This window comes from Squalius cephalus (assembly GCF_949319135.1).
Source record: "Squalius cephalus genome assembly, chromosome: 7".
Classification (NCBI taxonomy): Eukaryota; Metazoa; Chordata; class Actinopteri; order Cypriniformes; family Leuciscidae; genus Squalius; species Squalius cephalus.
The window spans coordinates 30,402,604-30,690,961 of record NC_137128.1 but is presented as its reverse complement, the minus strand read 5'-3'; the positions used below and the strand labels follow the sequence as shown (position 1 = coordinate 30,690,961).

The following is a 288,358-nucleotide window of genomic DNA, read 5'->3' as shown; positions in this document are numbered from 1 at the left end:
GTCACAATTCTGACTTGATATATCGCAATTGTGAGAAAAAAAGTCAGAATTGTGAAATAAAAGGTCGCAATTATTATTGTTTATTTATTATTCAGTGGCGGAAACAAGCTTCCATAGCAGGGACCCTTGATACATAGTGTATAAAAATCTATTAACCCTTGTATGGTGTTCGGGTCTGTTGGACCCGTTTTCATTTGTTATTAAAAGAAAAATGATACAATTAATTATTTTTTCAAACTGAGACTCATTGGCCTTGGCTCATTTTCTGTGAGGAATATATATCAGAACACATTTTTAATGAAAACACACTGTACACCCCCCCTACACATTTATATTACACACAGGATGTTCGGGTCTACTGGACCCGGGGCTAATAAAAGTGTGGAAATTGTAGGTCCTGTGTACCTTTACTCTGTCCTCCTCCTGTCAGGGCCTGCTGTTAGTGTGTGTATGTTCTTGTATATGGTTTATGAGGACACAAATGTGTATAATGACATGGGTATTACAACGTAAACATGGTTTATGACGACTGTGTCCTCATACTAAAACATACTAAATGGTGTTTTTTGAAATTCAAAAAATGCCAAAAGTTTTCTGTGATTGGTAGGTTTAGTGGTAGGGTTAGTGTAGGGGGATAGATTATACAGTTTGTACATTAGAAAAACCATTATGCCTATGGAGAGTGACCGTACACCACATATCCAAGTGAGTGTGTGTGTGTGCATGTGTATGTGTGTGTGTGTGTGTGTGTGTGTGGGTGTGTGTTTTGTGTGTCTGTGTGTGTGTTGTGGGTGTGTGTATGTGTCTGCATGAGTGTGTGTGTGCGTGCGTGTGAGAGAGAGATTGTGTGTAAGTGTGAAAGAGTGCAAGAGTGAGTTTTGTGCTTCTGCTCCTGCCATTCCCACACAAGGTTGCAATTCTTAAATGTGATCTAACAAAGGTAAAGAGAAAATATTGACCATATATGCTGTTTATGTAATTGGGATGAAGTAAACATCTGTTGAGTATTTTAACATAACATTTTTGATTGTGTTGAATTAAAAACCCAAAAATGCAGCGGGTCCACCAGACCCACGAACACTGGCTGAGTAACAAAAATATGAACACCACACAAGGGTTAATACATATTGATATTATTATACATATTGTTTAATAATAATAATTATTCATATTTTTTTAAATTATGTTAGATTTATATGGATGAATATCACACTTTTTATATATTTAAAGGGACAACTTAGCTTCTTAAATTTAGATTTGGATTCAAGTTAATGTGCTTAACGCACAAACATTTGTTATCCAAAAATACTTAGTTTACCCCTTTCTGAAGACTCCCGCTTAAGCTTTTACAACCATTATATCTTACCAATAATTCACATCTTTTGAGAGCAGTATGTGACATTCAGTATTTAACATCTCGGGTGACATCACTGCTATGATTTGAGTTCGGTTGATGCCAGCGTGACTCAATGACGTCAGCAGGATGGTGTTCCCAGGTAAGAGCCTCGTGTGTCCTTCCTAATACTGCCTAACCGTGCTTCATTTTCCGTCCAGTCCTCTGCAGGTCAGGCAGTCCAGCTCTTATCGCACATGATGGCCTTTTCACCGTATTCCTCACTGGCAGGGAGAGCGACTGATACGTCGTCTGGATTCCAGAAAATAAGTAATCGTGTGTGTGTATGACCTGAAAGTACAACGTGACCTGTAAACACGATTGAGTTGTATTCCCTAATGCCAGTATTCCCTAATACTAAATCATGTAATTTAGCAATGATGGATGACCAGCCGCACTTTATATGATTACTGTCAGACAGCAGAAAAAAATATCAGACAGCTTTAAAGAAAATGCATAAATATAATCCAAATTAGGGTAAAGGCTGGTGTAAATGATCTTTTAATCTTTAAATTGTAATGTCACATATATTTACAGTACATGCTTAAAGAGGATATACCTGACAATATGGAAAAAGGGACAATAAGATGGAAACATTCAGGGTTGTTTAAAGCTGATTTCATTCATTCATTTAGCAGATGAGAGAAATTCAATTAAGAAGATGGAGTTCTCTGGCTTAAGGCCAACAGATGGAATTATCACAACCATTACAATACGCTTTATTGAGACGCTCTCTGCTTGTTTAACAACATCACAAAAGGGCACATCACAACTAATGAAGGAATTCTAACATATGTACAAACAATCGGAGAAAACCACTCACATTAGTCTCATTCATGAATACAACAAATCAGACCATTTAATGCCATTGTTCTGACATCTGTGACCACAGCTGTCAGCAAAGCTTCTGAACATGCAGAATAGTTGAAATGTTTGGCAAAAGAAGATCTCAGCCAGTCTGAACACCTTTATAATTTAGATTCCGCAAATACTGTCCTCATCTGCAATACAGTCTGTTCTATTTAAAAGGAGAGAAGCAGCAGAAAGAGAAGTGGAAAGAGAAGCAACTGGAGGAATAAACATTCTCCTGAAGAGGAGAGTGCGCTCAGTATTTAAGGTTTTTCCTAGAGATATTTTTCCTACAACTCAACTCTGTCATTTGAAAGAATGTCCAGAAAGTCCAATCGACCGCAGCGTCTGGTTAGCTGAGTCTGTGTTAAAAAAAAAGACAGCAACTGATCCTGATCGTCTGTTTATTTTCATTTCGGCCTTGAAACATTACTCCACGTTTGTGCGCTAATCACAGCCCCGACCTGAAATGCTCCACCACCACAGAATATTTTATAGTACATTACGGCACAGCTGTAGTGCAGACACTGTTGCTCAAGTTTCACAGTAAGCAAGAGATTTCCCTACAGAAGACTTCAGATACTCAGCTTCAGCGTCCTTTAGACTCGTGCTCTCAGTTGAATTACGTCAGAGGGGGGGATTCACATGGATTCAGCAGCTTAAAAACTGTAGCCTATATAGTTATGGATCACTACATCTCAGACACTGCAGTAATTTATCTTTATTATTGAATTAAGGCCTTCAACTTCAGCCAAATCAACTAAGATTTTGAGCTGGAAAATATATCAGGCTCCATAAAAATCCCTCAAATGTTCATGGTGCACAATAGATCGTCTTACATCATTAAAACTCACATAATTCACAACCACACACGCTGTTGTTATCGCTTCCATAAGCGATTTTTGGTTGTTCCCATAACAACAATCCACAATGGGTGGAAAGCTGTGACAGGAACGAGTTAGCGAGGGAGGTGCGATCCAAAAATTTCTCTCTTTCTACTCCCTTATTCTCCCACCATGTGCTTCTCTTTCTTTTACTCTGTTTTTTTCTGCCTTTTCAGTTTTTCCAAAGTCTGTGCTGACAAGCGCTTCATAAATGTTAACAATTTTGTGGCTTATGTCATTTTTTTAAACATTCTTTCAGACAAGCAAGGTCATTGTGACTGTCAAGGAAAGTACTAGACCTTCTTAGAATTCCAACAAAACAGGAATTTCATTTATTAGTGATAAGTGAATTATGAGTTATTACATAACTCTGTTGCTCCTATGCAGCAGAAACCACAACTCGTAGAGCCATGTCCGTCGCAAGAGTGATTTCCCACAGCGAGCAAATAACAACAGAGGACTGACCACATCCAAACCCCGGCACCCAAACACATCCTCCTATCATAATATTGACTTCCCCTCTCAGTTGTTTCCAATGGACACTGTGAGAGCAGAGGTGGTTTCTACTAAAGATGGAATCCATGTTTAGTCTTCTTAAGCAGGCATGTCATCGCAGAACATTACAGTAAAAGTTGATGTGAAAGTGGTCACACTTTTAGTGAATTAAAAGGACTGTATTTTCTTTATTCTGCGAAAAATAAAAGTTGATGTTTGGCAGAACATCACGATAATTATAAAGATAACTATAACGATAACTATTACAATGATAATTATATTAGCATAGCATCCACACCAACTGACGATAATGTTCTGCTTATTATAAGCACGCAGCAGTTATGGTGTCTGCCGCATTAAATACTCAAGCTGTTTAAAGTCAGGTGGATTCTGATTGTCTGTTTTTATCATTCATCCTTTGTGTTGGTCTCATTGTAGCTGTGGTGAGTGTGGTGACTATTTTACACACCTATTTGCATAGATTTAAGAATGATTATTAAAAGTGAACGGGCCATAATTCACCATGCCAAAAATAAAAGCAGCTTGCATATTCTGCTTAACATCTCATTTCATGTTTCATGGTAAAACAAAACTTTCCTTTGTCAAAAAAGGCTGTGGAACAACGACTGATAAATACTCCTCCTGTTTCCATTAATCTTGATTAAAATACGTTGAATGGAAAGTTTCAGAATCAACCTTTGATTCCAGGAATGGTGTATGGTGTACAGTAGTATAACTTTTTCAATGTCCAATTTGTTGTTTTCAATTTCCAGCCCTTATTTATAATACTGTACACTGCTTCTTATTCCCCCTACACTGTTGATGCTGTGTCTAAACTTGAGAAGGAATGTGACCTTGTCTTTTGTCCTTGGTTGTGCAGAGGACAGGTCCACTAAGCTCAATTTGTCCTTCCCAGTCATCTATGGAGCAGATGAACATCAACAAAACTGGCAGAAAATCAGGCAGGCAGAATGACTGATGACCCTTATAGGTCAAATAACAGTTTAACACAGTGATCATGTGGGAATGGAAGTGGGAAGCGTACAAGATCTCAATGCCAAAATAATTTCACTAGGTACACAAAGCAATGTTCAAGAACTTTTAAAATGATTGATACCTTTATTGACAGTGTCACATCACTTTAGTAATTAAGTACAATAGAGCATGAGGATCCGTCTTGTTCAACAAGGACGCCATTTATACGCAAATAATCCAACTCTCAAAAACACATCATCTCTCTAAGCCTCGACAAAGTAGGGACTTTTAGTTGTTTCTTAACATCAGCCCGTTATTTCCCAACAGATTCCTGCATGAGCCGAGTGATAACAAGTGTGTTTTCTGGTATTTGGGTTTGTCTATGCAGAAGGAGCACTGAGATTGGCTTCTCAGGAAAGAGTCATGGCTGTATACCCAGTGGCTCAGTCAGACTGAGATTACTACAGACCGGTCAGCTTTATCAGAAAGGGAAGTGCTTTCTGTTGGCGAGATAACTCCAACACCAATCCGTACAAAACTCTTCGGTCTCACCTATCTCTGCCGCTCATTACTGTTCATATCTGGGTGGGGAGCAGTGTTTTTATCTTCCAACGAAGCACAAACCATCCACTGTTCTGTTCTGTCACACTATGGATGGGTCAGAAGGGTCGATTAGTCAGTTAATGGGGTCTATAAGGTTATATTTATTTTAACTTTAATATTTTGCATGACTGTTAGCACACGGAAACTCAGAGAATTTTGTTTCTAAATTTGTCCCCTTTTAAGCAAAGGGCAAGTGGTATTATTATCCGTAACAAAAAACATTTTCGTTAACTGAAATAAAAATGGATGTTCGGTAAGTTCACTCGCGAAATATACGTCATAAAAGCTGAACAGTCAGGTTGTGAACATATCCCTGTGCCTTTAGGTTCGGTATCTTTAGGTTCAGTGTTAAAAATGCCAATGTGAACGCTAAGCAGACCAGGACGAACCAAGTGAACTGAACTACACGTGTGAACGCACCCTAAAATAGATTTATGACTCCAAAAAGAAACAAACAACTAAATATTTTGATACATATTTTATTAAAAAACTTAAAATCTTTACAATTTGCATAAACATAAAAATGCCATTAGATAGCTATAACAATAGACTGTTAAACATTTTTTACAATGATACCAGCATTAACTTTATACTTCTTTTAAATATACTTATTCGTCTTTTGTTCACCTCTGGCTTGCATAGTCGCATGGCTACGCAGACGCGACAAAAAAAAATTCTGTATTATAAATTTTTAAGGCCAGACAAGTAGTTTCTTGAGGGTTGATTTGTACACGCCTGCGCACATATATATATTCAAACGTGCATACCTTTGGACTGATCACGTAATGTGCATGTGGGCGACATCTGCGTTTTCGCGGGTTTGCGTTTTTGAGGCGGATGGGCGGCCGGAGCGTGTTAAGGGTTTTCCTGTTAGAACGGTGTTGTGTTAGCGGCCCCTAAGTTAATAACTAATGATCTTCGCAACGGAAGTGAATCAATCAATCAAAACTAACTTTAGCTGGACAATAACTTTATCCTAGAGCTGTTGTAAAGCCTAAACAATCTGTTACAGTAATTTCCTATTATCACTGTAAAGCTGCTTTGAAACAATCCATATTGTTAAAAGCGCTATATAAATGAAGGTGACTTGACTTGACTTAATTTTCAGCAATATTACTGATTTGACTGCACTGAGAGTATTGGATAAGAACTCAACTTTACTGTCTTCTGTTGAACTGCATTGTAGCTGAATTGAACTCATTTCATAATTGATGTACTTTACCCAGTTATTGAGCCAAAATGCCGAAATTTAACTGAATAATGACTGTTTACGATTAGCTTTTTAGAGTTGCTCTACAGCAGAACTGAATTCTTTTTGCATCGAATCGTTATTTTTATCACAACAATCTGTATTGTATAAAGCGCTATATAAATAAAGGTCAGTTGCATGTGACATATTTAGCATCTTTTGTGGTCTTTCAGCATCTCACACCACGTGCATTGTATTTTATAATGACGTGTCAATTTAAAATTAAAGTTAAAAGTAACCAAAAAATAAAAATGTAAGACCCCTGCATTCGGTTACATTGTTATGCTTCCTGTCAGGTTGTTTTTGAACACAACAATGCATCCTGCGTGAACACACCCTACGAAAGTGCCTGATCAGATTATGGTGGACATGACCCTAAATCATTACCCTAAGTCTAATTAAATAGGGCTTACTTAAGACCAGCTAGATGTGGACTTTTATGACGCTTTCAGTATTCTAATTAGCACTGTGTTAGAACTCAATAAGGAAACCCCTAGGCGTTCTTTTGGTGTCAGAGGGGTTAATTCCTTATAAAGAGAATGTGATGACAATTCTCAGAATTGCTCTTGTGCTGAGGTTTTAGATGTGTGAAGGAGAGCACAGGAAACGCTGGGTATTTTTGAAGAACTAGGCCCCAGCGAGTCCACCGTTCATCTATGCTGCCTCACACTTTCACTCTGTTTCTTAACTCTCTGCCAAGGGACCTGGGTTTTCTTGTAACTGAACACTCAACAGAGAATAACTTTCTATGACGAGATGTCCATTTTTTCCTCAAACAAAAATAGTGTAGGTTCATGACAGCACTACTGTGTAGGGTGATTTACCTCAGACTCAAACTTGTTCAGGAAAAAAAACAAGCTCCATTTTGAAGATGAAGATGACTCTTTGTGGGTCTACATTCTCAATATTTTTCTCTCATCCTACAAAGAAAAAAAAACAAAAAACATGAATTATTTATTGTCATAAGCAGATTTCATTTAGTTGTTCTCACAGGGTTCTGCTCATGTAACTTAAGAAAAATTAAGAGATAAAGTTGAGTTGTTATTCCGTCATTTCACCACTGTTTTATAAGGGGCTGGAAATAGGCTCTGAAATCATTGATCTCAAAGAGTGGGCAGATGTTGCACAGTGATCTTACACAGGAAATACAACCTGTCAACTACTAGCGTAGTTTCTAATCTGCCATTTAAAGACCCACAGCAGTTTCATTTCACTTTCTTCATCTCAATTTTAATAGCAAAAACCTGGTTTTGAGAGGTCTCTCAAGATTCAAGCTTTAGTAGTAAGATTTAAAAAAGAAGAAGAAAATTATAATTAAAATCTACACAATATTTTGTGTGATTTTGCCAGAATCTATTTACTAGTCTACACTTCTTCTAAATCTGCTTTGTGATCAGGTTTACAGTATCTGGATCTACTTTCAATAAAAAAAATAAAAAAAAAATGCTATGCACTTAATGGTTAATGTTGATGCCCTATACTAAAGGTCAAGTTAAAGGTTAAATTAACCTTGATAACAAATACTAAACACACTTTCATAGATGATAACCTCATTCATTAAAGAAGTACATGATGATAAATAAAGAAAAGCCACTACCATACTTTTATTGTAGAGTGGAAAGATAAGCACTTTCAGTAAATAATATCACATATGCTAGCTTTTGTCCCTTTCCATGACAGACAATACACAATATACCTGAAAAGAAACATATAAAATGACAAATAACTCCATTTTGGGTAATTTGAAAAAGGAGAGAAAGATACTGAAAAGCACAGTGAAAATATTATATATAATATAATATAATATTACATATTTTTTAAAGTATCCAGTCACCAAATTACATTATGATTTACCCAAACCACAGTTTATATGCACCATGACCATAAGTACCATGACAGATAACATTTGGAATGGCAGTTTACATCCAAGGTGTGACTAGCAGTCAAACAGTGTAATATTTAACAATTATTGCCAGTTTCAAAGCTGTTTGTGTACACAGATTAGATTTCCTCTCGTCCATATATAGGCTATACAGCATCACAATACAGACAGAGGAAGAGCAAGTGACGCAGAGTCTTATGTGATTAATAGTATATTCTGAGTGCTTGACTTAAGTCTAAAAGTCAAGGCCAGGAAAACAAATACAAGTCACACATTAATGAATATAATAATCCAGCAAACCTTGCGATCTATTCAAGACAATTCCACCAAAATATAATTGTCAGGCTTGCGTGATCTGTGCATTAAAATCATCAAATAAAATATGGAATCTCAGCAGATTGTTTCACAGCAAGAGCAGAGGAGATAGCATTGGATGCTGCTTCAGAGAGTTTTGGTGTTATATGCATGTACTGTGTGCAATGAACTCAAATGAACTTGCAGATAAACATACACGCATTCACATACACACAAAACATACAGGTAGCTGACTAGTAGGGCAGGCAAAAATAAACACTAAGTCCTGTGAGAACAAGGAATCAGAGCCAGACTAGAATACTAGCAACCTTCTGGGAACCAGACACACACAGCCAAGTATGCCTGGCAAGGCCAACTCGCCTATATCCTGCCAAAGAGGTCTGGCTCATGCCAGCACCAAAGCAACTCTCACTTAGAGCGAGTATTGAGTATGGGGCAGGCAAGGGTGTCAGCCGAGCAGGAAAGATCACAGGCAAGTAGAAGACGCCCACTGCAGCCTCAGCTCAGAGTATGAAGAGAGCCCTAGAGAGGAGCAGATGAGTCAGTATGACAGAGGTGCTATTCAACTGCACGCTGGGCTTTTTCACGTGGGCGCAGACGAGAAATTACCCCTAATGAAATCAGAGTGGATTACCCACCTCTGAGGATAACCATTGAAAGTACATACGGTTAATTGGACATATTCTAAAAAAAAATTGTGGCGTTCACCCATGTAAAATTCACCACTATGCTGTGCTTAGAAAAAAAAAAAAAAAGTTTGGGGGGAGGGGGCAAAAAAAGGGCACTGTATGTTTAAATGTCAGATTAATATCATAACTATCATAACTCAATTTATGTCAAATAAAAAGTACCAACAACAATATGGTATTATTTATATCTGTAGCACAAACAGCTTGCTCAATAACAAAAAGACACTGTCATTATATTTTCAAAACAGCATTACTTCACTCTCTGTAAAAGTGCAGCAATGAGAAAAAGCAAAACAGTACAACCATAAAGTTTTACTGGTGTTATTAAAAAGGATTCTGCAGTTCACTTATTGAGCGCTTAGGTTTCTTAATAAAAGAGCTGTAGCTAAACAGCGCCGTGGGTTTGGAAACTATACCAGGGGAACCAGATTTTATTAGCAACATTCAGCCATGTTTGATCAAATCGGATCTCACACAAACACGAAAAACCATCAGCCAACACATTGGTTGATCTTATCGAATGACAGGAGGCTGTCAGCAGGTTTGTGTTAGATTAAAGCAAATTTACTCATCTCTTCATGGATGGCACACCATTATTTATAATTCTAGGTCAATTCCAAGATATAACAAGCAAAAACACAGCAAATGCATAGTGGTTTTCACCAAACACACATAGGCCTATGTTATCTAATATCTAATCAGAATGATTCACTGACAACACATACTACAATAAAACCCAAGTGAGTGGTGTTCAATTTTATTACTGTGTGCATCCTTTCTTGTTGAGCTTTGAACCTATAATTCTTTCTTGACTAGAGCATTTTGTCAGAGCACGACCAACACAATAGGGCATTACTCTGCTGGGATCCAAATTCCCAATAGCATTAGTACAAACCCTCCAGAGAAAGACATGCTACATATGGTTAAAACCACCCATTTTATACAGGCTCCAAAAAGTTGCTAATGTATCATGGCCATTACATTCAGGCAATGCCACAAAAGTGGCTGGGTATGAGTTACTAGGACAGCAGTGCTCGTGCACTGAAGACTCCTAGTTTGTAACACAATGAGCCTGGTTGGTTCCCATCACATCCATAATGCCTCCATGGTGAAAGTCTGGCACGTTATGTTAACTTGTGTGTGAGTGAGCGGGCGAGCGTAATCTCAACACTGCTGTTTGAAGATACATATTGACAATTGTGCTTCAATGCTGGCTTTCAGGGTGTGTTTACAAACCTCCCAGAGTTCCTGTCCATGTTGTGTTCTGCCGGCATCCTTTGAGGACAATCCATCAGTACAGGGCATGTTCAGCCTATTATCAGTGCACTGATAAGATAATCAAACATGTCACTCTCTACACAAAATGTTAGTTTCTGTCTTTCAAACAAATGCACCAACATACTAGGAAGAAATCAAAGAACTGGTACAGGTCTCTATTAACTTACAAAACAACATACAGAGAGGTCAAGAGGTCTGTTTATTTCCAGATTTAAATTAGATTTCAAATGCCAGTTTACTCCACTAAGTCTCTTATGTTCATCAAAGCTGCTTTTATTTAATCAAAAATACAGTGAAAGTAATATTGTGAAACATTATTTTAAAATAATTTTCTATTTTAATATATTTTATTATATATATATATATTATTATTATTATTATTATATAATATATATATTATTCCTGGCATGGCAAAGCTGAATTTTCAGCAGTCATTACTCCATTCTTCAGTGTCACATGCATGATCCTTCGGAAATCATTCTAATAAACTGATTTGATGACATTTCTTATAGGCCTAATTATCAATGTTGAAAACAGTTGTGATAGAAAGTTTAAACAGCATTTATTTGAAATGGATATATTTTATAACAATATAAATGACCTTACTGTGATTTTTGATCAATTTAATGCAGACTTGCTGAATACAAGAAGTATTCACATACATACACACACACACACACACACACACACACACACACACACACACACACACACACACACACACACACACACACACACACACACACACAAAAGTTTGGGGTCAGTAAGATTTTTAATGTTTTTAAAAGAAGTATCTTCAAGGCTGCATTTATTTGATAAAAAAAAAAAACGTAATATTGTGAAATATTATGACAATTTAAAATGACTGTTTTCTATTTTAATATATTTTAAACTGTAATTTATTCCTGTGATCAAAGCTGAATTTTCAGCATCATTACTCCAGTCTTCAGTGTCACAAGATCCTTCAGAAATCACTCTAATATGCTGATTTGATGCTCAAGAAACATTCATTATTATCAATGTTGAAAACAGTTTTTTTCAAAATTCTTTGATGAATAGAAAGTTCAAAAGAACAGCATTTATTTAAAATAGAATATTTTCTAACATTATAAATGTCTTTACTGTAACTTTTGATCAGTTTAACTCATCCTTCCTTGATGAATAAAAGTATTGACTTATTTTATTTCACAATGAATTGTGATTTGCCTGAAAACAATCGTGATATGTTATTTTTGCCATATCACCCACCCCTCTACTTGTGCTACAACTGTTATATATATATATATATACATATACAGGGCTGTACGTTAACTTTTATATACACTCACCTAAAGGATTATTAAGAACACCATACTAATACTGTGTTTGACCCCCTTTCACCTTCAGAACTGCCTTAATTCTACGTGGCATTGATTCAACAAGGTGCTGAAAGCATTCTTTAGAAATGTTGGCCCATATTGATAGGATAGCATCTTGCAGTTGATGGAGATTTGTGGGATGCACATCCAGGGTACGAAGCTCCCGTTCCACCACATCCCAAAGATGCTCTATTGGGTTGAGATCTGGTGACTGTGGGGGCCATTTTAGTACAGTGAACTCATTGTCATGTTCAATAAACCAATTTGAAATGATTCGAGCTTTGTGACATGGTGCATTATCCTGCTGGAAGTAGCCATCAGAGGATGGGTACATGGTGGTCATAAAGGGATGGACATGGTCAGAAACAATGTTCAGGTAGGCCGTGGCATTTAAACGATGCCCAATTGGCACTAAGGGGCCTGAAATGTGCCAAGAAAACATCCCCCACATCATTACACCACCACCACCAGCCTGCACAGTGGTAACAAGGCATGATGGATCCATGTTCTCATTCTGTTTACGCCAAATTCTGACTCTACCATCTGAATGTCTCAACAGAAATCGAGACTCATCAGACCAGGCAACATTTTTCCAGTCTTCAACTGTCCAATTTTGGTGAGCTCGTGCAAGTTGTAGCCTCTTTTTCCTATTTGTAGTGGAGATGAGTGGTACCCGGTGGGGTCTTCTGCTGTTGTAGCCCATCCGCCTCAAGGTTGTGCGTGTTGTGGCTTCACAAATGCTTTGCTGCATACCTCGGTTGTAACGAGTGGTTATTTCAGTCAAAGTTGCTCTTCTATCAGCTTGAATCAGTTGGCCCATTCTCCTCTGACCTCTAGCATCAACAAGGCATTTTCGCCCACAGGACTGCCGCATACTGGATGTTTTTCCCTTTTCACACCATTCTTTGTAAACCCTAGAAGTGGTTGTGCGGGAAAATCCCAGTAACTGAGCAGATTGTGAAATACTCAGACCGGCCCGTCTGGCACCAACAACCATGCCACGCTCAAAATTGCTTAAATCACCTTTCTTTCCCATTCTGACATTCAGTTTGGAGTTCAGGAGATTGCCTTGACTAGGACCACACCCCTAAATGTGTATGTGTCTGTGTGTGTGTCTGTGTGTCTGTGTGTGTGTGTGTGTGTGTGTGTCTGTGTGTGTGTGTGTCTGTGTGTGTGTGTGTCTGTGTGTGTGTGTGTCTGTGTGTCTGTGTGTCTGTCTGTGTGTGTGTCTGTGTGTGTGTCTGTGTGTGTGTCTGTGTGTGTGTGTGTGTGTGTGTCTGTGTGTGTGTCTGTGTGTGTGTCTGTGTGTGTGTCTGTGTCTGTGTCTGTGTCTGTGTCTGTGTCTGTGTCTGTGTCTGTGTCTGTGTCTGTGTCTGTGTCTGTGTCTGTGTCTGTGTCTGTGTCTGTGTCTGTGTCTGTGTCTGTGTCTGTGTCTGTGTCTGTGTCTGTGTCTGTGTCTGTGTCTGTGTCTGTGTCTGTGTCTGTGTGTGTATATGTGTATGTGTATTTATTTATTTATTTTTATATATATACATATACATATACACATACATACATATACACACACATACATACATATACATACACACATATATATATATATATATATATACTGAGTTTGGGATAAGATTACCAAATAAGATAGTGGATAAAATAAGATAGTGAAAGACCAAACCAACCAATGAGCACTCTCAAGATAATACTGATAAACTTACACAGAATATTAATTAACAGAAAGTGGGACATTTAATTATTCTGATCACAGAAAAGTCTTTACATACATCCTGGTTACTACGGTAGATGCGAAAACAAACCAGATGAGGACCAAAATATTTGTGACTCGTGAGAGTTTACTGTCAGTCTGTACTGATCTCAAGGAATTTGTTGCAGCGCTGCCGAGAGTCAAACATCTCTTTCATCCTTTAACTGGGGTCAAATCAACAAAGTTCAGGCCTGCAGGCAACAAACAAAGTCTGGAGAAAACAGTTAACCCTTTTACAACTGTAACTATGAACTGCCAACAAGACGTTCTACAAGACTCTTTCAAGAGCCTGAAGCGTAAAAAGTAAAGACACCCTGCTAAACATGAAAATGCTCATGTGACAAACAGTTTATTCTGAGCAAATAGAACATACAGAGGACTTACTGTTCCTCAACACACACATAGATGATTTGGTCTGGCAGTTATTCTTCAGTTAAATGTCAGTCAGTCTTCAGGCAATTGCTGTCAACAATACCGCCACACAGGTCAGGTGACTGCAGCTACACGTGACGCATGTGAAGCTGGCATCGACCCACCAGCTGTTGAATAACAGCATGAAATCGGAGAATGTCACACTCATCCTCACAAAGCAATGAAAATCCTGTCTTCACGGATTCACTGCTTAGGGTACGTGTTGTTTTCTAGTAAGGGGTCATTGACAAATAGGTCAGCTGTTTCATCTGGCTCAGGGGGGCAATTGGGGATTGGAGAGAAGGATCCGATTTGAATATTTAAATTCACAGCATTTGTGTTTACCAGAATTGCTGTCCTTTTGATTACCAATGTAAATGCCTCCCTTTGGGATCTAAAACATTGTAATTGCTCCATTTGTGAGCTTGTTTAAAAGGTAATTACCCTGCGATCTTAAGATTTATGAATCCTCCTCCTGCAGAATTTATCATGGTGAGGGATTTGAAGAGATAGTAATTTAAACCTTGTCAAGACTTGCGAACCACATGCTGAGGATTTTGTCAATAAACATTGTTATGCAGGCAGTTTGAAGAGGCAAGCCATTACAATTATGTGATCTCATAACATTTGTAGCAATTAAGCGGTGTTTACGAAACACTTTGACATCAACATTGGCAATAAGCAAGACTTTACAAGACTTTATTAAAAATCAGGTTATTCCATTCCCCCATAGTGACGTCAAAACCTAATCAGTAGTGTATATTCCATTTGTTATGCGAGATGTGTTGTTATATAAATAAGCAGTACCTTAACTGTATCACAGAGTTTGCGATATATTTCTTACCCCCCTACCGCAAAACGCTAACTCTGTCTGGATATGCTTAAATCTGCAGTAAAGACACTTTCATTGGAGAAAACTCATTAATCACACACACACACACCAAAACTGTTCAAAACTTTTGCTTCAGAACTTTTTTTGGAAATAAATCAATATTTTTATTCAGCAAAGACACATTAAACTAAAAGTGACAGTAAAAATAACTTTTTACATTGTTACAATTGTTTTAACCTCGATTAAAAATAAAAATAAATAAATCCACATTGACAATAATACTAAGAAATGTTTCTTGAGCACCAAATCTATTGTGATTTCTGAAGGATCATGTGGCTCTGAAGCTGAAGTAATGATGCTGAAAATTCAGCTTTGCATCACAGGAATAAATTATATTTTAAAATATTATTTTAAACTGTAATGATATTTTACAACATTACTGTTTTTTGCTAATAAAGTAAATGCAGCATTGGCGAGCATAAGAGACTTCTTTAAAAAACAAAAAAGTCATAGCAACCCCAAACTTTATGGTATATATATACCCTCAACATAAAATAAAAGCCCCAGTGCGCCCAAACTGAATTTCATTCAACCATGAATGATAATTGCGGATTTGGCATTTTTCAGAATGATTGTACACACAGAATCCAAACCAGCAAAGTGGCCCGAGCAGCTTTGGAGGTGTGCCAGGCCAAGTCTACTGTATGTGGGTGAGGTAAAACAAGAGAAAGTTCTCCAATGTATGAACAAGAGAACTTGCTTACCCTGAGTGAGAACACAGACACGCATACTGATTATGCAGATGCTGCACTGCAAACAAAGATCACTATCAGCTGCTGATGGTGGAAGTTTTACTGCGGCACAGCTGCACGCACAGCCGGGGGAAAACGCTCAGAGGCCCCTCAGAGTGACAGGCCAGGAACAGCCTCTCTAGGACACAAGGGAAAGTGGCACACTGTTGAGAAGAAAAATGTGTACCTCAGAAACAGAATAAAACGTCAAAAAGCATTCAGGAACTAGCTGCACAAAATGATCAAATATTTCTTTTCAGAATCATACAATAAGAGAAAATACTGTGAAGCAGAAAGGATTCTGGGAAGAATAAAGAAACATACTATGAATAGCTCAGGGTTTAGGGTGAATTCGGTGGGGAGTCTTGCGCTACGGAAGAACAGCATGTAAAGAGGAGGTTGCTGGTGGCAATGAGAGAAACAGGAGGAATGGGTCAGATTGATGAGGAAGACCTTCAAGCTGTTTCAAAGCTTCAGTGACGCCCACTGGAGACACAAAAACCCAGGAAGACCTGCTATGGCAGAAAGGAAGTGCTCTTAGAAACTAATAAAACAACCGTTTTTATTCAAAATTCCAGCTGTGAGAAAGACCTGAGGACACTGTAGGATCTCATGAAATTTTTTTCCAGCAACAGATAAAGCAGCAAACAGAGCTGAAACAACAATGCCACACCGCTCTACACCAATTATTTGCTCATTAAACATACTTGTTATAGCACTGACAGATTTGATCTGGATGATAGATTCCATGACACAATGAAGACTGAATGCAAAATGCTGATTGGACAAGCATATGCCTACAGTTTCTTATGGCAAGATCAGCAGCAAATACACTCCATGTATTGTAAACAGATGACTTGTTTGCTTTGACTAACCATTACTTTGGTTTAGTGTAACAGTGACCTAATGTTTAAAAATGGTGTTTGTTCACACAGGTCAAAAACCACAAGGCAACAATGATTATTTAACTGGGATTATACAAGATAAATCCATCGAGACCAATATATGGAAGTCCTCGTGAAACGAACAATAGACCAGCGCTGTCTTTTTTTTTCAAGTGAAAGTCAATAAAGCTGAACACAGTGACACATGAGACCGCGCTCACCTGGACTGGCCTCAGGCACACAGGTTTTCCTGTAACACTTTCACATGCTGTCAGATCACACTATACCATTCCTATCCCAGATAAAGCAAACTGTCTGTTCATTGATAAATCATCACAATAGTGAGAGCAACTGAAGTTTGCGATCACATTCCTATTTAACCATGCAGTCTCTTAAATCAACATGAGGTCATGAAAGTACCATGTACCACATTGTTATATTAATATATTTACTATGATCAAAATAAGAATATTGTTTAATATTATAATTTTTATTATTACCACAATTATTTTTACTATTGATGATATTAATAATAACAACAATAGTTATATTAATGTTATATTTAACACAAGAATATTTATTGTTATAGTTGATATTCTTATAATTATCAATTATCATCATCAAATGAATAAAACTATATTAATATTTAAAATACATTTGAAATATACTGCACTAAAATGGCAAAACACAGTTAACATCACTGCAATTGATAAAAAAATTCCAAAAATTTTGAACTTTAACAACTTTCACTCTGTTTTCTAGGAATTGAAGCATAATTGAGCCAAATCTGTCTGCCACAGCACAGACATACTTTAGAAAACCCTATTTGAGTCATGTCTTGAGTCAATCTTTGTAGGGCAGTACAGCATAAACATACAGGAAGCAAGTGATGTGTACAACTTTGTGAAAGATGGGCAGTCAAATTCTGCAAAACAATTCTGAGCTTTCTACAAGCATGGTCATAACATCTTGAGCTATATAAGGACACAACTAAGGCCAGATGAAGCTCGTCACAATCCAAAGCCTGGTGACCTGATCCTTGCAGGAGGCTACAGCATAACAGCACTTTCACGTGTGGCTTTTTTCCTCCCACGTTGAGCGCCACGTTGGGAGGAACACCTGCTGTGTCATGTCCAGCGTAGCATTCAGCTGACATAATTCCATTTTGGGACAGGATGGAAATCTGTAGCCGGCTTCCAGTGATGACGTACCCGAAAAGCACAGTAACTGCACGTCACACACATTAGCACACAACGCTCGCATGACGTCCCGTGTCCGTCAGCTGGAATCACAGTCAGCTTCCAAATGAGGCCTGGCAAAGCGGCTGATAACCACAGAATTGAATCTGTGTCATCTGATCAAAACCATGAAGGCAGCACCCCTACTCATTTCCATCTGCGGTTGTCTTTTATTCTGCAGCAAGATCCAGAAACTGATTACGTACTATTAAACAATATGAATGCGATTCAGTGAATGAATAATCACACTTCAATAATCATGTTACTGTAAATAAGCAGACTAATAGTAAACAGTTACACCAGGTCTGAAAAGCAACCAAACCACTTTTGTAGTCTCAAAACCCCAGCTAAACGCCTATGTACAGCAGCTCTAATATTTGCTGTAGTAAAATATTGATTACAATGTTTTCATTCAAAACAAATGGGTGAGATCCAAACCATTCTTAGAATAGACGCATTACCTGAGTCTCACGAATTAAGTTAGTGTCCTAGCTCAATGTTTCACACCTAAAGTGAGGAAAATGGAAAGAATAGGTGGGCTGATGATCGAAATGGGGGGGGAATGATTGTCTGTTTTTTTTCTTTTCCATCTATTTTTGTGTAGTAGTAAGGTCTGGTTTCTCTTTCCGCTGAGATAGTTCAGATCAGGTGTCTTGCTCCCTGCGGTGAGAGAGATGCATGTGTGGTTGGAAATTACTTTGCTGTATTCAAATGCAGAAGAGGTGTGTATTACATTCTTGGCCGTGGCCCACTGGAGGGGAGGGTCCCCACACATTTTCAGGAAGGAGTGAGTAATACACTGCTATCCTCAGCACAAACCCCACTGATATGGTCACTCTAGTGAAGAAAAACAACAGAAAAATATGACTGACAAACCATAAATCCTGCACTTTATGCACTTTATCACCTGCTTGTAACCTATTAACATCACTACCTACCCAAGGTTTACATTTGCATACCACAGGTTTGCATGTACTGTAGTCAATTATTTTACTAGAGTTGCCAAAGCAGCATTAATAAAAATAATAATAAAAAAACTTGTATTCCTTGTTTGTTAGTAGATAGATTAAATATAGCAGAGTCATTTACCTCAGTTACTGTTGAGTTAGTGCCTAGGAACACCAAATTAATTTTTTTAAATAATAATGACTACTTCTGAACAAGTTTCACAAACTAACTCCACTGGTTAAGCCATAAAATGACTGCTCAAATAAAGTGTAATGTTACTGAAGTGCCAGTGTTTACACTTTTGAGAAGTCAATGGGTCTCATTCAATAATAACTATGTGGATTATTCATATATTTGGAGCATTTTAAATGCGGGACTGTGTCATTTGCATAAAACGACCAACCATGCCTATACAAATGTTAGTATGAAAGTTATTCAAAGAGAATTATGATTTGTTTGTGAAAATGTTTGTATGCAAATTGTATGCACACAAATTTGTGTGTATACATGGTCAATGAAAGATACCCATTGTCTTTTAGTTGTCTCTATATATGAACCTACAGCTTAGGAGAAAAGTAGTTTAACACTGAAATTTACGTCAACTCAAATTCAGATCGATTATCAACTGCTGCTGGAGGAACATAGGCCTCAGTGGAACCTCCAGAAGAAACTTTCGCTTACGTTCCATTAGATATGCACACTTGCTTTCTGTTCATGCGTTAACCGCTGACGTCTCCTTTGATGTTGACACACATTTAAAGGTAAGAGTCCCACTACATTTAAAGGAGCAGAAACCAGAAAAGAGGAACCAGACAAAAGCCAAATTCCCCTAATGTGTCAAACACGTGGATAGGAACATTGAGACGCTGTACGCATTTGCCTATGCTGTTGCCGATACAGAAAATTTCTGTTGCCTATGCAACAGCCATTCCGTTTCCTAGTTAAATTCTAGAAAATTCTGGAACTAATCTAAAATTCACTCTTGAATTCAGGTTGGTGGGGTTGTTAGTAATCAGATGTGATTCTCCAACCACATCACATACTAACTACTTAAACTTATCCAATGTTTCCAACAGAGTTTAAAATGAGGAACAAACCAAATGATGGGTCACAGTCTCCCTGAAATATTTTAAATGACTAACTAGGATTTTATGAATAATGTTTAATCACTACAGAGGCCAGACAGAAGAAGGGAAGACTGTAAATGAAAAGAGGATGTCCCCATAATTATACACTCAACCCCTCAAATATATCTCAGGTTCTCTCTGGTTGTCGTCAATATTAAAACAGTTAGTTCCAGTCCTAGAAAATAGAAATCAAGCAGAGTTTCAAGATTTAGTATAACAGAAATGTAACCTTTCACTGATAAAAGTCTCTTTTGTTCACAAAGGCTGCATTTATTTGATCAAAAATACAGTAAAAGATTATTATATACAATTAAAATTGAAATATTATTACAATTTAATATAACTGTTTTCTATTTTGATCAATTTTACATTGTAATGTATTCCTGTGATGACAAAGCTGATTACTCCCGCAGCTATTCCTCCAGTCAAAAACAGTTATACTGCTTATATTTTTGTGGAAACCGTGATTGTTTTTTCCAGGATTCTTTGATGCATAAAGCTAAAAAGAACAGCATTTATTTGAAATAACTTTTTTTTTACATTACAAATGTCTTTACAGCAAGTTATGGTCAATTTCATGCATCCTTGCTGAATAAAAGTATTCATTTCTTTAAAAATAAAATAAATACATTTTACTGACCCTAAACTTCAGAATGGTAGTGAATGAATGAGCCAACATGCCAAATTTTGCAATACAGTAGTATTGAATGAAGCATTCATTTTTAAACATGCAGTAAAGTAAATATCAGGTATGTACATCTTACTCATTGTACTCGCTTACAATCCCAAAGAGACTACCAGACTCGCATCGCCACAGGTTTACTGATGAGGATAATAATACTAGTCTTTTATTCACACAATATATCCCAATGCCTATAATAAATAGTCACTGTCACCATCTTGGAAGAAAAATGTCCTGTTTTATATGCATTTACATATGAAAGGCACACACAATCCTTTCTATTCTAAGATTCAATTCTTTACAACAACACATTACTTTCCGGGCCTCATCACATCAGACAATGGGATGTAACAGCAAAAGGATAGAAAAGGAAGTATCAAACAGCCAAAACAAGTGAATCAGAGGAAATCCGCAATGCCAACCGCATTGAGCACACGTGAGTCAGGGTGAGGAGTCCTCTTCAGGAAAATATGAACGCGGTACATTGTTATGAGAGAATTATGAAATCCTATCCACATCAGGCGGGCGGTCAAGCGGTGGTGGTAGAGGACTGTGTGAAATCTGAACGTTTTGTTTTTTTATAAGCCATAAGTTGTGTGTCTGGAGTTGTCTGGTTAATATTTTCCCAAGGCATTACAAGCCAGTAAAACATGTGTTTGCCATTAGCATCTTATTTGTAGTTCTCACTACCACTTGTGATACGTCAAAGATAGTGATTCATTGATAAAGACTGTTTATAACACGGATGTTAACGGATGTGAGCAATGAGAAAGAATTGGAGAACAGGTCATTCATTGTACTTTAGTGATCAGGTTCACTTCTATGCTGTACACAAGAGGACACAAAAGGAAACCGCAAACTGTTTTTGATGAACCTGTAAACTTGAAACGGTTGATATGAAAACTAGTAGTAGACATCAAAATGAGAAGTCAGAAAAGAGGAGATTTGCATTGCAAATGTTAACGGCAAATGTGTCCGATTATTAAACTATGATATCTATGACCTGCAGAGGCTTGAACGTCTGTATTTCCAGGCTTTCTGGATTCATTTTAATACTACAACTGATACACTCATGAAGCATAATCATTGGCAGGAGGTCAAGGATTAACAGCAACTAAAGTGTATTACAAGCTCCACAGACCTAGTTTTTCAGTCTGGCTAATCATATTCATAAAGAAAGAAACTCAAGAGCATAAAATGAATGTTAGCTCTTAGATGAGAGTAAAAGGTAAATGTAACATAAAATTAGTCATACAATAAATATTATTAACAGCTTATATTTTTGTTGTTGCAATTTTAAACATTTTTTTACCCACATCACATTTATATGCAAATACAAAAACCTTTTGTTAAATGAATAAAAACTATGTCTCTGTCAAAAGATGTTGTTCAAATTTGCTTAACACTAAACCTCAGCACATATAAAGTCCAGTAAAGAAAAGCCCATAATCTAGTTAGCAAGAATACCCTATAATGACTGCACCTAAATGAACTGTACTTTTATAGTATTTATTAATATTTTGATTTGGGTTTTATTTTAAGTTTTCATTTTAATTTCAGTAATTTTATTAAGTGCATTTGTCATTTTATTCGATTTTTTATATTTCTATTTAGCTTTATTTTTATTTTAGTAATTTTAGTACTTCAACTAAAACATTTCAGTTAAGTGTCATTTCTAATTTTCATTTAATCTAATATTATTAATAGTTTATTTTATATCAGTTTCATTTTAAAATAACAATATTTAATAGTTTTAGTTAACAATAACAACACTGTTGTCTGGAACATTTACTACTTGCTAAACACTGCAAATCCGTCAAATTTTTGCAAATTACTCTGAGGAAATCTACACGAACACCTGAAGGAAGAATCATGGCTCTAAAGAGTATTTCCTTTGCGAGTATTTCCTTTGCGCTACAGGGTTTGAGAGAGTGAGAGATCTGCGGTGTGATGATGACTCAGTTTGAACTCAATGCACCTTCTCAAACTCATTTAGGAAAAAAAGACCATCACTCTTTAATGGTCCCGCCCCTTCTAACTCTCCGCTCCTCCCCCTCCTCCCTCTCTCTCTCTGCACTCAGCTGACTCTGCTGTCTGTAATGGAGATGAATGTGACATCTTCCTGTCTGTGTGTACTCAGCTAACTCTCTCAGCTGGGCAGCACCTCTAGCTAATGGAAACAAATCTCTAAGAGCAACAAAGCTATACAAAAACCGACTTTGCTATCAGATCCACAGCTATTCCCATGGGCCTCAATCCCAGGAAAAGACATTTAAATGGTGGTACACAGATTGGTAGGGATACAAAAGTAATGCCGCAGGGTAAAATCCCCAGCTTCTAACATGGGTCCGTGGGTCAATAGGAATTCGGCCACGTTCAGTGACATCATAACAAAATAGTGCTGGTCTATACACCCGGGAGTTCGGGACCCCATAAAGCAAAAGCATGCTGGTGTTATGATGATACAGTGAGCTCCTGATCCTCAAGCTTCCTGTGTTATCAGGCCATCAAGTCTAATGTCATATATGCGAGGTCCTTCTAGGTCAACAAGCAAATGGTGCACAGGAACATGATGAAAACAGACCTCTGGACTCCTGACCCAAACAATGATTAAAAGTGGTGATAAAGATGCACAACACATTGATGACCGTATCGGCCATAATTAATCTTTTATTATTATCATCCTCGTCGTCATAATATTGGCCCATTTTCTTAGTTTCCTATATATCGGTTATAATTTTTTCCATAATTCATTCAAATGTACTGACGCCTGATTAAAGCATGCAGTAACACTTAGCATGAGCAGTATATGTATAAAAACCATGCAAAACAGCAGTCGGTCAATACATTATTGTATTGCCCAAAATGTCTATATCAAAAGTAAAGCCAAACTAGAGATTAAAACATTGTGCCACATAGATGAAAGTTTTTGCTGTGGACAACAACCAAAAACAACCTACTGCAACACAAGCTATTGTTTCAATTGTCTGATTCTTGACAATACATTGTCAGTGCTCATGTAAATGTTTACCATACTCCAAAAGCCCTATCACTTCCTCAAGTCTGATAAAGAAAAACATTAATAATATGGCCCCTACAATGTCTCACGACAAATACAATAACCCTATATGATTCTCTAGCAAATATTTAAGCATGCTTTCCTCCAGTAAGTGATTCTATAGTGTCCCGGGCAAGGCAGGCTGGCGCCGATGTGGAGAGGAAAGGTCTGATCTGACAGAACTCCACTGACATATCACTGCAGCTGAGCTATAGGGCCCTACAACCGGCCCGCTGGCCTTTCACTCATGAAACCTAATACGTGCAGGCCACTAAATCCACACGTGCGCATACACACACACACACATTTTTTAAATAAAAATGTAATTAAATCAATAAATAATTCCAAATAGAATTTAAGTAAAAAAATATAACAACAATAATAGTATATATTTATTTGTCAAATAATGTCTACACTTTAAAATTATAAAAATTGTAAAAATAAAACAATAACAATAAAAATAATCTATTATATTTTATATAATGTCTACTTGATATAAATGCATACAAATGCCTAATATAATTCTGAATGGTACTGATATCTGCCGCAATTGTAAAAAAAAAAATGCGCGCGCGCCATAAGTGTGAGAGAGATCGTATAAATAGCGTCTGTGTGTGTGTGTATGTGTGAGGGCTTGTATGAATAGACTCTGTGTGTGAGTTAGCGAGAGAACAGAGAAAGAACAGAAGGACAACAGAGAGTTTATATAAACAGACTGGATGTGTGTTGGCTCCTGGACACTAATATTCGTCTTAGCTTGCACTAGCAGAGAAAGGACGCTCGAACCTTCCTCTGTACAATCACATCTCTGTTTCACCATGTCTCACAAATCCACACAGACGTCTTTTCAAGAAAGGAAAGAGAAAAAAAAGCACCCTATAAAAGGCGCTGAGTGGAAGGAAACTCAATTACCCATACTTCCGTCGCAAAATCTTTCCTCTGTTTGCTGGTTTTATGTTAAATCGTCAAGTGCAGTATATCTATGGGGATCACGCTGAAGAAATCGAACCTGGGTGAATTTAGTTTTAGTCCATTTATTCAATATTTTTTCAAACTCAACACGTTTTGCCATCTTGAAATATGCATAATTCCTACCAAAATCAGTGCAGGAAATGCTCATAACTTTAGTTTAGCACATAGTAGTGGTTGAATTATTTTGATCATGTGGAGAGCAACCTCATGTAAAGCAAATGATATTAACTTCCACACAAATCATCAAAATTAACTGGGAGAGGGGTTATGAGCAAATTAAATGTCAACATGGCCTGATATCTTCTAATGTTGCATTACAAGGAATATAAGTAACATAAGACTAGAAATATAAGTAATGTGACAGAACTCAGGCGAGCCATGAACTCCTTTTACTCTGTGATAGCAACCCAGCAGAGGTCAACACAAGTCGCTACAGCTGTGCTTCATAAATTAAGACCTCGATGGACTGCCGGCAAAACACGCGCCCTCTCGGCCTAAGGGGTGTTGGGACAGAGCTCTTCACTTTGGTCTTGGTTACTTCACATGCTGAGCTACAAACAACAAAATTAGCCCTTAAGCAATTGAGCTCCTCTTCTATTGGATGAAGCAGATGGGATGGTACATCCTTTAGTGTCATGATCTTTTCAGTCTGTCAGACCTCTGTGACCCCCTGTTGGATAGTCACCATTTACTGATGCCTCTCCCTTTATCATTGGGGTGAAGTCAAAAACAGATGCCAAAATGTGTACTATATTTGTGGATAGGGATGATCGTAGTTGATACGTACGGACCAGGACCCACGGTTCGAAACACATGTGATTCTCAGATTAATTGCAAACTTTAACCATCACAGAGTGAAAGTTTATCATTTGCACATATTTGAGGTCCTGTCAGTTTAAACAATAAAGGGGTCATCGAATGCAAAATTCACTTTTATATGGTGTTTGCATATAAATGTGTCTTTGCAGTGTGTAGACACAACCACCACCGAAACGGGTAGCTGTGAACAGAGCTGTTTTTGAGTAGGTAAAAAGGGTGTTGTTTTACAGAACCATTGAGGAATTTTAACCAAAGGATGTTACAAACTTTACATGAAGACCGTAAAGAATTATACCAACTTGTGGAAAATGGGCATCAGATGACTCCTTTAAAGAAATTTTTAAACCATTTGAGCGCACAAAGACGAGAAATAGCACTCCATTTGGTACTGTACTTGCGCAGTTTTCAAAATGCATCGTCTCGCGAGTGCCCTCCTAAACAGTCGCGTATGGCTACGAGAAAGAAAACAGATGCATATCATTATACTGGATCCGTACAATCATTCTTAAAGTGACAGCTGCCTAATATTCCTGCTGCTGTCTCCAGAGAAGACTATGCAGTGTTCTTTGACATATGACTAATCAATTTCTGTACCTGAATATTGTTAGACTTACCTGAAAAACATAGGCTAAAGGCTATTTATTTAATTTGCATCTTTGTTCTATTGTATTTATCTATGCTTGTCACAGGTGGTTGCAGGAAGGCAGACAAAGATGATGAATAAAGTTCCAATATGAAGTTTAATGAGGGTAATACAAATGACACATAGACAGGCTGGGAAACACACACTAAGTGTAACATAGACGGAACAGAGAATGAATGTGAGGGATGAACTTATAAAGCAAACACAAACGAGGATAATTAATAGAACACAGCTGACACGGATGAACTAATAATTACTGTAACCAACCAAGAAAACAGATAAGTGGCGGGAATCTGAACAAAGACACATGACAAATGACAACAAACTAAAAGTCCATGAAAACAAAACTTAACTAAACATAATGGTGACAATGCTTATAATTTGTTTATTATTTTTTATGCAGATTCACTCCCTACAAAATCACCCCAATCATTCTACAATGAATAATTCTTTCCAAATAGAGCTATTCCTCTGGTGAAACTGTTTTCATATCGCAATATATATAGCAGAAAACAAAATATCGTAATGTCAGTTTTTTGTGCAATCTTGTGCAGCCCTAATCCATACTGTTGAATTATTGAAAAATAATGCACACCTGAAGGTATTAATACCTTTGCTTTGGTATATACTAGTACGCATATGCAAAATGAATGGATCAAGTATGCATTCATTTTTCAAATTTAAGCGCTGTCACATCGCTCTCAGCTATCTTAAAACCTATTTTACCATGTTAAAACACCACTAAAATCAGCGCAGAAAATACGAAAGTGTTATTTTAGAACTAGTAAACAGAGGCTTGGTAGTTTATATGCAGAGAGAAAGGTGACCGGACATGATATTACCTCTGTCTGCCTCATCTCTCAGCAATGTTAGACAGTAGTGTCTCTGCAAACAGCAAAGCAACTACATCAAAATAGTGATGTCGCCACATTGTTGAGAAATGCAATGTACCTTTTCACCAGTGAAACTGTATTTTATTAGTATAAGTAATGCAGTAATACTGACAACATGGTTCTTGGTACGTGTGTGTGAAAGCAAGACAGCACAAAAGAGATTTCCATACATATTTAAAGTAATTTCTGATAGATAAATAAATAATAAATAAATAGAGCTTCCCATAGATATTAAGTAATTTCTGAATATAAAAGTAATTTCAGATAAATAAAGAGCTTTCCGTAAACATTGAAAGTAATTTATAATAATAAAAAATAAAAATAAAGGAGACCTTTCTTCTGATATTCAAAGTCATTTCTAATATTTGCTTAGTCAAGGTCTATTTTTCCTGGTTCATTTGCTGTAGCAGGCTGTAAGGCTCTTTGAAATAATAGCAATATGATATGAGATATGGAAGGGATAACGTACATCCAGCCGGTTGTTATTGCAGAATAAACCCCGACAGGGTGATCAGGTCTTGAATCAGCCTGAAGGGGTTTTTCCGATCAGAATCAAGTATTACACAGAGCTGTGTAATAAGACCTGGAACTGCTAGATGCACAGTCACAGAAAAACATGCCTGTGCGTTATCACTCCTACACTGACTGGACACAGCAGAACAGAGAGTCTTTGACATACCTTGCAGAACCCAGTACTATGATTCAGTCCAGTTGACCTCACTAACCACCACACAAGAATCCTACATCTACACTAAACCATCCTTCAGAGGCCACTGGGTTTCAAAAGGTGAATTTTACCCAAGTTATTCCATAATTGCTCAGCTGTAAAGCCAATCGTGCTATTACACAATCCCGAGCCTCGCTTCTGAAGTGGGTTTGGTCATAAACACAGGGTTACGGTTTTGGCAGCCAAGTCAGTGCATTGTTCACACAGACGCCAGGATTCCAGTCTGTTTACGGTAAACGTGCGTTAAGCCGTACTGGCACGAGGCCTTCTGGGTTGGGACCTGGCATAGTTGGGAATTTTTTCACATAGTCTAGGAATCTTCAAAGTCCTTGATTGTTGAGGGGTCTTATTTAGTGGAGACACACAATATCTATTTATAAACTATGAAGGTTTTCACTTTTCTCTACGCATAGCTTCATTCCTCGCTCTCTTTGACGTCTCCAGTGTGCACTAGGAAATGGGCCAAGAATAAAGATCTAAATTGTTTAAAGAGACAGAATGAACTAAAAGACTAAAGAAAGAAAGGGAAGGGGAGAAACTAATAGTTTGCTCTTCATCGTCTCATTTTTAAGGAATCGTACTGACCAGAAACACCAAGATAATCTCTGGTCACTGAACAGCAGAGCCGATTCTTGGACAGTATTTTAAGAGATCTGGCAGCTTAAGGGTGTACATTAGACTGCAGATCTAAAATAGGAACGCTAGCCTCTCAACTCTGTCCTAGTTTGGTCTTTTTGGTTTTTGCTACATGCTAAGTGGAGTATGCACAGCTAACCACACCGTTTGTCCTGCTTTAGATCATCTACTTGTAATATAACTGCAGCAAGTCACTTCACGAGGTGTAAGCGAATCCCGTTATACCGCTCCGGTCTCTAACTGCAGTTCTTTAAATACACACTGTGACTCAGCAAAAGAGAGGGAACACAAGAGGGTAGATCAGTAAATCACTGTGTCATGGAGGAAAAGACAAACTGAGAGAGGATGAAAGAATTACAGCTAATTCATAATCAACAGAAAGAAAGCGAACGCCGCCCAAGAAGACTTTGCAGACTATGAATTGGCATTTGTGAGAAATGCAGATCTGCTCTTCACCATTTGAAAAGACCCTCTCAAGAGAGTTGTTACTAGAGAAAAGGGCAGTGCCATAAAACTATTGAAAGTCTCGTATTTTTCTCTGGTTGTAGGGTGTTTCTGTTTCTTTGGCCTGTGGCTATTTTTAAGCACTAACTGGTTACAATTAGATTATATAACATAGCAAGACTGGCGGTGTAAGACATACAAGCCTTTTGAACAACCCAATCTTGACAGAGATGGTGCTGTGGCTTTAGTGATGACTATGATGGGCAAATTATGTAGAACACACTATGCACAATACCTCTTGACTTTATTTTCTGTTATTTAGCGAAGATATACAAAAGTCATTGCTCTGTTATGTTTTGTGTGGCCGTTTGTCACAGACATAAAGACCCTCTAAACATGCAGAGTTTACTGGAAGCTCAGTGGAGTCAGGCCAAACTGTAAGATCATTCTCTTTCCTAACAATGAGCCAATATTGTGTGAGGGCTGATGATCAGGCTTTCCACCCACAAAACAACCAATGTAAAGGAAAAGACATGTAACATGGGGAGAGCAGCCAATTATTCCCACCTAAAACTAAGTAGTAAAAATTAACTAAAACATGTCATGACATGGACCCAAATATGATGATCGAACACTTTGAGGGACTTTGTTAAATTAATATAAATAATTTTCTCTGAAATTTTACACAGACACTCTAGCAACTCTTTACAGCCCATTTAAACCCCTCTAGCTGACACCAAAATGTAAATAATGCATAACACAAACCAGAAGTTTCACAGAATATAAGCACAATTTTTAGACCTTTGTTTCAATTTAATCTGCAAATCAGTAAAACTACATGAACTTTCACTGCCTGTTCTCAACGACTTCTAAGACGACTTACAGTGGAGCTGGAATTATAGCAAGGGATTCATAGCTTGAAAGATCAGTAAATAAAGGACAGATTTCATCATTTGTTGTCTAGAAGATATTTTCAAGAGCCCTGGTGTTTGATCGTAATAATTAAGCAAATAGCTGTAACATAACAATGCTTTTCTGTAAAACATTTAAGGAAATTTTCTGTAAAAGGTTTTTGCACTTTATTTAAATTAGGATATTTTACTTTTATTTTATGTTTTTTGTTTGGCAGCCGTAGCTGACAGTCATTGACCGGTTTTTAAGATTTAATTTTTTACAGTGTAGGAAGAGTACAGTCTCCACAGACTCTCATTCTGTTTAAATGCAGAAATATCTCGCTCAACTTTGCCTTAATGTTGATAGCTAGGCGATGATCAACACACAGCAATATCAGTTGTAAGGATGATTGTGCGGAATATTCCATGAGGACATGTGGGTCTGTGGCACGTTGCTGAAGCAAGACTCCCAAAAGCATATCTAAGAATAAAAAAAAATTATTCCAAGAAGTCTCATGGAAGAAATCCTCAAGTCTTGATTCCAAGAAAAGTCTGTATGGGTCAGCTGAGGCAGTCGGCCCTGTGAAACTGGACGTGAGCTCTACAAATCATCAATCACATAAAACAAAAGCCACACCTGGAATAGATGACCCAGATGAGTTTTCTTCATTGGGGAAGTCGAAGTCAGCTCAGCTGTTTGATAATGACGTCTTCTGGATTCAAATCACAACATATGCGAGATGATCACTTTGTGAAGCACTTCAGGACATCCCATTCACTTTGATTCATCTGCAGACTAATTGAGAGCGAGAGAGCGAGAGAGAGAGAGAGAGAGAGAGAGAGAGAGGGGTTCAGGCTGAGTCAGTCCTCAAGGCACTGGTTATGAACAGAGACCTAGTTCCTCCTGTTCAAGCCTCAAAATTAAATAAAGTCATTATGGATGAAGCTCTGGCAGAAACAGAATTCATAATATCCACATTTACTGAAGACATCAAACACTGTTTATATTCAATTAAGGGTCTCATATGAATGTGATTCAACAAAGGAGGAAAAAAAAATCCACCGTTAAATTTGCTTTCAAAGACTTGAAGGAAAAATCCACCTTTTAACTTTAATAGCCTATGATAATCCGACTTTACCGCTTAGATACTACCTACTTACAGAACTGTTACATTCATAATTATGTTTACATGTTATGTATTAATCACTAAATGCTGACAATAAGTTTTTGATAATCTTTTGTGTTTTAAAACAAGAAGTTTTGCATCATTTTGCAAGCTTAATTAGGTATATACATACAAATATAAGGATGCACAATATCAGTTATCAGACAATACAGGCATTTTTTTTAAATGTATAGGTATAGGATGATATTGGATATTTAAATTATTTCTGTCCATTTTAAGACTAGCACATAAAAGTATTGCGATAGAAGTTGAAATGTAACGGAATTAGCGAAAGACAATTTTATCCGACACATCTAAGTCATCATCGGAAAAAAACTGTAGTGTAGGCACCTCAGTTGTTGATTGGATGGAGGCAGATCTGAATGCAAACTTGCAGTCGTTTGTAAAAAAGGCGCAGGTTTTAAGCAGACAAAATAATTGGATATCACCATGTTCCAGCATATGTCACCAGATATATGTCTGTCGTTTCACTGGAAGATTGAGTTATGACATTTTTATTAAAAATTACAAGGTCAAAAAATGAAACTTAAAATGAAACCTATATGCATGGATGAACTGTTCACAATAAAGTAAATAACTTGCATTTAGAAAATAGATAGATATCCCACTTTAATAAGCCTGTAAGAGTACATCTTATAAAGAGTAATTTCTCGAGAACAATTAGAACAAACTAACGTTACTTTGAAATAAGCAGAAATCTGTTTCAGACAACAAACACCCAACTGTCTTGTAATGCCCAACCAATCATTCAAATCCACTGATTATAACTCTCTATTCTGAGTTTTTCACAACTATTGAAGCAGCATCCCAGAGGTCACTCCTCCTATATTCTGAATTATTATTTCAAACTTGTACACTTTATTTATATTGCAGATTTCAAAGGGCACATTTATTGTTTATACATAGCTTACATTAAAACAGCTTTTAACTGTGCAGCTTCTATGCTAGCTGGATCTCTTTACCATACTCAACATGATGGCGCTGCATCATTCAAAATTAAATATCATACTAATATTCTTAAGCAGCATCACATTTATCTAACCTTGAAAGCATTAGCTTCAGAGCATAATATCTATCAGGAACTATTACTAGACATTTCCTCCTGAGCCGGATAAGGGGAAGTAGAGGAAACTGTTTGGCCAGCTGTCCTCTAACAGCCTTAACTGTTGTTTTGTATTGCCCTATAGTTTATTGTTTTAACACCCTCATGGTGTTGCTTTTGTGTCACAAGGAAGAAAAGACTGACTAATTACCATGTAACCAATGCAAGAGAAATACATTTTAAATAAGACCCCCTACGTATACTTACGACATCCTTAGATTCTCCAGATAAATTCTAGGGTAAATGTATTACTCAGTCAAGCATCCACTCATGTCACAGTGAGCTCTTGACCTTTGGCAGCGGAGAACACACTTCATGTTTTTTTCTAACATCAAGATCTGTGCAGGCATCTGCTAAGCACCATTACATCATAAGATTCAAGAGGGCATTAAAACCATCATAGTAGAACATGTCATCTCCAACTACTGTCCCATCTGTTCTGGAAAGCTCCATGCCAGTTAAACTAACACCTTTCAAACTCTCTCGCCCTCCACCACAGGACATCTAGGTAAATCAAGTCAAGAGACAATCATTCTGAATTTGACACACTCACTTCTGTTCACCATTTGAATGTAAATGTAAAAAACCTTCAAGCTCAATGCCAAAACAATTAGGATTTCAAAATATATTCGTACTGTAGAAGTTGTTGGCCGTTATTTGAATTTCAATATTAAATGATATTGGATAGTTAATTGTATTATTCATTACCTTTGTCGCTCGCGATGTTGTTATAATTCAAAACATTTTCGACAAAATAAAACTGAAATAAAATGCAATAGAAATGTTAGAAAAAAGTGCTGCCTTGGCAACTAACTGAAATAAAATAAGTTTATGTTAAAATTTTACAACTTTTTTGCCATCTAACATTTAATTTAATTTATTCTTTAAATACACTGAGAATTTATAATTTTCGATTGTAGCATTTAAATTTACGGATTTTAGTTTTTAGTGTTTTATTTTATTTTATTTAGAAAAAAATAGGATAGAATTTTATTTTCAGCCATTGATCTGAAAATATTTCAAGACAAGTTGCTTAATATTGACAGCAAAACCTTATTTCCTCTGTATCATTTACTGGTTCCTCTAATTTCGCCAGATGTTATATGAGAACAAAGAGTGAGCTTGTATATAAAAATTGATTTTTTTCAATATGAAGTTTCATATTTCTTGTGTGGCTTCTATTTGCCTTGTCCAGTCAGCACACAGTATGAGCCCGTTTGAATAATTCATTGTGATATGTCTATACATCCTTCTGTGTGTGTGCAGAACATGATACTCCTAACAAACACAGGCACACCACAACACATACATGCACAGTGACATACATACAACCCACAAAGGACACATTACTGAGCTCTCTCATTGCACGTTTGAGCATGGTTTATAATAGCCAGGTATAATCAAACAAAAGAAAACAAGACAACGTAAAATATATGACAGCTGAAGACTAACGTGCCATAAAACGTGTCAAGGCCAAGGGAGATGTGCTGGTGGGGGGATGATGGGCCACTTTAAATGGCAGGAACCAGTGGTGATCGTATCGTATTCTCCAGATGGCTGGCTATCTCCTCTCCTTTACGCAGGGGCCGGCCGGAGCAATTCAAGCCTCCCTGGGGACACACAGGGCTTGCACGGAAGAGTCATTGAGTCCTAAGTCACTACTCGTCCCATAACATGAAAGGGAAGGCCACTCACTTTTCCGCAGCTACTACTTTAGTCAGCCATGATGAATGAACCTGGACTCTAGGAATTGCTCTCTGATCAATAAAATGCTCGTAAAACGCTGAGATATAAAATATGTGCCATCTGATCATTTCCTTCCTTCAAGGAATGATTCGGCATTAACATCAAGAGATCATTTGAGTTTTATTTATTAATTTATTTTTTTATTAAGCAAACAGAGCAATACATATAAATACACACACACACACACATTTCCAATTTGATGCCATTTTTGAATGGCCATTGACTGGTTTGATCGATTTCCTTCTGTATATGCATGTGTTTTGGAATGTGGAAATGCACATTCCCACTAGATGTCTTGGAAGGGCCCGCCAAAACACCTTGGCAGGACCTTCCAGATCATCGGTGCTGCATTACCCGTTGCGTCTATGCCTTTGGTGCTTGGATATTATTAAGAGCGACCCACCAGCTGTGGTCATAAGGTATGTGCTTTAAGCCGGGTATCATACCTCATTCAGTCCATTCCTGGTCCATTCGTTGGCAATGTGATCCTGTAATGACCTCTCTCTTTTCCAAAAGGAAAGGGGGAGCGGGGTAGAGAAGACTGCGGAGGAGTGAGAAGGGGGGGGGGCAGAAGACAGAGGAGGGGTTAAACAATACCTGTTGTTTAATTGAATATTGAATATTTTGTATTAGTGTATAATTTGACTAGTATTTTTTTAGAGTTGCTGATTATTATTATTTTTTCTCAATAAGAAGCGAAGTTTTAGGAAGAAGTTTGCCAATCTTAGTTCTAAGAGCACAATTAATTTGTATGTAATAAAATACTGATCTTTATCTAAATTATATTTTTGTATCAATTCTGAAAGATTTATTAAATTGTTATCCAACAACAGATGATGTGATGTGATGACAGAAATGTGTGATGCCAGCAATTTTCCATTTTTCATTAATAAGTGGAGATTTATTAATAGTGAAATCCAGGTTATGCCATATAGGAGAGAATTAGGAGTTATTTTATGGATTTTCCACCAGACTAATAATGTTGTACGAATTGTCATGTTGTTGTATATATTATGAACTTTAATTACATCAGTAATGTAATGGTCAGATAATGGAATCTTTTTACATTCAGCTTGTTCTAAATCCAACCATGGGTTATGGAGATTATTACCGTTTATCCATTTGCAGAGAAATTGTAATTGTGCAACTAGATAATAATAGTGATTGGGTGCCCCTAATCCTCCCATGTCTTTGTTTTTCTGTAATGTGTTGATGCTTATTCTAGGATTTTTATTATTCCAGTAAAAATTATTTATCTTGTTATTTAATGTGCCGAACCATTTCTTAGTGGGTTGGATATGAATCATTGTAAATATGTAGTTAATTTTTGGTAATATTGACATTTTTATTGTAGCGATTCTTCCAATAAGAGATCATGTCAAATTCATCAAACGTTTTTTAGTTATATTCTATAGATTTAAGTAGTGGAGTGAAATTAAGATTAAATAAATCTGATAGATTGGGAGAGATGCGTATTCCTAGGTATGTGATATTTCCTGTAAATAGGATATTCTGATGTTCTATACACTGTAATGTTTTATTTATTGGTAGAGTTGTAGACTTTGACAAGTTTATTGTATCCTCTGATATTTTAGAAACACTTACAGAAAATCAAATGCTATAATCCTTTTTATTATACCATTCAGAATATACTCTTTGCATTTTTATATAAATACAGGTACTCAGAATAAGTTAGCCACATTCTATTTTGAATATTGCGTTGATTTTTCCCTGCCATCCATGACCCCAGAAGAGATCTGTGATCCATATTTGGTTGAGAATCACAGAACTAGGTGATGGGTTAGCAAGAGCAATAGGATAGGACAACTCAGCACTTGGACATCTTTTACAAACCATGTAACACAACACATAACAGCTGAGCACTTGTCTAAATATCAGAGCCTCTTATGGAAGCTGCTACTGAAGATTAAGTTTCATATCAATCCCTAAAGAGCCACTGCATGCTGCAGTATCACAGACAGAGAGAGAAAGAGAAAAAGCTTCTTCTCTCAGTATTTGGGAAGCTGCCAGTGCCCCTGATGACCTCCATGTGTGAGAAGGACAGGATGAGACTCAGTGACATTAGCACCATGTCAGCCTCACACTCATCGTTTAAACAATCAGTGCTAAGAGCCAAAACTGGACCAACTGCAACAGGCAATTACAACAGTCACTCCAGGGGCACACAGAGTTTAAATAAAGATTTCTCTGGGCTTTGTTATTGAGACAAACACACAGTGTCAGGTTATGTAAATGAAAGAGAGAACATGAGTTCCGGTCATGGTTGAGTGACCTTAACCACAGCCTGACTTTCATGACTGACGAACATCATAATGTTTCAATTATGATGTCACAATAGACGTCTGTCTGATAAAATGTCAGGTTCTTTTTAATGAGTCAGTCAAAAACAAAAAGATTCACAAAACACTCATGAAGTAGCAGTGAATCATCCATAACCGAATTCTCTCAACTGACTCCCTCACTGAACCATGATTTTTTTTTGTTTTTTTGTGATTCTAAATAAATCTGGAACTGTTACTTATAATTAAAGATACATATTTAAAACTGTTTTGAATTTGCTGCAATAAAATTGTGATCTAAATAAAAATATTCATTAAAAATAACCAATAATTAAAAATGTAATTACAATAGCCAATTATTGGCTATTGTTTTGCAAAATTATTGCAAAAAATATATTAAAAGTGATATGGCACAACTACAATCAGGATCACTACAGTGACAGCATCAAATCTTGCAACCATCTTTACTAAATAATACTGTAATTTATCATCTAATTAAGTCATTTATTTTAATCATTTTACCCAATAGCTTCCTAGTCATTTCTTTTAATCGGGAGCCATGCAGTTCTGGTCATTTCAAGAGGTTTTGGCTTATGCAAACCTCTACATAACAATAACCTCCATTTAACTGCTGAAAACCCATATATGAGGCTATATCAGATAAAAATGTGATGCCCTTAACCAAACAGTAAACTTGTGTTCCCAAATGGGAGAACAACCAGCCAGCTTGGTTTCTGGATCATTAACTTCAACAAAGTGCCATCCAGCACATTCAGTTCAACATTCGCGCTCATCTAATCAAAACTAATTCAGCCATATTGCTGCAGCAATCATTTCTGTATGCTCCACCAGCTGCTACATCTCCCTAGGTGCATCTGAATCCATGCTTCATGACCAATAAATAATGAAGTCAGCAGTATAGTTTATATGAGAGACAAATGATGTGTCTGTCAACAGTCTTGAGGGTGCTGCGTCATTTAGACCTTCCCTGTAAATATGGTCATCCACTAGACTTCAGGTCAACAGCTGACCTGAGGTAGGCTACCAAACCATCCAACAGACATCACCCTAAACTGAAAATTTCAGTTGCATTGAAAAGGAGGTCCATGCATAAAGCACTCAATCATAGTGGCCATTCAACCGCAACGTAACAGACTGAAATCTAAGCCATCTGATTGAGTCAGGTCTGCTCTCAGGGGACATGTTAAAGGTATGGAACAGCTTTGCACAGGCAAGCACAGTTCTTTTAATTTACAGATCTGCACAATGTTCCTGCATTTGTTAAAGAGTGCAATGCACGTTTGGAAGTGTCAGCAGACCTACAAGAGCCATCCTTTAAAAGGGATAGTTGACATAAAAATGAAAATTCTGCCATTTACATTTAATGTACATTTACATAATGGAACAACTTGCCTTTTGAGGTTAGATCGTCCCATACGCGAAGTACCTTCAAGTGCCGCTTAAAGTCATACCTGTTCTCTCTTGCGTTTTAACTTTTTAATGGATATTTGATTGTTTGTTTTTGTTCTTATTTATTTTATTATTGCTTTATTCACTCATTCTTTATTCACTGTACATTCAAGTGTAATGTACAGCACTTTGGCGACTTATATGACTTACTTTCTTCATCAGAAAACAAAAGAAACTTTCGTTCATGTAAAGAAATTCAATGGGGTCCTAAACAACACTGGACCATATATTGACTTTCATTGCATGGACATCAAACATCATGTTCCCCAGAAGAAATAACTACATACAGGTTTGGAATGACAATTCTAAAGTCGCTGTTTGTAAAGAATTATAAGTTCTCTAGGGCTGCAACTAACGATTATTTCTTCCATTCATATTTCTACAGTCGGCAGTCTGTGGTAGGACCATCATGGTAGAGGGAACCTCCACTTCATGACCATCCACCACCTGCGTCCAGATCGTAAATCTCTTACAAGGTAGTCCTAAATCCAGTGATAGACTGAGCGCCTCAGTCTCTCATTCAGAAAATAATTTATGAACTCTGTCAACACACTGTACTGAGGGAAGACGGGCACTGCTTACACAGTGACAAGACCAGAAAATTAAGAATAAATAAATCTGCAAAGCTAACTAAAATTTGTGTGGCCCTATTCTGGTAAAGTCATTTAATAGTAAATTGCATTTATCATACCATAAAATTATCAATGGACCTGCTTGCATTTAAAAATATGGTCATTTATAGAATATGCACAAAACACATGGAAGAAAATCTTCCATTTTGGCAACACTGTAACCTTTTAGCAAATTATGTTTATTTTTACAAAAACATGAGAGTGCGCACTGTAGTACAGTAGCTTTCATAACCAGTTCAAGAAGACAGATAACCTCACACAAATTCTATATAAAATCTATAAAGCTGTCATCAACTGAATATTTTCAATAGGTAACATCAAAACTGTATCAAAAACGGTCGCATTAATGCTATGTTAACATGCTGAAAGTCATTTGTAAACTGCAATGTCAACATGTTGCATTAAATCAAGAGGCTCTGACAAATCAGAATAAATCACTGCTCGTTCACATGCAAAGTTAACTGCCCTAAATTAATGTATAATAATAAAAATGGTACTAATAATAAAAAAATAAGGGTTTTTAATAAATTGTTATAAATTCAAACCTGTATTGATTACTGTATAGCACCTGTGGCACAAAACATAAACACATTTCGTTGCGCTAAAGCTACGTTTTTGTTTCACGACTGCTGGATGCATCTTAACCGCAACAATGGAGAAGAATCTTACCATTCTGGACGCCTTAGGCAAGTCAGTTCGCTTTCCAGATCTGAAATGTACTTCATTTCCAAATATTTTGCGCTCCACGGCTGGCTACATTAGCCAGGCTGCTAAGTGTGCGTCCTCTCTCTCTCCTCCATGTGCTCACAGCAGCACGCGCATCGTGGCCGCTTTGCATAGAGTCAGATCAGGGCTTGACGTCACCGCGCGAAAACTTCAATACTACACCAAACAATTACGAAGTTAATATAACTATATTGTTTATTTGGCTGCATTATCATCCTAATATTGATCGTGAATTCCAAAGTATTTGACATGTGTTTGATCCTATGTCTCTATCTGTCTCAGACAAGACACTGTCAGATTTCTTCTGCATATTTCTTGTTTTTTCCTCCACATGGATCCAGGGTGGATAATAGAGCTCTTATCTACCGTAAAGAATGCAACGCTCATTGCTGGAAATGATTGTGAAACAGAATGACAATGCAGACCATCAAATCACATGACAGTGTTTACCTCTGAATGTTTGTGCTCCAAGAGGTTCATTAGAGGATGCTTGACAAACTGAAGCATGTTTTTATTTTTATGAATTTGGTTATATCATGCACCATTAGAGTACTTTGATAAGAGTGAGCAGATAAGGTGTTTTGGCATGTGTGCGAGAGAGAAAAAGACATCCAGAATGGTTTCCTTAAAAGTTCCAACATCCAGGTTGCAGGAAGATAAAATTATATTAGAGAAAATAAAGAAAAGTTGAATATGTGTATGTAAAGGATAATGTATGCCAGGGATTGGCAACATCGGTCCTGGAGTGCCGCTGTCCTGCAGAGACTATCTCCAAGTAATCATGATAATATTTTTTTTAAATAAACTCACCTGCCTATAGCCTTAGTAATCCTCAAGACATTGATTAGCTTGTTCAATTGTTTGATTAGGGTTGGCACTAAACCATGCACTCCATGACTGACATTGCCCATCCCTAATGTATACTATCTACCAAACACTTTTAAGAAAAATGGCACTTGTGAGTTGAAGGGGAGGGCAAAACTAAGCTAGTTTTCCTATAAGATTCCCTATACCAACATGGTCTTCACAACTGCTCCACTAAAGGGAAGGCTGCATCTTCTTTTGCAGCAGGCGCATCAAAGCTCTTCTTAGAAAGTTAAATCTCTAAACATTTTACATTAATATAAAAAAAAAAAAAAAATCTGCTTTGTAGTAAAATGTATAGAGGGAGATTATACACATCTTTATTTTCTTGTGGAATAAAATGTGATTACTTAAAGCCAAACCACTGTAAACTTCTTGTATTAGAGCCAGTGTAGCCAAGAGCATGAACAGTAGATAACTAAATCAATATGTAGACATGTGATTCAACCTATGTGGCTTTACACAAGGCACTGGCTTTGATGAGTTTAAATAGTGAATGTAATTCTGACACAATCATTAGTCATCCTAAACTTACAAACAGATGATGGATTTTCCAAAGTAAATGATGTGCAAAACAAGAGTCATGTACACTGGAAGCAGGCCAAATCAATTAAACATTGGATCGGTGCATGACTGAATCATCTTAATGGATTACCTAATGAAGGCTTTGAAGTGGGTCATCATGAGACTGGTAAAGGCAAAAGCAATGAGTCCACATTGAAGACATGATTAGCCAAAAAACTTTTATAGAGAAATGCATTTTAGTATTCAGAAATCAACAGCATAATGAATACATATGTGCAATATGTACAAAACTTACAAAAACAAAACATTAAGTTAAGGCCAACAGTAAATGAAACCGCAGACCATTTTATTACTAAAAAATAAAATTAAATACAAATAAATCCAACCTCCGTTATTTCCAAATTGAGGCAGTGTACTTGTATAAATCAATGTCAGATTGCTTGCTTACTACTTGCCACACCCTCAAGACCTTGTATTGACTTAGGGCATAACCATACAAGGATGCTTAAAACAAGTCCAGTCCCTAAATTAAGTCCAAGCAATTTAAGAATTGCTTAACTGCTCAAGTCTCTGTTTCAAATGTTCACATTTTCTCCTTAATTGCTCTTTAAGTGAGATCAGTTTTTGTTCATCTTCTTGCATGCTATCTATGCACTCAGTCGCCTTCTTGAGTATCACCACTTTGGCAGCTTTCTCGTTGTTCGCCACGTCAGGAATGACGTCTCTCAGCGCGAAGAAACTCATCTTGAGCTCATTCCGCCGTTGCCGCTCGAGCACGTTATGAGTCCTCCTTTTATCGTTATCCTCAGAGTCCGACGTCCTGGGACTCGCACATTTTCGGCTGTGGCTAATTTGTTTAAACACCCGGATGTGGCTCTCGAATTTAATCCGTTTGACTGCAGGCTGCTCGTTCCGCGTGGATGGCTGGGCGGCGTAATTGTGTTGGTGAATATTAACGTGACACCGCTTGAGGACGACGGGGCTTTGATGCGTTGCGTTCGCGTCAGACTTCTTCACAGACTTTCTCTTTTCCACCGTGACGACGTCGATTTCCTCCTCCTCTTCGTCATCTATTCGGATTAAAATGTAAAAAAAACAAAAAACATGTCAATTTGCAGCTCTGCATGCTTATTCATACTAGACAACCTAGCGTAGGTGGGAGCGTCTCCTTACGTAATTGACGCTACAACCCATGATTAACGCTTTAACCACCATAATATCGTACTCTTAAAAGCCATTAATAAGCAACAAATGACAGCTCAAAATAATGAATAAAATTGTCACAGTGTAAGCTGACCCGTCAAGTTAGTACAATAAGTAAGAAGCGTCAAAACCACTAGCAGCTACTCACCGGAATCGCTGTCACTGCTGCTGCTAATCCCACTGCTTGGTGGAGTATCCAGGAGCAGTGTTGTGGACGTCGGTGTGGACGACGGCTTGCACGGCTTTGAGCTGTCAGTCAATGGAAAGGGAAACACTACAGACGGGTCAATGCACTGCGAGGTAGGGGTGCTCATGTCCTGAAGGTAGCTGACGTTGGGGCTGGACCGACAGCCGTCCGTTGAGTCGCTCCGGGAAGACTCTCTCCTCGCCGCCTGCAACGACGCCAGTCTCTCCGACACCGCCTTCTCCAGCTTAGCCGCGGCGGAGAACCCGCTCCACATACAGTCCTGAATGATTATTGATTTCAGAAAAGACTGGGAGTAGTCCGCATCGCAAATAATACTGTGGTTGACCACGTCGTCCCCCAGAAACTCCGAAACCATCTCCAGCTGGTCGGCAGTGGAGGGGAAGGGGTCTGACAGAGAGGGACGCCGGCTCGGGGAGAGGGGCGGAGTGGGGAGCAGTTCAAATTTCTTCCATATATCCTCACTGGGGGCCGGTGGTTGTCCGTGTTGGTGGTTATAGAAATCCTCCTCTTCGTTGTCGAAATAGAAATAGGGCTGGTATGAATCGTAGTCGTAATCATAATTTTTACTCGCCATACTTGAACTCAGCGGCATGGTGAGTGCCTGTGAAGAAGAAAGCGTGATTAAGATCTTGCCCTTTAAATATACATAGTGATTCATCTTATTATTAAAACCTTCAGAAGTACTGTTGTCTTATCTCATCAACTTACTGAACGTGTTAAGAAATGATTAAGCAGAAGACAAGTCATATAAACATATTAAAATGTCTAAATTCTCAGATTATTTGTTATGCTCCAAAAAAGATGAATGACCAAATTCGCCAAAAAGGAAATAGAAATAAATGAAAACAGTCTATAAATGGTAATTCAGAAGGACTTACCGTAGCTGTAGTGAAACTGAATGAAAACGGTCAGTATGGTCAGATGTCAGTGAGTGTGAAGTATCAAGTTAAAGTAAGTCCAAAGTGGGAGTGGGTCGAGCCGCTCACCCTGCGCACTTCTGCGAATGTAGCACCCGAGCCGAGCGGCTGCTTGTCATTTACTGCAAGATTTCGAACAGCTGCTCCTCCCGCGGGTTTTAATACTACGGATTGTTTTTTTTTTTTCACCTCCCTTAAATCCTTGCGCCGTTCGCGCCAAATTTGCCTGACGTAGAAAGATGAAGAGATCACAAACGTCTCTTCTTAGTTATTCTGCTAACAGATGACTGAATGACAATTTATACAGCAATGAAAAAAATCATCAAAATGCGACCTTATTTAATGAAAACGAGTTATATATGGAACTACTTGTCGTAGCGGACTTATTATGGGGGGCGGAGCTTTGATGAAAACACTGCACATTGAGTTGTGCATGAGGATAATTCCGAGAACTAACACCCAAATTATTTACACATTTTACAAGTTCCCCTCCACTGATATTTGTCTGTGGTGGGTGTTGGAAGGGGTTATTTTATAGGCTATACAACCTGAAAATAAACAAAAATGTAACTGTTGAGTAAAATAAATCCACATAAGTCTTTATCATCCTAATTAAAAATTCCTAATAATTAAATTAAAACAATCTGACGATTATTTTTTGAGAATGAAAATTATTCCCTTTTATTGTACTGTTTGTTATTTACTGTTTAATTCAGTTATTTTTGCATTATAGTAATGCTGTCATTCATTTGCCTACTTATGTATAATATGATCATCATGATAACCGTTATTATAAAACAAATCAAGTCAGTATTATCAAAGATTATCAAAAAAAAGAATGATATAGTATTTTTGATATAGTATATCTTGACCTGATGGATGAAGGAGCAAACATGTCTCGATTTATCCTCCCAGAAGTGAGTGTTTCCCTCTGGTGGCCATCTATAATAAATGCTACATGATTAACAGCCAATTGAGTGAGATTTATTATGATCGCTCTGAGATGATTAAATGATTGTTATATTGAAAAGGAATTCAATATTTACTTTAAACCGTTTGAAGAGGACTTTAAACTGGCCTTATACTAGTTGTGTCCTGGGAACTGTTTCTAATCTTTTTAGGATTGTTGAATGAATGTTTGGTGTATTGTTTTAATAATCACATTCTTATAATCCTTAATAATCCTTTACAGTATTGTGTTTAGAACGTGTCAGAATGTATTGTACGCACAATATATATACTTTTCATAGGGTCGGCAAGATTTTTTTATGTTTTTGATATTTTTGAATTTATTTTTTATCAAAAATACAGTAATATTGTGAAATATTATTACAATTTAAAAAAAACTGTTTTCTATTGTACTATATTTTAAAATGTAAATTATTTCTGTGATGGCAAAGCTGAATTTTCAGCATCATTACGCCAGTCTTAAGTGTCACGTGATCCTTCAGAAATCATTCTAATGAGATGATTTGGTGAAAAGGAAATATTCCTTATTATCAATGTTGAAAACTGTTGTGCTGCTGTGTGGAAACTGTGTTTTTCAGGAAAGAATAGAAAGAAACAATTTTGTAAGCAAAGTCACTTTTGACCAATTTAACCACATTCCAAAAGAACAAGAGCCCATATTATAGCCCATCAATTCGTGATAAAATAGTCCATAAGACTATATTCCAAGTCTTCTGAAGCCATATTAGTAACTTTATGTGAGAAACAGAATTTTGTTATTTACAAAAATTGTGCCTTGCTTGACATCTGTGGTCCCCATTCATTCACTTTCATTCACTTGGACATTCTGCTATAAATAAATATTTTTGTGTTCCACTGAAGAAAGAAAGTCATATAGGTTTTTTAACATGGTGTCGAAGCAAGGCTCTGTTTATGGATTGATACTTTTCAAGACTTACTCAACATGGCATATAATGACGCAAGATATATGGCTGAGCACAGATTCATTAGACCCGACCCTCTCGCACAGTTGGTCTACAGGTCTACTACCAGACATGCAGCTTGATCCGTCTTTTCCTAATTTGCAGAATGCCAAAGGCCCATGTTTAGTCATGAGAGAGGGCCCTGGGTGTGACAGAGTGCTGAGGGCAGTGGGGATGGGAGGGCTTTTACATTGGGGTTACTATTAAAGGTTTTTATCTCAGAGCCAAGTGTGCACAAGGGAAAGCCTGACCCCACGGGAATGCACTGTACCGCGTTAAGACCTTCAGCACTTCAACATGGGAGAAGACCAAGAGTTTCTGTTTAATCACAGCTATACACATCAGATGTCTGCCAGGTAACACGTCAAAATATAGCTCAAACAGTATAGGGAAAATGGCTGATTAATGAAAAAGGATGACTTTGATGGAACACTGCATTTACAATCAAAGTTTGTTGACACCAGAACAACTGGAAACACCAAAATTCAAAAATGAAAATTCTGTCATAATTTTACTCACCCTCATGTCTTTCCAAAACTGTGACTTTCTTTCTTCTGACTGTGAAACACAAAATTTCAAAATATATATTTAGAAAAAGTGTCCCATGCTGTTTTGGACCCCATTGACTTTGATTAGCTTATATGGACAAAAGCAGTGGAAGCATTCTTCAAAATATCTTATTTTGTGTTTTGCAAGAAAGTAAGTCATAGTTTTGGAAGTAAATGATGACAGAATTTTTATTTCTAGCTGAACTATAGCCTATAACTTTAACGCACTAGGCATCATGAAATTACTATATTCTTATTACTAGTTGAATGATAATGTTAACATATTCATGTTAACAATTGTGATGTTTGTTCATAATAAATCAACTATAATGTTAATTTATACAACTAGAAAATATATTAAATGCAGTAAAAATGACACTTAACGCATTAATTAGTGCTAACGAAATTAAAATTATTGTAAAAAAAAAAAAAAAAAAAGACTGGCGGGGTGTGATCATCTAGACACGGCTCTAAAATTACACTCACCCTCCTTTTTCAGATGTCATTGCAGTGTCAAAGTTGCACGATAAGGGGCGTCATTTCACCGCTATGAAATCAATGTATTTGCTCCCATTTTTACGAGTCACAATGCAAATTAGATTTGATCTAATTTAGTTTACTTTTACAATTTTCTCGATATATGTGACATCTATAGAATCATTTTCCATTTTCTGTGTAGCAGACTTCTCATCAGCTGCAGTAAAAGTGACAAACACACCCACTTTTCTACATTTTAATAGAAGACAGAACATAAGTACCTCATCATAGACCACTTTAAATCACATTTTCAATGTTTAATAAGAGGACCAAAGACTTTTTTGAAATTGTAATAAATATTTCTGTCATTACTTTGTATTGTCCAGGAAATCTCTAATACAAGCTAAGCCAGACTTCACTTACTATAATCTAAATTAACAAACACCGGCTTAAGACAGCTGTGTATCATTGTCCAACGGAGAACCTGAAAAACAGCTCACGGGGAGGGATCATTAATCAGACTTTAAAGTACTTTAATATTTTCCATCACGAATATCCTGAGATACAAAATAAATACTTCAAACAAAACAAAAAATACTTCCAATAGACTTCATTATGAAAACACAGTCCAATTCGTTCTTTTCATACAATATACAGAGTTCACAACATCACCCATACAAAATGTATCATATTTTATACACCTACAACATATGGTATGTATATTTAAAAAAATAGGTCCTCTAGATGACCCATAAACTCCAACCATTTGTCACTCTGAAACTGTTGTTTTCTAAGATGCCCATCAAATTCATTCTCAATTCCAATATAAAATATGTACATATATATATATATTTATATATATGTATATATAACCTCTGTTGACATTTGAGTTGGTCCTTGAAACTGTGCAGTAACACAGGTCACTGCCCCTGAACCTCAAAAATCTTATCAAGTCTGTCCTTTCTGTGAAATAGTAGAGGTAAAGAAGAAGAAGGAACAGGAAATACATTCCAAGCGAATGATGTAACTCCATTTAGCATAGTCTTTCCTTTGAAATGTGTAGGACGGCAGCACATTAAAGATCAGCATACAGAAAAAATAAGTAAATGCACAACACTGCTTTGGTACAAATTAATATCTTCACTGTCCTGCATCAGAAGAAAAAAAATCTCCTGACGGCAGCTGGAAGACGCATGTACGCATTTGTATGTCTGCGTGTGTACTGTAACAAAGATATGCTGCAGCGGACACCTGAAGTCTTCATAACTGATATCTAAATCTCCCTCTGTGTTTATTTAAACTGTGCACATTTAAAAGTGAGCTGCGCTCTCGCTTCGGCAGGAGGGAAAGGGCGGCAGCAGGGGACAGTAAGCAATAGGTACACTGCCCGAGAAAGCAAGAAGGCCCTGATTCCCACAATGCATCCTGCTCAGCATAGAATCCACAGCTCAGTCTTCTTCCAGCTCTTCCTCATCCTCTTCTCTTAACTCCACGATGTCGTCCATGCGGCCCCCGGCCCTGACCTCGTTCATGGGGGCAGAGTCCTCCCCGTCAATGGTCATGTCTTCATCCGAGTCTTTCTTTTTCTTCTGTGTGGGCAGAAAGTCATTTTACACCAACGCACTGGGTTTCATTGATTAAAAACAAGCAGAACCTATTTATGTTTAAAGCATTCATAAGCCATCCTTACATAATTTGTCATATCAAACTGAATGTGACATTTTATGATAGAATGGTTTACAAAGGTTTTACAATGAAATATGTGATGCAGAGTTTGTCAAAGGTAACACTTTGCAATAAGGTCTCATTTGTTAACATTAGTTAATGCATTAACTAACATGAGCTAACAATAAGCAATATATTGTATACAGCATTTATTAACCTTTGTTAATGCTACTTAATAAAAATGTTCATGTTCGTTCACAGTGCATTAACTAATGTTAACTTTTGATCTTAAAAATGTATTAGTAAATGTTGAGATTAACATTAGCTAAGATTAATAAATGCTGTAGAAGTATCTTTCATTGTTATTTCATGTAATTAGCTAAAAAAAACTTATTGTGAAGTGTTACAATTTAATTTACAAAACAAGAATGGAGCATTTTGTGCCACTATATGGGGTATGTTGGGAAATAGAGATGAGAAACCACACAGGATTTTTTAAAATAGGAGTTTTCTTTCATGAGATAATAAAAATGTAAAGAGTAATGTACAATACTGTTCAAAACTATGGGGTCGGAAAGATCTGTTTACTCTCTTTACTTGCCAAGGCTAGTTTATATGATACAGTAAAAACATTAATATTGTGAAAAATAACTGTTTTCCATTTAAATTTATTTGAAAATGTAATTTATTTCTATGATGGCAAAGCTGGATTTGAAGCACATGATCCTTCAGAAATTATTCTAATATGCTTATTTTCTGCTCAAGAAATGTTTCTTATAATCAATATTGAAAACAGCTGCTTGATATTTTTGAAGAAACTGATATATTTTTCAGGATTATTTGCTGAATAAAAGTAATAAAATAAACAATAAAAATAACAGAATTTACTTAAACCTGAAAACTTTTGCAACATGTTAAATGACAAACTGATATTTATGGGGGAACATCCTTGTTCTTAAACCTACCTTCATGATATAGTTGACCCTTGTCTTATACATCAGTGTGGTTTTATTGTGTTTACTTGTTCAGCCAAAAGTTCTTGAATTTTGAAATGAGCATACAAAATCAGTGCTAGAGAAAACACATTTATGTAACTGGACTTTATTTATTGAAATAACTACCCTCAGTCTCCTGTGTGTGTGTGCTTATAATCCACAATACAGTATTGGAATGAACATGTCTGGAGATTCATGGCCATTGTGTTATCGCAGAACTGAATATTTATTGCTCTTTTACTGTATTAACTATTCAAATAGAAAGCAACTTTAATCATCAGAAAAACCTACAGGCTTCAGTGTTATTGTACCTGTTTTCGGTAGACATAGCATGCTGCGATTGCAACCATAGTAGACTCCCCAAGGAAACCAGCCAGCAGAGATCCAACACCAAGTGTGGCCCCATGTACCCTGCACAATTTGAGCATAAAAAGCTTTCTAACAAAGTCTAATACATTTTAATATACAATTTACAAGTCTGATGCACTAAAGTACAACAATTAGTAATATGTATGTTTCAGGTTTCTACTTGGTACTGGTGTAGAATCAAGCACAACACACTTACCCCATGTAAGGCAGCACTATGAGACTGGTGATGAGGACAATGATGCGGAGGACAGAGCTGGGTGCCAGGACAAAGGTTTTCTTCAGGGTCATGAGCCAACCAGTCAGGTGAGCACGAATCGTCACTGATGATAAAAAACAAAAGAGAATTCAGTTCATGCAAATTCGGTCTCAAGCAATCATGTGAACATGTTTTACACGCCAGTGATTGCTTGGCTATCAGTATTGTTATATCATAAAAGTCAAGTGCAATAAAATTCGAAGGTACTTTGAGCTCTCATTGTGATTCTTTCTCTCTCAGTTTCTGTAAGCCTGGAGCATTGTAACTGAAGCATGACCTTTGCCTTTTCAAATGGACATTTTTTTAAAGAGCAACTGGTCCCCCTAAGACCATCTGTCCATTTGATGATGCACTGCACATCAGACCCTAGATCAACCATTTTTGTTTTGTCATGAGAAGGCCCCTGGAGAATTTGCAGCTACAAGACTTTACAGAAAGTTCTGCAGATTTAAACAGAATTTGAACATGGGTCATTCACAAAGTTCAATATACACTACTGTTCAAATGTTGGGGTCAGTACCATTTTTCCAAGAAATTAATACTTTTATTCAGCAAGCATGCATTAATTTGATCAAAAGTGACAAAGGCATTTAGGCCTGGTTTCACAGACAGGGCTTAGATTAAACCAGGATTAGGCCTTAGTACAATTAGGGCATTTAAGTAGCTTTTATAAACGTGCCTTAGAAAGAAACATCACTGGTGTGCATCTTGAGACACAACAATGGCACTGACATACTTTAAGATATTTCAGTACAAGTTGCTTTCAGTTAAAACAGCGCAAACATGCATTTTAGTCTGGGAATAGCTTACGCCTTGTCTGTGAAACCAAGGATTAGAATGTTATAGAAGATTTTTATTTCAGAGAAATGCTGTTCTTTTGAACTCTCAATTTATCAGATACGGTATATCCTGAAAAAATCCCTTTAGATCGTAAATCGCTTTGGATAAAAGTGTCTGCTAAATGATTCAATGAAAATGTAAAATGTATCATGGTTTCTCAATTGTGTCAAATGTTTTTGTCTTTATGGAAATTTACTAAAAGTGTAATACCTGGAATGGGAAAGAAGGAGAAAATCCGTAATGGGGCGATACACAGCTCAGCAAAGGCTTGATCTACTCCTATAATATCCACCAGGATCCTCTCAGAAATGTGTGGCGCCCAGAACACCACAAAACAGAGCTGCACAGAGAAAGACAGACTACCTGAATGGGACTATATAGAAAATCTCACACATAACATAACATAACATAACATAACATAACATAACATAACATAACATAACATAACATAGGACAAAGTCAATAAATAAAATAAAAATAAAAATAAAATATAATATTCACTCACAAACCATCAATCAAACATCTATAGTAAAATATAAAGCAGTCGACAAGGGCAAAAAAAAAAAAAATTATTCCTGGTTATTTCTGTGAAATGGCACCCTGATGGTACTGTTATCTAGCGGAATGTAATATAGTAGTAGGCATGTTAATTTTAGAGTCAGCACACATCTGGAAGCTGGTATATTATACTTACCCTGTTGACACAGCTATCAAAACACTATCATTTACACTCATAAGTGTTTATATCTATCTGGGTGGAGAAGAGCCTTTGAAATGTGGGTAACAGCACTGGAATTAGAAGCGTATGCACAGATACAGTGCTATGCATAAGTTTAGACACCCATGCTAAAGTTGACTAAAAAGAGGAATAAAAAATCATCTTTTGGAAATTGAACTTAATGCCTTAATTAAAAAAATTAGGAAAAATCCAACCTTTAAGGACACCAATTTTCTTTGTGAATGAATAATGTATCATAAATAAATAAATGTTCTTCCTTAAAATACAGGGTGCATAAGTTTGGACACCCCTATGTTAAATTCCCATAGAGGCAGGCAGATTTTTATTTTTAAAGACCAGTTACTTCATGGATCCAGGATACTATGCATCCTGATAAAGTTCCCTCGGCCTTTGGAATTAAAATAGCCCCACATCATCACATAGCCTTCACCATACCTAGAGATTGGCATGGTTTTATTTCAGTTAGCCTAATAGCTGGTTTGATTTGCATTGAGAGATGATCTTATGGAAAGTACTCCATGCCAATCTCTAGGTATGGTGAAGGCTATGTGATGATGTGGGGCTATTTTAATTCCAAAGGCCGAGGGAACTTTATCAGGATGCATAGTATCCTGGATCCATGAAGTAACTGGCCTTTAAAAATAAAAATCTGCCTGGCTCTATGGGAATTTAACATAGGGGTGTCCAAACTTATGCACCCTGTATTTTAAGGAAGAACATTTATTTATTTACGATACATTATTCATTCACAAAGAAAATTGGTGTCCTTAAAGGTTGGATTTTTCCAAAATGTTTTAATTAAGGCATTAAGTTCAATTTCCAAAAGATGATTTTTTATTCCTCTTTTTAGTCAACTTTAGCATGGGTGTCTAAACTTATGCATAGCACTGTATGTATGGCCAGACATGTTGGCACAAGGAGCTGAGAGCAGATCTCAACACTTGCTACAACTCCTTAAAATCAACAACACAAGCCAATCATCAATGATATTTAATTAACAATAAAGTCCAAAGGGGAAATTTCTAAGCAAAATGTTGATATAAAATCTAGATGCCTTTGAGTTAAAATGTAAAGAAACCATAGTATTCATCCATAGTGGTGCATTCATGCAACATTAAAGTGAAGAAGCCATGTGGACAAAACAATATAGCGCTTACATAAGAGATTAAACAGAAGCCTTGCTGTACTAATGACAGACTCATACTCATTCAATTATGATTCTCCCTCCACATCACTGACAGAGAAGTGAAATTATGGAATAAAAATGATCACTGTAGTGAAATACTAAGCAGGCTTTTATCTAGGCCAGGGAGGGAAGATATGACCCGGTTACAGAAGCAGACAGCATCAATTAATCATTTAGCTTGACTCTAAAAGTACTCACAATAACAAAACACACTATCCCTAATGCACTCCTTACGGCTTTACAACTATGTGTTTAGTAGATGAATAAGAAGCCTTTGGATTTTTGTCTATTGCATTTTAAATTCAGGGGACAAATGGAAGAATAAAATATATATATAAAATATATATAAAATATATTTTTTACTGATTACGCTATGTGGGTTTATATATTATACATGTAAAAAAAAGGCAGCAAAGTAAAAAAAAAAAAAACACCAACTAAGTGCGCTGTAGCCAGATTTAACTACTGATTTAACTACATGACCCTATTTAGGGTGACCAGACGTCCCGTTTTCAGCTCTATTTTTAGTGTCCTGGCTTAGGAAAAAATCTTGTTTTGTCCCGTATTACTTCTTTCCTAAATGGTCTTTGCTAGGTGATCATAAACGGGTGTAGTAGTCTTCTGTCAAACGAGAATGGCTAATCAAATGTACTCATCATAGTATATTTTGGAGAACACGATTACCATCCAATCACAGTTCGTTATCGAGTAAACTTGCAGTAAGTGAAGGCGGGATATTAGAGATCGCGGAGGAGATCAAGTCAGATGTGAAGATGTCAAAGAAGTGCGTGTTTACATTTAATGAGGATCTTCAAAAAGAGTTTAACAAGTTATTATGCGCAGTAAGTTGTGAAAAAAAATTGGGCTGAATGACACACACCAGATGCGCTCTTTCAGACAGAGCTCTTTCAAACTCTGCCTGAATTCAGTTCTCTTTGTGCCTGAATGGTCAGATACAGACACAGTTGTCAAAATGCCCATCATGTGGAGTATCTCACTTAAATACAGTCAGTTACAGCTTAAGTGAAGTGAACTAACTCTATCTACCATGTTTAATTTTCGTGCTTTCCATATATGGGCTGTTTTGATTGACAGAAAGAAAGCTCCTCCTGATTGGCTAAACAAAAAATATGACTGCAGCCCACGGTCACAATAAACTCCCACAGCACCTTTAAAGTCCCTGAACTTCAGCAAACTGCAGTTACCAAAATATGAAACAAGCGTTATTAAAGCCAGACGGAGAACGAAGATTGAGAAAGTGGATAAACTTACTGTTATAGAAAGAGCCAAACAAACAAAAGTGAAGCGCTTGATGTCGGATTTTGTCACAACTGCACTGCTGCTGGCCAACTTGTTGCTCGGGTTATTCTAGAAAATGAGAAGAGAACAAAGACAAACAGCAGACGTGAGGAAAGCAGTTCATTTCTTCTTTATAATGTACAATGTTTTGAGCATTTATAATGTACACTATCATTCAAAAGTTTGGGGTCAGTAAGATTTTTGTTTTAGAGAAATTAATACTTTTATTCAGCAAGGATGCATTTAATTGATCAAAAGTCACAGTAAAGATATTTATTATATGAAAAAATGTATCACTGTTTCCACAAAAATATTAAGCAGCACATCTGTTTTCTACAGTGACACATTGCTGCCACATACATATTATTTTTTTCCCTCAATTATGTCGTAATAACGAGATCTTATGTCGTTAAAACGACATCTTTTCTCGTAATAAGGAGATCTTATATTGTTAAAACGACATCTTTTCTCGCAATAACGAGATCTTATGTCGTTAAAACGGCCTCTTTTTCTCGTAATAACGAGATCTTATGTCATTAAAACGACATATTTTCTAGGCCTTATAAGGACATGTGTAGTCATGTACAAAAAATGCCTTTATCCACATAAAATTGATAGCCAATCATGTCTTTATCAGACTTCTACGTTCAAAAAGCTTAGCAGCAGCCCCCAATCAGGAAAAATTAATTTTTTAATTTACATTTTTTTATATATATATTTTATATAGGCCTATACGTTTTTTTAATATAATATATCATATATAAGATTTATTTTTGTTAATAGGCTAAATCTTCATTACCTAGAGATATAATTAAACAAAAAGTAGTCAAAACACATCTAACAGAACATAGCCTAAGTTGTTTATTTTTTACAACATTGTGTTCTTATTTTGTTTAATGTCAATTAAATGTCAATCTTCATCTTTATAACAGAATATACAATACAATACAAAAATCTTCAAGATACAGCCTACAATCTTCACATATATAATGGATTGTCACCTTATAAACAGTCCTTTGTGTGGTGGAATAAGCAATATAGAATGTTTAGTATCTTAATTTAAACTTTATTTTATTATTTTATTAGTTCATTAACTATGCTAATTCAACTAATTTAATGTAAAGAGCTGGATACTAATTACTAATTAAATAATGTAAAATATTAAATGTATATTGATTAGAGTTGCCATATGATTTTTCTAGACTAGTAGTCATTCATTTAAGCAATTATGACTAATCGTACGTTTATATTCAATCCTGGGTGCATGTATAGGCTATAGCCTATATTACGCGCTCAAGCGCATACATAATAACTTGGCGCAAAGCACCGGCAAAAGTAGGCTAATGATAATAAATGTGTCTGAAAAAAATAACGAAGCATTTTAATTGTTTATTAATAAACTAGTCTTTTCTAAATCAGTGTAGGCTGCCTGCAAACATATCTCCATACATCTCCGCTGTAATAGCCTAGATGTGCCTTTCATACGGACAGGATTACATAATCAGATGGTAGGCTACCGTACGTATTTGCTTTCAATTGGATTTTTTTCGTTGGTAGACATTTTTTTATAAGCTTTATATAGATAGCTATATGTCTCATGTCTGTGAGACTTGTCTATACACTGTTTTTCAGTAAATTTTTGAGACGCGCTCCAATTCACAGAGATCATGAAAGCGCGCCCTGTTCGTTTTATTTTATTTTACAAAAGCACAACGTTTTCTTGTTGTTGTGAGTTTACACAAATAAAAGTAGTTGCGACTGATGTATTATTCTTTTCTGTATGACCAGAAATGATGGAGTATTTTAAGTTGTTTCCACTGTTGATAGGAAAATGCGAGTGATGGCACCGGCGCCTCCACGTCATGCAGTGCGCGCTCCACACTCCGCACAAACACTTGGATATGCGCTTACTGTAATAATAGCAAACATTTATGTAGGTAAACGTTAGAGCGAACGGCCATGCCAGACGGATAAGTCCTCTTCATGTTTAACAAATCAAATTATGTTGCATTTTCTTGCGCCAGTTTGAAAAGGGCGGCTGAAACACTTAGCCTATACAGATAAACGCCCAACGCTGGTGTTTTTCTTTAAATAAATTCGTTTAGGCTTTAAAATAATATTGTTTGTGGGCTAATTAATGCCACAATAATTTGTTTATTTTATTGGCTACTTATATTTTTCATTTTTGTTTTGCATTGAATACCATTTAAAGGATTTGCTGTGCAGAAAGAGCCACCTTTAATTTCTTTATAATAAAGGGTTTCTATGGAAGGAAAACGCTTAACGTGTAATTAAATGCGTTGCGTTCATATTCTGGGCTCATCTGCTTTTCTGTAGGATAGTATGGTTTATTAATAAGGTGTGTGCAGCATTTGATCTTTATCACTGAAGTATCCTATTAAGCCACATTAAGCTTTTTCTTTATTATAAGGTTTTCTATGGGAGGAAAACGCTTAGCCTAATGTGCAATTAAACGCAATGTTCGTATTCTGGGCTCATCTGCTAATCTGTAGGCTACACATGCTTTATTAATAAGGTGTGTACTGAATTTGATCTTTTAACATGAATGTCCATTGGAGGCTGCTATTTCTTCAGCTTTTTGAACGTAGATGTATGATAAAGACATGATTGGCTATCAATTTTATGTGGATAAAGGCATATTTTGTACATGACTACACATGTCCTTATAAGGCCAAGACAATATGTTGTTTTAATGACATAGCATCTCATTATTACGAGAAAAAGATGACGTTTTAACGACTTAAGATCTCGTTATTACGAGAAAAGATGTCGTTGAAACGACATAAGATCTCGTTGATATGAGAAAATATGTCGTTTTAACGGCATAACATCTCGTTATTACGACATAAGATCTCGTTATTACGAGAAAAATATGTTGTTTTAACGACATAAGATCTCGTTATTATGAGAAAATATGTCGTTTTAACGACATAAGATCTCGCTATTACGAGAAAATATGTAGTTTTAACGACATAAGATCTTGTTATTACGACATAATTGAGTGGAAAAAATAATGTATGTGGCAGCAATGCGTCACCGTAGTTTTCAACATTGATAATACTAAGAAATGTTTCTTTTGAACAAGAGCTGCTGAAAACTCAGCTTTGCCATCACATGATTAAATTACATTAATTACAGTTATTTTGAATTGTACTAATATTTCACAGTATTACTTTTTTTTACTGTATTTTTGATCAAATAAATGTAGCCTTGGTGAGCATAAGTGACCTTACTGAAAAACATTTCTTTTTCAAATCTTAAAGACCTCTATCTTTTAAACAGTAATGTACACTCACCTAAAGGATTATTAGGAACACCATACTAATACTGTGTTTGACCCCCTTTCGCCTTCAGAACTGCCTTAATTCTACGTGGCATTGATTCAACAAGGTGCTGAAAGCATTCTTTAGAAATGTTGGCCCATATTGATAGGATAGCATCTTGCAGTTGATGGAGATTTGTAGGATGCACATCCAGGGCACGAAGCTCCCGTTCCACCACATCCCAAAGATGCTCTATTGGGTTGAGATCTGGTGACTGTGGGGGCCATTTTAGTACAGTGAACTCATTGTCATGTTCAAGAAACCAATTTGAAATGATTCGAGCTTTGTGACATGGTGCATTATCCTGCTGGAAGTAGCCATCAGAGGATGGGTACATGGTGGTCATAAAGGGATGGACATGGTCAGAAACAATGCTCAGGTAGGCCGTGGCATTTAAACGATGCCCAATTGGCACTAAGGGGCCTAAAGTGTGCCAAGAAAACATCCCCCACACCATTATACCACCACCACCAGCCTGCACAGTGGTAACAAGGCATGATGGATCCATGTTCTCATTCTCTTTACGCCAAATTCTGACGAGTGGTTATTTCAGTCAAAGTTGCTCTTCTATCAGCTTGAATCAGTCGGCCCATTCTCCTCTGACCTCTAGCATCAACAAGGCATTTTTGCCCACAGGACTGCCGCATACTGGATGTTTTTCCCTTTTCACACCATTCTTTGTAAACCCTAGAAATGGTTGTGCGTGAAAATCCCAGTAACTGAGCAGATTGTGAAATACTCAGACCGGCCCGTCTGGCACCAACAACCATGCCACGCTCAAAATTGCTTAAATCACCTTTCTTTCCCATTCTGACATTCAGTTTGGAGTTCAGGAGATTGTCTTGACCAGGACCACACCCCTAAATGCATTGAAGCAACTGCCATGTGATTGGTTGATGAGATAATTGCATTAATGAGAAATTGAACAGGTGTTCCTAATAATCCTTTAGGTGAGTGTAGATCATCTTTATCCATTAAAAAATGATCTACGGTTGGCCAGCCTCCTGCAGCCAGAGAACGTCAACCCATTTCCTGTGGACTTCCTAATTGTGGATCCTGAGTCCTTTTTCTTTGGGAAAATATCCATAAATAACACCACACCACTGTGCGCCTTTTTAATTACAGTCTTTGGGACTCTAGCTGCAGGTCTGTCTCCATGAACCCACTCTGTTTACCCAAAAAATAATTGCTTTGTCATAAAGTAGAACAAGATAATAGACATACTGCAGTATTAGCATGAAAGGTGGAAGATATAAACTAATTTTGTCATCCCTTGAGACAAAGTTAGACAGTGTGGTATAAATTAAAAAAGTGCACACTGATTCCTTTTACTGATCGTTCAGGAAGAATACTGGGAGGAGATGATGAACTTAAGTATACATGCAGAGGATGATCAGCATTAAGCATTCTGAGTAGTGTATGTTTAAGGATTAAAAAAAATGTTAGTTGAAATAACAACAAACACTTACCTTGTCAAATGCAGGGTAAACAGCTCTGAGTTCAGTGAGCCAGCCATATGGCATGTGACCCACTGGATATGTTGCTGTGAGAACTGCAACAGCCTGGAAAACAACGGAAAGATGATGGTAACATTAAACACCCACAATCTAATCTGTTTATAATGAATGATTCTATAGCCGAGTGACGTAAAATATTTCTGACATCCAGGCACCAAACAACTAAAGCGACATTGAAACTTGTTTTGTCATTACCGTAATTGTTTAAACCTAGCTTTAAAAATAAAGCAGGGGAAAAAATTGTAAAGTTGGTCCATAAATGCAGCACTCAGGATGCAAAGACCCAGTTATCCCACTCTATGATGAAATGAGCACTATGAGATTAAATGATTTTTATTATTATGTTATTTTAGTATTTATTTGCTATTACTGTATTTCTGTCATGACAACTCTCTGAGAGATTGGCATGGTAATGGATATGGAAATGTTCATGTATTTGGTCTTGGCGGAATAGATCTGCTACGCTGCTGATGCAGCAGAGCAAGTAGAAAGACTTGCTACTGCCAATACATTCACAGACATTGCTCAGAGCATGTAGGACATGCTGCTGCTGCACATGTAACATACATTAAATAACCCCTGTAGCAGATCTATAAAGGTGGAGCTGGGGAAGGTGGAGGGTTTCTGAAGCGCGCTACAGACTGCAAACAGCAACACTACTGGTATTTGTTTAAATGTTGCACTGCAGCTCAATGGCCGCTGATGCAACAGCAACCAATCAGTTGCACTATGTAGATGCTGCTGCGAATGCTACCAAGTGAGTTAAGGACCTATCAGCCTGTGTTATCTAGAGTTTCATGTCAGAACTAGGTAGTATTAATATTTTGAATTTTTTTTTATTTTAATTTTAGAGTAATTTTATTAGTTTTTAAAAAATATATATATATTTAGCTTTAATTAATTTTTATTTCAGTTTTAGTTTTATTCATTTTAGTACTTAAACTTATTTTAGTACAAGTTTTTCATTTAATATTTATATTTTATTTTAGCTTTCAAATACCGAAAACAATTTGTAATAGTTTTAGTTAACAACAAAATCAAGTCCAACTCTGTTTACATCTGACAGCACTGCTTAAAGTAAAAATAGATTGCAAATTGGTCATTTAGAAGAACTAAAACATTTCCTCCATCCCTTCTCAGCATATTTTCATAGCAAAAAAATATGCAGAGCTGCTGAAGCCTTTCACTATGTATAGCTAAGTTTAAATGTTAGCTACATATTCTCACATATGCTGTATCTAAATGACTGAAAATAACGATTATGACTACAAGTTGATATTTAAATACTGTAAAGGCATCAGTGCTTTTGCCAGACTAACCTCTGTGGCAGCTGTGCTTCCTTTCAGATCCCGTGACACAAACAGGTTGACGATGGGTCTGCTAATCCGCTGCGTAGCCAGGATAAGAGCCAACGGCCACCAAAAGCCTAGCATCTTTTTAATAGTGGCATCACCCTATTACACAGAGTGATTGTCAGTATATAGCACACATTTGAAGGGGCAGAGCAAGGAGAAATTAGTATTGAAAACCAATAAACTGACCAATGTAGCTTTGATACTAAACTGAGAAGGACAATAGCAACACATTTACACAATAAAATGCCAGTTGGGTGAATTGGTGTAAAGAGAGTCAATGGACGTACCCCAACCTCTGGCCCACTGGAATCAGGGATGTTGTCATGAACGGTCCTGTAGTACCCCAAACCAACGATAGTGAAGCGTACCAAAGCTCCCATATACAGAGAGAGGATTGGGATCAACAAGGGCTCCACACACTCCAGGTGACTGTGGAGCAAAATAGCCACAAATACAACCTAGAGAGAGAGAGAGAGAGAGAGAGAGAGAGAGAGAGAGAGAGAGAGAGAGAGAGAGAGAGAGAGAGAGAGAGAGAGAGAGAGAGAGAGAGACCCTGATTATAATGACAGTGGTAAATAATATAGCCATTCTCATGACACATAGACTATTATTAATTCAAACCCAAATACATGATAAATAACAACAACTTAAACCACGGCTATGAAAAGCATTGACATTATATATAACCCATTATATCACATTATCTCACCTTCAATTATCCTTTATACACAACCATATTCACATTCACAAAACATTGAAAATATAAATAACACTTACATATCAATACAGATTGTAAATATGCATCTGAAATCAAAGAATAAAATGCTGATTCAATGAATCTGAAACTTACCTGTGCAACGACATCAGAAATAGAGGCACATCCCACCAGGAGACTGTGCTTGTGCTTCAGAAGGATTCCAGCATGGGTCCAGGCCTGAAACCAGAGACAAGAACTAATATCAACTGACACTAATCCAATCCACTTTTTTTTTCTGATGAGCCTACTGCGTTTTAGATTATAGGAGGCACTTCCAGTTTGGGAATGTTGCACTCAAAAAGACTGAGACAAACCAATTTGAATCATACGGTTGCACTACAAAAAAAACATGTACACTACAAAACATTACACAAAAACATGCGCTACAAATAATCCTTATCCGTCAGTGACTAAATAAGCTGCAAGATTTCTTTCATGTTCTATTTTCAGACGTCAGCTTGATATTTTTAATGTGAAATTGTCAGGGTTTTGTCATTTCTGTCTAGTGTATTTCTTGGTTCTGTGACAGAGCTCTGACACTCCTGTTTTGTCATGTCTCTCTTGTCTGTATGCCTTGTTACATGTGCGCGGCGTGCACTTAACTATATTTTCCTTTTGAAGTGATTCCAATCATATTTTAAGCAATTCAAAACCATCACGGTGAACAGTGTGCATCTGATGTGTCAGCTGAAGGAAATAATCCATTATTTATCAGCTTTAATATATTGGCCCAATTTTTTCATTGGGATGATAACAATAACATTAAAAATGGAAATATATCAGCCGATACCGATATGGTGGCCCAAATATTGTGCATCCCTAATACAGTGCATTTGTTGTCTGTTCTATTCTCCCAATATAATTTACGATATATCCCATGAATTATTCACTGGAATGTACTAAGAATCTCTCGTTTTTCTCCCCAAATCCTCATGTCTCCTTCCAGGTTTGTTTTCACAAGGCCTTTTCACTTCAGGTCTGTTAGTTTTCACTTCTAATCTTCACTTCTTTTACACTTTTAAATTTCTATTTAATGTGTGATGGTTAGAGGGTAAGTAGGATAATGTCATCTCATTGTACCAGTTTTTTAAAATGCTTATTATTGCATCCATAGAGTGAACCTTTAACTGATTGTTTACAGTTTAACAGAAGATACTCCCATAATTTGCACAAAGCATTATGGTGTGTAGGAAAAAGCTGGATACAATTCGTTAATCCAGGCCAAGGACCCTTTAGTAGATAGATAGATGGAGCTGTTACATATTATATTAAATTGTAGGGTGTATTTTACTCATATAGTATGCATTTGCTTGCATACTATATATATTTATGATAACATTGCAAAGCCATTAAAATAAACATTATTATTCATGACTCATGTAGTTTTATATTAAAGTATCCACTACCATTCAAAATTCTTGGGTCTGATTTTTAATGCATTTATCTGATCAAAATATTCAAATTAAGGAGCTTGATGGTTTTCCAGATCTGAATGCCTGGCTGTACCACACGATTAAACACACATACTCTCTGCCCATCTGTGCCAGGCAGACGAGCCAGATCTGACGGTCAGAGCAAGAACTTATTATGACATTACTACCGAATATCTCCAGGGATGGTATGTCACTCACCATGGCGTCAAGTAAAGGAAAAGCAGCCAGATAGAAAAACGCCTTCCGGGTCTTACTCCCCACCGACTCATCCACATGATGCAGTTGGTTAATGATGTAATAGCCAAGATCTGTGTAGGCTAAACAAGGAAAAGTGATAAGATTAATTTGTATATTTATCAATAATGTACACAAACGACATGCAAGGACACAGAAGTTCTAATATTATAATATATTACTCTGGGATAGGCATCCCTGTGACCCTACATAGAATAAGTTGTGAAGAATGGATGGATAATATAATATAATTTTAAAAATAACATGCAAAGACAGAAGTTCTCATGTCTCCCATGTCTTTTCCCTTTTTCTCAGTAATGTGTGCAGTGACGTGATCCACAGATGGATGACAGCTCTACAAAACTCAGTGACTGTGCAAATGGGAATAACTATGTCTGAGACCGCACGCAAGATGATGGAGAGTGACCATGTTATGTTAACAGACTATAAGTTCTTCATTTAAAAGCACATCATTAAGTGCGGCAGACAGGTTTTGGCATAGTGGTTAAAAATTCATGCCCTCCTCCAAGAGGGTGGTGGTTTGTATCCTATATCCCTCGAGGTTACCCTGGTAACATTCTTTCTTTTTTTGCTTTGTGTTTAAATGACTATTTGTGTAAATGCAAATGAATTTGGAGAAGATAAACTGACGTATCCAAGGTGAATATCCTTCATTCTTCTAGTAAAATGACAACTTACACTGTAAATTTAGACTGTTTAAAGACGATTGGACCATTTTTAACCACAACCCACAAACTTAAGTATTTGTAATTTGGTAAATATGGGTGGCAGAACTTATTTCCTGCTGAGTAGGAGTGCAGTATTTTGCCCAATTTGTTTAATGACAATATAATAATAGAGGACGAACGAAGATCCGAAAATAAATGGCAATCTACTACCCCCGTGAGTTTGGATAGTTTGTTTGAGAGAGGCCTCTCCATTCACAGGGAGTACACTGGACAGGCATGTAGTAACCTGGCAAAAAAGCCTTTCCGTCAACACAGCGCATGAACCGTGTTTGGAATATAATGTTCCTTTGTGCAATGACTTTTCCAGAGAATAGTTACATCTGCCTTCTATGAGTAGAGTCTGCATGATTAAGACCATTTGAGGTCCTTCTGCAGTCATAACACCGCTCACTAAGTCTACCATCATGACATATTTGTTTAGAAAAGTGCAAAACAAAACGGTGTGCCCTGTACATTTAGTACAAACTCATGCAAGAGGTGGAGTGAGGAAATGATAGACTGGCAGACTGACCAATAAGAGAATGGAAAATGATAGCCACGGTTCCTGCAGCGACCATACAGAGGACCGCCTTGGTTCTGTCCCGTTTGCTGTTGACAAACACCAGCCCAACGTTCTTGAAATCACTCATAGGGCCAGTGAAGAACTTCATGAGGGAGTAGGCCAGACCATAGCTGGCCAGCATTTCCACAGCATCCTCTTTGACTGCTGCTATTCCCCTGTTTAAAGCCTGTTTAGGAAGAGAGAGAAATTATACAAATTTATCAGAAACACATTTTTTCCCAGCATTATAGAAAAAACAGGCTAGTAGAGTGATTAAAAGAATCCAGATTTAGTCGCATTATCGATTTTCTAAAGTGAAGGGATGAATTGAAATGGTGATAAACTATCACTCCTCATGGGATTCTTCAACACAAAGAGGGTTTTATACCCAAGATATACAGCACTACCCCTGAATCAACTGACTAAATGCCTTTCATGCCATGTCCCCCAGAAAAGGATCTAAATGTGAGGACTGGTATTTGCTACGCTGGATAAGTTTGTGTTACACAGGACCGCTGGCTTCTCTCTCTCTCTTTTAAGCTGAATATGTGTAAAAAAAAACAAAAAAAACTTTAGTGTGACAATGCACCATGTGCTGCTAAATATCACAGTATAAAAGTCTGTACACTGTCCATCAAGGAACATTTCTAAGCAGAAAAAAGGAAGAATTTATTCATGGGCTTTTATTGAGATAAACACCTGAAAAGTGTGATCAGAATCCACAGTCAATGTAGTCTCAAACCTCTCAAAGAAAGTGGAGATGGAGTAACTCTAAAGTGCCTCAATGATAACCGACTTTATTGTGACAATAAAGCTGTAAAATATATCCAGAATATATCCCCGTCACATGAGAAGGTGATTTGTAAATGTGTCAGATGTTAAACTTGTTGGTAAATGCTGAGGTGTACATAAGTTCTACTTGCTCTTCAAGTTGTATTACTGCACAATTAAATAACTTTTGCTGTCCCGTCCTCGACTCTAACCTGGTGGCACCATTCTGTAATATTTACTGTTTAAGGAGAACATTGCTTATGTACAATAAGAGATAAAGTCAAAAGGACACATGAATGTACGCTTTTTTTCCTCCTTATCTGCTGCCTTCTTCTGACTCTTTATCTGCCACTTCATCTCCAACGTCTTACAACAATGTGCAGAGAGATAATGGATGTCTGTTAATGTGGGCAGACGGGCTCTTAGAGTTCCTGCTCACATTTCTTCTTTTTGCTATAAGTGATTCTGAAAAATTTATTTTGTATCTAACAAAAACTAAAGTCAATATTTCATTCCAGTTTTCCCAAAGTCAAATGAATTCTTCAGCGTAGTGACTTGCATCCATCAAATTCATTCTAATTTCAAAATGTTCTTATTTTTATGATCTTTACTTACCAAAAAAATACTTTGTCATCATGACAACTGAGGGATTGCATCAACACTCAACATTTCTTCATCAACTGTCAATTGCAACATCTGGATCAACCGATATGGCCAATATGTTTCTAATAACTGATATTTAAAGCCAGTTTATAGATTTATCTCTGCTTTTTAATACAATAACTTTTCATTATACGACAACGCTAAAACATTATAAATATAATAAAAACATTTAATAATTATTATTATGTAATTGTTAAGCTACTGAATTGAATAACATTTATTTATAACATTTTATAACATTTGAATAACATTTATCTCCAGTGTGAAATGTGTAGCTTAATAATTACATAATTATTACATTTTATTTAATTTCCATTTATTTTCCAGTGAAAAGTGTAAAAATCCAAACAATTATGAAATAATGCTATTCGATTATTTTAAAACCCAATATCAAAACACCAATTATCGGCCTGTCTATAATTCCATCAAACATTCAATAAAAAAAGTGATTGTGCACAAATATTTGAGTTTAACATCACCTTAAACATTTTAAATAGCGTGAACAATTTTTTTTTAATCTTTGTAACTCATGATAATGAGAAAGACTTTCCAATGTGTAGAAATGATTTAGTATAACCTCGGGAAGAAACATAAGAGCATCAAAATGAGATGTGAATTACATGAATAAAATATTTGATCAGCCAAGGGTCCCATTTAAACATACAGAGACTGCGATAAAATAAATAAATACTGTAAGCCGCAGTACGTTTGTTAATGGTTGACAAAAACAAGGCCAGTTCACGCAGAGGTGAAAACAAAAATCAGCCCATCCAAAAGTGCACATTCATCTGTGACAGATTGCTTTTGCATTGTTCGGTGTGACACACGTTATTGGATGCGCTGTATGGCCAGCTGTTGACGAACACAGCTGATCGGCTCATGTTGTTTGTGATGATGCCCTGTTAACGAAGGGCCGCTGTTTGCCCGTTTCCTTACGAAATAAAAGCACATAACCTACGTTAACATACTAAAACGTTACATGCGCGAGCCAGATAAACAGACCTCTTGAGGAATGCCATTGCTGCAGTGCTCAGCTCCAAGGATACACAACCAATCTTACGTCACGAAGTGCTGTTTTTAACGGACAATTCATTCACACTTGCCTGTTCGCCGAGGTCGATGGCTATGTTGGTAATGGCCAGCGGCACCAGGAATCGGATGAGAGGCAAGTAGTGCGTGAGCGCTGGGAATTTCACCATGTTCGCCGGGAAGATAGCGGCAGCACTGCCAACATCAGCTGCTCGGTTCTGGAAGGATGAGAGGCCGGTCACCGCCTGTCGCGTTCTGAGTGTTTTCTAGCAGAAATCCACCGAGATCAGGTCCGTCCCTGCCCTCCTACACAACAACAGCATCATAAACAATGTTCTGGTGCATGGGAAAATAGGAGGGTCACCAGAAATTTCTGCTGACGGCTTCTCCATTGTTCACCCATCAGTGGAGAGGAAAAAGATGCATATAATCGGCCGCGGCGATTAAGTGCGGCACAAGCCATATACATGGAGTCGCTCGGCCAGCCGCTATTCTGCTGTAGATGGCCACTCTGTTTACTGTACTTAAATCATCATCCTTCCTTAACAACACGTGGGAGACGGTCGCTGCATGAAGGCCACTCCTCTTCTAAACGTCACCTGCTGCGTGCAGGGACACATACACTGCTGAACAACACACACGGATGTCCAAAATTGAGTTCATTCTCAGATAACGGCTTAATACCAGAGAGGTCTGGGCACTGCACAACAAGGGGATGAAATGGCCGTCCTCGTCTTTATATCTTACCTGGCTGGGCATGCTACACGTTAATTTGACCTGAAATGTTAGCGCAATAAATAAATATCGAACTGAGACGAAGACATTTTAAAAACAAAAATTTAGTGACGCTTAAGAATCTCAGTGAAACACGAACATCTTATTTGTCGGCCAGCAGGTGGGGCTGCGGAGCAGGCAAGTCTTGTGAGAAGCACTGCTGTCGGTCAAACTGGCAATTAAAGGGACCGTTCACCCACAAATCACAGTTATGCATACATATCATATCTTTATGACCGTCCGTGACCGACATCTCCTTTTGTGCTCCATGTGTTTACTCCTACTCCTGTAGAGAGAGAAATGATCACATCTGCGCAGCCCAAAATAGAATTTTGTTATCTAAATGCAACTAGCAAAAATATAATTTTCGTTCAAATTAACGAATAGCTCAATAATTTCTCAACCATGGGGGCTGGGGCCCACTAAGGGCCTTAGCAAACCTCCAAGGGGGCTAAAGGACGACTTAAAAATATTTAAACTAATAAATTATTATTAATATAGACCAGTCCTGTCCCTGTATACCTGCCAGCAGTTCAGATCCAAATACATGTCTGTAAATATCAAGTGCTCCCAAGTATAGGTCTCTGCAGGACAGTAATAGCAGTTACCAGATCAGTGGGCGAGGCCATAAACTGAGGGGCATTTTCAGTGCTCCTGAAGATTTTAATTAACATATTACATTTGCAGGGAGGTAGATCTCCAGGAACAGGATTGGAAACCCCTGATATAGACCATATTAGGCTACTTCTGCATTGCATTGGTTCCCATTCATTACAGGACTTATTTTTTCAAGCGCAGATTGACTTGGCCAGTCAGAAACATACTGTATGAAGGTGCTTGCAAAACATGCTCCGAAATATTTAATAGATTTTCTAATGATCATTTTTTGACACAATAAAATGTAAACCATACAAGATCAAGAGATGCTGCGTTTAGCCATTATGCTCACAAAATCTGAAACCATTGACAAATTAAAATCAGAAAAGATTCCTGCATTCACAAATGTCTAAATCACCTCTTGGCATTTCTTTACTCTTTCATCATGACATTTCATTAAAAAGATTCAGTGAACAATTAATTTGAGATGGAGGCAGCCTGTTGTAATGCTGCATGCATGCTTCATCAGATGCTTGTAAATTATTGAGCTGTGGCCATTTCTCCTTTCCTGCCCACGCTGTGAGTACATTGCTCTTCAAAGTAATAAATGGTCAGACCGCTACGATGACGTCATCTGAAGAAGGCAGTACAAGAAGATATAGAAACCAGTGGAAGAACACAGAGATCTTAAAACGAATGGGACACTAAACTAGCTTAAAGCAAAAGAACAAGTCTATATGTATGGTTACATTTTTATTGTAATTAAGCAAAGAAATAATTAACCTTTTTTAATTCATTTAAAAAATAATCTCCCATCCCAGCTGGATGTGCAGCTATGTCTCATATAACCACTGCAAATATTTATTTAGAAATGCATCCTTTTATCCAAAATTACATTGGTAGCAGAATAAGGATAACAAATCTTTAAATTTATCAAAATTAAAACAAGAAAGGAAAAATTATCCCAAAACATAGATGCAAGAATTGCAATGTGGAAAGCACAAAGGATTGTACAGTAACTCCTGAGTTCTGTAGATTGTGTGTGATTGCCGTATACTCTTTAAAGACGTGTAGTTATGTTTGATTGTCCATCTGAGGGTTGATTCCACTTTGGCCTACCGCGTTCATCAAATTTGGAAGACTTTTTGGGTACGAGTGCATTGTAGTGTCTGTCATCTTCTGTAAGCAAGCATAGAAGAGGCCAGTCTTCCCTGTGGTCATTTGGGTAGTATGTGATAAACTCTTCTGTGTCACACTTATACAGCCGAACGACCCGGATCGTCTGTTGAAGGGAATGACCCAGGAGGCACATCTCCACCTAAACAACATTACATCAGAAAAATACGATCACTTCAACCATTTAAACAATGGCATGAATTAAAGGTAGGGTAGGCAATATTAAAACATCTACATATATCTTCTGTGAAAGTCTCAGGACCAAAAAATGTTCATCCAATTGCATAAGCTGTCCTTCCTGCCTGTCAACATCTGCATTTCCATACCACAGCACACCCTGCTCGCGCAGACATCACACATCATCAGTGCGTTTCATGCTATGCAGAGCTGTAGACAGCCTTTTACAGTTCCTCCTGTTTATATGTTTCTATGTCAACACTATCAATGGCAAAATTAATCTGCAGCAGTCAGGTGGTACAAGTAAGAGCACTATAAGTTGTTTACGTTCACTATTATTGTAATGTTATGTGCTTGGAGACATGATCTCATGCTTTCAAAGCTAGCTTGCTACTGCCTCTCTGTAATTGACATCCCTACCTTTAAATGACAGTAGTATAATAACAGTCTCTAGTAGTTATTCATTTATGACTGGTCCAGAATTAAATAAAGTGAAAAGTTATTTTGTAAACAATTTTTTGCTCACCTGTTCCAGCCCACCACTGAATCCTACATGTCTGAGATGGTTGGTGAGGAAGGTCTTGGGGCCTTTGGACGAGTCACGAGCAAAGAGGAGCCAGCAGAACTCTGGTACGTCAGAGCCCTTCTCCATATCTGAGTGCAACTGAATGGCAGTCCTCAGCATCAAGAACTTCAGCGCTTCCAGAAGCTCATACTCCTCATCATGACCTCTGAACACCTGCTGGCACATGCGCTCCCTCTCTTCAAGAGTTTTACACTCAACAGCCTCTTGCCACTAAAGACAACGCAATAAAATATTATTAGATTACATTTATCGTGTTACTAATTATTTAAATTTCAAATGCTGTTCTTTTGAAATTTACAGGTGCTGGTCATAAAATTAGAATATCATCAAAAAGTTTATTTATTTCAAGAATTCAACTTAACAGGTGAAACTAATATATTATATAGACTCATTACATGCAAAGTGAGATATTTCAAGCCTTTATTTGTTATAATTTTGATGATTATGGCTTACAGCTTATGAAACCCACGAAATCAAAATCCCAGAAAACTTGAATATTACATGAAATCACACAGTAATTACACAGTAATCCCATGGTCATTGAACCAGGTTTTGGTTATTTTGGCAGTGTGGACAGGTGCAAATCCTGCTGGAAAATGAAGTCAGCATCTCCATAAAGCTTGTCTGCTGAAGGAAGCATGAAGTGCTCTGGAAATGTCCTGGTAGACGGCTGCGTTGAGTGGACAGCACAGTGGACCAACACCAGCCGATGACATGGCTCCCCAAACCAACACAGACTGTGGAAACTTCACACTGGACTTCAATTATCTTGGATTGTGTGCCTCCCCATTCTTCCTCCAGACTCTGGGACCTTGGTTTCCAAATGAGATGCAAAATTTGCTCTCATCAGAAAAGAGGACTTTGGTCCACTGTGCTTTATTAAATCCAGAGTCAACGCAGCCGTCTACCAGGACATTTCCAGAGCACTTCATGCTTCCTTCATTTTCCAGCAGGATTTGCACCTGCCCACACTGCCAAAATAACCAAAACCTGGTTCAATGACCATGGTATTACTGTGTAATTTCTGTGTGATTTCATGTAATCTAATTTTCTGGGGTTTTGATTTTGTGGGTTTCATAAGCTATAAGCCATAATCATCAAAATTATAACAAATAAAGGCTTGAAATATCTCACTTTGCATGTAATGAGTCTTTACAATATATTAGTTTCACCTGTTAAGTTGAATTCTTGAAATAAATCAACTTTTTGATGATATTCAAATTTTATGACCAGCACCTGTATATATTTATCAAAGGATCCTGAAAAAACATGTATTGCGGTTTCCACAAAATATTAAGCATTAATAACAATAAGAAATGTTTCTTAAGCACCAAAATCAGCATATTAGAATGATTTCTGAAGGATCATGTGACACTGAAGACTGGAGTAATGATGCTGAAAAAACAGCTTTGCCATCACAGGAATATAAATATATGTTTTTTTTAAAATATATTAAAATAGAAAACAGGTACATTTAAGTGTAATAGTATTTTACAATATTACTATTTGTTTCTGCATTTTTGATCAAATAAAAAATACAGCATTTGTGAGCATAAGAGACTTAAATATTCATACATAAGCAATGAAGAAAAATAACAAAAGTAACCTTTTTCTTCAGTAATTCCAGACATTGTTCAAGATGCTGTACTGTGCTCGTCTTGCTTTCAAATGGAAACTGCCACTCCTTAATAAAATCCTTATCAGAATGCATTTCTTTTGGCCACTATAACAAGACATTCATAATGCACCAAATTAATTTAACACATAATAACATTCTATATTAATATGCAGCGTTGTGCAAGTCCTGAATTAGTAGGGATGTAATAAGGATGCCTAATGTCTAAACACAATAAGGCTAAATTACCTTAATGACGTCAGAGTCCTGTAACCAGGCAGGAACCTGTTTGGATTGGCTGAGCACCTGGAAGAGTGTCGCCCTCAGGGCACAATAGTTATCACCTCTTACTATGCATAGATTGAATTCACTGGCTATTGCTTCATAACCCTGAAAAAGATGCGGATGAGAGCAGGCTACTTTAATAAACACAGAAATGTGTGAGAGAAGAAGACTCACCTTTCGGATAAGCTGACTTTTAGTGGTATTGCCTTTCCATTCTCTCTCGCTGTAGGTTTGAAGATCCTCGGCAGCTGACACACTGCTCTGGGCCTCACCAACAGCCACTGATGGGAGAATAAAGACACCTCTAGCTCAGACAAAAACAACCTCACAGACATATCTCCAACATTTTAATACAGATTGAATATTCAAAACTGGCCACTACCTGACTTTGACTGGTGCTTCTCCAGCAGTTCTTGTTCTATTTCCTCTTCTCCTCTGTACAGGTCCAGCTCACTAAGAAACAATAAGACTCTTGACAAACTAACTTTTGTCACTTCCTAAATCTAATAAACGGCGCATGATATTTGTCACGTAACCATATATTTTATGGTTATACATCTCTCCTGCATGTGATTGAGTGATGCGGAGAAAAGCGATTAAACACTGTTCTTGCGTGTCAAGTTACATTTTCTACATAGCAAGTAAAAATAATTTTATGTCAAAGCAAACTTAACCTGGTCTAAAAATCTATATTATACATATTAGTGAATTTTCATTGTATAAAACCATGTAAATTATTTGACCAAAGATTAGTTATTAATTATTAAAATAAGCATTTTACCAAAACTTGAAATCCAAATGTAAAATTTGAAATGTAAATTAAATGTAAATGTATTCCCAAATGATTTGTCTTTCTCATTGACATGACAAAGCTAGTTTAACCTCAATTTCACATGACAGTAGACATCCAGAATTATCTTTAGGAGTATTCATTGTATCTTCTGTAATTTATCTTTGATTTGAGGAGTACTTTACACAGCCATACTGCACTGAATCAGCTGAATTGCCAGGAAGAATTACCCTTTTTCAGCTTCAGCAGACCTTGACGTCTTCATCAGATGTTGCTGGGATGAATTACTGTCACTATGAGTAGGTGTGGCCTCCTCCTGAGCACGTTTTTGCATACTGTGGGTAGATTCAGAGCTTCTCTCAGGTCCAGGAGAATAAGCATCCTTTCCAGCAGCCCGGCCCTTCACTTCTGCTTTCTGACCTTGAGTGCTCAGTGTTGATCTAAGAGAGGAGGACCAGCTATGTCCAACATGAAATAACATATGCTTAGATATAACATGTTTACAATCGACAAATATTATAATAACTTTAAACTTGCAATAAAAATAAATCAGGGCTATGGCATACCAATGAATCTTTTTGGATTTTTTACTCTGACTCTTTTGGCCAGAATCAAACTTTGTTTTTTTGTTCATGGTTTTGACTTGGTCAGTTTGGCGATTCTGCACATCCTTCGTACCTGAATCATAATGCCACATGTGCAGGGAGGTCCAACCTGCATGTCTGCATGGTGGGCTGATGCATATGGGAAATACAAATAAATACTTAATATCAAACGTGAGGCTTGAAGGTGACTACCTTACTTTTGCGCACTTCTACACATCACAATGCAAACAAACATACACACTTCCGCATTCAATTAGATTCCACAATATAATCAGTGACATTACCATTCCGAATAGCAAAGAATAATTATTATTGCAACGATTTACTAACCACACTCAGACAAAACTGCCAAAAAAGGGCTTGTATTTAACTTACCTGCCTTTACTGTCCTCCCGAACGGGGACTATTAAAGAGTCTACAAATACTTCCGGTGAAAGGGGGATTAAGGGAAATGTAGTTTTCCGGAAATTCCGGCGCGCAGCCGCTTTGTGTTGGCTTGTTTGTTTATTAAGTTTTTGTGCCTGCTTTACGGCATAATGTGGCATGTTTGGTCTTGTTAGTGTTCGGTCACCATAGCTCAATAAAATATGACCGTTTTATCGGCATTTAGTGGAAAATATCTCAGAATGGTGTTTTTCTGGTAACACTGTTTAAACATTTGCTGTAATATTTATTTATTTATTTAATTAATTAATTTTTTATACGTTATACATAAATAAGCCAATATACTATTGAAGAAATTTAACACTACCCAGAAACACCAAAACAAGTTGCCTGTTTTTCAGATCAGGTATCTTAGAGCCGTTAAATAATCCACTACTTTTTTCATCCACTAGATGGCAGCATTTAGTTTATTCAGAATTGTTGTAGGGCAGGCTATACAATTTCTAATAGTAATGAATAAAAATAGGGGATCCTTTATATTATATAGCATAGCTACTGCATAAAGATAAATGAAATATTAGAAATAAAAAAGGGAACAGAAAAATGCCATTTATTAACATTTCTTTAAAAAAAATCGGCTGGTGAATGTGACCACACTGCGCCTGTTTTGCCTTCGCCATCAAGGGGGCATCAAAAGTATGCAACAGGGAGGGATTGGAGCTTAAAGCGTGAGCAAAAGAGTGTAAGATACACGCAACCACAAGAGATGCAGTAGAGCACATTACTTGCGACGAAAAAATAACGATGCATTTGTCAAACATATTTAATATCCACCATCTTAATATTGACGAATAGTTGGTGAGGCGCGCGCTGTGGCTTTAAATGTCGCTCCTCCCCCTTCGCTCTCCTCTGCTCTGGAGGTGCTGAAACGTCGCCTTTCTCGTCTCAGAGCACTAGCAGCCATGGCTGAAATTAAGACGGGCATATTTGCCAAAAACGTCCAAAAGAGGCTCAGTCGGGCACAGGAAAAGGTATGGGTCTAATAATGTTCTTATTTGTGATGGATCAAAAAACGACTTGATTCTTAGAGGACGTTTGATAAAGCAAAAGGCAGCATTTTGTCTTCGTGGAGCTTGTCCAGCAGATGCTCCGGGTAGGGGGAAGGAGATTCAGGTGTGCGATTGAACCTGAAATATTTTAGGTTAGAGGAAAATGCGTTTTCATTTGTCCTTTCTCACATGCATAGTTTACATTTTCAGTGCATCAGAACTTCAACATCATTGCTGGCGTCAGAAATGCGCAGACTGCAATCTTAGCCAACACTGCCATTTAAAAGCGACTGTGAGAAGCTCTCCATGACTGAAATCCCACTTAAACCTTCGAGGAATTATCATACTTCTTGTTGGAGAAATGAAAACCTTGTATGACTATAGATTATAATGTGTCACTGATACAGTGACACGTATTATTGTAGCCCATGGCATTCATTCTTATTTTGGCAAGGTGTTTTACTCTATCGATTTTCCTGGCATTTCTGACGATGTAATCCATTATTACCCAAGATGTTGGTGGAAGCTGTCATTTCCCTGCAAGGTCAGGAGAAGGGGAGGTGGGGGATGCCCTCTTCTATGCGGTATGAATACTAGCAGGGGGAGATTTCCTAGTGGCCACGAGATCGTGAAGGCCGCTCGTGAGGGTGCTTGTAGAGAGACACGCTGCAGTCTCGCTCTGTTTTAAACGAGAAATAGTCCAAAGAGACAAGGAGCTGTATGTGTCTTTGACAATGGTATTCGGTTGCAGAATGGGATTTGGTCATGGGGTTGTACGGATTTTTCCCTGCGCAATATTTTGCAGTCGGAAGCGAAGTGAAAATGAAATATCTGTCAGCTAGTAAACTGAAGGCGTCTGGTAAACAGAGCAGTAGTGGTTTTCCCAGCCCGAGCCGAGCTGCAGTAAGAGGATTGCTTTTCTTTTAATACCCAGGGTTCACTCACAGACCCGAGGGCCAGCTGTAGTGAGACAGCGAAAGTGAAGATTCCCTTGAAATCCGTGGTTCATGTTTTCATGTTTGCATGTATGGGTGTCACACATTGCGGTGGTGGTTTTCAGGGTGAACTGTGCAAAAGTCGGACAGTTTTTGGTAGATGCGTGATGGAGACTTAGTAAGCTTTACATCCTCTGCCTGCCTTTGGAGTTGCTAAAACCCTCCTAAATGTAAATAGATCAAAGCAATTTAAATATTTTCTTCATTTAAATCATGTCACGTGTCTATTTAAAGTGGCCAAGCTGGCTTTTGGAACATTAGTTGCTTTAGTTGATTTGTTACTGGTGCTAGACTTGACCAGCTTGACTAAGGTCTATTATGTTATGTGGGTCATGTTAGCTCTTAGTAGTATAATTATTAGTGGTCATTATCCATCAGAACAATTTAAAAATGTCCCATTATAGATGAAAGCTACTGCACAAATACATTTTAAGATACAGCAAAACCATTGCAACAATGTTTTTTGTAACTGACCATTCAACTATCATTAAAAATTTAGCCATCAAAACCACAACCACTACAGTGACATCAGGAAAATGAAAACATTTTCATAATGAGGATCCTCGTGGCAGTTATTAATGACTGTTATATTTGATTGCCTTGTGGTATTTAAGAAACAATCAATCATGACACTTATTTTCCCCACTTTACCTGATGACTCATTATAAATTGTTATAATGAAAAGCAGAGCTTTGGTATGTTGCCAACAGAGAATAATATTTCCCTCATTTAAATTATATTACGTTTTTGTCATATTCTTGTATCATTTCTAGTTTTTCTAGGTCCTATTACCATTTGATGATGCATTTTTGAAGCCACGCAGACAAATATCAAATCTGATCTGATTTCATAAGAGCATCATGAAGCCACACAGTTCAGCCTCACTGTTCACAATCTCTATCAATGTAACATGATTCCCTTTAGAGAGTTAAGACCACATTTAAGAGCAGGTATACAATTTACTGCCTCTGGAACAGAATATCCTGGCCAGGGTAGATAACATGATAAGAGGTGTAAGAGATCCTTTAATCTGAGTTCTGGTGGGGACAGAATACCTCATATCAACAGGGATCATAATCCTGTTGCATGTCAGAGGAACATTGCAGCATTGTGACAGTGTAATTGTGAACTGGATGCAGCATTGATTGTACTAAGTGCTGTGACTTAAGGTTTTACAAATATTTTCAATGCATTTGTAAAGCAGAATGATGGTGAAAACGCATGTACATTGATTTGTCATTTGCTCTTGTGTATCGCAGGATAAATATTAGCATCCACATCTTGGGAAATCATGTATAATTGTTTGAATGGGACTATAAAAGGGGGGGTTTGCTATAAAAAGGGGGGTTGGTAAACATTATAAAACACTTTTTGAAAGATCATTTGTCGACATAAAATAGAGGACGTTACTCGCCTGAATGGATGAGGCAGGGTGGAGTGTCTGTTTTTTAGGCCTAAGCTGTGTTAATATTTCATAGGCTGGCTGCTTCTGTTGTATAGTGTTTCCATGCTTCCAAGCACTGAGTCTTAGGTCAGTACCATTTGCGTTCTGGAGAGTTCAGTGTTGATTCTCAGACTCTAGATGTGAGGTTTAGGACATTTTTAAGAATTGAAATACAGATGAGCACACACCAGAGTGATGGTCTCTACTTTTTATAGTGTGATACAGTGCTATATTTAAAGTAATGTTACATTTGGTACTTTTATTATTAACAGCAGTATAATATTCTGATCTCTTTATTTTTCATCGATTTAAAAAAAATATTTGTGTGCATTATTAAAGAATTGAGCCTGATTAGAGAGCATGCATGAAAGTTACTATACTGTATCTTTGTGATGCATATTCCCTGATGTCATTTACAGTATATGTATCATGGGATGTTGGTGTCACAACACACTACCTATTGATCCATATCAAAGCCTCTACTAACATGTGTGAGTGTGTTACAAAGAAAAGACACAGATGGCACGTTCTTTCCACCCAGGAGTAATGTGGAGCTTTTGTATGTGACATTATTCATGTTCCCAGGGGGCCGTTCCTGTGGTGTACTGACTGAACCCTGTGCCATATACTCTCACTTTTACACATGATGGGAGCTATTGTCTTTATTGTACTGTACATTTTACTGTAGTGTATTAAACACGTCAATTATTTTTGTATAATTGTAACAATTACTTAAATATACCACTTTACCTCTTTCAGCAAGTGTCTTAATTGCCCTCTCTAACATCGTTTTAACACCTTCAGTTTGTTTGTAAATGCAAACCGCCTCTTCAACCAATAAATTCATAAGTTGTTCAGCAAAATATAAATTAGCAATACAATACATGTGAATTTGTCAATTTTATCAGTTGTTTTTTCTTATGGTTTTATATTATGCTATATACTATACTATACTACTAACTATGGGCCAGATTTACCAAACAAGGGAAAATAACATGAGAGCGCAATTCCATAAAACCGCTGATGATAGTGGAAAATTCTGTGCGTGATCTACAGACAACACTCAAATAAAAGAACACAGACGCATCTGGATCATTTCCATAATGACCAACGCCATCTACCAGTCAGTCTGCTTTTTTTTAGGCGGTAATTAATGCCGCAAACACCAGTAAAATGATGAGCGCAAACCTTACTAAATATCCTTGCATGATTCAGTTTTTCCTCAGTTAAAAAAAAAAATTCAAATCTAAATGCATGTCTCAGTTACACATCAAGCGTAGCGTCAGTTCTGAGAGGTCACGTTAGTCAAGCTCGCATCAGCTGACTCTCAGCTGATCCACGCCTACCTATAGGAATACGACGCCTATCACTGTATACATAAGCTCCTTCAGTATTACCAGCAGCTATCGCGTTTCTCAGGAGCTAATTACCCTCCTCCATCCCCAGCTCCTCCTCTCGTCAGTCAGGATTTGGCATTCTGATTCCCCTTGAATCAGAATAAAATTCTCTAATTATGTTGTACATTAAAATGAACTAATGATATCTGCAATACATTCATGTTGGTTCTGTTCTGTTTACCCTATAGGGGGTTATTGCTGCTCTCCCTGCTCTTATCAATGCTAGGCTGCATGGATGCACAGGGAGTTGTCGCCTAGAATGGAACCATACCGCCAATCCTAACTGTATGCTTATTGTCAATCGTATTTGACGATAGTGGTCCTGACAGAATTGATGTCACATTTTCCTGGTTAAATAAACATTACACTATCAAAAAAAAGAGAAGAAACAACCAAGAGGTGGGATTTATCGCGTGAATCAATCATATCCAATCATAACCAATCATAGCACGATGGAGGCATTGCCTCCTTTCACTTGACTTTCCCCCATTCATTCTTAATTACCCCCAACTAAACCCTCTGCATGCTTTAGAGTGTCTTTTAAAAGTCAATGAGGCAAGAGAGACGCAAACTCACGCTGTAACTTTACCCGCTGGTGTCGCTGCTGGGCGGTGTTACTCTAGAAAACCGAGTGATCTATCCAAATTTTAATGTCATATTTTGTAATATTTGCGTTGTTTTATTTTTGTACTATACATTATTTTCTCATCCAATTTTTTTGAGGAGGCACAGCCTCCCTGGAGGAAACGCCATATATATATCTGCAATCTGCTGCTTACAACAAAGGTATTTTTATATAAACACTGATCAGCAATATTGCTCAAAATTAACTTGCTTGTTCAGACAACTCTTTTAGGCTAGTTGGAACAACTTTCAGGGAATATTGTTGAGCTAAAATATGATGTAAAAAAAATCCTAGATACAATGTAATTTATTTTTCAAAACTTTTGAATCTCACTGAATCATACATTTTAAGGACATACCATCTTGTTTGTCTGTACAGGTTGGACAGGTTGGCACTATGTGTGTGTTTGCCAAAGCAAAACATCCATTTCCTTTGTAATAGACTATAAAGACTTCAATTGTATATTGTTTGCACACAACCTGCTCACATTATGTCCATTGGTTGTATTGTCATTGTATGCGTATTGTATGACTTGAGCAGTCAAACTATGTAAATATTCAACAGTTTAAACCTTACATAAAAAGGACATATCAAAAAGTAGGTATAGCTTCTTTTGTACCCTCTTCTCAGCAAATGCAGTGTGTGAGTAGCAGTTGACTGCCATTTTCATGTGTTAGTCACTATGGTAGGCAGTGAGGTCATGTGACAGAAGTCCTCTTTTTGGCAGAAAGACTTGACAGACTAGGAAGTGAAATATATGCCCGGTCTTCCTCCCCCGCTCCTGCTCAGCCCTTTCTTTTTGTGCATGTCATATTGTCCACAGGGTGTTCAGACACTGTTAGAAGATTCCCTCATGGGAATTCAATCATGGCTCAGCTGAATCAATAAGAAATGCTGTGTGAATCGGATGCTATGCTTCTTCTGTTCATGCTGGCCTTTTTCTTTCATCTTTATTGAAATGCAAACATTTATATGGATGATGTTTGGAAAAATTAATTGATTTTTACTTGGTCTCATCATCAACACTAAAGTATTTTGTCAGATAACTAAAAAACTGTTACATCTTGTCCAAAATATTTTGAATGAGTAAACCTGATTTGCTCTGAATCCTTGTGTTCTCTTCTTTCAGGTTCTGCAGAAGTTGGGAAAGGCAGATGAGACGAAAGATGAACAGTTTGAGCAGTGTGTGCAGAACTTCAAAAGACAGGAGGTAAGATGAGTGTGAATAGAGCGATGCAGTTTTCAGGTGCTTTAATGGGTCTATCAATCCAGCAAATCAACCAGCCAAAGAGTATGGAAGTAAAATAATGACAACATATTTGTATATTTACACTGTGAATATTTCAAATGAAAAAAATTCATTCATTATTAAAAACTTGAATGTTAAAATAAAATTGATTTTTTTAATCAATTGACACCACTAATTCAAATTCAAGCACTGTTAATGCAATGCATTTTTTTCAATTCGTGCAATTTGTGTTTCAACAATATTAGTCATTATTTTACTTCCATACCACTCTTTGGCTGGTTGCTTTGCTGGATTGATTTTCCCACCACAGCCACATTGTGCTTAACCAGCAGAATTTTCTATTGTCTTTCATTCTGTGTTTATATATCACTTTTAAACGAGAGGGGACAATATTAATGGGAAAATGTCCATCTATATTCTTTATCTTATAATAGTTTTCTGCTCTAAAAGGATAAAGACTTCAAAGGTGTAGTCACATTTTCTATTTCGTCTGAAAAGACTTTGCAGTCTAAATGATTCTCATTATTGCTGTCATTACAACACTTTAATGCCACAATAAAGGCACTGTCACATATACAATTCTCTCAATTCTTTCTTTCTTAAGAAATCTCTGGGCTAATAGTGCTCTCTGCATTAGCTGTTCAATATCTCAATGTAACATATTAATATCTTTTGGCTATTATATATAAGTATTTAAAAGGATGTTTTTTTGTTTTTGTTTTAATCAGAGGAACTGTTGTTTCATCTAAATAGCCACTGTAGCCATTTAAATTTAAAGTACAAGTAAAAAAAAAAGTTTTTTTACAAAGCAACAAAAGGAAAACGCTAAATTTAAATAGATTTTTTAACTACATGGAGTATGCAGTATTTTTACTAAAATAATTAAAATATAATTTTATAATATTATTTTGTAATATAGTTTAATATGAAAATTGTCATGCAAGATCTCGCACTAACATTTTTGAGTGATGTTGCAAAATGAATCTTTGAGTCAGTCTTTTAATTGATTCACTAAAAGGAAAAGTTTAAACTAACTTTGCTTTCAAAGTTTAAATCAGAGATGCCATTAAATATCCCTGTCTTAATGCTCTCACCGCACACTATTTAACTGGCATTTAACAGCTCCATTTTTAATAGCAACTCATTTTGTCTGAAATTTGATTTGTTTGATGATGAAAAGCTATGCTATTAAATATGGAGTTGAAGTGAAGTGTCTGTGAGGGACGTGTTAGTTCTAGAAGAAGTGTGTGTTTGCTGAAGAAAAAGAAGCAGTCTAATCCCACCCTCTCCACCTGTCCTCACTAATCCTGATTAGACTGCTTTATGCTCCAGTGTGCCAGTGCTTCCAGAAACACTGCTCACCTCCAAACTTTAACCCCTTCCTCCCCAGTCTTTTGGGCTACATCAATGACTCTCTGCTCTGTACTTTCTGTAGTCACCCTGTGATGGATGGTTTGTGCAGAGAGATGTACATGAAGAATTAATTGGTCCAATATTACATTTGCTTAGTCAGAGTCAATCACAGCTGGAGGATACCAGTCACTGGCAAAACTGTACCCACATACCATATGCTGCCAGTCTGGCTCATAAAACACCCGTTGGAGCAGATACATGGAACCATAAACTGTACTGAGATATTGTGCACATCAATTATCTGCATCAGGGCCCGTGAAATACTGTAAATCTGACAATGGCTGATTGCAAGTCCTACACCAGATTCTGTGGATGTTTCTTCAGTCAAGCTAAAATAACCACACACACACACACACACGCACACAAAAAAACTCTAGCACCTTTGCTGAAATGTTTTAATATATGAGACACACACGATATCTCTCATCTAAAATGTTTCTTTTATGCTTAATGCTGACGAAAGGTTCATTATTTAACCATGTTGTGCAGAGGAAGGTTATCAGAGCTGATAGAGGTTGCCATTTGGGCTTTTCATTTCAAGTCTCCTTGCAGCCTTTTGCTGCATCTCAGGATGCAGAGAATGAAATGACTTCAATCTGCTGCATTGAGAAAGTTTTTTGTAGACTGCCTGCGTTTTTTTTTTTTTTTTTTTTATGTGATGCTGTGGTTTCAGCATCATGGACAGCTATTCTTCTGCACCACTTGAAACTGTTTTTATATACTAGTTATAAACTAGTTATTATGTGTTCCCGTGTGAAGAGAAATGTCCTGTGATTAGATTCAGCTATGAGATTAAAACTGCTCAGAAACTACATTAATGAACTTTTTCATTCATCAAAGATTCCTGGAAAAAAATGATCATGGTTTCCTCAAAAAATATTAAGCAGCGCAACTGTTTTCAACATTGCTAATAATTATAAGAAATGTTTCTTGAGCCGCAAATCTGCATATTTAGAATGATTTCTGAAGGATCATGTGACACATGTAATGATGCTGAAAATTCAGCTTTGCATCACAGGAATAAATTACAAATATATATAAAATAGAATACAGTTATTTTAAATTGTAATAATATTTAACAATATTACAGATTATACTGTATTTTTGATCAAATAAAGGCACCCTTGCTGATCATAAGATACTTCTTTTAAAAATGCTATTCACTGACAGATCTGAAAAAAATAAAACCTCACTATATGAAAGTCGATGTAATGTTGTCAATATCTCCCTGTGGTTTAATATCTGATGTGATGAGCCTCTTTTGTGTTTTGATCCATAGTTCGAGGGCTCTAGGCTACAGAGGGAGATGAAGGCCTACATAGCAGCTGTGAAAGGTGAACCATTGCAAAATACGCACATACAAGTACATACACAATGCTCAATACTGAACCTGTTTCTCATTTTGTTATGATTGCAGGGATGCAGCAAGCGTCTATGAACCTGACAGAGTCACTACATGAAGTATATGAGCCTGATTGGCACGGCAAGGATGATGTCATGACCATTGCAAAGGTAGCCAGAATTATAGTTGTGACTGTGCAAGTGTTAGTACAATGTAAAACAATGACATTATACAGCTGTTGAAACAGAGCAAGAATATTTTCTAAGAAAAATATTAAAGAGAAAAATAAATATTAGATATTAGTGGTGACAAACAGATGAGAGCCATCAGACAAATGGCCTGTGGAATTGCATATGTAACATTTCATCAAAAGAGCTGCTAAAGATTTTAAGGATAGGTGTTGATTTCTATTCACAGTTTTATATGCTCAAGTGTTGTGAAAGTGGGTGCAAATGAAATACCTGGCCTCTGGTAACCTGAGCATTATGTTCAATTGAAGATAATTCTCACCAACTCTAGAACATTCTTATCTGTTCTGGTGAGATCTGGGGTTTAAGAACAGAAAAGAGGTTTTGGCAGTCTCTCGCACGAGCTGAGGGATTTGGTCTCAGTACCTGAGCCAAAGCTAAAATGCTGCACCTTTTAGGGAAAATGGGGTCAAGTCACTGAGCCGTTAAGGTCTATTATGCAGCCTATGCACATCCATTTCACAGACAATTTATAAGATAGATTCAGAAGGGGTCATGTCTACTAGTCATGTTAATCCTTGGGCTGTTTAAATTTCCATACAGCAAATTTAATAGCTGGCATTCATTCATGTATAACTTATTCAGAGAAAAGAAATGAGTGCAATGGTCTTTTTGCTATTAGAGAAATTGTTTTATAGAATATGTTATATTTTTATGTTATTTTTTTTTTTTTGAAAACTGCATGAGTGTGAACTCATGATGATTTTTTATGTATAATATTTTGAATATTAATTCACTTAAAAAAAATAAGCCTTTTTTTTTACGATTTACACAATTTAATTAATAGTAAAATTCCATCAAATTTAATTGAATAACCCTGATGTATTTTAATTGAAATACGTAAGGATTATTCAATTCAATTTGATGGAATTTTACTATTAATGAAATTGTGTAAATCATAAAAAAAGGCTTAAAATTTTGTTTTTGAGTGTAATGATAATTTATTGTAATTGTTTATTTCTAATGTTACATTTCTGATTTTATTTTATTGTATTTTAGGATTATGTACATTTATTGTAAAAAAATTTTTTGAGGAAACAGAATGAATGTGAATTCATACTGATGTACTATGTTTTATATATAATATTCATTATGATTATTAGTAACAATATTAATTTATTATTTTTTTATTTTTTTATTATGTACATTTATTGTAAAATAATTGTTTTGAGGAAAATTCATACTGATATGATATGATGTTTTATATATAACATTTTTTATTATCATAATTAATAAAAAAAACATATTATTTTTAATTATTTTATTAGAATCACACAAGCAATAATGCGTATTTTCCACATATCAGGGCTGCATATTGTTTTTATTAACACCTTTTACACAAGCAGCAGAGAATGTTTCTCATGTTGACAACATTTTACACTGACTTCTTGGATAGAAAACAAGTTCATGTGACAAACTAATGGCTTCATATTCATAAAACTAGAAAAAATCAAACCATACCATCTGTCCTGCTGCACACAGATGATGTGGTTTGAGGGAGGGAGTTATTAATAGTGGGTAATGGCATATGTCATTTCTAGTATGGAGTGGGGCAGTGACTCAACACTGTCCTCAGAGAATTTCAATTTAATTTACCCAAGGACGCTCATTTTTGTTTACTCACACCTCACCGAGGGGGAGCACAATGAATTCAGCTTTCTGAATCTGATTTGCATCCTCTGTGAGTGAGTAAGAGCTTAATTAGATTTTAATTTCCCTGCTGCTGAATCATAAATCCAACACCTAAACTCATCTGTTTATGTTACAGGAGCTGCTGAATAACATTTAAAGAGGGCTATACAGTAGATTCTCTGTGAAATCTCCCATGCTTGTCAAATGCTCTCAGTTAATCTTGCTAATGGTTGTCCTGTCTCCTCTGCAGAACTGTGATGTTCTGTGGGAGGACTTCCATCAGAAGCTGGTCGACTCCACCATCAACACACTGGAAACATATCTGACTCAGTTCCCAGATCTCAAGGTGCCGATGTCATTTTACTCATGCTGAATTGGTTTTAAATAATGTATCATTCATATTTTCATGAGAAGTACTGTCTAAGCTGACGCATGTGCCAGCACTGTGCTGTAAATAAATGCGAAAACACATTCAGCTGAAGGGTAACCATAGTAACCACAAGTGTTTCCCTTCCCTCCAGATGCGTGTCGCAAAGAGAAGCAGGAAGTTAATTGATTATGACAGTGCAAGACACCATCTTGAGACCCTGCAGACTTCAGCCATGAGGAATGAGAAGAAGATATCAAAAGTATGTCAGTCTTTATGGCCTTTGAAACGTTCTGAATACAATTTGTAATTGCTGAAAAAAATGGTAAATATGGTATGCTGTGATCTGAGCTATTGCTTCAACTTTTGTGCCATATTTGTGTGTGTGTAGGCAGAAGACGACTTGAAAAAGGCCCAAAGGGTTTTTGATGATCTCAACGTTGGCCTTCAGGATGAGCTGCCCACACTCTGGGATAGGTGAGACATTTTAAGACTGACTGCTACTACAATCTGAGTTTAATTGTTGTACTTTTTTATATGAAGAGCATGTACATGAAGAGCATTCATAAAGAGTATTCCTGATTTTTTTTCTTGCTAGTTTATTGTTTTAATTCTATTAAAGGGATATAAAAAGAAATAAATTCTGTCATCATTAACTCACCCTCGTGTTGTTCCAAACTCGTTAGACGTTCGTTCATCTTCGGAACACAAATGAAGATCTTTTTGATGAAATCTGAAAGATTTCTGTTCCTCCATAGACAACTACACAACTACCACTTTGATGCTTCAAAAAGTTCATAAAGAGATCGTAAAACTAATCCGTATGAATCGAGCGGTTTAGTCCAAATTTTCTGAAGAGACACGATCACTTTATTGCGATGGATGGATGGATTCTGATTGGCTGTCAATGTTTTTTCATTTATCAGCTGGATAAAATTGTTCTGAAAGTGATTGCAACGATATTGTTTCTCTTTGCCTTTATTGTTACAGCTGTGGTGTGAACTCTGCTATTCTTTAATATTGAGAACTATTTTTAGAACTATATCTTTAGTTATAATTCTTGGTGTGAACAGGCCTTTTGAGAGCCAAAATTCTCATTGTTCTCATTGTCCTAGTTGGACGTCCTATGGTCACGTTTTGACCCTTTGTTCACATTCAGCACTAACTGGTGTACAACATTATTTGCAAGACTAGCTCAATAATTAGCATCAATATCTTATATAACTAAAGCCTTGCTGTATCATGCCCAGTATATATTATTGTACTCTCAGAGGGGTGGCAGTTATATTTACAGCCTGGTGCCCTGACAATACAAGGCTCTGGCCGATAATATTGATTTAATTTGACCAAAGGCCTCCCTGGAATGCACATTTACATCCCAGTTTTCTAAATTTATCCATTAGTTGCACAGCATGCGAGCTGTACAGTACTCCGCAGCGGTTACATACAATAGAAGAGGTAAGGTCACTTTTAAAGGGAATGGAATATGCAGAAGAAATTGGGGCAAATTTGTAAAATGCAATGCATGTAGATCGAATACTACTTGTCTTGTTTTTAAAAAAAATGCTTTTGTGCTATGGAGCAATAGATCGGCTGGCTGGAGCTAATCTGGATGTTTAAAGGAACTCTGTGGACGGAAGTGCATTTTTGCAATGTTGATTGAATGCGTTGGATATGAATGACAATCATTTCGATGATAATTGCAGGATTGATAATGATAGATGTGGTAACCTGCCATAAATAGCTGGTTTACACTACAGGAGTCATCTGCTTTGTCACAAAGATGAGAATGTCTAGAATGTGTCATCAGTTTATTTAGAGCACAAATGGATTTTTGTTGTAACTGTATATGCATGATTTACTCTTATGTATGACTGAAACAAAAAATATTTGTAGCTATGCTGTGCTAAGCAATATGCGGTGTGTTATAGTAATACGTGTTGGGGATAGTTCACCCAAAATTATTATTTTTTTAATATAGTTTACTCACCCTCATATTATTCCAAACCTGTATGATTTTCCATATAATGAAAGTATTTCTTTCTACTGTGGAACAAGAAGATATTTTGAAAATTGTTATTTATTTATTTATTTATTTATGTTATTTCGTTATATGGACAAAATCAGTTGAGTAAATGATGACAGCATTTTCATTTTGAACCCTTTAACTAATGTAGTTAGTATTTTGAGTGTTGTTGTAGACAGTATTTTAATTATAATACAAGTAATAAAACAAAGTAAATAATACGAGTAAAGTAATGTGTATGTATCTTGTGGTCATCTGTATGTTGTGGTGAATATGCTCTGGTAAGCAGTATTCTGTTTTGAGCTGAGAGGCTCTGTCTGCTCACTGAAGCAACAGCCTGGTTACATAATCCATCCAATCAGCAGCTTCCTCTCTGCACCAGGCCCTCCAGCCACGCTCATTTCAGCACGGGCCAGAAAGAAAGATGCCCGAGATACATTTATAACTGTTGCAGACATAAAAAAATGGCCGATTTACATTTGATTTGTTTTATTTAGAGTTTTAGGGTTCTTACTGATGTATTGAACAAGCATGGACTGATGCATTTTAGCTTATAGGAGTGACTTGCATTGCATATATGATTTCCTCATTCTTTGTTTAATAAGGATTAAAGGGTTAGTTCACTCCAGAATTAAAATTTCCTAAAAATTAAGGACATTTACTCCCCCCCTAATCATTATTCTTCTCCTTTCCTCTTTGCAGTCGGGTGGGGTTCTATGTGAGCACCTTCAAGAACGTCTCCGGCCTGGAAGCTCGATTCCACAGGGAGATCTCTTTTGTGAGTTGGTTTAATTTCTAAAGCTCTAGTCTAGAAGCTGTTAAAACATGACGTTTCTCCTAAATGTCACAAACAATAAAAACTGGGTGCTTAGGAAACACAAAGCAAATGTTTCTTTTGAGTCATACTTGTTTCTAGTCACATATGAGTAACCCGTGATTGTCGTGCTGGGAACATTTCTTGCTACATGAGGGTTTTAAAGCAGTCACAGGCTTCTGTGTTTTCAAGAATGGCTTATGACAAAATTCACAATTTTACATAGTAAGATTAGGAGCTTTGTTTCTGATCCATGCAGTCAGTCAAAGAAAAGCTCTTCATGCTTCATCTGAATCTGCTGGTTGCGCTGCAGCTATAACTCATGAAGACAAATATCTTTGTGTGTGTATCTGTTTTCTATATCCCAGAAGAGACACTGATGAACCATTGAGGGATATTTATAGGGCTATTTAACTCTTTAACAATGCAGTGGTGCATCTGCTGGAAAACACAACAGAATGTGTAAATGTGGGAAAAGCACTGCCTGCCCTATAAACTAACAAAATACCCCACCCTTTAGACACACATAGGAATATTGATATTATATAATGCTGATAATATTTTCATGCTCAATAAGACTGGACAAGTTTAAACTGAATGTTTTATACAGGTTATTATGTTAATATGACAACAGTAATAGAGTATGGCAGTTAATATGACAGAATTTATTTAACTAAGGTCATTTTGGAATGCTAGTCTTCATCTAGTGTTAGAGACATTACTGAGTGCTGATTTTTGCCTCTTTAGATCCACACAATCACTGGACAATTTATCTGTCATTCTGGGTTCACACTGTTTTAGTAGGGAACTCTGCCTGGTATTGTGTTTATTATTAGACACAGCATGTGGCCGTCAGTGGGCATTGTTAAAGACTTTTATCGCCTGAAGGGGTATACAGTGCAGCTCGGCACAGAAGCTACTGCAAAGGTCTGCTATGTTTGTGTCAGTGTTATCAGCACATATAGGTCAATGCATCTCTCTACTGACACATGCTCTATTTGTACTTTTATTTAAGGAGTGAGAAGCATTTGTTGCCCTTCATTTCACATTAAGAAAACCTTTATGAAATCTTTTGAGCATTAAGTGTTTATGATGGTGATTATGAATTATTATTAGAATTATTATAATTTTTTTCTATTTTTATATTAACAACATTGAGATTATGTACAAGTTTATGCACAATAAAAATGCATGAATAGCTCAATAGCCTATTCAGTAGCACCAAAGTTCCTGAACGGAGAGATAAATGGCTGCCAAGGGCAAGTCATTTTGTGTGAGTTCTTCTCATAATTAATTGTTTCCATTTATTTATATCTCTGTGTTTTGGATCTAGCTCTGTCATAAGCTGTATGAAGTGATGAATAAGCTCGCTGAGCAGCATTCCGACAAAATGTTCACGATTCAAGGAGCACCCAGGTAAGGAATAGGTTTTAACCTCCATTAACCTCCCTGCACAGAATGTACTTATTCAATGATGGAACTGATGGTTCCAACTGATGGAACTGATGGTACATAAGAGCCAAAGGTTGAAGAGTCTTGATGTCATAATGTTTTATTTTTGTTACCACCTTTAAAAAAAGGACAAGAAAACATAACATCATATTGACTTTAATACTTGTAATCAAACATTTATACGGTTTGGCTCTGTTTGTGTTTTTGCTATTACAGAGTGAAACGGTAAGTGGAATAGTATAGACTGTTGTGTAGGCATTGGATATTTACTTCCTCTAAAGTTTTCTTAATTTAGTAAGGAAAATAACTGCTTTAGTGAAAGAACACTTTTGAGTAAGTAAATGTCCTGAGCTCAAAATAGATTTGTAGTGCAGAGGAACCCCATAGTTCACCAGCACTGTGCTTGAGGCAAATGATGATTGTGTTTAGTTTAGTAAATCTGGTAGGTGATGGGTGGTGTCAGGAACTTTGAGGGGCAATTATGCTAAAACATGTTCTTCTTAAAAATATCCACTAAGGGCTGTGATCTTCTTAAAAAAAAATATTTAAATGACATAAGATGGTGTTCTTAGTGGTCATGTAGTTTGTGTGTGTGTTGACAGTGACTCGGGGCCCCTGCGATTAGCCAGGACTCCAACCCCACCTGACGATGAGAGCCCAGACAGCAGCCCAGCTGCCAGCCCTAACCACACACTAAGGCCCATTTCTCCCGGCCCACCTCGACCCAAATCACCTTCACAGGTAGGGCCTGAAACACCTCCAAGACACAATGCTTATCAGGATTTTCCTGGTTTTCCGCTACATTTATAATGAATATGCAACTAGAAAGTTTGCAGTTCATTCATGATGTGCAGCACAATTATTCTCCTTGACCAGCATTTGTGAGGTTATGATTTGCGAAGTTCAAAGGCACATATGGTATATCTTCATCTCAGCTCAAGATGGGACCTCCAAAACCACCTCCTCCAAAAGCTACTCCAACCAAGGAGCTCCAACAAGAGCAGATAATCGACCTGTTCGATGGAGGCTTTCCAGAAATCAGTGTTACATCACCACAGGTGAGTGAACATTCTGGAGCCTTACTTTACTAGTAGTAGTAAGTAAAAAGAGAAGAGACATTAGGAGTAAACCAGTGTCATTGAGCAGCATGTTACCTTATTTAATAGTAAGTCCATTTTATTTTTATGTCCTTATTTTAGCTAAATGAGAAACCAGGAGAATCTCTCCTGGACTTGGATTTTGATCCGTTCAAGCCTGATGCCAGTACACCTATCGGGCAGACCCAATCACCCATATCTCAGGTTCTTCTTCATTCTGCTTTATAGTATTACAATTGGGAGACAGTGAGATGTCAAATAAACTGTTTTTATGATCATGGAATATTAATCAATCAGTAAGAAAATAGATCTTAAATGCATACAATATTTTTTTTCTTCTCACAGACACTACCTTGGGATCTTTGGACGGTGAGCCTGCTTCCTTTGCTTGTGCTTTTTGATCTATGTGTACTGATCTTGGAAATCTTGGTGCTATTAGTAACTTGGTGACAGAATCCTGTCTCTTGTCCTGATGTCAAGATGTCAAGGCCTAGATTTGTATTCTTTTGAAACAATAAATTTGCACTGGCATGAAATGTGAAGATGTTGCTGTATTTTCATGAAAAGCTTACAATCGCTCCTGTTGAGCATGAATTTGACAGCAAATACCTTTGATATCTTTGTTTATTTCTAGGAAAATGCTGCACAGCCTGCAGAGCCTGTAAGTAATGACTGACGAGAGTGTCTCAGTAGAAAGCAATTAAATGATTTCAGTTACAGAAATATGTCCACCATTTCTCCAGAGTGACATTACATCACAATTTACACAAATTCATGTACTCTGGTTCAAAATGTTCATGCTTAGTTTCTTTAATCCATGTCTGTGACAAATCTGTGTCTGTCAGTGACAAGTCTTCTTTTGCCCCTCCTCTGTTGGAGGCTTTTTTTTTGGCCCTTAACCACTTGTTACCTTTTTTTCCCTGGCCAGGCTGCAGATGCTGGATTCACTGCCAACTGGGCAGCTGACTTTGGTTCTTCTGCCAATACGGTTACGGAGGAATCTGAAAATGCTCAACCTGCATTGGATGGGCAGGGCTGGCCACCTTCCGAGGGTTGGCCTACAGAGGCAGCATCAGAGCCGCAGGAAGAGGTGGCCACAGATGAGGTTAGAGCCTGGGATACAGAAAACTATCCTGAGGCAAACCCAGACTGTGATCCCTGTGCTGTGGGGGGTGGCGAGGCCAAGCAACAGCATCCAGGAGAGGGGCAGGAGGGTGTAGAGGAAGGTCAGACAGACTGGGCTACAAATCAAGTGGAATGGGCAGAAGAAAAGGCAGGTTGCGGATCAGAGGAGACAGGGGCAGAGGGGACAGTGGGCTTGCAACCAATGCCTGGAATCATATTAACCGATGAGTTTGGTCAGGTGGTTCAGGATGCCACGGAGGGAGTAGGGGGAGATAGTTCCAGATGGGGCCTGTCTAGCCAGGTGGATTTAGATGGATCCGGGTCAGAGTACGAGACTGCTGAAGAATGGGGTGATGTCCCGGGACAGACCGGTGGGTGGGTCAGTGCAGACGATGAACTTGAATCTGCCGAGAATGAGAATCCAGTTGTGGCACCAGAACAAGGCACTGTGGCCCAAGAGTGCTTTGCAGACTGGGACACGGCTGACAGTTTCCCCAAGCAGATTACCCCTGCTGACTCTTTATTTGGTGGTGATGCATTTGCAGCCAACTGCAATCAGCCTGAAGCAGAACCATGTGTCTCAGAGCTTGAAAATGAAAGCTCGGATGAGCCGCATTCCGACCCAGCCAAAGCAGGAGCAAATATGCCTCAAAATGTTCTTGATTTTACTCCGAGTTCAGACCCATTTGGCACTGAAGGTCATGATCCATTTGGTGCAGGGAATGATCCTTTTGCCGCTTCAGGGGACGACCCATTTGGCACTGGAACCGATCCATTTGCCACCTCAGACCAAGACCAAGATCCCAGTGGCTTTTCTGGAAGTGATCCTTTTTCTACAACAGGCAGTGATCTTTTCGGTACTGAAGGATTACCAACAGAGAGTCCGAAAAGTGGGTTTGATTCTGATCAAGTTCCAGAGACCCAGTCAAGAGGCGAAGGACAGTGGGCAGCAGAACCCTTTGCCGCTGAATTCCCATCAGATCCTTTTGCCACTGGGGGCAATCAGGACCCATTTGCTAATGAGATAACATCTGATCCTTTTGCCAGTGAAAGCAGCGGGGATCCATTTACCAATGAAAACTACCAGGGGTGGGCAGGGAGTTGGGAATCTACTGGGACAAAGGAGACCATTCATGAAGGAAAAGACTCTGAAGTCTTTGATGACAAAACTGGACATGGCAATGAGTTTGCCCAGTGGGCAGCCTTTCCTGCGCCAGCTGCAGACTCTGAGAACTCCAGTAAGGGCTCCTGGCAAGAGGTGAGCGATAGCAGTGGCTTCTTCTCTTCTGATGGCCAAGGAAACTTCACAGCAGGCTGGCCAGGTGAGGCTGTTCCACCCCAAGACCCCTTTGCCTCCTTCCCTGGACCACAAAACACCTCTAATCCTAAAGGTCCCATTGCAGCGGACCAGCTCGGTCATAAAGAGCCAGAGAACTCAGACCTGTCTGAAGATGAAGTTGCAAACCGGAGATACGGAAAGTTATACCAAGAAATAGATACAGAGCTGGAAGAGGTACCTGACTTCCTTCCACTCTGCTTAGCTTAGCGTAGAGTAGACTACAGCAAGAATACTCCCCTCCTTTCCTGCCTGCAGATGAAGTACTATTTTCCTGCTACAAAACCCTTCGGACCCTGGAACCCCTCCCACAGCCCACAGCCCCAGGACCTGTTCTCCTCTCTCTCCTTTGCTTGCTTTAATTGTTTGTTGGTTTTGCTAAGTTCCAGTAGAATTTACAGTTTTTCAAGTGTGTGCAATTAAAATACATGTCTTTGGTGGTTTACATGCTAATTACTCATTTAATTCGGTTTAGGTGTCCAACAAGGCTTTTAATGGATTCTCTAAGGTAAATCAGAGTTTAGAAAGTTTGCTTTTCAATAGATTAAAAGAGAATTCATAACATTATGAATTACTGTCAATGTGGCCAAACACAAAAGCTACATTGGCCAAAGTGATTGTGCTTGTATTTTAGCAGTGCTTATAGTTTGCTTTTTCAGGTGCTGAAAAAGTATACTGATTTCCACATAATCTGTTTTTCAGGAACAAGTGTTACTTTCATTTTGAGTATAGTATTCTCAATAGTATATTTTGAGTATAGATTATAGTGTTCATAGTGTTGTTTTGTAAAAATGTTATCCTTAGTTTTAGTCTTAGTTTAAGAAATAGGCCTATTTTAGGAAAAAAGAGATTAAATTATGGATCTCATCATTTGAAACAAATGATGACACTAATTGGTCCATTTAAATTAATATTTTTATTATCAAAAATAAATTAATTTTCACAAATGATGACACTAATTGGTCCATTTAAATAATTGTGGCCCTGCTTTAATGTACCTAATCCTGTTTTATATCTAATGCTGTGGTGAACCCTACTAATTCCTGTTCCCTGAAAGATCCATTAAAATATTTCTCACTGGAATTTTGAACAAAATAATCTCCAGTCTATTCTAGCTGGTTATATGTTTCAGATTTATACAATTAAATTTGCTTACCTCAATCCATTTATTCTCTCTTTAGGATGCAACAGTCCCAACATTTGTGGCCGAATTTGAAAAGATGGTGAGTTGACAGTCTTTTGATAGTGAAGATTTTGACTGTAATGCTTTGTACTATCCCAGAAATAACTTATCATACTCAGTGGGCGTAAATAGGTATGTTCCATACATGTTTTTGGTAAAAAAAAAATGTCCCCCTTTTGTAGGAAAAAAATTTCATATGTATTTTGTTCAATCATTTTGTTGTTATGCTCCCCCATGGTTGTAGTGCCTCGAAGTCTGATTGCACTACATGAATACATCTGTCATTGCTTGTTGCAAATTCTAGATAACTGATGGAACTTTGAAAGTGACTGTTGTTTTAAACTTATGGGTTTTGATACTGGTCCAGTGGTGAAGGTGTCATTGGGCAGTGTTTCTTATTGTCTCCTTGTAAATGTATATAAAGTCTGAAGCCCCAGAGGGTGATGTAGCTGAAGGAGAAGGTGAAGCACCCCCAGCCTCAGTACCTGAGGGTGGAGAGGGTCCCGTCACCACTCCCCCTACAGATACACAACCAGCTGAGATTACTGCTTCAAGCCCCCCTGCAGAGACAGCCACAGTGAGTGACAAAGCGTCAAACTCTAAACGTCATCAGAAATAATGTCATCGCCATCATCATCAACACCATTGTCATCATTTTTGTCATTTAAATCAATGCTTTTTTTTTCTTACTATTATCACCCTCATCATGATCATCGTCATCAATATATTGATGCTATTTTCATAATTTTCATCTCAACATCAGTCTTGTTAGCATCTTCATCATCAACATCTTCCATCATTGCATAAAAGTTATTATTGCCATTGATGTCATGATACAATCCTCATGTTACGTTTTTGGCTACATATACAAGTAATAATACTAATAATCAGAAATGAGCTGTAGCCATTGATTGTGTACTGTTGTTTATAAAGAGCACTGTGGAGTCTCCAGTATCTGCTGAGACTGAGGCAGCTGAGCAGGCTGAGGTATGTGCCTTAAACCTCTCAAAATAATTCAAAACACAGTGCCTGCATATTGACCATCTTACCTTTTCTATTTTAAAACACTGTATGTTTTGGAAAAGAAACTGTCTTCATTTTTCTGGGGTTCTGTAACTCAAACATATTTGATTCATATTATATTTATTTTTATGCTATTGACAATTGTAAATATAGATGTTTTATTATATTGTATATATGAACATATTTTATACAATACCAGTGCAAGCTCGGACTGTGACTTTTCTTTTTCTTATATAGTAGCCAATTATGTTTTTTATGTTCTTTTTATGGTGGTGAATTTTGAATTTTGTTTTTATTTTTATTTTGTACCAATCCATTTTTTTTTTTTATGTACACATGCTTTGGGATCAGTTTGCAGTATATATATATCTATATTTTATTATTTTGCACATGAACCAGAGTAGGATGTCAGAAGCACAGTCATGGAGTGAATCTTAAAAAAACAAAACTGTTTAATTTACATTATTGCCATAGTTTTTACAAAGACTTTGGTTGAGCTTGAGATTTTAAATGTTGATGAAAAAGTCTCAACCATTCTTTAGCTCGCAGTTGAGGACATAGAAAAGGAGCAACCCAGTGAAGAAGCCCCGGTAACTATAAGAAAAACTTATAACTTATGTATAATGAATAGCATAAGAGAAACTCAAGTCATATGCAGCACTGTCGCATATGTGCTTGGTTTCGTACTGTATCTTAAGCAAATCCTCGTTTTCTGTACAGAAACAGCCTTTTGGCATTTGCAGTGTGTCCAAATGAATTATGTATGAGATACAAGATATGAAAGAAAAACAGGTGGTGTTATTTGGAAGTATAACAGAAATTGGAGATAGCATGAATGTTTTTTATTTGCATGTAGGAATCTGCTCCAGTCCAAGAAACAGAGAAGGAGTCACCTACAGAGGCGGCTCTGGTAATTTCACTTCTATAATCATTGCCTTCTGAATATGAAATCAGTACTACTTTCCATTATTAGTGAAGACCTTCCGTTATTAAATTCCACATTCCTACTTCTAAACATGTTTTTAGGTTCAGCAATAATTCACAGAGATGATTATAAGCATCCAGACTCTGATACAGATGATATTAACGGTTGCGAAGGAAAGCCAGATACTCGCATGACCAGATACAGATTTGTTGACTCATCACTGCAGTATGTCTTTCATTTGAATAAATGAATGTGTAATGATGCTGATAACCACGTTTCTTTGTGTGTAGGCTACCATTGAAGATAAAGAGTCTCCCATTGACGAGACTCCGGTAACTATTTGTCTTAATAGATCAAAAATCAAAAAGTCTTAATAGATAAAGATTTTTGGTTTACTTTATTATTTAAACATTGCTATGTACATATTTACTGTTTTTTTGTTTTGTTTTGTTTGTTTTTAAATTGTTGTCTCATGAAGCCATATGCAAATACATTTAATTATTTTATTTATTCAATCACTGTTATTGTCAGATCATTTCTGACAAATTTTTAGTGCATGCTATAGAATACCTTGTAACAGTATAATTATTCAAATATTATAAAGAGTCTTAGTCTGATATTAAATCATCATCTGGCTTCATATTCAACTTCTTGTGGTTACCAAACTGATGGCTGGGGAAAAAAATGGAACAGGATGGTACCCACATAAGTCATTATTTAATATTGCAGAATGCTTTTTTAATAGTATGTGTTGATGGATGGAAACTTCTAACATGCGCTGTGGCATTTATCAAAACCTTTAACCCATCTTTTTTGTATATTTGTATGGTTTATGTTAAGTTTTTCGGGGTACAATCAGCTGTTGCAACATCTGGCAGCACAATAACAAACACCGTCCAGCTCATAAATGATTCTTCTTGTTCCAAGCACAAAGCTTTATTTTTAGATCCAGAGATCATTAGAAGGCTAACACTGCCACTGTTTCTGCCATTTCTGATTGTACCTTTATTGTTTAATTTTCATTTCATGTTTTTTTCCCCTGGTATTTTATGTTACAATAGCTTTGAAACACATAAGGTTGCACACACTAAAGGCAATTTAACAGAGATGATGTTATAACCCGACATTTCCCCTGCTTACTGAACCTTTAAATAGTGGCTTAACAGATGACTATTATTATCCCTCTAATCACCATTTTCGGTTTCTATGGTGACTCCATTCTTACATCACCGTAACAGGCAGTAATTTTGGGCAAACATTTTCAGGTGTCAATATAATCTTAGCATCTATGTTTTGTTGAATCTAAATTCAGCAGTTTTGAATGAAAAGGGGTTCTGGAATTTATGACAAAAAAAGGGGGGTTCCATTTTACAGTTATTCTGGAGTTAGGCTGAACTTTTTGGTTACTTCGTCATATGTATATTGAGATCATATTGTCACTATGATCTGAGGAATGTTCATCCATGCTACTTCATTCAGTAGGCAGTGGTTATCCACTATGAATCATGACCCCCTATCCTTCATGCCGTCTATTGAACATTTCCCCTAGCCAAAGTACTTGACTGTTGGTGAAACTCAAGTCAGTTTTTTTGAGAACTGACTTGCCATTCCACATCAGGGACAGTTTTAACTTCTGAAGTTAAACTGGTCCCTGCACCCCTCATTGTGACACTCTTGAGTGCTCCCCTCTGTGGTACTGTACACCGATCCATCCACATGAGTGGCTTGTGTTAAGTGTTCAAACACTGGCTCTCACTCCTGGGCACCTCTTCTAGACTATAGATGCCAAACCAGAGGAAGAGGCCAGTTCACTAGAAGCCAAACCAGGAGATGAACCAGATAATGTTGGGCCCAAACCAACAGATGAACCAGATAAGGTTGAGACCCAATCAACAGATGAACCAGATAAGGTTGAGACCCAACCAACAGATGAACCAGATAAGGTTGAGACCCAACCAGATGTTCCTGATAATATTGAGCCCAAACCAGGAGATGCTCCTGATAATGTTGAGCCCCAACCAGGGGATGAAACCAGTAAGGAGGGTGCTGCAAACAATGGGAAAGAGGAGGTAGATATTCACCTGTGTTTCTGCACTTTGGTATGCAGACCATTGACAAGACCCTGGTTTATTTATGTAACCCTTCTGGACTGCACTTTAAAACTCACTGATACTTAGAATTATAATCAAAATGCTTTAAAAACAAATATGTTCTACTGAAATGTCAATTATTTTTCAGTAAGGTCTTAATAAGTTAATGCATTAGTTAGCATAAACTAACATGAACAATGTATTTTTACATAATTTATCAATCTTTGTTAATGTTAATCAAAAATACAACTGTGCATTGTTAGTTCACAGTGCATTAACTAGCATCAATGTTAAAGTGAAGATTAATAAACGCTGTAGAAGTATTGTTCGCAGTTAGTTCATGTTAACATCTGTAGTTAACTAATGTTAACAAATGAGACCTTAATGTTAAGCGTTACCTATTGTTCTTTTATCCAGTTGTTTTCAATTTATTACATTTCATACATTACAAGTATTATGTATATAAAGTATGTGTGATCTGTATCATGTTGTCGGTCAAAATATACTTAAAAATCCTACCTTAAGGTTTGTCACTTGAGTGATGCTGTTTGTTTGCCTCACCTCAGGAGAAGATGCCTATCCCTTCTGTTGTTATTGAGCCTGCCTCTAGTAATGAGGGTGATGATGACCGTGATGGGGATCTCACATCTCCAATCGCATCCATTGACAATGGGGTGATCGCAGAATGCCAGACAACCAATGACATCTCCTCTGGAATGCCTACTGGATACATGTTCAAGGTGAATATAAAGCGAACACCATTGAAGTAAGGGATAGTGGACAGTCGTATATTTATTTTGCAATAATGACCAAGTGACCGTACGTTATCCTGTTAATCACAGGGCTACTCGCCAAATAAGTAAACACGTGGTCAGGAAATATGGTGAACCTGATCTCACCAAGTACAGCATGTTCCTGGATTAATGTCTTTGTTGATCCTGAAACAACATTCCAATCAACCAATCAGATTTTAGGGACAAGTTTACAGTTTATGTTAAGTTTAGGCTAACCACCAAGGTTAGGTGCTTCTACATTAGTTTTATTTAGCTATCATCTCCCTCTGATTTTAGGGGAAAGTTATGGGTATGGTTAGGTTAGGGGTGGGGATAGGGTTAAGATTACATTTTCAGACAGGATATGTTGATCCAGGAACATTTCTTACTTGGCAAAATCACAGTGACCCAGAAAATATTGCTTTTGCCCATATCCACCTTACCTTTAATGTGCAAGACTGGCGATTCATTAGCCACTATAAATAAAAGAATAACAATGTGCAGTAAAAAATAAAACTATTTGTGCTACAAATCAGTGTGTTCATGATTACGATAATATATTAAAATAATATGATAATAAATATCAGTTTGCAATATCAAGCAGCTGGTTTTGTACAACTGGAAGCGGCTGACACCTAGAAGCCTTGCACAATCAAGTTAAAAATGACCAATCCCGCTCTTACCTTAAAAAAAAGGTAGATATAACCTTATATACATAAGAAATATATAAGGACTAAGAAATATATATATATATATATATATGAAGAGTTCAGATGCAAAAGCCTCTAAGTGCCATCTGAAATTTCCCTCTAGAATGATCATTTTTATCAAGCTCGTATATTTAAGTTCAGTAATTTCACTTAAATGACAATTAATAGGTCATTTTCTTTGCCATTTAAGTGAATTTACTGAACTTAAATATACGAGCTTGATAAAAATGATCATTCTAGAAGAAAATTTCAGATGGCACTTAGAGGCTTTTGCATCTGAACTCTTCATATATATATATATATATATATATATATATATATATAGTCCATTACAGTTTACAAAACATTTGGCCTAACAACAAAGCAGACACTGTATCAATATTACAGTAATATTAATTACTGAAGATTACCTAATGATATTTTTACTACAATCGATAACTGAGACAAAAGATGCCGCCAGTTGCATTTATGAAACAAGAGAAACGTGAAAGTTTGCATGTTTTAGTTACGCAGCCTAATCATAGGAAACATGTGACTGCTAGATAGCGCTACCACGATTGTCTTTTCTTCCCTATTGTGACGTACATCCGAATGAAACGGCTTCTCGAACAAGAAAAAATGTAGGGTAGCCAGTAAACACGTCATCAGAGAAGAGATGTCGCTGCAACAGGGATACGCACAACAACGATGTGCACGGATTAATCAGTTATAATAATTACTGAAATATTCCATAAAAAAATACAAATTGTCAATTTTGATTTTATGGTGACTTTAAGATGAACACGCTGAAAATGAACAGAGCTTTTAATGAATCTTGTTCTTCTGCTGTCTCGTAGGTTGAAACGTTGCATGATTTTGAAGCAGCGAACCCAGACGAACTGGAGCTGAAGAAAGGAGACATTGTTTTGGTGGTCCCTACAGAGCTATCTGAAGACCAGGTACGATTAGCTTGAATGTTTAACTTTTGTTTTGTTTTATCATCTTTTCTTGTTTTGACATTATGATCATCAGAACCTGATTTGAGTGCTCATTTGATTCTCTCTTCAGGATGCTGGTTGGCTCACTGGCATCAGAGAGAGCGACTGGCAACAGCGCGGAAGCTCAGCTAAGAAAGGACTGTTCCCTGAAAACTTTACGCAGCGCCTGGAGTAAATGACCTCAGCGTGTGGACCTGGACGTTTGCAGACAGAGCCATCCACCGTGAAGTCTGATGTACTGATGACAGCTGTCAATCAGAGCAGGCAAAAACCATACAAGAGGAAATAACACAAGCGACTAAACGAAGCAAGCGGAGACACAAATACCTACTCAGAGCATACAGAAAATAACCAAGCATGACGTGATAGTATGGTCAACCTTTTCTCGCAAAACCAAGATAAAGTCCCTGTTTTTTGTTCGTTTACCTGTGAGCAGCAACGAATTGATGTGTGCTTTGTTGGAACTCTGGTGACCTCCACATGTAATCCCTGTCTGTTTAAAGAAGAACTAAAGTGAGAGTTTCCCCTCTAAAGACAAAAAAACGTTACCTTATCCTCTCTGCACCAAGTGTATTGTATTGACTTTGTTGCTCTGCAGCGAATTTTATCAGAATTTGTAGTGATATGACCTATTTAACCATTCTAAGTGTTACACAAAACTTAGGTGTTTTCTTTGAGATATTTCTGATATAAATGTGACATTGCATCATCGTTAGTGTTCTCTGTAGTTTCACGGCTGGCCGTGCGCGGCTATATGGTGGTGGTATTTGGCATATATTTGATATCGGCATAGTTTATGGCCGAGACTTTCAGTGTTTATGCCAAATTAGTCGAAGTCCTCTTGATGAATATGGATATGTGTTGAGTTTACAGCATGAGAAATGTTGTGAGAAGAAATCTGAAACATTGCACCTGGCTCATACAGCTTGGCAAAACACAACATGTAGCTCCCTATAATTACAGATATTATGTGTATTATATTCACAAAAATGCAGAACTTAACCTTGAATGGACGTGGAAACATTAATTTGTGAATGATGTTTTATGTTTGGAGAAATTGTATTTATTCAACTCTATATTTTTTAAGCCAATGACGAGTGGGAAAGTTTGGGGTGGGAAATCAAAAAAATATGCAATATATGTAATTGGTTGATAGAGTAATCACTGTCTTTGTTTGGTTCTGAAAAAAAAAACAGCATCACTCTTGTGTTCGTATTGTTAGCCTCACTGTAGAGCATTTCTGTGATGGACATATCTGTGCTAATTTAACTGTAAAGTGAATAAAGAATAGTTCATATGAGTTTTGGTTCATCTTCACAAATGGAAACAACATCAGTATAAATGTCATGTTTACATCGCTGTATTAGCTTCACAAATCAAATATCACTTATTTTATAATCACTGGTCATTGTGGAGCATTTGAAAGCACTGTTAATAGTGCAGTTTAGTAGTAGGCTACAATTTTTTATTTTGTTTGTAATGACAACCGTATAACGCAAGGGGGAGACATTTGTCTTTTCTGTTGCGTTAGCAGTGTATATAAACAAATTACTTTTTTTTTTAATAAGTCTGGTCTGCATACCATAGCACTTTAAAAATACAGAAAAAACAGCAATATTATGAAATATTATTGCAATTTAAAATAATTGTTTTCTATTTTAATACATTTAAAAATGTGATATATTCCTGTTGTGGCAAAGCTGAATTTTCAGCATCATTACTTCAGTCTTCAGTGTCACATGATCCTTCAGAAATCATTCTAATATGATGATCTGGTGCTCAAGAAACATTTATCATTAGTATCATTATTATTTTCATTATTATCAGTTGAAAACAGTTTTTGATGCTTAACATTTTTGTGGAAACTATGATAAAATTCAAACATTTGTGGTAAGATTAAAAAAAGAGAAAAATTAATACTTTTATTCATCAATGATTCAAATTGATCAAAAGTAACAGTGAAGATATTTAAAGATTTTTATTTAATAAATGCAAATAAATGCTGTTCATTGAACTTTCTATTCATCAAAGATTTCTGATAAAAAAGAAAATCTGTTTCCACAAAAATAATAAGCAACTGTTGTTTTCAACATTGATAATAATAATAATAATAATTATGAATGTTCTTGAGCAGCAAATCAGCATATTACAATTATTTCTGAAGGATCATGTGACACTGAAGAATAGAGTATGATACTGAAAATTCAGCAGCAGTTATTTTTGACAAGCTTTTGACTGGTAATATCAATGTCTGAGTGTTAGCATATATGTTTTTACAGGGAGTATTTTATAAAATAACTAAAATTGTTCTAAATGCTAAAACAGACACTGTTAATGAAGAAAAAAAAACTTTTTTTTTGTACACTATCCGCATGACTACACTGAATCGTCTAAACTTAATACTGGCCTGTACATAACATCATTTTTTATCAATATGTTCCATAATATATATATATATATTAATTCAGCTGTCTTGTTTTTCTAAACAGTTATATCAACCTTACTAGTTTAATTAATTAAAATAACCTTAAGCATTGATTCTCATAATCATATATATATATACTTTTTTTTTAAATCAATATGTGGGGATAATTTAATGTAACTTGAAAATCAGTTAGCATAAAAGGCTCATGTAAAATGTCTTTTAAAATGGTTTCTACGGTAACTCCATTTCAGGAAATGACATCAGCACCCTATTTTTGAAACTCATACAAAAGCAGTGTGAAAACCTGAAAGACAGCTTTACACAGGTATATTTTTCACCAGATTAATGATGTTTTTATACATTTATATTGTCCTCCTCTTAAAGATGCCAGGTAAGTGACATTTATAAATAATAAAGCAATACAAAATTAAAAACTGATTTAAATGTATTGAATTTGGTTTTGTCAAAACAGCATTTCTAGGAATGAGTTTGGAGCCAGGTCCAAAGGCTTTGGCTAAACGTGAGCTTAGAATTATAAGGTTCTATCTCCACTTTTGGTCGAAATTGAGTTTTTGACATAATCTGATCCATTAGGTGTTTATTAATGCCTGTGTGGTGTTATTTTTGTAAAAAAATATTTTGTTAGTAGTTATTAATAAAATAAAAAGGTTCCATCTCAGTTGTGCCAGCTGGGATGTAAAAACTTTGACGCTCAATATCTCGGAACTACCCTAAACGGAGATAGAACCTTATAATTCTAAGCTCACGTAAAGCAGAGGGCAAAACCGTGTATCTGCCCTGCAAAGCGAAGAATGTGGGCTCTTCAGATTACATCCATTGGTACCAAATAAAAGACGGTGGAGCCCCATCGAGACTACTCTATATCACTAAAGATGGTGCTATGACTCGTGATACCAGCAATCCCCAAGCAAATGACTTCACTGTGGACAAAACAAAGCTTTATGATCTAAAACTGAGTGACACTAAGAAGAGTCACGCAGCCGTTTACTTCTGTGCCTACTGGGTCTGGGACACAAGCGACCACAGTGAGAACATTTACTCACATCCTGTACATGAACTATACTGGTAATGTAATTAATGAATACAATATGTATATACTTTAATATTTATACTTGTCATTTTCTGTTTAAGTTCTTAATTTGAATTAAGCTTTATAGGATGACTGGATGTTGGTACAGTATTTTGATCTGTTTATCTCTTTATTGCCCTGCTGTTCATGGATACATTATGTATGTATGTATGTATAAAGTTATTTTACACACTGTATTATTATGATTTTAGAATATGTCAGGTGTATCTCATATTTGTTATATGTTGTGAAGATATAAATAAGTATTTATCATTGTCACATAAGTAGAATTATTATACAATTATTTTTCGTATTTATGGCCATTTACAGGTTTGTAGTTTTCAGTTGCTCAAAAATAACACTTGTCCTAAATTCACCAGTGTGCCGACTTAGCGTTCTTTTCACATGTATTTCAATTCATTTCTGTATCAAATTATATGAAAGGCACTGCAGAAGTTAAAGAAGCTGACAGACGTAACAAATATACTGGATTAACCAAACTTGAACAAATGCATGAATATAATACAGGCTATAATATAAAATAGATTTAACCATTTATTTTACAAATAAAAGCACAGAAAAGAGTGACTCTTTTTTTCTTTCTCTCAAGTGTATCTCTGTGACCAATTTGTAATAGCACTTTTTAAACATAGTGAATTTCACAACCAATTAATTCCAAATTGTAATGTATCTATAAAATGTATCTAATTAGCATATTATGAAAATGTGTTTTTGGGGCAACATGTAATGAAACCAATTTAATAATAGTAGTACTATTTTTAGTACAAAATTTTCAAAATAATATCTAATATTTCATAGGAATAGTGATTTTTTTTTTCTTTTTTTTTTCTATTCACTTGCTATGTCTCCCAAAATACAACATTATTTAAGTCCTGGGCCGGTTGCATAAAATTATTAGACTAGTCTTACAAGTTAGTCATCTAATTTTTTTTCTTTAAGTCTTGCCATAACTTTTTTAAGTCAGTTACATGAAAAAGTAGACTGGTCAAATTTGAGTCTGAAGTGTAAGAGTGATTAGCCCTAACTAACTGCTAGTTGGTCAGACTAGTTCTCCTCAGTCTTAACTTGGCAGTTTATGCAACTGGCCACTGGTGTCCACAGAGGTCATGTATGAAATCAATGCCCTGTAGAAAGTCATATTTTGATCAGAAACCCCATAATATTTTCCTGAGATGTTGATTTATGACAAACAATTTGAAAAGTAGTCTGATTTAAATGATAATAATTATCATATTTCCATAAGAGTGCTAAATTTGATCACTAAATTAATGTCAGTCATTGTGAAACCTCCAAACATTTGGTATCTCTGAGAATCCCTGAATATATGACATCCAAACTTGTGACATGCATGCTGTCAAAGAAATTCACTCAAATATAATGTCCACTACAAAAGTCTATTCCTGGGTCCCATACTGTCATCATCATAGTGCCATTTCAGAATGTTTTTAAACATCTTGTCTGCCAACACAGCCAACCTGGGAAACATCTTCACCTGTTCACCAACTATTTAAATCCATAAGCCACCTTATAGCAAAACCGAGTAGCCTACCACTGAGGAAGAGCCGCTCATCTGCTCTGGAGGGAGTTTTAATAAACCAGGGTTAAATTACATGTTTAATACTGCCTAACCCATGAGTGGTTTAGCTTGTGTGAGAAACCTTCTTACGATAGTGATGATGATGAGATATTCGTAAAGAGGAAACCACAAGGCCATTATCATTAGCCTACCTTCTGATTGGCAGATGTAGTTCATAATTCTTCAAACTCGTGAATGACAGATGTAGACATGGCAGTGTCTGGAATGATAACATTTGGGTTGTTAATAGTCTTAATAGGTGAGATTTTAGTAGCCTGGAATATTTATTAACATTTCTCAGTTAAGATTATTCAGTGATTTTCTACTTTTAAAACGGAATTTCCGTCAGTAATATTGTTGCAATATTTTGAGGTTCGTCTCGCACAGGCTTAATTTGACAGCTAACATTTAAACACAATGTTTTAAACAAAACACTATTTTTGTTTGTAGGCTACGTGCCTTTATGATAGGTAAATATGTCATAAATAATGACAATATTAATGTTTTATCGATGTAATGTCCAATAGGCCTACGGATTATAACAGAAAACACCGAGTTTTAATTTTACCGCGTTCTGACTAACTCGTAGTTGATTGACGTTTAAAAAGTCATTGAAGCCTATAGGCTAGCTATGATCAAATACAAATGCTTTAATTAGGATTTCAGATACACTCAACGCTTTTTAATTTTCTGTTTTTAGATTGTTTAAATGGACAAAATGTCCCTGCGCATCCTCTTCCTGTGACCATTAAGGCAAAGGAAAGATCTGCTGTAATCACATGCAATGTGGATTCATCGACACTTCAATCCAACGCTATCCACTGGTACAGAGCTCAACCAGGAGGAGCTTTCCAACGATTAATGTATTTCGAAGCTAAATCGACAAAAGCTACAAATGATCAGGATACCCCCCGTAGATTTTCTGGAACGGTGAGAAATCAGCAAGTGTCACTAACTCTCTCGAAAGTGCAGTTGGACGATGCAGGATCATATTACTGCGCGCTCTGGACTGATAACACACAGTGCTGACTGTAAGAGGAAATCGTTACAAAAACCTGCTTTCATATCAATGCGGTTTTACTAGGAACAACAGTAGAAGAAGGGGGAGACATTCAGAATATTTAATTGTGACGTTGCTTTTTTGTTGTCAATATTAGGCTACATTAAAAAAACAAATTGAAATGTTCAAAAAGTGTCTCAGAACCCTACACAGACTGTTACCACTAGGCTACAATAAAAATGTTTCTTCAGCTGTAGGCTAGTCATCTTTATAGCCTACCCCATTGGTTGATTTTTATTAAAATGAAAATCATTTTCTTTTTGTAATATGAATAAGGTAACATTTAAAAATGACTTGCAAACGTTAAATCATGTCTTAATGTTTAGGCTACTTTTCTAAAATGTAGCCTAGGCCTATAGAATCTTAAACTCAGATCTCAATCTTAATTTAATTTAAAACATTTCACATTTACGCTTAAAAAACTTTAAAAAGCACACTGGTAATATTCCAAATTTATACATTATTTTAAAGTGTATGTTTTTGAAAAATAATGTGTAAAAAGTGTGAAAACAGGTAATGGAATGTACTCAAGTTTAGATCAACTTCAGGGTCTAATGTGATGACTAAAACTTGATGACTGAAATGAAATAGGAAAGAAATGTCATGTGCTGAAAACAATCAGGAAATGACATCAGCAAACTGTATTTGAATGGCATACAAGGCTGGGTACAATACTAAAAAAAAAGAGCATTACTCTCCAAACAGTTTTTTCAACTAGATGAATGATGTTTGCATACATTTATATTGTCCTTCTCTCAGAGATCCCAGGTAGGTGTCATTTAAAAGTAAGCCTTTAATTTGTGAAAGGTTTTCTGACATTTGTTTTGTTCAATCGAAGCAGATGTTCTGGGAGTGACTTTGGAACAAGGTCAACCAACGTTGGTCAAAGCAGTGGGCAAAACTTCATATCTCCCCTGCAAAGTGACCGATTTACAATCTTGGAATTACATCCATTGGTACCAAAAGAGAGAGGGTGAAGCCCCATCAAGACTACTCTATATCAATGCAGGCGGTAGCTTTACTCATGATACCAGCAATCCCCAAGCAAATGACTTCACTGTGGACAGAACACAGCTCTTTAATCTAAAACTGAGCAACACAAAGCCGATTCATGCAGCAGTTTACTACTGCGCCTATTGGGACACAAGCGACCACAGTGAGAACATTTACTCACATACTGTACATGAACTCATGGATATTATCATTAGATAGTAGATTTGAGACGTTTGAATAGAAATATGAGCTAATGTTTCATGTGCATATGAACCCAAATTTCACCCTCCACTATTAAAAGTCCCTGAAGTTCAATGCAACCGGTGTGATTTATTTTTCTTTCTTCAAGCCCTTTCAAATATTTTCCTATATTTTTAATATTTGTATACAGTTGTTTGTTTGAGATGCGGGTCTTCAACAGTGGATGGTGCTATTGAGCTGCAAAAGAGGATTGTTTTCAGCTTTAAGGCTCTGTGAAAGTTACTAAATTACTTCTAACAAATTGCATTTTACTAAATTACTTCTGATAAATTCAAGAGAATCCCAATGAAATATCTAATTTATCAATCAAATGAGGTAGAAATGTATCAGCTTTTGAAATATTTTATTCTGATTGCTGTACAACTACAAATCACATCCCATTTTGTCAGAGCTCCACCTCAGGAAATGACGTCACTGAACAATTTTCTGCATGGATTTTTTTGCAAAATAGTGTAAAGAAGTGTTCAGGGAACTTTATGAACCATATATCGCCTGACATAACCAAATGAACGATGCTCATAAACGTGTGCACTGTTGTTCTCATAATGATCCATGGTAAGTAAACTTTAAAAGGGGGTTAAATAGGTAATTGGTCAAATAAAATAGGTTAATATGATAATAAAACATAAATATGAAAACTTATTTTAAAAAATTGATTTTCATTTTATTTCATCGCAGGTGTGGAAGGTTTGAGTTTAAATCAAAATCAGAAGTTTTTGGTGAAGCTAAAGGGTAAAACTGTGTCATTCAGATGTGAGGTAACCGGCTTGGACTCTGATAATTTTGTCCACTGGTACCATAAGAAAGATGGTGAAACGTTTAAAAGACTACTCTACATCACCGCATCTGGGACTGCTACAACTGAAGCAAAAGACTTTGTCTCTGAAAAAAGTGGAGATTCATATGGCATAAAACTCAAAGAAACAAAGGAGGAACATGCTGGCATGTATTACTGTGCATGCTGGGATGGCAGCCACAGTGAGAGAAAGCTTTGACATCCTTGACATAAACCATGAGAAACTGTTATTCCACAACATGAACAATGTCAAAATCTAACAGTTACAAACCACTTTTACTACAGTATTGAATCATCTGACAGATACTGTTTGAGGAGAACCACAAAATAGTGCGGTTTGTGTAGCAAATGTGCTTGCAGATAAAAACAACAGCACAGAGGATGATAGTTATTTAATGTAGTGGAAACGACATGAGCTGGCCTTCTCAGTGTTAACATAGTAAGAGATGCAGTACAAATTCATTGAACGTCAACACATTAAACACAATAACATATGGGCCACTGATACGCAGTAATGTCAGCAGTGCAGTCAGTATTTTTTGAAGACTTTGATTATTTTATTGCTTTGACTGGGTTTTAAGAAAAAAGACAAAGTATATGGAAATAAATGAGCAAAAAAATCCCCCTAAGACTAAAGTGTATAGTGGAGAAAGAAGGAGAAACCTCGAAGAGGATCCTTCCTGTATGCTGACAAAAATGATAGATCTGCAAGAAATTATGTTGTTTTTGAGCCCATGAAAATCAGAAAAGAAAACATCAAATAATTTTGCTTTGAAAATCACAAAGCTGAAAAAGAGCATTCAGCGATGTCTTACTGTGCTTGCTGGAGCTCAGACAGAACAGTGTGTATAAAAACTGAAGCCCTGCACAAAAAAAAAACACAACCCTTTCTCCAAAGTTGATATAAAAACTATCATGACAATCAAAGAATTTGCTTCTAAAGAACGCTCCAGTTACTAACACAACCTCTGTTCCCTGAGATAACGGGAACGAGCATTCCGTACGAGCATTCCGACTGCAGCTGTATATAGCACAGCAAGGGTACGTAATGCTCGTTCACGTTATCTCAGGGAACCGAGGTTACGTTAGTAACCGGAGCGTTCGCTTTCGAATCGGTCTCTCACATTGCGTGAAACACACTTTGGAGAACGATATACCATAGCGCCGTGCTATAAGCGTAGAACAGAAGCTGTCCTATGAGCTCGTGGCTAGGCAACATAGGCTAACTTAGTGAGGCTCAGGCTACGGGGCTGGAGCCTCAGCAAATACAGTCCGGACCACTTTTTAGGGGTGCAGGACAATCAAGCGGACAAGATCCATGCCTGGAGGGCAGGGACGTCCAGGTAATAAAACCTAGTGAAGGAAGACGGCGAAGACCAGCCAGCTGCCGCTCAAAAATCTCCAATGGAGACTCTGCTGGACCAAGCCCAGGAGGAGGCCATTCCCCTAGTGGAGTGGGCCCTCACTCCAATGGGGCATTCAAAGCCCACTGAAGCATAAGCCAGGGCTATAGCATCAACTATCCAGCGGGATAATCTGCTTCGTAACTAGAAGCCCTTTAGAGCAGCCTCGAGGCACACAAAGAGCTGTGCTCTGAGCAGAGCTCTGATTGCCGATACTGGCTAGAGCGCTCTACATAAGTTCTGAGGGTAAGCCACCCCATCGAACGCAAATCTCAAGAACAGTCTGTGATGAGGGGCTATCTGGACATGAAAGTAAGCATCTTTCAGATCCACTGATAAGAACCAGTCCCCTGGGCAAATTTGCACGAGGATCTGCTCCAAAGTCAAAATTCTGAATGGCCGCTTCATTAATGCGCAATTCAGGAGCCTGAGGTTGAGGATGGGCCAGAGCCCCCCATCTTTTTGGTGGGACCGGCTAGGCGGCACCCTTCACCAAAAGACACTGCACTTTGGAGTGAAGAACATCAGCATCATTGTCCTGAACCAAAGTTTAAACCACACCCCTGAAACAGGGGGCCCTGCTAGTGAATTGAAGCGAGTAGCCTCATTTTATAGTCTGCATAACCCAGCCTGACACGCCCGGGATGACTTCCCACTCCTGAAGTCGGGCTGCAAGGGGCCTGAGTTTTTCCTGCAGCAGTTCGCTGCATGGGGGCTAGGAACTGATGGCCACAGAAGAACTCGCCTGCTTCAGTAGGAAGTGGTGCATAGCCTGCGACACCTTCCATGCCGCTGTGAAAAGCTCAGCAAAGCCATTCAGAACCGAATAAGCCAAAGGGAAAGACAAGGGGAGACAGGGCTGTCTTGTCGGCGTCCTTGATCTCCAAGATTAACCATAGGTGGGGCTTTGAACTACTACTAAACAGACCATCATACAGGCCATCAAATAAATCTGGAAGGCACTGCAGAAGTTAAAGAAGCTGACAGACATAACAAATAAACTGGATTAACCAAACTAGTCTTGAACAAATGCATGAATATAATATAGTACAGGCTTTAATATAAAATAGATTTAACCATTTATTTTACAAATTAAAGCACAAAAAAGAGTGACTCTTTTTTCTCTCTCAATTTTATCTTTGTGACCAATTTGCAATAGTACTTTTTAAACTACACTGTGAATTTCACAACCCATTCCGAATTATATCATAGTGTCAGTACCGAATGTTTTTTAAACTAAATTTTTGCCTACTCAAAGCATCTTGCCAACACAGCCAACCTGGGAAACATCTTCACCTGTTCACCATCTATTTAAATCCATAAGCCACCTTATAGCAAAACCGAGTACCACTGAGGAAGAGCCGCTCATCTGCTCTGGAGGAAGTTTTAATAAACCAGGGTTAAATTACATGACACTGCCTATAACCCATGAGTGGTTTAGCTTGTGTAAGAAACCTTCTTGCGGTAGTGATGATGATGAGATATTCGTAAAGAGGAAACCACAAGGCCATTATCATTAGCCTACCTTCTGATTGGCAGATGTAGTTCATAATTCTTCAAACTCGTGGATGACAGTAGACATGGCAGTGTCTGGAATGATAACATTTGGGTTGTTAATAGTCTTAATAGGTAAAATTTTAGTTTTCTGTTATAATTAGCCTATTAACATTTCTCAGTTAAGATTATTCAGTGATTTTCAACTTTTAAAAATACATTTTCGTCGGTAATTTTAGGTAGTCTACTTTGCCTACAAATAGGCTTGCAGGTCTATTCCTAAATAAGAGCTTTAATTAGGATATTCGATAATTGTTGTGTTTACACACTTTTACTTGTTTAGCACATTTTAATTGTTTCTCTTATGGTTTTAGATTGTTTAAATGGACAAAATATTCCTATGCATGAGCCTATGATCATTAAGGTAATTGGTAGAGTTGCTAGAATCACATGCAATGTGGGTTCATCGACGCTTCAATCCAGCGTTCTCCACTGGTACACAGCTCAACCAGGAGGAGCTTTCCAGCGATTAATATATTTCGAAGCAGGATCGACAACAGCCAAAATCGATCCGGCGATGGTCGGCAGTGGATTTGCTGGAACGGTGAAAAGTCAGCAAGTGTCACTAACTATCTCGAAAGTGCAGTTGGACGATGCAGGATCATATTACTGCGCGCTCTGGACTGATAACACACAGTGCTGACTGTAAGAGGAAATCGTTACAAAAACCTGCTTTCATAATCAATGCGGTTTTACTAGGAACAACAGTAGAAGAAGGGGGATACATTCAGAATATTTTAATTGGGACTTTGCTTTTTGTTGTCAATATTACATTAAAAACAACTGTAAATGTTCAAAAAGTGTCTCAGAACCCTAAAATCTGAACCGTGACTGTTAACACTAGGCTACAATAAAACTGTTTCTTCAACTTTAGGCTTGTCATCTTTATAGCCTACCCCATTGGTTGATTTTTATTAAAATGAAAATCATTTTCTTTTTGTTATATGAATAAGGTAACATTTAAAAATTACTTGCAAACGTTTTATCATGTCTTGATTTTTACTTTTCTAAGATGTAGCCTAGGCCCATAGATTTTCATTTTATTTTACATTTGTCTTACACTTAGATCTCAGTCTTAAATTATTGTAAAAACATTTCACATTTACATTTATTATACCACTGGGGATTATAACAATCTTAGTTAAACAATCATTTGACCATGTTTGTTTGAAATTCGTTTTTAAATACATTATGAATATCTATACATTCAAAATACAACTGTCCCACAGCTTTGGCATCACTTCCTCCACAATCAAACATTTTGCCTATAATAAAGTTAGAGACAAAAGAGTCAATGAAGAACATGTTTTAAAATAAATATGAGACATGGTGTGTGAAGAACATAAATACATGGTAAAGCACTTGATTGAACAGAATATTTTTTATTCAAATTCCAAACGATTAGTTTTATTAAAAGGCAAATACAATTAATCTTAGCCAGACAAATGAGTCAGCCATTTTAGTCAAGTTTATTGAAATAAAGTAAAAAAAAAAAAATCATCTCAGAATGCTACATAACCTACATCATTTTAAATGTGATGGAAATAATACTGGAATGAAAGAATTAATGATTTTCAGAAAACATGACAGGACTATGCTGCATTCCTTTCCTTATAATACCCTGTTTGAAGAGTTCAGATGCAAAAGCCTCTAAGTGCCATCTGAAATTTTCCTCTAGAATGATCATTTTTATCAAGCTCGTATATTTAAGTTCAATAATTTCACTTAAATGACAATGAATAGGTCATTTTCTTTTCCATTTAAGTGAATTTACTGAACTTAAATATACGAGCTTGATAAAAATTATCATTCTAGAAGAAAATTTCAGATGGCACTTAGAGGCTTTTGCATCTGAACTCTTCATATATATATATATATATATATATATAGTCCATTACAGTTTACAAAACATTTGGCCTAACAACAAAGCAGACACTGTATCAATATTACAGTAATATTAATCACTGAAGTCCTCTATTGATATTTTTACTACAATCGATAACTGAGACAAAAGATGCCGCCAGTTGCATTTATGAAACAAGAGAAACAGGAAAGTTTGCATGTTTTAGTTACGCAGCCTAATCATAGGAAACATGTGACTGCTAGATAGCGCTACCACGATTGTCTTTTCTTCCCTATTGTGATGTACATCCGAATGAAACGGCTTCTCGAACAAGAAAAAATGTAGGGTAGCCAGTAAACACGTCATCAGAGAAGAGATGTCGCTGCAACAGGGATACGCACAACAACGATGTGCACGGATTAATCAGTTATAATAATTACTGAAATATTCCATAAAAAAAATACAAATTGTCAATTTTGATTTTATGGTGACTTTAAGATGAACACGCTGAAAATGAACAGAGCTTTTAATGAATCTTGTTCTTCTGCTGTCTCGTAGGTTGAAACGTTGCATGATTTTGAAGCAGCGAACCCAGACGAACTGGAGCTGAAGAAAGGAGACATTGTTTTGGTGGTCCCTACAGAGCTAGCTGAAGACCAGGTACGATTTGCTTGAATGTTTAACTTTTGTTTTGTTTTATCATCTTTTCTTGTTTTGACATTATGATAATCAGAACCTGGTTTGAACGCTCATTTGATTCTCTCTTCAGGATGCTGGTTGGCTCACTGGCATCAGAGAGAGCGACTGGCAACAGCGCGGAAGCTCAGCTAACGCCCGTTTCACACATACTCCGTTTGCAGTGCGTATGCGGTGCGTATTTTTTTCCGTACCCATGTTAACAGGTTAGAGCTTTCACACTGCACGCGGTTGCAGTCCGTCGATCCGTCCCAGTTGCGGTGCGTATACAGCAGTGCAGAGATCGTTTCCGCACCGAGTCTATTTTTGCTGTGCTGCACGCGCTGAATTAAAGTGACAGCGCATTTTTTGTGGTCAAAATGAACACAGATTGAACTGAAAATGTAGCAATTTCACCATAAATGCGATTAATTAAATAAAATGTAGTAATCTCAACATAAATGTATTTAAATACTTTTTTTTTTTTCACTTTAAGACCGGGGTAAAGCAAGAAAAGCTACAATTTACCTCAACAAGGTGACATAATGAACAACACTTGTCTCATTCGTGGAGGTGGAAAAACAAGTTATTTGAGATATGCAAGATTTATTGTAAAATTTAAATGAAAAAGAAAAGGCATGAGAGAGTCGGTTGTTTTTGTCAATTTTAAGTTTTAATTTTAAATGTTTGCGATTTAATATAAGTAGGCTACATGGTTAAATATTTGCCCACTTGCTTGAGCAACTTAATATAAGTAGAAGTAATGCATTGAATAATAGGCTGACGTCGTTTAAATTGTGTTTGAACGTGCATACGTCTGTTAAAGAGTGTATATGTGTACAAAGAGAATCGCAATGCTGAGACGTTAAGACCGGGGTAAATCAAGGGAAAATACTATTTACTTCAACAAGACAACATAATGAACAACACTCGTCTCATTCGTGGAGGTGGAAAAACAAGTTCTTTGTGACATGCAAGATTTATTGTATAAAGATTTAAATTATGCAAAAGAAAGGCAAGTTTATGAGTCTGCTGTTTTTGTCAATTTTAAGTTTTAATTTAAAATGTAGGCTATGCGATTTTAATATAGACTAAGTAGCCTACATGGTAAAATATTTTTACCACTTGCTTGAGCAACTTAATATTATATAATTATATAGAAGTAATGCATTTAATAATATGTTGTTTAAATTGTGTTTAACCGTGAATACGTCTATTAAACAGTGTATGTGTACAAAGAGAATCGCAATGCTGACAAAAAATTTTTTAAATAAAAGTTGCTGTTAACTTCTGTATTTGAAATACAAATAGTGAGTATGTATTTGTGGTATAGCCTACAACAGCGGATCAGTTACGCACTGCAAACGCAGCATATGTGAAAGCACTATTGCGCGGGCTGATCCTGCACTGCATACGCACTGCAACACGCACCGCATATGCACTGCACACGGAGTATGTGTGAAGCGGGCGTTAGAAAGGACTGTTCCCTGAAAACTTTACGCAGCGCCTGGAGTAAATGACCTCAGCGTGTGGACCTGGACGTTTGCAGACAGAGCCATCCACCGTGAAGTCTGATGTACTGATGACAGCTGTCAATCAGAGCAGGCAAAAACCATACAAGAGGAAATAACACAAGCGACTAAACGAAGCAAGCGGAGACACAAATACCTACTCAGAGCATACAGAAAATAACCAAGCATGACGTGATAGTATGGTCAACCTTTTCTCGCAAAACCAAGATAAAGTCCCTGTTTTTTGTTCGTTTACCTGTGAGCAGCAACGAATTGATGTGTGCTTTGTTGGAACTCTGGTGACCTCCACATGTAATCCCTGTCTGTTTAAAGAAGAACTAAAGTGAGAGTTTCCCCTCTAAAGACAAAAAACGTTACCTTATCCTCTCTGCACCAAGTGTATTGTATTGACTTTGTTGCTCTGCAGCGAATTTTATCAGAATTTGTAGTGATATGACCTATTTAACCATTCTAAGTGTTACACAAAACTTAGGTGTTTTCTTTGAGATATTTCTGATATAAATGTGACATTGCATCATCGTTAGTGTTCTCTGTAGTTTCACGGCTGGCCGTGCGCGGCTATATGGTGGTGGTATTTGGCATATATTTGATATCGGCATAGTTTATGGCCGAGACTTTCAGTGTTTAGGGGAGAGTGGGGTGAGTTGTGCCAGTTTTTACTCAAAGTGACTTTAAAGTGAGGCCATGGCAGTAATGCCTTCAACTTAAGGATGTACATATATTTCAGGATGTGGTGCATCCCTGAGAACAATAACTTTGGATCTGAAATAAATTGTTTCAGAAATATAGCTCTTGGAAAAAAAGTGGTCTCATGGCACAACTTGCCCCTGGTGCGGGGGAAGTTGTGCCTTTGGGGGAATACATTGGGGGTAAATTGTGCCAGTGATTTCTGAAGTAAAACATAACATTTTAATGTTATGAACCATAATGCTATATGAAAGCAAGATAAATTCAATACAAAATGACTAATTTAAGGTTTATTTAGATATTGTCACCCTGGAATACCATAGCATGCGTTTTTCCTACTATGGTCAATTGCATAGGGATTTTGTGTTGAACATAACTCTGGATCACAGTGTCATAGAGACAAGGGGGCGGGCTCATTTTACTCAGACGACCAATCAGTCTCTCAGGATCATTGTGAAGCTATCAAGCTACGCCCTAGCAACCATTTAGAGCACCATAGCAACACAATATATGATATTTGTGAATCATTTCAGGCAAAAAGGCTTTGGCAATAGATGCCTGTTGACATAGCGCTGTCTGTCAATTATGTAACATATAAGAATAAAGTGACTAGGCTAATTTCTAAACATCCTATTGTGACATAGGCCACTTAAAAACTGAATAAAACTTCTCTTTAATAACATAGTGCAAACTCAAAATTGAAATCAGTGTTAGCTAAATTAAACAAATAGCAGGCAGGCCTAAGTCAAACAATGATGAGGCATGCCCATCTCCTCACTTCTCAAGATTATCCCCTGTGAGTATGTAGGTCTAGGTGGTCTGGATCTGGCACAACTTAACCCAGGCCCTTTGGCACAAATCACCCCGGACCCACAAGTTTGAAAAACTAGCATGATCCAGCAGTTAAGAGCTAACATCATGCTAACTGTATAGACTCATTGTGTAGCCTACTAAAGCACTAAAACATGTGTGAAATGTTTTCAAACTTGTCTATAATTTTTCAGACACTACAATCAAAAAACCTTAATCATAGAAATTTTACTTTGAAAGGGAAAAAACAGTTTTTTGCACTAAAATATGCTTAACTCTCATGCCATGTGTCTCCCTTCTTTGGAGGACGAGTAAAAGTGATTGCTTTTCAAAATGATGTGGTCATATGACCAATTTCTTCTACGGTTTTCCAGAAACAAGGGTGGAACTACTTCCCCCCTGGCACAAATCACCCCACTCTCCCCTATGCCAAATTAGTCGAAGTCCTCTTGATGAATATGGATACAGTGCCTTGCGAAAGTATTTGGCCCCCTTGAACTTTTCGACCTTTTGCCACATTTCAGGCTACAAACATAAAGATATAAAACTGTAATTTTTTGTGAAGAATCAACAACAAGTGGGACACAATCATGAAGTGGAACGAAATTTATTGGATATTTCAAACTTTTTTAACAAATAAAAAACTGAAAAATTGGGCGTGCAAAATTATTCGGCCCCTTTACTTTCAGTGCAGCAAACTCTCTCCAGAAGTTCAGTGAGGATCTCTGAATGATCCAATGTTGACCTAAATGACTAATGATGATAAATAGAATCCACCTGTGTGTAATCAAGTCTCTGTATAAATGCACCTGCTCTGTGATAGTCTCAGAGGTCCGTTTAAAGCACAGAGAGCATCATGAAGAACAAGGAACACACCAGGCAGGTCCGAGATACTGTTGTGGAGAAGTTTAAAGCCGGATTTGGATACAGAAAGATTTCCCAAGCTTTATACATCCCAAGGAGCACTGTGCAAGCGATAATATTGAAATGGAAGGAGTATCAGACCACTGCAAATCTACCAAGACCCGGCCGTCCCTCTAAACTTTCAGCTCATACAAGGAGAAGACTGATCAGAGATGCAGCCAAGAGGCCCATGATCACTCTGGATGAACTGCAGAGATCTACAGCTGAGGTGGGAGACTCTGTCCATAGGACAACAATCAGTCGTATACTGCACAAATCTGGCCTTTATGGAAGAGTGGCAAGAAGAAAGCCATTTCTTAAAGATATCCATAAAAAGTGTCGTTTAAAGTTTGCCACAAGCCACCTGGGAGACACACCAAACATGTGGAAGAAGGTGCTCTGGTCAGATGAAACCAAAATCGAACTTTTTGGCAACAATGCAAAACGTTATGTTTGGCGTAAAAGCAACACAGCTCATCACCCTGAACACACCATCCCCACTGTCAAACATGGTGGTGGCAGCATCATGGTTTGGGCCTGCTTTTCTTCAGCAGGGACAGGGAAGATGGTTAAAATTGATGGGAAGATGGATGGAGCCAAATACAGGACCATTCTGGAAGAAAACCTGATGGAGTCTGCAAAAGACCTGAGACTGGGACGGAGATTTGTCTTCCAACAAGACAATGATCCAAAACATAAAGCAAAATCTACAATGGAATGGTTCACAAATAAACATATCCAGGTGTTAGAATGGCCAAGTCAAAGTCCAGACCTGAATCCAATCGAGAATCTGTGGAAAGAACTGAAAACTGCTGTTCACAAACGCTCTCCATCCAACCTCACTGAGCTCGAGCTGTTTTGCAAGGAGGAATGGGCAAAAATTTCAGTCTCTCGATGTGCAAAACTGATAGAGACATTGTCACGGTTGTTGAATGCATTGTTTCCTTTTCGTCTCGTGTCTGTGTTTGTTTATGTGTGAGTGGGCGTTGTCCCGCTCACGTGTCTGTCAGCGCTCCAGCTGATAATCATTATCATCACCATCACTGTTCACAGCTGCAATTCATTCCCGTTCCCTTCATATACTCACACCATTCTCTGTTCCAGTGTCGGATTGTTTGTTTGAGGTCCCGTGGAGTTGCCGTCTCAGTGTTCGTCTTGCCGTGTCTTCCTGCCGTTCGTGTTTTCCGTCACTGAGTTTTCACCGCACTCCAGCACCGGGAATTGGACTCTCACTTCACCGCACCAGCGCACCACAGACCATCTAGTCCCTGCACGAGCCTGAGTCGCCGCCCACCAGAGAATCTGTGACTGTGTTTGCTTCATCTGAGTTTAATAAACAAAGTAACCTGCACTTGCTTCCAGTCTTGTTTCTACCATGACAGAACAATCCGACCCGACCATGGAAGCAGCAGGTGGCGCCGCGGCAACAATGGAGGACTTTGTTCGCGCAAGTATTCAGAGGATGGATGCACAGGACCGTCAACAAGGGGAAGCGGCGCGCGCGATTCAGGCTCTCGTCACGCAGGTGTCCGAGCTGACCCAGCGATTTCAACAGCTGCAACCTCCCGCTGCGCCAGCCGCACCGCCCGTCCCCCCCACACCACCGATGCCCGCCTCTCAGTCCGAGCCCCGCCTTCCGACTCCTGAGCCATACTCCGGTGAGCCTAACTTTTGCCGGCCGTTTTTGACTCGATGCGGTATGCATTTCGCACTCCAGCCCCGGACCTTCGAAAGAGAGGAGACTTAAGTGGCGTTTGTATTAACCTTACTGACCGGGAAAGCGGCACTGTGGGGGACGGCGGTGTGGGAAAACCAAGAGCCATGCTGTTCCTCGTTCCAGGACCTCTCTACAGAGATGAGACGGGTCTTCGACCGCGCGGTCGCGGGAAGAGAGGCTGCCAGGGTCTTGTCAGAATTACGCCAGGGGGAGCGTTCGGTTTCTGACTATGCCATCGAGTTCAAGACCCTGGCGGCCGAGTGTCGCTGGAACGAGGAAGCGCAGTGGGATAGGTTCCTGCATGGGCTGGCCGACCGCGTCCAGAGGGAGATCTACGCCCTGGACCTGCCCCCTTCACTGAACGGACTTATAGACCTGGCTCTGAGGGTGGACGCTCGACTAGCCCGGGTCGGACCACGCGCTCTACCCAGCCTGCCTCGTGGAGGGGTGGAACACCAGCGGTCCAGTGGCATGGACGCGGCCGGTCCCTCCGATCCCGAGCCCATGCAGGTGGGTCGAGCTCGGCTTTCCCGGGAGGAGAGGGAGAGGCGGAGGTCCCAAGGCCTTTGCTTGTACTGCGGGGGAGCAGGACATTTTGCAGTTAACTGTCCGGTAAAAGGTCAAGCCCGATAGTAAGCATGAGGCTACTATCGGGTGGGATCTCCGCCGAAAAGTCCTCATCTACATCCACCATCCTCCCGGTAAGACTTAGATGGTCTGTCCACGATCACCACTGCACCGCACTTGTGGACTCCGGGGCAGAAGGTAATTTTATGGATCGCACCTTTGCACTACAGTTTCAAGTCCCACTCAGAACACTTCCCCAAAGAATCACTGTACATGCACTCAATGGACAGTCACTACCAGCGATCTCCCAGACCACCGAGAACATCACGCTCATCACCTCAGGGAATCATGCAGAAATCATATCATTCTACATCATGGACTCCCATCACACCCCCATTGTCTTGGGCCACCCCTGGCTCAACCAACACAACCCCCGCATTGACTGGAAACGTAGAACTATATCAGCCTGGAGCACTGAATGTCATAGTTCGTGTCTTGTGTCTGCCTGTTCTGTTGTCTCTGTTTCTGTGTTGCAGGAGGAAGCAGTGGATTTATCAAACGTGCCCGCAGAGTACCGTGACCTGAGGGAAGTGTTCAGTAAGTCAAGGGCTGCTTCTCTCCCTCCGCACCGTCCCTACGACTGTGCTATAGATTTACTGCCAGGTAAGTCTCCGCCTAAAGGCAAGATTTATTCACTCTCGGTTCCGGAGAGGGAGGCTATGGAGAAATATATTTCTGATTCTCTAGCATCCGGGTTCATCCAACCTTCCTCATCTCCAGCGGGGGCGGGGTTCTTTTTTGTGGGGAAGAAGGACGGGTCGCTGCGACCTTGTATTGATTACCGGGGGTTGAACAACATCACGGTAAAGAATACTTATCCTTTGCCGTTGATGTCTTCAGCCTTCGAGAGGTTGCAGGGAGTGTCCATCTTCACAAAACTGGACTTACGTAATGCTTATCATTTGGTCCGTATCAGGAAGGGGGATGAATGGAAGACTGCTTTCAACACCCCTAGGGGGCACTTTGAATACTTGGTCATGCCTTTCGGTTTGTCCAACAGTCCCGCAGTCTTCCAAGCACTCGTTAATGACGTGCTGCGAGACATGATCGATCAGTTTATTTATGTTTACCTGGATGACATTCTGATTTTTTCCTCGTCTCTCCAGGAACACGTGCAGCACGTCCGACGAGTACTCCAAAGGTTGCTAGAGAATGGGCTTTTTGTCAAGGCGGAGAAATGCGCTTTTCATGCACAGTCGGTCCCTTTCTTAGGACACATCGTGTCGGCTGAGGGTATGCGTATGGATCCTGACAAAGTTAAGGCTGTGGTAGAGTGGCCAAACCCAGATTCCCGTAAGGCCCTACAGAGGTTTCTGGGGTTCGCCAACTTCTACCGGCGTTTTATTCGCAACTTTAGCCAACTAGCCGCACCTCTGACTGCCTTGACCTCCCCCAGAACTGCGTTCAGGTGGTCGGAAGCAGCCGAGACTGCTTTTTCCAACCTCAAGAGCCGCTTCGTTTCGGCTCCCATCTTAATCGCCCCTGATCCGTCACGCCAGTTTGTGGTGGAGGTCGACGCATCAGAGGTGGGGGTAGGCGCAGTTCTTTCACAACGCTCTCCTTCAGACGACAAGATGCATCCATGCGCGTTTTTATCTCATCGCTTATCACCCGCTGAACGAAATTACGACATTGGCAACAGGGAGTTGTTGGCGGTCAAGTTAGCCTTGGAAGAGTGGCGCCACTGGTTAGAAGGGTCTGGGGTACCCTTTATCGTCTGGACCGATCATAAAAATCTGGAATACATTAGATCCGCCAAAAGGTTGAACTCTAGGCAGGCTCGGTGGGCACTTTTTTTCGGCCGTTTTGATTTTACCCTCTCATATCGTCCGGGTTCCAAAAACGTCAAACCCGATTCTTTGTCGCGTATTTTTGATCGATCCGAACACGCACCTACTCCCGAGCGTATTTTTTCAGAGACCCTAATTATCTCTACGCTCACATGGGAGGTCGAATTGAGAGTCAAGAAGGCTCTAGAAGGGGTAACGCCTCCGATCCGGTGCCCACCGAACCGCTTATTTGTGCCGGAGGAACTACGTCCAGACGTTATTCGGTGGGGTCATTGTTCTAGTCTAGCCTGTCATCCAGGAGTTAGTCGCACCCTCTATTTGGTCAAACAACGATTCTGGTGGCCGCTTATGGCTCGCGATGTTCACAATTTTGTTTTGGCTTGCTCAGTTTGCGCCATTGGCAAGTCGTCCAATCGACCCCCAGATGGGTTACTCCAACCGCTGTCGGTGCCTTCGAGACCCTGGTCCCATATCGCACTAGATTTTGTTACCGCCCTCCCACCCTCCCAGGGTAACACGGTAGTTTTAACCGTGGTGGACCGATTCTCGAAGGCAGCCCACTTTGTTCCCTTGCCCAAATTACCCTCAGCCAAGGAGACAGCGGTTGCAGTCGTTAATCACGTCTTTCGGTTACATGGCCTCCCGACAGACGTGGTGTCCGACAGGGGTCCCCAATTTGTGTCCAAATTTTGGCGAGAGTTTTGTAAGTTGCTGGGGGCGACGGTCAGCCTGTCTTCCGGGTTTCACCCCCAGAGCAATGGTCAAACTGAGAGAGCCAACCAAGACTTGGAGAGAACCTTGCGATGTACGGCTGCCAGGAATCCTTCCTCCTGGAGTCAACAACTGCCTATGGTGGAGTACGCCCACAATTCGTTGCCAGTGTCAGCTACGGGCCTATCTCCTTTTGAGTGTAGTATAGGATACCAGCCACCGGTTTTTCCTAGTCTGGAATCCGAAGTCGCGGTCCCCTCCGCTCACGCCTTCGTCCAGAGGTGTCACCACACATGGACGAGAGCCCGTGAGACTCTCCTCCGTGTGCGGGCGCGCACCAAGGCCAAAGCCGATCGCCACCGGTCTAGGCCTCCCGTATACGTCGTCGGTTCCAAAGTGTGGCTTTCTACCAAGAACATTCCGCTCCGCTCCGTATCTAATAAATTGGCTCCTAAATTCATTGGCCCGTTTTCTGTCACCAAGATTGTTAGTCCGGTGGCAGTCCGTCTCAACCTCCCTCCAGTGTACAGGAGAATTCATCCGGTATTCCACGTGTCCAAAATTAAGCCCGTTTTTTTTTCCCGTATTAATCCGCCTGCCCCGGTTCCCCCACCGCCGCGCCTCGTAGATGGGGAACCATCCTATTCGGTCCGTCGCATTCTGGACTCTAGGCGGAGGGGACGCGGATTCCAGTACCTGGTGGACTGGGAAGGTTACGGTCCGGAGGAGAGAAGTTGGGTTCCGGCTCGTGACATCCTGGATCACTCTCTTATCGATGATTACAATCGACAGGTAAGGGAGTCTGGGAACGCCAGGAGGCGTTCCTAGAGGAGGGGGTACTGTCACGGTTGTTGAATGCATTGTTTCCTTTTCGTCTCGTGTCTGTGTTTGTTTATGTGTGAGTGGGCGTTGTCCCGCTCACGTGTCTGTCAGTGCTCCAGCTGATAATCATTATCATCACCATCACTGTTCACAGCTGCAATTCATTCCCGTTCCCTTCATATACTCACACCATTCTCTGTTCCAGTGTCGGATTGTTTGTTTGAGGTCCCGTGGAGTTGCCGTCTCAGTGTTCGTCCTGCCGTGTCTTCCTGCCGTTCGTGTTTTCCGTCACTGAGTTTTCACCGCACTCCAGCACCGGGAATTGGACTCTCACTTCACCGCACCAGCGCACCACAGACCATCTAGTCCCTGCACGAGCCTGAGTCGCCGCCCACCAGAGAATCTGTGACTGTGTTTGATTCATCTGAGTTTAATAAACAAAGTAACCTGCACTTGCTTCCAGTCTTGTTTCTACCATGACAGACATACCCCAAGCGACTTACAGCTGTAATCACAGCAAAAGGTGGCACTACAAAGTATTAACTTAAGGGGGCCGAATAATTTTGCACGCCCAATTTTTCAGTTTTTTATTTGTTAAAAAAGTTTGAAATATCCAATAAATTTCATTCCACTTCATGATTGTGTCCCACTTGTTGTTGATTCTTCACAAAAAATTACAGTTTTATATCTTTATGTTTGAAGCCTGAAATGTGGCAAAAGGTCGAAAAGTTCAAGGGGGCCGAATACTTTCGCAAGGCACTGTATGTGTTGAGTTTACAGCATGAGAAATGTTGTGAGAAGAAATCTGAAACATTGCACCTGGCTCATACAGCTTGGCAAAACACAACATGTAGCTCCCTATAATTACAGATATTATGTGTATTATATTCACAAAAATGCAGAACTTAACCTTGAATGGACGTGGAAACATTAATTTGTGAATGATATTTTATGTTTGGAGAAATTGTATTTATTCAACTCTATATTTTTTAAGCCAATGACGAGTGGGAAAGTTTGGGGTGGGAAATCAAAAGAATATGCAATATATGTAATTGGTTGATAGAGTAATCACTGTCTTTGTTTGGTTCTGAAAAAAAAAACAGCATCACTCTTGTGTTCGTATTGTTAGCCTCACTGTAGAGCATTTCTGTGATGGACATATCTGTGCTAATTTAACTGTAAAGTGAATAAAGAATAGTTCATATGAGTTTTGGTTCATCTTCACAAATGGAAACAACATCAGTATAAATGTCATGTTTACATCGCTGTATTAGCTTCACAAATCAAATATCACTTATTTTATAATCACTGGTCATTGTGGAGCATTTGAAAGCACTGTTAATAGTGCAGTTTAGTAGTAGGCTACAATTTTTTTTATTTTGTTTGTAATGACAACCGTATAACGCAAGGGGGAGACATTTGTCTTTTCTGTTGCGTTAGTGTATATAAACAAATTACTTTTTTTTTTTTTTTTTAATAAGTCTGGTCTGCTCACCATAATTATATAATATAAAATATATAATAATAAAATAATTGTTTTCTATTTTAATACATTTAAAAATGTGATCTATTCCTGTTGTGGCAAAGCTGAATTTTCAGCATCATTACTCCAGGCTTCAGTGTCACATGATCCTTCAGAAATCATTCTAATATGCTGATCTGGTGCTCAAGAAACATTTATCATTAGTATTATTATTATTATCATTACTGAAAACAGTTTTTGATGCTTAACATTTTTGTGGAAACTATGATAAAATTCAAACATTTGTGGTAAGATTAAAAAAAGAGAAAAATTAATACTTTTATTCATCAATGATGCATTCAATTGATCAAAAGTAACAGTGAAGATATTTAAAGATTTTTATTTAATAAATGCTTTAATAAATGCAAATAAATGCTGTTCATTGAACTTTCTATTCATCAAAGATTTCTGATAAAGAGAAAATCTGTTTCCACAAAAATAATAAGCAACTGTTGTTTTCAACATTGATAATAAAAATAATAATAATTATGAATGTTCTTGAGCAGCAAATCAGCATATTACAATTATTTCTGAAGGATCATGTGACACTGAAGAATGGAGTATGATACTGAAAATTCAGCAGCAGTTATTTTTGACAAGCTTTTGACTGGTAATATCAATGTCTGAGTGTTAGCATGTATTTTTTTACAGGGAGTATTTTATAAAATAACTAAAATTGTTCTAAATGCTAAAACAGACACTGTTAATGAAGAAAAAAAAAACATGTGTACACTATCCGCATGACTACACTGAATCGTCTAAACTTAATACTGGCCTGTACATAACATCATTTTTTATCAATATGTTCCATAATATATATATATATATATATATATATATATTAATTCAGCTGTCTTCTTTTTCCAAACAGTTATATCCACCCTACTAGTTTAATGAATTAAAATAACCCCTTATCATTAACCCCGTTAACCGTTAAGCATTGATTCTCATAATTATATATTTAAAAAAAAAAAAAAATCAATATGTGGGGATAATTTAATGTAACTTGAAAATCAGTTAGCGCAAAAGGCTCATGTAAAATGTCTTTTAAAATGGTTTCTACGGTAACTCCATTTCAGGAAATGACATCAGCACCCTATTTTTGAAACTCATACAAAAGCAGTGTGAAAACCTGAAAGACAGCTTTACACAGGTGTATTTTTCACCAGATTAATTATGTTTTTATACATTTATATTGTCCTCCTCTTAAAGATGCCAGGTAAGTGACATTTATAAATAATAAAGCAATACAAAATTAAAAACTGATTTAAATGTATTGAATTCGGTTTTGTCAAAACAGCATTTCTAGGAATAAGTTTGGAGCCAGGTCCAAAGGCTTTGGCTAAAGCAGAGGGCAAAACCGTGTATCTGCCCTGCAAAGCGAACGGTCTGAGCTCTTCAGATTACATCCATTGGTACCAAATAAAAGACGGTGGAGCCCCATCGAGACTACTCTATATCACTAAAGATGGTGCTATGACTCGTGATACCAGCAATCCCCAAGCAAATGACTTCACTGTGGACAAAACAAAGCTTTATGATCTAAAACTGAGTGACACTAAGAAGAGTCACGCTGCCGTTTACTTCTGTGCCTACTGGGACACAAGCGACCACAGTGAGAACATTTACTCACATCCTGTACATGAACTACTGGTAAATGTAATTAATGAATACAATATTTATATACTGTTTAAGTTCTTAATTTGAATTGAGCTTTATAGGATGACTGGATGTTGGTACAGTATTTTGATCTGTTTATCTCTTTATTGCCCTGCTGTTCATGGATACATTATGTATGTATGTATGTATAAAGTTATTTTACACACTATATTATTATGATTTTAGAATATGTCATGCGTATCTCATATTTGTTATATGTTGTGAAGATATAAATAAGTATTTATCATTGTCACATAAGTAGAATTATTATACAATTATGTTTCATATTTATGGGCATTTACAGGTTTGTAATTTTCAGTTGCTCAAAAATAACACTTGTCCTAAATTCACCAGTGTGCCGACTTAACGTTCTTTTCACATGTATTTCAATTCATTTCTGTATCAAATAATTTGAAAGGCACTGCAGAAGTTAAAGAAGCTGACAGACATAACAAATATACTGGATTAACCAAACTTGAACAAATGCATGAATATATAATACAGTACAGGCTATAATATAAAATAGATTTAACCATTTATTTTACAAATAAAAGCACAGAAAAGAGTGACTCTTTTTTTCTTTCTCTCAAATGTATCTCTGTGACCAATTTGTAATAGCACTTTTTAAACATTGAGAATTTCACAACCAATTAATTCCGAATTATATCCTCCTGGGAACCCGGGGAAAAAAAGTATTTTATATTTGGTATTTTTTCATGTCATTACATTGTTTAGAGCATAAGAAACAAATGAGGGGAAAAACATTTTTGACAAAAGATATTTTATTCATGTTATGCTATGTCCACAAAAAAAAAAAAAAAAAAAAAAAAAAAAAGAACATGAAATGCATGTATAGGCAAAAACAATGGGATTTTTTTTTTCATTCACCAATTAATTTTTAGGTTTCAGGTTTTTTTTAAACAAACTTTGTATAAAGATGATTCTCAACTATGTCATGAAAGATTTATAGAAATTATTTGATAAACCATTTTACTTTATATGCAATATGTGTGTAAATTACCATAGTCCCATTCAATACAATGTAGCCTATCTATAAAATGTATCTAATTAGCATATTATGAAAATGTGTTTTTGGGGCAACATGTAATGAAAACAATTTAATAATGGTAGTAATATTTGGCAAAATTTTCAAAATAATATCTAATATTTCATAGGAATAATGATCTATATATATTTTTTCCTATTCACTTGCTATGTCTCCCAAAATACAACATTATTTAAGTCCTGGGCCGGTTGCATAAAATTATTAGACTAGTCTTACAAGTTAGTCATCTAACTTTTTTCTTTAAGTCTTGCCATATCTTTTTTAAGTCAGTTACATGAAAAAGTAGACTGGTCTAATTTGAGTCTGAAGTGTAAGAGTGATTAGCCCTAACTAACTGCTAGTTGGTCAGACTAGTTCTCCTCAGTCTTAACTTGGCAGTTTATGCAACTGGCCGCTGGTGTCCACAGAGGTCATGTATGAAATCAATGCCCTGTAGAAAGTCATATTTTGATCAGAAACCCCATAATATTTTCCTGAGATGTTGATTTATGACAAACAATTTGAAAAGTAGTCTGATTTAAATTATAATAATTATCATATTTCCATAAGAGTGCTAAATGTGATCACTAAATTAATGTCAGTCATTGTGAAACCTCCAAACATTTGGTATCTCTGAGAATCCCTGAATACATGACATCCAAACTGTGACATGCATGCTGTCAAAGAAATTCACTCAAATATAATGTCCACTATAGAGGACAAAGTCTATTCCTGGGTCCCATACTGTCATCATCATAGTGCCATTACAGAATGTTTTTAAACATCTTGTCTGCCAACACAGCCAACCTGGGAAACATCTTCACCTGTTCACCATCTATTTAAATCCATAAGCCACCTTATAGCAAAACCGAGTACCACTGAGGAAGAGCCGCTCATCTGCTGTGGAGGAAGTTTTAATAAACCAGGGTTAAATTACATGACACTGCCTATAACCCATGAGTGGTTTAGCTTGTGTAAGAAACCTTCTTGCGATAGTGATGATGATGATGAGATATTCGTAAAGAGGAAACCACAAGGCCATTATCATTAGCCTACCTTCTGATTGGCAGATGTAGTTCATAATTCTTCAAACTCGTGGATGACAGATGTAGACATGGCAGTGTCTGGAATGATAACATTTGGGTTGTTAATAGTCTTAATAGGTGAGATTTTAGTAGCCTGGAATAATTATTAACATTTCTCAGTTATGATTATTCAGTGATTTTCTACTTTTAAAACGGAATTTCCGTCAGTAATTTTGTTGCAATATTTTGAGGTTCGTCTCGCACAGGCTTAATTTGACAGCTAACATTTAAACACAATGTTTTAAACAAAACACTATTTTTGTTTGTAGGCTACGTGCCTTTATGATAGGTAAATATGTAATAAATAATGACAATACTAATGTTTTATCGATAAAATGTCCAATAGGCCTACGGATTATAACAGAAAACACCGAGCTTTAATTTTACTGCGTTCTGACTAACTCGTAGTTGATTGACGTTTAAAAAGCCATTGAAGCCTATCTAGCTATGATCAAATACAAATGCTTTAATTAGGATTTCAGATACACTCAACGCTTTTTAATTTTCTGGTTTTAGACTGTTTAAATGGACAAAATGCCCCTACGCATCCTGTTGCTGTGACCTTTAAGGCAAAGGAAAGATCTGCTGTAATCACATGCGATGTGGGTTCATCGACGCTTCAATCCAGCGTTCTCCACTGGTACAGAGCTCAACCAGGAGGAGCTTTCCAACGATTAATGTATTTCGAAGCAGGATCGACAAAAGCTACAAACGATCAGGATACCCCCCGTAGATTTGCTGGAACGGTGAAAAGTCCGAAAGTGTCACTAACTATCTCGAAAGTGCAGTTGGACGATGCAGGATCATATTACTGCGCGCTCTGGACTGGAGATAACACAGTGCTGACTGTAAGAGGAAATCGTTACAAAAACCTGCTTTCATAATCAATGCGGTTTTACTAGGAACAACAGTAGAAGAAGGGGGATACATTCAGAATATATTAATTGGGACTTTGCTTTTTTGCTGTCAATATTACATTAAAAAAACTGAAATGTTCAAAAAGTGTATATCTGAACCCTAAAAACTACTGTAGCCTACCGTACACACACTGTTAACACTAGGCTACAATAAAACTGTTTCTTCAACTTTAGGCTTGTCATCTTTATAGCCTACCCCATTGGTTGATTTTTATTAAAATGAAACCTTTTTGTTATATGAATATGAATATGAAAGGTAACATTTAAAATGACTTGCAAACGTTTTATCATGTATTGATGTTTACTTTTCTAAAACGTAGCCTAGGCCCATGATTTTCATTTTATTTTACATTTGTCTTAAATTCAGATATCAATCTTGATTTAATTTAAAACATTTCACATTTACGTTTAATATAACACTGGGGATTATAAAAATCTTAGTTAAACAATCATTTGACCATTTTTGTGTGAAATTCGTTTTTAAATACATTATGAATATCTATACATTCAAAATACAACTGTCCCACAGCTTTGGCATCACTTCCTCCACAATCAAACATTTTGCCTATAATAAAGTTCTATCAAAAATGAATGGCTTGGATACAAATGAGACATGAGTGTCAATGAAGAGCATGTTTGAAAATAAATATGAGACATGGTGTGTGAAGAACATAAATACATGGTAAAGCACTTGATTGAACTGAATATTTTTATTCCAATCAAGTTCCAAACGATTAGTTGTATTAAAAGGCAAATACAGTTAATCTTAGCCAGATAAATGGGTCAGCCATTTTAGTCAAGATTTAAAAAAATACAAAAAATAAATAAATAAATAAACAAATTAATTCCTCTCAGAATACTGAATACATCATTTTAAATGTGATGGAAATAATACTGGAATGAAAGTACTCATGATTTTCAGAAAACATGACAGCTGAAGGCCTTTCCTTATAATACCCTGTTTGTCCAATACAGTTATGCATATTGTTTAAAACAGTAAATTATTGTTTGAGCCTAAATACCTTCCATCAAATGAGAAAACACTGCACACCGCTAATATTCAAAATTTGTACATTATTTTAAAGTGTATGTTTTGAAAAATAATGTGTAAAACGTGTGAAAATAGGTAATAGAAGTTACTGAAGTTTAGATCAACTTCAGGGCCTTAATTTTAAAATGTGATGACCAAAACTTGATGACTGAAATGAAATAGGAAAGAAATGTCATGTGCTGAAAACAATCAGGAAATGACATCAGCAAACTGTATTTGAATGGCATACAAGGCTGGGTACAATACTAAAAAAAAGAGCATTACTCTCCAAACGTCAAACTAGATGAATGATGTTTGCATACATTTATCTGGTCCTTCTCTCAGAGATCCCAGGTAGGTGCCATTTAAAAGTAAGCCTTTAATTTGTGAAAGGTTTTCTGACATTTGTTTTGTTCAATCGAAGCAGATGTTCTGGGAGTGACTTTGGAACAAGGTCAACCAACGTTGATCAAAGCAGTGGGCAAAACTTCATATCTCCCCTGCAAAGTGACCGATTTACAATCTTGGAATTACATCCATTGGTACCAAAAGAGAGAGGGTGAAGCCCCATCAAGACTACTCTATATCAATGCAGGCGGTAGCTTTACTCATGATACCAGCAATCCCCAAGCAAATGACTTCACTGTGGACAGAACACAGCTCTTTAATCTAAAACTGAGCAACACAAAGCCGATTCATGCAGCAGTTTACTACTGCGCCTATTGGGACACAAGCGACCACAGTGAGAACATTTACTCACATACTGTACATGAACTCATGGATATTATCATTAGATAGTATTCATTAGATTTGAGACGTTTGAATAGAAATATGAGCTAATGTTTCATGTGTATATGAACCCAAATTTCACCCTCCACTATTAAATGTCCCTGAAGTTCAATGCAACCGGTGTGATTTATTTTTCTTTCTTCAAGCCCTTTCAAATATTTTCCTATATTTTTAATATTTGTATACAGTTGTTTGTTTGAGATGCGGGTCTTCAACAGTGGATGGTGCTATTGAGCTGCAAAAGAGGATTGTTTTCAGCTTTAAGGCTCTGTGAAAGTTACTAAATTACTTCTAACAAATTGCATTTTACTAAATTACTTCTGATAAATTGAAGAGAATCCCGATGAAATATCTAATTTATCAATCAAATGAGGTAGAAATGTATCAGCTTTTGAAATATTTTATTCTGATTGCTGTACAACTACAAATCACATCCCATTTTGTCAGAGCTCCACCTCAGGAAATGACGTCACTGAACAATTTTCTGCATGGATTTTTTTGCAAAATAGTGTAAAGAAGTGTTCAGGGAACTTTATGAACCATATATCGCCTGACATAACCAAATGAACGATGCTCATAAACGTGTGCACTGTTGTTCTCATAATGATCCATGGTAAGCAAACTTTAAAAGGGGGTTAAATAGGTAATTGGTCAAATAAAATAGGTCAATATGATAATAAAACATAAATATGAAAACTTGTTTTAAAAAATGTATTTTCATTTTATTTCATCGCAGGTGTGGAAGGTTTGAGTTTAAATCAAAATCAGAAGTTTTTGGTGAAGCTAAAGGGTAAAACTGTGTCCTTCAGATGTGAGGTAACCGGCTTGAGCACTGGTAATTTTGTCCACTGGTACCATAAGAAAGATGGTGAAACGTTTAAAAGACTACTCTACATCAGCGCATCTGGGACTGCTACAACTGAAGCAAAATACTTTGTTTCTGAAAAAATTGGAGATTCATATGGCATAAAACTCAAAGAAACAAAGGAGGAACATTCTGGCATGTATTACTGTGCATGCTGGGATGGCAGCCACAGTGAGAGAAAGCTTTGACATCCTTGACATAAACCATGAGAAACTGTTATTCCACAACATGAACAATGTCAAAATCTAACAGTTACAAACCACTTTTACTACAGTATTGAATCATCTGACAGATACTGTTTGAGGAGAACCACAAAATAGTGCGGTTTGGTGTAGCAAATGTGCTTGCAGATAAAAACAACAGCACAGAGGATGATAGTTATTTAATGTAGTGGAAACAACATGAGCTGGCCTTCTCAGTGTTAACATAGTAAGAGATGCAGTACAAATTCATTGAACGTCAACACATTAAACACAATAACATATGGGCCACTGATACGCAGTAATGTCAGCAGTGCAGTCAGTATTTTTTGAAGACTTTGATTATTTTATTGCTTTGACTGGGTTTTAAGAAAAAAGACAAAGAAGTATATGGAAATAAATGAGCAAAAAAATCCCCCTAAGACTAAAGTGTATAGTGGAGAAAGAAGGAGAAACCTCGAAGAGGATCCTGTATGCTGACAAAAATGACAAATCTGCAAGAAATTATGTTGGTTCTGAGTCCAGAAAATCATAAAATAAATAATTTTGCTTTGAAAATCACAAAGCTGAAAAAGAGCATTCAGCGATGTCTTACTGTGCTTGCTGGAGCTCAGACAGAACAGTGAGTATAAAAACTGAAGCCCTGCACAAAAAAAAAAACACAACCCTTTCTCCAAAGTTGATATAAAAACTATCATGACAATCAAAGAATTTGCTTCTAAAGAACGCTCCAGTTACTAACACAACCTCTGTTCCCTGAGATAACGGGAACGAGCATTCCGTACGAGCATTCCGACTGCAGCTGTATATAGCACAGCAAGGGTACGTAATGCTCGTTCACGTTATCTCAGGGAACCGAGGTCATGTTAGTAACTGGAGTGTTCCCTTTCGAAACGGTCTCTCACATTGTGTGAAACACGCTTTGGAGAACGATATATCATAGCGCCAGGCTATAAGCGTAGAACAGAAGCTGTCCTATGAGCTCGTGGCTAGGCAACATAGGCTAACTTAGTGAGGCCAAGGCTACGGGGCTGGAGCCTCAGCAAATACAGTCCGGACCACTTTTTAGGGGTGCAGGACAATCAAGCGGACAAGATCCATGCCTGGAGGGCAGGGACGTCCAAGTAAAAACCTAGTGAAGGAAGACGGCGAAGACCAGCCAGCTGCCGCTCAAAAATCTCCAATGGAGACTCTGCTGGACCAAGCCCAGGAGGAGGCCATTCCCCTAGCGGAGTGGGCCCTCACTCCAATGGGGCATTCAAAGCCCACTGAAGCATAAGCCAGGGCTATAGCATCAACTATCCAGCGGAATAATCTGCTTCGTAACTAGAAGCCCTTTAGAGCAGCCTCGAGGCACACAAAGAGCTGTGCTCTGAGCAGAGCTCTGATTGCCGATACTGGCTAGAGCGCTCTACATAAGTTCTGAGGGTAAGCCACCCCATCGAACGCAAATCTCAAGAACGGTCTGTGATGAGGGGCTATCTGGACGTGAAAGTAAGCATCTTTCAGATCCACTGATAAGAACCAGTCCCCTGGGCAAATTTGCACGAGGATCTGCTCCAAAGTCAACATTCTGAATGGCCGCTTCATTAATGTGCAATTCTCCTGAGGTTGAGGATGGGCCAGAGCCCACCATCTTTTTGGTGGGACCGGCTAGGCGGCACCCTTCACCAGCAGACACTGCACTTTGGAGTGAAGAACATTAGCATCGTTGTCCTAAACCAAAGTTTAAACCACACCCCTGAAACAGGGGGCCCTGCTAGTGAATTGAAGTGAGTCTCATTTTATAGTTTGCATAACCCAGCCTGACACGCCCGGGATGACTTCCCACGCCTGAAGTCGGGCGGCAAGGGGCCTGAGTTTTTCAGGCAGCAGTTCGCTGCATGAGGGCTAGGAACTGATGGCCACAGAAGAACTCGCCTGCTTCAGTAGGAAGTGGTGCATAGCCTGCGACACCTTCCATGCCGCTGTGAAAAGCTCAGCAAAGCCATTCAGAACCGAATAAGCCAAAGGGAAAGACAGGGGAGTCAGGGCTGTCTTGTCGGCGTCCTTGATCTCCAAGATTAATCATAGGTGGGGCTTTGACTACCACTAAACAGACCATCATACAGGCCATCAAATAAATCTGGAAGGCACTGCAGAAGTTAAAGAAGCTGACAGACATAACAAATAAACTGGATTAACCAAACTAGTCTTGAACAAATGCATGAATATAATATAGTACAGGATTTAATATAAAATAGATTTAACCATTTATTTTACAAATTAAAGCACAAAAAAGAGTGACTCTTTTTTTCTCTCAATTTTATCTTTGTGACCAATTTGCAATAGTACTTTTTAAACTACACTGTGAATTTCACAACCCATTCCGAATTATATCATAGTGTCAGTACCGGATGTTTTTTAAACTAAATTTTTGCCTACTCAAAGCATCTTGCCAACACAGCCAACCTGGGAAACATCTTCACCTGTTCACCATCTATTTAAATCCATAAGCCACCTTATAGCAAAACCGAGTACCACTGAGGAAGAGCCGCTCATCTGCTCTGGAGGAAGTTTTAATAAACCAGGGTTAAATTACATGTTTAATACTGCCTAACCCATGAGTGGTTTAGCTTGTGTAAGAAACCTTCTTGCGATAGTGATGATGATGAGATATTCGTAAAGAGGAAACCACAAGGCCATTATCATTAGCCTACCTTCTGATTGGCAGATGTAGTTCATAATTCTTCAAACTCGTGGATGACAGATGTAGACATGGCAGTGTCTGGAATGATAACATTTGGGTTGTTAATAGTCTTAATAGGTAAAATTTTAGTTTTCTGTTATAATTAGCCTATTAACATTTCTCAGTTAAGATTATTCAGTGATTTTCAACTTTTAAAAATAAATTTTCGTCAGTAATTTTAGGTAGTCTACTTTGCCTACAAATAGGCTTGCAGGTCTATTCCTAAATAAGAGCTTTAGGATATTAGATACCTAATTGTTGTGTACACACTTTTACTTGTTTAGCACATTTTAATTGTTTCTCTTATGGTTTTAGATTGTTTAAATGGACAAAATATTCCTATGCATCCTGAGCCTGTGATCATTAAGGTAATTGGTAGAGTTACTAGAATCACATGCAATGTGGGTTCATCGACGCTTCAATCCGACGCTATCCACTGGTACAGAGCTCAACCAGGAGGAGCTTTCCAGCGATTAATATATTTCGAAGCAGGATCGACAACAGCCAAAATCGATCCGGCGATGGTCGGCAGTGGATTTGCTGGAACGGTGAACAATCAGCAAGTGACACTAACTATCTCGAAAGTGCAGTTGGACGATGCAGGATCATATTACTGCGCGCTCTGGACTGATAACACACAGTGCTGACTGTAAGAGGAAATCGTTACAAAAACCTGCTTTCATAATCAATGCGGTTTTACTAGGAACAACAGTAGAAGAAGGGGGAGACATTCAGAATATTTTAATTGGGACTTTGCTTTTTGTTGTCAATATTACATTAAAAACAACTGTAAATGTTCAAAAAGTGTATATCTGAACCCTAAAAGCTGTACTGTACACAGACTGTTAACACTAGGCTACAATAAAACTGTTTCTTCAACTTTAGGCTTGTCATTTTTATAGCCTACCCCATTGGTTGATTTTTATTAAAATGAAAATCATTTTCTTTTTGTTATATGAATAAGGTAACATCTAAAAATTACTTGCAAACGTTTTATCATGTCTTGATTTTTACTTTTCTAAGATGTAGCCTATAGGCCCATAGATTTTAATTTTTTTTTTTACATTTGTCTTAAACTCAGATCTCAGTCTTAAATTATTGTAAAAACATTTCACATTTACATTTATTATATCACTGGGGATTATAACAATCTTAGTTAAACAATCATTTGACCATGTTTGTTTGAAATTCGTTTTTAAATACATTATGAATATCTATACATTCAAAATACAACTGTCCCACAGCTTTGGCATCACTTCCTCCACAATCAAACATTTTGCCTATAATAAAGTTAGAGACAAAAGAGTCAATGAAGAACATGTTTTAAAATAAATATGAGACATGGTGTGTGAAGAACATAAATACATGGTAAAGCACTTGATTGAACAGAATATTTTTTATTCAAATTCCAAACGATTAGTTTTATTAAAAGGCAAATACAATTAATCTTAGCCAGACAAATGGGTCAGCCATTTTAGTCGTTTATTGAAATAAAGTAAAAAAAAATAATCATCTCAGAATGCTAAATAACCTACATCATTCTAAATGTGATGGAAATAATACTGGAATGAAAGAATTAATGATTTTCAGAAAACATGACCGGACTATGCTGTATTCCTTTCCTTATAATACCCTGTTTGTCCAATCCAGTTATGCATATTATTTAAAACAGTAAATTATTGTTTGAGCCTAAATACCTTCCATCAAATGAGAAAACACTGCACACCGCTAATATTAAAAATGTGTACATTATTTTATTTTAATTTAATTTTAATTTTATGTGTACATTATTTATTATTTTATGTTTTGAAAAATAATGTGTAAAATAGGTAATAGAAGTTACTCAAGTTTAGACCAACTTTAGGGCCTTCATTTTAAAATGACTAAAACTTGATGACTGAAATGAAATAGGAAAGAAATGTCATGTGCTGAAAACAATCAGGAAATGACATCAGCAAACTGTATTTGAATGGCATACAAGGCTGGGTACAACACTAAAAAAAAAGAGCATTACTCTCCAAACGTCAAACTAGATGAATGATGTTTGCATACATTTATCTGGTCCTTCTCTCAGAGATCCCAGGTAGGTGCCATTTAAAAGTAAGCCTTTAATTTGTGAAAGGTTTTATGACATTTGTTTTGTTCAATCGAAGCAGATGTTCTGGGAGTGACTTTGGAACAAGGTCAACCAACGTTGGTCAAAGCAGTGGGCAAAACTTCATATCTCCCCTGCAAAGTGACCGATTTACAATCTTGGAATTACATCCATTGGTACCAAAAGAGAGAGGGTGAAGCCCCATCAAGACTACTCTATATCAATGCAGGCGGTAGCTTTACTCATGATACCAGCAATCCCCAAGCAAATGACTTCACTGTGGACAGAACACAGCTCTTTAATCTAAAACTGAGCAACACAAAGCCGATTCATGCAGCAGTTTACTACTGCGCCTATTGGGACACAAGCGACCACAGTGAGAACATTTACTCACATACTGTACATGAACTCATGGATATTATCATTAGATAGTATTCATTAGATTTGAGACGTTTGAATAGAAATATGAGCTAATGTTTCATGTGTATATGAACCCAAATTTCACCCTCCACTATTAAAAGTCCCTGAAGTTCAATGCAACCGGTGTGATTTATTTTTCTTTCTTCAAGCCCTTTCAAATATTTTCCTATATTTTTAATATTTGTATACAGTTGTTTGTTTGAGATGCGGGTCTTCAACAGTGGATGGTGCTATTGAGCTGCAAAAGAGGATTGTTTTCAGCTTTAAGGCTCTGTGAAAGTTACTAAATTACTTCTAACAAATTGCATTTTACTAAATTACTTCTGATAAATTGAAGAGAATCCCGATGAAATATCTAATTTATCAATCAAATGAGGTAGAAATGTATCAGCTTTTGAAATATTTTATTCTGATTGCTGTACAACTACAAATCACATCCCGTTTTGTCAGAGCTCCACCTCAGGAAATGACGTCACTGAACAATTTTCTGCATGGATTTTTTTGCAAAATAGTGTAAAGAAGTGTTCAGGGAACTTTATGAACCATATATCGCCTGACATAACCAAATGAACGATGCTCATAAACGTGTGCACTGTTGTTCTCATAATGATCCATGGTAAGTAAACTTTAAAAGGGGGTTAAATAGGTAATTGGTCAAATAAAATAGGTTAATGATAAAACATAAATATGAAAACTTATTTAAAATAATTGATTTTCATTTTATTTCATCGCAGGTGTGGAAGGTTTGAGTTTAAATCAAAATCAGAAGTTTTTGGTGAAGCTAAAGGGTAAAACTGTGTCCTTCAGATGTGAGGTAACCGGCTTGGGCTCTGGTTTTGTCCACTGGTACCATAAGAAAGATGGTGAAACGTTTAAAAGACTACTCTACATCAGCGCATCTGGGACTGCTACAACTGAAGCAAAAGACTTTGTCTCTGAAAAAATTGGAGATTCATATGGCATAAAACTCAAAGAAACAAAGGAGGAACATTCTGGCATGTATTACTGTGCATGCTGGGATGGCAGCCACAGTGAGAGAAAGCTTTGACATCCTTGACATAAACCATGAGAAACTGTTATTCCACAACATGAACAATGTCAAAATCTAACAGTTACAAACCACTTTTACTACAGTATTGAATCATCTGACAGATACTGTTTGAGGAGAACCACAAAATAGTGCGGTTTGGTGTAGCAAATGTGCTTGCAGATAAAAACAACAGCACAGAGGATGATAGTTATTTAATGTAGTGGAATCAACACGTGCTGGCCTTCTCAGTGTTAAAATAGTAAGAGATGCAGTACAACAACTTCTAATTTCAAAGTGCAATCTATTGCAAAGGGAATTCATGAACAGCATGCAATTAATGCAGAGCTTCAACACATTAAACACAATAAATATGCAGTCAATATGTTTTAAAGGCTTTGATTATTTTATTGCTTTGATGATGGGTTTTAAGGAAAAAATATATAAATGAGAATTATTTCCCCCCTAGTGCCTTCTAGACTTTCAATAGGCAGAAATGTTCATTGTGTCGCAATTTTACTTTAGGATATGAACATAATGCAAGTCCAAGGACTTTAACCACACATTGAAATATAGCTACTACAACTACTACTTCTTGCTGTTTCTTTTGGTCCTGAGGCAATCCAAACAATATTAAGTTAACTGCAGATATTAGGCTGCTCCTAACATTCACTCTCAGAAACAAATTGCAAACATTTTACTTTAAAGGGTACAACAGCTTGTCACTGGGGCAGTACTCTTAAAAGGACAACTTTGTAGGTTAATAGTATTGCTGCTCTAAGGTACTAATATGCACCTTTAGGGGTAAAAAAAGATGTCCTTTAAGGGTACTACCCCAGTGACCCCTAAAGTTAAAATAAAAAAATAAAAAATTCTGAGAGTGCTCAAAAGTGGAGGAAATGAGGAAGTCCATCAATGAAATGCCGAAATCCTTGAAAAGGAACAAACTTTCTCTTGGGTTAAGCTCAGTATGGTGCATTTCACATCTGTAACCCAGATTAGCTATTAGTATTGCAACTTCCTGTTTGTTGCTCAATTCCTATGAATCACAGAGTAAAGACAGAATCAGACTGTCTCTGCTACTATGAATGCTCTTTTGATGCTTTCCTTTTTCCTGTTTTTTCAGTTCATGCAGAGGCGAGTCTTATTATTTGGCAATATAATTGATTCTGTATTATAAAACTAGTTTTTAAAGAAATAAATGTTAAATAATAATAATAACCATTATGATACATCTAACCAAATAGTCTGGTAGTTTGATTTGTGAGCTGATGCTTTTTACAGTGGATGGAGCCGGTGAGCTGCAACAGAAAATCTCACTGACCAAAGCAGAGGAAAAGTTAGCCATTATAGACTGACAGAATAAAACCTGAGAACATCCTGAAAAAAAAAAATCATATTTTTTTTTTGCTGACAAATTTACAGTAAATTAGCATCCTATCCTGCCTGTAGCATTTGAAAGAACAATCCCCAAGCAAATACATTTTTATACAAAACTACAAAAGCAATCATTACATTTGAATCACCTTATATGATCTATTAAACATTTTGTAATATCTTGATATATTCTGCAATGACTTGTTCATTGATATTTCACTGGTTTTGTCCATCCTTCTGACTGTCTTACAAATGAATTAGGTTGAATAGCTGTCAGCTGTTAAATTTAAGTACACAAGATAATACCAATTTAGGTTAACCAATTACCAAGCAATGCTTCATTTTGAAATATTAGCATCATAGACCCTTTATTCACATTATCTGTTATAATAAACAATATCATATGACACATCACTGTAGTGGAATTAAAGGCAAATGGGTGGATGAGGATGAGATGATGAAAATTAAAATACTTTTACAATTTAGTTCAAAACGCAAATTCCAACTTTTTCGAAATGTAATATGTTTTTGATGCTTTCATACATTTTTGAAAAACATCATTTTATCAACAACAACAACAAAAAAATGTATATATAGAATGATCCCAAAAATGTCACGTTATCTATCTAGTATCACAGAGGTGTACACAACTTTGCAAAAAATTGCAAACACATTTTTCAAGTTAAAATATCATATAGTTAAATCATGAATATATTTATGAATAGCCTTCATTTGACTTGAACTAACTGTGCCGTTTCATAAAAAGGGATAAACTTACTGACTTTAATCCAAAAAAGAAAGATTGTGAACCTGTATGAAAAACCTCAATTCAAACACATATTAGCATGAGGACAGGAAACTCAGAAACACTGCAACTTCCTGTTTTTTGCTCATAGAAATAAATTCCACCTTCGTCCCAGAGAAAAAAACAGAAGCTCTCTATCTTAAATCTGCCATCATGAGTCCTCAGCCGCAGTTATTCTGTTTGCTGTTTATTTTCCTTATATTTAAAGGTAAGTGTTTAATGTGTGGCCATATCATCTTTATATCACTGTTTGTAACCAGAAATACTTCTAAAACCAGAAAATATTTGCTATTGTTTTATCATTACATTATGTTCTATTCCACCTTTAAATATGAAAAAGTAGTTTGATTTGTGAGCTGTTTGCTTTTTACAGTGGATGGAGCCGGTGAGCTGAAACAGAAAATCTCACTGACCAAAGCAGAGGAAAAGTTAGCTATTTTAGACTGTCACTTCACTTCAGACTGCTGGAACTACATCCACTGGTATCAGCAGAAAGAGGGAGAAACATTGAAGAGGATCCTGTATGCTGGCATAAATGATGGATCCGCAAAAAATGATGCAGGTTTTGAGTCCATAAAATCAGAAAAGAAAACATCAAATCATTTTGCTTTGAAAATCACCAAGCTGAAAAAAGAGCATTCAGCGATGTATTACTGTGCTTGCTGGTCCCGGAGCTCAGGCGGCACAGTACACATAAATACTAAAGTCTTGCACAAAAACTCTGCAAGGTTTCCTGTCATGATCAGAGACCACAAACCTTTATCTTAATGTTTTATGAACATAACACCAAGGTCATGAGTTCAATTCCCAAGGAATTCATCAACTAATAAAATGTCTTGAATGCAATGTAAGTTGTGTCTGCCAAATGCATAAATAGAAATGTTTATATTTTATGCGCAATATTTTGTTTATTTCCTTAGCAGAAATAAAGTAAATAGATTCAGTTAACTTGTTCTTGAATGAGGGGCTCTGAGTTGTCACATCTGTACAATGATCCTCAGTACAAACGCATATTAGCATGAGGACAGGAAACTCAACAGCACTGCAGCCTCCCATTTACTATAATGCAGTTGAAATCAAAATGTAAGTGCTATAAGACTAAGAGTTACATGTGCAAATGATTACATACAAAAAGGTTAGAGAAATTGGGTTCTGCTTCTGATGCCGTTCTGTTCAGATGTGCATACAAACCTCCTCAAACGACTGGTGAACTTACTGGAAATGATTAACAGTTGTCTGGGCATTGAAAATATACATCCCCTGCTGGTGATACCGTGATAATACTTTGCATATATTACCAATCAGCGTATTGTAGAGGAAAGTCAAAGGTTTGAGGACAAGATGTTATGTATATGCTAATTTTAGTATATTAGTGTAATACTGAAGCACAGAGTTGAAGCTGTATAATCTGTTACATCTGAATCATGAACCACAAAACAAACTCAGATTAGCATGAGGGCCGGAAGCTAAATATCATAAACTTGTCATATGATCTCTCCTCATCACAGAGTAAAGACAGAAGCTCTCCAGACACTCCCTGCCATCATGCGTCTTCAAATGCAGCTATGTCTTTTGTTTCTCATTCAGCAGTTATGTAGAGGTAAGGTTTTTTTATTATTATTATTTGAAAACATACCATAATTGTGTATGTTATCACAAAAAGCAAACTTGATAACTCTCATTAACTTTACATTTATGTTGGCTAGCCCATTATATCTTACCTTGGGTAACAAATTGTCTTGATAACATTTATTTTTTATTTTTATTTTTTAGTTGATGCAAATGTGAAGTTGCAACAGAAAATCTCATCCACCAAATCTATGGACAAGACAGTTGTTATTGACTGTAATTTTCCTACAGACTGCTCAAGCTACATTCACTGGTATCAACTAAAAGAGGGACAAACCTTAAAAAGAATCCTGTATGCATCTATAACAGACGGAACCGTATACAATGATGCTGGTTTTGAATCGTTTAAAGTAGATAAGAAAAAAGAAAATCTGGCTCTGAAAATACCTGAACTAAAAAAAGAGCATTCAGCAATGTATTACTGTGCTTGTTGGGTCTCAGGCGGCACAGTAGTTATAAATACTGAAACCCTGTACAAAAACTCAGCAGGGTTCCTGATTTAATCTAAAACCACAAGCCACAAATTAGGCTATATAAAAACAATGCTAGTAACAAACAATGAATTTCTTTCAGCCCAAATAAATTTAATTCACTCCAAAGAGTGTTTGCGGATCCTCGGCAGTCGAGAAAAGAGGGAGAAGGTTTAAAGTTGGTTATGAATGAAATATAGGACAAATATGCTGTTGAACAGTAAGAAAGATCAGCTTTAGGATTCAAGGAATCAACAAGAACTCAGATAAGTGTTTACCGGGCTGTCGCTTGTATTGATTTTTACATAAATTCATTAGTATTAGCCTAAAATGTTGACTCAAAGTTTAGTTAGTGGGTGCCCAGGACAATAACCGCGTTGTCTGGCCAAAAGCTTGTTTAAAGTTGTTCAGCGTGAGTGGGTGGGTGACGACAGATGAGTCTTGTGTTTTGCAGGACTTGTAAATAAACCATTGCAGCCTCTACTGGTAAGAGTGTGACATGACACTGTACTGAACACTTGCTGGATCTGTTCACTACAGAAGTAAATTAAGTGTCTTAGCATTTTAATGATCAAACTAAAGATTGATATAGCTTTTTACTTTCTTGGTTAATATTTTAAAAGACTTCATGGATATTCTAAAACAATGTACACGAGGAAACTGCAGATTCTCTTCTGCACAAACTGCATCTTTTTGTTTAGGAATAAATGACTGTGGGAGACAGGAAAGTCTTCGGTTCGGGTACAAGACTATATGTGACAGGTAAGACAAAAATCACATAATTAAGGTCTGCCAAACTTATTTTAAGCATTTTAAAGTTCGTTGCATACAAATTATTTCTGTAATTCAGCTGGCAACAGAGAGTTCTTTAGAGATTCCAGCAATTCCATCTTGTGCTTGTTTACACAAAACAGGAGAATTTATGTTAAAGGGTTAACCCAAAAAGTGAAAATTCTGTCATCATTCTAAACCTGTATGACTTTCTTTCTTTGGAACACTTTCTGAAAAATTTGTCCGTTTTTTCCCCATACAGTTTAAGTAAAAGGGTTTTAGTGTATTTTTGTACCCCACTGACTTCTATTGCATGGACAAAAACTGTCAAAAAACTAAATAAAAATCTTCAAAATATCTTTTGTTTTGTGTTCTATAGAAGGATAAATTCATACAGGTTTGGAAGGGCTTGCGGGTGATGATAACATAATTTTCATTTTTGTGTGAACTAACCCTTTAAAATAGTGTAAACCATCAGAAAGAGTGAACAGTTGTCTTTTATTATACCACACACTAGAAGGTTTTGTATTATTCAGAAGTATTTGTAATAGACTTAATCTGGGTGGGCTGGATCAAAAGATTTGGAACTGGAACCCGGCTGATAGTAACTGGTAGGAAACTGTACGAATTTCGTCAAATCCATGGTTTTGTATTATTCAGAAGTATTTGTAATAGACCTAATCTGGGTGGGCTACTATATCAAAAGATTTGGAACTGGAACTCGGCTGATAGTAACTGGTAGGAAACTGTACGAATTTCGTCAAATCCATAAAAAATGATGTAATTTCCAAGTGAAAACTTTCTCCAGTCACCCTCTATTTGCTAATTGTCTCATTTGCTTATTGATCACTGAAGTAATGTTCAAAATGTATTTCTCTTAAGACAAAGGAAAAGACACGGTCATCCCACCAACTCTTACAGGGTACCTACCATCAAAAAAACAAAGTGGCAAACAGACAGTGTTATGTCAGGCCAAGGGCATGTTTCCAGACTTGGTGAAATTCACCTGGAAAAAGCAGAGCACACCTGGAGAGTGGACAGATGTATCGGAGGCAAATGTTGTGGAGCAGAGGAATGAAAATGATAATAAAGTCACCGTGACAAGTATGTTGATTTACGATCAAAACACCGACGTCTATCAATGCTCTGTTATCCATGAAGGAGGCAATAAGGAACCCCAAAGTAAAACACTGAAGGAAGGTAATTTGAAGAAACTCAGATTTACTACATTCATATGTGTTAGATTTCTTGGAAAGAAAGTTTAATACAATTATAGAGTTGCAGACACATAGACTTGGATTATAAACAATAATAATTATTCTTTGTTATATATAAAAACGTTATTAAAGCCTTAATTACATCAAATAATTAATAAAGAGATCGTTAGAATTAAAAGTACATGATTTTTATTAATTATAGGCTATATATATATATCTCAAGAGGATCCCCCACATTTTATCTAATTTTGTGTCTCTGGAAAATATGACATTGTATGTTGAATTCTTTTGTGTCTATAAGTTAATGGGAGATTAGTGGACACATCACATTCAATTCAGTTCAATTCACATTTATTTGTATAGCACTTTTCACAATACATATAGTTTTTAAAGCAGCTTTACAGAAAATATGTATCTACATTACAATTTTGAGTGATCTGTTATCAGAGGTATCAAAGTAGTGTATTTCAGAAGTTTACATACCAATATCAGTGTTTTTGTATTTGTGGAGTAAAAGTTATAGTTTTTATTTTGAAGTAAACATTTTTTTTAATTAGATGTAGATTTAATACTTATTGTAATTAATGGGGTTATTATGTAATTTTCCAATTAAATGTACATATCAGACATCTTCGCTTTCATTAAAACCTATAGGTTTGAGTGAGATCATTAAATTTGATTCTATTATATGACACACACTACCGTTCAAAAGTTTGGGGTCAGTAAGATTTTTTTAATGTTTTTAAAATAAGTATCTTCTGCTCACCAAGGCTGCATTTATTTGACAAAAAACAATAAAAAAACAGTAATATTGTGAAATATTATGACAATTTAAAATGACTGTTTTCTATTTTAATATATTTTAAACTGTAATTTATTCCTGTGATCAAAGCTGAATTTTCAGCATCATTTTCAACATTGATAATAATCATAAATGTTTCTTGAGCATCAAATCAACATATTAGAATGATTTCTGAAGGATCGTGTGACATTGAAGACTGGAGTAATGATGCTGAAAATTCAGCTTTGATCACAGGAATAAATTATAGTTTAAAATATATTAAAATAGAAAACAGTCATTTTAAATTGTCATATTTCACAATATTACTGTTTTTTTTTTTTTTTATTGTTTTTTATCAAATAAATTCAGCCTTGGTGAGCAGAAGATACTTATTTTAAAAAGAAGTTTTACTGACTCCAAACTTTTGAACGGTAGTGTATCTTCAATTAAAATATGGAAAATTAAATATGTAAATATTCATATGTCTGTCTATAAGTAATACCTTTCAGATAAACCTCTTTTATTGGGATTCTGCTTTGTCTTGTTTTACCCTATATATTAATAAAATGACTGTTTTGTTATATTTCAGAGAAGAAAGAGAAGAAAGAAGAGAAATCTGATGATGCCACTGAGAACACAACATGCCCACCCAACAATGGTACCCCAAGTTATCAGGAGATATCAGGTGAATAAATAAAATAATTTATTTGTTTTTTAATTATTATTATTTAAAATAATAATTTGTATGTTTTTTTCACGTTAATTTGTCTTTTCATAAAGTAATTTAACAAACTGATCTAACTGATCTAATTTGTCTTAATCATTTCATTCACACTGTATCCCTCAATGGACCAAAAAGACAAAAAAGTCACATTGTTACATTATGGGTACAATATAAGTGTGGTTGACATTAGTCAACATTAAAATCTTGTAGATTGAAATGCAAAACTCCATCTAAAATTAATGGTAGAAGTGTGTATATATATATATATATATATATATATATATATATATATATATATATATATATATATATATATATATATATATACACACACATACATTTTACCCTAAGATCTTGATGCTGATCAAAAACAAAATGTGACATGTTATGCCTCAACTATGTGCAGTATGAAAAAAAAATTAAATGTATATTAAATATTAAATTAAATGTTCAAATGTATTTTTGTTTTATTGCAGGCTCTTCAGACCAAATACCCAGTCGGAGCCTGTTTGTCTATGCGTATGCTGTCATGATCATGAAGAACGGATTATATTTTTGTGCTGTCTTTATCTTTCTGTTAAAGAGAAAAGTTGGAAAGAAAGAAGAAAGCTCTTAGAGATTAAAGCCATAAGATAAACATCAAGCAAACAAAGGTTTATCACATAGAGTATGTTTAGCTGATTTCTAAAGTTGCATGTCTGCAACTATATTATCTCTGCTTAAATGTATTTCTTTTAAATGTATTTGTTGTAGATCAGCTTTGCACAACTGTTTTATTTTTCCATCTTTGAAATGCAATATTTTGATTTTTAAAAGCGCATAATATACCAACATTTGAAATGTTTTGTTTTCCCATCATAATCTGTTTTTGTGGCATTCTCTGAATTTGTTCAATAAAATATTACAAAACTTATTTTTCTTGCTCATAAATGGAAATTTTACTTTTATAGTTACATTAATTCTCTACAAATGCACTTTTTGCATTATGAATAATTGAATCGTTTTTTAAAAACTTTTTTTTTTTAATTTATGCTTGCAGTATTAGAGTAAATAAAATATAAAATGAATAAAACGAAATTATGCATATAAAAAGTTGATTGCCTAGACATTATTTTAGAAATACTGTATTTATCCAAACACCAATAATACAATATGTAGCAGATACATATTTAATTATGTGCCAAAACTTATATAAACTTAATTGGAAAAAAAACAAAAATACAGTAAAATAATAATAAAACTTACTACTAATATGTCTGCTAAATGAATTCAAAGAATTTTAAAGAATAATCTATTAATACTTTACATCTTTATATGGTTTACTGTTTTAGCTCAATTAATAAAAGAGCATTTCTTGAATCTATTTTAATGAAGTTTAAAGATCAAAACCTCAGACATGAATTTGAAAACATCACTCCGGTGATTGAAACTGCTGCGGTAGGAAAATGTGGTTGGGTATGTAGTGTACACACCACTAGCGGAGGCGCTTACTGGAAAGAAAACATGCAGCAGTTTAACCACAGCATGATTGGCTGATAATTTATTAGCGGCTGCAGGCTGTTTGTCTTGTTAATCTAAGCTGTTATTTGTGGGCGAGGAGGCTGCAACATCCGTGAGAGCGCAAACTGACTCTCGGCAGGGGTTTCCGCTCCCCTCGCTTTCAGTCTGTAAAAACTTGATGCATAGAAACACACACATTTAATAAAAACATCGTTTTAATACACAACGAAAGAGGAATATACAATCTGCCATTATCCTGCATATTCGAGGCTTTGTGATGGAAACATATGGAGATTCTTTATATATTCGTAGAAAACCGAAGGTCTCAGACCCGAGGTACATAAGCCCTTATTCAGTAAGCATGGCACAGGTCAACAGAAAGTAGATTTATTTTAAGATGATTTTGTTTAGGAATGCTTACTGAAGAGGAGCCAAAGACAAAAAACATAAAAATGTATTACATATCCATGCATCATTACAAGTCGTATTTCTTCATTGAAGTGCTTTTCATGCTAAACTTGGCCAGTCGGTTCATTCCGAACACGAGATTAAACCGGAAAACATGAAATCTTCACGCACTAAAGAGTGGCAGTGCAGACCTGAGACTTTACTGCTATTCACATTTAGGTCTTCTCCAGTGATGCATGTGAGATCAGAGGCATAACAATGTGTTAATAAACATTTGGAGCTTTACTGCATGAACATGTGAGACGGCAGTCGCTTTGTTACACAGAAGAGCGTCATGTGAAAAAAAGCAAAATGTCGTGGTCAACACTGGTATTATTTGTTGATTAAATTCAAAATACACATTAAAATTTTTCTTTTTTTTCAATCAGTGCTGTATAAGCAGAATAGGTTTTTGTTCAGTGACACACACAATGCGATTGCACTAAGAGCTTGTGTGGCAAAATGCTGATCATGGCGATGGTGGATCTAAGGCAGAGTGACTGTCTAGTTCTGGTAACCCACGTACACAAACCCATATTAAGACACACACAGCCCGAAGTCGAGCAGCGCTGGAAGAGGCTGTTGTATTCCAGAAGTCAGTGTTAACTCTGAGCTCCTAATAACAATTCAAATACAGTCCTATTAGTTAGATTGAAATAGATGGAAGAATAAAAAAATGATAAAAGAATGATTAATATTTTTTGAATACCTGCTAGACGATGGGCTTCTCAAGATCATGTTTATCATCGAGATCTTCATCAGAGTCTAGAGAAGCAAAAGATCATATTTAGTGAGTGTTTAACATCTCTGTAGGCATACTGAACAAACGGGCCGAAAAAACAAGGATGTTTCTTTTCATACTTGCAATTTTCTCGTATTACTAAAGTACACATCATTTTGTTGCCTGTGCTGTTTTTCAAAGCACTAAAAAACTGAAATAATATTGTGAAAAAATGTATAGATATTCTTAACAAAAATATAAAAGTGAATAAAAATCGTTAGGGTATGTATTCATTCTCTTTGTTTCAGAGTTTACTAAGATGAGCAACAAATGTGTGAATAAAATCAGCCCAGTAAAGTGATCCCTTTTCATGCTGTGAATCTAAAGCACACAAAGGCATACATTGAAAAAAATTATTCGTTGAATTTACTTGTATGTAAGAATGTTTTTCGTAAGTGGTTGCACACAATTGATTTTAGCTACATTTAAACAAATGCATTAAGTTGAACTAAAATTTATTAAGTTCAACTTAATGCATTTGTTTAAATGTAGCTAAAATCAATTGTGTGCAACCACTTACGATACATTTTTTTAGTAAATTCAACTATCACTTTTCAGTGTATTAGAGTCCTGCAAAGACATTTGCGAACATTTATTAAATTTAAAGGGACACATAATGTTTAGTTGCCCCCAATGGACTGGACACTACTGATTTAATTTGTCACGAGGTGTAAAACAAATCAATCTACCAAGACAAATTTTGAAATTTACTGAAGATAAATGAGTAAATTCACAGATTGATCAGCAAAACTGTGAATTATCTGTATAACAGTAATTCGGTATGCAATGCATGTATAAGCAGATTTGCTCATAAAACATTTCTTACTATTATCAATGTTTAATTATCAGTATTCTTTGATGAGTAAAAAGTTCTAAATAACAGCAATTATTTGAAATTGAAATTAAATTAACTTATAATTACTTAATAAAAACAAAAGACTCCAAACTTTTGAATGGTAGTGTATGTGTGTGTATATATAACAATTCATTTAGTCTGAATCAGTTAAGTTCAGAGTAACATAATTTGTACACTTTCTTTATAAAGTCATTTAACTGACTGATCAAATTGATCTAATTGTACACACTGTAGTCCTCAATGGACCAAAAAGAAAAGAAAAAAGGGGGGAAAATGTGCAAACATTGTGAAAATGGGTGCAAGATATGCATAGTTGACATAAATTATTGTTAGCAAAAATGTTGAGGATTGACATGAAAAACTAATGTTAAACTTTAAAGAAATGGAGACGAGTATATACTGTATATATATATATATATATATATATATATATATATATATATATATATATATATATATATATATATACAGTACAGGTCAAAAGTTTGGAAACATTACTATTTTTAATGTTTTTGAAAGAAGTTTCTTCTGCTCATCAAGCCTGCATTTATTTGATCAAAAATACAGAAAAAAAATGTAATATTGTGATATATTATAACAATTTAAAATAATTGGTTTTCAATTGATTATACTTTAAATGATCATTTATTTCTGTGATGCAAAGCTGAATTTTCAGGATCATTACTCCAGTCTATCACATGATCCTTTAGAAATCATTCTAATATGAGGATTCATTATCAAAGTTGGAAACAGTTCTGCTGCTTAATATTTTTTCAGAACCTTTTTTAGGATACTTTGAAATTGATGAATAAAAAGTAAAATAAATAAATTAAATTAAAAAAAAGAAGCAATTTTTGTAAAAATAAAAATCTTTTGTAACAACAATACACACTACTGGTCAGTAATTTGGGGTCAGTAATATTTTTCTTTCTTTTTTTGAAATAAATCAATACTTTTATTCAGCAAGGATGTGTTAAATTGATAAAAAGTGATCGTAAAGAAGATTTATATTATTAGAATATATTTTTTTATTTTGAATAAATGCAGTTCTTTTTAACCTTTTATTCATCAAATATATTAGGCAGCAGAACTGTTTCCAACACTCATAATAAATCAGAATATTAGAATGATTTCTAAAGGATCATGTGATAGACTGGATGTGATATGTGACACTGAAGACTGGAGTAATAATCCTGAAAATTCAGCTTTGCATCACAGGAATAAATTATTTTTTAAAGTATATTCAAATAGAAAACTATTATTTTAAGCTACGGTATTTTAAACTATTATTATTATTTTAATATTATTTCACAATATTACTGGTTTTTTTTTTCTGTATTTTTGATCAAATAAACGCAGCCTTGATAAGCATTAGAGACTTCTTTCAAAAATATAAAACAATCGTAATGTTTCCAAACTTTTGACCTGTACTGTATATGTGTATATATATATATATATATATATATATATATATATATATATATATATATATATATATATATATATATATATATATATATATATGTATATGTATGTGTATATATATTATATATATTATATATATACAGTACCTGTCAAAAGTTTGGAAACATTACTATTTTTAATGTTTTTGAAAGAAGTCTCTTATGCTCATCAAGCCTGCAGTTAAAAAACAAAAAAACAAAAAAAATAAACAGTAATATTATGAAATATTATTACAATTTAAAATAATGGTTCTCTTTTTTAATATATTTTAAAATGTAATTTATTTTTGTGATGCAAAGCTGAATTTTCATCAGCAAGTACTACAGTCTTTGGTGTCTTATGATCCTTCAGAAATCATTCTAATATGATGATTTGATACTCAGTTATTATCAATGATGGAAACAGTTGTGCTGTTTAATATATTTTTTTGGAATACTTTTTTTCAGGATTCATTGATGAGTAAAACGTTAACAGCATTTATTCATAAAAACAGCATTTATTCAAAATAAAAACATTTCTAACAATATAAATCGTTACCATCACCTTTTATCAATTTAACGCATCCTTGTTGAATTAAAGTACTAATTTCTTAAAAAAAAAATAGTTATTGTTCCCAAACTTTTGAACGGTAGTGTATATTGTTACAAAAGATTTCTTTTCTAAATAAATACAGTTCTTTTTAACTTTTTATTCATCAAATAATCCTGAAAAAAGTATCTCAGGTTATAAAAAAAATATTAAGCAGCACAACTGTTTCCAACACTGATCATAAATCAGCATATTAGAATGATTTCTGAAGGATCATAAGACACCAAAGACTGGAGTACTTGCTGATGAAAATTCAGCTTTGCATCACAAAAATAAATTACATTTTAAAGTATATTAAAAAATAGAACCATTATTTTAAATTGTAATAATATTTCCTAATATTACTGTTTTTTTTTTTTTTTTTGTTTTTTTTAACTGCAGGCTTGATGAGCATAAGAGACTTCTTTCAAAAACATTAAAAATAGTAATGTTTCCAAACTTTTGACTGGTACTGTATATATATATTTTTTTTTGTTTTTTTTTTTGTTTTGTTTTTTTTTAGTTTTAGAGTGTATAAGATATAAAATGATAATGGCGCAAAATGCACACTTTGTAATTTATTAATAGGATACGGTAATGGTTTAAATATGTTTTAGGCGCTTTAATACTGCTGCAACACCTCTAAATACATACATTTATCCTTGAAAATCTCTAGCGCTCACCGCAGTGCACCTGAGCTCTGACAGTGGCATTTCCTGGAAAATACATATCTGTTACTGTTGTAAAAATGTGGTGAGAACATTATATCCCTCATTTGTAAGAGTGATCTCTGTTTAAATAAACTATGACTAAAAATAAAAATAAAACATAAATAAGAACAAAAAGTTACACAGCTGATTCACTAATCTTTTAAGCTATCAAGCGCCAGAACCAGAAAAAAACTGGTGAAAGACATGATTTTAGATTTCCATACAACCCTTTTTCATGGTTGTCCGGCTTGTGTTGGGCATTTAGTAAGCTATTACCTGCCATGGACTCAGGAGGAGAGTAGAACTGGCCTTCTGAAACAGGTCCTGGGTATAAAAGAGGTTCTCGATCTGGCACACTCTGCACTGAAAGATACCCTAACACACAGGACACACATGATTGCTAAACATAATGATACTGACACACTGTAAGAGCAAATGAGTTATAATGTCATCTACGTCCATTAGCCTTCACTGATACCGCTTGTAAATGCTTGTCTCACTGTAATTAGATATTTGATTCTCACTGATTTCATCACCAGCCTCTTGGGGCAGGACTTTGAAGTCCAGCAGCCACGTCTCCATCCATGCCAAAATGAAGGAGATGATGGGTAACAAATACCCAAACGCCCCCTGAGACAGGAGCTGGACAAAGGAAGAACATTTTTGGATCAATGGAAAAAGTGTGTAATTCTTAAATGTAAAAAACAAAACTGAATAAAAAACATCTCATACCTTTGATACAACTACTTTCACTATTAAGAAACCACTGGTGATTGCTGTAGTTATCTGTAATGAAGATATGATGATCATTACATGAATCTATATTTAATCTTTTACATTTTTATGTGAAGCTCAGAGTAATAGTTTGTTTAAGCAGCTGAAACAAAGTTCCAGCTTGTTATTAATGAGTAAAGCAACAGTGCCCTCTGGTGGAGGAATGTAAAGTAAAGGCTGCCTACCGCAATGGCCCACCAATGACGCACTTTACACACTGCATACGCAAGAATCAAGGCTGCAAAGCGGAACACAGCCAAGAGCTGAGGAGAAAAACATACAAGCATAAGAGACTGCAAACGCTTGTACATTGGTGTATATTTCGACACACTTAAATGTGTCATCTACCTTTCAAAACTGGTTTATCAATATTTCATGAAAGATTTGTTGCTGTAAAACTCCTGTTCAAAGATTGCTGTCAGGTAACATTTTTAAAATGGCATCACTGTGTATTTGCATAAATATAAATCCACACAGCAACTTACAGGGCGAAGTCTACAGGGATATTTTCCAAATACCAAGCTGTCTTAAAAAAAATGTTGACGCTGCATCAAACTAAGGCAGAAACTCACACATTTAAAGGATCTAAAACAAAGCTTTTAAACACCAAAGAACAACTGAATCTGTATATCAAAGAAGCACCCATATGCATGTGACCCAAGATAGAAGGGTTAAAGAGTTCAATTTGGTCATCTTTTGGTCAAAACACACCATGACGTTCCAAATCTGTATGTTTTTCTTTCTAATGTGAAACACAATAGAAGAAACTTTGAAAAATGTCCACATAATGAAAGTCAGTAAGGTTTGTTGTTTTGTACAACAATGAACAAAAACATTATATGGATAAATCATTTTTCAAATTATCTTCCTCCACATTAGAATAATAGTCATACACGCATTTGGAACGAGATGGGGATGAGCAAATGATGTCATCTTTAGGTAATCTACCCCTTTAAGATCAATAATAGTTTTCCTGGACAGAAACCTTGTGGTTTGAAAGAGGCATGAGTGAGGTCATCTACGTTGAGAGAGAAAAGTCATCTTTGAAAAGGGAACTGTGGAATGGACTGGCCCTAAAATTTTACCACACCAGTTTCATCTTAAATCACACCTTAAATGTGGGTAATTTCCCTGCTAATGAGTCAAAACTGGAGTATATTTTAAAGAGCATATGCTGAGACTTTATGTTGATATTTCATATACACACACACACACACACACACATATATATATATATATATATATATATAGGTGCTGGTCATAAAATTAGAATATCATCAAAAAGTTGATTTATTTCAAGAATTCAACTTAACAGGTGAAACTAATATATTATATAGACTCATTACATGCAAAGTGAGATATTTCAAGCCTTTATTTGTTATAATTTTGATGATTATGGCTTACATCTTATGAAACCCACGAAATTAAAATCCCAGAAAATTAGAATATTACATGAAATCACACAGTAATTACACAGTAATCCCATGGTCATTGAACCAGGTTTTGGTTCTTTTGGCAGTGTGGGCAGGTGCAAATCCTGCTGGAAAATGAAGTCAGCATCTCCATAAAGCTTGTCTGCTGAAGCAAGCATGAAGTGCTCTGGAAATGTCCTGGTAGACGGCTGCGTTGAGTGGACAGCACAGTGGACAACACCAGCCGATGACATGGCTCCCCAAACCAACACAGACTGTGGAAACTTCACACTGGACTTCAAGCATCTTGGATTGTGTGCCTCTCCATTCTTCCTCCAGACTCTGGGACCTTGGTTTCCAAATGAGATGCAAAATTTGCTCTCATCAGAAAAGAGGACTTTGGTCCACTGTGCTTTATTAAATCCAGAGTCAACGCAGCCGTCTACCAGGACATTTTCAGAGCACTTCATGCTTCCTTCATTTTCCAGCAGGATTTGCACCTGCCCACACTGCCAAAAGAACCAAAACCTGGTTCAATGACCATGGTATTACTCTGTAATTACTGTGTGATTTCATGTAATATTCTAATTTTCTGGGATTTTGATTTTGTGGGTTTCATAAGCTGTAAGCCATAATCATCAAAATTATAACAAATAAAGGCTTGAAATATTTCACTTTGCATGTAATGAGTCAATATAATATATTAGTTTCACCTGTTAAGTTGAATTCTTGAAATAAATTAACTTTTTGATGATATTCTAATTATATGACCAGCACCTGTATATATATATATATATATATATATAACATATTACCAATATATATATTATACACATATATACATTACCAATCAGCGTATTGTAGAGAAAAGTCATAGATTTGTGGACAAGACGTTATGCTAATTTTATTATATTAGTGTAATTACTGTTGTAATATTTTCTTATTTAAATGTTTACATTTTTATGAATTAATTAATTATTAGCTTTGCGTCAACTCATGCAACAACTCATGCAACCAAGGAGCTTGTGAACCCCAGTTTGGGAAACCCTGCAATAGAGGGCAGCGTATTGGCCAGTACTTACAAATATGTCAAAAAAGGATTTGTGGTAATCATACTGCAACACCTCTTGCTTCAGTTGCTCTTGTATACCTCCATTGACCTGGATGAATATAGATGAAAAAAATAATTAACATATATAATACAAAATGTTGTGCAGCTGCATCACTATTAAACTGGTGTTTATCCACATATATTTAAAAGAACTTAAAGGAGAACTCCGGTCAATTTTAACATTGAGCTCATTTTTTTGTACATTTGGAGTGCTGTCAATACAGAGAACAACGACAAAAATCGGTGTTGCCTACACCGAGTTATTCTATTTTTAAAATTTGCACCCTATTGACTTCAATGGGGCAAGTAGTAAGCCTGCTTTTTAGCCTCTTAACATCCTTTAAGTGTCATTACAAGTGCACAGAAAATGTGAGTGATTCCTTCCGAGTGAACACGGGTGGATCTGACTGCAGTAGATGTTAGAGATATTAATAAAAATGAAGTTAATTCAGCCAGCGCTCATACCTTTGTTTACATCTTGTTTTCGGTGGAAGGCCATAGTAATCGATTGTCGAATTCAAAAAAATCCTCTGTGTGTTCAACATCTGATTCGGATGAACTATCCATCAGATCTGATATTCTCAGAACACCACAGAGCACCGTCATCGGCTGGGCTGACAGTCTGAGTCTCCACTGTTGCTTAGTTACCTATGATCACGCGCGTGAACTCGACAATCGATTACTATGGCCTTCCACCGAAAACAGGATGTAAACAAAGGTATGAGCGCTGGCTGAATTAACTTCATTTTTATTAATATCTCTAACATCTACTGCAGTCAGATCCACCCGTGTTCACTCGGAAGGAATCACTCACATTTTCTGTGCACTAGTAATGACACTTAAAGGATGTTAAGAGGCTAAAAAGCAGGCTTACTACTTGCCCTATTGAAGTCAACAGGGTGCAAATTTAAAAAATAGAATAACTCGGTGTAGGCAACACCGATTTTTGTCGTTGTTCTCTGTATTGACAGCACTCCAAATGTACAAAAAAATGAGCTCAATGTTAAAATTGACCGGAGTTCTCCTTTAATAATCTCTAGAGGAGATGAATCTATCTAAACCACAACATACATTAAGCTCAATGATCCACAGCAAGGTGACGAATAAAAGGTCAAAGGTCACGAATAAGCAAAAGGTTCTTCGGACATCGGAGATGCACTTCTTCTCTCCTGCTTCATAGGACTCGATACGGGAAGAAATGGGGGTGGAGTTAATGTTTCCCACACCCCTTAGAGTGGCCCGGGACCCCACACTGCTGCTGCATTGGCTGTCCATGACTCGTCCGTCTCGTCCACTCGTGTCACTCCATTCACACTCACACTTCTGGAGAGTCAGACTCTGTAGTCATGCCTAGTTCTGAAAAGACACAGAAAGTGGAGGCATTTCACACAGTGGTCAAAGGTTTATAGTTATTACTGTCATATGATCAGACTTTGTGACGTCATCATATCAACTAAACTACCAAACATCCTGTACCGTCACTAAGTGGATATACTTAAAATAAAATAAATTAAATAATAATAATAAAAAACAAAACAAAGAAAGGACTAACAAAACATTAACACCAATTATAGAGTGCAACAGTTGAGTTCCGGAAGTGAAAATCCCATTCATTTTCTCCATATGGGAATTGATTTTAACCAATAACTTATTTAACTAATGGACCTACTGTAATCTACAATGTTGTTGATCAAAGGTATTTACTTTTGCTGAAGCCATCAGCCTGCTTTATTCAACTTATTTTTTTTTTTAGGTAGGCTAATCTTGTTTAACAGCAGAACTCTGGTGAAAGACTACATTACCCATGACTCTGCAGAGAAATCTCCACCAATCAGAGAATCGAAACAATCAAATTGTAAGAAAAAAGTGCCTGCAAACTCCAATGTAGCACTGTGAACGACGTAATCAAGTCAATCTGTGTGTGTGTGTATATATTCATATAGCAAAAACATATATGGGTATGTGGTTTAAACACAATATGTGTGTAAACAATATTTATCTGTTTTTAATTTGATTGTCACTCGCTATGAATCATGGGATTGTAGTTCTTTCCCTAATTAAAGACGTTAAGTACACGTACATTTTGTTCAATTTTCAGATTCTTCTTTGTGTCATTGTTGATTCACCCCATAGCTAATAACTATTAAATAAAGACTTATAAAACCCCTTCCAGAACCAAGGCTGAAAAAGTGGGCACTGTTGCACTCTATTACATGTATGCATCTCTGGACTACTAGATTCTGATTGGTCAACCGAGGCATTCCGCTGTAAAATAATTAATGTAAAATAATAACCGTTTACTATGGTTGTCGTGTATAAATGACAGCTCATATGGGATGTTCTGTCACACCTGACACCTCGATAGTAATTACAACTCAAATCAATATTTTGTGTCTATATTTTATATTCGCTGTGTAATAAGCAGGATAATGTATGATCATGCTCAAAACAGACAAGAACTTGAACCTAAGGCATCATGACAATTCTGAAAAACAAAACTATCAACCAAATGTCTTAAAGTGGATTAATCTTGCTAAAATTAACAATGTTTCCTATAATGCAATTTCAATCACAATTGAAAAGACTATTGAAAGTAAGTGAATATAACTAGGCTTCATAAAATAAACTAAGCATGAAAATCTAGTCCTACAAGTCTTATCAGGAAGAACCCCAGATTACGTTTAAAAACAGGCAAGAGTTTATGAGAACAGTAACTATCTGTTTGGTTAGTGGGACAAGTTCCTCTTGCTGATGTCATTTAGGCCTAAAGTTACCGAAAAAGAACGAGCACAGGAATTGTCATGCATTGTTTGCACATGACTAACCGTACACTGGGCAGGATTGTTTTGCTTCCCCAGTAAATAACTGATGAGAAGAGAACTGACTTCTTTATGCTGTAATTTATATAGTTATGAACTCCCCTTAATAACAATATAGGACATTTGGCATTATTGCTTTATCTATGACTCTAGCTGAAATGGAAATGGAAAATGTAAGTATATAACCCAATTAACTGATATGAGTTCGTCTGTGTTTATGTTGTGAAGTGTTCATTTCATAGCTCTGCCAAACCAATTTACATGCTATGGGCTAGCATGATAATACACCAGTATAACAGGAAACCCAGCGAGAATTTCTCAAATGTGAAACGTAGTGTCATAATAGCACACCACAAATTTCTATCTTGCTGACTAAAACTGTAACAAGCGAAATAAGCAATCCTAAACTAACAATCTCTCTTGAAAACAATATATCCGGTTACATTTGAGGCAATCAATCTGCAAAACAGCAGCGGCTTCTTGTCACGTTAGCATTGCTTTATCAAAGTAAATGTGTGTGTTATCGGTCATGTCGCTTACCTTTTGTGAGCAATCTTATAAAAGTGCGTGTTGTATTACAGTCAACCGTTAAATCAATGAGGATCTATCTCGCTGAAAATTCCGCACCATCTGATCCTGATGACTTTCGTTTCAGACAGGAAATAGTGTGATGTTGTTTTGGAAAGGGGATTCTGGGATATGTAGTAGAATCCAGAACTGCGCCAGGCCTGCCCACAATTCTAATTTAATTCATTCATAGTTCTAAGCATCAAGTAAATATATAAGAAACAATAACATAATATAACAGACCTATCTGATTAAAAAATGTTTGCTATAGAAAGCTATGCTCATGCCCTAAAAGTCAACATTTGAATTCATTGAATTAGAAAGAAAACAAGTGGCATCTGCACAGAAATGATGCTAAAGCTTCTATCAGAACAAACTTTGCTCATTTTTGATTTTTAATTAACTGGTGTGAAGGTCATTTTAGTGGATGTAGCATTCTAACGGAGTAAAGTGTAGTTCATCACATTAATTGTGGTCCAAATGCCTTTGTCTTCGTTTTAAACAATAACTCTATTCCATTCATGTTAAATGTAATGTTTATAGCATTTAATGCAAAGACATACAGACATTTTGTTTTTTAAGTCACTGTATTCTTTAATATTAATCAAGAAGCTATAAGCAAACATTACTTGATGACATTATGCTATTTCATTTCTTTTACGTTGTTAATTTACAAGATCCTTATTTCAAACCTCTACAGACAAACAACGCTTTCATTAATCAACACAATCTGATGTACTCAACTACAGCTAACAAGTCTTTATCTATGCAAAACATCACTGGTTAATTGTCTTATAAAGGCTATATACTAATCAATGTGCTCAACAACGTGGTAGTGAGGTAAACAATTTTATTCTAGGTTTCTTCAACAACTATACACAAAATAAACTGTAAGCATCTGTAAACCATCCTAAAGGCTAAATAAAATAATAATAAGAGGAACAAATATTAACTGTAAAACAAACAAAAAAGTACTAGGCTACATTAATCCACCCTGGATCAGCACAGCACAGCCAAAAATGTGGCATATTAAAAACGAGGCTTCAATAATATGAGGCACATTTCATACAGTAAATCAACAAGAACTAGTGAACATAAAACTGACATTCTTGGTTTATTTCGAAGCTGATTATGTTTAACAGTACCTGCACTCAATTCATGTGCTCTTTGTCAGTGTAATATCAGTTCTTTAGAAGCTGTTACTGTATTATGGTTAATATGTACAGTGATGAGCAGAGATGAGTGAGGTATTCAGCAGTCGGATGTCATCTTCTCAGACAGTGCTGACTGGCAGGTGCTGGGTGGGTCGAACACCTCAGGGTCACTGATGCCCAGCTGAAGGTCAAAGAAGCGAGTGGACGTGGTCACGCTACTGTTCTTTGCGTATGTCTCCTGCACAGGATAGCAGTCCTTCAAAGTGTACACACCAACCCAAGCTTCATCTGTGAGAGACCGGAAAAATGTGCAAAGTTCAGATAATCAGGACCATAGAGTTCCTATATAAAAATCAAGTCACATGTAATGCGCAAAATTTACAACATAACTATAACAAGCATTTACTTTTGCGGGCCGGTTTTCGATCAGACCATTCTTGAACTTCGATCATGTCTCCAGGCCCTCCAATGAAGTACTGGTCCTCATATGTGGAGTTCAGAGGTATATCATAAGGGTCCCAGGCCTCCGTCAGAGCGATCTTTGCACACTGCTTGGTAATTTCCTCAATCTGGAAAAGCACTCCACTCTTGAACAAGTAGATGTACTCAAAGAACCTCAAAGAGAATTGCACAATACAAATAAATGAATGCAAAGGAAATTTACATTTATACACTTTTAGAAAAAAAGGTACAAAAGCTGTCACTGTGGTGGTACCTTTTCAAAAGGTACACTTTTGTACCTAAAAAGTACATATTAGTCCCTACCTTTGAGGGACTAATATGTACTCTTTAGGTACAAAAGTACCTTTTGTACCTTTTTTTTCTGAGAGTGTATAATTTAAAATATAATTTAAATCAATTGAACTTTATCCTGTTTTACTAATATTTCAGAAGACAAGAAGTGTGTGTGGTCATTCTAATTTTGACTATAATTTTGACTATAATGGATCATCTGCATCCACAACAAATATGGTGAACAACAATAGCTCAAACATTTCAAGACACTGCAAGCAAAAAACAAATAAATTAATTAATCTTACTTGAAGTTGGTATTTTTCTGTATTATTTTCCAGTACAAATATCGAAACATTCTTAAATCAAGACACCTTTACTTGAGAAGCAAAACAACTGATTTATTCTAAATAATAATAATAATTAAGTGACTGTACACTTAAAGGAATTAAGAATTTGAATTAAGTTTATGTTTCTTACTACATTGGCAGATAAGAATGTTTAGATACTGGAGAACAAGACAAACAATGCTGAGTATTTTGCAGTGATTATAAAACGTGTTAAAATATATTTAATAAAATATGATGAATTCGTACTTTTTACAAGGCGTGTGTCCTGTCTTCTGCTCCAGAACCCTAATTCGCTGATTCTGTGCATCATAGGAGACCGCCGCCCGTGTGTTTCGTCCCGTGCTGTGGTCATATTGAACGGTCCGACCCTCCCACTGTAGCGGCGCGAGGCAGGGCTGAGGCGCCGGAGGAGGAGAGCCCAGACACGGCACCATCGCGGACAACGACAATACCAGCGCAAAAAACACAAAGCCTGACATTTCTGTAGGTGCAAATCGATAATTACATGAAATTTAAACACTGACACAACGCCTTTGATTGGAGTGTTTTTTCCAGCCGCAGTGTTTGCGCTGGTGTCTCAAATCCACAATGAAAAAATACACCAGTCCAGCATTCATGTCACACACACGTCAGAAACACCGATTGGTCAGATATCAAACCCGTAAGATTATTTTCCACTAGTTTATTTTTATTACTAAAATCTATTAACATGATATAATTACATTTATTAATAAATAAAATAAATTATTATTATTAATTATTTGTTTGTTTTGCTGCAAACCATACGAGTTCACCCTAATAATCACAAATGTTTTGAATTATCAGTATTATAAATAATAATAGTTTGTATGGTAATAATAATGATGATAATAATAATAATAATAATAAAATGTACTATTAGGCTATTATTTACATTTTTGTTGTAAGGATCCATAAGATTTCACCATAATAATTTCAAGCATTTTGAATGATCTATATTATAAATCAAAGTCTGTATTGTGGTAGTAGTAGTCATAATAAAAAATAATAAAAAAAAAACATTGCCTTGCCGTAATAATTCATGATACAGAGCATTATGAAATACAAATATTAAATTATTAAAAATAAATAGTTATATACTTATCTCTGTTTACTGAAAAAGTGTAGTCAGTCTCTGGCGTATGTGCTATTATTATAAACTCCGCCATTTGCATCAGTTTGTTTACGAGCAGATATTGGATATTGCAGGGACATCCGAACCACCAGATGGCAGAATCTATTGCAGTCAATACTTGTGACTTTAGTCTGTCTGTCTTTAATGTATTTTCAACGTTGTTGGTGTTTAATATGGCGAATTCCGTTCAACGTGTGTACTAAACTCAGGCTTACTTCACTTAAAGAGACTAACAAAATGTCTGAATTGGCACAGAGTCAGTTTGAGTCCAGTGATGATGAACTTCCCGAGGAGGTCACCTTTGATGCGTCCAAAAGTGCTGCTCTGAAGAGCGTTAAAGATGCACTGGAGTCAGCTAAAAGGTCTGTGAGTGTGTGTCCACTGGCTTTAGACACACAGACCACATGAGCTTATGGGTTTTAAACTGTTTATTTTTTATTTATATATATATATTGTCTCTTTGTTTTCAGAGAAAAGAATCTATTGAAGGAGAAGCGAAGGAAAAGACAACAGCTTTTTCAAGAACAAAAGGTATAAGGTTGTGAATAAGTTACCATCCCCAGGATGTCGAATACATTATTATTAGAAAAGTTTATACACTTTAACTTATCCACACAATTAATTGTAGATGTAACATAAATCCCAAAATCTAAACATAACGAAATGTTACATCTGTTGTTTTTCAGACGAGAAAACGTCTTCCCGAAGACATCCTGGAGGAATTTGATACAGAACCCCAAAAGTAAGCTCTCTACATGAAAATAATCATTTTAAATTAATTACTTAAATCATTTTGGAAACCTAATAAACTGTTATTTTCTTATTTTAGACCTGCTAAGTTATCAGACAATGTCAAAGGTAATACATTTTCTGTAACTTTAATAAAAAACAATTTTCCTAATGGTCATATTAAGTATTGACTGACAAAACTATTTTATAGATGATGAAGAGACAAATGCCACGTCAGAAACAAACTCTAAAAGGTAATAATAATAGTAATTAGCTGTATACATTCACCTTACTGTAAGGCTTCCTCATGTTATGTATAAATGAAAAAACATCTGATTTCAGTTTACCAGACAGTTACAGTGTAAAGAGAGTGAAGGATGAATCCGCTGCCAAATCACTGCAACAGAGCGCAATTGACTTCATTCAGTCCCGCCTTTACGGACCAGGAACCAAAAGAACAAGCAGTAAGATGAGAACGTTGTGCTGTTCAGACCCTCATTTTAAAACCAAATTCAGTAGAAAAATTAATATTTCTGTTTATTTTTCTTCAGATGCAGAGCTTCTGTCCCTCAAAATGAAAAAGGGTGCCGGACAAGGTGCATCTGTGGAGTTTGTGAATAAAAAATATAGTGAGTATTGAGATTTTCATATTTAACAACTATATTATATTAGTTTTATTTTGGAAAGCAACAGTCTGAGCGATCTTTATTCATCTACAGGTGCCGACTTAAAAAAGAAGATCACAAAGTCCAATAAAAGGTTTATACACAAACAGAAAATGGTTCCTTCCTGAGATCTAAAACAGGAGAATTATAAGTATAACACATGAGAACTGTAACCTTCCTTAGCTATTTTTGATCATATGGATCACATTTTACAAAAGGACACCTTTAATTTAGTACCTTTTCCGTTTACGCATAGTTAAAAAAAATATTGTCAAATGAAATTCAGTCTCTGCTCATTCAAATAGAAATGATTATGATCTTCCATCTTGTTCAAATCAAAAGTAAAAAAAAAAGAAAAAAAGGCTGAACCTGAATGTTCATGTTTGCATATTTACACTTTAATAAATGTAAACCTGATCTAAGGCCTGACATTTCTTGTTTTAGTTACTTCTTACATTCATTTGACTATTGTAACTATATGACTGTAATGATCAAATGGACAAATCATGGTTGTGGCATTTTAAAAAGTTAACACGTGTAATAAAACTTATTTTGCATTATTAATGCTCTTCATGGTCTAATTGCATACTTGTTACTTGTTTAACATCCGATCACTCACTGAAATGTGTCAAAACACAGACTGGTATATCTCGTTCAACTGGGTATTTATGTTTTATTACTGAAAATGATAAGACAGTGTTGATGACAATACTGTACCATTCTCCTTATTTTAAAAGTACTGATGGTCTGAGGGATTGACTGGTAAACAAGAGAAGAAAAAACAATGGAGCAGGCTTGCCTCTCAGAGACTGGATATGACCTTAATTTTACCATGTTCCTGTCGCACATCCAAACTGCACAAAAACACAGTGCAGGCAACGATGATGAGAGAGCGCCTGAATACGGACTTTTTAAAAGGGATCAGGTGGATGAAAAGACCATTGACATCAATACAATTACAAATCAAAGTGTCCGAACATTGCATCAATCCTGCTGTGCAGTTGGCAGAGGGAGGGTGCGCTTGCACAAAAAAAGGGCATAACTCAAAGCTCACACTAACGCTCTATACTAAATACCACCACTAAAGATGACTCCAGCAGTGTTAGGTTTTCTCAGTTTTAATTTTTTTTTACTGTAAGATAACTAAATGTTTCACTCCTCCTGTTAATATAATTTCAATATTTTTCTCTTTTCTTTTTTTTTTTTAACGGTAAAGTACACAAGCTGAGACCTGAAAATAGCAGGGTGTTGACAGGTGGGACCTTAGTTATTCGGTCTCGCTCACTCTGCCAGCTTTCAACCAAGAACAAATATATCTTATATGCAAGTTTACTGATAATAACATTAATTATGTCATAATAATTTTCCTCATGCCTTGTAAAACAGGAAACAAACAATCAGAGCCTGCTGCACCCCCCACCCAACAACACCTCCCCCTCCCCCAAAATAAAAAAGACAAAAGGAACAAAAACAACAAAAAAAAGACCTTAATGATTGGGGATTTTATCTGACTTCTAAGGACCCATCTCCTAATGTGTCTTTAGGCCCGGTTTAGGCCTGGGTGAGGAGGATCCAGTCTTATCAAGAGAGCCAGGATGGGTCTGGCCATGTGAAGGCTCAGTTCATCGGGCCAAAGCTGGCCCCAGTTTATTTGGGAGTCTGGGATGGACTGGGATGATGAGGGCCTTTTTCACGTGGTCATTTATAGGGATGATTCTCCAGGGGTTAGTGCAGGTAATCATCCACTGATGCAAAGGCGCAGGATCCGCTGCCTGTGCGAGCCATGACGGACAGACACTGAGCTGCCTGGCCAACAGCGAGCGCCAAGGGAGGCTGCTTTGGCAGGTTATGAGTCTCTGCATGAGAAAAAAAAAACAATGAATGTTGAAATGAAAACATTAAATGCCAATGTTAAAATTGTTAGATTCATGATAAACCATTATAAACAATAATATGAACTACAGTTCAAAAATTTGGAGTCAATAAAAATTATTTTATTCAGCAAGGATGCATTAAATTGATCAAAAGTGGTCTATTTCAAATAAATAACTTGCTATTATTTAAAGAATAATGAAAATAAAAGTAATCGCATAGCATTGATGATAAAAATAAATGTTACTTGAGCACCGACTCAGCATATTAGAATGATTTTTAAAAGATAATGTGACTGAAGACTGGAGTAATGATGCTTTGCATCACAGGAATAAATTATTTCAAATAGAAAGCCGATATTTTAAAGTCCCCCAGTAAGTCATAAATAATTTTATCCCTTAAAACTCATCTTTAATCATCAAAATGACTGACAGTTTCTTCATGCCTTAAATTAGCTTCAATGTAACTACACCTTTGCTTAATTTAATAAACGCGGAAGATTATGCAAATTAGCCCTGTCTCAACTCGGTTTGTCAACTTATTGAGGTAAACGCTGCACAATGGTATCGCTCTTTACAACGTCAGACACATAACTAATTAATATGATTTGCCTTTCGCTTGACTACATTATCACACAGCTAATAATGTGTTGCTAATGTTACATAAAGAGTCAGACAGTTGCCTTCTAAAAATCAGCATCCTTACAAACGCTTTGAACAACTTAGAACATCAGTGGAGGAAGGCATATAGTTCATCAAAACATCGTAATATACATTATATACATAATTCACCCACTATATTGCTAAATGTACTGGATTTTTCCAATCAACAGAAAAATATACTGGGATAACCTGGCTTCTCTTGAGACTTCGCAGCTTAGTTAATGATATGCTAAAGCCCGCCCGTATGTTGATGTGATTGGTTACAAGGTAGTTTGTGACGTAAGAAACACCGGCGATTTCAAACAGCTTTTTGAGACTGTCATTAGATCACTGCAGGTTTAAAGATAAAATACTCAACAATAGTGTTGTCTTAAAGCATATAAACACCACATAGGCATATAAACAACATTAAAAACTTGATTTTCACCACAGGGTGTCTTTAAATTGTTGTACTATTTCACAATATTAATGTTTTACTGTATTTTTCATCAAATAAATGCAGCCTTGGTGAACATAAGAGACTTCTCTTAAAAATTTTTTTTAAAATAATATTTTTCCCCCCAAACTTTTAAATGGTAGTGTACACTAAACTAATACTCAAGTGCATATCACACTGTGGCAAGGTGCAGAAAGTTATCAAGCTACACTGACAGCAAAAAAAAAAGCTCAGATACACGGGATGCAGTTTTAAGCACGCTACCAATATTGTATGAGCCTGACCTAGAGAGATGAGAAAAGAAATTAAATAAATGTATTTCATAATAATGTGTTTAAATTGTATTGCAACATTTGCATACTAACATTAGAGAGTAATCTAATCTAATTAGATAGTAATCCATGCAAAATGTGTGCTTGTGATATGTGCAAGGATCCTTCCAAATGGTCCTGCAGTACCATGACTTATCTGTACTACAGGGATATTGATTTTTATCAAAATACAGCATTATGTTGCGCACTTAGGCTTTTTCACTCGCTTAATTCTGAGCTTAAAGAGCTTTGCTCAATGCTGAAAGAGTGCTGAATCATTGCAGAGACTAGGTGGAACTTAATTGTTCTGATTTAATCAAAGGTGGTAGGAAGCTGTACCTAATATTGCACTGTTGAGTGTAGAGCAGACAGGCTCTCTCTGGATGGAGTCTAGCTGGTAGCCCACGGGGCTGTTCCATGGATCTGAATATGCCAGCAAACTGAATGCATCCTGCAGGAATGGAGACAGTAAGAGGCTTTACCATAAAACACATATATCTTCATGTTTACTGGTCATTACCATCATAACTAGGGTTAGGTATCGTTTTTTTTTTTTTTCAATACCGGTGCCAAATCGATACTTTTAAAACGGTACCGGTGCCTAAACGGTGCCTGAACCGATACTTTAAAAAAAAAGAAAGCCTCAAAACGATGGTGAATGACATTAAATAACGCCTTTTTTATTGAAAACAATCAAATAAAAAATTCTTAAAATTGAATATATTAAAAGTGTAGAGTAAATATATAAATATAAGTAGTCTAAATACAAAACAACAAATTTACATAACAAATTCACAATAAAACCTGAGCCACCTAACCTAAATACAATAATATAACACTACAGTATACTAATAACAGCAAAGTAGTCTGTATTCGGCATGCTACAAACCAGCTTTAAATTTCAGCAATTATTTTCACATTTTTTGCCTTCTCTGGCCAAATACGACACCTCTCCTGACTTATTGCATGTCCTGCACAAGGTGAGCGTTATTTTAGAGCGCATCACCTTAAATGCCGTGACGCGAAAACCGTCGTGGAAGAACCGCCTCATTTACAACTGTGACAATGAGCACTCAGGATCAACCGAAATCTGCGTTTTGATTTGGTCCGGTTACATACGGTTACTTAGGTAACGGTTCCATATTGGTGCCCGGTTTCGGTACCCAACCCTAATCATAACCAAAATTTTATCATAATCATAAATGTGATTAGTTACAAACAGTACCTACATCCAACTTTCAAAACAAGTGGAATTACCTTCAGCATCTTCTTATTGGCTGAGTTTTTTCCCCGCTCACGGCGCAAGAGTTCGCTCATGCTCTGTAGCTCTCGGCCGAACTGGATCATCCTCTCGATGGCTGCCTGGCTCCCACCGCACAACTGCCTCTTAGACTGAGTGCTGTCCACTTCTGTGTACAAAGCATTTAATCCTTTTAAAATGGCACACTGGATTCATTTGCACAACATAACTGGCCAAATGATTAGGAATCACATGCACGGCATCAGTTTCGTAATACAGATCACACAGGGGGGGAAAAACAACCTTTGACCTCTTTACTACAAATCTCATTGCAGATACACAGGAATTTAACAAAAGACTGAGCCCAATTAATCTACTCACCCATATCTGCATCACAATCCTCCAGCTCTGTCCCATGTGTAGAGCTGCCATTCAGAAATCCATTTGAAGAGGATTCAGACACTCCGTTTGAGAAGTGATCAACCTCCATCTCCACCTCAGTACTGCTAGGAAGAGTCAACAAGAGATAACAGGCTTATTCTGTGCTGTACAGTTATGTTCTTATATAATTTGCCCTTCGGTGTTAAAGTTGTGATCAAACAGAAGTAGTGACCGATATTTTTTCTGTATTGTAAAGTACACCCGAGTGTAACAGATTAATGAAAAAAAATAAAAATAATGTAGGTAGGGGACTTGATTCTATCGACCGGTTTTGATTTTGAGATGTGGCCATTGCAAAACAAAATAAATGCGAGCTTGAAGTCGATTGTGGAGGAGAGGGGTTTAAGCAAATTAAATGATTGGAGAAGCACGCCATCCGTGACTACAGATAAGTATGTCATTTCAACAGAAGATCCAGTTAACTATTTGATTAACATTACAAGGTAAAAAAAATTAAGGGTAACTCTCGCCAAATTGCAACCTTGGCTATTTTTGTTAATCTACCCGAGTCAAACATTCATATAACAGCATAATTAGAATGGAAACGGCACTTTTAAGATTGACTGTATTTTCATTTTCGGTCAAAATGCCTTTTGAATGGGAGTGCTATGGGCACTACAATGATAGCATCAAAATTGCTATTTTTAAAACACTAAGGAGGCTCGACACAACATGAAACTGTGCTTGAAGTATCACCAGGGGCTCTACACATGAACTCGAGCGTTGACAACATTGTTTGTCTACACAAAGTTTACTAAAAAGAAAGGTTTTGTACGACTTGTACGAATTTTGTCAGTCGATCTCCGAATGCAACTTAACATGAGGAGAGTAAAGATGGGATTGTGTTGATACTTCAAGCACAGTTTCATGTTGTGTCGACCCTTGGTGTTTTAAAAATAGTGATTTTGATGCTATCATTGTAGTGCCCCTAGCACTCCCATTCAAAAGGCATTTTGTCCAAAAACGAAAATACGGTCAATCTTAAAAGTGCCGTTTCCATTCTAATTATGCTTTTACACGAACGTTTGACTCGGGTAGATAACAAAAATAGCCAAGGTTGAAATTTGGCGAGAGTTACCCTTTAAGCATATGCACGGATGAATTGTTCACAATTAATCTATAACATGCATTTACAAAACAGATAGGATGAATTTTCCTTTCATCATTTCATGCCCTCTTCACATACCTCACGTTGGTCTGCTGGCCCCGACTGCCATTCAGGACACCAAGCTCGGGACTTGACAGGGTAGGGGGACACGATTTGTGACTATGGGTCGAGGTGTGGCCTTTACTTGATGAAACTCCATTACAGTAATTACTTTCCAAACCTGGAGACAGACGGAATAACAAATGATCAGCGATAACATCTCCTATTGATGATCAATGGGTCATTCTGGTCTAGGTTTAGAGGTTTTAACCTTGATTTGAAAATGTGTGGTTCTCAACATTTTTTGGAAACAAAGTCCCCCATGTCAAGACAATATTTGAAGGCCCTTCTATATAAGCTGATACTTCTGTTATAATACATGTCTGTTTAATGAATACATATTTATTTCTAGTGTTTTTAGCATTTTAAATTAAGATTATGCTTCTATAACTTAAGTAATTTTATGATTTATTAGGGGCCCTCTAGAGGGCCTTGGGCCTCTGGTTGAGAACCACTAATCTAAATAGCTATTTCAGTGAAGATTATGTCTTTGTAAGATCTTTTTTTTTGGTAAGACTTTCATCACCCATGCAGGCTGAAGATATCAAAAGATACATTATACATTTTCTCTAATTCTTTTTAGTGTTTATGTAGTGCACGTGCCTGTCTGGTAGGCCTGGGAGCTGCTGGCTTTGTGAACAGGGCTGTTGAAGAGGCGAGGGGAGCCTGGGTAACTATCCTGTGACTTGGGGCTCCTCCCACCGAGACACCTGACCTCACTGTCAGTGCCATTCACCATCTCAATGAACTGCCTGACTCTGGAAAGAGATACAGACACATCATGTATACAGTGTATTCACAGGTGTCCATTCTTGTAAAACTGCACACATCACACTCACTTCAACATGAAGAGGAGGTCTGGGTTTTTCTCTAACAGGCTGGGATAAAGTTGTTGAGTGGTCTCTATAGCCTCTCCCATTCTGCCGGACAGGACCAGCTTCTGGATCTCTGCAATCACAATCGTTAAGTCATTACTCGGCATTGATTTCATGACTTCTTGAAAGCATGCATTGATGAATCATTCAGAATTGGATCAGGAACTTTCAGTAAAGGTACACTATGTAACATTTGACCCTCTAGCGGTTGAAAAACAAAACTGCATGCATTTTGCGGAAGAACATTGTTTTGGTTGTGACTATGCGGATCAATATGATTCTCCTACTGCTCATAAAACATTCACTACTAGGCTTAATAGATATAACCAGTTTAGATGGAAAGGATCTCAAGCTGACTATCTGAAGATGTTTGTGTAGCTATACCAATTAATAGACAGTACTTTCTTGAAAGTAAATTTCAGCACAGCACTACAACAAACCATAATGAAATGACCCTTCACAACAGATAATGCTTTACAATGAACTGTTAGAGAGCTACATATGGCAATTGGTCTGTTCAATAAATCTGTTCAATAAAATACCTTGATCACCAGTTGAGTAATAAAAAAACGCCATCTCTGCGTCGCTTTTACAACATTTCAAATCCCTCAGTTCTCACCATCTCCGAAAAGCCAGGCCGATTTTGATTCTCATTTTATAACAAGCTCTGTGGCAGTCTCTTTTTGCTAGCAGAAGCTCCTCTGTTCTGCATTTTTTTTCTTGATTACCTGGAGGTTCAAGATTTAGCTGCTCCATGTCAACCTTTCTCGCTTATTGTAACTAATACCTTATGCCACTCTCACATGCATCATAGTAGCTGGAGCAACTTTTCTCTATTTATGGATTTGGCGAGACACTAAACTATAAACACTTAAAAACTATAAAAACATAACGGGCTTACCATAGTGAATCAGAGTAAGACAAAAAAGCTTTTTGGAAGAAGGATTGATGGTGTATTGACTCATTTACATTTTGTTAATTTTGAACCAAAAAAAGTTACATAGTGCACCTTTAAGAAAGTAAACAGTGTTAATATATTTCTTGTTGATCTTAACAATCAGACAGACCCAAAAAGGACTGACAGAGTCTGAACCCTGTTGACTTGGGAGACTCACTCTGTCTATTTTTAATAGAAGCAAGTTCCTCGTGTACGGCCTGGTCAGTTGATTTGGCAAAGGCCTCTGCAGTGGCACAGTAGCTGTGGTGAACCAGATATGAGGCCACCATTCTGGGAAGATAAGAAGAAAGCAAATAAGTCAGAAACAGAAATGGAGAAAGATGCAGAAAGAAATAAGCCACTAGCACATACATTCATTACATCTGTGATGGTTTTGAAACTATGTTTTTTGAACTATATTGATGTCAACCTTAGAAAAATGCTCCAAATCAAAAAGTACTCACTTCTGAATCATGGCCTGCCATTCTCCTTCTCTTTCCCCAATGGGGAAACGGTCAATCTGGGCTTGGATCTTGGTTCTCCATTCACGCATGTAATCCTCAATATCAAAGACAAACGGATGCTGCCCGAAATTTGCGTCCACGACCTCCCCTGGGGTCTGTAGACCCACTGTGGGATACAGGTTGGGCTGAAAGCAAAATAATTGCAGTTAATTCAATTTTTTAGTGATGATGTAAATGCAAGCACAATAAAAATATAGACTTTCTCATAAAACAAATGAGAGTAGCTTGAAAGAAATGATGGAAACTGGAAAAAGCAAATCTCAACTGCTTGATAGCTTGTAACATCACAAAATGTAAACTACAGTAGTCAACATTTGAAGTGGATCAAAAAAGTTAATCAAAGTTGTCCTAAGACAAGAACGGGTATTGTTTAAAATTCATGTGTAACTTTGATGAAAGGTTTTGATCCACTTCAAATGTTGACTACTGTAAATTATTGCCCAGCTCTAATCTGCTAAATCAGACTATAAAACAAAAAACCTTAACGTCATGATTTTCTGTAAAGCTGATTTGAAACAATGTGTATTGTGAAAAGCACTATATAAATAATTTAACTTGAAATGTGCCTTGGTTCATGTGTATCATAGGTGTTCAAACTGAGACGATTAAAATAAACCCATCAGATTACAAATCAATGATTACAAAACGACAATTTTTTTTCTTTCCTTTAACACAATGCCAGGTTCTATGGCTATGTTCATGATGAGGGCCAAGTTTAGTTTTTCAAAAATAAAACTAAATATTTTTTTCTAAAACCCTTAAGACTAAATTTGGATTTACTAACCTTTTCAAAAGTATCAACAGAATAAAACAAATTCCTCAAAGGGGTAGAAGTATTACAGTCCAGCAAAATATGTCTAACGGACAGTAGATTCTTACAAGATCAACACTTTGACGATTTTTTGTGCGAGTCTTGAGTGTCCTATCTGGCATCATGTGTAAATGGCTTCATCCAACTACATAATTCAAATGTTGCTTCTGGGTCAGGTCAGGGGGCAGCCACATATTAGTCATTTTGTGGTGCTTTCTGTGCTCATGTTCCAATAGAGAGAAAGGTCAGGGCTGCTAAACTGACATACTTCACAGAAGTAGTCAGAGTAACATGAATGCTGGTCACCAGCCAACTGTGTTTTCTGCTCAATGGATTATTGTTTTAGCCCTAAACAGGCCTCTGTTCAGTCAGCGAGAGAAATGCTTAGGGGCTGTCAGTCCAACATCTTGAATGATGAAGAAAGGAAGGAAAGACAAAACAATAGCAAAAGGCTTCCTTCTACAACATCTAAAAATGGAAGATTATTACACAGTGAAAAAATATACAAGTGATCAATAACCACATGACCTTCAGGCGGAGAAAACAAACAACTCTGTAAAGCTTCAATGATGTATCTTGATATTCATGAAACATACGTACATATATTGGAATGTAAACCAAATATATGCATCTGATGAAACTACATAAAACATATTATAAACCACAAAATATACAATACTGTTTCAAAAGTTTGGTGCCCGTAAGATTAAAAAAAAAAAAGAAAAGAAATAGAAATAATACCTTTATTCAGTACGGACACATTAAATTGATCAAAAGTGACAGTAGAGATTTTTATAATGCTACAAAAGATATTCATTTCTAATAAATGCTGTTCCTTTGAACTTTCTATTCATCAAAGAATCCTGAAAAAAATGTATCACAGCTTCTACAAAAATATAAAGCAACAAAATATTGATAATTCAAATCAGCATATTAGACTGATTTCTGAAGGGTCATGTGACACTGAAGACTGTAATGATGCTGTAATACAGCTTTGACATCAGGAATAAATTACATTTTAAAATGTATTAAAATAGAAAAGTTATTTTAAATTGTAATAATATTTCACAATATAACATTTTTGATCAAATAATTGCATTCTTTAAAAATAAATCAACACCAAACTTTTAAATGGTAGAGTATAATGTGGTGATATAATATGGCAACACAATCTTAACTTCAATATAAGAGGTGATTAAGAAAAAACAGCCTTACCGGTAAATCTGTAAAAGCTATCCCTGAAAGAAAGAAAAAAGATAAACAATAAATTGTTAATTAACTTTTAACTATGTAGGTTCAATATTTAACTGTGTGCATACATGGTGTGTTTATAGCCAAAATTGCTTTATACCTCCCATAAACTCCTTAATCATCCTAAATGAAAAATATTCTATTCCTAGTAATGTACATGTAATGTTAAAGTGCCCATTTAGTTGATGGAGGAAACTGTACTGTAATTGAAACATCAGTAATAAACAAAGAACAAATAACCAAAGTTTAGTTGAGATGGGCATTTAGGGTGTGTAATTTGGTTCACTTGGTCCAAACTTAGTTCATTTGGAAGCGGACCGAGACCCACCTTTTCAACGGTCTCGGTCTGCTTGTTTGGTGCGCACCAGGGTTCGGATGGCAGCATTCACACTTATTCAAATGAACCACACTAACAGAGCAGTGTACGTTTTAATCAAACCAAACATTAACAAGTGTGAACACACCCTTAATCTTAATATGCAATACAAATTTTTACTACCTAGACTGTGGCCATTCTTCGTGTAGAAACAGGTATTGTTGATGAGGTTCACACAGCAGCCAATCACATCGCCTGTTGTAAATGTGGGACCATAGGGCTGTCCAGTGCCAGAAGAGCAGAAGGAGTGGCCGTCGTCACCATGGTAGCCATATGAGTGCTTGTCCCAACCTACGGGTAGAACATTGGGCACATCCTGTTGTTTTTTTGGGAATGATGTACTGTACAATGTATGTACTGCAAAAATACGAAGGAAAGAGCACTAAGAGTTCTAACTCTTATCTCTCTGCCAAGCTGCAGACTCACAGAGGAAACACCCAGGGTCTGTGAGCATCAAGAAGGTGGAGGATCAAGTTAACATGCCCACTAATTGCATCTAAACTTCAAACCCTGTCTGTCTATAGTGATTCAGAAACAGAATGGGAGTCCTAGACACTTTAGGCACAAACAACCTGAAAATATGACATAGCTAATGTGTTACTAGCAATAAAAGTACAGTGACTTCCCAACATCTGATAGTCATTTTACCTGGAAGTCTGTTCATGTTGACACCTTGAGCTGACAGGCCAATCCCCATGTACCTGGTCACAAAAAACAGCATTTATTTGATGTAAAAGTCTGTATTAGAGGAAGTTAAAATAGCTCACCCTAAAAACTTAAGGTGCACTCAGTAACTTTGTCCTAATTACAATCGTTTTATCCCTAAGGAAATGAACAGTATGATTGAAAAATGTTGAAAATCATACTTATGTGAGGCTGAATCTGTTATTTTAGTATCATTTTATTCATATTTTCATTTTATTTAATATTTATATAAAATTTTCAGTTTTTTTTATTTTTATATTTTACATCTTCATTATAATGTAGTTAGTTTTAGTAATTTTGATGTTTTAAATTTTTTTTATTAGTTTCCGTTTTTTAAATATCTATTTTTTTCCAGTTTTAATTATTTCATACATCAAGTTAAACGACATGAGAAATGTTGGGAACTTTGGCAACTAGCTGATATATATATAAAAAAATAATTTCATTTAAGTCAACTATAATAACCCTGGACTGAATAAAACCGGTTTTATTTTACATGGTGCAGGTCACCTCATGAGGGCTGCCATGTTGATCACATGACCAGATCACATGACCAGAACAACCATACTAACTTTATCTCAGTAAACCTCTCATTATCTGACATTTTCGCTCACAGAATAAATTAATCATGGCTGACTTCTAATAGAGCATTTCTACAAAGGCATTATTAAATGAAGACTTTTGCATAATGCTAAATCCACGCCAATAAGTGCCAATATAAATCCAAGACGACTGTTATATAGCCCATTGCCACATCAACAAAAATTACTTTTAATAATGTTTCCCAGCAAAAAGTGATCTCAAAACACTGAATCCTTTACATACCCATCTCGTCCTTTGCTGATAATTTTCACCTCAAAGTAATAGACCCCGCAAGCAGCTGGAATAGGGTGTGTTGCACGGACAGAAGCCGCATCTTTCGGGGTCTTTCCATGACCTGGGTGACATAAACACTATAATTTACAACTGCAAGTGGATGGTGTCACTCACAAGGAGAACTGGAACATTTGTAATATTATAACATCGCCAGAGGTCATCATGGCGCAAAAAAAAAAAAACTTAGCAAAGTAATCAATGTTTTTGCTGTGAGAGCCGTATGCTCCAGGCTGATGATATTTTGCCTAGCAACACCAAAGAAACTGCACAATTGCTTTTTTAATTAATGTGAATATGCATTTCTCTATATTTGGGGATTTGCATTTATTAGTCAACTTCATTGCATTTATTATTGTCAACAATTGCCCCTTTAAATTGCCACCTCATTCACCCATACTTCAGTTGCTATTAATTGAAATAAATTCTCAAACAAACATGGAAGTTAATTCTAAAACCTAGCCTAGTTGTAAATAATGCTCAAAATAAATCATGAACACAGCAAAATAATTGTATGATATAGGGCCACTATCTATATCTATCTATCTATCTATCTATCTATCTATCTATCTATATATATATATATATATAATGTCTAATGCCATTAAGAAAGATTTTGATGTTTTGGAGTGTTTTAATCAAAACCACTTCATATTAGCTGCAATATTTAACAACACTCACCTCTGACACAGCAAATAAATATATTTAAAAGCTATAGGTCCCTAAAGTGCCTGAAGAGGCATTAAACACATGATTAACGCACAACTAGACAGGCACTCAATAGAATAGAACTAGCCATTCAGCCACTTAGGTTTACTTGATTATCCATACATCATTTTTTCAGAATAATCCTGTTAAACTGTATATATATATGTATTATTTATGTGTGTGTGTGTATATATATATATATATATATATATATATATATATATATATATATATATATATATATATATATATATATATATATATATGAATAAAATATGAACCAACATGCTTTTGGGGAATTTTACTTGTACATCTCTCAATCCTCTTTGTACTGCATTTCATTATCTGTTTGCCCCCTCTACAGAGTATTAATCATAAAACTAAGCATTTAAATATCATCTTATAGACACATATTCCTGGGTCATATAGTATGACAACTTATATATATATAACAATTTTACGCAAGTAGTCTGCTATAGCCTATTGTTATAAAAATCTCATTGATTTACGTTACAAGCTATCAGAATTTCTTATGTTTTGGAACAATATAAATTACAATATATTATGTTCTGGCCATATAAATAATAACATCTGCAACAAATTGCATATTTTTGCAGGCCTCTGAATAAAAAGTGTTAGCTCTAAATTCTCACTAGCTATATCATACTATATGGGTCATAAAAAGCCTGATGTATCAAATATAATACAAAACACGTGCAAAAATGTTTTCTTTTACGTTTTGTCAAAAGATTCACTTAACTTACATTTCCAAAATATTTTATTATGATTATTATATCATATATATGGGGCATTTTTGTCTCTTGTGGTAACAGTCTTGAACCCCTGATATTAAAATTCATAATCTTATGTAGCTTGTACATTTAAGACATCTTGGCCTACTGGTAATTTAAGGCAGTCTTCCTGAAACCTACCTGTCGTCAACTCTGGCTGGCCTAATTAATTCTGTGGCCTACCTTTATGACTCAGCTGAGGGAAATGGCAGACACCTCACTGGATTAAAATTGTTTTTTTTAATAACTAATTGTGTTAATACAATTATACATATATTACAGCTTTTCTTTATCTGATGAATTTCTTATACACTCACGATGGCAGAAATCCTGTCTCTGCAGATAAACACACACACAAAGGCCTTGCTCGAGCTTATGCGACAGGCTCGATCAGTACCTACATCAGCATGTGCGTATAAAGACATGGCATATTATACACAGATCATGTTGTCAAAGGAGTTGACAATGACTGCATTTCAGTAGCGAAACTCTATAGAGTAGGAGCTTCCGGAAATGACTGAAGCATCTTTATAGCTCGCTGCTGAAACTCACCACCATCTCATTGCTAATAACAGTACACGAACTTTACACTTTCAAACTTAACACCTTAATCATTCATTTTCAAAGGCTATATGCCATATCTGTATACACACTGTTATGCATACAGTATCATATAAAAGCAGTAACGTTAGTTCGATTAATAGATAATGCTGACTGCTCAGGAATGGTGCTAAATAATGCTAAAGGGAGGCTATTTTTATTCAAACATGTCGTCTAAGCAGTTAGCAATACCAAGCAAAGTTTCTTTTTAACACTCGTATAATTATATCGACTAATGTGCTCGATGATCACTCGAGATCATCCCTATTTTTAAATATTTTTAGCAGCTTTTGTGAATAAAAATGGGTTTGATTTGCACACAATACGAGTACGCAGAAGCTAATACAAGTGTCTTTTTAATATCACCGATCAGATACGAAACCTGACACGAGCTAACATGGCTAATGCCTTAAACATTTAACGTTAGCTGGTAAACAACTTGGTGTGTGTGTTCATCTGCTGCTGTTAGCCTTGGTTACCTTTGTAATGCACCCGGAGGTTGTTTTGAGACAGGCCGATGTAGCTGAATTTGTCTTTGGGGCTCCAGGATCTGGGCAGCGGGGTCTCCTGCTCGTTGACGGCCGGGTAAAGGCGTCTAAGCCGCTGGTTGAGCTCTTTTTCCTGCTCATTGAGAGCCAAGTCTCCGTGAACGACAACCGACATCAGAAACCCACAGCCCGATGACGGTCCTGACATCGCGATCCGATTCCTGCCGTCGATGCCAACAGCTTGCCAGCTATCTTTAGCTGGACAGCTTTCTAACAGTGTCCAGTGGCTAAAGCGACCACTGTCAGACACCGCAGGAGAAGAGCCGCTGAGATTTCGGGGTTGTTTTATTCGCTTCTGACGCCTGGCTAGCCAGCCAGCTAACTGCGATTAGCCCGCAAACAGCCTCTCTGATGCGAGTTAGCAAGACGCTAGAGAATTAATCACGCCAATACAGCGAAACGGCAGCTTACAAAAACATAACAGACATCCAGAAAGTTGATCCTGGCTATTTAAGACGACATCCAGCCGATCGGACAGACTAAATCGGGTAAAAGGAGCAGAAAGACAGCAGCAGAAGGGAACCCCGATCTTTTGTTTGTTGTTAGTGTGAAATACAGCGTTCTGATTGGCTCTCTCAAGGTCCAGTCATACTTCCTCGAGGACTTGGTACATGACTAGATGCAAGCTACCAATAACATGTCCTTTTTGCTCACTTGACTTGTTATCGACGATAGTTGAGATGGCTGAGACAATGAGAATATACGTACACTTACCAATTACAATGTTTCGTTTATTTAATCATTTTCATATCATGGGACAATGCAGTTGTGGTGCAGATTAGGACCCCCTTACATCTCATTTCAGGTTGGGACTTTTCAGTGACTTCCATTGAGCTAATGAAATTTAAAATCCCCTACCCATTAATCTAACCCTCACATATTCCTGCTTTTTTATTTTTTCATTAAATAATGTATTATTTTAACTATAGCCTAATGTGCCGCTAAACGTAGGCTACATAACCTCACAACTTGATTTTCATTAAAACATCAGTTCTTCTTTATTTTACATAAAGTAGGCTACTTCATTGACCATACCACATAAATTTAACAATAAAAAAAAAATATATATATTTTTATTTTTGCATTTATTTATTTTACAGTCCAAAAGATTTGTGGTTAAACGGTGTCAGTGCATTTAATCTAGTTGGGGCAGCATCAAAAGTTTTACAAAACAGAATATAAAATATATTTACATACAAAATATGTGACTAATAGTCTTTCCCGAACAAATGCATTTGTAAAAAGTGGAATGTAATAATTTATCATGATCTGATGTTTTGATTTTCCTTTTTTTTTTTTTTTTTTTTTACAGCTCACACATGTAATGAAAGCTGCATCTGACGTCTTGGTTTTGCCATTTGATTTGGGATGTAAAATACTTTATACAGACTGTATAAAGTGCATTCTCCAACATTCTTGTGATATACATTAATGTTTCATTCATACATTTGTCACAAAGTGTAAAAACATACATGTTAGTTTCTTCATTCTTCACATGCATTTCTGTTCCAAATGAAAAATGGCAACATCAAACTAATTCACTATTAAAATATGTGGCCTACCCATGATTCAGTATATGTTATATTGCAAACACCCAATGACTTGCATATTAAAAAAATAATGTTAATTATTCTTACAAAGAAAATGTACATCAGTAAGCCTATAGAGTTATTGAACTGACCATTTCAGCCACTCCTGGAAAAGGCACATTCAACAATTATATACAGATATATGGTGAATATATTGTTGATGTGGATACCAGTATTAAGTATTCTAATATGACTTTGATTTGTATGATGCTAAATTAAATCTGTGCACTTTTATTGTTTGTATTTTAGCCTAAATTGTTTATCCATGAGCAGGAGAATTCACTAGTTTCCACAAACCGACAGGACCATTAGCACATCCAGTCATCAAATATAACAGTTACACTTATTGCTTTGGTCATTATGGTGGCACACAGTCCCAAAACTCACGACACAAGCACTGGCAAAGGCCGTACACCATAACAATGAGAAGACTGACAGGTACCAGACTGACCATCAACACCCCTGTTGTGGTATGCTGCATGATAAGCAGGTAGACCCCTAGAGGCAGTGAGCTGAAGTACAGAAGCCCCAGCAGCCAGACCAGGACACGCGCCGAGGTCTGGCACAACAGGGCCGCACAGTTCCACACTGTCCATCTATTGGTAACAGAGGCCATTGAGTCCAGGCTAGAAGAGCGGTAATCCCTCCCCGGAGCTGGAATAGCAGACTCCTGCCGAGGCTCCATAATGGTGATCACCACGTAATTGGAACGAATCGAGGTGGGGGAAGCTGAAGCAGAGTGTCCCACCAGGGAGTTGAGGCATCTGGGACTGAGAAGAATCTCACCTTGGGATTCATTCAGGTTCTGATGTTTCCGTGCCTGGACGGACAGCAGCGCTGACACCAGGTTATACTCATCTGGTAGACTATCCACGGCTTCTCTGGGAAGGTCCGTGATGTAGCGGCAGAACGGACAGACCACTGCGTTGGGAGAGGATTCGCCTAAATCGAGGATTTTTGCAAGGCACTTGGCACACAGACAATGGCAGCACTCGAGGACCTTGGGCCGCCGACTTGACAGGCTGTATGCACAGTAGCAGATCTTGCATTCCAGTTCCTCTGTGGTGAAGCAACCCTCCACATCCTCCGGGAGCTGTCCCATCATGTCTCCTTCCTCTCAACGTTTTCTCATCGGCTGGTTGTAATCAAAGCTGTGTGGGAACATGGTTGCGAGGCAGCTGCTGGGTCAGTCCTGGTGTCTGGATGGTGTCCTATGCAGAACGGGGCATTGCCTTCACTGTGCCAGAGAGGCTCTGGACGGGTTTGTGCTGAGGAACCTTTCATGCACTGTGTGGAAGGGTGGGGAGAGGCCACTACCGAAAAGATAACTGTTAACACAGCAGTAGAGAACAAACACTACAGCAACAAAGCAGGCCCTGTAAAACCAGGGCTGGAATTTTCTAGCCAGGGCTTTTGTTGCCACTGAAATTCAGTCCAATTAGTGGCTCCACACTTTCTGGTACACAGTGCTGATTTTGCTTGCTCAATGCAACACTATTCCAAAAAAAGGAAGCTATTTGTCTGAAATTACTATTATGTTCAGAATAAACAAAAATATAAAACATTTGAAACTTATTTTAAACTTGTTTCAAATTGTAAGTTTGAATACCAGCCAGGTCAGCAGTACAGTTCACTGTGGAACATATGAAATTAGGTCATTGCTGTTCACTGAGCCTGTCTCTCAACGTCAGGTATTTCTGAGAATTTATCATGTGCAATGAGAATTCACTGACATTTGATTGACATTCTTCTTCTCTCTCTCTCTCTCTCTCTCTCTCTCTCTACACACACACACACACACACACATATATATAAAATATAAATAAAAACACATACTTTGCTATATTCTGATTTATTGGACTAGAGCACAAGCCCTTTATGTGACTAGCGAGGTCACAAAGGGACTCAAAATAATATAACTGCTACTTATTAATGTAGTTTGTGCTTTAATATGGCACTAGTTATTTAAGGCTGTCAGGAATAATACGTGTTTAAACAAAAATAATTTTTTACTAAGATTTGATCAGCTGACAAGTCAAGAACAGTATTCATCTGTGTTCTACATAGTGCAATAACATATTTTAAAGACCTTTCAGTCAAACATTTTCACTAGTGTTAAAAATATCTCTCACCTTACAGCCAAGATAAAATCGTGTATGAATGTCATCAGTGTTAGCAGCAGTCAATTATGTTAACTTTTAACCAATGACAGATTAAGTATATGTAAAAAATAGATTAAAAATAAATAAGTTGACAACCTGTGTTTTTACATTGCTTTAACTCGTCAAAATAAGTTTAGCAGTTTTCAACTTTCGTTGAAATGACTTAAACATCTTAAAAATTTAAGGCAGCAACTTTTTTTACAGTGTACGCTCTCAAAAGCATTACAACTTTAAACCGCAGAAACAACTTTTAGACATTAATAATAAGAATTTTATAGGCCATTTTTAGACTATTATTTATTTTTATATTTCCACTATAAGTGGCTAACTCCTTCTACAAGCAATGTACAGTAATGTACACTGCGCCCTAGTGGTTAAAGAGTTTATAGAGCTCATTCATACTTTGTATTTTAGAAGAAATATTTGTCCTTTTTCGACCGGAAAGTTGCACAGGCATAAGCTTTAGAATGGTGGCTGGTGATGAACTAGAAGGAAGAAGAAGAAGAAGAAGAAGAAGAAGAAGAAGAAGAAGAAGAAGAAGAAGAAGAAGAAGAAGAAGAAGAAGAAGAAGAAGAAGAAAATGCATTATTTCCATGTAATATGAATGAAATCAAGAAAAACGTTAATTTGGCTTAATTTCGAGCAATAAGCCGGATGCATAGGCAACCTAGAGCAGGTGTTAAGTCACGCATCTGATTTAACGATGACGTAAGAGTTCCCAACAGAAATCCGGGGCTGCCTCTGAGTGACGTCAGCGACTAAACAACAACAAAATAAATATCAGCTGGCAGTGCGCGTGAGGAGCGGGGAGCGGGCTCGCGTTCGTTTGCTATGGCTAATCAGGGTGGATGCGGCAGCCCGGATGCTTCAGAGGTGGAGCCGGTGAGCAAGAGAGCTTCCAGACCACTCAACTCAGGTGGAGGAGGAGAGATGGCGGAGAAAGAGGAAGAGCAACCTTCCAGAGTCTCATACCCTGCAGGCAATTATCCGTGTCGAATATCAAAGCTGATTAACTGGAATAGACCATTATGGACTTCCGCTTTCTTCGTAACTACAAATATAGCGTTTTGGTGAGACACATGACGCAGCGTATTTTTTCTTATTCACACAGGCTATTTTTATTATATCACTTGAACGCAGAATGCATGAATGCAAATTTCACATATTCTCATTTGAGACATCATGATGTGGGAGTTAAAAAAATGTTGCATTAATTAATATGGGTCAGTCTTTATTGCTTTCCAAATGCACTGCATTTAATTGAATTAAATCAGCAGGCCTAACAGTGCTTTTGCTTAAGGCATTCTCCCTTGACCAGTTTCTCTGTATCTGTGTTTGCAATGATTTTTACTTCAGTTTCATTGCTATAAGTACAGTGCCAGTATTGTAGGCCTATCTTTTTTGCTATTGTTTCCTTTGCATAACATAAACAAATATTTGAAGAAAAACTTTTAAAATTTCAATTCAAAATTGTATTTGCATTTCCCTGCATGTACAAAGGCTGTCAATGGATACATTGCTTACATTAGATTTAAAAAAATCTTGTTGTGGAATGTGGATAAATAGTGTATCTGGGTTAACGACTGTATAAGTAGTAATCTGGTGTTCCTATTGGAATTAGTTTCACCCTCAAAGCACATGATTTTACATAAGAGGTAACTTGTAAACATAAATAATAACATGAGCGTGTACTATAATTGTTTAATGTTCGATTAACGTTATAATTGTTTAATGTTAAAGGTATGATGACAGATATTAGATTTAGATAATCTCACAGCATTTATCTTAAAAAAACAAGCACTGTACATAGCATACGTGATAGATATCTGTTGACTATAACACTGCATGTGTTTATAGATAGGAAACCTGTTTCTGTTTATTTTTTCCATGCAGGTTCGTTTCCCTCAGTCCCTGTCGAGTGTTCAGCCTTATCTCCATGTGTGTAGCTCTCTTAGTGATGATACAGCTAATGAGAGATGTGGCTCTTTCCAGATCAAGAGGTGTGGGTTTGTTTCGTCCCATAATGCTCTAACGTGTCACTCATAAGAATGGAAGCAAAATTCGACTGATGTTTATTTTCCTCTTTATAGGAGCTGCTCTATGGAAGAGTATGACAAGCAGGTAAATTTAGAGCACGCACACCTATACTTCAATCATGCAGCTAAAGAACGAGTTTCAAATTCTGACCTAATATACACAAGTTCAAAGTTTTTGAAAGACGTCTCCTATTTATTTGGTCAAAAATACAGTAAAAATAGAAATATTGTGAAATATTATTAGAAGTTCAAATAGCTGTTTTCTATTTTAATATATTTTAAAATAAAATTAGTATTTTTATTCCTGTAAAGGCAAAGCTGAAATTTATGATCAATGTTGAAAACCGTAATATTTATATTCTTCTGGAAACCCTGAGACACATTTTCAGGATGTGTAATATGTACAGGACAGAATGTTCAAAAGAACAGCCTTTTTTGTAACATTATAAATAACTTTTGATCAATTTAATGTGTCCTGAATATAAGTATTAATTTATTTTTTGGTAACACTTTACAATAAGGTTTAATTAGTTAACATTAGTTAACTAGATGAGTTAACATGAAGTAATAATGAACTGTACTTTTATTAATCTTTGTTAATTTCACTAATACATTATTAAGATCAAAAGTTGTATTTGTTAACATTAGTTAATGCATTGTGAACTAACATGAACAAACAATGAGCAGCTGTATTTTTATTAACTAATTTTAACAAAGATTAATAAATACTGTAACAAATATTTAGATCATAGTTAGTTCATGTTAGTTAATACATTACAATAAGGTTTCATTTGTTAACATTAGTTAAAGTGGTACCTCTTTTTTTTATATATATATATACTAACCCTAAACTTTTGAACCGCAGTTTACATATTTTTAAATAAAAATTAACTTGCATCTGAAATGGCACAAATGTGTAAGATGTTTTAAAAATGTCCCATTCATCAGCTACAGTCCAGCCTGTAACCACTAGAGGGTGTCCTATGACTCTTATTGGCATTATTGATGACATACAGCAATTCATAAACCCTGTCATGTGAGCTTAGTGATATTAGCACTGTTGTGTGATCAAGACTAATTAAGAAATCTAACAAAGTACTCCTGACCCACTCGAAACGTAGCAACGCTCGACACTGTTGACCTTTTTCATATACCATGAGTTATTTTCCAAGAGTGTCCAAGTCAACAAACATTATATAATCAATATTTTCATCAAATCTTTGCATATGAGAACATTGAAAAGTCAGCCTAAATTTGTTAAAGTATTGGATTAGTGGAAGGCTTGATGAATTTATCCAATACTGCTTATCATTGGCCTTCGGCTTTCCATTATTTTAATCCGGGTTGCGCCATGCTGTACTCTGACCGGACTTGCTCTGTCATTGTTTGCATGCTTATGGTGAAAACAAATGCAATGGCACCATTGTGCTCCAGCGGGTGAGATGCCAGTGCAGTAATCGTCAGTGTGGTGTTTATGTGAGGCGGGCCTCATTAAAACCTCGAGTACTTGACCAACAGCTGCTGGATTGCCTCAGTTTGTTCATTTCTGCCGGCTGCTGTTGATTTGAGTCCTGTTTCAACAGTTGCCTTCGCCCGGATCTTCACACTGACCTCTTTGCCCCCTGCCCCCCCCCCCCCCCCTCCCAATAGCTATGGGATCAAAGCTCTTTATGTTGTGCTCTACTTTATGTATTTCTGTAAGAATTGATATGATCAATATGTCATGACAAAATGTTTTTCAATTACTTTAACTCATCAAAATAATTTAACCAATTACAAACTCATTACATAATGCAACTAGGCAGGACTTAAAAAAAATGAGTTGAAATGACAGGTAATTTGATTAAGGTACCAATTAGGGGGAACATTTTTTTTTTTTTTTTACAGTGATGTATTTTCATAGATGTTAACATGACATTTAAAGTGTAGTTTCACATTAAGAGCTTTAAGAAAAGTCTTTTTATATTCCAATTTAGTTACTTTTTGTTGTTGTTGCTAGATTCACGTAGTGCAGTAATTTGTACTAATATTTGTCATCTTCAGCGTTGTTTGTCTGTATTGTGACGTATGCTCTAGTGTGGGTTGTTTTGTCCAGTGGAGGCATGTCATGTTGTGAAACTTGAGTTTATGTTTCAGACTTTGTGCCTGTGCGTGGCAAGTTGAGTAGAATGACACAGCCAGTTGTGCATCCAGGAGTGATGGTAATCCTTTCTTGCATTTCCTCACCATTCTTATTGGGAGGAAATGGGAATGTCCCAGCCAATCACATCACAGTATACTAAATAACAAAGGGTGTGGTTAGAGACTCAGCTGCCCATTGGAGGAAGACTGAGTGATGGTTACATTACTGTTATTAGCTGTTGGCTGACCAACTGACCAGTCACGTTGCTTTCATCACAGTCAAATGACCAAATAATAATAAGATAAATATAGAAGTGATATAAATAATAAAAAAGACTGTTACTATCTGTATATACAGGGGAGACGGGGCAAGTTTTCACACTTTACTCCACTGAATATTTCTCTGTGAATGTTCATTTTTTAATGTCAATTTCTGTACATAGATCTTTTGAAGTCTTACAAAAAAAAGTTTTTGAACATATCCACCATTATTTACCAGGGAAAATGGTACTGGCACATGCTGTGGGGTAAGCTGGGCTGATTGAACATATCCTATTATAGGCTTTTCAGGAAAAAGTGGAAATGGCAAATGTTAAATGTACAAAAAAAATTGGCCAATAAATATTTTAATTAATAAATTTTATACCTTTCAAAGCGCATGTGAATGATAGAAAGAATAAAAAAACATGACAACTTGCCCCAAATGGAAATTTGTGAAAATTTTATGTTATACCATTTAAAACACATGCATGTAAATAATGAACAAAACCAATAAAAGTGTGACCACCTGCCCCAAATGAATATTTGTGGGAAAATATAAATAATTAATCAATTGTATAATTTTATACCAGTATATAGCATTTACATAAAATGTAGCTATATTTTCAATGTAATTAATTCATAAATAAGATTACATAAATCAATGGGAAGAACATATAATATTTGTGACGTCAAGAAGTAGCTTTCCTGTAAAAATGATACCCAAGTACCTGTATGGAGATCATTTTTCAGTGTTATTCAAAATACCCTTTAGAGGGTCTCATTCTGTGAAGAGGGGGTATTAAGGGGGTATTATATGCAGTGTTTGTACGTGTGTGTGTTCATGCCCCAGCGTTGTCTGTATGATGCCTGCTTGTGGAATGCTGTGTGACTCTGGTATTTTTAGACCTGACTGGTTGAAATAGTGAAGCTCAGGCCTTGATCAACATAAACACTAGCTCGTGTGGCTTCATGAGACACTTCATTTGTGACTCTGTCTGAACTCTGGAACTTATCACTGACACACTCACCTTCTGACTTACCTTCTGAAGGCTTTTTATGTTGAAACCTAGAGCTTTTGAGATGACTGCTGAAGACCATGGATCAGCACTGAGGTAAAATTAAAAACTCTATTGAAGAAACTGGTACAAACTAGACAGAGTGGTTGTTAACGTTGAATACTAAGCATTAGTGTTATGTGTGTTATACCTTCAAGTGGCTAGTCTTATATCTCTGATAACTTGAATGTATAGCTTGTCTTTTAAAAAAGAAAAAGAAAAAAGGTGTTATATATTAATCAAGTAATACTTGTCTTTGAAGAACTTTGCTTTAATCTTTCTGATATGAGCTTCTTCTGAATTTTTATAAATGTCAGTCATGTATCAGACGCATCAGGGGTCGTGCGGTCTCCATGGTGACCCTTGTTTTGGAACATTTGCTAGGGGGAATTTCATGTTGATTGTCACAAGGACTGCAGAGGTATTCCACAGCAGTGGAACCTGTCAGTCATGTGTGATGAGGTTTAAGTGGACAGACCCACAGACAGGCTAATAGCATTGTTAAAATACTGCAATTGGCAATGCCTGTGTTTCTGCTGCCCTAATTTTACAAATTAAGAGACACTGGATTTTAACTGCCATTCCTCAGCTGTTTGTTTTGGGCTATTTTAGTGCCCTGTCACCGGGCCTGTTTGAGTGTCAGACAAGTAGCTTTCTGTGTTGTTTTAGCGATTAGCATGGGAGTCAGCTAGTCCAGCAGTTAGGTTTTCAGAATCCAGAGTCACCTGTTGTTGGCATTTGCAGAGACATTAGAGGCTTTTCTACACATTTTCTTTGGATTTAAAAGATTTAAGACTCGCTTGAGACAGCAAATGTTCACTTTTTTGGTTTTCACATAATAATAGCCTATTTAGCAACATATTTACCAGTGGCAAACATGCCATGCATGCAGTATGATTTCAAATAGTGTTAACTATCAAACACCACATGGCATAAGTCGACAACCAGATTTCTCGAAAGATGTAACAAAAGATGTTATCTTATGAAATGTCTTCACACTTTTACAAGTGTCATGTGAGTATTAGACCTCATTGATCTCCAGTCGTCAGCTCTGTTCTGGGTTGGGCAAGCCTGACCTGCACTTTCTCTGGCACATTGGCTTGTATCTGCCACATGGTCGATGGTGAAATGCTAATGTGAGCTCTGTTGCCTCATAGTCACATGCACCCCATGCGCCCTGTTTAATAGGAAACCTCCGGTGGGGAAACATGTCTCTGCAATGTTGGAGGTGACAGGTTTATGACCTTTTGGAGGAAACACAGCTCGAGCTGATCTGTAGGAGACAGCCTAATTGCTTGGGTTATAGCATATTTTTGCTAACTTTTGGGGTCGATCAGTTTAAAACTTTCAACACATTTACCTACTCTAGGTGGCGTTGTTTGGTTTGTTTTGGTCATGGGAAATATAGAGCGTCAGCTGTGAGGGGACAAGAGTAAGGGCGCATAACCAGAGATCAAAGGCATTAACAGGCTGCCTGTTAATAGACGCTTTTCTAGTGCCAAGAAATTCTCAGATGCCCCGTTCTAAAAGTCATACTAATTCATTGAAAGCCAAATGTTTGACCAAAAAATATATTTGATAGACTTTTTACCAGATGTTATTATTAGCTTTAAAGAATTTAAACTAACTACCTGTAAACGTTCTATATAATTTCAAATGTGATTTAATGTCATCAAAGAGTTTAACTTTGACCCCAGTGGACTCAAAGAATCATTAATGTGTAAATAGTCATTTTTATGTGATTAATGATATGTTTGTTAATGTAATCTGTCAGTTAAGGACCCATCAATCCATTAATATGTAAAATCAGAATCTATGAATGGCAACATAAGGTGAACCCTCAAATCGAAAAGCATTTCAATGTGCAATAATTATCTCATATATAAATCAATTTATATATCATCATATATAAATATATAAAAAATATATAAAAATCTTTTTTAGGTCCACTACATTTCAGATATCTCATGAACCCATTGTAGTTAAAAGTGAGAAGAATCCTTTTGTACATGTCTGCAATCATCACTCAGACTGTGAACTATTTCACACATGCAGCGTTCACTCCAATAGTGCTAGATTATGTCTTCAAAAGCATACGCACTGAATAACTAATGTAATCTGGTTATTAAAGACCTGATTTTGTAAAATTGAGACATTGACTGATCTAATCAGTGTGGAAAAACTGTAGCTTATTTATGTCACCTTTATATGTTCAGATTGTGCAGCATCACACGTTTTTCATCTGATTATTTGACATGACTAAGCCTTAAGGACTAAGGTCTAAATTAATCTTTATTATTATTATTATTATTTAATCATTTCCATCTTCCAAAACATGATTTAAACATTCTGTATAGTATAGTAATGTAATATTACATAGTTTCAGAGGTTGAGAGGCCACTACAAATAATATATATATATATATATATATATATATATATATATATTTGTGTATATGTATATTGCAGTATATATGTTTAACATAAATGCAGTGATAATGAAAAGAAATGTAAATTGTTTAAATTATTTAATTAATTAATTAATTAATTAATTAATTAAGTGCTTTTTCAGAAAGGGTCAGTCTTTACTTTTGGTTCAGCATTAATGATCATCTATGACACTGGTCTTTTAATTGTAGCTGGGAGGTCATTGATTCTGTCCAGGAGGGCAAGTCTGGATCAGAATCTCCATTCACAGACTTCTGGACAAGCCTCAAGCTGTTCATTGAGGAGACTTCCTCTTTTAAGCAGCAGAATCCAGGCAAGGTATGGATGGATTTGAGTAGATGACGCATAACACATTCTTTTTTACACCCACATCAAGATTGTATAAATGTATAAGGAAAACAAGTATCTTGGGTATCATGTAACAAGTCTCAGTTTCTTCTACATTTTCCCCATTTTGTCTTAATTTCTTTATTTTAATGGAATTAGTTACAGTGGTCTTATAGTAATTATTATTATTAATAATAATTCATATTAATCAGTATCAATGAATAATAATATTATGATTTAATATAAAATTTCATTTGATTTAATATTTATATTTTTTAATACACTCAGAAATTTTTTTACAAAAGCTGTCACTGGGACAATACCCTTTAAAAAGGTTCCAATATGTACCATTTAGGTACTAATATGCACTCTTTGGGTACAAAGGGTACCGCCTCAGTGACAGCTTTTGTACCTGTTTTTCTGTTTTTGTACCTGTCGTTTTTTTTAAATAATACTTTAATTTTTCAAAGTATTCCATGTAGAATAGCATGTTATATTAACTTTCCATACATATTTAATGTCTATCCATTTGCAGTGAACTGAGACATTGTGAATTTGTGTGTCATTGCAGTTCTGTCTGCTGGTGTGCAGTATGTGTACTTTTCTGGCAATACTTGGACGTTACATTCCAGGGGTTGTTATTTCATACATCTTAGGTAAGTGGTAAGTTAGAGCTGCCTACATACACAAAAAAGACAACCAATAGTTTTTTTGTCATACCTTTTCACTTAAGTTTATGTAACCATGAACATTGTAACCAAGATTGTAACCATGCGTCATGGCTAAGTAGAGCGGACCCTTTCCTGGATTTACCTCCAGCACACCCGAGAACCTCCATTTACATGGAGAACATCCAACAGTCCGTTTGTCATGTGATAGTGGATTCCTAGTAATGTAACCAGGACGACATTCTCACTCAGTCTCTGGTTTCTCTTTCTTCCTAGCAGTCAGCAGGTTCAGAAACACTGGTAAGTGTGACACCTACATTAATAGTTTGTACATCTGTTTACTGCAGTGCTGGGCATTTTTCTCTGGCCTTTGGTGTCGTCACATGAGTTTGGGATGTGGTTGGAACCAGTTCTGCAGAAACTGGACTTTGGAGTGGGCGAGTTTCTTAAGAAAATCAAGGAGAATCATGGTTAGTCTCAAATACATTCACACACAAAATGTCTTTACATTTCTGAATTTTACATTATACTAGAAAGGCTATAGCTCTGTTTCAAAACCTATGAGCCATGTAGGCAGCATCCTAACCTTCATGGAAACTGTTATTGTTAACTAAAATTAAAAGCTATTAAAAATCCTTTAATTATTGTTCATTTAAATAAAGCTGAAATAAAATCTAAATATTAGATTAAAATCTTAAAAAACTGAAATAAAAACAAATTAAAGCTATATAAATATTTAACAAAAACTCAAATGACAAAATATTAATAAATACTATAATAGTATTTAAATAATACTAATATAACGCTGCATGGAAACTCATAAGTAACCGATTTGGATCGATTTGGAGCATCTCCTTGCACCACAAATATAGCACTTGTTATAATTGAGTTCAATGGAGTTTGGCATTAGCATGTTGCTAAGCTAACAGAGCGTTACACTAATAAACATAAAACATAGCACTTTTTTTTTCTTTTCAACTACACTGAAGTATTTTATTGATTCTTTTCTGTTTAAATTAAATATTTCAGTAATGCTGTCAAATTGATTATATACATATCAATATATACACACACATACACACACACACACAAAATTTTATATATATATATATATATATTAGTATATTTACTAACTTTTATGTGATAAATCGTGATTAATCGATTTGTCAGCACTAATTTAAAGTCATTTCTGAATTGCATTATTCATATTACTTCCCTGCTTCAGAGAAAAGGATACTCCAGTCACAAGCTGAGAGAGAGAGCATTGAAGCAGATCTGTCCGCACTTTTCCCCAAGGTCAGTGCACTGTCACACCCATGCTTATCATGTGCCACTGAAAACTCGGGAGGGTTTCATGATATGGCAATAATATGTTATATATAACTATGTCCATTTCTTGTTTATGTGTGAGCTAATATTGAGAGATCTATTACAGATGGACTCCACTGTGTGCAAAGAGCTGTCTATATCAGACACAGAGGTCTCTGAAGTAACGTGGACAGACAATGGCACTTTCAACCTTTCAGAGGGAAACACACCTCAGACAGAGAACTCTGAGGGTAAGCTCCCTTATCTCTTACAGAAATGTATGAAGTAAGGAATAATTGACGACGGGCCGTCAAATTATTAGAAAAATAATGCACACCCAAGGTGGTGATGCGGCATGAAGCGTAGTGGCCGTTACACCTCGGATGTGCATTAGTTTTCAATAATTAAACAGCCCGGAGTCAATTATTCCGCTTATACTACGGTTACTACACCTGAAAACATTGTTCAGATTTTGTATTTCAAGACATTTGTCTTAAAAACAGGTCCGGAAGAAGGCTGTGTTGTCGAAACGCGTAGATCTACTTTTAACTGGTTTGAATGATTTAGCCAAGTTCATTAAAGGCTGTTGACTTTACCACAGGAGTGCCTTGGAGTTTTTCGTCCACATAATTTGATGTTTACCTCCAGTTCATCCAATGACCACCAGTGGTTATTTAAAGACACCCGTGTAGCACTCTCTGCTTCTGTTTTCTGAAAAAATAATACAGTATATTTAAAAATATAATAAAATAAAGACAGTTATTTTAACTCTTAAATTAGTAATAAATAATTATTAATAAAATGTATGCCAGACCTCTAGTTTAGAAAGTCATTCTTCAAAGTATTATCTATTATACTGTTCTAATGATATTGGATATTAGACAAATTATGTTCCAGTGAATACATGCAAATTTCAATTTCAGCATTCAGTTTTTAAAAATGTGATTGTTTTCTCTATTATTTATTTGCTGTATTTATTTCATACAGACTCAGACCCACGAAGTGACGAGGAAGTCTTCGCCGGTGGACTGCCAGAGTTTCCCTCCCTGGACAATGGCTTGGTGACAAACGGAGAGGACGATGAAGACCTGAGCATTGGAATGCCCACCCCTCCAGCCCATCCCAGCAGGATTGGGTCCACACGGTCAGAGGAGGAACCTGTGGTCCAGGCCCTGGAGGTTGTGCAGAGGCTGGCTGGAGACGTAATTACGGCAGCTGTCACCGCGGCCATGCAGGAACGCCTGGAGGCGGCGGTAGCGCCTGCGCTGGTCCAGGCCCTGGAGGAAGAGTCAGACAGTGAGGCAGAGGACTTTGAGTTGTTGGACCAATCAGAGCTGGAACAGCTGGAAGGCGAGCTGGGGCTGGACCGGGGGAGCCGTGCAGATCCGCCTAAACCTAGCCAATCTTCTTCAGGCTTACTGTCCAAACTACTGGGGCGCCACTGATCTTATTCAGAGGGGCGTCCGCTTCCCTCTGTGATGGGATGTGGGTGGGAGGATAAATGTCGGGTTTACAGGGCAAGGTCCAGAGTGATGAAGGTATTCCATTGTTTAACTTTGCTGGCGTGATTCAGTTGTTTTGCTATAAAAACAAAGTCAATCTTTGGAAGGGAGGCTAATTGGGTATTTCACGGGGAACGCGATAGTGGCTGGTTTTGGCGTAGCTCCATCTCAGTTGGTCATTTGAGGAAATTATTTTCACAATGTTTCCTGTCAACTTCCAACCCGCCAATGACCAGAGGGTTAAGGACCAGAGTAATGTCATTAGTTTAGCTGTTAAAAGGCTGGCAGATGCAGGATACTCCATATTTTGCTGCCAAATATTTTTCTCTATTCTACTTAAAAAGCGTCATGGCCAAAAAGAAAGGGCCTCCCACTAACTGACAATCAGGACAGCCCTTAAATGACAGAAACACCTTCAAGTGAAGTACACATGTGGTGAATATGTTTTTTTTATTTGAAATCTTTTGTTTTCTAATTTTCTTTTTTTATTGAATTTTTTTATGAAGGATTTTTGAAAAGCCGGTGGTCTTAGTGTAATCCTTTGCATGGATAGTCCTGTTTGTTTCGATTTGCACCTTTTTTAGAGTGAACCAACTAGGCACATGGGCCTAGTCATCAAAGTTGAACAGATTATGTTTTATATTCATATAAATATTCATCAAAAAGTGCTTAAAGAGATGGTTTAGCTAAAAATTAATATTCTATCAGTGGTGTTTAATATTGTTTTGGACCCCGGTGACTTTCATTTTATAGATAAAATCATTTGCAACATTCTTCAAAATATCTTCTTCTGTCTCTTTAATACAAAGAACCTTAACATTAATTTTCAGTCAAAAGTAACATGGGACATGTATTTAATCTCTAAGAACAATGTAGAGAGAAGACAATTGCACTTTTAGTCAATCATATAAATCAAATTGTCTCTTTGAGGATCATTATTTGCTTTCTGTGAAAAGAAAGCTGTCTTTTGTCAATTTACCCATTATTCATAATTGCCTTTTCATCAATGTACAGAGACACATATAACCAAGACTGTTTCTGTTCACAGTGTGGTGCTTGGTGTGTATCTAAATTTAGTGTTTCTAACAAACTACTGATGTATTATGAATTTTGTTTTGAGATGCATCAACCGCTTTCTATAATAACGTAGTTGAATATGAATTTCTAGCCACTCACTATGACTGCTATCCAAAATTTACTCTAATCGGGTGTCAGTTTGATCATTTTTAAAAATTTTAATATATTATTTATTCCTATATATCTCTACTAGATAGCTGCCACGCACATATGATCGCCTTATATGCCTGTGCAAGTTTGTCTGTCAGAGCGGAGGAGAATAATCAAAATATAGATATAAACAATCTCAAGAATGTAATTAAAACCATATGATTCAAAGATAGTGGTTTCTCTCTTTTTTTCTCTATGAGGTGGAGTGAAAAATATCTGAAGTGATTTAGAAAAGATTCTAAATTCAGTCAAAAACATATAGAATGGGATGCGAATTTCACATTAAAAATCTGGGACTTTTCCCCCTTCATATATATATTTTTGGAAAAACTATAATTATATTAATTAAATTACAATAATAAACACTAATGAGCTCAGACTTTTGTAACTCAGTGTATGGGTTAATGTCACCAAATGCATGATTAACCAGATAATAAATGTATTCTCTCTGGTATTTTCAAGGTTTGCAGGTTTACCAGGTAAAGGGGAGGCATGGTCCTCCTCATAAATCTGACACCAGGTGATTTACTCATACTCCACCTGTAAAGCACGCCATCCATACATCACCCATCACCCTTTCCTCAAGTCAGCATTATAAAATAAAGAAATGTTTCAATGATTTATGCTTGGTTACTAACATCACTATGTGGGATTTTATGTTGAGCTGTACATGCTACGAACAGCACAAAATGAAAGCATTTCATGATTAAAGCTGATAAAATGAACAACACCAATGTTTTCAATTGCATTTATGATTTAGAGTAGCCTAACACAGTATCTGACTGAATGCAATATGAGTGACTGTATAGGTTATAGCTAAACATACTGAAACGATTAAAAAGAACCTCTTCCATCATTTTGCGTCTGGTGGTCCTTTAAAGGTTCAGGCCCAGCAGGAGATGTTTTTACTACCACTGCATTTCTTTATGAAGTGAGTAGCTTAATGTGGTGTGATTTGTGTCTTAGGGCCAAAATAATAATCAGACAAGCCACAAAAAGTCCCTACACACATTAATTTATTCTGAATGTGAGAAAGAGAAACATAACAAAAGACTGACTGCACAGTACTTTTCTTAACACAATATCTATATCAATACAGATATGTTGCACAAACAGATTATTTGAATCGATTCAAATTGATAAATATAGCAGAATCCAAGAAAAATTGGTTTACAATATGAAATTATACATGACACATTTCTGGCATGTAAATTATATGGTGCCATACATATCATTTCTGGCTATTTGTATATTGTCTTTTCTTTATTTTTTCATGAAAACAAGCCTGAATTCTTTTGAGAAAGGTCTTTAGTTTTCCATTAAATGCTGGCTTGGGAAATACAAGGCAGAAATATAGTTATTTGACATATTATGGCTACATCTCTGTTTTGAACAAGATATTGTTTTAGCATGTGAAATTGAGCTTGAAAAGAGTGTTTGTGATATGTATTTTTTTAATAAATGCTCTTTTGGTTTGATATTGTACTATCTAATGCAATGACATTGTGCATTTTAAGGAGTGACTTGTGTAGCTAAATGCTTTTGGGAGCCATTATGTGTGGAGGGAAAGGAGTAGTGCTCTGGCCTTTAAGGCAAAAAGGTGAGTTACCTGGGAAGAAGTGAAAACTGGCTTGTCTCAAGTCTTGTAAAACTCAACAGAGACATGCAGGTGAACTGGGGGAAAAAGAAATTAAAAAAAACAATTCCTCAGAGTTTTATCACCTTGACCTACCTTGCATGCCACATTCGTCCTGTCAGAAAAAAATATTTCACTAAAGTTTGTAAAATCGGGCTGGTAGATGATTTGATGTTCAATATTTTCTGTAGATATTGGTAGGTAATGACAGCAAAGGGCAAGTTTTTTTTTTTTTGTCTTCTAAGTGATTTTAAAGTTTTCTCTGGCGCCAGCTGTTCTAAAATTCTGAGGGAACGTCGCATTCTTCTACATGTGGTATGTTGAAATTATGAGGCCATATCATGTTTGTGTGCTCAGCTGCTTCCAGGTTGGATTGCAGGTTTATGTGCTATGTAAAACACCTGTTTGCAGCAAGCCTGAAGTGTAATTATATATGTGTAACTGGATGTGCTGATCCGGCTGTCCCTTCATCATGATAAATGGATCTTAGTGGACACCATTCAACATTCAATTGCTTACAGTATATTATACAGAGTTGTCATTTCTGAGTCAAAAGCAGCCACATACATACAGTAGCTTCAATTATACATTTTTGTGTTGCATTGAAAGAATCACCTGATGAAATGATCTTTGACAGGCCATCATTCTGATCTATGATGTTCTGGTCATAAAAAGCAGTAATCTCTGATCCTTTATAGCTTTCTTTAACCTTCTGGCCTTCAGTTGCCATTGGTTTCTAATGACAGTGGTCAACACTTTCTGCTTTTCCTGTGGAATCTTTAGTGAGTGTGAAGAAACTGCCAGATAACACCTTCAAAAAGCTGCTGACAGGAATCTGCTTGTTGGGGAGAGTTTTTTATTTTTTTTATTTTTTTTAACAGCAATGGTCTGGTTTTTAATAGCTTACATTACACACACAAAAAATAATGAATGTATGTTCAGAAGAAATTCTTCTACTAAACTCACCTGGACATATTTTTGCAATAGTGTGCTGACTTTGTCAAAGTTTTATGGTGACAAAATTACTAATGTGACAAACATGTCTTATAATCGATTCTCATTGTAATGCACTACAAAATAAAACAAAACACATTAAAACAATTAAGTAGAATTTGCATATTCTGCCGATTTCTGGTCCACAAAATGTATTTTTGTTGTTGTAACATTGTAGTAACAGGTTTGTCATATTAAATAATATTTTTGCCAAGAACAAAACTAGATTTGTTTTACATGTCAGTAAAAAAAGTGCATATCTTTGATTATTTATGCATCCCTCCGGCTCTTTCTTCCAAGCTGGATCTTGCTGTTTTTCTTCCTAATTACAGGACTCTCATTGGTCAATGAGCTGATTTTGCAAGAGCCAATCCCAGTAAGGCTAACAGCAAGCTCCTGACATATGACATACCTTTTTGTTTTTAATGATCATGGAGCTCCTTAAAAACGTTGCCATCCACCACAGAGGGTTTGAAGGGGAGTGCAGGGGTTTGTGTGAAGAGCTCAGTCCGCCCCTTCAGAGCCCACCAGCAACTTATGAGTATTTTCAAACATTTCTTCTGGAACAGGTAAATGCTTTTGACAAGTTCCTTTTTCTCATACAGTTGACTGATAGTGAGAGTTTCCAAAATACTCTTATTAAATGAATGTTAGGTCGAGTTAAGACCACTGAAATTACATTTTACTGGTAAGAGATGTGTTGCTGGAGTATCTCATATGGATTGTCATATCTGTTGTATTATTCAATATGTGTTGCATTAATATAAAGATTTATATTTAAAAGAAATCATGTTTAAAAGTTAAAATAGTTAAAAGTTCAATATCATTTAAGAGTAAACTATTGAAAAACCAATGTCTAACACTATTTCGAATATTGGAATGTCCCTGAAATGGCCACTCTCTCAAGTGATAATTGTTTGTTTTCAGGACTCAGTAATCAAGAAAAATGGCCAGACTTACGCTACCTGTAATGATCTGTGGAATGGCTCTTGCAACTGTCTTTATGTCAGGTGAGAATCCATTTTGATCAAAATAAAATAGTCTGTTATCCTTAATATTTTGCACAGTTCAGTTTCAGCTCACGTCTCACATATGTCAAAACATAAATCACTGTAACATTAGAAAGCATGAACCAAATGAATTAGAAAGCTCTGAAACAAAACACATTAGGTTACTGTAACTGCAGGAACGTCAAAGTATTTTACAAACATAATTTCTAAGAAAACAAATGAGCATTGTGTATTCTTACTCTTTCAGTAAACACTTTTGTGAAGACAATAGCGGTAAAAAGGCTGGCCTTGCAATTATCAGCCAACTGTACTTTTTTCCATGAGCTATAAACATCTGAAGAGACCCACTGGAGGTGCAGATATATGCCACAAATAATGTTGCACGTACAGAACATTTTACATCCTTCATTTTATTTTACAGCAGTGGTAATTATAACAGCAGCCTCTGGGCTGGCTCCCCAATCTCTTTGTAGTTTAACAGGTACACATGCAGGGGGTCCCGGAAGTTTAAGCCCCATTTTAAAGCACTTAGTGCTCTCAGAGAGCCAAGCCAGAGCAGTAATCACTAGAATAAGACAAATCCTTCGCTGACGGGAAAAGTGCCTGCTGTGCACCTGCGGGAGCATATTAGTCAGTTCTCGGTTGGCATTTTCCTTATTTTCAGAAGTGTGACATTTGTGTCATAACAGTTCAATTCTGTTTTTTCTTTTGCATTGTGTGACAGACTTTCTGAATGCTGGTCCTGTAGGGCGCAATAAAGACGGTGAGTTTTTTTATTTATCAGCTGTAAATGGCAGCGATATCAATACTCTAATGTGAGATAAAGCCATTAAACATGAATCATGAAGTTTGCACACTTAAATATGCAGTGGTTCATTGTTTCATATAGCTTCTCTTCATCTTGGCTCTAAATTAGAACATCCTTCTTCTAAATGTATCATTTTAAGTTATTCATTTAGAAATGTTACCATGTTATGGATTCGTCATGTGATACACTGGCAAAGCGAAGAATCCAAGGATTGCGAATTTTAATCTCTTTCACATTAATACTTCTCATCCTGTACACTGCGAGTCAAACGGTTTTTCTGCTCATTAATTATCAATATTTTTCATATTTTTTATTAATAGTGAAGTCATCAAAACTATAAAATAACAAAAATGGAATTATGGGAATTACGTCCAGACATATGTCTGTATATACATGTCTTAAATATATGAATCTAAACTATCTTATATGTAAGATATAATATTCTCTATAGCATAATACTCTTATTTTATAAAATACACTACCGCTCAAAAGTTTGGGGTCAGTATAATTTTTTTAATAAATTAATATTTTTACCAAGCAAGGACACATTAAATTAATCAAACATTACAGTAAAGGCTGAAAATATATACAGTATATAAAAAATATTAAATATTAAAAATAATATAATAATGCTAAACTTTGAAGATTCCTGAAAAAAGAGTGTGACATAAGCCACAAAAATATGAATCAGAATATAACTATAATAATAAGAAAGGATTCTTTAGCACCAAATCAGCATATTAAAATGATTTCTGAAGGATCATGTGACACTAAAGACTGAAGTAATGATGCTGAAAAAAATTTGATTAAAATAGAAAATAAATAATAATATTTCACAAAATATTAACGTTTTTACTGTATTTTTATAGACTTTCAAAAACATTTAAAATGTCTTACTAGCCCCAAACTTTTGAGTGGTAGTGTATGAAGAAATACGTTTGTTGGTGCAATTTAAATTCTGTGTTTAAGCCTTTAGTGTTAACGTGTTTAAGACTTTAGATAAAAATGTTTTAAAACCATGAGAAAAAGTACATTTAGTCAAGTGTGTAAACTTTTAACTGGTAGTTTAAGTTTATATCGTGCCATTACGTAAAACCAACATTAGTTTTGCCTAAAAATGAAGCACCCAGTTCAAAATAGGTATACATACATAAAAACCCCTTTCATTTACAAAAAACTTCACAACACACACAAAACAATATACATTATATTGAGATGTTTATATGTTGAAACTTGCTTTTGTCATGTGCTGGTTCAATTATAGAGGGCGTTTCTGAGGTGAAGACAGACAGCATGTCATCACTGAAGAAGCTGGTCCGCAACAGGAGGAATGTTGCCTATTACAGAAGCCTGCCTGATTTCTGGGGCTGGTATAAATACTTCATGGAGACCAACAACCAGGAGGGAGTGAGTTACAAAAGCAGAGATTATAAGTCATGGTCACAGTCTTTTTTGAGACTTTATGGAATATATTTATTTTAAAAAAGCCAACTTTCTTGAAAGAAAAAATGTTTTCAGAAAAATTGCGACAAGTATAAGTCAATAAGCCCAATCTTGTTTCTGTGTGATTACCTCTAAAGGTAGAGGACATGGATCGCATGTACCTAGTTTACCTGCAAAACAAACACAGAGTAGAAGAGGGCCGCTCTTACAACCATTACCTCACGCACCTGAGCGAAATTTACAAAGCCTGTGCCAAATCCGACGACCCAGACTGCATTGCAGAATCCACCAGCAAACCCAAAGCCAAGATTGTCATGCCTGTTCCTGTGAGGCAAGCTTCTGTGGCGGTGTGCAACCCTTACCTCGACCCCTACTGCCTCTATGCTGTTAGACCAAAAGCTGCAGAAGAAGAGCCTTCACCCGCTCCAGCGAAGGTCCCTGCTCCAATTCTGTCCCATCTACTCCCTCTGCCTCTGAAAACCCCACCGGCTCACTACTACTACGCTCCGGTCCTGGAGCCTTTCCTGCCAGCTGAGCAAAGAGCAGAGCTGTTGCGTATCTGCAACCCTTCGGACACTGAGTGTCTGCAGTACCACCTGCGTGCTGCTTATGGCTACAGGCCCTCGATCGGCCCTCTGCCCTCGTACGCTCACCTTGGATGTGATCCTACCAAAGATCCTTACTGCCAGCCCAAGCTGGTGGCCAGATCACCCTCAGGTTTGTATCACCTGTACCCCTCCTGTAACCCCGCCACTGACCCCCTTTGCGTCACCAATGTAGTTGCACCTGCAGCCCAAACTGGAGAGAATTCAGAAACCCCAAAAGAGACGTTTTGCAATCCTTTGTTTGAAGAGGGCTGCAACCCGCTTACAGCTGCCAAGCTAACTGGACTCAGTAAGCCCGCCTTGGAGTATGCTCCAAGAGATGAGCCTGCGCCTCTCAATCTGGCCTGCGACCCTCGCTACGATCCATACTGTCTGATGGGTGGAGCCGCTGCTCTCAGGAAACCCCCTCCAGTTCTCCCAGAGTTGCAGACCCGTCACCATCTGGGCGTCCGTGGGAAGACCAAGGAAGGTTATGACTGCTACATGTTCTACGATAAAGACTGCACCCCGGTGGACAACCAGGAGCTGAGGGCCAGTGCTGCCAATTCTAAACCATATTGCCACCCGTACGACCCCAACTGTGGGAGGTTTGCAGCTCCTCCGTCCACTCAAGCAGAGGCAGCGAAGACGGTCAAAGATGGCATCATTGAGCCCCATCCGGACTGTGACCCAGAAATCGATTACAACTGCCGCCTGCGCAGGGCAGAATCCACAAGTAAAGAACACAAAGATGAGCCGGCCCAGCAAGAACAAGGTCACGGCAACCCTCTCCCTGAACATGTGGCTCCTGAGTATCAAGTTCCACGATTCGAGGACTTCCTGAGAGGATATATGGGTGGCTACAAGAAATGAGAAGAAAAATCGGAGCAGAACTTACAAATTAAATCATGCTTATACAAATTTAGCACAAATTTTAAGTTTAGGTCTATGCAAAATAAAAAATTCAGGGTCACTCAAGAATCATTTTTGCATTGATGGTTTAGAAACTATAGATTAACATTAACATTTTTTTCCTGAAATGTCATGCTGGGAAACAAATCAAGAGATTTGAGGGTTTTGATATTGATAATAGTATGTATTTATGTATTAAATAGTGTAGGATTAGGGTACGTAAATATGACTTCAACTGATACTTAAATCTGTATGTTACATTTTCTTTAGTTTTGTTATCAAATCCCTTTTATAAATATTTAATGTAGCTTCAACCACTTTGATGAAAATAATGTCTTTCTCCTCAGCATTTTATGCTTCATTATTTCAATAAAAAATTAATTACTTGAAATAAAACATTGGTGTTTTTCAAATCTTCTTGGAGTATGCATTAAAAACATCCTGCTACACCAGTATACGGCTACATATAGCAATATATGCATTCAAAAATTTGCATTAAAAAAAAATAGATACTAAATTCATGTTGCACACTGTGTGATTTATATAAAAGTCACAACACCTGATATGATATATTGGTACATCTCTTATGACAAAAATGAAAGTATTGAATTGTTAATATTTGAAATATGCAGAATCCACACATGTAAAGATAATGTGTTATGCAATGTCAGGCTTTAAAAAGGTAGCAAGAAAACAGATTAAAGAGCTCAACTTGAAAAAAAAAGAAAGATATCTCCTGAGGGTAAATAGGTTAAGTCATTCACGCTATAAACTTGCATTCCAAGTATACATTTTTGCGCTTCTATATATAGGCCTGCTGTAGACAGTAAAAAAATGTCTTTGTGGAATTGTTGGAATTATTGTGGAAATTTAATTAATTGTAAAACCATGTTTTAAATCACAGCATTTGGCCAAAAGATCCCTGAGGCAAATGAAAAGTGAGTGCACTTGATGATTGTTTGAAAAGAGTCTACTACTCGCACAGACAGTGAACATGTTGAAATATGCATAAACTGCGAGTTCACTGCAAATATGCCACTCTTAGAAGGTCCCTCAGCAGGCAAGTCTACGTTACCTAAAAACGGAACTGATGAAGCACACAAAACATAAAATGTACCCTGCATTATCCAACGCTCTCTCCAAGGCTGATGACAGACTTTATTGACACAATTCATTCTGACAGGCAACTTGTGTAAAAGTACTAGAAATCAGTAAGGATATGTTACCCAGATGCAGACTCAGCAGCATTGCATGTTCATACCACTGGCACGTCTGTTGTGGTTCTTTCCTTACGGTCTAATTGGCCTTAGGTGGGCTTTGAGAGGGGATTGAGCAAAGGCTATGAGGCTTTGAACTGTTGCTTAATGCCTCTGTCAGCATGAGTCCGGTTTGTGCTGACTGCACCTCTCCATGGCCTGCATACCTGCGGGACCAGCTGAATGTCATTAAGTGGATGGGAAAGAGCCCTGAATGGTAATGAGGGTAAATATGTCCTCTGCATAAGCAAACAAAAAATTAGCAGTGTACTTCTGTGTGCTGTATTCAGAAGTGCTGCAGAGTTTCTCATTTTAATGTGGTCAGTAAGTGAGTTTGTGTTTGAAACATAGTGACAGATCTGGCCTTGAACAGAGATTTTGATTATTTTGATGCCACTTCTGCAAAGTGAAATGTGGCCATTGAAAAATGTATGAATGCATATGAATGTATTTTGTATGTTAGCGTCTGTATGTTAGTGGCGTTGTAAACTGAACAAAACTGACCACAGACAAATTAGTAGAAAATGTTACTTTTATATTTATGCACACATACTTGAAAAAAAAAGAAAAAAGTGTTATTTATATATATATATATATATATATATATATATATATATATATATATATATACATACATACAAAGTATATATATAAAAAGTTCATATATAGGGCCTATGAGCTTGTAAAATAAAGCACTGACATGTATTGCTGTTTGGTGCTATTGCACATATGACAAATAAAGTTTGACTTTGACTAATGTTTAGCCCTAAAGGAGCTGCGTCTGACAACGATTTTCAAACCAGATGTTACATGCACCTTAAAATCACACGAAGGTCATATATCTACCTAAAACTGTCCATTTTAAGTTGGCTCATGTACTGAAGGTGACCTTTTGCCAAAATGAGAGATGCCCTAGTTTTATGAACAGTTTTAACTACGTTAATCTCTCTGGATGACATACTTACAGTACAGAACTCTGTTGACAGTTTCTTTGTACAGAGCTTCAAATGAAAAAGTGTCTGTGCCATGCAGGCAAACCTACTGGCAAAAAAAAAGCATAAATATAAAGACTTCAGTATATTTATACATTTATAAATGTATCTTAAAAACGCTAAAATTTATTTATGGCTAAATTGATAAAGTTGCATTTTAGTGTGATCAAGCCTTGTGCTCACGGAGGAGGGAGAAGAAGAGAAGATTGTCAGCACTGTCGTGCATATATACACCACGTCCAACCTCCTCATGCAGGCTCTGAAGCATGTGATGACATGGTGCAAAGGCTTGACAACCCATGAGGGACATTTTCAACTGTTGGCTCAGATGGAGTTGTCTGGTACGCTTCAAGTTATTCTCAAAGATTTAATTTAAGATATAGGCCTAGTTGTAGTTTTGTTGCTCCTCTAGAATATATAAGTTTGCCAGTCTGAATGACTGTAACACGACATACAAAACTACATCCTGATTTTCTGAATTCCTAAATTTCATTTCATACTGGGACTAGTGGAACAGAAAATGATCAATTTAAATAAGCTTTAAACTATGCACTTTTATTATGCATTTAAAAAATGGGGAATGTTATGAAAATATGCATTCCAATGATATCAGACAGGTATACTTAGTTTACATATTGTGATGTTTCGAACTATGCATTTTTGACCCTGTGGGCTTTTAAAGCACACTTTTTACACTCATGAAGTGTTTTCACACTGATGAAGTGTAAAGCCCGGGACACACCAAGCCGACATCAAAGAACTAGCTGCACTTGATCACACCTAAAGGACTAAAGGCCACCGTCAACTAGCACGTGCGTTCTGTGAGTGTAAGTAGGCTAAATATCAGCAGGTAGGCTCTATTTTCGTCATTCAAAAAGAGATAACGAAACTAGGACTGCAGATATACAAACCGTAAACAAAGCAGTGATTGCTTACCATTTTGAATATCAGTCACTTCTTCATTCCAGTCAGCTTATGTTATTATGAAAATATTTGCGCATTCAAATGCTCAGGTAAGATGAGGTAAAATTATAACAGCCTTCTGTACCGTCTTGACTTCTTTGCTCGCTTTCATCACTTTCGCTTTTATTCTCGTGCACTGACTTATTCGCTAAGCTGAACAGCCAATCAGAGTTCTCTCTCACCGATTCTACATGCTAAAAAAAAAACCCTGTCGACGTCCGACTAGACTAGAGCCAACTGTGAGGAACACACGACCAACCGTCGACTTGGTGTGGCCCGGCCTTACACGGATCAGAGCTGTCATTTTTGTGTCATAAATATTTTTTCTACCCCAGTGTACACCACATTTCGAATAATATATTGTGTTTGATAGTGTTCTGTGATGGAAATAGGATTTTAAACATTGTTGTCTTGCTAAGGCTAATTTAATCAGTTAGCATGATTAATTAGCATTAACTAACCTAAATATACACAATTAAATACAATTTTATTACATTTACCTTGATTTCACTTCACACTCTTCCGATAGGCCTACTGTAAAAACATTGCTGCCTTAAATTTTCAAGTACAATCAACTTGGATGTTTAAGTAATTTCAACTTATATTACATTAAATTGACTTTAAAATATTAGTTGAATCTACTATAGTAGCCTACACTAACTTAAAAAAAACTTTATTGGCAAAATTATTCCACTCTTTGTTTTGATCATTATAGTTTTAAACACGCAGTTATTCATATTTGTATGATGGATTTGATGGACAGACTCGACGCTCACGTGGGTTGCCAGTTTGAGAACACACAAGGAACGAGTGCAATGCACAATGGAAGGCGACGATGACTTGTAAACTGATGAGTTGATTTATCCGCGTTTTAATATGTCTCTGGACATTGAGGTTTTTAGATAGGCTTTTTAGGTCGGGTAGAATCTGCGATCTCTGACCTAGTTTGTTTGCTGGCTTCCGTGGCTACAACGCTGTGTTTTACGCCAACTGGCAACCTGTGGTGTCGAAATACTATTGGGTGAATTCAGTAGCGGCTCCTGGCCATGAATTTTAGGTAGATTCTGGGTCTTAGCGCTAGTTTATGATAAACATTTTTTAAGCTTTATTCTAATAGCTGACATCAGACACAGTTTCGGCAGAATTCTAATGTTCTTGCGTTATTCAGCCTAAGGGTGCTCTGATGATGATTGACAGACTTTAGTAGGCTACACAAGAAAAACGCAGATAATGCAATCTTAGAATTGCCTTAAAGGTGCTCTAATGTAGGGTGACATCACTTCTTGTTGAGGCTAGCTAGACCCACCTCCTCCTCATCCGCGCACTAACCCCCCAAATCCTTCTTGTCGGTTATTGGCTGGAACATTTTGTTGTGTTTCGTGGTGTGGGTTAGCCCAGTTTGTTTTTTTGTTGCGGTTTGTGGAGCCTGGGCTGTCTACAGAGACCGCGTTTTTTTACAGTGTGTTCAGGGGACAGCCCAGACAGGTAGCTAGCGGATAGTGAGGACATGTTTGTTGTATGTGACAAAAAACGCATGACATCGCTTAGAGCACCTTTAATGTATTTATTGTGTCCAAATGTTGTTTTAGAATATTGCAAGTTAGGATTTCCAGTGAGGAAAACAAAGTCATGTCAATTCTCAGAACAAAAATAAAACAAACACAACAGAACTTCTGTATATAAAAGCTATTCACATGAGCATTTTTAAACTAAAGGGTCTATACTTTCATTAATTTGATACCATACTCTGCATAGGAAGAACAGACATGCCAACTTACTGACCTCACCTGATGCAGACACACAGACCAATACAAAAACGAACATTCCGAAACGGAGCGCATATTTCAAAGTAGAATAACTGGCTGTTACGCATAGTTTTGCGAGTTTGCGAGCTTTGAATGTTTCTTAGATATAACTGCAAACATATTATGGTATTTTTGTGCTTTAGGAGTCAAAAAGTTACATACAGCACCTTAAAAGTCTGGGTCTGGTACAAGAGTAAAATAAAAACAGTAAAACAAAATCTATAGCCTATAAAGACATTTGAAAAAGTCAATCACTGCAACACGTTGCAATTTTTTACTGAATCATATGTACATCATACATAAAATAAATATAAACAACCCCTGTGGAAAAAAAGAAGGGGGGGAAAAGCCCGAAGTTAAAGAAAAGGGTTCTTCCAGACAGTAAGCCAGCTGTGGGTGAATGGATGCAGTATGGATATGTGGATGATGAAGCGGGCAGCAGAGCTGTCACATGATCCAGTGAGGCTGCGATCTGAACGATCCAGAAGCGAAACGCTCTGCACTCGCTCTCCATCTCATCTGATGCTCGGACTTTGTGATTGGTAAGTAGCTCCTGTGTTTTACCTGCTGTATTTCTCGATTCTTCTCATCGTTGGTCAAATGTTGAAATGCTTTTACTCGTGTAAACTGTTTCCCGAGGTTTTTTAAAAGAGATGCTAGCTAGACTACTTTTAATTCCGTTTGATGTCTTAAATATACATTTAAATTTGACGTCGCGTTAATTTCAAACTAATAATTATTTAGGCTATTCGATTAGCAATGCCTAGGCCTTTATAAAAAATGTTTTCAATGCATACATGATTAGCCTAATGACTCTAGAGTTGGTTCCGAAGTTTGCAGATCTTCCTCTTTCTTGTTTTATTTTTATTGATATAGCCTATACTTTAATTAGCCTAAAGGTTCCAACTGGAATAAAAAGGGGTTTTCAGTCTGATGCTAAATGAGAACCTTTTAAGTTCCGTTAAGAACTGTGTACACAAAAACCAATACACTAAAGAATCTTTATTGTGAAATGAAAAACTTTTTGAATTTGAAATGAATAATAATGGCTGCCTTTGTCATTTTCATATGTAAATGTGCTGCATTTCACAGTTGGACCAGTTTTTTTTCATTGCATCCATGTAAATTGCTTGCTATGACTAGTCTTGACATTATTAAAATAATATGAAATGGTTTGTCTATGAGGGGATGCTGAAAATAAGACTTAAAAAGATTGTGTGTGTCACAGTGGGAAAAAAAGTGACACACACAAAGAAAATATTTTATCACATGACTTTGTAATAGGAATATTTTAAGTTATCAGCATAATCTAAGTTGGCTTTCATTTTATCCAGCCAATTGGAATATTTCTTACATTCGTTTCGTACAAGCGCAGAGCCCAAAGCATGATAATCAGTCTATGTCAACCAGCTCTCAACTAGATACGATACTCACAGTCTTCCTGCAAAACCATTTTCTTTAATCAATATTGTTCTTTTATAGTCGAGAATGATAGTGCTGAAGAAGTATGTTATTCTGAAAAAGAATTATTTACTATTCAGACTGTGTCAGTCAAGGGACAGGTGGGGGAAGCCAGCCGTGAAATATCCTTTCCCCAAGTAAGGCTTATCTCTCATTGGGAATTCTAGGAGGGATGGGAGTTTCAAGTATATGATACCTGGACAGAATTCCTGAGTCTTCCTCAGAGCCCCACATTCTGCATACACAAATGAATACAGATGAGATAATGGAGATAAAAGTATGTTTATTTATGTAACATATCACCACAGTTTTAATGGCAGGATAAGTTGTCACAAAGTATTGTCATATGCTTCTAGATCAAAATAACTCTATCTGAGGTATCCCATGTCTCTCCCAGCAAAGTTTTATATTGTAGACACCTAGACTCTTTCTCTCTAGTTTAATTGAGAAAAAAAAAAGTGAGTGGGAGGAAGACGATTGTATAAACAACTTTACACCGAATCAACTTTACTGTCTGGTTTTCTGTCTTCACAATGCACAATTTTGATTTAATTCCTCCGGTTTGTTTAGAAGTTCATTGTTGATAGACAATGAAGAGATAAATGTAGACTGCTTGTATGCAGAATATGCCATCATCCTCAGATTTCATTGACTTTTTATTTGAAAGAACTACTTATTCAAAAGTACTGCTGTAATTGTAACAACAGACTATAACCCATTTATGTCACAGTTGTGTTCTGTCTGAGTCTTGTTTTCATTAGTCACATCTTCTTTTGTGTTTTCCCGCCACTCCTTTGTTTCCACGGTAACCCTCATTAGTTCATCTGTCACACCTGTTTCCTCGTTCCCTGATCTGTTTCCCTATGTATTTAAGCCCTGTGTGTTTACTTGTTCATTGTTTGATCTATGTGGTATTTAGTGTGTGTGAACCTTCTGTCTGTCTTCTACGTACCTGTAAGATTTTTATTGTGAGTAAAAGTTTGCTTTGGAAATTCTGATTCTTCTGCCAGCACCACACCATGACAATTTAAAAGTGATTGGCTCCTTATGAGCATCGGTGGAGCTAATAATTTAAACTTCATTAACCAATTAGTTTCTGGACTGTTCAAAATATTATGTTAATATTATCATGTATGAGTTTGTCTTTGGATGTTTTGAGGGAAAAAAACAGGAGTAAACTACAGTGAAAATATATATAAAAAAAATCTGATGACACAATTATGACTTCAGGGAGATGTTTTGGATCTCTTGTAGCACCCTAGATGGCGTCATCCTCGCTTTTCATATAAAAGTGAATGTATTTCCACCTTGAATTGACTTTGTATTGTTTAAGCAGTGCACCTGTCATGTCAACTGCAGCTCATTGTGTTACCAGCTAATTAGTCACTGCTCTAGTGACCCACTTACACATGCTTACTCTATATTTCGGATCACCCAACAGAGGGAGAAAAGAATGAATAAGTCTCCTTAATGCCAGACATATAGGTTTATAATTAAGAAAAACAAAAAAAACATTGTGCCTTTTATTGCTTTTGCATAAGAACATTAAAACATCATTATCTCATAAATGTAGATGTGAATACTCAGTGCTGGAGAAGTGTGCTGTATAGTGGATTGGTAGGATCTGTTGTGATGTTTTCTTACATTGTTTTTTTTCATGAATTCTGTGTGAAGTGTCTGAGCTTTCATCCAGAAACTGTAATCTGGACTAGCACAGCAACAGCTACTGTGGTTATACAGCAATACAGAGATATAAAACACACCAAGTTTAGAATCAGAAGCTGCTTGAGATAATTACTAATATTATCCCACTTATTACAAGGCTACTCACCAAATAAATAAATATGTGGACATGAAATATTGATTTGATTTTACCTATATTCCACTATCAAAAAAGTAGTCCATTGCAGTGTACAAAACAATCAACTAGCAACAAGATGAACACTGCAATATTACAGAAATATGAATAAAAAGTCATTTTCAATGCAACTGACAACTGAGGTTATAAATTAAAAACAAACAATGCTTTTAACTGACAGTTATATGGAGCCTTATTATGTAATACAAATATTTACAGTGTAGAAAATTTTAAGCTATAATATTTCAATCTTAAGGATAATTGCATCAGCATGAAATTCATTCATTCGTTTTTCAATTCTGAAGAAAATTGAGTTGACTGTGACATTCATCACTAAATTTAAACAATTAAAATGTGTATACATTAGTTAGATGTTTCTAATGCTGATAGAGAGCAGAGATGGCTTGATGCCACCTTTTTTAGATTTTTTGGTCATGTAATTTTAGCACTGACCAACAAATAGGAGAAGTGTGAAGTACTGTACTGTGTGAGGAGTCGAGAGTGTTTGAATGGGGATTGTATAATAGAATAACAGACTGTGCATGGAGCTGGTGAAGTAAAAGGGTTTGAATGGGAATAGAAATGTCATGTCCAGTCACAATGCCCGAGCTCTGCCATGCCTGTCAACCTGAGAGAATGAGGTGAGGTTATTGTTAACACAGGGAAGGAAAAGGTTTTCATGCATCAGTGATTCGGTAGAAATGATGGTGTGTATTGAGAAGAGGATGCTGGTGTTGCTGAGGATCAGTCAGAGGGTTGACTCACTGTCTCACAGATGAAATGGATTCTGTGTCGGTCTGCTGATTTCCAGCCTTTTTGTTTCTAGTGTGTGAATGGTAGATTATATGAAAAGGAATCTGAAGTTGTAGTATTCCTTCTAAAAAAATATATGTTTTAAACATTTGTTTTAACATTTAAAGACCACATTTATTCTCCTTAATGATTTTTTTTTTAAAGACTTGAATTTCGATTGAAGTTGGGGCAAAAATAATGAAGTTTGTTGTTTTTTTAATATAGACATGTATGTCTATGTCACATTCATGAACTTGATTTGCTAGTAGTTAGAAGTAGTTGGTATTAAGGTTGGAACTATCACAATGTTGCAATTGCAAGCCTTTGCAAGACATTGACTTTACATTTTCACGCCTCTAAACATGACGCTAAACAAATTAACTGTGATTGGTTGCTTTACTTGTCGGTCAGACATCCCTTTGGCCAATGAAAGCTGCTATGGAGTCAGTCAGTCTGCCGTCAATCTGAAGGTCTGGCAACGCGAGACTAGTTTGAACCCTTGACAACCCGATTTTGCACTATTGGTTATATTTACATTTAATGCATGTGAGGGAATGCTGTTGGGAATCCTGAAGAAACACTTTGTTATCAGCAAAAGACAGGAGAAGCTTTATATGTGAAACTTTTTTCTTAGTGTGAACTTCACACTTCTCCGCATTCACACTCTGTAGTGATCCTCACAGCTCATCCTGAATAGTGTCTTCTCTGGTGTCAACCCAGTGCTGCCACATCCAGCCAGATGTATAGTCTCTGTGTACAAGAAAAGAGTGTTTAAAAAATCTGACAGGATCACAGGCTCAAGAGATGTATAAATAGCTCAGCAAAAGATCTAATTTATTCTTGGTCCATTTATAGCAGCTGCAGACTATTAGCAATGGTGAGGAAGATTTGAAAATGCACATGAAGCAATTAGACAGCTTGAGTTTGGTGTGGTGTTTGATGCGGCTGTATTACTGCTTGTGTGTGTTAAGGTTTTGGGAAGGTTTGTGAATGGATGGAGTTGAGTAGATACAGTATCTGAAAATAACTTTCTTGATCATAAACTTTTATGTCTGTTGCCATGGAGATAGGAAATGGCCAGGTAATGAATGAGTCAGTATCTGTTTAAACCACACTGAAAACTCATTTCACCAATACGTGTACTTTGAATCAGCCAGTCTACTTTTATAATTAAAATATAAATGAGTCTTATTTTATATAGTGTTGTTGTTGCAAATATGTTGTGTTTCTGTTTCATTTTCAAGGACTTTTAGTTTGCTTTCATCATTTCCTGTGTTTCCTTTCTGTTTTTTTCCTGTTTCTCATTGTTTCATTGATATTGTTACGACCCGCAATAAAGACGGACTTGACGTGAACTTTTCCAGTTGGTTTCAAGGAAACCAGCCCCAGCCGACAGATCACCAAAGACACCATTCTAAGTTCCACAAAAACTATAATTTATTAAGGTGGAAAAAGTAATTAAGTTAAGGAGCAATGGCTTCAGGGTGCCCCAAGGCCAAAATAATAAACAAAATAGACTTATAAAAAAAAAACACGTATAAATTACCTAATCAGGGAATAAACTAAATTACAAAGAAACTTCCCTAACTCCCTATAAATAAACAAATCACAAACAATGTCAAAATAAATGGCAGGACACCCCTACGCTCCTAAACCATAAGAAATAACCTAATTAAATCATCACAAACAAACAAACATGATCAACAGAAGGTTTTGGGATCTGTGACGGGAGGAGGAATCTGGAGCTCTTCATGCCACAAGGCCAACGCCAGAATGAGCTCGACGATTAGCGCCACCCTTTTAAAGCGGCACATCAGTAGATCCGCCAATCAGGTTCCTCAGTTGGCAACCAATCCCTGCACACAAACAACCCACACAAAACAAATACAGAGGATCGTAACAGATTCATACTCGCTAGTTCCTCGTTAGTTCAATGTAGCCTATTTTTAGTTCATATAATACCCTCAGTTTCAGTTACTCATTGACTGGTGTTGCCTGTGCAATAGCACACTGTAAAGGTCCTTGCACACCCAGTCCGAAATTCACGTCTGAAATTTTCGCACGTTAAAAAATAAATACGACCTCATGTTTTGTCAATCACGCTTACATACTGCCTCCGAAACTTTCATCCGTCATAAAAAAATTCGGATCTGGTTCGATTTTCTGCGTTTTTTGCATCCGTAGCAAACATTTTGAATGGTGTTTTGACAATTCAGAGCCACCGAATCACCAATATGAAAAAACGCATACGAAAATTTCGGACTCAGGGTGCAAGGACATTAACGTTGCCTTCTCGCTTGTTTTGGTTTACTCTTGTGTTGGATTATGCTCTTATGTTTTGTTTAATAAGGACTACTCTGCATTTTAGATCTGCTTCACCTCATCTTGTCTTCATCCTCAGCCCAGCTGTGGCAGAACACCAGACCACAGAAAGGATTTATGAATCTAACAGCAGGGTTTGTCGCCCTCACCCGTGAGGGGCTACATCTATTGGATTATTCAGCCCACTTCTGCCAGTTAGCCCAGCTTGCTCGATGTTGGATGACAAGACTTTAAAATCCATCTACTGGGAAGGAGCAAATTATTGTAGCCCCCTGGACCAGATATGAAAGACGGAACATGGAGAAAAGCCGTTTTCCGGTTTCTTGAGAGTTTTTACCCCATATTGATATTGTCGCTCATGACCACAGTAGATCCAGAAACCACCCCCCTGGGGATATGGAGTCTGAGCGCACCATAGACCCAGAGCCAGAGTTTATGCCCGCCATGGAACCAGTGTCAGAGCCTATAGCATCGTCTGTCCCAGAGACCAAGCCTGCTGTCCAGTCTGACCAGGTGTGTAAGCCAGTTTATACATCTGTGCCAGTGGAAGTATTAGTGGAGCTAGAGGATGAGGCCTTTCCTCCTTTTCTGGTTCCACCCAGGCTCAAGTCTTCTTTGTGTTCTCTTTAATCCCTACCAGTCCCGTCCAGCTCCAAATCTTCTTCATATTCTCTTTCATCTCCGCCAGTCCCGCCCGGCTCCAAGACTTCTTCATCGCCGCTGGTTCCACCCAGCTCCAAGTCTTTGTCGCCGCTGATGATCCCACCCAGCCTTCCATTCCCTCTTCCTTCAAGTAAGATATCCAGTTCTTCGGCTTTGGCTCTGCTGGTCCCATTCAGCTCCTCGGCTCGTCCTCCATTGACTTTGCTTAACAATGCTGTTACGCCTCGAGGCCGTTCTTCGAGCCCGGTCTTCAGCTCCAACTTTGTGTAATGATCCCCTGGCTCTGCCTCGGGCCTCCGAGCCCATTACTCCACCTCGGCATGTTGACCAGTCGGCCCCACCTTGGCTCTACCCTCCCTCAGCTCCACCGGGAACCATTGTCCTTCCGGCTCCACTGGGCTCCCTCGTCCCTCCGGCTCCACCTTGGTCAGTCGTTGCTCTACTTCCAACTCAAACTTCGGGGCCTTCGCCTGTTCCTAGTTTCTCAACCTCTTTGGCTCTGCCTCAGTCCTCACTCCCACCGGCTATGCCTCAGTCCTCCGGCATCCTGGCTCCACCTCGGCTGCTCGTCACTGTGGCTTTACCTTGGCCTCCTGGTACTTCGGTGTTGCCTGCTCTCTCCACCCTTTGGACTCCGCCTGGGTCTTCACCTCTCTAGGTGTTGCCTCTGTTGGTTGGGCTCATGATTCCACCCTGGCTCCTCCCTCCATCAGTTCTGCCGTGTTTCACTATTGCCCTGGCTGGCTCCTGGGGATCTCCAGCTCTGCCTGCTCCACCCTGGTGGTCTCTTCCACTGGTCTAGACTATCTGTTCATATACACTCTCATTTAAAAACACTTTAATTTTCTTGCAGGATCACCTCTGGTCTCACAGTGTCTGAAACTGTTTGATCAAGGATGCAGTTCTCTAAACCTCTCTCATCTTTTTAAAGTGCATGCCAAGTGCCTAATAACTGACAAGAATTACTAACTGTTCTTTCTTTTTGGGAGACAAAAACCTCCCTTTATTGTGCACTTTGATCTATGGCCTCTTACATTCACAAACAGCTATATTACACACTAAATTAAAGGTTATATCTGAAAAAGCATAATGGGGCACTTTAATATTTGTTTATGTGTGTGTGTGTTTCAGGACATCCTGAGAAGGATGACTGGGAAAACTCAAACCAGCAATATAACAAACAAGACAGATCCTCGCTCTCTGAATTCCAGAGTGTTCATTGGTAACCTCAACACCGCTGTGGTCAAGAAAACTGACATTGAGCAAATTTTTGCCAAGTATGGCAAGATCACCGGCTGCTCTGTGCACAAGGGGTTTGCTTTTGTCCAGTATGCCTGCGAGAGGAACGCTCGCTCAGCTGTGGTTGGTGAGAACACCAGAGTGCTTGCTGGACAGACTTTGGGTAAGTGATATTTATTTCCCTTTTTATTTATGTAAATGATTTGGAATGAAACAAATGACAATTATTTGGATGAGAATGAGGATCTGTGGCTTGAGTTGAACTCCAATGGGTCTCTTGTGCTGGAATGATTTTCCTTAAGACTATTAAGTCTTTTTTTTCTTTCTAACTGCTACAAGTTATTTTCCCCCCTCTTCAGACCACTTGATCTTTTCCTTGTGAAAAAATATGAGTTGCTTGATTTTACCTCAGTCCAGAGCTGGGCATCTTTAGCCAGCAAAGCTTTTGTTTAATTTCAGGAGTATTTTGATGAAAGATTCAAATGGCTTTGGATGTTTGTTTGTTTGTTTAAAGTATGCTTTATTATAGTATATTATAAAATATAATTTATTATAGTCTTTCCATTCAAATTATTTAATACAAATAAACATTTATTTTAATTTCAAGTAATTGTTCACTTTTCCTTCTTCTACTTTCTTTTCATTTATTTATTTTTTTCTTTTGTGATAATAATACCTATCACTAACACATAAAAAAGCACATAAATAAAAACAATAACCAATAAGTACATGTGGAAAGCATGGTTTAGAGGTCGCTGCAGACGGAGAATGAGTGCGATACGCTTTTTCCTTAACAATCAACTCTCCCGCACTCGTTCTCTGTCCGCAGCGGCCTCTAAACCACAGCCTGCTTTCCATAGTACATAAATAGATACTTTACATCTTAAAAAACAAAACAAAACAAAAAACCCACACACATCAGCCTCTTATAACCACACTTAATATCTAAGCAAATAATTCAAAATAATATCATCTAAACATCAAAAGAAAAGAAAAAATACTACTACTACTAATGATGATGATAAATAAGTAAATTAATGAAGTATAATTATTCAAATTAATTAGGGTTTTGGGCACTTTTCAGTGGGTCAGTTTGGGAGATCAATGTGCCTCATTTTAATGCACATTGCTAATAAGGTTATTTAAAAAAATATAGATAGTGCTATTTCTTATTTTATTTTAACCAGAGCAGCATAGTATCTTTAAAAATAAACATAGTTCCTTACAATGAAATTGAATTGAAACAATTTGAATAGTTTCAAGAATATATCCTAACTATTTTTGTGGGGTGTAGAAAGTAAGTAAAAAAAAAATTGTACATGTGATTTTTTTACAGTGTTTTATTGCCCCCCTTTGTTGGCAAGAGGAAGTGCTGGTAAGAAGAATAAAAAAAGTAACTTTACAGAATAAAAAATTAAATAGGCCAATGTCAGCCACTAGATGGCAATATATATCTATCAGAATATATACTGTATGTATGTATGTATGTATGTATGAATGTATGTGTGTGTGTGTGTGTGTGTGTGTGTGTGTGTGTGTGTGTGTGTGTGTGTGTGTGTGTGTGTGTGTGTGTGTGTGTGTGTGTACCATAGCCATCTATGGAACTGCAGTCAGTGGCAAAGACAAATCAGAAACTAAACATACTCTAGAAGAATACTAAAACCTCATAAATTGAATCATTTTTTTGTCTGCATATAAAGAACACTACCATTTATAAACCATATAGTGTAAAACTTAAGATTTATATAAGCTTCAAAATGAGTCAGAAATAGGACCTATAGTTTCTTTAACAATATTAGAAACTCCCATACCTCAATATACCCCATTCTTCAAAATTATTTTATTTAAGCTTGCCTTAAATAAAAGGTTTTATTTTATCAATGTCACAATGAGTGTATGTGTGTGTACTCATGTCACTATAATTAGTTTTTCTATATCTGAAACCTTCTGACAGATATGAAGGCATCACAATGTCTTCAATTTCAGAACCTGTCTTTAATTCAAAGGATAAAAGCATATTCCTGCATGAATATAGCTCCCGGGGCTTATAATGTCAATAGCATTTTCAAATGACTGACAGCAGCTGTGTGATGCTGTTCTTTTGATGTACAATATGATCCAAGATCAGATAAACAATCTGAGACAAGACTATAAACTGCATCAATCGTTGATATACACGTATATATTTATACTAGCCATACATTTATACATTTGTAAAAGCTTCTTTTCTTATACAATACATATGGTAGATAAATACAAAATGTGTTTACTTAAATAATGCCTAAAGTATTTGTTTTAATTTTTTTGAAATATTGATGCAAAACAGCATGATTTCTGCACTATTTAATGGGTCCTGATTATTACTAATTTATAATTGTTTAGAATTTTTGAAATACATTTATCAACACCCCCATTATGCATCAGTGGTATGGTCTGGAATGGTGCATGCCTGTGTGCTGAACTCTATTCAGTTAGTCTCTCACAGTGATACTACAGTGAAGTGAGTTCAAGGGAAAGGAATCATTTATTTATCAAAATATAGTATGCACAACCTAATGGACACGTACAGAAGAACAATGCAAAAAGGGAAGCGCCACAATCGGAGATGTGAGTATTTTACAGACAAATAAGATGCATCTTATTTCTGTTTTTAATACTTGATTTGTAACTAAATAATAATTACATTCATAATTCATAATAATAAGACTTTTTCAGTTGTGTTCATTAAAAGTTCACTGAAATGGTGATAATTACATTATGTATTACATTGTATTCAATAATATTATAGTTTTTTCTTGTTTGACATATCAAATCTGTTTAATTATTAATAAATGCATTAAATAAATACAATTAAAATCATTAGTTTGTAATTAATCCCAGGAGAACTCCTGTGAAATTGTCCTTGCACAGTTGCTGTGAACATAAAACTAAACATAAATCTGCTAAATGACAAGTAACCAAATAAATGCACTTTCATATATGCTGTATAAACTGAAAATGTGCAGTTGTTTCCATAAGGAGCTATTTCTACTTGATCTGAAATGACTTGTTTAATGACTTGTAAGAAATACTTTATTTGTTATTTGTATAGTTCTTAAACTTTAAAAATTTAAAATATAATAGTATTTTAATAATATTACAAAATAATATTATTTAAAATAAAATTAATATTTTTAAAAACAGTTCATTTCAATGTTGCTACATGAAACATACTTTAAGGTTAAAAAAATGTTTTTACAACCTTTTGGTCAACTATTCTGAAAGCTCTTAAAGGGGGAAATACATAAAAACTAAATTGCGTCTGTTAAACAATGTTGTGACCTGTTTGAAATGATAACCCGTCTTTATTCTTTCTAAGGGTTCGATATGTGTTCTGCATACTGAAGTATAGCACATCTACCTAGCATGAAGTTTTTCTCCTTTGACTACAGATTTTTCAAATCAAATCAAATCAATCAAATCAAATCAAATCAAATCAGTAATCGATTGTTGAGTTCACGCGCATTGGTTTAGTACCTATGATCATGCGCGTGAACTCGACAATCGATTACTATGGACTTCGACCGAAAACAGGATGTAAATACAGGTATGTGCGCTGGCTGAATAAATATCATTTTTATTCATATCTTTCACATCTACTGCAGTCAGATTGACCCGCGTTCACTCCGAAGGAATCACTCACATGACCTGTGCACTTGTAATGACACATCAAGGATGTTAAGAGGCTAAAAGCAGGTTTAAAACTTGCCCCATTGAAGTCAACAGGGTGCAAATTTTAAAAAGAGGATAACACGATGTAGGCAACACCGATTTCTGTCGTTGTTCTCTGTATTGACAGCACTCCAAATGTACAAAAATTGACCAGAGTTCTCCTTTAACTTGTTCATACACATAACTCAAGCAAATTTGAATTGCAGGCTTGACCAGGCAAAGTAGTCAAAAATTAGATGTTGTCAGAAAGACACAAAATCCCAAAAGCTGTTAAATTTGCATTCAAGTTGCATCTGTTCATGATGAGCATCCATGTTTTGCATGTGTCTAATCAAAGTCGGCACATCAAAGTTACAAAGCAAAGTTTTCTAGCTGTGCACACACAAGACTCCAGGGATAATGAGCGGCACTGAAAATATGTGATGTCCTGAAGTCTACAAACCGTTCCAGACAATTGCGTACATCAGTCACTGAATTACATCACGCCACAAAGGAATGAATAAAGGAAGTGAAAGAAATGTTTGATAAGTAGGTCATGTATGGAAAACACTCATTAGTCAAAGAGATGCAACAAATGCTAGAGGTGTCTGAATAATATTCATATAGGCTAGCTAAAGAGAAAAATTAGTTATGCCTTTATAATGTTTGCAAAAGGCTTTTCTTTGGAAATAAATAAAGTCCTTGAAGCTCTTTCTTGCTTAGTCGGGTATATCCTGAGTGACTTTGTTTACTGAGATTTATCAGAACAGATTTTTCATTTAGAGTTTGGCATTTAGGCAAGTTTAGACTCAAGTCTTCAGTTATGCCTTGTCAAATGAATCACTCACTCAAAAAACTTCTTTAAGTTGACAGGTGGACACATTGACATTAAGCCAAGGTCATCACTAAGAGAAACGCCAATCTTCTCTCTACAACACTAAGCCTGACGGACTTTTGGGAGAGAAAAGCATACTGAGTAGAAGAGGCCCATTGGTAAACTGAGATTAAAGTATTGATATGGCTCCATGTCTGAAATATGGTGGTATTTTAGATGGTCGGCACATATCGAGTGAAATGTCTGGCGTTTTGTGGGATTATTGGTGCAATAGAATGAGTCAGCCTGTTCATTTTGTCTCCCAGGAAACCATTATTAAGATCTCACAAAATCATTATCGTGAATTTAAAGGCACTTGAATCACTTGCTTCCACATTAAAGCAGTCAAAGAGGCTCAATGAGGTCGTTCACTCAAACGGTAAAGGATGGCACTGGGTTCGATTTCCCAGGGAATGCATGGACTAAGAAAAATATATGGCCTAAATGCAAAAAGTGTCTGCCAAATGCATTCATGTAAATCAAAAGAAATGAACAGCAGCCACATCAGTGATTAGTATAGAATGCCAGGTTCATTGTGGTCAAACTCATGATGACTTCCTTTTGAACGTCAATCACAAATGAACTTTTCACCCCATTCAATTCATGAGCTTTCAATGCAGATTACTTACACAAAAGTATACGAGAACCTAAAAAATACTACAGCAAAATATCATATCATGTTTCAGGCAACCTTCTGATATTTGCTTGAATATTTTATTGTTAAATAACTTGAAATAACTTTTAAATCTATGAAAAATAATATTATTTAAAATAAACAAATTAATAAATAAATATATTTGTTTTTGACATGTATACAAGTTAGCATGAGTCAGATCTGAAAATTGAAGAAAAAAACTGTCATCAATTATTCAACATCATGTTGTTCCAAAACTATGACTTTTTTGTTTCTTTTTCAGAAATCGTAAAAAAAAATTCCCCTACACTTTTTGTCCCATGAGTGTGAGTAAATGATGACAGAATTAGAATTTCTGGATGAAATACCCTGTAAGTTTTAACCATTTTAGAAACTGACATTAAACTCACAATGTTATCCTTTGACCCTCAAACACTTTAAGTCAATGTAATATTTTTTTTTAACATACTTTTTATATAAAGCTTTTGTGTTTACTTCAAACTCATTTTGTGTTAACGTCAAACTTTTCTGTGGAAACGTCTGCTCTCATCGCAGAAGGTTAGCTGTAATTAGTAACTACTAATTAAAGAGGATGAAACAAACCTGATCTTCTTAGTCAACTGTTTTTTCCTCAGGCTTTTCTGTTGCTATATGTACTCCAATATGGTTGAGTGTATTTTCCAATATACTGTATTCCTCCTAGTGACACTCTCATTCAAATGTTTTGAAACTTCAATCTCACTTATTCTGAGCGTGACCGTTTAAAAGGGCTGTATGCTTCCACAATGAATTTGGCTCAGTCAGGCAAAGACTAATCTAAACTCTGACAGTGCACTACTTTTCCTCACAGATTTAGTGCTTTGTTTTGTGCTTCATCAGAGTGAAGGCTTAAATTGCTTGTAAATGTCTTAAAGCCCCGAATTGTGATTTAGTCAGGCACTCAGGCAGCCCGTCCTTCTGGATAACGTGCCGGATGACCTTGAAAGGCACTCAGGAGTGATTGTGCATTGTGTGTGTGCGTGTGTGTATGCTGAGTGAGACTGTTGCTCTGATAGCATCTCTCTTTCTGATGAGACAGATGAGAGCCATCAGTTATTTATTCTGTGGCATAATGCCTATGCTCTTTCAGAGGGCGCAGAGGCTTTTCTGTCCATTATATTCACCGGCCATTTTTAGACACTTATTTGAAGGGGACTATATTTAAAAAAGGAAGCGTATGCTGTTTTTTTTCTTCTTCACAATGTCCTTTGCTCTTCCCACAGACATTAACATGGCTGGAGAGCCTCGTCCTTACAGGCCAAAAGTGGGGTCCAAGCGTCCCTTCTCCTTATACAGGTGAGCCACCTAAAATTAATTATAGGTTTTTTCCCCCCACATTGTAATTACTAGACATGGAAAGATTGAAATAACATTTTAATCATCTTTTTTTTTTTTTTTTTTTTAAGTGGCTATGAATTTGATTATAATTTCTACAGGAATGATTTCTATACCAGGTATGTACACGCAATTACTTATGAAAATGCATTAATTCAAAGATACCAAGGTCTTTACTACAGAAGATTTGTAATATGTTTTTAGTTAAGATCCACCTTGTCTCGTTTAACCTTTTCTATGCTATGAAAAAGTGAGGTAAGGTGAAGAGAAAAATAAAAGCAGGAGAAAAAGTAGAGGAAGAGCTTTCCCTAATGTCCATAATTAATGTCATTTTATTGGTTTGACTTCGATCCTTTGCTCAGGCTAATGATGAGCACTCCTCTCCTGTGAGACATTAGCTGAATGTCAGAAAGCTGCTGGGTCGTTAACAGAGCAACGCGAGACACGCCGGTCATCTTTCCTCTGACATTTTCATGTGTTTGCTTTCACTCCTCATTTGGCAGAGCTGAGTTTTATACTTCTCCACGGAAAATATATGTGTGCTAACGAACAAAATCCCTTCTGTGCAGTTAGTGAAAAACCTAATTATGCTCATCAAATGTTATCTCAGGGGACAGGGACTAAGATTTGATCTTGCTCTTTTGCATGTAGACTAATTAAGATATTCTCTCATCTCTGTATTATAACTTAATGAAATTCTATACATGCCATGATATGTCAGTTTCCATATTGGTACAACAGAATTATTGGATTACAGCTGGTCATTTTAAATGGGGTCCAGTGGGGTCCAGAAGACTTAGATCATTAGTGAACATCTATTTTTGTAAATTATTAAAGGTACACTGATATAGTGACTGTAACTTTTTTCCCCAAATATTAACAAAATATAAATAATTAGTCAATATATCATAAATCCTTCTTCCAAAATGTGTTTTTCTCTTACCCTGATTCACTATGTTTATATTTTAGACCTGACAGGACCGTTTATTAGCTGGAAATTGCGAACACTCGGCTTTGCTTGTCATATCATTGTCATATCTGTAAATAGAGAAAAATTCCTCCGGCTACTATGACGTGTGTATGGAGTGGGAGTGGCATATAGTTGTCACAATGAGCGAGAAAGGTTTTAATAAAACAATAATCAACATTGGCTTGGCTTTTCGGAGATGGCGAGAAATTCGGGATTTGAAATGTTGTAAAAGTGATGCAGAGATTGCATTTTTATTACTCATCAGGTGATTAAGGTATTTTATTGAACAGATAAATTGCCATATGTTGCTCTCTAACAGAGTTCACTGTAAAGCATTATCTATTGTAAAGGGGCAAATTCATCCACCCAGTCACACATAACCGAAGCACTACCAAATGCATTTTTTTAACTGCTAGCTAGATGCATGGCCAAAAGTTACATTTGTACCATTAATAATAATAAAAAAATGCATAATAAATAATATTTTGTAGAATAGCAATTTTAGTGACACGTTTAACTTAAAAAAAAATCAACAAGGATTCTTCAATGTACCATTCAAATAGTTTGCAGTCGGCACGATCTTTTAAATGTTGTTTCTCTTTAAGTTAATATAATTTTAATATGATGATTTGGTGGTCAAATTATTATCAATGTTGAAACAGTTGTGCTGCTAAATATTTTTGGAAACCATAATACATTTTTCCAGGATTGAAAGTGATTAAATAATAATAATTATTATAATAATGAACATAATGAAATATTTTGTATAATATCTTTTTTTCAGGATTTTTGACATTCGTGGGCGATTAGCACCATCCCCTCGGGCTATGATACCTATCAAGCATTCCCGCTTGGTTGCACTCTCAACACGCAGGACGAAAAACTCTTTCCAGCCAAATATGTCCACCTGCTCTTCTCTAAGAAGGCTGTCCTCAGGTTCCTTATGCTCTATGGGTTTGTATCATTCCAAGTACATTATCATGTTTTAGCCCCAAGGACAACATGTCCCAACCTGGACTTTGACATAGCATGCCCATCATGCCAATCATAATCTACTGCCATAACTATTTTAAAACTAAAAAGTAATACAATGAGCTGATAAAATGATATATTCATCCTCATAATTAAAACATTTTGGGGTGTGTTTTTTAATCTAAGTGAAATCCGATCAGCTCCTGACAATCAAGAAAGAACTGTCTCAGATCAAGATTAAGATTGACTCCTTACTGGGAAGGCTAGAGAAGATTGAACGGAAGCAGTTAGCAGAAGCAGGTAAGAGGATGGAGTGAACATTGCCATCAGGGTGGAGGCCATGTTGGCAGGAGGTAGATTAAAAACACTTGTCTTCATCACTTTCAATGTCAGTGCAGGAAATCGAAAACAGCAGCACTCTGTTCCTACACACACAAAAAAATTGGCCTGGCCGAGGGCCATCCACATACCTGTGTTAGTTTTACTCACTTGAAAGTTTGCTACCTTTTAATTCTGTAAATATTCACTGTAGCCGTTTGCCGCACTTTAATCTCAGTCACCTCTTTGTCTGCCATTTCTATATGGTGTAGAAGCCCACTGGAAGCGCGAGAAGGCCTATCAATCTCTCTATAGTGAGACCGAAGAAAATTCTGGAGAAGATGTGGATCAGGAAGGGGGGTCCTGGGACGTGACAGATGAAGGTGATAATGGATATTTTGACAGGGTAAACAAAGAACTGGTGAGCGGTCATTAAACTCGTATGCATGTGAAATGTCATTTATTTTAATTTGATATATGAATAAGACCCACTTGTATTGGATAAAATTGTGTGTATGTGTGTTAAATCCCAGATAGAAAACCACATATCAGATGTAGACAACTGAACAAGGTTTGTACCACAAATTTATGTCACATTATGTTTGAAATACTTCTCTATTTTATTTGACATCATCAAAAAGTAGATTGCATCTTTGATTGCAACAAATGTCATTGTATTGCGCAGTTTACTGCACTCATCATTTTCAGACAGACCTCAGCATTTAGAAGCAATGCCATGTAAACTAAAAGCTATTTAAGCCATTCATTTATGAATACTAATGTCTCTGAAATTTCTCATCATTTGACCTTCAGTATCAGGCAAGCAAAAAGTTCTTATTTGCTTCATTCATTGTACAACCAACAGTTTCTTGGAAAACACTTGGAAATTTCCGATACTTCTAAAAAGTAATAATACAACAGAAAAATATTTTTGTGATATATCTATTATTATATAAATATTTCAGTCTTTTATTGATGATTTTTGTTGTTGATGTTGTTTTGACTTTTTTTTCTTCTTTTTTTAGGACTGAGACCAGCGCATCATGTTTGGATGATATCTAGCTAGAATTGTCGACCTTTCCATGTCAAACTCTTTATGTATTAATTAATGTATGTATGTATGTATGAATGAATGTATAAATGTATGTTTGTATTTCTTTCTTTCAATCATTCTTTTTTGTAAGAAATTTGAAAGTAATATCTATGAAGTTATTCTGATATCTGCATACATGATATACGTGTAAATAGACTAAACAAAAGGGTGAAAACGTTAACTTTGGTTTTCGGCTATTCAACTAAATATGTAAAATAATTAATGTATTTTGTCTAGCAAAACAAGTGATAAACTTAAGAGTCATTGTCATAAAGGTTTACAAATAAATGGAAAACGTTATACTGTAGCCTATGTGCATTTTATTTTTTGGCATTAAATGATTATGCATATATTTGAATCATATTTATTGAATGCACATTTATGTACAAGTAAACTGGCATAAAATGATTGATGTCTCACACATTTGAAAAACTACCTTTTACATCTCTATCTATTTCTTTTCTGTATTTTATTGTGGTTTATCCATCATCTGAAAAGTGTTTATTTGTATGTGTTTAATGTAATATTGTCACACATTTGTGAAATAAAATCAACCAGACATCAATTGTAGCAGCTTTTTGACTTTCACGCCTATAGGAAGTGACTACGTACAAGGCCGGAAGTGGGAATTAAGACTAAGCGGGACTTTTAATTTTTGCAGCGGTAAAATATGATGGAAAGCTTTGAATCCTTAAAGTTTTCCACAAGTCGGGTAGGTGATAGTAATATGTTGCCTTCTATACATATTAATTATAGCATAATGGAGACGAAGTTATTGTAGAATTAACAAAATAAACCGAGGCTAGCAGAAGAAGAACTGACGTTAAAACTAACTAGCGTCACAGCACTTTGCATTTGAAATTAAAGCTTTAACGTTACCTAACAATTTTGTATTTTTATTTGACCCTGGCAACTATACATGCCTTTTAATAGGATAATATGTCTGTTATTAGCACAATCAAGTCTGTAAACGGTCAGGCTGGGCTTTGTTTACATTATGTGTTGTGTTGTCAAGTGATTAACTGTCGGACTTTAAGAGTTTAAAACTTAAGAAACGTCAACTTACTGCAGTTCTTCGCCTTAATCCTCGTGATCTGAATCATTGACCCATGATTTAACATTTATTTCGATGAAGGGACATTTTGTTGCGCCATTGTACATAAATATGAAACAATAACACACTGTGCTGTGGTTAATGTGCTCCATCACTGTCATCGAATTTGTTGTGACCTATTCGATCATGTGACACCCCAGTTATTGTGGGTTTATTGCATATTATATTTGACAGGTTGATAAAGACAGAAGCTTGTTCTCAGTCAGTCTGTAGCTTCGTTATGGCTGTTGGAGGAGAGCTTTGTCTAATTGATAAGGATATTTCAAGGTGAGTTTAACTCATTCTACTTCAGATTTAGACTATCAATACTGGATTGTATGTTAAATACAGTAGTGTGTGATGGTGACTTCACTGAACCGGAGATATTTATTTGTAGTCTACTAGAGGTCCATCTGAATCCCAGCATTTCATCCTTGAATCTTCACTGCAATCGCCTCACTAAGATTGAGGGCTTGACGACAGCTTGGTACATAAGACATCTAGACCTGTCATCCAATCACATCTGTTGTATTGAAGGATTAGCTTCCCTGTCCTCTCTGCGCACCCTAAACCTGTCCTGCAACTTAATTTCTAAAGTAGAAGGTAAAGCTCACACTTTTTGAGGCAGAAAATATTAAGAATGTTTTTTTTTAGCATTGTAGTATAATTTTTTGTTGTAAAACAATGTTCGAAAAATGGTCAAATGAAATTGTGTCTGATTTGTCAAGTATGGATTTATTTCAGGACTTAATGGACTAACAAACCTCACAAGACTGAATTTGGCCTACAATCAAATAAATGACCTAACTGGTAGGTTAGATTGCATTTCCATCAAATATGTTAATTCCTGAGTAGTTTGTTTTAGTTCTCTGATCTCTCAAGATAAGAAATGCACACTGCCATTCAGAAGTTGGGTTGGTAAGATTTTTTAAATGTTTTTGAAAGAAGTCTCTTATGCTCAAAATTTATTTTTTACTATCCAATATACAATAAAACGGTGAAATACTTTATCATTGCAATAAAAAAAAAGTGAATATACTTTTCTAATATGATTTTTATATATATTTTAAAGTGTAATTTATTCTTGTGATGGCAAAGCTTTATTTTCAACAGCCTGTACTCAGTCTCACATGATCCTTCTAAAATCATTCTAATATGTTGAATTTGTGCTCATTTAAATGTTTTATACTAATAATGTTGAAAACAGTTGTTCTGCTTAATATTTTAGTAAAAAGCATTTTTTCAGGACTTTTTTAGGATTTTTTTCAGAATTTATTTGAAGTCGAAATCTTTTTTAAAGATGTTAACGTCACTTTTGAACAACTTAATGCATCCCTGCTGAATAAAAGTACCTTAATAAAAAACATTTTTCTGATCCTAAATTTTGAACACCAGTAGTGTAGATCACAATTAGACAACTGTGTATTCATTCTCTGCTCTGTGCTTTTAGGTCTTTTGTATCTCCATGGAGCGGAATACAAACTAAAGTACCTGCAGCTCCACAGCAATCGTTTGGAGAGTATGAACCACCTGCTGCAGTGCATGGTGGGACTGCAGAATCTGAAAGATGTTACTCTTAGCAAGGAAGGTGCACAGAATCCAATCTGCTCACTGCCAGGTTTGTTGGAAAAAGTCCTCCTGACATGTAATGAAATGTGGTGAAAGGTCTGAAATAGTGAGAAAAAAATAATAATTTTACTAACAGTTTGTGCCAGTGCAAACCCTCTTTTGGTGTTAAAAAATTACTGTCAGGATTTACTACAGACAGGGTTAGGCCTTATTGCATATGCATTTGTAGGAGTTTCCCTTTCACACACAAAATTTACATGAGGAGAGTATTTAAATGAATCATGCAAGTAGATTTACTAAGGATTGCACTTGTCAGTTTACTGGTATTTGTGCCATTGTTTACCTTTTGTTTAAAAGCAGGCCCTAAACCAGACGCTAATTTGCGTCATTATGGAAAAGATCCAGCTACGTCTGTGTTCTTTCATTTGCGTGTCGTAAGATCACTTGCAGAACTTTACACTCCCATCAGTGCTTTTTTGGAATTGTGCTCTCATGTTAATTTGCCCTGTTTAGTAAATCTGGCCCCTAGTATCAATGGTATGTTCTTCATATGTTTTAGGCTACAGGGAAATGGTTCTTCAATCTCTGCATCAAGTCACCACACTAGATGGAGCAGATCGCCTTGGAAACACATCTTTAGCAGAGGACAGTCCCATGGATGTTCCTGGTCTTGAGGACTTTCTTGAGTTTCTTATTTCATCAGACACTAGTGTTAATGGAGAACTGGTAAAATATTTTTACTATACTTTTTGATTAGCTTTTTAATTAGCCAACCCTAACTTATATATTTATCTGAGGTGGTAGTGAGACACATGCTTATGTTAAGAGTGTTTCTTTATTATGAAGGCAAAGTCAGATGCTCCTATCACTACTCCACGGATTGATGAAGTCCTGACCCAGTTTCGGAAACGAGGCGGAAAACCAGCTGCAGAAAATCGAGAAAATGAGCTGCGAATTAAAAAACTAGAGCAGCAGGTTTCCCATCTAATTCAGAAGGTACGTTATGTAAAAATTGATTATTACATTTCAGTTATCATTATTATCAGTATTTTCATAAAAAAGATTTTGCATTCTTTTTTCTGAATGGTAATTTAACATTTCAAAATGTAGCAAAAAGGACTAATTCTGCATTTGTACTTAGATCCCTACAAGGGCTGGCTTTAACACCAACAGTTCTGTACCTTCTGTGGTACATAAAGCTAAAAGAGACACCGATCAGACATCAGAGAGCGAATGTGACAGTGGAAAAGAGAACCAACGGCATTCCAGAATCCTGTCTCATCCCAGAGGCTCTGCAGGGAAAAAACTGTCTCAGGACACCAAACCCAAACAATCTGAAAGGTGAAGTAACTTGTACACATATATATATATACACTGTATATGTGCATTTCGTCTCAAACTGAATTTCGAGTGTTTTTTTTTTGGAGAATTTAGACTTCAGTTGCACAAACACTTCTCATTACAGTTTACTGGATTTGATTAATAATGTAATAATGTTTACTTCAGCACAGGCCTTGAATTGTGTTTTGAGAGGCTGTTCAAAATATTTACTTGCTGCATTCTTTACCCAATACAAAAAGACTGGATGGTGCATCTAACAAAGGCTTTGCAGTAGTCCAGTAATCGGGGCAGTTTATAAATTGTCCTAGCTCCTCCCACTTAAAATTGCTTGTACACAAGAATGATTACACTGTCACAAAGTCAATTTAGCTTCATCAAAACTTAAACTTCAATTAGCACAGAACTAGAGAGAGCTACTATTGATGAGTTACAGCAATAATATTTGAATACATACAATAATGCATCCTTATGTTCATTTAAATTATTTATATTTATATAGTTATATATTTAATGTAATTATTTTTTTACATATTTAATATTTTCCATAAGTTTCCATAAGATCTCTCACTAGTCCAAAATGGATTTTGTTTCCATTGCAGTGTGACAAATACACAGAAGCAGAAGTCGACGAAGCTGGCTGTTGGTGCCCGCAGGAGGACATCAGTCCAGAGCTCTGGGTCTGTTGAAACCATAGAGTCTGTGAAAAAGGGCCCCAAAAACATCAAGGGAAGTCCTAGCAAAAGCTTAACTCAACCTCAAGAGGAAACCTACAGGGTATGCAAACTGCACTGTTCAGGTCCAGCATATGTTTTTTTTATTAAGCTATTGTAGATGTAAAAAGAGTAAAGCGCTTGTGTTTTTACATGCAGGCAATAGTGGAAGAGCGAGACCAGGAGCGGGAGCGGCGCTGGAAGGCAGAGCAGGCTGCAAAGAGACTTACCGAACAGGTCAAGAACCTGCAGACTCAAGCCAGCGAGGAAAAGGACCTGCAGAGTTTGGCCTTACACACCACAGACAGGTGAGGACAAACAGTTCTCTGTTAAAATGGATAGTTTCACTTTGTCTCTTTATGTTTATGCCTTTGAATGTGAATGAAATGTGAATGCAAATTGAGCAGCCCAATTAAGAGTTTTACTCCGGACAAAGTTATTTATTTATTTATTAATTTTTTCTTTTACGGATGAACACAATTAGCTGCAACACCTATTATCTCACTCATTTAAACATTCTCTCCCATCAAGGACATCTTAACAATCTCCAGCCATCCAAGTGTTTGTAGAGAATGTTTGGCTTGACGTATTGCACCTAATTGGTGTCAGCTCCAGCTGAAATGTTGGACCTGAATACACTTGAGTATAATTAAATTTTATTAGAAGTTTCCAGAGACACCACTGCAGGCCCTGATGTATGAATCTCTGCCATCCCACCTGCACAACAGTTTCTGTGGCATGATGATAGCCCTGATATTGTGCTCCAATATTATAGCCCACGCACTCCCCCTGGTGATAAATCGTAATTATAATGGAGATTAAAGTCATGGTGACAGGCACATGTCTGCTGCAGATCATCAATCAATCCTAATTACCAGCCCTGTAGCTTTCTGCTGCTAATGATTCTCACCTCACTGTCCAGTATCTGTTTTGTTAACTCTTTATCTGCTGAGTGTGTGTAAATGACAGTGAATATGACAGTGTCATATCTGAAATGTTTTCAAACAGAAGTTTTAATGTGTAATTCACTTTTTGCTATAGTGCAGTGTGTCGGAGCTGTGGCCTAGTGGGTAATGGCGACATGTTGCGCCTTGGTGCTAATGCAGATTGTGTGTTTGAATCTGGTTGAAATCGATTTTTGACTAATTTCCCAATCCTGTTGCCCATTCTTTTCCAGATCACTTTCAGTCATCTCTGTATTGTCCTATCAATAAATTTTGTCAATAAATCCATTTAATTAATTTAATAGAATTGTAATTCAAATTTGATACACTTTGATATTGATACATCATTTAATACACTTTGATACATCGTTCAGAATTTGTAATGTCAATATTAAAAATTGGTATTAATATAATGAATACTTTTATTTGGCAAGGACGCATTAAAAAATCTAATGCTACTATTTCAAATAAATGCTATGAATATATATTAAGAATAAATATATAAGAAGTACAACTGTTTTTAACATGGATTATAATAAGAAATGTTTCTTGAGCAACAAATCAACATATTAGAATGATTTCTGAAGGATCATGTGACACTGAAGACTGGAGTAATGATGCTGAAAATTCAGCTTTGCATCACAGGAATAAATTACTTTTTAAAATACACTTTAGCCCCTTTCACACAGAGATTCCGGAAAATACACGGATAAAGTGACCCGGGATTTGACCCGGGTTCTTTTGATTTTGGTTCATTCACACTGCCAGTGATTTTCCGGAATCACAGAGTGCGTTCACACACAACCCGTAAAAATCCCGTAAAGAAACGTGACATCGATGTGACTTTAATGTCTCAGCAGCGTCTTAAGTTTGCTTATAAGCTGCGATTTCTCTCGAGAGAAACCACGCTTGTGCATTTTTTTCTCTGATTCGATCATAAACTTGCGCATTACGTACCTGGCGAACGATCCCGCGCTTCAGCGTCATCACTACGACACGGCATTATTACGGCTTTTGTTCACACAGCGGGCGTTCCGGGACTGAACACGGCAATGTTACTAGGTCCCCAACCCGGCATCGATCCCGGTATAAATCCCGGGTCGTGTTTGCGTTCAGAAGGCACTCTGGCAATTTGCCGGCAATTTGCCGCGTTCAAAGCGCTGTGTGAAAGGGGCTTTTGTTTTGCCTGGCCAAAAAAAAAAAGTCACTGTTTGGATTTAAATAGGCAAATGGTTAAAAGTCTATGATTGGATCATTATTGCAGTGATTATTATGTTTCTAGCATGTTATATGTTTGGGAACAGATATTTTAACCCTAACTGATGGAGGGTGTAGCTTTTTATTTCTTAAACAACCATGAAGGAAGACACATTATGACCATATTCAAGGATGACGATGTCAAGATTCATCAGGCTCAAATTGTGAAAGAATGGTTGGGAGGGAATATGAAGAATAATTTTCACACAGTCCATACCATACCATACCATACCATACATACAACATACTAGAAACATGATAATCTCTGCAGTAATAATCCAATCATATACTCTTAAGCATTTGCCTATTTAAATCCATTTTTTTGGCCGGTACAAAATACAATACAAAAAATCTTACCAACCCCAAACTTATGAATGGTGGTGTACACGAATGCATGGTGAAAAATAATGATTATTCAAAAATATTGTGAGAAATGAGATCTGTCTTTTTCCTTTAGGCTGAAGGAGTTGTTGTTAAAAGAGCGCGCTGATCGGGCAGGATTGCAGACTCGTTTGCAGGAGTTGGAGGAGAGGTACAGGTCAACGTTAGAACAGCTGGAGCAGGTGCACAACAGGGAAGATCAACACAAGAGGGCGCTGCACAGTCTGAAGGACAGCATGACCCAAGCTGAGGCTCTTAGGGAACAACAGCATGCAGAAGAGGTAGAGTAACATTTGCAGCCCATGGCTGTGTCCAAAATCCCCCCCATATACAACTGATGTACACTCAATGGCTAGAGAATACCCATAATGCACTGTGAAGGTCGTGCCGAATGAATTCCCGCATCATCCTTTCAAACCGCTGGTCCAATGTGGGTACAGCATAATATCATACAGGTATACATTGCTTTTTAATTGATTATTACATTGTTTAATTAAGGGTTTTTCATGACAAGAGATCAAGATAAATTATTAAACAGGGAGCACAAACTATGCAAAAGCAGCAGCCTTTACAGCACAGTCAGTGTCCGAATTCTCTCGCTCGTTTTCATTCACTCCTTCAAGTAGACCATATTAGTAGGCTAATGTAGAGAATAGTGAATGAGGGTACAGGGGGCAATTTCGAACACAGCTCATATCTTCAGTAATGACGGATCCATAGCATGAACTGAGTGCTCCAATATAGTGTATGATCTACAAGGTTCAAGAGTTAACTTGGTTCATGTCTGAACCATGAATCCAGTCTTCATTGACCTAACAAGAACTGTTCCTACTTACTAGAATGACACTGAAATACTAGCCATGTAAAGAGCAATTTTTGTGGGATAGTTAAAGCAGCAGCTCCCAAATAAATATATATAGACATTTGGCTGAATTGCAAACATGTTCCAATTTCTTTTTGACATTTTGAATCCTTTGAATTGAGAGGAATATTTTACATATGACCTTTTGCATGTGTTTGAATGGCTACCATTGGAAAGCTGCTTAAAGTGTCACTTGAGCAGAAAAACAGTCTTCAAAACCTGCTAAATGACCTGCTATATTATTGCAGATGAAGAGGGCTCAGGAGTTAGGGAATAAAGCGTCCGCTTTAAAAAGGGAAGTTGAAATACTCCGCGCATCAGCACGACAGCACAAAGAGAAGCTGCAGCATTTGCATGAACTTTTGGCCTCCAGAGAGGAGATGCACAGGTACACAAGCACCACATGGAATCGTGTCTATGATCATTTTCTTAGTCATAGTAAGAGTAACTGTCTGAAAAACAAAATTCGTTTACAAAACAGGAAATTTCAACTGTTTCATCTTGCACCTGTTTGACTGTTTAACTTTTTGGGACAGGAAAGAGCTTGCAACCCGACTGCTTCCTGGTGGGACTGAGTTTAAGGAGGCTGTTGACAAAGAGGTGGCGGCGACAGAGCAGAGATTTGCCCAGAAACAGGCTGATTTGGAACAGAAGATCACTGATTCTAGAAGACAGTATGCTGCTCTAGAGGATGAATTTCGCATTGCTCTCACCATTGAGTCAAAGCGTTTCTCAGAGGTAAATTAAAATCTGAGGTAACATATTTAGTCTGAATAGTCTTATTAGAATAAAATATATATATATATTTTGTGTGTGTGTAATGGGGACAAAAATTTTGGAACATTTTTGAAAACAGCAGAGCTGTTTTTGAAAATGAAAAAATGCAGAAAGTTTTGTAATGGATAGGTTTAGAGTCAGGGGATAGAATATACAGTTTTTTATTATACAGTATAAAAATCATTATGTCAAGTCAAGTTTATTTATATAGCGCTTTTCACAATACAGATTGTATCAAAGCTGCTTCACAGTATTAAATGAAAATAATACATCAATGTTTGTTTCTAGTGGAAAACGTCCACGTTTGGTAATGCTGATCAATAGTATTGTTGATTGATTAATTAAATTAAATATCCCCAACTGAGCAAGCCAAAGGCAACAGTGGCAAGGAACCGAAAAAACTCAGAACCCAGGCTCAGTCGGGGGCCAGTTCTCCTCTGGCGTCTATGAACTAGAGGTCGGATTTAACTGTAAGATTAAAAGTATTATATGAATGCCTGGCTGAAGAGATGCGTCTTTAATCTAGTTTTAAACTGGGAGAGCGAGTCTGAGCAACGAACAGTATCAGGAAGACTATTCCAGAGTTTTGGAGCTAAATGTGAAAATGCTCTCCCTTCTTTGGTGGACCTAGATATCCTAGGTATGACCAAAAGCCTCGAATTTAGTGATCTTAAAGAGCGCGATGGATTATAGGGCGATAGAAGATTCGTTAAATAGACTGGAGCTAAGCCGTTTAGGGCTTTATAAGTCAGTAGCAATACCTTGTAATTAATACGGAACTTTATAGGTAACCAATGTAGTGATGATAAATTTGGTGTTATATGATCATATTTTCTTGATCTAGTAAGAACTCTAGCGGCGGCATTTTGGACTAACTGTATCTTGTTTATTGAGGTTGCAGGACAACCGGCTAATAAAGCATTACAGTAATCTAGTCTCGATGTCATGAATGCATGAACTAACTTTTCTGCATCAGAAACTAATAGCATGTTACGTAGCTTAGCAATGTTTCTAAGGTGGAAAAAGGCTGTTCTTGTAACATGAAATATGATTTTCAAAAGACAGGTTGCAGTCTAGTATAACACCCAGGTCTTTTACTGTAGAGGAGAAAGTAACAGGACATCCTACTATGTTAAAGTCTATGGAAAGTCCCCATAAAACATGGAATTCCAACGTGTGTGTGATTTCTAGGTCAAGGAGGGGTTTGATCAGGTGTCTGCTGAGCTCTTAGAAGTGAAGTCAAGCCTCAGCCAGTCTCAGCAGAAAGAGAAGCAGTCAGCCTCTCTGGTGCAGGAACTCACAGCTATGGTAAAAGAGCAGAAAACACGAATTACTGAGATACTCAAAGCCAAAAAAGAAACTGCCATTGAATTCAAGGTAAGACCAAATATTTTACTTAAAAAAAAAAAAAAAAAGTTCTTGATTTTGTTGTTCTTCATAGAAATCGACATCATTATCATGTACGCATACATGTCTAGAAATGTAGCCAGATGTTATTTTTTTATTATCGAATGGTTGTGATTTGAATCAGTTCTTAGGAAGTGCCTCATAAATTACATTATGCTCTGTTTTTGCATGTTAGGCCCGTGTGCAATCATTGGAATCCAGGTTAGAGGATGATAAACGACTTAACCTACAAGTGGAGCTACTGAAGAAGGACAAATCCAAGCTGATCTCCCAGATAACTGCTCAAGAGTCTGTCATAGATGGACTACGGGCAGAGAGGAAGATCTGGGGCCAGGAACTTGCACAGCAAGGTACATCCGTAACTTTAAGAAAACTTTAAGAAAAGATGATGCAGATAGAGTCTTTTGTATTTGAACTAAGTTTTTTGTTTGTTCTTTTGCTTAGGTGCATCCTTAGCACAGGACCGTGGTCGACTGGAGGCCAGAATTGAGGTTTTGTTAACCGAACTGGAATCACAGAAGAAGAAGAATGAGAGAGACAATGATACACTCAGGATTAAAGCTAAGATTGTTGATGACCAGACAGAGACAATTCGTAAACTAAAAGAGGTGAAGTCCTACTCACTCACAAAACTATAATCTAAGATATAAATTAAGGCTGTCAATTGATTATAATTTTTTTGAATAATGAATTATTATAATTGCATGATGTGTTTATTAATTAATCATATTAACCACCAATATGCCATGAGTGCCATTTTTATAAGACAACATTTGAAGTTAAACAGTACAACTTTTCAAAATGCTTCTCAATACATCTTTAATTGATCCTGTGGTAAGACATTCCTTTTATCAAAAAATCTACATTACCTTTTAAAAGTTTAGGGTCTGTAAGTTTTTCTGAATGTTTTTGAAAGCAGTCTGTATTTCAAGATATGTCAGTGCAAGTTGTTTTGAGTTAAAACAATCTCAATGATGCATTTTAGTCAGGGACTAGGCTTAAAGGGATAGTTCACCCAAAAATTGTCATCAGTAACTCACCCTCATGTTGTTCCAAATCTGTTTGTGTTTCTTTCTTTTGTTGAACACAAATGAAGATCTTTTTTCCATATGAATGGAGCGGTTCAGTCCAAATTTTCTGAAGATACTCAATCACATTATATGATGAACAGATTGAATTTAGGCTTTTATTCACATATAAACATTGATCAGCGAACATAAACAGAAGAAAACTCAACCAAACCTGCTTGACGTGCGAGAACAAAGCTCATATGTGCTGCGTAACACGAGAATGAACCTAATTTGGTTCTCGCACTTCAAGCGAGCATGCTTGATCTTCCGTTTACCACAACTGATGTGTGAGTTGATAAATGTTTATATGTGAATAAAAGCAAAAATTCAATCTGTTCATCGTATAATGTGATCGTGTCTCTTCAGAAAATTTTGACTAAACCGCTTAATTAATATGGATTAGTTTTACGATCTCTTTATGAAATCTTTGAAGCTTATCTGTTTAAGAAATCGCTCAGATTTCATCAAAAAGATCTTAATTTGTTTTCCAAAGATGAATGGGCTTACGGGTTTGTAACGACAAGAGGGTAATTTAGTAATTTAGTGCTAATTTAATGAATTCAATACAAAAAAATAGTCTGATGAGCAAAATCTAATGTGTAATATTGCCAGTTTTCATCACCTGACTCATTTTGTTCTGACATATTGCTTCTAGGCATTGCTGGAACGAGATGAGCAGATCCGTAGACTCCGTGACGAGAGTGTGCAGGACCAGCGAAAGCTGAAGCAGCAGCTGGAGGAGGAGATGGCCTCTGCAGTGGAGCTCAGAGACACAGTGGAGCAGCTCAGTCTCAGGAAGGAGGAGCTGAAACAACAGCTCCTTGATAAGGAGGTGGAGCTTGATGAGGTTAAAGAGACATACAGGTATGAAATAATAGGTTTTATCGTAATCACCAATATGTTATGATTCCAAGCTGTAACCCTGACTTATTGCGCAATACAGTGTGTTGTTGTTTTAAAGGCTGATGTCTGCTGCACTCCATCACACAGATATAATCCTTTAAATTCAACAGCTATCCAAAATACACTAATGTATTAAACTTTTGCAGGGCCTCAAGTAAGAAATGGCAGGAAAAGGCTGAACTGTTGAACAGGCTCGAGAGCCAGGTGAAGCGAATGAAGGACGGTTTTGATTCCAAAGAGAGAACGCTGTTGGAGGAAAGGGACAAAGCATCACAAGCACACCGGTATGAGATGGGCAGCAGGTCCTAATTTGGCCAATGTAGTATAGATTTGATACATTTAAAACTGATTTATTGATTTATTAGAGCGGCAGTGGAGAAGCTTCACTCTGTGGACGATGCCTTCCGTAGACAACTGGAGACTCTACAAGCTTCCCATCAGGCGGAACTACTTCATCTTGCGAATGACAAACAGAAACAGATAGAAAAGGCCAATCAGAAGGTACCAGTGTAACCATTTATCATTTCAGTATTGATTTATGTATTGATTCATCGTATTTGCATTCATATGGCTTGTCACGTTCAGACAAACTGCTTGTCTAAAATGAGCAGACGTAGAATGAGTTGTTTTTAATTATATGTCCTAATGAATGACTGATGCTTGAACAGCACTCTTTCTTTAGTCCAAATTTATTTTTCTGTAACCACAGGTGCTCCAGGTGGAGGAGGAAATGCGCCAGCTGCTTGAGGAAACTGAGAGTAATAAAAGGGTAATGGAGGAGAAAATGAGACGCCTCACACAAGTGCTGAAAGACTTCTGACCTCCTACCATTACAAACCAAAAGACAAAATACTTGAAGATGTCCTATGTCTTATATATAAGAAGACTTATGTCACGTATGTCCCTAAGTTTGCCTGCCAACATGAACATATCCTGAAATTATTGTACTTATGAGAGTCCAGCCTTTTTGGCTTTGTTTCACATTACATAAATACTAAATGGATGTGAACTGACTGTAACTGTGAATTTTTTTTTTTTTCTTTTAATGATAAAACATTAATAATATTATATTTTATATATTTTTGGGTGTGTATATATATATATATAATATTTTTTTTGTAAAACGGTTGTACCTTCAACATACAGCATCATAAAATGCACTTTTAATATAACATCGCCTTTTTATTTACTTTTCTGTTTAAATTGTAATTAAATTCTAAACTCGTTGTTATTCCGTATTCGGTGTGCTTTCTTTTTGTAGAATTACATTACATTTTTGAAACATTTTATTGGCACAGACCTCTGGAACGCTCAAGTGGAGACGTTGTCATAGTAACAGTAATCCTACGTCATTTCCTCTCATTTAAAAACCCTCGAGCCATCAGTAGTAGAAGTGTAGCCTGAGGTAAATAAGTGCAAGAGATGATTGTTGCTCCCCCTCACCGTCACCAGCTAAACTGAGGTCGACCTCCATACCTCTAAACGGGACAAAGAGGGTGTTTTCGAATTACACCGGTTGTTTGGATGGTATGGCTGAGTCGAACAGCGCGGGTTTTCCTCACACGACACCGAACGGGTCCAGTCGCCATGAGAAGAGTTTGGGTCTCCTCACAGTCAAGTTCGTTTCTCTGCTTCAAGAGGCCAAAGATGGAGTGCTCGATCTCAAAGTGGTGGGTTAAAATACAATTACGAGTGGCGGAATGAATGAACGAAGTGAATGAATGAAAGTCGGCATGCTGTTCAGTGAGGACGTCTGCTGTCAGGAATTAACGTAACGTTACACAAAGAAACTTTTACCTGAGTGGACCTTCGCCGAGTTTTGAGGCTCTTATATACAGAATTACTAAGTGTTTGGCTCGTAGTTAATTAAAAGTGTTAAAGAGCGAACAGAAATGGCGTGTTATTGTCAGAGGGACTTTTGAACAGAACCCCGTGGGATTCTCGCAGCAGGTGTTTGTTACCTGACGCTTGAGGCAGCAGAGACGCACTGTGTGTGAATTCTATGGAGACATTTTTTTTTAGTTTAATCTCCTGCTACTTTCCGCTAAAATGGTAGAAAATAGGGCCCTAATCTCTTTAAAAATTTCAACAAATGGGAGGTGCTTAATGATGATTATTTTTTTGTTTTTTGATAAATAAAATAAAAAAACGATGTATTGTTAAAATCTAGTAGGGGCTAACTAGTTTGGGATCAGATGTTAGTGTGTTGATATTGATAAAATAGATTTTTTTATTTTTTATTTAATGTATATTTTTATACATTTGAGTAACAGGGCTGCTTGAATGCACAATTATGTAAAAATAATGAAAATTAGTTATTACTGGGGTCACAATTTTAAAGAATTTTCCTTTTTTTGTCTTTTTGTCTTTTTTGCAGTAACAGTGTATTGTTGTTTTTATTATTTGGTAATTAATTTAGCCCAGTTTTTTTATTTGTTCAGTTATTTTTTTAAATATATGAGCATTTCTGTCTCTGCTTTTAAAAATATAATGGGACACCAAAGTGTGTAGTGTTCATAATGTGCATGTACATTTTGTTACTTTCCATTATATTCCCATCAACCATCATACAAGGACAGATGGGGTCAGTTTGACCAGCTCTAGCACACCTGCCCATATTTATCATGATGGCACTCGTACTCCTCTGATAACAGTTGAGAGCTACTGTGATATCCCAACAGCCCGAGCTGTTGTTATTTGTTGTTACAAGCTGTAAATTACGTTTGGTCCCCTAAATAGCCAGTTCCTCTCTTCTGATTGGACAGTCTCTGATAATGACATTGTGATTTTCATAGGCTGCAGACAGTTTGGCAGTCAAACAGAAGAGGAGAATCTACGACATCACCAATGTTCTGGAAGGTATTGGGCTCATTGAAAAAAAGACCAAAAACACCATTCAGTGGAAGTGAGTACAAAGATTAAGAAAGTTATCCATGTGCTACCTGACACTATATTTACCTAAATTACTTCCCTTATGTGATTTATACTGTATATGTATTTTGTAATGTGTGCATTCTTTGCACCATGCATGCTCAGTGTGATATACTTCCGTTGCGTTATTCTCTAATGCAGTTGCTTTATCTCAATTAGGGGGGAGAGTTCAGGCTGCCAGCCTCAGGAAGTTCTCGAGCAGGTGGAAGTTCTCAAGGCTAATATTGCTGATCTGGAGATTCAAGAGAGAGAGCTGGACATGCAGAAAGCGTGTCTGCAACAAAGCATCAAGCACTTGAATGAAGACTCCTCCAGCTGCAGATATCCTTACTGTCAGTGTATGAGCCAGAAATAGTTGCCTTTTTCTTTTTCCTTATTCTCGTCTGATATTCTTCCATTTTTGGGTGGTTCCCCAGGTAATTAACAGTCCCAGAAAATGCCATTGTCGGAGGAGTGCACATAATTACATGTTGAATGCTATCCTTCCTGGTCCTTGTTGGGTATTTGAGTCGCCCTAGTCCAGTCTTTCCAGTCTCTAGTATACTGCGGTTCATGCTAGAGTTTCACAACCCTCACCCCACCAGTTATTCCTCTTTGGATTAAACTTGAAGTGGTTTATGTACAGTTCAGCCATCTCAAAACGTGCATTGTCATGGTACGAAGCCCCTAAATGGGGCATGATTATGGAAAAAATATAGGAGGAATATTTTTTTATATTAATTTATTTTACGTTTGTTTTCAAAACTTTTGTGTTCTCTCAGAAATATTGCCTTCCTCTGAGAAAATCTGTGTCAGAGTATTTTTGGAGATAAAAAATGCATTAGCCCTTGGTATATGTTCCTTAGCATTGTATACATACAGCTATGTGACACATGAAGACATATGTGATGCGTTTGGTGGGGATACTCTTCTAGCTGTCATGGCACCATCAGGGACACAACTGGAGGTCCCAGTGCCGGAGATGGTATGTTACACCAACCTTGAGATTGTGCATAATTTATCTTTATTGAAAACAGTTTGAGTGTGAAAGTGGAAAAATTTAAATTAAAACATTTTCGTTTTGTATGTTTATATGTAAAAGGTGTTCATTTGCTTTTTTGCGTGTGATTTTTGTCTGTATATAATCTCCATGCCTTTTTTTGTTGACTCAGGGCCACAATGGTCAGAAGAAATACCAGGTGAACTTGCGAAGTCACACGGCTCCCATCCAGGTGATGCTGATAAACAGAGAGACGAGCTGCTCCAAGCCTGTTGTTGTCTCCGTCCCGCCTCTAGATGACATTTCTGCCATGCCGACTCCTCCTAGTACTCCAGCAGCGCTGCAGAGATTCCCCGTCTCCTCAGCCGATCTCTGTGACCTGAAGCATGGGCCGCTCAAAAACCCCGCTGCAGAGTACCAACTCACTCCGTCCTCCACGTCCCCCGATATGCACATGGGTACTGCTTTCATACTGGCCCCATTCCTTATTGATTGATATTTGATATTTATATAAAAAAATGCATATATTTAAAAATTAATATACGTGAGAAGATATATTAATGAAAATTATATAAATATATATTTCCATTCAAAAGTTTGGTGGTTGTTTATTTGGTGAAAAATCTTGCTAAGGCCGCATTTATTGATCAAATATACATTTAAAAACAGTAATTTGTGAAATATTACAATTTAAAAGATTTCTATTTTAATATGTTTTAAAATGTAATTTATTCCTGTGATGGATCATTACCCCAATCTTCAATGTCACATGATCCTTCAGAAATTATTCTAATATGCTGATTTGATGATCCAGAAAATGTATCAATGTTGAACTTTAACTGATACATATTTTCAGGATTCTCTGATGAATAGGAAGTTCAAAAGAACACTTTGAACTGAATAATAAATTCATTCCTAAAAAAAACAACTTATATAAAAAAAAAAGCTTTTGAATTGTAGTGTATATGATATTTTTTATTCCGTATTTTAATGATTTTAGTTACAATTTCTATCTCTTTTCTAAATTTTTTTTTAATAAAGAATGCCACCCTGAGTCTCCTGCCAGTCAGTGTTTGCTGATGCAGGGCTCTCTAGGTGGACCTGAAGAACAGCAGAGGGACATGGGTGGTCAGGAACTGCAGTCCATGCTGGAAGAAATGAGGGATGAGAGAGGAGGTGACATGGATTCCATTATACCAACAAAAAAAAAAAAAAGATAGTGTGATATTTTTGTAATTTTAACTGAACCTCAAGGAGATGCATCTCTTAATTTACACTTGCCTTTTTTCCTTTTCCTCCAGGTGTTTCTAATCTCATTGATGAATTGATGTCTTCAGATGGTAAGTTCTTTAAAAAAAAATTCCAGCCATTTATTTGTGTCAGTGTTGGCCTTCTGCACAGCCCTCTTGTGGCCACACAGAACACCTTTGGTTATATTTGTTCTGACTAGAAGCAGTTCACTGCTGACCTTATCAATTAATCATATAGCTAGCAGTGCATATAAATCTTTTTAATATGTCCTGACTCCTGACAAAACAGCTGAGTGATGGTTCTTCTCAAGGCTTCTTTCTCCTATGCTTGCCAGTTTTTCTATCACTTTTGCCTTTGGCTTGTGTTGTGGCATCGATCCCTGTTATGCAGTCATGAGATCGCTGTTATGCGCAACCTTTTTCGACATCTATAATAAGAAATACTAAAGCACTAAATTAGCATATACAAATGATTTCTGAAGGATCATGTGACACTTGAGACTGGAGTAATGATGCTGGAAATTCAGCTTTGCCATCACAGGAATAAATTACTTTTATTAAAATGTATTAAAATAGAAAACAGTTGTTTAAAATTGTAATATTTCACTATATTACTGTTTATAATGTATATCAATAAATGCAGCCTTGGTGGACATATGATAGTTCTTTCAAAAACACTAACAACCTCACATTTTTGAACAGTAATGTATGGATTGATACTTGTGAGTTTTTTTATTTTATTTTATTTTATTATTTTTTTTGTAAATGCATATTGGATGAACTCAATCTGTGCTCTGTGCTAACTTTTTTGTGTGTGTGTTTACCACTAGTTTTCCCCTTGCTAAGACTTTCACCTAACCCTGGTGTGGATTACAATTTCAACCTTGATGACAACGAGGGAGTCTGTGACCTTTTTGATGTGCAGATTCTTAATTATTAAAGCATGATTCATGCCACACCGGTCGACACTTGCTTTCATGACAAAAGCAAAGGTAATGAGCCCCCCCCCCCCACGCCACCTCACTGCCAACGGCTGCATTCCTGCCTCAGTGCCTGCTCCTTGAACCTTGGCTTGCACTCAGTTTCACATTCATTTACATTTCATCCTTAGCTTAGGTTTGCAAGTCTTTAACAGCGTCTGCCTTCAACCATGACTAATATTTAAGAGGAAGAAAGAAGAAAAGATAAATTCCTCCCACCTAAACTTTAGACACTTGTGTGTCTATTGTCATTTTGTTTGATACAGTCGTTAGTTTGTTTTCAGTTTTCTGACTTCACTCATTGTTCCTGATGAGTGATGGTGTAATTCATAAAGGTAAATGCAGGGCAGTTTAAATGTAATCTGAGAAATTAAAAGCACCCAAACATGACACGTTGTTGGAACATGTGCCTTAAGATCATCTTTTTGTTCTTTGTTTTTGCCCTTTCTGTGCCACCCTGTTTTATTGTTCATGATACTTTATAAAGGGTTCTAACTTTATCTTCTTAGCACATATTGTAAGCAGGAGCTCTACAATGTGACATGAAAATGTATGATATAATTTAACAGCTCACACAAAGACATTTGAGTGGCTTGATTATTTGTCTAACTATTTAATCACAACACTAATTATTTGTATGTTGGTTAGTCTTGTAGTCTAGTATTGAAAGAAACACTGACACTCGATTTTGTGCATATTTATATTGGAGTTTACTTATACCGGAGTTTTTTTTTTTTTTTTGTCTTTGGAACTGACTGTCATGTTGGAATATTACTATGTTGTTCACCTTGTTGTGAAATGCTAATTAGATTTTTTTTTTTTTTTTTTTTATACATATATATTGTAATCCTATTGCAAATTGCAATCCTACCTAATTTAAAAGGGGAATTAATATAATTGTAGTGTTCTTGGTTTAGAGGACATAAAGATGTTACTGCCTTGGATAATCTTTGTTTATACATTCCACAAGATTGTGCCTTATGCAGTTTTTTTCTATTATTGTAAGTAACTTTATTTTCTCTGTATAGGTTTTCTAATCAAGAGCAATGTTTTTGTTCTGTTGCACTTTTTTAACCAAAGTTTTATATATGTAAAATATATATATATAAAAAAACACTTGCTTTTTGCTCAAGTATTGTGATCATTTATGTTTTGTGTGGAATCTCGTCTTGGAGAAGAAATGTATTTGTTTGTAACACTGCAATATAACACACATAAAGCATTCTGTTGGGTTGTCAAAATCTATCCATCAATTCCTATTTTACCTTATTTTAAGTACATCTCTCAATCTTTTCCCCCCGTCTCTTTCTAATTTCACATACAGCATTGAAAATTTTAGCAACAGTTTTTAAAATGAAGACTCAACTTACAGAAAATGTAATGCTCTTTTTAAATCGACCAATAACAAACCAGTAGGGGTAACAAAAACATACCTCAAAACTAAAAAAAAGAGAAAAGTGTAGTAAAGAACAGTTTAATAAAGCCAACTGTTTCATAAATCTTTAATGATTCTATAAAGAAAACATAAAAAAGTACTTTGTTGACAGTGTATTGTATTATATTGATATATTTAATATTTCAAGATAAACATTTACTGGACTTTGCTTATCCATCATTTTTTTATGTATCAAATATACAGCAGGCACAATTAAAATTATAGAGCATTGATCTAATTTAGACATGTGATTGACTGTCTATTATAATGTTTCTTTACAAGCTGTCAGAATTACATCTTACTTTTTGGCCATATAACAACATCTGCTCCAAACTTAGTTTTTTGCTCAGCTAGGACCTCTGAATAAAATTGATGTTTTTTCCTTCTCTTGTGTGTGCCATTTTCTCAAAAAATAAAAGTATGGGCCATAAAAGCCCATATCGAATATCAGAAAAAAAAGTTTTTCAGTGATTTTTGGGATCCTGTGAGTATGGGGAAAGATCCCATGTGTTTAGGTTTGTTTGGATTGTGCAGCTGGAGTTATACAGATGCTATGTCACCCCTGTGACCCATAGGAATTGGCCAAGATCGCTCTTGATTGCTGCTCTGTTTCTTCTCAAATTCATTTTTGAACATTTTAAAATTAGACATTTCTGTAGGATTGAAGAACAAACTTCATGAAAACATTTAAAATGGAAAAGGTGAAAATGTGCTAAATGCAATGTTAACGTTAAACTGCCAAATGAAAAACACTATGATAAATGTAAAGATTGAAAACGAGATTCTTTCAAAATACTGCCACTTTATTTACATATTTGCCAAGGGGCAGATGGTGCAAAGCCTCAACAGGCTGGTAAACATTCTACACCATCTCCTTCACTATGATCAAATGGAAAAAGTACTAGTGTCTTGGGACTGTGAATGAGAATTCAAGGAGATATTCACTTCTTGTTGCTCTCTCGCATGTGCCAACCTTCTCCCCCTGTCTCCAAAGTCTTTGGCACACTTCAATACATGCTGTCTGAAGGAGGAACCAACGAAGGTGTACAGAACAGGATTTAGACAGCAGTGTGTCAATGCCAGGCTCTCTGTGATCTGAGTAGCCCTATCCAGCTCTTTACTAACCCCACAGTGAGTAACAAACGTATACATGATGTCAACGGCCCGGCAAAACTTCACCACATTGTAGGGCATCTGCGTCACCACAAAGACTCCCACCATTGCCAGCAGCACACGGATGGACCTCCACTTCCTCCACCTCCTCTCCTGAGGGAGCTTCAATAGGGTTCGGCCTACACAGGTATAGCAGAACAACATCACTAACAAAGGTAGTAAGAAGCCTATCATGACCTCCACCACCTCCAAACTAGCTTTAGCCCTGAGCGCCATGTCTGACGGATACATTGCAATGCAGCTTTTTTTATGAGGAAGCTCCCTGACAGTTGAAAACACCAAATCAGGGACTCCAAGGAAAAATGCAACGGTCCAGACCACCAAACAGAGTTTTCCACAATGCTTCTTTTGAAAAGCGCACGCAAGGCCTCTGTTTCTGACTCCCGGCGTCAAAGCCAGGTACTGATCCATGCTGATGTGGGCCAGGAGCATCATGCTACAGGTGAAGTTGATGGTGTACAGGGCAGATACGAGTTTACAGACGGTGACCCCGAGCTTCCAGCCGTGGACGGCATCTGCAGCGAAGAAGGGCAACGTTAGGAGCAGCAAAAGGTCTGCCACAGCCAGGTGAAGTATAAATGTGTCAGTCATCGTTTTCAGTTGTTTGCAGTACGCGTACACCGCCACAACCAGAGCGTTCCCTGCTAAACCTAGCACTAGAGATAACCCGAAAACAGCTGGGAGGAAGATCCTCGCGAAGGAGCGCACGTCGCCCTTCTCACAGATGGTCTGATAATCATCGTAGCTGAAGTTGGAGGTGTTGTTTTCGTACTCGGGGTAGTCAAAATAATGATCCTCTGAGATCTCCATTCTTCCTTTAAAGCTGTAAAAAAAAAAAAAAAAAGATTCGTTTGAAAGTTTTTAGTTTTTATTCAAAAAGACATTGATCAAGCAGATGTAGTGTTGATCTTTCTTCCAGAAAGGCAGAGGAAAAGCATATGGCTACCAGACAGTATTATTGCTGCAGGCGTGTAACAGCACCTTCATTCCGAACATTCCCACTCGGCTTTTATCAAGTGCCCTTTTTCTATGCATGCTTAAAATGACAGATAAACTGAAACTAGAGATGCATATCAGTTAAGCTTTGGAAATCCTTTCCAGATTTCCTGTGTAATCCAACATGTGCTCAAAACAAGTTAGTTTCTCTTTAAACATCCACCCTTCCATAAAAAAGTGTGTTTTTAAATATATATATATATATATATATATATATATATATATATATATATATATATATATATATATATATATATATAGGCCTATATGAAAAAGTGGAAATTGAAACATCTTTGATTCTTTAAATTTTCAAATTTTATTAAGCAGAAGTTCTGGAAACAAATGTTTTCACAAATTTTTGACATCATACTGTAAACTAGTCAAAGGCTATACCGTAAATGAGTGTTATTTAAATTAGGCTTGAACCCAAACATGTTATTTTCAGTAATTTGGAACATTAAACAACACTGATCTGATAAATGCTATAATTATGCGAATAAGTGCTATAATTATTTTCAAATAGCAGATTTGCACATTTTAATACAGTTCATGGCAGTAATGTTCGCTCAATTGCATACTCTCCAAGACTTATCTCACAAACAGTGTGCAATTTCAGCAGCCAACATCTGGAACATATTAATCTTCTATCTAAAAACAAAACAATTCTCTGAAACTTATAATACAATGTTTCTCTTACCTTGTAGGATTCTAGGTTTTGCCTGAAGGCTTAGTAGATTGTTTCTGTCTGCTCTTCCTGTGAGAACAGAGTGTGTTTACTATGACTCATGCATGCAGAGCTTTACTCCCACCTCACCATACTGTGCGAACGTATCTGTTCTAATGTGCATCTCCAGCAGCTGCCCACAGACATGCCTTTAAATTCGTTTTAAACAAGAACATCAGAGCGCAAATGGCATAAATGTAATGCACAGCCACAGCATATGCATTTGAAACCTTGTTTCTTTGAATATGGTCATTTTGGATATTCTTATGCATACACATTATTTTTTGTGTATTTTTTGTTAAACAAATTCTTTAAAAAAAAAAAAAAAAAATTCTGCTATAGTTTTTTTTTTTTTTTTGAGAAAAACTTTTTGTAGTCTAACATCTGTGCATTGTATATACCTGTGTAAGAGCAAGTTGTTGCTTTTGCATTGTTGCGTGTGGTTGTTTTTTGGGTTTAGTGTGAAGGCAGTGTGTACTGCATACTTGCCTCATTGTGATTGCATACAAAATGTTTTTTTTTTCCAGCACATTTTAGATGCCTGAATAGCAACAAAGTGAAATGCACAGGAAATAGTTTGGTGTTATTATCAAGGATTATGCAGATAAGGAAGAGAGGGTGTTGCTTTTCTGTTTAATTTGGACCGCCAATGTGTTTTGACAAGTTCCTGGCAAGAAACATATTATTTTGCATGCTTCTTCAAGCTAACAACTTATCTGGCACATTTAACTGGCAGAACCACTCAAATACAAAGAGGAGTGATAGTTATGCAGTTCACATCTCACAGAATCCATTAACACACACATAGCTTCTCAGACTATTTATGCTAGACAATATCAACATGTCATTCTTTTCATTCTTCACTACTCCCTTAAAACCCACAATACAGCCAAACCTCTATGGAAAGTTATACACAATAAAGAGTGACATTTAAACACAAATTCTTTATTTTAATTAAGAGATAAAGATCAACAGACATCAAATAAACATTGTGAAAAGCCAAACAGGCTTGAGTGCTCATCTCTTGAGTAAATACTGCCGCCTAGTGATACTTTTTAGACTTGCAGAAATTGGAGACTCCATTTCAGATTATTACTCAACTAAATATACTTTGAGAAAAAGAAGAAAGCTATAGAAAGATAAATGATTACTTTCACAAGCATAACCTGAGGCTGAAATGCACTTTATGAAATGGTGTTGCTCTATATATGCAACCCCTATTTTTCCTGATTCCGGGAACCTGTAAGGAGAGAACATCTGTTAAGCCTAGTAGCATTTTTTCATATTATGTAAATATGTTACAATGTGTTACCTGGGAAGGAGCCTTGAATGCGTATAATGCTTTAATTTCCTGGTCAGGGTCTTTTTCCTCCGGCACCTTCATCCCTTTTGACACGGGCAGTATCCTGAGTTAGGCAAATGATAAGTTCAGTGTAAAGCAATTCCGTGTATATCTTTAATATAATGTGTTAAAATGGCACGTTGACAGGGTGATCAGAGGATAGAGTATACCATGGGAAGTTGAGGACGTGCCATTCCTAAAAGGCTGTTATATGCCGGGCGGGGTTTTTTCTTTTTGTTCTTGCTTTTGCTCTGCCTCTTGGTGCGATAAACCTTTAACTGAGATAACCAAATGGTGAGTTCAGTGTAAAGTCAATATGTTTTTAGAATATAAAATCATGAAACATGGTGAAGCTTGTGTTGATAATGCTTTATAACTCAACCTTTTTCTCTATTTACCTAGTCTTTATATTATTTCACTATTTACAGTGCTATGCATAAGTTTAGACACCCATGCTAAAGTTGACTAAAAAGAGGAATAAAAAATCATCTTTTGGAAATTGAACTTAATGCCTTAATTTAAAAAAATGAGGAAAAATAAAGTTCCCTTGGCCTTTGGAATTAAAATAGCCCCACATCATCACATAGCCTTCACCATACCTAGAGATTGGCATGGTTTTATTTCAGTTAGCCTAATAGCTAGTTTGATTTGCATTGAGAGATGATCTTATGGAAAGTACTCCATGCCAATCTCTAGGTATGGTGAAGGTGTGATGATGTGGGGCTATTTTAATTCCAAAGGCCAAGGGAACTTTATCAGGATGCATAGTATCCTGGATCCATGAAATAACTGGCCTTTAAAAATAAAAATCTGCCTGCCTCTATGGGAATTTAACATAGGGGTGTCCAAACTTATGCACCCTGTATTTTAAGGAAGAACATTTATTTATTTACGATACATTATTCATTCACAAAGAAAATTGGTGTCCTTAAAGGTTGGATTTTTCCTCATTTTTTAAATTAAGGCATTAAGTTCAATTTCCAAAAGATGATTTTTTATTCCTCTTTTTAGTCAACTTTAGCATGGGTGTCTAAACTTATGCATAGCACTGTGTATTTTAGTGGCATGAGAGAGGAGAGTGAATACCTCAGAATTTTTATCGTTTTCTAAGAGCGTCCAAGCTCCTAGACGTGGCCCTTTTCCGTCCTCCTTTAGATCATTAAAAAGAATGAAAATATTAATTTTCTGGTGACCCTCTCTGCATTGTGGAGCATGTACAATATGGGGGCAGATATAGCTGCAGGTGAAATCTTTAAATGGTTATTTTGTAATGTACTACTGCCATTTAAGTAGTCATCTAAGAGAGAGCTTGATTATGGCTTGATTATCATCCAAACCCTGTAGGGTTATTTCATTGTGAAACAGCAGCAGCTGGAAAAATCATCGCACAAGTTGTGCAATAGCACAAGCTACTTTATTAGATGTGTACTTACACTTGATGTATCAACAACTTCCTTTGCTGAATCTTCCACAGTCTGTCGTCGTACTCTGTTCATCTTTAACAATCATTGTTAAAAGAGTAATTATAAAAAATATATATATATATAATTTTGTTACCAGTCAGCATGGTTATTGTCTATCATTACGTCAGTCAAAAATGTTCAACTGCTTAATAATGACTTCGAAGTATTTGAAGCATAATTGCTAATGAAATTAGGTCATTGATGCATTCTATCACTTTGCAAAAAAAAAAAAAAAAACCATTAACTATATTTAGAAAAAAAATCATGCCACAAGAAAAAATGCCCCTTAAAGGGGTAGTTCGCCCAAAAATAAAAATTCTGTCATCATTTACTCACCCTCAAGTTGTTTCAAACCTGTATGAATTTCTTTTTTCTGCTGAACACAAAAGAAGATATTTTGAAAAATATCGGTAACCAAACAGTTGATGGACCCCATTGACTTCCATAGTAGGAAAAAAAAAGACTATGGAAGTCAATGGGGTCCATCAACTGTTTGGTTACCGACAATTTTAAAAATATCTTCTTTTGTGTTCTGCAGAAGAGAGAAACTCATACAGGTTTGGAACAACTTGAGAGTGAGTAAATGATGAGAGAATTAAAATTTTGGGGGTGAACTATCCCTTTTAAACGTCCCTTTAACCCCAGTGATTGACCTCAGTAAAGTACTACCAGCAAAGTTTATCCCTCACCTCAGGCTGATGAAGATCCGGCTCTTCAAAATTAATAGGGAGGCTCATGCTGTTATCTGCATCGTCTTCCCCATGAAGACTGGAGATGAGCAGGCTGAGACACAACAGCCCTAGCTGCATACTACCCTTCATCCTGCTGATTTCTGCAGTCCAAGTGCACTTCATCTCTGCTTTATACTCACACAATCACTACCAGATGTCTAAAAAAGGGGCAGTAACATTTTCCCTGACGAAAATGTTTTGAAATACACTTGCAGGTTTGAACAACAAAACACCCTACTTAGGCATGTAATGATCTGCATTCTGCTGTCTAATACTGGCACACAAGGTGATTTATTATGAGTGATTTGTGTGGCTGAGGGGCTATATATCTCTTAAGGCTGTGTTTTGTCATCCAACTTTCGGTCTTGATATTGATTTATAACTTCATTACAGGAAAATAGATGACGGAATACAATTTGTTCCTGAAACGAAGGAAAACAATAAAGAAAAAGTGATCTTGAAAAGAAGTAAGTCTCAGAATGGGTGGTGAGAAAGCAAGGAGGAGGAAAAACTCAGGGTACTTAGCCCTTTCTGTGCCATTGTTTTTAATCCAGCAGACTGGATCTACAGTACATGTGACCAAGCTTAAGTCTGAAAATGCTGGAATATTAACTTGCCTTACAGTCTGAATTTGCAGATCAGTGACATGGAGGGCGCGGGAAGAGGTTTTAGGTTGGGGGTTGGCGTCACCACTTTTGAATAAGAAACAATATCAAGACGATAAAACTCGTCAAAACTCCGCGAATCACAACAAGCGTATCAGTGAGAACACTCGTTCAAACAGCGCACACACTCAAACCTGATTGCACATCACATTTTTGACTTTATTGATTCTGCTTTTATTCGTAATGCAATGGACCGGTCAACGGGACATAAATTAATCATTTAAAGCAAGGGTTCCCAACCCCCGGGCCGAGGACCGGTACCGATCCGTGGGACATTTGGTACCGGATCGCACAGAAAGAATAAATAACTTGCTGTATTTTCCTGACTATAAGTTGCTCCGGAGTATAAGTCGCACTCGCATCAGTCAAAAAATGCGCCATGAAGAAGAAAAAACATATAGCCTAAGTTGCACTGGACTATAAGTCGCATTTCTTTAGAAATTTAATGCACACACACACACACACAAAAAAAAATGTTACAGACGGGACAGTTCTCCTTTAAGGACATGAGCACTCTGAAAGCGGCACTAAAAGACTGCTTTAAAACTTTCACAGAGACCTCAAACAGAAAGCACAAGCCTGTCTTTAAATTTAATTTCGTTTTGTATTAATGTTATCTTAATTTTAATCAATCCATATTTCATCAACCAATTGTCTGGATTTAAAAAATAAGAAGTAAATATATTAGAAAATAGATAATCACATGGAGGCGCCGGCGCGTGAACTGGAGCTCTTCTCGTAAATTAAGCTATAAGGTAGCCAACTTGCCTCACAGACCTGAGACATATATAGAAAGCTTGAAATGTCTACTTTTAAACAGAACAATTCAAAACGAAAGAAAACAGACTGCTCTCTGCTTATGTAATTCGTATGAAATGTGCATTTCTCTCTGGTGCGTTCACTACTGCGAAGATCGCGAGTCAGCATCGTCAACTTCATCTTTCCAGCCAACACTGACATAAAAAAAAAACTGGTTTATTAGTAAACAATTAAAATGTCTCCTGCTATATTTTACATATTCAAAATCATTAATTTTGCCGGTTCGTTGTGACAGCTTTTAGGTGCTTTTTTGGCAGCGCCACCCTTAGGCTATGTTACATGAACGCATCAGCACCGAAAACATGGAGATTTTTTTCTTTTGGGGGGCATTTTGTTTGTGTTCAGGCTTTCTCAGTTGTCTTTAAGCGCGATGTTGCGAGGACGCTGCTAATAAAGTTGCGAGTAGGCCTACACATTGGATTCACGTTTATTAAAATACCCCAGTTTTTATGCCGGTCGTATCATTTTATTTGTTGTATCTATCCGCCACACCTTGAAGGCCGGTCCGTGAAAATATTGTCTGATATTAAACCGCTAATAGAAATATAGAAATGAACACAAAAAACCTGCCTAGTGCTAACCTTACACAACACTGACAGTGGACTTGCGCTCAGGAGGAGCTCTGGGGTTTTTTTTTTTGGTTTTTTTTTTTTGGAGCAGCTGCGGACAAATTCTTTCGACGCACACACAATGTTACGTAACACTCTGCCCATATGTTTTAAAAACATAATTTAACATATAACACTTTTTAAATAGCCCACTTAAAGTGTTTATTAGCCTACAAATAAATGACTAAATGCTAAAAATTAATAAATGTTAATGAACAAACATAGGCCTATGCGTTGCCCAGCACCCCCACTTCCCACGGCCTGACATGGACTGTAGCAACAGCAAAACAGGACCATAGGCTATAGCCTACTTCTCTGCTGAAACCAGTCTAAGATGGTTTGTTGGTTTTAGCTGGTTTAAGCTGATCTCCTCTGACCAAGTGACCAAAACTCATATAAAAGTATTACAACAACATCCAACTGATGAATTAACCAACTGATTAAGACCAGAAAATGAGCTTAGGTAGATTTTAGACTGGTTTAAACTGAATAACTGTGAAGATGTTCTTTAATTATTTTGATATGTGTTTGACTGCCTGGGTGGGTCTCTAAATTGGCAATGTTTGTTGTTTCTAACTTTTATATTACCAGGATAGCATCTGTTTGAGAGAAAATCTCTTAAAAAAAAAAAAAAAAAAAAGTGGCAGCAAAGAGCACATACAAGGCAACATATGCAAACAGTCAAACAATATAATATAAATCATGCACTTATATAAATGAAAAATCTGTAAATCAAATCACGTAGGCCTATACGCTACAAACAAAAAAATAAATACATCAATAAATCGTATCATATCATCATTATTGTTTATGGTAAAATTTTAGGTTATTTGGATTAATTCAAATCAGGCCTATTTTTAATTAATGTTACTCATTTTCTTAAAAAACTAACAAACTATTCTCAATATGGTATCAGCGGCTTCAACACGTCCCCAAAAAAAGGATTAGCAGCACTGTTGCAGCATCGCAGTCTCCTGGTTAACCGGAGGTTGGCAGATTTTAGGTCTCGTGGTCGTAAATGGCATGAGACCACAGCAGGTACACGCGCCCGCTACGCACGCGCTCTGTGTCTATGCCTTTTCACTTCAGACACTCTTGAATTTCTTTTTTAAAAACTTGTCAAAAGGTTATCGTTAACTTCGAACATGTCTGAAAGACATTGAAAGCCGACCGTATTGATTTGAAGCGGTCTGCGGACATTTATAATGATTTGGTCTTCACATGTTGACAGCTTGGCAGTCGCTGGTCGAAGAAAGCTGACGTGAGAGACTGAGGTGAAGAGACGCGACGGTAAGTTTCGCATCTAAACTAGTTCTTCCCAATATAGCCTAACAATTACATGTATCCACTCTAGTATGTTTTTAATTTTTTAAATTTTATTATAGGCAGATTTTATAAAAATGTGCCCGCATGATTAGTCGTATTACAGCAAATAAAGCCTGTAATAACTTTAAGCTGTCTCATGTAGGAATAGACCTGCATCTTGTAGAAAAGTGGTCTGCTATCCAAACTCAGCAGGAACAGCTTGTTGTGATCATACTGTAGTCTGTTTCTTTCTGAGAACTCGACGTCGACTTAAACAGTCTCAAAGTCTGGTTTAATTTAAAGGGACAGTTTACTCAGAAATTAAAATTCTGCCATCATACTCACCCTCATGTTGTTCAGCACGGTTTATTTTCTTCTTCTGTGGAGCACAAAAGGAGATGATAAGCAGAATGACAGGTTCAGTCACGATTCACTTTCATGGTGACTGAGGCTGAGGGTAAATGATGACAAACTGTCCCTTTAATGCATTGACACTCTCTGACGGATGAATTGTAGTTAAACTGTAGCTCATGGGCAAAAGCTTTGTGTTTGCTTTCACTGTTGGCTCAGCAGATGGTTTCGAGGTTGCTGTGAAAGATCTGTTAGTTTTACAGTGCACCTTCAAAAAGGGTTTGTTTTTGTTTTTTAAATAGTTGTGTTGGGGACACCTCACCTGTGTTATTTTAGTATTATTTACGCACTATTATCATATTTATTCATATTTTGAATGAGCATTTATTTCTGTATTTTCAGTTTTCATTATTTGAAACTTTTTTATTATTTTCATTTAAATATTTCTATTTAGGTTTCATTTTTGTACTTGAACTTACACATCTTTTATTTAAGTTCAAGGCAACTTTTCTCATTTTTAAGTTCTGGTTTTGCATTCAATATTTATATTTATTTCAGCTTTATTTCAATTAGCGAAAACAATTTTTAATAGTTTTAGTTTTAGTTTACAACAGTAACAACACTGGGAAACACTAGCTTCCTAAAAATAGCTTCCATTTAGATTTTCTTAAACACAGGCATGTGTTACTTACAATTGAAAAGTTATTTTCTTTTTTATGAAATGCCAGAATTATAACAGTGGTGTCTGATATAATATAAGAACACATCCACAGCAGTGGATAAAAATGGCATTGTTGGGCTCTGGAATCTCAGGGCCCTCACAAAGTGTGTGCCTTATTTCAGCTGCAGGCTGATTTAACAACCTTATGCAAGAGCTTTTACTTTGGACTTTTACAATAGACTGTATTATGTTGATTTCATAATGAAACAATTTTAGAATTAAAATAGTTTTGTCTTCAGATTTACTTCCCAACTGCAATTAGCTGCCACTATGTAGCATTAACCAATCCATGTCAAAGTATGAAATGAAAAATGTCATACATAAAACAATATCCGACATCTGTAAGTTCAAACACATTATAAAGCCAGTGACGCAGCTGCTTTTTTATTATTATTTTTTTTTATTATTAATTAAATTACAATTTTTTGCTTCCATTACTGTCCTCAGCTAACAGTCGGGACGGGGCAGGTATCTTATTAGCTCTGTAGAGGTGAAGGATGGGGCGTAAACTGGATCTCTCTGGTCTGACGGATGTGGAGGCTGAGCATGTGATGCAGGTGGTGCAACGGGACATGCAGCTGCGCAAGACGGAGGAGACGCGGCTCATGTGAGTCTCATGCACCCTTCTGCTCAGAACTACTTTGGTTACATAATAATGTGTGTATAATATATAAAATAATAGTACACTACTTTTCAAAAAAACATTTTTAAGAAATTAACACTTTAATTCAGCAAGGATGCATTAAATCCATCAAAAGTGTCAGTAAAGAGTTTTAGTTTGTTACACAAAAAAATATTTATAATAATGTGCTTTCAGCATAAATATTTTCAACATTTATAATCAGCATATTAGAATGATTTCTAAAGGATCATGTTACACTGAAGACTGGAGTCATGGCTGCTGAAAATTCAGCTTTGCCATCACAGGAATAAATTAGAAAGCCATTTTAAAATTGTAATAATATTTCACAGTATTACCATTTTTACTGTATTTTTGATCCAATAAATGCAGCCTTGGTGAGCATAAGAAACTTCTTTCAGAAAAAGAAAAAGAAAAAAAGCCACTTTTCAAAAATTTTCTAAATCTATTTTAAACAATCTATTTTAGCATCGTCTCCCTCATTATGTCACCCAAATGGCATTCCAGTCATCGATAGAGAGCATGAGGAAGTTCCCATCATTCTTTGTCATACTTTAAAACAAAATGACAGGAAGGGCCCTCCCTTCCCACTTTATCCGTGACTCACTTCCCTGAGCCCACCGTGAATATGGTTTCAGCCTTAAGGGAATCTGATTCTGACCTTTAGATACAGATACAGTATAGAGGTTATCAGGAGAGACAGATTCATGTTGTGTATTGGTCATATGAGACCAATATTTCTACCTTCACAGGTATTTTCAGACCCTTGCTGAGTCCAAAATCGCATACTGTTATAATAGGTACATTTGGTTTAAAACTTGCTTTGTGACCATTAAAAAGTATGTTCTATATAGTCTGAATGAAGTATGAATGAAATTGCTGGTTATATATGGAAATATGAAAAGTCAGTTGCTATTTTCACTGCTTTTGCTAGGCATGCCTACTTTCATACTTACATTTTTTGTAAGTATAAGTTTATATGCATATTATACTAGCTATACGTTCAGTGTAGTGTCCCAAACAATGGAACATAACCCATTATCTTTATTTAGTGTGTTTAATGTATTTAGCCTGTAATCTTATACCAAAAAAGTATGGCACATTGGCACAGAGAAGCACATTCCTCATCACTGTACTTTGGGGTGATAAAAACACTTTGGTTAATGACTTTGTTTGGTACCAGGATTTTATCTGACTTGCAGACAAGCACTCTGGCTAATCTCACACTCTGTTGTTGGAAATGCTTGTTTGCTGGAAAAGGAAGGAATAATTTGAAAAAAAAAAAAATTCATGCTTTTAGGCAGTTTAGATAAGAAAAGCAGAAACACACTGGCATTGTGTATGGCAGTTATGTAGTCACAAATAAAGACTCCTCAAATTCTGTGCACACAGGAGACACATTTGAGATGCGTGTTATTAATGGCCAGTGTGAAGATCTGTCTTGGCTGTCCACTTGTATTTGGATCGTTTGAGATGGATGTTAATATCAGGTGTACACAGATCCTCTATAATTATAATGTTATATTGTTTAGTACAGTATGCATTAGTTCTTTCAGAGCTCCAGGAAACAGTAATTTATTTATCCAATTAAGAGGATTGGGTTTGGTTAGCCTACAGCAGGGGTCGGCAAGTAAGTTTGGCATCGGGCCAAAAAAAAATCGTAGAACATAGTCAAAGGCCAGAACGTAGTCAAAGGATAATTTAAGAAATTCATTGATGAAAAATGCAACTATAATTACAGTGTCTTTTGTAACTGGTAGTGAGCTGTTACTCTGTGTTAAATCTTGTAGTAGTACAGTCATTAACAAAAAGCCACTTTTGTGTGCCGGTGTCCGGGTTTTACACTGGATAAATTAATAAAGCAGTTGTGACTAGGGATGAGTCACGAATTTCGAAAATTCGATTAGTTGATTTAATTGTAGAATATCGAATAGGCTGTGTGATTATTGTCTAAAAAAAACCCCATGTTTTCGGTGCTGATGAGGTGGCGACGCGTTAATGTATCAGTGTCAGATGCAATAGTGAACGCGCCTATAGAGAGAAATTTATTTAAAAAATATAGTTATTTACTAAGACCCACAATTCTACAAAAAACCTTAAACCATCTCATTTAATGCAGACAGCATCTTTTTCTTTTCCCAAGTGTGTTCTGCTTGCATGCATCTAGCTTTTCAATATCTTCTCTGACACCTGGTGAGCATCTCTGAATTTCAAACAGGACTGAGTGAGTTATCAGAGAATGGAAGAGCACAAAAACAAGATTATTAGAAAATACCCTCTGTGTAGGGGGAGGAAAATTCACAAAGAGAGACTTGCTGAGCAATATGATTTGAAATGTAGTTAAAAAAAAAACCTGGAAACCAATTAAATGCATTGACGAGGCATCATATATCTTTTCTTAAAATATTAAATATAATAGTGATAAAGACTAAGAGAATGTAACGAGGATGGAAGTGAATGAGCCGAGAAAGTGTGTATCATGCGCTGTATTGTCTCTTCATAATTTCTATTTGATATAAATTTTATATCTATTTTACACACTTTCCAAAAGCCCCTTGGGACCTACTTAAATGGGCTCTGGGGTTCGTGAAGTCCTGGTTGGGAACCACAGATCTAAATCAGCTTTTGTAAACCATCTAGAGAGACCCTAGAGTCCTCCATCTATCCATGCACTCATCCGTGACTTTCCAGTTCATTAAATCAAATATTTCAAACAGATGGCAGATTCTGATATTTTTGTGATTACATGTGATGGAACTGCTCACAGAACATACTGTTTCTGCACAGGCAGTTTGGCTTGTAGGACACTGGGTCATTTTGATCTAAGACCATTCAAACAATTATGACAAGACATTTTATTTTATTACATGCTAATCCATTTATTATGCAATGCATACTACAAATATATGACTATTTGTTTGGCTTATGTTTTTGGCCATTCTTTATTGGCATCCAAATCTGATGTGATTCCTGAGAGTTTATTTAAATTGGAGAACTAGTTTTGTCTCAGTTCTGTCTATGCTAAATCTCCATAAAAAGGACTAGCCACAACTGCATTTGACAGATTTGAAGCCCTGTCATATGAGATTAGTACATGTTTTCTTGCATTGCTCTGAAGTGAGCTATTCCCAGCATACCACATCTTGTTTTATCAACCGCTGTGTGTTGTGTTACAATACCACTGCTGATCTGTGTTAACAAGATGTTCCAGGAATAGGGCATGCAATTGCTACATTGCTTGAATCTTTGTACTGCATAACACAGCAGTAGATTTGGCTCATTGAGATTGATCTTTCTTGTGTGTGTACAGAGAAGCTCTAAATCCTCATGCAACATTTTTATGAGATTTAATTTAGACTTAATTACTGTACAAATAAATATACTCTAAAGTAAAGTTCATTTTATTTTTGTAAATGTTTGTCAAATTTTATTTGAACAGTAATCTCAGCATAGCCTTTGAAAAAAAAAAAAACATAGAAAACAACAAAAATATATTTTAATGTTGAAAAAAGAAATCCATGTTATGGCAAAACATTTATAAATGTCCTGTCTAAATAAATTCACAATAAAACACTTAAAACTAAAATCAGTCCATTTAAATGCAATGCTACAAGTGAATTTAGACATCACAACAATATTATGTACAGTACAAAAAATTATATATATATATATATACACGTATAACCTGTCATTAATAATAGATGCTGCTCTGACAGATGACTTAGTATAACATATTGGAATCAGTTTCCCCCTGTTCATCACACCTGCGCCCAGGCTGGCTATCTGGCATTGGTCACTTAGTAGAAATTATCTTGGAACTGCACCTACTGGCACAGGACACCTCTGTTGTTCTTTGCCAACGGTTTACTTTGTAAACAACAGACCATGTTTCTGAGAACTCGGTGGAAATGGCCTGCCGAGTATCCAATTATAAGTTCAGTGGATAGACCCCTGATGGGGTATCATCATAGTACATGATTGTAGGAACATGAAATAGATCCTGCTCCATCTGTAAGAATTTTTCAGCTATTTATCTTTTGTGCTTTTCTTCTGTTACTTTAAATTCATCTTGCCACTGATTGAGTCAAGACAAACTGGTGGAAGGCTGTTTGTAATCTCTAGTCTGTATCTGTAGGGTCTGAATGTCACATTTAGAGATTAATCTACAAACTACATGCATCTTGGATTAAGTGCAAGAGTTGTTTTTTTTTTTTACAAGCATATGCATGCACAAAATGTTCTCCTCTCAAAGGGAGGTTTTGGCACAAATATGTCTCCAAACTATTGCTATGTGCACACATACACTCAAAAACGCATTGTCATAAATGTATGCCAACCCCACAGTCTCAATAGTATCCCTGTGAAGTATTACACTTGCTTGTGAATCATAGTCTTTTTTTTTTTTTTTCATTTTGTTTTATTTCCTGCCTGTCTGTTTTTAATCTGCTGAGATTTTCCTCAGTTCCCCTCTCTTAGTGTTCACTGGAGCCGATCTGTTCATGCATTGGCATTGTTTGGAGAGACAAGTAAATGCCACACCTCAAGCAGAGGTTTTCAATACAATGCATCCTTTCTAATTTTTCATCCCTCTGCTCCTCCTGTCAGCTCCTCTCTCTGTGAGTCATAGGTTTGCTTTTAGAATAATATGTATCATCATGACACATTAGTTAAAATGATTGAAATTTCATTATTTCATTTTTAATATTACATTTGTAATATTTTTTTTAAACCATTCCCTTTTGTTCACATCTGTATTAACTATACTATAACAATATTCATAAAAGTTGACAATTAATAATCTTATTATTGCAGTATATTTTGTATTACTTTTTTTCTGTATTCACACTTGTGAACCGCAGGAAATGCCATGATGATATTCAGATCAGCCATACAGTCATGATGATTTTCAGGCCAGTGTGATATTGCTGTTAGAAAACACTTTGATGAACTTCGTTAATAGTAATACTAAGTAACTTAGAAATTTCGACACAGTATTGCCAGTTACTTTGTGTAATTTTGCAGTACCTCTCCAACCGAAGTCAAAGCAGAATTAACTGTTGCAAATCTTTGAGCAGCACTGAATGAATCTGATGAGTGAATAATTCAATGACTCATTCATAAAGACAGTTGCTGAATGAATCGATGTAAGCTCCAGAGTCACTTAAAAATCCACACCAGTAATATACAGACAGACCTCATATGTATGTGTATGTTTATATATATATATATATATATATATATATATATATATATATATATATATATATATATATATATATAAGCTTAATATACTGTAATGTATCTATATTACTGTATGATGAATACATATGATGGTACGTATGATGAACATCTGTTTAATTGAGCATCATAAATCTAATGGACCTAATCCAAACAAAGTGTGTATGTGCTGGTTGGCTGCAAATAGTGTTCTACTACATAGTATTGGGTCTCTTGTCTCTTCGCTAAATGTCAGAGCAATTTTGCAGAATTGCTCTCATCTCTGGAGGCTGCAGTACGGCTGGAAATCCTGACAGATTTAAGACGTTGAAGGGCAAATGTAGTGCATCTGTCAACACGCAGATGTCATGTGAACATGATCCACTTATCGGGCACTACAGCCCGCTTTACATAGAGATTAATTATGAATGGTTTTTAATGTGTCCTGCTTAAACTCAGACAAATATACATCATCTTACGTATCATTTTTATAGTCGCATGCTTTATGTTTTTCTTTTTTATACTCTCTCTCTCTGTCTCTCTCTCTCTGTCTCTTTCTCTCTTTCTCTCTCTCTCTCTCTCTCTCTCTCTCTCTCTCTCTGTCTCTTCTCTCTCTCTCTCTCTCTCTCTCTCTCTCTCTCTCTCTCTCTCTCTCTCTCTCTCTCTCTCTCTCTCTCTCTCTCTGTCCAGTGGAATGAAGAAGGTGCTGGTTGAGGAGGGCAGTCGGTCTGTTCTGCTGTCACGGCAGCACCGGTTTAATGAGCGCTGCTGCATCCGCTGCTGTTCTCCCTTCACCTTCCTGCTCAACCCCAAGCGTTCCTGCCTGGACTGTTGCTACAGCGTCTGCAAGGGATGCTGCACCTACAGTAAGAAGGACAAAGGCTGGCTGTGCTCTGCCTGCCAGAAGACCAGGTCAGTATTGTCGTGCTAACAAGAGCTGTTGTGGTTTGGAGATAGAGTGAGAGCAAGCTCTGTCAGGGGGCTTAAGTGGGAAACACCTGCAGGTTAAAGGCTCATGATGCTTCTGTTAGTGGTTGGTATTAGGGGTTAAAACTAGGGGTGAATGTTATAGTGAAACGCATTGGTTATTGGTTGATATTAGAGATTGTTTTATTTCTAGTCAGTATTGGATATTTAATTGTGCATGCTCATTTCTACAGTATTTTTACATTTTACATTTATATTACCTTTGCCATCATCTAATGCTCACTTAAAGCAAATCTTTAAAAACACTAGCAATTTAATAACACAGCTAAATATAATCTTTATATTTTAAATATCTTTATATATCTTTACAGTAAGTACACTTCAAGTTTAATTACAGTAAAATTTTAGTTTAGTTTAATTTTATTTTTAATATTTAGACAAAATAATATAGCATATCAGCCAGATTGATGTTTTTGTATTCCTAGTAAACACTGAAGACTGAAATCAGTTTTCCTTATACAATATATGTTTTTGTTTACGCATTTAAAATATACTAATTTGCATGATGTAGTAAAGTGCACAGTTATTCTAAATCAATCTAAACTAAATATATTGTAATTGAAAAGAGCTCAATTATTTTCCTCTGAAACAACAAAAACAACATCCTAAAGAGTTCAGGTCTAGTTCTGTGAATGGATACCGGTAGTTTTAATGTGAAAATGTGCATGCTTTTCTGCTGTGACTCTCGTATATGTCAAATCATATTGAGCATCTGTTCGGGCGTGTTTATACTCATGGTTTAATGAAAGACAGTGCCATAACTGTTTATAACAGGGCACTTCCATTAAGGGGTTCAGTATTTTGATACTACACACATCCACTCTAGATTTATCTCCTCCGTTGTCACGTAATAAAACTGATGCTTATTCCAGTTTTCATTTCAAATATCAGTGTATTAGAACATTACTGAATGGAAGCAGACAATTTCGATTTTTGCTATGTTTATAGACAGACAGGTATATACAGTATGCAGTAACCTATGTACAGTATATGTTGCTTATTTTGTCTAGTCAATTACATAAATGCATGAACCAGTAATTTCCATTAACATAATAAAATGCCTTTTTCTTTTTTGTGGGAAAAATATAATTTGTCCTCAAGGGGTATCTGGAGTCTGTACATAATGGTGAAAGGACGCAGAATGCTATTTTAAGCATGAAAACAACTCCGTGTTGTCTTTACTAACCTCTCATATTTCTCTGCATATTTAAAAAAAAAAAACCAGATGATAACAAGTGACAACATGGTTGTCAATGTAATAATGCCAACATAATTGTTGATTGATACACAATTTTGGCTTGGTCCCTGGACCATAAGAATAAAGATTCTTCTGATTTTTTTAAATTTCCTGCTTCTAGTGTACAATTTATTTATTTTTAAATAAATAATATTTTAAACTCTGAAGCAATCTTTTTTTTCTTGTCTTTTTAACAACATTTCTTACTGTGTATACCAACTAAACAATAACCTTATATGTTCCCACCAGGCAATTCCTCTAAAAATACTCATTTTAATTCAGATTATTGTTGGACTTCTGCTATCAGTGGCATGGCAACATTGAGCTATTTGTCTTTCGGGCAGTCTGTACTTTGTATACTAGTATAATCACTGTCTTAACAGCAAACAAGGTCTTTGATGTTGAGCATGCTCAAAAGTGCATGTTTACTCACAGTAACCTTACTTTACCTTTCTTTACTTTACCTTCACAGTTACTTTACCTTTCTGTCTATGTATTATTTGTATGCGCTTGTTGATTATAGGACCTTGTGTCTGTGATTATAGGACAAATGTCATACTCTGCATAATCACAACATACTGTACTTATATTGTCAAAGGTTTTAATCAGTGTAAAGTAAACAAAATCTCAAGAATGCCCTTAAATAAGCACGATAATGTGGCCTTGTTTGTGTATTTTCAGGCTACTGAAGACCCAGTCGCTGGAATGGTTCTACAATAATGTGAGAAGGCGTTTTAAAAGGTTTGGCAGTGCTAAAGTGTTAAAGAACCTCTACAGGAGGCATGCGGCCGAGCATGGAGTGCTAGCAGACCCTACAGGTACTCGCCATCTGGACTTTTGTGTGACCTTCCTTTAAAATAAAGGATGTTTTCACACTGTGACATTTTATAATGTATTTTGTTATATATTTGCTATGTTTAAAAGAGCTGTTTACATGTTGCATATTTGTAAGAGTTTCTTCATTTCAAATACCATCTGCATCCGGAGGATATTTCAGTTTTGGATTGTCCTTCAAGCTCTAGCACTGTCTTTTACACTGTTCATGTTTGCATCTATTAGCACTAATTCATAAGGGCTATGGATAGAGCAGGCAGGGATACTATAATCTGATTTACCTCCTCTGTCTCTGATTTAGCAGCAGCAGGATTAAAAAAAATAAGAATAAATCTGTTTACGGAGGAAAGGTCACTGTACAGTTTGATATGACCTGATGGATTCCTGCCCAATTGTATTCCTAACATTTATATAGTGAATAAAACTTGCATATGCATATTTACATTACTTAGTACTTACTTAATCAGATAAATCATTTAATCACTTTCCTAAATTAAAATATGTAGTGGAGCACAGAAAGAAATGAATCAGAAATTAAACATTAATTTTATTGAAAAATCAATGCTGCAGACGTGACTATTATTTTAATAATAGTAAAACACACTGTAAAAATATTAGGCCCATCCATCCTTCTGAACCTGCACAATATATAGTTATATACAATAAACAGTTGTCATTTTTAAAGTGGTAGAAAAAAATATTCTACTGGAAAATGTACTGTGAAAGTACAGCAACTAATAGCCGGAAATATACTACAGTACACCTTTGTTTGGAAGTTTAAAAAAATCTCAAAGGTTATTTTCCTCTTCCACACCAGCTCGAAGTCTCCTTTGCTTGTATTTGTGGGCACAAAGAGTTATGATCTGTGCTCAGCCTCCGTTTCAGTTTTGCTGTGGTCTGTGAACAAAAAATGTCTTCTCCATTAAGAGAAAGGCAGTTAAACGCAAGGCCAATGGCACATTAACAATGGATGACCATGACTGTGGTTGTTTGTCACCTCAGCAGACCCCTGTAACCTCTGAGGAAGAATAGCTCTCTGTGGAAGAGAGAAAAAAGCATTGCAGTGACAGTGAAAAATAAAGAGCTTCGGCCACAAAACTCTCTGCACTATGTGGTCAGGCCTTGAAAATTTGATGCAGAGAAAAGCTAGAAAGATAATCTGTTTGAGTTTAATGTCGGACAAGTGCTAAGAATGGAGCAATAAGCTTATAGCATTATAGGATAGGTTTTTAAGCTGCAACATCAGTCTTCAGCTTTATCTCATAGAAAAAGCTAGATTTATAACATTACTTTGATTTGCTCTCCGCAGTAGAGAGTAGGCGTAAACATTGGCTCATTGTAAAGGGGTAGCAGGTGACTTCAGAGGCAGTTTGACCTTCACCGGATCAAGGGAAACACTTTAAAGGGCTCTATGTGGAGCTGAGGCCATATTGATATGTCAGTAGTTACCCATCAAATGATTTGTCATCCAACTGCTCTCTGAGACTGAGACAGTGATTAAATCATGTGTCGCAGCTGGAAGTGCTGTCGAATCTCTCAGGAAGCGCTTGTCAACAACAAGAACAACAACAACAGAAATGTGTGATGCAAATGGTTCTACCATTTATTAAAAAATATTTTTTTTTCACATTGAGCCAATCTCTATATTCCACTTTTGTCCTAGCTTATCAATATTGAGAATATTATTTTACTTATGGAAAAAAAGTATATTAGGAAAAACTAGAAACCGACAGATTTTATTTTGTGGATGTTCTATTTCATTAAATATTGATGCCTTCAGAAATTGAGGCTCAAGGCTTTAAGTGTTTCCTCATGGAATGCAACATATATTTTCTAAATTTATACATCCTCTCCTACTGAAAATTGATAAATTCTAAAGAGTTATTAAAGTTTTTTGATGAAATGAGCTTTATTTTTTGTTTTGCACCAACAGAGGGGAGCACTTGTGAGGAGAGCATCTGCAATGAAAGTAGCATGTATGAGAGTGACTCCACATTCTACAGACAAAGTGAAGGTTTGTGATCAAATATATCCTATTTAGATATGAATGGTTTGTTATATTAATAATTTTGTTTTTATTAGTTTCATTCAGTGAATATTTGAAAACACTTCACTGCAACTATATGGCAGCAATTTTCTATCTATAAAGGCTTTAATTATTATATCTCTCTCCAGAGCACAGCATGGAGGAGACTATTAGCGTGGCAATGCGTGTGGCAGAAGAGGCCATAGATGAAGCCATTGCTAAGGCTGAGAGCCAGACTAACAGTCAAGTAAGACTTTCCCTATATAAGATCATTTATTCATTCTTTCATTCATTCATTCATTCTTGATAAATTGGCAACTGTTTGACATTTTATTTTGTAGGAGAAGCAGAACGAAGCTCATTATCTGCGAGAGAACAGAGCAGAGCTGATAGAGGAATTGGCCAAAACAATAGTACAGAAAGTGAGTAACAGATGTCAGCAATGACCTTTCATGAGGGTAGAGTTTTACATTGTCCACAATTCAGTGTGCAGTTTAATAATTAACAAACTTAATACTTCAGCAAGGATGAATCAAATTGATCAAAAGTGACAGTTATAATGTTAGGATTTCTATTTCAAATAAATGCAGTTCTGTCCTGAAAACTCTCTGAGTGTTTGTCATGGTAATGGGTATGACAATTTTGATATATTTGGTCTTGGCGGTCTTGAATAGATCTGATATGCTGCTGCTGCTGTTATTGCTGCTGCTACTGCAGAGCAAGTACGGGACTTGCTATTGCCAATAGTTCAAGTTCAAGTTCACTTTATTTATGTAGCACATTTACAACAGCCACTAGGCTGACCAAAGCGCTTTACAGAACAACCAGATAAATAATAAGAAAATAATACCTGCATAACAACACATAAAACACAAATAAAAGCAGCAAAGCTAAGAGCAACCTTAAAACCGGAATAGCAAAACAGTATCAGACTCAAATTTAAAATAGTAAAACAGAAGTGGCAAAGCATTATCAGACTCAAATATAAAGTAGTCAAACAGAAGGGTAAAGCAATATCAGACTCAAATATAGAATGGAAACACAGGAGTGGCAAAACAGTATCAGACTCAAATATAAAATAGTCAAACAGAAGGGTAAAGCAATATCAGACTCAAATATAGAATGGAAACACAGGAGTGGCAAAACAGTATCAGACTCAAATATAAAATAGTCAAACAGAAGGGTAAAGCAATATCAGACTCAAATATAGAATAGAAACACAGGAGTGGCAAAACAGTATCAGACTCAAATATAAAATAGTCAAACAGAAGGGTAAAGCAATATCAGACTCAAATATAGAATAGAAACACAGGAGTGGCAAAACAGTATCAGACTCAAATATAAAATAGTAAAACCAACCTAAGAATAGAGATCAATATGCTAAAGAAAACAGGTAGGTTTTTAACAGAGACTTGAAGACAGACAGGGTAGGGGCTGTTCTAATCTCTAGAGGCAGGGTGTTCCAGAGTCGAGGCCCTGCCACCGCAAATGCACACTCCCCTCTATGCTTGAGTCTAACGCGAGGGACTACCAACAGAGCATGGTCGTAGGATCTTAGGCTTCTGGACGGAGTGTAAGGATGAACAAGTTCAGAGAGATAGGCAGGAGCTAAGTTATGTAGGGATTTATAACCAAAGAGTAGAATTTTGAAAACTATTCTCTGTCGAACTGGCAGCCAGAGATTTGAGAATCGGAGAGATGTGGTCATATTTGCGACACTTATGAATAAGTCTGGCCGCAGCATTTTGGACTAACTGAAGACGAGCAATTTGAGAACTTGATATACCGCAATATAAGGAATTGCAGTAATCTAGCCGAGACATTTATGTTATAAATGCATGAACAGCCATTTCCAGAGTTTTCGGAGTGAGAAAGCCTTTCATTTTAGACAGTAGATGAAGTTGGTAGAAACTGGAACTGATTACGGATGAAATGTGTTTGTCAAATTTTAAAGGCTGGTCAACAAGAACACCTAAGTTCCCGCACCCCTGGGGATTTAAAAGCTGTTAGACTCTCTAAATCAGGGCTTATACACTGAGAATATTCATTTGGGCCGAAAACAATGACCTCAGTCTTGTTTTCATTTAGAAAGAGGAAATCTTGGGCTAGCCATGCTTTAACCTCCTCTAAGCATCGCAGAAAATAATTCATCGCTGCAGGGTTGTTTCTCTTGATTGGAATATAAATTTGGGAGTCGTCCGCGTAAAAATGAAATGATACACCATGTTTCCTTAGAATAGCGCCCAGAACATGTAGAGAGAAAAAAGAGAGGGAGCCAAAATAGTGCCCTGTGGAAGACCACAGGTCAGAGGTGCCATGGAGCTGGAGAAATTACCCATCTTTACTAAAAACTTTCTGTCAGACAGGTATGACTGAAACCATGGTAGAACAGAAGCTTTTAGACCCACCCAAGACTCTAGATAAAAGAATAGGGTGGTCAATGGTATCAAAAGCTGCAGAAAGATCTAAGAGAACAAAAACCACAGTATCTCCGGAATCAGTGGAGAGATAAATATCGTTTGACACTCTCAGGAGGGCGGACTCAGTGCTGTGAGCAGATCTAAACCAGATTGAAAAACCTCATAGATACAATTATTTGACAAAAAGTGTTGGAGTTGATCCAGCACAATTTTCTCCAATAGCTTAGAAATGAAAGGTAAGACAGAGATAGGCCGAATTGTTTTTAAAACAGAAGGATCTAATGAAGGCTTCTTGAGCAGAGGAGTGACCGTAGCCACTTTAAGATTGGCAGGGACAGAGCCCGTTTTGAGACACTTGTTGATAAGAGATACTGTCAAGTTGCTTCTTGGATTTCACACATCAGGTCTGCCTCTAACTTGAAAAAGGGCTTAGTCAACCACGGACACAGGAATCATCTCAAAAATGGCTTTTACTTTCAATCTTCAATAAAGTTGTTACAATCTTAGTTGATTTGCAGTCTGTTGATTTCATTCATATCACAATAGATTGGAACAGATGAGCTTTGTTTGCAGTTAGATTAGTAACTTGAAACAGTCATTCCTTTAGTAGAAAAGCTCAAGCTCAAATTAGGTTGATAACCTTTAAAGAAAAAAAAAAAAAAGAATACAATTCCTAAATATAGCTGCGAGCAGCGATTACGGGCCCAAGCCGGTGGCACCGCAACCCCGGTGCCTTTACCTAAAGGCACCGGGGTGGCGGTACCGCCGGCTTTGGCCCTTCATCGCTGCTCGCAGCTATATTTATATATATATATATATATATATATATATATATATATATATATATATATATATATACAGTATATATATATATATATATATATATATACACACATATATAAATATATAAAAGACAGAAAATATTACTTGACTTACCTTATTCTGATTTTACGATACACTCAAAATATTCCACACCAAATCCTTTAAATTTAATGTAAAAATAAAAATGAAAGTAAGCAGTGTTGGGTTCACGTAACCCTCTCATTAGAATCAAAATGTTTCAACATTTGCCATGTATTTGGATGCTAAACTATTCTTTATTATAGGCTTTGTTCTTCACTCGTGTTCCAATATTGATGGAAAAAATCATCCTCTTCACATGCGCAAAAATGTGCTTGGAAACATCACAGTGGAGCGGTGCTTACTGTGAATGTACGAATTGTTCTACTGACTATTTAGAGCAGTGTAATTTTTATATGTTAGGTTGACTATTTTATTATTATATTTTATTAAGGCTATAATGATCAGGCTGCGATGTCAAGATTGCAATGCTGGAATGTGTGTGTGTGTGTGTGTATATGTGTGTTCATGTTTTTCTATCCCGGTGGGGACTTCAACCTGAATTCACACAGACTCATGGGGACTCGTGTCACAGTGGGGACCTAAATAGAGGTCCCCATGGGTAAACAAGCTTATAAATCATACAGAATGAGTTTTTTGGGATATGTAAAAATGCAGAAAGTTTTCTGTGATGGGTAGGTTTAGGGGTAGGGTTAGTGTGAGGAGATAAAATATACAGTTTGTAAAGTATAAAAACCATTAAGTCTATGGAGAGTCCCCACAAAGATAGTAAACCGTGTGTGTGTGTGTGTGTGTGTGTGTGTGCGTGTGTGTGTGTGGCGTGGGCGCGATGGAACAGTGGACACATAAAAACATACTCCGTCATTATACAGGACGACATTCAAACTGCAAAGTGTTAACTTATATTTGTGTACAGTCGCAATAAAACACAACATTGTGCTTTTGTAAAATAATTTCAAGCAATCAACCCCCGAAAGGCGCTAATTTTAAAATGAAACTAAAATGCTCATGGCTGCACGGGCATTCATAACGGTGCGCATCCACGGCGAGGAACGAGCAGAACAGAGTGAACGTTTTTCAGTTAATTCCTACTTCCATAGGAATTAATTTGAAACGCTCGCTCAACCACTATCAATGTCAGTGTGGACGAACATATTTTACTTTCGTTTTTAAGTTGGCGATTCAAAAGCCCCCAGCGGTGTCACACGTCGATTAACCGGTGGTAAAATATTCTCACCGTCACATACCTAGTATATTTTTAAGTAGATACAATAGGCCTACCTGATTTTGAACATAAGAGGGCAGTATAGCCCTATGTATGACTTGACTTTTATGGGACTAAATAGTACAATTACTATTTTTAAACTTATAAATATTTATTAAATTGAAAAAAAAAAGAATAAAATGGGTTTAGTTGTGATATTTTTATACTTTTATATAGAAATAAATGGTGTTTAATTACATTTTTAGAAGATGAGGCTTTAAGTGTTACTTTACTTTAGTCCCTCACTATAGCAAAACCGTTTGAGATGTTTAATATCCGTTCACAATTTAGCATCTTTAATGTATCTTTATCATTTTGAAAAAGTTTGGTGTGAATAAAATAAACCAGTTAGGAAGAGTAGCTAAAAACTCAGAGTCTGAAATATCCAAAAAATCCACATTCAAACCAAAATATCTGACTTCCTTTTGCTCTGAGCTAATAACTGTAAATTAGAAAGTTGTCCGGCTCGGTGAGACCAATATATATACTGATTTTTGTAACTGTTGGTAAAACTAACCCACCCACTTTTGTCAAACGCATGTTGAAAGTGACACACTTCCTGCTGCCAGTTGGTGGCGCTATAACTTTGACTCACGATAGTTACATCCATCTGATCTGCCTCTTACCACGAACACACTGCTAAAGTTTCATAAAGATCAGTTAATGTATGCAGAAGTTATAACACTTCGTCTCCTCTCTTTTCTCGCCATAAATTTGTTTCCTCGCCACGGCCAAACCGTTCGAGATATCAAAAATCCGTCCGCAATTTAGCATTCTCAATGTCTTGACTTCATGCTCACTGAGTTTGGAGGTGATTGAATGAATTCTCTAGGAGGAGTACATCACATTCCACAGCAAGCGTTTTCCAAACAACCCATAATAGCCGACTTCCTGTTGGGCTGGCGTGAAACTTGACAGAGGGAAAGTTGTTCAGCCCGATGAAATCTATATGTGTACCGAGTTTCATATTAATTCATGCAAGCGTGTTTGATATATGGACCAAGTTTTCAGACCCTGTTCAAGAGGGCGCTGTTGAGCCCCCCTGCCACGCCCGTTTCTGAAACTTTTCACATGTCTACTGGCTAATAAGTGTTATGTGTCTGTCGAGTTTCATCCAATTTCAAGCATGCTAAGAGTCTCAAACGCATCCGAAAAGAACATTAAAATTTGATGCGTTGCCACGGCAACAGTATCTAAGATATCAATAATCCTTTCACAGGTCTACATCTGCCGTGTGTTTACATTATACACATAAAGTTTGAAGCAAATCGGGTAAAAGTAAGAGGGTGACTTCAAAGCATTTTGAAAGTGACACACTTCCTGCTGCCAGTTGGTGGCGCTATAACTTTGACTCACAATAGTCACATCCATGTGATCGGCCTCTTACAACGAATACACTGCTGAAGTTTCATCAAGATCAGTTAATGTATGCAGAAGTTATAACACACTTCCTGTGTCCCATTATTCGCCATAAATTAGTTTCCTCGCCACGGCCAAACCGTTCGAGATATCAAAAATCTGTTCGCAAGAATTCATCCTCAATGTCTTGACTTTATTCTCACCGAGTTTGGTGTCGATCGGATGAAATCCCTAGGAGGAGTATTTCACATTCCATTGTATGCGTTTTCCAAACAACGTATAATAACCGACTTCCTGTTGGGCTTTTGTAAAACTTAGAGCACGAAAGTTGTTCGGCCCGATGAGATCTATATGTGTACTGAGTTTCATATTATTACACGCAAGCGTGTTTGATTTATGGACCAAGTTTTCGGACCCCATTCCAGGGGGCGCCGTCGAGCCCCCCTGCCACGCCCCGGTACCAGCTTCAGCCCGGCCCTGATGGCCGCGGGTTCTGACGTGTGTGCAAAATTTCAAGAGTTTTTGAGCATGTTAAGGGCCCCAAAAGTGTCAAAAAGGCAAAAAAAAAAATAATGAAGAAAAAAAAAAAAAATAATCCTTACGGAAACAATAGGGCCTTCGCCCTTTCAGGGCTTGGGCCCTAATTACAATCAAACATTTGACACCCTATGCATTAACACAATATTTACATTTTTAACACACTTTTAAATTCATATATGAATCGTATGCCCTCTAATGCAGCCTTATCATACTCAAAGTAAAATGTCTCAAAACATGTAAACATTACAAATAACACACAATATGGCATTTATCTGAATATAAATTAATTGAGCTTCAAACAGTCATCCTACCAGCAGCGTCTCGGGTTGATTAATCACTGATGTGCATCCAATTTCTGTCGTACTCATTCACTCATACCTCATAACTTTTTTCAGTCACAAAGTTTTTTCCTCAAAAGAAGGTAACTGGATAAAACCGCAGGACAAGCGCTCTCACTGACAATTGTTTCTGCCCGTGTTTGGCGTTTAATGTGCACATGATAGAGATTCATCACGAGTTGAGTTCGGCTTTTTCCGACGACGTTCTTCGTGGCTTTCCGTAACACCTTCTAGGTGAATCAGTTCGGCATACAAATTTTCTCTTTTCTTCTTCAGTCGTCCCCAATAATGTTTAAACTAATATAAATAAATGTGTTTAACTTCACAGATACCATATCTTGCCCAACCGAATCAGTGATTAATTTTTAAAATCTCGGGTAAATGATATCATTAGGACAAAATGAAGGTTTGAGCTTGACAGTCATGTCCTTCAGTGTCTGGAGGTTGATAGGATCAAAAACCTCCCCAAAAGCAGAAGCAGGTGTCAAGATTGGGGCAGACACTAAGTCTTAAGTTAGGGATTTTGTTAATAATAATCTTTGGAAGTCTTCACATAGAGCATCTGAGGCAACAGACAGTGTGTTAACAGATGGATTTACAACAGACTGAATGACTGAAAACAGAACCTTTGGGTTAGAGTGATTGGATTCAATTAAGTTAGAAAAATAAGCAGCTTTCGCAGACTTGGTATGCTGTTAGAGAGTCTTTGAACATTTGTAATGAGACAAGTTGCCTGTCCCGTTTCCATTTGCGTTAATTTTAAATGATCATATTATTATTTATCAGTGATGACAATGTTTATATTGGAATATTTAAACAACAGATTGTCCACCAGAGGATGGATCCGTCTGAGATTCAGCCTGGATGTAATCTGGACCTGTTGCCCGGCCAGAACAATGATGAGACCTCTCCTGATCAAACCCAGAGTGCCTTCGATGCTTATCTCTGGGTACACTGGCCTTTTTTTTTTTTTCAATGACTCAATCACTTGCAATTTTGGCCACTTTTGAGTTGCACTATTGAATGCACTGACTCTGTAATGCTTTTGTATTGCTCTTTTGCTTCTCCTTTCCCCCCAGAGGTCTTACTCAGCTTTCTGTCTCTTGACTGATGAGAAAACAGACCAGCATGCTAACACTGGGTCAAGGCCTTCAGCTTCGAAAAGTCATGCTCTGGAAATGAAGAAAGAAGAAACGATGCCTGTCCAGGCCATGCCTAGCTGGAGGAGTGTTGACCGACTGGACAATTCCAGTTAGATCCTTGACTTAATCCATATGATTCTTAATCAGTTAATTAATGTTTCTTGCTTACAACAGAGAGATTTTAAAGCAATTTATACTTGTTTAAACTGTTGATCACCTCCATTTATATACATGTCTAAATGCTGTGTATATGTCTTCAGTGTTACAGAGTCCTGATGGGAACTGGATTGCTTATCAGAGCAACTTGCTCTCTCGACCGAGCCTTTTAACTAAGCGCAAAAGTCTTGTCTACAGCGTCTTAGAAAGGGAGTCTGGCGTGGGGTCAGCTTATGACGAAATGGGCTCCGAAACAGAGCCCGAAGCTAATGGGGGCTATGGCGCTGCACTAGTAGAGTTTCGTCGTAAAATGTCTGCCAATAAGCAGTTGAGTTACACAGAATCCTACTTGCCTTTGGATGCACAAGCACAAAATATCACTGCACACACCTTGAATGCTGACACTGAGAACTCCTCAGGACCGGATGGACCAATGCCCAAGTCCCACAAAAATATGCTGCCCTTCCTGAAGAGAAAAGTGTCACTAGAACATAGGCGACTCTCATCCGCCCGCCTCTCGAACATCATGGATGTTAATTCCAACCCAGGAGGGGCTGAAAGCAGTGAGGATGGTCTAGAGGACAGCAGGGTCAAGAGATCACGACGAAGGAGGAAAAATAAGAGAGAGGAGGCAGAGTGGAAAGGACAGTCAGTATTGTCTTTGGCTGTACCGGTGAGAATGATTGTTTGTTGTACAACATGTATTGGCTTTAATTTAGAGCAGGGGTTTTAAATACTGCTATATATTTCCATACATAAAGACCTCTTTATACTTTGTTGTTTCCAAAATTAAATGATTGGTACCGAACCAAAACAAATAATATCTCACTACTACTATAATATACGATTTATGAACCTATAAAATAAATAATAAATTACATTTCTTACTATAAAAAACTGTCAGTAGAATAAAATGATCAAAAATTTGCAATTCATTTAATGATTTCTGGCCATTCTATAGAATTCAGAATTAATTAATTTTGTGTATTTTATAAAGACATTGTATATACACACTACTGTTTAAACATTTGAGGTCGGTAAGAAAAATAAAAGTATTGTGAAACATTATTACAATTTAAAATAACTGTTTTCTAATTTAATATATTCTTTGATGAAATACAATTTTTTTGCAACAATGTAAAAGTATTATTTACTGTGACTTTTCAGCTATTTAATTCATCCTTGCTGAATACAATTATAAATGTATATTAAAAATATTAATATTTTAAGGTAATATGGAAGCTTTAACATCCCTTTAACAACATTTCTTTTAATTTATTTATATTTCATGACTGTGATTCTTTATTGGCAGGATTCCAGTAGCCAACTCTCAGATTCTCTGGTGAAGAGTCGTCATGTAAAACAAGACTTGCATGGAAAAAGACCATGTGATCATGCTCTGGAAGATGACACATCAGACACTGCTACCCCTGACATCTTGAGCTCTGGAGCTGTGACCCCTGATCCATTTGGACCTGATCTCAGTTCTCCTAGCAATTCGAATCATCGAGCCCTTGGTGTGGTTGGATCTTTAGATCAACAGTTGACTTCCAAACTAAAAGAGCTGACCAGTCAAGTCAGAGAAACACAACTTTCCTCCACTGAGGATGAATTGGACAGGTTGGAGTATCAAATGTGGGATGAAGATGATGAAACAAAAGCAAAAGTGGGAGATGAATTAATGGGAGATGCTTTATTGAAGATTGAGGCTGTTGCAAAAGAAAGATCAGATGAAATTGAAGCCACAAATCAAGTAAGGAGAACTGAGATGTTGAAAAAAGATGATCTGACTTCCAAACTCAGAGAGTTGACCAGTCAGGTCAGTGAGACACTACTTTCCTCCTCTGATGATGAACTGGACAGGTTTAAGCATCAAACAGTAAATGAAGGCATAAATCAATCAATGAAAACTGAGATGCTGGTGGTAGATGACAGAACAGATGGAGACAAAATGATACAACGCTACAAAAAAAACCCAAATCATGTAGAGAAGATGGTTGAAAAAGCAGAAGAAGAGAGATCAGAGAAAAAGCAAAAGGACACTGTGGCAGAGCAGGACATTAGTAAGCAAAAGGACACGAAGGAAACGCAAATGTCAAAAGAAATGAGCTCTGGGAGGCAAAAACAGACACCCGCAGAGACAGATGCACAAAATGAGATCGCTAGAGAGAGAAATAAAGAGACAAAGAACAAGGGAGAAGTTCAGACTGAAGAGAGAAAAGCAGAAATAAAAGATGGTGGAAATGTCGTTGAAGGTCAGCAGAGCAGAGCTGAGAATACAGAGATGATCGATCATATTGAGAAGCGGGGACAGGCCTTATCCTCTGAACTGGCTTTGAATAGATTTATAAGTGAAGATGGAAACATGGAATTTGATAAGATCATCGATTCTGTAGTGAAGGCTTTGGATGACATGGAAGATAATATAGAAGCTTACACTAGTGAGGTGGTATTTTTAGACAGGGAGGGAAGTGGGGGAGAGAAACTAGAGATGATGGAAGAGAAGGTATGCTTTGTTGGTGGACAATCGAAGAAGGTACAGAAAAAAGAAATTAAGAAAGAGGGCAAAATCAAAGAATTTGTGGCACTAAAGAACCGCAGTGAATATACTGAGACAGAAGACAAACAATGCATCACATCATCAGAAAAGAGCGTTCAAGGGAACGATGGCAACAGTCAAGGTGACGTAGTTAAAATGAAGGAGAAGAGGGACAAGGACCCCAGAATTCAGCACAGCTCCCCATCTGGTCAGGAGGAATATCTGTCACCAGAGGAGATCTACAAGGTAACAACTGTACCATAACCGTATTACAGTAAACGCTTCAGGCTGTAGTAACCTGCTTGTATCTAACATTCTTTATTGCATCTGCTAATTAATCTCTGAAGCTCTTCTCATTTCATTCTATGTCTTCTGCCTCTTTTTGATCTTTATTAGGATGCACACGTGCTGGACAAAGAGAAAAACCTAAATTTTATCTCCAGTATACTACAGCAGGTGATGATTGTATGCTAATATGGATGGGATGCTCTCATTTAACATTTATAACACTCATATATTATATATATATATATTATACATAATATATATTATACACTCATAATTTACTAAGCTATTGTATGTGTCCCTTCCTCTCTTAGTTTTCATCTGCTGTCTGACTCTTGGCTCACTGTGTATTACATTTAACATATTTTACTTTCTGTTAGGGCTGCACAATTAATCAATAAATAATTGCAATTATGATTACAGCTGCCACAGAATAAAATGTGGATTCAAGTTGGGTGAAAGGCTTATATTTATATTGTGGTGTTTTTGCAGTGTTGCGCATTGTAACAAATCACAGATATGTTGGTTGACTGAATGAACGCAATCAGAGGTGTTTAAATCTGCTTTGAACTTAGAATTTCAAACGTCATACTTAGAATTTCTCTCATTATAACTCATTATATCTCATTATATTTATGTAAATACTGTAAGTATGAAAGCTCATTTCTGCCAGATAAGAAAAAAAAATATGTTTGGGTAAATCATAATAATGACATACAAAGCATAAAATGTTAAAACTATAACATGCTAAGTCATAATTATGAGATAAAAAGTTGAAATCATGACATACTTAATCATGACATACATGAGATGATCATAATTAGGAGTTTGTCATAGTTATGTTATATTAGGTCTTTTAATCTCATAATTTTGAGAATTTTTAATTCTCAATTTTTTTTTACCGAAGCATCTTTTTCCTAAATGTTGGTAATTGATTCACTGTGCAGTGTTCATTTGTTCATTGGTTCGTTGGTTATAATGTTTTTTTTTGATAGTGCAAAACAGTGAGCTCATGCCAAACTAAAGTCACAGCTCTTAGCTCGCTATTCTGTATATAATTTATTTATTATTTAAATAACAGATGCTTTCATGCTGCTAGGTAGAACAATATTTAGCTGTTTAGTTGCTGTCTTGATTTACTGCATGTAACAACAATAAAATACAAACAATTCAGTGTCTCAGTTTTAGATGTGTAGCCCACATAAAGAATATGGCATGCAGTTGGCCCATACAAAAAAACATTTTATTGTTAATTTTATTAATCAATATTAATAACTGTGATTACAATATAAAGTGAAATAATTGACAGTTATGATTTTGTGAAAATTGTGCAGCCCTACATTGTGTTGCTGCAGGTGTGCCTTTATGCCCCATTCATTTCCATTCGTATGCATCTGAACGTTAGTGTGTAAAGTTTACAGTACCTTCCTCTTATGTATTTATCTTGAACAGAAGTACTCGGCTGTATCACTGCGCAGCATCACCTCCGAGGTGCTGAAAGTACTGAACGCCACTGAGGATCTGATTCACGGATCAATGGGAGACGGACAAAGCCAAACAGACCGCAGTGACGTCTCAAGCATTCCCCCTGCTGAGGCCAGAAGACTGGACGAGCAGCTCAGCAGACTGGAGGAGAACGTATGCATTCTTTCTGAGATGAACATTTGTCACGCCACTGGGAATTATGAGCTGCTTCTTAGTTTGTTCTGATTGCGCAGGTGTATGTGGCGGCAGGGACAGTGTACGGGCTTGAGGCTGAACTGGGAGATCTGGAAGAGTGTGCGCGCAGCATCGGTGGATCCACCACCGAAAGAGAGCTGGCTCATCTGGAGGACCAGGTGGCCTCTGCAGCAGCCCAGGTGCAGCAGTCTGAGCTCCAGGTGTGTTCGGCCTGGACGCTGTGCTCTCTCTCTCTAGTTTTCTCTCGAAAAGTAGTTTTTCGTTAATTGAAACAAAGCTGAAATAAAATACAAATACACACACATATACTGTGTATATATATATGAGATAAAAATAACTTAAATTAAAATTAGAACGTTTGCCTTGGTAACTAACTGAAATAAAATAAGTTGAAGCACTACAATTACAAACTAAAACTAATAAAAATAAAGCTAAATATAAAATAAAATAAAAAAACTAATAAAAAGGACAAAAGCACATAGCAAAAATGAAAACTGAAAATATAAAAACGAATTAATATTAAAATATTAATAAATATGAATAAGAATATAAAAATAATTCAAAAGCAGCTTTCCAGAGGTTAACTCTATAAATACTGTATAGAATTAAGCAAACATACAAACCATGGTGTCCCAAAACTGGCAATAGCATTTTACATAGCAGTCTTCTGGCAAAGCCTTACTGTACACATTCTTTCTGTTACTGTACACATTCTGTCATTTTATATCTGCCTGCCTTAATCTGCTTTTTTCCCCCAGGTTTCAGACATTTCCACAAGAATTGCTGCTCTGAAAAATGCAGGTCTTAATGTAACTCCACAGACACAATTTACCAAGGTATTGTCTTCATAGTTAAGTAATATATTTAGATACAAAATCCTACATGCTCATTATGACTAATTATGGCTATAACTGTTGTAAGGGCCGCCCAATCGGTCCAACATCAGTTTCCGATAAGCGGGTGAAGGTTTACTGCATTACTGTCTTTTCAGCGTGGCAAAGTAATTTAATTAAACCTTTTTAATTTTGGAGTCAAATGAAACAAAGAGGTAATGTTTGTCAATCATTACATTTTGGAGTCAAATGAAACAAAGAGGTAATGTTTGTCAATCATTACATTTAGGTGAATGTTTGATTATTCTATTTACCTCTTTATTGAAATGACACCCGTTCATCCGGAACCCTATAACACTTTGAGTCTCGCACCGGTTGGGTACACAATCTCACAACCGCAAGCTTGTCAGTCTCGGTCATTAGACAGAGGCGATTGACTAATATCCTAGACGGCCGTACTCCACTTTGCTCATTCTAGAATATATTATTTATTCCCCATAGATCTGAACACACTTAATTAAGGTAAGACTATATCTAACCAGAGGTCACGACCATTACCATAAAACCAAGCTGACCAAATTAACTACTTTTAATGGTAACTTTGTATAATCATGCCATGGTTTGCCATGTACACTTAGTTTGAATAATACTATAAAATAACCAAAGGTTGAGGCTCACCCTATTTAGATTGGAAAACCTATTATTAGCCTCTACAGTCTAAGTATACATGACTAATGCCATTGTGTTAGTCGGATCTCTAAAACTTCAGTCGGTGTGCTCCTCTGCTCCACCTAAGCTGGATTTTAGTCCGTTACTAAGCTGAGTGTAGAACTGTGGTGTTATGGATTTAACGTAATCTACTAGAGTTAATAATTTCAGAGTAAGTCAGAATAAATGCAAATGTAACCATTTATTATTAGTCAGGTAAATGTATCATGCCAATTACATAATCAATTCAAAGATAATCAATACAATAACATCAAGTGCTCAGAGATAAAGAGTAAAAGATGCATTCCTGACATTAGAAAGAAATACATGATGCTCCACATTACTTCTGTGGAGACGAGACCATTGTACCAGTTGCACTGAGACATTTTAAATGTTACCAAACGTGACTGTTAATTCACTTGTATTGACATAGAACATTATCATTTTTATATAATCTTTCTAAGTGAATTCAATTGAGTGAAGAGAAGGATGTGTAAAGGGAAGGAAGTGGGGGAAGAAGGATCAAATGTGAAGGTGTGAAGACAAATGGCAGTATGTGTTTGTGTTGTCCATATCTCAGGAGATCACAGTATCTGAGGTTCTGTTTGTCTTACACTGTCATCATACTTTTGTTTCAGACACAAACCATCAGCTCATCTCGGAAACTGAGGCGGCGACTGCCAGCACCTCCAACACAAGGTAAGAGCTAATCATAACCAATACTGATCATTGAAATATTTTAGATGTTGTCTGTGTAATTAATGGAGAAATGTGTAATTATTTTTTTAACATTCTGCAGAAATTTCATCTTTAAACGTACTTCATCTATTTCCATTTCATTATATTCTAAGGATACAAAGCAGACATCTGATGTTGGCAATGATTTGTATCTCCCATTTTATCTGTACATTTCAGATAAAGAAGCATAAAGAGGATAGAAGGAGACATCAGCAAGCATCATCGCAAAGTTAAATAGCTAAAAACCTAAAAAGCCACTGATCACATGTGCCTTGAAGCTCATGGGTCATAGAAAAGATTTTATGAACTCAAGCTGTGGTGGGATAGATTCAAATGACTGATGTATCGCTCATGCAGTGATGCAATATTACACAAACACATAACTCTTAGATCAGGTTGCTTTATTACTTCTCTCTCCTCCATACTAGTATCTGAATTACTTTGAAATAGTTACTAAAATGTAATAACTAAGTAAATGTAAGATGTAAAATTATGATGTGGAGCTTTGTTTTGGCATTTTGACCATTACTGTGAATCAAACTCATCATTCAATTAAACTTTTAATAATAATAATAAAAAACATCCTGTTACTGAAAGTATGCTAAAATCTAAGAAATTGTTTTACATTGACTTCCATTTTATGGGCAATTTCTCAAAATATCTTCTTTTATGTTCCACAGATGAAAGAAATAACTATTCCTTTCATTTCTCACCGTCAATATATAGATATATACAATAGCTGCGTCTGAAATTGCATACTCTCTTGAGTAGGTACTTATTTTGAATAAGTAATTATGTAATGACCTCTAACAAAGTACATTCTATGTAGTATGAATGTTTGTTGTATTAATGTAATCTGGATGTACTACATTCACCATGTTGTCATTATCATGTGACCTACCCCTCATGGGATAGTTAAGTGTCCACCGTATGCACACTTCAGAAGAAGTATGTCATCTGGGTACTCTTTGCCTGAGTACTGTTTTTCACCTACTATATAGCAGGGAAGTATGCGATTTTGGATGCAGCCAATGTTTTGCACATCTGACCAAATATTTCCTGCATTAATTTTTTTTTTAACATGATTTCTCTGTCAGATTTATATATTATTCTAGCCATGTGTCAGCTATATGAATCACTGTCATGTAGAACATGAAAACTTTATATTTGCTCATACTGTAAATTTATGGTGTTAGATTTGATAATAGAGATTTACGAGCTATTGTAAAAACATTGATTTATTGTATGTGTGTAAATTAATAAATGGAATTTTTTAGTTTGATTATATTTCAATTGTAGTAAATATTATTTTTGTTAACAGATTTTTGTTTTAACATCGTTTAAACATGACATATCGAAGACAAACAATCAGCAATTACCCCAGTATGAAAAAAAAGATACAAATAAAAATAAATAAATCAATAATTAAGGTTAAAAAAAATTAAAAATAAATATATATAAGGCACTATATCAGTGGGATAACAAAGATACAGAAAAATGATATATAATGAATAAATAATAAACAAACATACAGAGTATACTTCAAAATATACACAAATATATATAAGTACTACAGATTATTAGAATTGTTAGAAAATATCCATAAAAAAAAAAAAGTAGAACAGTAGAATAGAGCTGAAAGAAATCTACGACAGTTGGAATATATGATTAATAATAAGGGAAAAATAAATTAACCAGATGAACAAGAACAATAAAAAATATAGCTGCAAGCAGCCATTACCGGGGCCAAGCAGAATAAGACGACAAGACAGGCCGACATGTCTGAAAGTGTCAGACCAACTGCAACAATGAGCAATTAAAGACATTTAAAGAGGATTTTAGGCAAAATGCCTGAAAAATCATAGAAACAATAATTAAAAATATGATTTAATGGATTATCACTTTCGACCAATAGGTGGCGCAGTTACAAAACTCATGTGATGTGGTCAGAGTGAAGTTACAATGACACATACAATGTTTGGTGTCAATATGTCAAGGCATTGCAGAGATAAAGCCTGATTAGTGCTATTAGCATCATGCCTCAACTTTGCTGCTGCGCTATACAAAAACGGTTTCGTCTGTCGACACGAAATCCATAACTTTTAGTCGGCACGGTCTGGAGATGATACGATTCGATTTTGGTGAAAATCGGACAAACGGTCTAGGAGGAGTTCGAAAAAGTAGGTTTTGAATGAAAATCAAGATGGCGGACAGGAAGTTAGGCCAAATAAGGTAAACTTGGTATCTATGTTCTCAGCTTGACCCAAGGAATCTACTAAGATGAGTTGCATTACAATAGGCCAATTTATTCAAAAGTTATTAGCAATTTTGGAAATTTTGTTATAACTTTTGACCACTAGGTGGCGCTGTTTCTAAATATGTTGGGTACCTTCAGGGGATGGTGCAGATGGCACATTCTGAGTTTTGTAATATTACACCAATGCATTTGTTTAGTATAGCATTTTATTTCACAAAACTGTATTGAAGTCAATGGGAATTTCATGTTTTGTTCTATTATAGCGCCACCAAGAGGCTCAGTCCAACCATTTTTTTTATGTGTCCTCAGAGTGAGCCCATACATATGTGTGTCGATTTTGGTGAAAATATCTCAATTATCTTCGGAGTTATAGACATTTATATGAAAAAACACGTAAAAAATGACTGACACATGACTTTAATTGGAATTTACTACCTCTAGACATCCATATTTTCGCATTTGGGCTTTGACGTTTAGTTAACAAGCTATGATTCCAAACTTCTGACGGTGGTTTCGTCTCGATCGGACAAACGGTTTCGAAGATATCGCCTAATGTTTTTTAAGTGCTAAATCACAACGCTACACAAACCGTAAGGCGAAACCTAGCATGTTTGGTATTGTTGGACTCGGCAAGGATTCAGGAGTCTAAAGAGATGAGTCTCCTGAAAATAAGTCAACCACACCCAAAGTTATAAGCATTTGAAAAAAAAAATTCACCACTAGGTGGCGCTGTTTCGAAACTTCTCAGGCTCCTTCAGGGCATCGTGCTGATGACCCACACCAAGTTTCGTAACAATTCGTTAATGCGTTCATAAAATACAGCATTTTAGCACATAATTCAAAATGGCCGACAGTCAAAATAGCCGATATGGTAAAATTGGATATCAGTCGACTCGGCATGTCGCCCTGAATCTAACGAGACCAATTTTATGATTTTTGGACAAACTGTTCAGAAGTTATAAGCAAAAATAGCCATTTTTCATATCTCCGGACCAGTAGGTGGCGCTGCGCCGAAACGCAGCATGTAGCCTCAGGTCATGCTTGTGAGTACATGTACCAAGTTTGGTCTGAATACGATAAACCGTTGCGGAGATACAGCCTTACGACTGTTTTTGCTAGCGCTACGTAAAATGTATTCATGCGTTTATCGAAAACGGTTTGACGAATCAACAAGATTTTAATAACTTTTTGTCACCACTGCCTGAAGATGATCCGATTCAATTTTCGTGCAAATCGGACAAACCGTCTAGGACGAGTTCGAAAAAGTACCTTTTTAGGAAAATTCAAAATGGCGGCCATGTTTTTATGACGGAAAATGACGATATAGGGTGCAATCGAATCGGCATGAGCTCAGGAATCAGAGGAAAAAAGGATTTCGCTGATTGGCCTTACGGTTCAAAAGTTATTAGCAAAGTAAAAGTGAAACTTTGGACAGGTGGTGGCGCTAGAGGGAATGACTTAGACACACCAAAATTGGTGTACTTAATGTTGGGACTGTCCTCTATCAGAATGTCAAACCAAAACAACTTTCCCGCAATCGGTTCTATGGGCTGCCATAGACTCCAAGAGCGGAAGAAGAAGAAGAATAATAATAATAAGAACGCGAACGGATACAATAGGTGCCTCCGCACCTTCGGTGCTTGGCCCCTAATAAATATAGCTGCAAGCAGCCATTACCGGGGCCAAGCAGAATAAGACGACAAGACAGGCCGACATGTCTGAAAGTGTCAGACCAACTGCAACAATGAGCAATTAAAGACATTTAAAGAGGATTTTAGGCAAAATGCCTGAAAAATCATAGAAACAATAATTAAAAATATGATTTAATGGATTATCACTTTCGACCAATAGGTGGCGCAGTTACAAAACTCATGTGATGTGGTCAGAGTGAAGTTACAATGACACATACAATGTTTGGTGTCAATATGTCAAGGCATTGCAGAGATAAAGCCTGATTAGTGCTATTAGCATCATGCCTCAACTTTGCTGCTGCGCTATACAAAAACGGTTTCGTCTGTCGACACGAAATCCATAACTTTTAGTCGGCACGGTCTGGAGATGATACGATTCGATTTTGGTGAAAATCGGACAAACGGTCTAGGAGGAGTTCGAAAAAGTAGGTTTTGAATGAAAATCAAGATGGCGGACAGGAAGTTAGGCCAAATAAGGTAAACTTGGTATCTATGTTCTCAGCTTGACCCAAGGAATCTACTAAGATGAGTTGCATTACAATAGGCCAATTTATTCAAAAGTTATTAGCAATTTTGGAAATTTTGTTATAACTTTTGACCACTAGGTGGCGCTGTTTCTAAATATGTTGGGTACCTTCAGGGGATGGTGCAGATGGCACATTCTGAGTTTTGTAATATTACACCAATGCATTTGTTTAGTATAGCATTTTATTTCACAAAACTGTATTGAAGTCAATGGGAATTTCATGTTTTGTTCTATTATAGCGCCACCAAGAGGCTCAGTCCAACCATTTTTTTTATGTGTCCTCAGAGTGAGCCCATACATATGTGTGTCGATTTTGGTGAAAATATCTCAATTATCTTCGGAGTTATAGACATTTATATGAAAAAACACGTAAAAAATGACTGACACATGACTTTAATTGGAATTTACTACCTCTAGACATCCATATTTTCGCATTTGGGCTTTGACGTTTAGTTAACAAGCTATGATTCCAAACTTCTGACGGTGGTTTCGTCTCGATCGGACAAACGGTTTCGAAGATATCGCCTAATGTTTTTTAAGTGCTAAATCACAACGCTACACAAACCGTAAGGCGAAACCTAGCATGTTTGGTATTGTTGGACTCGGCAAGGATTCAGGAGTCTAAAGAGATGAGTCTCCTGAAAATAAGTCAACCACACCCAAAGTTATAAGCATTTGAAAAAAAAAATTCACCACTAGGTGGCGCTGTTTCGAAACTTCTCAGGCTCCTTCAGGGCATCGTGCTGATGACCCACACCAAGTTTCGTAACAATTCGTTAATGCGTTCATAAAATACAGCATTTTAGCACATAATTCAAAATGGCCGACAGTCAAAATAGCCGATATGGTAAAATTGGATATCAGTCGACTCGGCATGTCGCCCTGAATCTAACGAGACCAATTTTATGATTTTTGGACAAACTGTTCA

General features: G+C 36.7%; 18 protein-coding genes and 2 long non-coding RNA genes across 38 annotated transcripts in view; 10 read left to right on the top strand and 10 right to left on the bottom strand.

Moving 5' to 3' along the window:
- The window catches only part of LOC307161448, a 43,937-nt gene extending 4,762 nt beyond the window's left edge, over nt 1-39,175 (bottom strand). Inside the window, exons 1-9 of one of the 2 annotated variants that reach the window (XR_013821729.1) lie at nt 38,837-39,175; nt 34,212-34,306; nt 30,368-30,526; nt 18,586-18,725; nt 16,091-16,281; nt 15,740-15,930; nt 10,571-10,660; nt 7,273-7,368; nt 1,367-1,684 (exon numbers count right to left, since the gene is read on the bottom strand). This is a non-coding gene — a long non-coding RNA (uncharacterized lncRNA). Of the gene's footprint in view, nt 1-1,366; nt 1,685-7,272; nt 7,369-7,972; nt 9,168-10,570; nt 10,661-15,739; nt 15,931-16,090; nt 16,282-18,585; nt 18,726-30,367; nt 30,527-34,211; nt 34,307-38,836 lie in introns of those variants that run through there. The other variant, XR_013821730.1, reaches the window with a different exon arrangement.
- An 867-nt stretch (nt 39,176-40,042) lies between these two features.
- mycb (MYC proto-oncogene, bHLH transcription factor b) lies at nt 40,043-42,936 on the bottom strand. The gene is made up of 3 exons (XM_079876422.1): nt 42,572-42,936; nt 41,634-42,294; nt 40,043-41,352 (listed from the first exon to the last, which is right to left on the bottom strand). The coding sequence occupies exons 2-3, from the start codon at nt 42,283-42,285 to the stop codon at nt 40,826-40,828; spliced, it is 1,179 nt and encodes a 392-aa protein (XP_079732548.1). The 5' UTR covers nt 42,286-42,294; nt 42,572-42,936; the 3' UTR covers nt 40,043-40,825.
- Nucleotides 42,937-46,897: 3,961 nt separating this feature from the next.
- On the bottom strand, nt 46,898-65,846 carry ankhb (ANKH inorganic pyrophosphate transport regulator b). Its single transcript, XM_079876181.1, has 12 exons — nt 65,383-65,846; nt 62,816-63,032; nt 61,520-61,638; nt 59,982-60,065; nt 59,419-59,589; nt 59,096-59,230; nt 57,729-57,821; nt 52,889-52,984; nt 49,902-50,031; nt 48,792-48,915; nt 48,538-48,637; nt 46,898-47,155 (listed from the first exon to the last, which is right to left on the bottom strand). Exons 1-12 carry the CDS (start codon nt 65,476-65,478, stop codon nt 47,015-47,017), a joined length of 1,506 nt encoding a protein of 501 aa, XP_079732307.1. The 5' UTR covers nt 65,479-65,846; the 3' UTR covers nt 46,898-47,014.
- An 883-nt stretch (nt 65,847-66,729) lies between these two features.
- On the bottom strand, nt 66,730-72,473 carry otulinb (OTU deubiquitinase with linear linkage specificity b). Of its 2 annotated transcripts, none has more exons than XM_079875701.1 (9): nt 72,289-72,473; nt 71,875-72,042; nt 71,539-71,766; nt 70,901-70,971; nt 70,693-70,799; nt 70,483-70,623; nt 70,225-70,341; nt 68,559-68,828; nt 66,730-67,997 (listed from the first exon to the last, which is right to left on the bottom strand). In XM_079875701.1, exons 1-9 carry the CDS (start codon nt 72,456-72,458, stop codon nt 67,740-67,742), a joined length of 1,530 nt encoding a protein of 509 aa, XP_079731827.1. In that variant the 5' UTR covers nt 72,459-72,473; the 3' UTR covers nt 66,730-67,739. The 2 variants fall into 2 exon arrangements, with proteins under 2 accessions (XP_079731827.1, XP_079731828.1); XM_079875702.1 differs by having other exon boundaries at nt 72,244-72,290.
- Nucleotides 72,474-73,004: 531 nt separating this feature from the next.
- On the top strand, nt 73,005-99,878 carry amph (amphiphysin). 4 transcript variants are annotated; one of them, XM_079875949.1, is made up of 26 exons: nt 73,005-73,328; nt 78,937-79,017; nt 81,749-81,803; nt 81,887-81,981; nt 83,942-84,037; nt 84,213-84,320; nt 84,450-84,535; nt 86,787-86,862; nt 88,232-88,314; nt 88,953-89,091; nt 89,286-89,408; nt 89,550-89,651; nt 89,793-89,816; nt 90,082-90,108; nt 90,376-90,552; nt 92,384-92,416; nt 93,090-93,131; nt 93,516-93,668; nt 94,025-94,078; nt 94,657-94,704; nt 94,971-95,024; nt 95,330-95,371; nt 96,815-97,108; nt 97,696-97,869; nt 99,449-99,550; nt 99,660-99,878. In XM_079875949.1, exons 1-26 carry the CDS (start codon nt 73,260-73,262, stop codon nt 99,762-99,764), a joined length of 2,442 nt encoding a protein of 813 aa, XP_079732075.1. In that variant the 5' UTR covers nt 73,005-73,259; the 3' UTR covers nt 99,765-99,878. The 4 variants fall into 4 exon arrangements, with proteins under 4 accessions (XP_079732075.1, XP_079732073.1, XP_079732076.1 ...); XM_079875947.1 differs by having other exon boundaries at nt 90,376-92,085; XM_079875950.1 differs by lacking the exon at nt 92,384-92,416.
- Nucleotides 99,879-102,328: 2,450 nt separating this feature from the next.
- LOC307161322 lies at nt 102,329-103,060 on the top strand. The gene is made up of 3 exons (XR_013821707.1): nt 102,329-102,405; nt 102,487-102,534; nt 102,788-103,060. It is a non-coding gene; the product is annotated as an uncharacterized lncRNA (long non-coding RNA).
- Nucleotides 103,061-125,554: 22,494 nt separating this feature from the next.
- Nucleotides 125,555-147,127, top strand: LOC307161319 (immunoglobulin kappa light chain-like). 4 transcript variants are annotated; one of them, XM_079875952.1, is made up of 6 exons: nt 125,555-125,626; nt 125,708-126,022; nt 143,269-143,310; nt 144,202-144,519; nt 145,907-146,002; nt 146,518-147,127. In XM_079875952.1, exons 1-6 carry the CDS (start codon nt 125,584-125,586, stop codon nt 146,655-146,657), a joined length of 954 nt encoding a protein of 317 aa, XP_079732078.1. In that variant the 5' UTR covers nt 125,555-125,583; the 3' UTR covers nt 146,658-147,127. The 4 variants fall into 4 exon arrangements, with proteins under 4 accessions (XP_079732078.1, XP_079732080.1, XP_079732079.1 ...); XM_079875954.1 differs by lacking the exons at nt 125,555-125,626; nt 125,708-126,022 and adding exons at nt 128,181-128,274; nt 128,713-129,035 and having other exon boundaries at nt 143,273-143,310; XM_079875953.1 differs by lacking the exons at nt 125,555-125,626; nt 125,708-126,022 and adding exons at nt 131,474-131,545; nt 131,669-131,968.
- stard3nl (STARD3 N-terminal like) lies at nt 147,066-159,151 on the bottom strand. Its single transcript, XM_079875955.1, has 9 exons — nt 159,023-159,151; nt 156,735-157,019; nt 155,635-155,712; nt 153,326-153,403; nt 153,099-153,152; nt 152,891-153,008; nt 152,643-152,741; nt 148,698-148,753; nt 147,066-148,604 (listed from the first exon to the last, which is right to left on the bottom strand). Exons 2-8 carry the CDS (start codon nt 156,936-156,938, stop codon nt 148,701-148,703), a joined length of 684 nt encoding a protein of 227 aa, XP_079732081.1. The 5' UTR covers nt 156,939-157,019; nt 159,023-159,151; the 3' UTR covers nt 147,066-148,604; nt 148,698-148,700.
- A 418-nt stretch (nt 159,152-159,569) lies between these two features.
- On the bottom strand, nt 159,570-162,764 carry epdr1 (ependymin related 1). 2 transcript variants are annotated; one of them, XM_079875945.1, is made up of 4 exons: nt 162,405-162,764; nt 161,532-161,766; nt 160,610-160,818; nt 159,570-160,491 (listed from the first exon to the last, which is right to left on the bottom strand). In XM_079875945.1, exons 2-4 carry the CDS (start codon nt 161,762-161,764, stop codon nt 160,301-160,303), a joined length of 633 nt encoding a protein of 210 aa, XP_079732071.1. In that variant the 5' UTR covers nt 161,765-161,766; nt 162,405-162,764; the 3' UTR covers nt 159,570-160,300. The 2 variants fall into 2 exon arrangements, with proteins under 2 accessions (XP_079732071.1, XP_079732072.1); XM_079875946.1 differs by having other exon boundaries at nt 159,582-160,491; nt 162,419-162,479.
- Nucleotides 162,583-164,392, top strand: nol7 (nucleolar protein 7; the record flags this gene model as incomplete). The annotated part of the gene is made up of 8 exons (XM_079875944.1): nt 162,583-162,800; nt 162,909-162,969; nt 163,125-163,180; nt 163,268-163,296; nt 163,379-163,421; nt 163,510-163,631; nt 163,719-163,796; nt 163,887-164,392. 8 exons carry the CDS (start codon nt 162,583-162,585, stop codon nt 163,958-163,960), a joined length of 681 nt encoding a protein of 226 aa, XP_079732070.1. The 3' UTR covers nt 163,961-164,392.
- A 621-nt stretch (nt 164,393-165,013) lies between these two features.
- ranbp9 (RAN binding protein 9) lies at nt 165,014-179,569 on the bottom strand. 2 transcript variants are annotated; one of them, XM_079875942.1, is made up of 14 exons: nt 178,932-179,569; nt 176,306-176,417; nt 175,424-175,476; nt 174,899-175,066; nt 174,364-174,386; nt 172,278-172,462; nt 171,992-172,104; nt 170,841-170,949; nt 170,605-170,759; nt 169,981-170,122; nt 168,735-168,859; nt 168,371-168,522; nt 167,453-167,564; nt 165,014-165,688 (listed from the first exon to the last, which is right to left on the bottom strand). In XM_079875942.1, exons 1-14 carry the CDS (start codon nt 179,146-179,148, stop codon nt 165,558-165,560), a joined length of 1,797 nt encoding a protein of 598 aa, XP_079732068.1. In that variant the 5' UTR covers nt 179,149-179,569; the 3' UTR covers nt 165,014-165,557. The 2 variants fall into 2 exon arrangements, with proteins under 2 accessions (XP_079732068.1, XP_079732069.1); XM_079875943.1 differs by having other exon boundaries at nt 168,735-168,856.
- Nucleotides 179,570-180,124: 555 nt separating this feature from the next.
- On the bottom strand, nt 180,125-181,895 carry rnf182 (ring finger protein 182). The gene has a single exon (XM_079875282.1). The coding sequence runs from the start codon at nt 181,692-181,694 to the stop codon at nt 180,948-180,950; it is 747 nt and encodes a 248-aa protein (XP_079731408.1). The 5' UTR covers nt 181,695-181,895; the 3' UTR covers nt 180,125-180,947.
- A 1,366-nt stretch (nt 181,896-183,261) lies between these two features.
- retreg1 (reticulophagy regulator 1) lies at nt 183,262-196,558 on the top strand. The gene is made up of 9 exons (XM_079877555.1): nt 183,262-183,821; nt 184,645-184,751; nt 184,842-184,872; nt 190,863-190,989; nt 191,570-191,654; nt 192,014-192,136; nt 192,892-192,962; nt 193,102-193,225; nt 193,962-196,558. The coding sequence occupies exons 1-9, from the start codon at nt 183,583-183,585 to the stop codon at nt 194,417-194,419; spliced, it is 1,365 nt and encodes a 454-aa protein (XP_079733681.1). The 5' UTR covers nt 183,262-183,582; the 3' UTR covers nt 194,420-196,558.
- A 2,243-nt stretch (nt 196,559-198,801) lies between these two features.
- and2 (actinodin2) lies at nt 198,802-203,292 on the top strand. The gene is made up of 5 exons (XM_079876465.1): nt 198,802-198,901; nt 199,260-199,342; nt 200,067-200,105; nt 201,415-201,557; nt 201,731-203,292. The coding sequence occupies exons 2-5, from the start codon at nt 199,279-199,281 to the stop codon at nt 203,048-203,050; spliced, it is 1,566 nt and encodes a 521-aa protein (XP_079732591.1). The 5' UTR covers nt 198,802-198,901; nt 199,260-199,278; the 3' UTR covers nt 203,051-203,292.
- Nucleotides 203,293-208,570: 5,278 nt separating this feature from the next.
- On the top strand, nt 208,571-226,928 carry LOC307162065 (RALY RNA binding protein like). 2 transcript variants are annotated; one of them, XM_079877139.1, is made up of 9 exons: nt 208,571-208,647; nt 216,333-216,603; nt 222,901-222,973; nt 223,084-223,131; nt 224,767-224,936; nt 225,141-225,254; nt 225,545-225,693; nt 225,806-225,843; nt 226,298-226,928. In XM_079877139.1, exons 2-8 carry the CDS (start codon nt 216,348-216,350, stop codon nt 225,836-225,838), a joined length of 843 nt encoding a protein of 280 aa, XP_079733265.1. In that variant the 5' UTR covers nt 208,571-208,647; nt 216,333-216,347; the 3' UTR covers nt 225,839-225,843; nt 226,298-226,928. The 2 variants fall into 2 exon arrangements, with proteins under 2 accessions (XP_079733265.1, XP_079733266.1); XM_079877140.1 differs by lacking the exon at nt 208,571-208,647 and adding an exon at nt 210,486-210,534.
- A 67-nt stretch (nt 226,929-226,995) lies between these two features.
- On the top strand, nt 226,996-239,693 carry lrrcc1 (leucine rich repeat and coiled-coil centrosomal protein 1). Its single transcript, XM_079876813.1, has 20 exons — nt 226,996-227,077; nt 227,654-227,746; nt 227,856-228,061; nt 228,203-228,268; nt 228,909-229,076; nt 229,587-229,753; nt 229,874-230,023; nt 230,169-230,368; nt 230,968-231,142; nt 231,238-231,386; nt 233,737-233,941; nt 234,771-234,910; nt 235,059-235,260; nt 236,491-236,676; nt 236,882-237,056; nt 237,151-237,314; nt 238,432-238,640; nt 238,826-238,963; nt 239,045-239,180; nt 239,389-239,693. Exons 2-20 carry the CDS (start codon nt 227,700-227,702, stop codon nt 239,497-239,499), a joined length of 2,994 nt encoding a protein of 997 aa, XP_079732939.1. The 5' UTR covers nt 226,996-227,077; nt 227,654-227,699; the 3' UTR covers nt 239,500-239,693.
- A 342-nt stretch (nt 239,694-240,035) lies between these two features.
- Nucleotides 240,036-245,538, top strand: e2f5 (E2F transcription factor 5). Its single transcript, XM_079877578.1, has 8 exons — nt 240,036-240,349; nt 241,475-241,584; nt 241,770-241,934; nt 242,469-242,574; nt 242,762-243,047; nt 243,631-243,765; nt 243,891-243,929; nt 244,670-245,538. Exons 1-8 carry the CDS (start codon nt 240,209-240,211, stop codon nt 244,777-244,779), a joined length of 1,092 nt encoding a protein of 363 aa, XP_079733704.1. The 5' UTR covers nt 240,036-240,208; the 3' UTR covers nt 244,780-245,538.
- A 740-nt stretch (nt 245,539-246,278) lies between these two features.
- On the bottom strand, nt 246,279-249,574 carry ackr4a (atypical chemokine receptor 4a). The gene is made up of 2 exons (XM_079875195.1): nt 249,121-249,574; nt 246,279-248,250 (listed from the first exon to the last, which is right to left on the bottom strand). Exon 2 carries the CDS (start codon nt 248,235-248,237, stop codon nt 247,140-247,142), a length of 1,098 nt encoding a protein of 365 aa, XP_079731321.1. The 5' UTR covers nt 248,238-248,250; nt 249,121-249,574; the 3' UTR covers nt 246,279-247,139.
- Nucleotides 249,575-250,071: 497 nt separating this feature from the next.
- LOC307160880 (uncharacterized protein) lies at nt 250,072-256,610 on the bottom strand. Of its 3 annotated transcripts, none has more exons than XM_079875197.1 (7): nt 256,426-256,577; nt 252,642-252,841; nt 251,923-251,985; nt 251,576-251,638; nt 250,660-250,767; nt 250,460-250,553; nt 250,072-250,387 (listed from the first exon to the last, which is right to left on the bottom strand). In XM_079875197.1, the coding sequence occupies exons 2-6, from the start codon at nt 252,804-252,806 to the stop codon at nt 250,503-250,505; spliced, it is 450 nt and encodes a 149-aa protein (XP_079731323.1). In that variant the 5' UTR covers nt 252,807-252,841; nt 256,426-256,577; the 3' UTR covers nt 250,072-250,387; nt 250,460-250,502. The 3 variants fall into 3 exon arrangements, with proteins under 3 accessions (XP_079731323.1, XP_079731324.1, XP_079731325.1); XM_079875198.1 differs by lacking the exon at nt 256,426-256,577 and adding an exon at nt 256,252-256,360; XM_079875199.1 differs by lacking the exon at nt 252,642-252,841 and having other exon boundaries at nt 256,426-256,610.
- myripa (myosin VIIA and Rab interacting protein a) lies at nt 255,777-284,247 on the top strand. 6 transcript variants are annotated; one of them, XM_079875190.1, is made up of 18 exons: nt 255,786-255,813; nt 256,007-256,065; nt 257,600-257,759; nt 263,700-263,921; nt 265,915-266,051; nt 268,001-268,081; nt 268,243-268,340; nt 268,435-268,515; nt 275,699-275,824; nt 275,955-276,126; nt 276,278-276,846; nt 277,486-278,958; nt 279,109-279,168; nt 280,450-280,635; nt 280,716-280,877; nt 281,436-281,513; nt 282,857-282,917; nt 283,134-284,247. In XM_079875190.1, the coding sequence occupies exons 3-18, from the start codon at nt 257,650-257,652 to the stop codon at nt 283,145-283,147; spliced, it is 3,630 nt and encodes a 1,209-aa protein (XP_079731316.1). In that variant the 5' UTR covers nt 255,786-255,813; nt 256,007-256,065; nt 257,600-257,649; the 3' UTR covers nt 283,148-284,247. The 6 variants fall into 6 exon arrangements, with proteins under 6 accessions (XP_079731315.1, XP_079731317.1, XP_079731320.1 ...); XM_079875189.1 differs by having other exon boundaries at nt 255,777-256,065; XM_079875191.1 differs by having other exon boundaries at nt 255,777-256,065; nt 280,716-280,856; nt 283,134-284,242.
- The last annotated feature ends 4,111 nt before the right edge of the window (nt 284,248-288,358 follow it).

What these genes read in the sequence shown, in the direction of transcription:
- mycb (XM_079876422.1), bottom strand. Translation starts at nt 42,285, where the DNA reads ATGCCGCTGAGTTCAAGTATGGCGAGTAAAAATTATGATTACGACTAC. An exon ending in CAGCAGTGACAGCGATTCCG is followed by an intron (nt 41,353 to 41,633) that starts GTGAGTAGCTGC and finishes TAATCCGAATAG; the next exon opens with ATGACGAAGAGGAGGAGGAA.
- ankhb (XM_079876181.1), bottom strand. Translation starts at nt 65,478, where the DNA reads ATGGTGAAATTCCCAGCGCTCACGCACTACTTGCCTCTCATCCGATTC. An exon ending in TTTACCCTGCATTTGACAAG is followed by an intron (nt 52,985 to 57,728) that starts GTAAGTGTTTGT and finishes CTCATTTTCTAG; the next exon opens with AATAACCCGAGCAACAAGTT. An exon ending in GTTTGGCTCTTTCTATAACA is followed by an intron (nt 50,032 to 52,888) that starts GTAAGTTTATCC and finishes TTCTCTGTGCAG; the next exon opens with CTCTGTTTTGTGGTGTTCTG.
- otulinb (XM_079875701.1), bottom strand. Translation starts at nt 72,458, where the DNA reads ATGCCACATTATGCCGTAAAGCAGGCACAAAAACTTAATAAACAAACA. An exon ending in AAATCCAAAAAGATTCATTG is followed by an intron (nt 71,767 to 71,874) that starts GTATGCCATAGC and finishes TGTTGGACATAG; the next exon opens with CTGGTCCTCCTCTCTTAGAT. An exon ending in AGGACTCTGACGTCATTAAG is followed by an intron (nt 70,342 to 70,482) that starts GTAATTTAGCCT and finishes GTCTTGTTATAG; the next exon opens with TGGCCAAAAGAAATGCATTC.
- amph (XM_079875947.1), top strand. Translation starts at nt 73,260, where the DNA reads ATGGCTGAAATTAAGACGGGCATATTTGCCAAAAACGTCCAAAAGAGG. An exon ending in CTCAGTTCCCAGATCTCAAG is followed by an intron (nt 84,038 to 84,212) that starts GTGCCGATGTCA and finishes CCTTCCCTCCAG; the next exon opens with ATGCGTGTCGCAAAGAGAAG. An exon ending in ACGATTCAAGGAGCACCCAG is followed by an intron (nt 88,315 to 88,952) that starts GTAAGGAATAGG and finishes GTGTGTTGACAG; the next exon opens with TGACTCGGGGCCCCTGCGAT.
- LOC307161319 (XM_079875951.1), top strand. Translation starts at nt 134,740, where the DNA reads ATGACAGATGTAGACATGGCAGTGTCTGGAATGATAACATTTGGGTTG. An exon ending in TACAAGACTATATGTGACAG is followed by an intron (nt 143,311 to 144,201) that starts GTAAGACAAAAA and finishes ATTTCTCTTAAG; the next exon opens with ACAAAGGAAAAGACACGGTC. An exon ending in AAGTAAAACACTGAAGGAAG is followed by an intron (nt 144,520 to 145,906) that starts GTAATTTGAAGA and finishes GTTATATTTCAG; the next exon opens with AGAAGAAAGAGAAGAAAGAA.
- stard3nl (XM_079875955.1), bottom strand. Translation starts at nt 156,938, where the DNA reads ATGGACAGCCAATGCAGCAGCAGTGTGGGGTCCCGGGCCACTCTAAGG. An exon ending in TGAAAGTAGTTGTATCAAAG is followed by an intron (nt 153,009 to 153,098) that starts GTATGAGATGTT and finishes TCCTTTGTCCAG; the next exon opens with CTCCTGTCTCAGGGGGCGTT. An exon ending in TCCTCCTGAGTCCATGGCAG is followed by an intron (nt 148,754 to 152,642) that starts GTAATAGCTTAC and finishes TTGCTTCTCTAG; the next exon opens with ACTCTGATGAAGATCTCGAT.
- epdr1 (XM_079875945.1), bottom strand. Translation starts at nt 161,764, where the DNA reads ATGTCAGGCTTTGTGTTTTTTGCGCTGGTATTGTCGTTGTCCGCGATG. An exon ending in GGACACACGCCTTGTAAAAA is followed by an intron (nt 160,819 to 161,531) that starts GTACGAATTCAT and finishes ATTCTCTTTGAG; the next exon opens with GTTCTTTGAGTACATCTACT. An exon ending in TCGAAAACCGGCCCGCAAAA is followed by an intron (nt 160,492 to 160,609) that starts GTAAATGCTTGT and finishes GGTCTCTCACAG; the next exon opens with ATGAAGCTTGGGTTGGTGTG.
- ranbp9 (XM_079875942.1), bottom strand. Translation starts at nt 179,148, where the DNA reads ATGTCAGGACCGTCATCGGGCTGTGGGTTTCTGATGTCGGTTGTCGTT. An exon ending in ATCAGCAAAGGACGAGATGG is followed by an intron (nt 175,477 to 176,305) that starts GTATGTAAAGGA and finishes TTTTGTGACCAG; the next exon opens with GTACATGGGGATTGGCCTGT. An exon ending in CTCCCAGGCCTACCAGACAG is followed by an intron (nt 170,123 to 170,604) that starts GCACGTGCACTA and finishes GTCTGTCTCCAG; the next exon opens with GTTTGGAAAGTAATTACTGT.
- rnf182 (XM_079875282.1), bottom strand. Translation starts at nt 181,694, where the DNA reads ATGATGGGACAGCTCCCGGAGGATGTGGAGGGTTGCTTCACCACAGAG.
- retreg1 (XM_079877555.1), top strand. Translation starts at nt 183,583, where the DNA reads ATGGCTAATCAGGGTGGATGCGGCAGCCCGGATGCTTCAGAGGTGGAG. An exon ending in TGGAAGAGTATGACAAGCAG is followed by an intron (nt 184,873 to 190,862) that starts GTAAATTTAGAG and finishes TTTTAATTGTAG; the next exon opens with CTGGGAGGTCATTGATTCTG. An exon ending in TCAGACAGAGAACTCTGAGG is followed by an intron (nt 193,226 to 193,961) that starts GTAAGCTCCCTT and finishes TATTTCATACAG; the next exon opens with ACTCAGACCCACGAAGTGAC.
- and2 (XM_079876465.1), top strand. Translation starts at nt 199,279, where the DNA reads ATGGCCAGACTTACGCTACCTGTAATGATCTGTGGAATGGCTCTTGCA. An exon ending in TGCAACTGTCTTTATGTCAG is followed by an intron (nt 199,343 to 200,066) that starts GTGAGAATCCAT and finishes ATTGTGTGACAG; the next exon opens with ACTTTCTGAATGCTGGTCCT. An exon ending in AGACCAACAACCAGGAGGGA is followed by an intron (nt 201,558 to 201,730) that starts GTGAGTTACAAA and finishes TTACCTCTAAAG; the next exon opens with GTAGAGGACATGGATCGCAT.
- LOC307162065 (XM_079877139.1), top strand. Translation starts at nt 216,348, where the DNA reads ATGACTGGGAAAACTCAAACCAGCAATATAACAAACAAGACAGATCCT. An exon ending in CGTCCCTTCTCCTTATACAG is followed by an intron (nt 222,974 to 223,083) that starts GTGAGCCACCTA and finishes TTTTTTTTTAAG; the next exon opens with TGGCTATGAATTTGATTATA. An exon ending in AGGAATGATTTCTATACCAG is followed by an intron (nt 223,132 to 224,766) that starts GTATGTACACGC and finishes TCTTTTTTTCAG; the next exon opens with GATTTTTGACATTCGTGGGC.
- lrrcc1 (XM_079876813.1), top strand. Translation starts at nt 227,700, where the DNA reads ATGGCTGTTGGAGGAGAGCTTTGTCTAATTGATAAGGATATTTCAAG. An exon ending in AAACCCAAACAATCTGAAAG is followed by an intron (nt 230,369 to 230,967) that starts GTGAAGTAACTT and finishes TTTCCATTGCAG; the next exon opens with TGTGACAAATACACAGAAGC. An exon ending in GAGGTTAAAGAGACATACAG is followed by an intron (nt 238,641 to 238,825) that starts GTATGAAATAAT and finishes AAACTTTTGCAG; the next exon opens with GGCCTCAAGTAAGAAATGGC.
- e2f5 (XM_079877578.1), top strand. Translation starts at nt 240,209, where the DNA reads ATGGCTGAGTCGAACAGCGCGGGTTTTCCTCACACGACACCGAACGGG. An exon ending in AAAAACACCATTCAGTGGAA is followed by an intron (nt 241,585 to 241,769) that starts GTGAGTACAAAG and finishes TATCTCAATTAG; the next exon opens with GGGGGAGAGTTCAGGCTGCC. An exon ending in GTCCCCCGATATGCACATGG is followed by an intron (nt 243,048 to 243,630) that starts GTACTGCTTTCA and finishes TTTTTAATAAAG; the next exon opens with AATGCCACCCTGAGTCTCCT.
- ackr4a (XM_079875195.1), bottom strand. Translation starts at nt 248,237, where the DNA reads ATGGAGATCTCAGAGGATCATTATTTTGACTACCCCGAGTACGAAAAC.
- LOC307160880 (XM_079875197.1), bottom strand. Translation starts at nt 252,806, where the DNA reads ATGAAGTGCACTTGGACTGCAGAAATCAGCAGGATGAAGGGTAGTATG. An exon ending in CGGATCTTCATCAGCCTGAG is followed by an intron (nt 251,986 to 252,641) that starts GTGAGGGATAAA and finishes TGATTGTTAAAG; the next exon opens with ATGAACAGAGTACGACGACA. An exon ending in AAAACGATAAAAATTCTGAG is followed by an intron (nt 250,768 to 251,575) that starts GTATTCACTCTC and finishes TGGTTATCTCAG; the next exon opens with TTAAAGGTTTATCGCACCAA.
- myripa (XM_079875189.1), top strand. Translation starts at nt 257,650, where the DNA reads ATGGGGCGTAAACTGGATCTCTCTGGTCTGACGGATGTGGAGGCTGAG. An exon ending in AGTGCTAGCAGACCCTACAG is followed by an intron (nt 266,052 to 268,000) that starts GTACTCGCCATC and finishes TTGCACCAACAG; the next exon opens with AGGGGAGCACTTGTGAGGAG. An exon ending in TATTGTCTTTGGCTGTACCG is followed by an intron (nt 276,847 to 277,485) that starts GTGAGAATGATT and finishes CTTTATTGGCAG; the next exon opens with GATTCCAGTAGCCAACTCTC.